Raw genomic sequence first — 239,171 nt, forward strand, 5'->3', positions numbered from 1 at the left:
GTACAAGACCAACCAACCCACTGTCTCTCCAAGTCAGAAAAATAAAATTAAAATTTACATTCTTAGTTAACAGCCCACCATGTATTATTCCCAGGCAAGTGGGGATAAGCAAGTCACTCCACAAGTGTTCACAATAGAAAGGTTTTATAAACTCAGTTTCTATCTTTAATTCCCAAAGTTTACTTAGACTTCTATCTAAACTATCCTAACAGTTTAGTATCATCACTAACTAGCTCCTGAAAATAGTCTAAATTTATTAGCTCATTCTTGAACATTGTTGAGTGAGTATAACTAGCATGTTTGTGTCTACAAAATTTGAAAAAATGTTTTGAAATTTGTATGTATGGCTTGTCTAACATTATGTAATTGAAAATATATTTGAGAACATCTGGATTTTCTACCTCATGATTCCATTTTCTCCCAGCTGTTTTGCCCTGTGAATATAAATGCTATCTGTCATCATCTTTTGTTTGTTCTTCCTTCAAAGTATTCCTTGATTTTGCCTCTTTGTGTCCATTCTCATAAACTGGTTCATGGCTTCTCATTCTTTCATTCCTCTAAGACCTTCCTAAATGCAATTTCTCTGCCTCCAGTTTATCTGACATACCGTTAGCCAGACTAATCTTTCTAAAGCTTTGCCTTCATCCTGTGCCCCCCTGCACAAGCATTTCCTATGGTTCTGCCCGTTTCATCAAATATAAAGTGCCTCTAACCAATGAGGCTCTCTGAAGTCGAGCCCTGACCCATCAAAGTCCTTCCTCACTATCTCTCAGCAAAACCAGCCCTCCAATCAGTCCAGCTCTCCCTCTGGGCTCCACAAGAGCCCTGCCACACCACCTGGGTCCTGCCTCTGCTGTGTGTGCATGGCTGTTGCGATCTGGAGCCTCCTGCTCATCTTACTCAGCTTTACTAAATGTGTGTGTGAGGCAACGACCTGCTGGTGGACAGCCAGAACCCAAGGACCAAGCAGACCCCAGGGGACCTGAAGAAAGCCAAAGAGAAGTGGTGGGGACTGTGCTGCCCAGGAGCTTCCTAGGAGTGACAGGGTGTGGGCAACAGGGGGAGAAGGATGGACTGATGGGAAGGGCATTAGGCCAGTGTCAGAGTTAACGGAATATGTGAGAAAAAGTGTACACGCCCTTGGAGAAAGAAGGCGTAAGCCTATTTCTGGAACTTTAGGAAGAAACTGGAGACCATCAGAAATCAATGAACCAAGTGGAGAGATTTCTGTGCTCCTGTGTGGAAGCAGAAGATTTACAGATTTTGAAGAGAGGCCTACGGGTACTTGTGGATCAAGTAACCCCAGCTATAAAGATCAGAAAATGATATTATCAGGGTACCAAATAGAGCATCATAGCAATGAAACTTCAAGAGATGACTTGGCAGCATCCAAGGAGATCAGAACATGAGACTAAGTCCTCCTTCCACAGGGGCACACTTGCTCAATCTCACGATGCCCAGTGTCTTTCCTGTAACTCCAGGAACTGTTTCTAGGTTGATGTGCAATGTATCTCTTTGCTTATGTGTACATGTGGTAGTGGTGGTCATGGTGGGTTCTTTATTATATATCCTTAAGGTAGCACAGCTGGGCTAGAACAATGTCTTGTGAATGTTTCCCTCTCTCTTTTTTGAAACCCAGGCATCTTTTCATTCAACTATGTGCAAATCTGGAGATCTTGGGATGGAAATTAATTTTCTATGGGCTCCAGAGGTCCAAGGAGATATTCTTTTTGGAGTAGGTGGATGGTAGCAAGATAATCTTAAGGTTGCTATTCATATTATCATGCGACATTTTCTCAGGTAGAGGTAAATTAAGGTCAGAAGTTTGGCAAAAAATACTGAATCTCTAACAATAATTTTTATCATTCTAAGCCTGGTCACTTTCTAACTTGGAACAGGAGGTTTGAAGAGTCCCGTGACTGTGCAATCAGACTGGGAATTCAATGAAAGTTTATTTTCAACATGATGCTCCTGAGGAAATGTGTGCATGGCTGTCGAATGACTTCAGCTTTTTAAGCTTTAAATTCCTCAACTCTAAAACGTATGTACTTATAGTATCACAGTCTGTCTTATATTATTGTTGTGAGTGTTAAATGACACCATGTACACAAAGTCCTGAGCACACTGCCTGGTCTAGAGCGTGCTTTAGTATTAGCAGCTATGTAAGCATATTGTGACATATATAATAACTCGTTTTGCAGCTTTGCTTGGAAATATGATGTATTTTGCAAGTAACTAAAGCCTAATTCTGTATTAAGACTTAAATTTTTTTATTGTTTTCATTGATAATTGAAAATATTTCTAAAATGTGTTCCATACATTTCCGTCTTAATTCCATAAAATGAGATAAGTTCTGTTCTAGGAACAGAACACAGGGGGCTCTGTGAAGGATGCTCTACTTTCACTTTAATCCCTGGATTTTCAGTGGCTGTCTGTTCTTAGAAACTAGACCCCAATTCCTACAAGGACTAGGAGTCTCAAGATTAAACAGAATTTGTTTCAGTCTGAGTCTTTATTTCCATAACCCCCAAACATCCTGCAAATCTTGGAGGGAAGGAAGTAAATTATACATTTAACAATATTTATTCGGTGTCTACCACATTCCAGGAATGGCTCTAGATGCTAAATAAACAGTGGGACACAAAATGAACAAGCATCCCTGTTCTCATGGAGTTCACATTCTGGGAGCTGTATTCAGGCAACAAACAAACCAATGAAGTTTTATATGATATATTGAATGGTGATAAGTGCAGGGGGATTTACACTTTCAAATAGTCAGGTGAACTCTCACAGGTAAGGTGCCATTTGATCCAGTACATGAAGGAAATGTTGGAGAGAACCATGTAGAATTATGGGGAAAGGGCATTCCTGGCAGTGGGCAGGGGAGACTGTTGATGGAGGAGGAGAAGGGGGTGGTAGGAGATGAAGCCAGGAAGGGTTTGGAGGATATGAAGGTCATTTAAAGGACATGGCTTTCCTTCTGCACAAAGGGAAAGTCCTTGGAGTGTTTGAGCAGAAAAGTTATTTGACTTAAGTTTCCAAAAGTTCTTGAAACTCCAGCTGTTTGAAAGTAGACTCCAGGGGGCAAGAGTGGTAGCAGGGATTGGTATTGTCATGATGGTGGCTAGCGAAGTGGTCAGATTCTGGACATATGTTGACAGTAGACTTCAAACTTTGGAAGGGTAAGCTACAAGAGGGAATATCCACAACAACTCCAAGATTTTTGGCCTGAATGATTGGAAGAATAGGACTATGCTGATTCTTAATAAACTGAGATGGGGAAGACTACATGCAGGACAGGTCTGAAGGGAAAGGAGTTCAGTTTGGGGATATGTTGAGCTTGAGATGTCTCTTAGATATTCAAGTGTCAATGTCAAGTAAAGCATTTGGATATCTGAGTCTGGAGTTGTGGAGAAAGATCCAAAAACAGCCCCTTACATTAGCAATCAGTGTTTACAAAGGTGCCAAGATGATTCAATAGGAAAGTTAAATCTTTTCAATAAATGCCACCAGAAGTGAATATCTATATGGAAAAAGTAAACCTGGATCCCTAACTATTACCATTCTATATGCTAGATGAAGTTAAATACACATCTATAGTTGATGAAGTTAAATACGCATCTGTGTATTGACTCAGAAATTCTACTCACAGATATCTATTTACCCAAGAGAAATGAAAATATATGTCCACAAAAAGACATGCATAAAAACACTCATAGCAGCTTCATTAACAATAGCCAAAGTCTATAAACAATCCCAATTTGCACCAACATGTGAACAGATAAAACAATGGTGGTATATTCATAAAATGAAATACTACTCAGCAATAAACAGGAACAAATGGACACACACAACCACACGGATGCATATCAAAAGTATTTTGCTGACTGAGAGAAGCCAGACTTCAGAGAAACACCCTCCTCAAAAGTACATACTGATTCCATTTATATAAATTATAAAAATAGGCAAAACTCATCTGTGACATTAGAAAATTGGAAGAGTGGTTGCCTATCTAGTGAGGAAGAGTTCACTGGACGTAACATGGGAGAATTCTCAGGTGATAGAAATGTTCTATACCTTGATTTGGGCAGTGACTACATGGGTATGGATAGTTGTCAAAACTCGTCAAACTATTCTCTTAAAATCTGTTGTATGAAATGAAAACTAGTTCTCAATTTTAAAATAGAAGTGTAGTACTGGCCATGGTTAGCCTCCTCCTCTTCCCCATGAATAGATGGCTCACTGTCCTCTCAGGACTGTCATGAGATCCTCCTCAGAGCAGTCAAAAAGTACATGAGCTGAACATGAACTTCCCAAGCCCTACTAGGTGGTGTTACATGTTCTTAGACCTTGCATTGATAGGCAGTGGGGGAAAATATTTTTAGAAAGTTAGAATTAGTTGTCATGAACATGTCAAAGCTGAGTTATTTCTTCCAGGATTCTAGCTGTCCAGCTGTACCCAAGGTTAAAATAACCTTGTTTAGGGAGTTGCACTCTGTAGCGTAATATTCACAGAATTTGAAAGGGCTCCCATGCAGTTTTCAGAACAGAAATATACACACTTACAAAACAATTGATTCAGCTGTTATGTGAGTGGATTTAAACTTTAATTCCAGTTTATTTCCTCTATATTTTGCACAAATCATAAGTAAGGACTGAAATCTGTTACATAACATGCAGCTGGCAGAGCGGGGTCTGCGTTTTCTCCATACTTCATCATGACCCAGTTCAGCCCAAGAGATTGGCTCTGAATCTATGAATGTGTGAATATTCATTTTTTATAACCTGAGTTTTTTGTGACTATCAATTGCTTAGAGAAAGTCTTGGTGAAAATCGCATAGAGTTTGAGATCTTTAAAGAATTTTGACTTAAGTATTCCAAAGAACTTTGAGTTTTCAAGACGACTTTGTAGTGTTTTCTACATCTCACATTTTAGGCACGCTGATCACCGTCCTTTCTTGATGTGCTCATCCTCCCTTTATGAGCCTTGAGGCTGCTTCTTATAGTTTGTGAAGGGCCAGGAAACTAGAAACCCAGTCCATTATTGCACAAGTAACTGTAAATTAAGTGTAAATTCAATAATTGAAACTAATATACTACTTATATAAAAATGTATTGATGAAACACCATAGAAATTGCAAAAGATTGTATACATATGAGAAATTAGAATATTTCAAATAAATGGGTAGGGTGGATTTTCACTAAACAGGTGGGTTAAAAGATTAAAATTTGGGGTAAAATAAGGAAGTCTCCCTGTTTTATATCAGACACCAATAGTAACTCCAATTTGATTAAAGTTTCAAAAGTACAAAAAAGATACTATAAAAACAATAGAAAAAATATATGTGAATATTAATATATTCTTGGGATGAGGGTGTATTTTTTATCATACTCAAGCAGAAATAATAAAGAAAAGGATTGATAGATTTTACCGCATAAAACTATAACAATTTTAAACTAATTGTAAAGAATCAATAAAATTATAAAGCAATCAATAGATACGAAAATAAGTGTGCATTCATGACAGCCCAAGGATTGGAAGGCTTAATATGTAAAGAGTTCCTGCAAACTAATTTAAAATCACACAAATGAAAAAATGGACAAAGAACACCAAAAGCAATTCATAAAGGAAATGTGCTTGCCAAGAGCCAAGTACAGAGAGACTCCCCTAAAGACATACATGGACATAGGCTTTAAGACTGCTATTTGGGTAATGTTGTGGTCTCCTTTCTTGGTTCTTGAATGGTTAACTTTGCCAGGTAAGTGCACAGGAATAGAGAGGGATTTCCACCAATGAAGCCACACTTTCCCTAAGCTTCTATAAGGCCAAGACTATACTTAAAAGACAAGTAGTTTGGGCTAAGAATGCAGGCTATGAGCATGGCATAGATAAGTGTTCTTAGGCTTTTCCAGCCTGGAATCCATGACTTTTTCTTCATTTATGTAATGAACCTAAGTTCCTGGGTAAGCAGCCACAGACATCAAACATTGTCTAACATCTCTTCCGTGCAGGCATCAGGTATGTGGAGGTATATGAAGTGGGCAAAGAGGAGAACCTAGACTATTCTAGAGTCATGGCTACTTAATTTGGAAACCTGGCTTAGAATTTAAAATGTGAGTTCTAACTTCTCTGAGCCTTCTTTTCCCAACTGTAAAATAGGGTAAAGTAATACCTACCTTACAAGGTTGCTGTGAATATTTAATGAGATTATGTCTGTAAAGCACTTAGCATGATGACATACTGAGGAACTACTCAATAATTGTTGACTATTATCTTCACTATGGGCAAAGGACCTTAATTCTCTTCCTTCTGAATAAAACTGTGCTAAGACATTATAGGATGATTTAGTTTCCCTTTATGCACACATTCATGTGATACATTGGGAAAAGTATAGTGCTTGGCATTAGAAGACCTGATCCTAAACCATCAACAAAACAAAAAGGCAATATACTGAATTGAAGAATATATTTGTAAATGATATATTTGTAAAGGGTTAATATCTAAAATATATAAAGAACTCATACAATTCAACAGCAAAAAAAAGCAAATAATCTGATTAAAAAATCGGGAGAGGACCTGAACAGACATTTTTCAAAAGAGGACATACAGATGGCCAACAGGCATATGAAAAGATGATGCTCATCTCTCATTATCAGAGAAATGCAAATCAAAACCACAATGAGATCACCTCACACAAGTCAGAAGAGCCAATATCAAAAAGATAAGAAATAAGTGTTGGCAAGGATGTTAAAAAAAGGGACCCTCATGCACTATTGGTAGGAATGTAAATTGGTGCAGCCATTATGGAAAACACTATGAAGTTTCCTCAAAAATTTAAAAATAGAAATACCATATGACCCAGTAATCCTACTTTTGGATATCTACCCAAAGAAAACAAAATCACTAATTTGAAAAGATATGTGGGCTCTATGTTCATTGAAGCATCACTTATAATAGCCAAGATATGGAAGCAACCTAATGTCCATTGATAGATGGATAGAAAAGATGTGGTACATATGCACAATGGAATATTACTCAGCCATAAATAAGAGTGAAATCTTGTCATTTGTAACAAAATGGATGGACCTAGAGGGTATCATGCTAAGTGAAATAAGTCACACAAAGAAAGACAAATATCATATGATTTTACTTATATGTGGAATCTAAAACAATAAATGAATAAACAAACAAAAGAGAAATAGATTCATCAAGACAGAATAAACTGTAAACTAGAGGGTGCCATGGGGGGGGATCATGTGGAAGGGCAAAATAGGTGAAGGGGATAAAGAGATACAAACTTCCAATTGTAAAATAAATAAGTCATGGGGATGAAAAGTATAGCAGAGAATATAGTCAATAATATTGTAATACTTAAGAATTATCATTGGAACACTTAGTTTACTCGATGTCTCCTTGCTATTCAGCACCTACTAGGCTTGTAAATACATATAATTAGTGTGAAAGCACTAAAAAACATGAATTTTAGTATTAACCTGAGTAAAGTGTAATTATGGCAGTAAATCTACAACAGAAAAAAATCATATAATGCTTTGCAGTGACCCAAAAATGGCTTTTGGATTATCTCCTATTAGGAAGTACTTCATTCAAATTCTTTTCTTTGCTACTCATTTATTTCTCTCGTTACAGCGAACCTGTTAAATACACAGGAATTGGACCCAAAGCTGAGGTGGATGATGGAAAACTGGTGATGCTGAATTGATGCTGAACAACCGTTTTCACTATTAACCTGAGGGTCTCTTTCCAGAGGTATCCTTTGATCTTTAAGTACCTCTACAAAAACTGAAAAAGAAAGAGAAAAGTCGACAGTGGCCACACTTAGAGCTTTGTCTTTTGGTCAAAGAGTTCAAGGTGGATTTAAGATAAATCTTTCACAACCGGAAGCCAATTATACATCTGTGTCTCCCACCCCCCATGTGTGCTGTCCTAAACCCCCCACAGAAAAAGGGGTCACTTTGAAAGTGTCTCAAACAAACTTTAAATTACTAGGATTACTTGCTGTTTCATTGGAAATGACTTTCATGTGAAAATGCTTCAGAAACATAAAAGTTAATCACCCCCTATCATTACTTGCATCTAGCAGCAGGGTAAAGAGGACATTAAATTCTTCCCTCTTCTTTCCTACAAAATGAATTAGAACCTCACTCAATGTCTCCACAATTATGTGGAGGAACAGAGCACAGCTCAACACTTCTCTCTACGTCTCTTCCTTTTCTCACCACCGCACACCCTACTCCCCCTGATCTCTTTTCAAAAAGAAAAAGGTAAAACAGGCAGTTTTATAACTTTCAACATTGGAGAGAAATTCCAGGGAGAGTTATATTTCTATCAGAATTATATGTGAAGGTCTGGAAATACCAGTTCACAGAGGTTAGGTCTCTAGCAAACAAGATGTGACTTACTGGCATAGCCAACATAAACCATCAAAGGCTTCTTAATAAGTATGTTACCCCACATATTTTATTGTCAATGTTCAGCAAATCCTTTTTAATCATTTTTAATGAGGGTGTGCAATCCCCAAATTTTCCTTCTAATTCAAATTTTCCTTTAATTCAAACTTTCTTGACATCTAGCCCGAGTATAAAATGGAAACCTTGTGTTCTTCTAACTCCAGGGTTCTCAGCTTGAGCTCCATGAATAAAATATGATTCTGATCATTAAAATGTAGTAAGAGCTAGTAGTTTGAGACCTTAACCTAAACAAGTTTGCTCTCTGATCTTGGGGGCAAACTTCAGCTGTTCTCTCAGCAGGGCCTCTTCTGCAGCAAGCCCAGGCCTCCTAGAAACCCCGGCAACCTGCTAATCTGAAACACGCACAGCTAAACACAGTCAGGGCCCTTTCCACAGCGGGGAGCTCCCAGCGGTGCTCAGCGCCTTGTTGTTTTCAGGCTGCTAGTCTTCCTGCTCTTGCTCTCCCCCCGGGGAAGAACAATGTGACAGGCAGGAGTCAAGCTCAGGCTGCAGAGACGTTAAGTTTGTGGTTCAGTGTCCTTCAATTGTCTCTAAAAATCCCCTTGCAGGTGCACAGAACAAACAAGGTGACTTCTCAATCGAGTCATTCCTTAAGGGAAGACTGGGCAAACGTGCATGCAGATTGGCCAGTGGGACTGGGAGACAAGGTTCTCAAGGAAACAGCATACCTGCAGTCAGACTGTGTGCACCCTGTTTTACTGCTGCAAATGTCACCTACACAATAGCGGCTGGAAAATAGCCCTAAACTGCCCTTCCAGATGGATTACTTAAGACAGGATTCCCCAACCCAAAGAGAGAGCTATCAAAAAGCCTGTGCTCCTATGCTGGGGTGCAAAGTCCAAGTTCAGGTCACCCCAATACAGAAGTCACTTTTTCTGTTTGAGAACTTAGTTCATGAGTCCTCTCCTGCTACCACAGCACAGACAGAAAATGGAGCTGCCCAACCAAAGGAAATGAGGTCGTTGGTTTATTTATTTTTTAAGTAAAAGGAAGCAGTGAATAAATAAAAATTCCCATGTAACATGTAACTAATGTCAGATTTTTTGCAGTGCTTAATTTTATACTTAATGTGAATTTGGGGCAATTGTGGGGAAAAGAGGAATAACTTCCTGAAAAAAAAAAAGGCACTGGAAGTCTAAATTCAAAGTCCCAATTTCCTAGTGCTGGGGAGGTGTGACTGTATCAAGGCTTTTGATTACTGAAATACTGATCACTCTAACTTTTTATTCACAGTACCTGGCTAATTGCAGGCAGACAAGGGGACTGGTCAGAACAAAACAAACACACCTCGTGGGACGCCTCAGTTTGGTTGGGGCTTTTGAAGCATAGAGCCAACCTATGATCTACCTCTTAATATACGCTTTTCTCGTATCTGGAACTCTGTTGAGTAAATTTCTGTTTAAGGGATTTGATCAATAATTGAGTCTTTTAAAGAGAGCAAATCATCAGATACGTTGGGGTCTCAGTGCTGTTTAGATGTAATACTGCCCAGGTTCTCTTCTCGACTGAAGTTATCTGTCTTAACTTCCATTCTCTAGTAGGCAAAGGGCCCCGGGAAGAGCGTAACAAACAATCTAACTCCAAAGTTAAGCTAATGTCTCGAAATTATCTGAAATATTGACTGAATTTTTCTCTTTCATTTAGGGCCAGAGTCAGGGAACAGCTGGCCTTCAGACCACACCTATTCCTTGTTCTAGTTTCTTCCAGCCTATGGGGTGACAGTATTTTGATCCATGAAAATCCTATGAATAAGACTTTTCTGCTGCATGTGGTGATGGTCCCATTTAGACAGAGGTGATATTCTAAATGTTTGCCAACTGCTCAGCATGGCACTCCGGAGCAGTGATCTGAAGATCTTTGGCTGCTGGATGGTGAGGAGCCGGGGCTGGTTTCTGAAGACAGGGCTGGGGTTTCAGGGAGCAGGAGGGGGGACTTCAGGGCTGAGCCCGTTTGCCAACTCAGTATTATAATTGCTGCTGCCACTCTACTGGTTCATCCTGGCTGAATGTGAGACCTGAGCACCTCACAGATGTTGGGGCAGAGGCACAAGAGCTGTGGAAACTGATGATCTATAGAATCAGTTTTAAGTGCCTGCTTTAATAGACCTGACAACTGACCTCGACTAAAGCTCCCTTCAAAATGCCTCTGCCTCTCTTCAATCTCCTTTCCCCTTTTTCTTGACTATCTATCTCTCATTTTTCTCTATCATTTATCTTCTATTTAATACAGAGACTCTTTCATTTCCTCTTCCCTTTTCTTTTAAAACTATCTTATTCTCTCTCTCTGCTCTTTTTCTTGTTTTCCCTTTCTCTTCCATGCCCCTCTTGGCAGTGCAGTCCTTCCTATAATGTCCTAAAAGTTTTATGTTGATTTTTGTAGTGTTTTTCTCTAAGTCATGGTGGCTCACTCTATTTATGGCCAAATGTAAGGACATATACATGTAAGGACCATAAAATGCAAAATAAGGATTTGTCTTCATTGCATGCAGAAGAAACTTATTTCAAATGACTAACGCTGAAATCCCTCACCGTGCCCTCCCTGGATGCACCCTGTTCTTGACCTTCCCAAACCAACAAACCAGGCTTGTTTCCATAAATTGCCCGATCACATTGTTCAGCCAAGGTCATGAGCTTGGCCACTGACCTGCTCATTCCTGCCTTGTCTTCCATCTGTAGGTACTATTCACCCTAACCCCAGATTTTCACCACCTTGGACAAACCTGAGACAGGTATATCCCTTCCAACTGATACCAGCCTAATCCATGAAGCCTGCTCAGCAGATTTCAAGGGCCACTGCCAAGACGAGCTGAGGACATGCACAAAAGTAGGGGAAATCCTTGAAATAAAGCGGAAGAGGCTTGTTGCTGTCTCACATGGTGCCCCTGCCCTAGGCACCCCAGCCCTCCTGGGTGACCTAGCCGACGCCCTGCCCCTTCCCGACTCTACTCTGCTTCCCAGGTTCCCAGGTCAGTTCACTTCTGGCTGGGTTCAATCTGCGGGAGACACTGACCAGAGGAAGGGAGAAGCCAGTGGGTTTCTCCCTTTTTCTGCACTGAACTATTTCCCCCTACTTTTCTGCTTCAGACAATCTGTTCACTGATTGGTTTTTCAGCATCTTCCATCTCCTGTGAAACCAATTCCCTGAATTAAATTCTGTTTTAAGTGCTCACAATGGTTTCCATTTTTCTGGTTGGACTTACCTGATATACCTCCTCAGGAGCAGCCACCTTTCTAAAAGGCAACATTACTCCTGCCCACGCCCTCCCCATAACATCCCCACTCCACACCTGCACATACATTTCAGCCACCACCTACACACATCTGCACCTTCCTTCTTGCCATTCTAGTCCAGTTCCTGTCACTGTCCAATCCCTCTCCACCAGAGGAAATTCAAGGGCAGGACCTGGAGACCTGCAGGTCAGGATTCAGATTGTGACAGTTTAGGAGACATCTGCCTAGCCTCCAGCAGCTGTCAACCCTAGCCAAGTTATCATAAACCAAACAGTCAAATGAAAAAAACCTTCCCAGAGCTCCCCTGATAGATGCCAAGGAATCAGAAAACCTCGTGAGACATCATGTGAGAATTTATTTGAGTGCATAGATGCTTTGTTTTTCTCATGAGACAGTCTTTCACTTTCTCAAGGGAACACAAGCCAAAAACCGAGTAAGAAGAAGGTAACTGCATCAAAATTAAAAACTTCTGTGCATCAAAAAATACAATCAACAAAGTGAAAAGGCAACCCATGGAATACAAGAAAATATTTGCATATCATATATCTGATAAGGGATTAATACCCAGAATACATAAAAACTCCTATAACTTAACAAAAAAAAATAAACAACTCAATTAAAATTGTACAAGGACTTGAATAGGCATTTCCCCAAAGAAGCTACATGAATGGCCAGCAAGCACATGAAAAGATGTTTAACATCATTATTAGGGAAAATCAAGGCAAAACCACAGTGAGATATCACCTCACCTTCATCCAAATGATTACTATTTAAAAAAAAAAAACAGAAAATAACAAGTATTTGGTGAGAATATGAGATAACTAGAACCCTTGCGCACTGGTAGGGTGAATATAAAATGACACATCCACACTGGAAAATACCATGATGGTTCCTCAAAAAATTGAAAATAAAATTACCATATGATTCGGCAATTCCACTTCTGAATATATACCCAAAAGAACTAAAAGAAGGGTCTCAAAAAGAAATTTGTACACCCACGTTCATAGCAGCATTATTCACAGAAGCCAAAAAGCAACCCAGTGTCCATCAATAGATGAATGGATATGCAAGACATGGTATGTGTCTGTGTGTATATGTGTGTGTATGTGTGTATGAATATATATATATACACACACACACACACACATCTCACACAGAATACTATTCAACTTTAAAAAGGGAGGAAATTCTGACTCTGTTATAATGGATGAACTTTGAGGACATTACGCTAAGTGAAATTAAGCAGTCACAAAAAGACAAATACTATATGATTTCACTCATGTGGCACTTAGAATAGGCAAATTCATAGACAGAAAGTAGCATACTGGTTGCCACAGACTGGGGGAGGGGAGGACAGGGAGTTGTTCAATGGCTGTAGAGTTTTAGTTTTACAAAATGAACTATTCTGCCAATTGATTGCACAATGTGAATGTACATGACACTACTAAACTGCATACTTCAAAATTGTGAAGATGGTAAATGTTATGTGTATTTAACCACAATTAAAATTTTTTAAACCAATTTTTTTTAAAAAGATAAAACCTACCATACACTCAAGCACCTATTTTATAGCCTAAATAGATAGATTAAGGAAGATCGGATTCAGGTCATAATACAACTTTTTTCTCACAATTTAAGTAATTAATTGGTTTGGTATTTTTGTATGCTTACTTTAGAGGTGTATAACTGACCCGAATTTCTTAGAGGATGGCTTTGGAGACATAGTTTGGAAATGCTGACTTGGTGTTTACATTTTACTGGACATCACATGACAAGTGGGCTTTTTGCTGTGCAGCTAATTCCAGTAGTTCTGCTCTTTGGTGAAAAGAAAATAATGTGGTCTGATGAGAAGAGCATTAAACCTGGTATCAGGGAGTCTGGGCATGAATCTCTGTCTCTTCACTGGTGACCCAAGGCAAGTTAAACAATGTCTCTGAGCCTCAGATTCTTCATCAGTTAAATGAGGGCAGATTAATATCTGTTCCCTATTTCCCAGTGTTGCAATGATGCCCAAATAAGAAAACATATGCAAATATACTTTATAAACTGTAAAGTGTGATCCAAAAAATGTTATTGAGTGTAATTTCTACTTACGATGCTTGGTTGATGTTTTCTTTCAATTACTTTCATATCACTTTTCTAAACTAATCTGTTATTTATTAGTTCTATGTACTTAATCAACTTAGTATACAACAGATAACATGACAAACAATACCAGCCTTGTCCAGGTTATCTTCCAATCCTTATTAATGTGCAGGCATAGAAGTCCATATTGGAATTAGCTGTTCCATGGCACTTTACATTCTGTTTTTTTTTTAATTGACATCCTACCTCATTCTCAGGTATTAACATACCATGTAAAATGACTGTTACTGCAAGGCATTAACATACTTTAGTTTGTGGAATCATTCCTGAATAGGCCTCAGTCTTAAAATATTGACCAGTAAGCAGAAACCTTTAGAGACAAACCTACGTACTAGATGTGCCCTTGCACAAAAGTGCTGATCTATAATCTCATGGGACTGAAAACAGAGGCAGCATCAACCTTGACTAAGAGAATTCTGAGGCGATACCCTAAGGAAGACAGAAATGATGGATGTGGTAAATGACATTCCTACAGGAGAGACCTAAGTGTTGCCAAGTCACAAACCAAGAAATGAGCTAAATTTATCACAAGTGAAAGACCAGAACAGTCAAGTAGGAAACCAAGAGCAGAAGACAGTACAAAGTGGCCCAGAAGTTCAGTAGCAGTCTGTAAAACCTGGGTTTGTGTTCTGATCCTGCCACAAACTGGTACCACTTACATGTCACTGGGAAGGATACCTAACCTCTGTAAGTCTCCATTGGCCCATCTAGAAGAGGAGATAATAGTAATCTCTAACTCACAGGGTTGCTTTGAAAATTAAAGGACATCATACATATAAAGCACTTAGCAAGTGCTCAAAAATTACAAATTTGGCAATATGTTTCTATATTTTAAACACTCACAATGTTAAAGCTAAATGAACTTTCTGTGGAGTGCTCAAGGCATATCAATCCTGTGAGAGTCAGACATTCCCAACTAGGGTGTGCCAGCTCAATCCCTTTTTAAGGATGTTAACTGTTTTTAAAAAGCAGTATTTGTATTGCACTCAGTCAGTGGCAAGATAGCACCCACACCTCCCACTCTAAGCCCCTGATGACTCCTGGGTGTACAGGTGTAAGGTAAAGTATGGACTACTTCTGCAAGTCTGATCATCTAGCATGAAACAGCCAAACCTATCTCAAGTCTCAGGTAACTGATACCACCTTTCATTAGACAGCAGTATCTATTAGCAAACAAAAACGCTGAGGTTCACTTCTAGACATGACAAATTCTGGATGTTGGAAAGTATTTTTAAAGCTACTAGTGAGAAAGAGGTTTATCTAAGTGTGAAAGCAAATGAATCTTGTGGTCTGAGGAAGGCGACTGTGTGAAAGCACAGGAGATCCACAGAGGTACTATATTCTAAGGGTCTGAAACTGCCCAACATGCCACAATGCCTGGCAGCTTCCATGCATGTGTTCTTAGTATCGAACAAGGGAGCAATAGTTGGCTCCTTGCCTCATCTGGCAGAAAAGTTACAGCTTCCAACATACAGAAAACATCACAGAGCCGATATGAGGAAGGCAGCTCATACAATTTTTCTGTTTTTCCAAAATCTGATTTTTATAGGCAAAACCTATGGCCCAGCAATTCAACTCCTAGATATGTACTCAACAGTCATCTATATGTGCACCAAACGCATGACAAGAGAGCAACAGTAGCTCCATTTATAACAGCCCTGAAGTAGAAACAACCCAAATGCCCATAACCGGAATGGAAGAACTAGTTGTATAGTCATATAAGGGAATAATAATCAGCAATGGAAACGAATGAACTGCCACTGCACACAACAATATGAATGAACCTCACAAACGTGATTTTGTCAAGAAGCCAGACAGAAAAGAATGTATACTATATGATTGCTTTTTTTAAAAGCTCAAAAACAGGCAAGCCTAATCTATGATGCTGGAGGTAATGAGTGACCACCTTTGTGGGAGCAGAAGCAGACAATGATTGGGAAAGCGCCCAGTGGGGCTCATGAGATGCTAGAAATATTCTACTTCTTGATCTAGGAAGCCGTTATATGAATGTTCACTTCGTGCTAATTCATCAAACTGTCGCTTTGATTTGTGCATTTTTTTCTGTATGCTTATTGTACTTCAATTTAAAAATGCAGTAAAATAGATTTTTACCAAATTGACTAACAAAAAAAATGGAGACATTGCCTAATTGGATCAGACTGATGGACAATTCAATGTAACATTCTTAAAATGAAACCAGGAGATATGGGTTGTTGCTAACTATGGTATCATCATGAAGTTAAACTTCCTTCTTTTGTCCAAATAACATGTTCTGAAGCTCTAATCTGATAGTTCATGTTTAGTTCTTAAAAATACATTATTTTTATTTATTTGATTTAACAAGTTCCATATATTCATTATTGCTATGAAAATATTTCCTTCTAGGCATTAAATGATCTCTTGTAAGCCCCCAAGGGTGTCCACCCACCCTAACAGACCAAAATTTAGTCATTAAGCTCACTTTCATATTTCATAATTTTGTCAGTGTGTTTGGTATATTCTCCTCCCATTCGCATTTTCAGATTCAACAGTTATTAGGGTGTAAGAACCTCAGATTTAGAGTTTCTTTTTATACATGTCCTTCCGGCTTGCCAAGACGTTCCGCTGCCCTCTTTGGACCTGGGCATCCCTCCTCATGCCCAGCTTCCTGGGCCGTGGTGGCAGCTCTAAGGAAGATCACAACTGGATCAAAGCTGTTAGCTCCCTTCTCATTCATGTCATTGAGAAAGGCATTATTTGTATTTGCCACATCACAGCTCATCTACCTCATAGTCAGAACACGCACAGAGCCTTCCACTAGCTTTCTAGAACAAACGCTGCTAGTGATTCCTAGAGTTCCTTGATTCTCTTTGCAAAGTTCACAACATCAGTGTGTATTTCTGCCTTCAAAACAATTATTAAACACTAGAAAATGTATGGACACAGCATTGACTCCTATATGAACCACACATGACACCTTGCTGATCCAGAGAAGCATGTATACAAGTCTAAGTTTACATTTTCTGGAATTAGTCTGATTTCTTATCCTTACTAACATATTTTCCAAGGTCTATAATAGTATATTTTTTAAAGATTTTGATGAGAAACCTAGCCTATGACCCTTTGAAAATCCAATTCATATATCCAGTAGGTGACACTTCCAGATAATGGCAACAATAATAACTCATACTGGGAGCTTACCATGCACTGAGGACCATGCTAAGTGATTATATGCTTGTATTTCTTTTAATCCTTTCCAATATCCCACGAGGTAAGTACTATCACCATTCCAAGTCTAACAACTTGGCTGAGGTCACCTCTGTCCCCAATGGCAGAGCCTTGATGTGAATTCAAGTGTGCCTGAGGCTGTCCACGCTCACATTACTACCTGCCTTCAGTTTTTTAATTCCTTAAATAAACTAAATATGATTATTGTAGTGTGACATATGATGAACTTTAACTATCCCATATTAAAATTAAAGCACCAAAATGCATTTCAAAGCTAGTTTGAGGTTATATTTGGATTAGGAACAGTTCTTAAATTATCTGCCACCTTTAGCATTGGTAATCAAGGTTTGAATGTATATAGCAACAATTTAAAGAATAGTTGGAAAAAACACTTGGCTTAAAGATTTGGTGCAAAGAAAGGGACAGAAAAAAATCCCCCCATTTTTCTGACATCATTGCTGCAGGCTAATGAGATTCTGTCGCTCTGATGTTGCTGGTAAACATGTAGGCAGGAGTCCTAGGAATCTTTAATTATGTTTGTTACTCTATTTTTTCCTATTATCTTCTGTTCTCAAGTAGGAAGACAACAGGAATGGTGTGCCAGCCACATTTTTGTTTTTTAAATATATTATTTTGAGGGATCTTAAAGGATTTTAATTTTAAAGAAATTTCAAGGATTTGATAAATGCTCAGATATCACTCTGTGGCAATCTCAAGAAAGCAGTCTTAAACTTCCAGAGAAAGAGTTAAGGGCCAAGGAGTCGCTGAGAACATGCCAGTGTATAGAAATACATGTAAACTGAGTCAGCTAGATCGGAAGCTTTGACCTTCACAGGTAAGAGAAATTAGGTTCACTAGGAAACTGGCCCTCTAAATATTGCTCCCTTAAAACAGGCTCAAATGAAGATGAGGAGATTTTAAAGGGCTTAGTTTGAAATGAGCTGCAAGAAGTCTGATAGTGAAGAATGGTTGGACAGAAGTGAACTGGCATGAATTTCACTTCAGAAGAAATATTTTTATCCTCAACATCATTAGCTCTGTGACTGAATCAAGAAGAACATTTGAAAATTAATTATATATCTACTCAAAAATGGAGATGAGCCAATACACACAGGCAAAGAAAAGGCTCGTTAGCTGAGTGTGTTCATTCATAAGCGCTGAGGTCATGCAATACTCGGTGCAAACCTCATGCACCTTTGGGAATTGGGCGGTGAAGAAAGGGGGCTAATGGGATCTGAAAGATACTTATTCATTTCAAGTATAAGCCATTTTCACCAAGGTTGAACTGATTGATCTCCTTGGAAGTGATAATAAAATACCAGAAATAATCTGTTCCATGAGGAAAAAGTAAAAAATAACCCTAGATCCTCTCACTCAGTCTGCCTTGTCTGTCTAACTGCAGCTGCAAAAGGAGAAGGGAAGGAAGAAGAGGGGGAGAATGACAGGTCTTCCATCTTTGTCTAAAAGACATTATCCTGTTTATAGTGAGGTTAGAGTGTGGTCTCCACCTCTGTCACAATTTATCCTTTTACCCTGTTATATTTTTCTTCACAGTGCTTACCAATACTGGAAATGAGCATATATCATTAATCTTTTTGCTGGTGGTTATGTATTTTCTCCACCGCAATGTAAGCACCAAGTAGGCAGGGTTGTACAGTAGCTCCTAGAATGGTGCCTAGAACAGTAGGCACTCACTGTATTTTTATGGAATGAGAAATGGGCCAACTGATTGATTAGACAATTGATTAGTTAGATGGGGTATCAGAAATCTGGTTTTTTCAAAATATTAATATCTGGGCTTCATTTCACCCATCAGGCATACTGTCATGGAGGTGAGGTGATGCTGACAGGACTCCCCAAGCCTAAACCCAATTTAGGACCACGGTTTTAAGGACATACATACACATACACACACACACACACACACACACACACACACACACACACACACACTCATACAATTTTGCTTATGCAAAGAAATGCAGGCTAAAAAGAGAAAATATACTCTGATAGAAAGTGAGAAGACAGGAATGAGAAATAAAAAAAAAAAGAATAAAAATAACAAAAATATACCCTCTCTGGTGAAAGAAAGAAATAAAAAATAGCAATGAGATACCAGTTTTTAAAATTTTCTGCCACTTGGATGCGAAGAAGCAATATTCATTTTTGCAAGTAAAATGAGCATTTTCATATGCCACTAATGGGAATAGTGAGTGTTGGACATTCTCTTCACTCCATGTAGCTGTACATGGAGTGGGCTGTCAATCATATCTGTCATGCAGAGGTAAGCCCAAGGTGGCACAGGACCCAACACTAGGGAGACAAGAAACTGTTGGGAAGACTAATTCTTTAGTTGCTGCAGGTCTCTACAAATATTTAAAGATGTTGAACTCATTCAGACAAATACCCAAGGATTGACCTGCTACTCTTCAACTGACCATAAGCATTTTCTATGGACTTCTGGAGAAGGGGAAATTTTTTTAAATTGCCCTTTTTAAGAGGCAAAGCTAAGAAGGATGCAGTGTCTAAAGCAAGAAAACTATCCTAGAAGTATCCAGGTCTTACCAAGCCAAAACCCCACAGACTCACATCGCTGTCAGCTAATACGGTAAGGAAGAGAGTAAGAACGGAGATGCTCCCCTGAGCCTCATGCCAGCACAGTGTTAGAGACTGTATAGGAATAAGTCCTCTTCCTGTATGTTTCTCCCTTGAAAGTCAGAAGCTTTGCTTTATAAATTATAATACATACATATATACACACATGCATATACTGGAGGAGACCTGAACAATTTGCTATCAATACTGAAACAATTTTTAAATGGGCTTTTAGTTCCCTTTGTGTGAACATAGGTTAGTTGGATAATGAGCCATTTTTCATCAGAGCCATATGGAATTTTTGTGACTCAGTCATCATTTTCCTAAAGTAATGTCACAAAAGTAGATGGAAATATGTTCTCATTTCTATATATTTCAAAGATAATCAAGAGCAGTTTTCAGAATTTCTCAACTGAGTATCTTCCTCTGAAAGAGCACACAAGGAACATCATTATCTATCAAGAAAACATAAATACTGAACATGATCACTTTGGTGATGTTAAAGTCCAATTAGTGAGTCCCTACAGCTAGTTGGTGACATTTGTAGGTGTGATGGCAGCTCAGTCATGTGAGGAGATAACCTTTATCTCTCAATGTACTACCTCTGATTTCCACAGGTCTCAAGAAGGGCCCACAGTGGCAGCATGGCTGCGGGTGGGGGTGGAGGAAATGGATTCTCCTTTTTGATTTCTATTCCTTTTCAGTCAGCAATAGACCATGGTTCTATTTTCTACCATTACCACTCAACAAAACATAATTTCAGGAATTCCTAAAGAGGAATGAAAAAATAATACTAAATGTAATACAGAAATCTTACCCAAAACAATTCAAAATCCTTTCCATGGAAAGGCCTCATCTTTCTCCTTTCCTCCATACCCATTCCCTGAAGTAACAGAACATTACCCTAAGTATCTTAAGTGAGATACTTTGTGACCCTCATAGTCACAAAATGGCTGCCTCAGCTCCAAACATCACCCTCTCGCTTTACATGGCCAGAGAGAGCAAAGAAAGTAGAGCAAAGATTTCTCTCATATTCATAGAAAGGCCACATAATTTCATTTGAACTAGAATGTTTTTAAGAGAAAGAGGACACTATTAATACTTTTACTAGGACAGGGAAACTGGGATATATGCTGGCCTTACCAAAAACCAAAGCATTTCTCAGAAGCTCTGGAGGTTTGGAAGGGGTTTTTACTTCCCTGAACATACTGCCACCCATTTGGCTGCTGTTATTTTAGCAAGGAAGAAGGTGGGTTAGTTGAGTAAACAACAAACTGTACCTGCCATCAGTCCAGGTCTGTGATGATAAACTAAACTTCCTCTTCAAGTCATAGAAATGGAGAAGGCGGCCTGCTTTTCTGACAACACAAATGCAGCAGCAGGTAGAGCTGTGATGTGGTAAATGTCCCTCCTCCAAACTTACACCCTCACAAATCCCATCATTAGACACAAAACTCTTTATTGTTTCCTTTGAGTTCGTTTCTCAAAATGCACAGAGCAGGGCCCTATTCTTGGCATGAGCCTACAGCTGGTTTCAATGAGTGGGCATCTCTTAGGTCCAAAGCATAGATGTCCATGTGCAGAAGAGGATGCTCACACAGGGGAACATATTTCAACCTGAGTGTCAGGTTGAATGGCATTTATTTTCACAAAGTTGAGAATTCCAGAATAAATACCTTGAGACTTTATTCTAGTTTCATTCTCCAAATCATAACAATGAAGTATTACCGCTTATATAACCTCTAACCATTCCATTTTTTAAATCATTTGATGCACCTTTAAACCAAAACACCTCAAAGTCCTGAAAGGTTATTCAGAAGTTTGGCAAGCAGTCAAACAGATGTGCAATTAAAATCTTTGTTATCCTTTTTTTGGCATCTGAACCATATAGAAACATAAAACCAACATTCTGTTCCAAGACTTTGTTTCTCATGGTGGGAACAGATATGTAACATGCCTTAAAAACTGTAAATACTGGGGGTACTGACCTAGTTCAAGTTCAATATATTCACAACAAAAAGGGAAATACTCTCTGTTGGATTCTGACTTTCCTTTACATTTATGCAATATGATGGCTAAAGAACCTAAAATCAAGGCTTTGATGTTCAGCATAACAAATACTTTTGAACCCTTATTATGTTCATTTCTGTCTGGAATAATTGACAATGAAGCATAGGGATGAAGAGAAACTCTTTTACACCCACCCTCTTGCCAGGGCCAATGGTCTTTTGGAGACTGTTGTAAGATGTGCATGCCTGCGTGTGCATGGCTGGGGGAGTGAGACCCAATCTCCACATCTCCAGGAGCATCATTCCCCAAATCCCCAAGGACAGGAAATTAACCTCTATGTCAACTGCTGATCCTCTCTGCTTGTGAAATATTTTTTAAAAAAAACCTAATTAAGTAGAAGGCAATGGAAATCAGACACGATTCTTGGTTTTTAGCATAATTATAATCCCATTATTCTAAAGTGATGGCTTCTACTCCATTTTTATGCATGTTGGAGATGCATCTCCCTTTCCATGAATGTGTAACATGCCTAAGAAAAGGGAGAGACCAAACTATATTTTAGACTTTGATTCCTATGACCATTTACCAAAGAGGAGTGATATGCTCATCAGTGTGCATCCCAAACGATAGGGAATAAGCTCTAATTATTCCAGTCTATTTTTTTGTTTGTTTGTTTGTTTTTTTGAGAGGGCATCTCTCATATTTATTGATCAAATGGTTGTTAACAACAATAAAATTCTGTATAGGGGACTCAGTGCACAATCATTAATCAACCCCAAGCCTAATCCTCAACAATCTCCAATCTTCTGAAGCATAACGAACAAGTTCTTACATGGTGAACAAGTTCTTACATAGTGAATAAGTTCTTACATGGTGAACAGTGCAAGGGCAGTCATCACAGAAAACTTTCAGTTTTGATCACGCATCATGAACTATAAACAATCAAGTCAGATATGATTATTCGTTTGATTTTTATACTTGATTTATATGTGAATCCCACATTTCTCCCTTATTATTATTATTATTTTTTTAATAAAATGCTGAAGTGGTAGGTAGATGCAAGATAAAGGTAGAAAACATAGTTTAGTGCTGTAAGAGGGCAAATGTAGATGATCAGGTGTGTGCCTATAGACTAAGTATTAATCCAAGCTAGACAAGGGCAACAAAACATCCACGGATGCAGAAGATTTCTCTCAAAACAGGGGGGTGAGGTTCTAAGCCTCACCTCTGTTGATCCCCAGTTTCTCTCCTGATGGCCCCCTGCGACTGTGCCTGTCTTAGGTTGTTCCTCCCTTGAGGAATCTTACCCGTCTCTGGCTAACCAGTCATCTTCCGGGGCCATACAGGGAAATGTAAAGTTGGTAAGTGAGAGAGAAGCAATATTGTTTGAAAAGGTTAGCTTTTTACTTCTTTGCAGATTTATGCCCTGTGGCTTCTATGCCCAGCATTTGTCTTGAGGTATCTTTACCACTTATTCCAGTCTATTTTTAACCAAAGCTTTAGTATTTCATTATTATTTTGGTCAACATTAATTGTTCAAAAACAACAGAAACTCGACCATTAAAGAAAATTCTATTCCTCATGAAAAGAAGGAATGGGTGGGACTGACTTTCGTTATCCATTTTATGGCTGAGGTTCTTTTCATGCAACAATAGAGAAATGATGTCACAGGGAAACACAATAATTAGGAAAGTGCTTTCCAGGGAAAGTGGTTTTCTGGACTTAAGTTTAATTTCCAGTGGGTGGGGGGTAAAAAAACAGCTTTGTACCTGTCAGACAAAAGGGTTTTCACTTGGCGCATGACAAAGTTAACTTGTCACAGCCTCCTGCTAAGGTCTCAGGGAGAACTCCAATTTACCAGATAAAGTCCACCTTCCACCTTGGAAAACCGTCTCGATTTCTGTACTTTGTAATTCCTCACGCAAAGATCGTATATCAGCCACGTCATCCCAGGAAAGGCACAGAATTAGAAACACAGAAGTCTTAGGATCCTGTCCAAACATACTAGAGGGCTGACAAATAATCAAACACCCTAGCAGGTAAAATCTTTTCTTCTTGTTCAATAATGGTCTCAAAAAGCCAGAGGACAGTGTTCTGTGTGTGTGCTTTTAACATGCCCCATTTACCTAGCCTAAAATCGTATATCGCTTGGCAGACGGGCATATTATTTTAGTCTGAAGACAAATTTCATCAGACAATAGATGATTGCCTCCAGCTTCCCAGACTTAGTAGTTAGCTCGACAGGACTCTAAGTAAAGGCGTGCCTAACTCAGGAAGGCTCCCAAGGAGGAAGGGATTAGAAGACAAAACAATTCCAATAACAAGGTTTTTTGTTCCTAAACTGCGTCCACACTCCTATATTAAAAACTAAAATCACTAAATAAGTAAAGTTGCTCTCAGGCCACAAGTTCACTCTTTCCTCTTCTATATATAAACCAAATCTCTCATCTAGAATTAATGACTAAACATAGATTGGGATGCCCTAAACTAGCAAAGCCAAAATTTAAGACCTTCATAGCCAAGTCACCCTTCAAAGTCACAGCTATCAAAATAAAGTTTCTCTGCTGCTATGTGATGCTTCCGTTCTAGAATGAGACCCCCTTCACCTCTACATTATGTAATGATGTAAAGAGATGCTAAATTTTAAAAAACTAAATGGAAAAATGTAATACATAGAAATAAGACTGTGAGACAATAGTAGTTATTCTGGGTTGTAAAACAATGAGCAGTATTATATTTCTTTTCACTTCTCAAATATTCCTAGAATCCTTCAATGAGTGTGTTATTTGCATAAAGAAAAAGAAATCCATAGGAAACTAATGGTCACAATAAATATATTGTTGATATAGTCTCTTTTTAAAATAAAGCTTGTGGATTTTTCTAAGTGCAAATTTTATGCAGTTCTCTTCACTAGGTTTATTTTCTACTCAACTTCTTATTTCACTTTTTTCACGTCTTTAGAATTTCCAGATTAATTTCATTTTAGGTTGGAAATGGCTGTGTCCTTGGTCCTCTTTAATAGCACTTTCAGACGTTCGTTGAGTACAAATAGATTATACTGTGTTTTAACATATAAATATCTCCCAAGCATCTATGTAATGCTGCTTTACAGAGAAATGTCTTGAGGGTAGGGAAATTATTTGTCTATGAATTGTGTGCAGCTGTAACTATGAGGGTGTCAGTGGAAAAATAACGCAGGACTGATTCTCACATCTGAAAGTTTTATTTATTCGTTATCTGTTCAAATGTTCCAAAAACTCATCAGCTGAAGCCCCAGAGTCCTGAATGACAAAGTGTGGAAGAGATGTTCTAGACCTGGCAGATCCTGAGAGTAAACTTCTGCCTCTCCCAAAATACAATTCTAGTAGTGTTCCAGTAGAATCCTTGATTTTTGAGGAAGTCTGCATATCAGTGAGACTGCCAGATCAGTCAGCTACAAAATGTACTTCCAGGTGAATCATTTAACCATGCCTTTCAATGCCCTCCAAGAGCCCTTTTTAAACACAATTTTCTCACTAAACCGAAATTCCTTATACATGTCTATCACTGGGGTCCATGAGGGCTCTGTGGGGCCACAACACTGGCTTTGCCTTCCCACGCAGTCCTGTCAGGGTGCTTAGTACATCACTGACATTTCCTAAATATTTATCCAGTGATTCACTTAACTGTGTATTGATTATTTTAATTCTGGGATGAACAAAGCTATAATAAGAAAATGCTTTTCTGCAAAGGCTGTGTTATGCCCAGGTTAAGCCATGGCACAGCACGGTGCTTTAGCATCTCCCTCTGCCGGGTCTGGCTCCCCTGCCTTTCCTTTCACAGGGGCTGATCCCTAATTAACAGCATGCATCCCAGAGTCCATTTCAGTATCTATTTCCTGGAAATCTAAGATAAAGCAGACTTCAAGGCCAAACACCTTAACGGCCTCTGCCCAAATGTCACATCCTCAGAAGCCTCTGCTGACCCTTCCTCTCCCTAAGACAGGCCCCTTCAACCACTTGGCCCACTCCACCCCTCCTCATTCCCCTTATGTGGCTTTAGTTTTCTTCCCAGCAGTATCTCCTCCAGGATTGCTCGCTTGTGTACTGTCTCCTGTACAAGAAGATAAATTCCATAAAGCAAAGAACTTGGACTTGTTCATTGCTGTATGTCCTACACCTGAGAGCACGGCCTGGAATATAGTAGGCGTTCAATAAATACTTATTGAATGAATAAACAATTGCTAGATTTATTATCTTAGAAACATGAAGGGAAAACCTAAAAGACAGGTTCTAGATATTGGAATTTTAAAAGAGTTTCTTTCTATGGTTAAACTCTTTAAAAAAAATCATTGAATATACCAAATTCTCTCTCAGTGGTTAATTGGATTCAGTGGTTATAACTATAACCCTTTGTGCAGTCATGGAAAATAATTGTTAATTCATAAATCCTGAACAAATAAAAATCTGAGGCAGACCTAACAGGGCCATCATCCACCTTCCTCCTGTCCTGTAACTCTGGGGAGGGGGAGTATGTTTCCAGCTCGGGGCAAATAACATTTGAAGCCAAAACCAGTCAAAGGGAGAAATAAAGTGGGGAAACCCATCTATTGCTTACAAGTAGTCGTCCACTTCTGCTGGCCCACGTCTCTCAAGACCTGGCTGCAAAAAGGGCCCCCACCCACCCTCTCTGGTCCAGACATGCCCTTGCTCCCCCTTGTGATCCCCTATTGCTGTGGAGATGGACTACTTCTCTCCACCCCTTGGAATCACCTACTGATAAGGAGATGCTCTAAGGGCAGGCGAGAGGTTCTGGAAATATTGCAATTTCACCCACACATCTCCACTGTATTTTGGTTTGGTTTCCATGTAACCTTTTTTGTGGTTTGTGTTGTTTAATTTTGTTTTGTTTTTAGAGAAAACTCTAAGGGTATATTTGTTTTGGGAAGATCTCATTCTCTCATAGGCTAGAGAAGGAGATTATAATAGAGGAAAAAAACAATGGCCAGGAAGAGAAGGGTAGAACATTATCCTTCATGGGCTCATCCTATTCATTAATTCACTTTAAAAGTAGGCATAGAATGGTTCATACATTCTGAATGTAATGTTAGGCTCTACCTCATATGGAGTATATGCTAGTTGGGGAGACAGCTAACCGACAGGTAAAAAGATAAGCAAACCAAAAAACTATAGATCGTCGAAAAAAACGTTTTAAAGGGAAAAAAGTGCTATCTATGATAAAGAGTAAACAGGGCCACGGTGCCCAGACTGTTTTAAGAAAGAATGATCACTTTCCTAAGAAGGTGTCTTTCAGGCTGAAACCTAAGGGACAGAGAGGAGCCACCCATAAGTGACTGGGGGAAGGCGGGTTCCATGCAGAGGGAGTGAGCAAAGACCATGCAATAGGAATGAACTTGGTGGTCTGAGCTCGGTGAGGACTAGGGTGCTGCACTCACCTATGTTGTAAAATTCAAGGGAGTAACAAAAGCCACAGTAATTAAGTAATATTTTCATGCAATGTTTTCAAAATCAAAATTAGTGCAAAAAACCTGTGATGAACAAATTATCAATATTTTAAATAAAGACAGATTCAATATTATTGACTTTTCCTTTTGCCTCAAGCTTCAGTACAGTATAGCTTGTATCTAAATTTTTGCTGTTTTGTGAGCCATTCACCTCCCACTAGTTCCAGCCCCAAGAGCGACAAGCAAAGGCAAGGCCATGCAGCAGGAGCCCAGTGAAGGGGAGGCCGGGGCCAGATCATCACGTCCTTGCAGAGGTGTGGATTTTATTGCTGGAGTCATGGGAAGCCAATGAACTGATTTAAGCAAAGATGCATCAAGCTTCTGTTGGCAGTTTTTAAAAGACTATTCACACTGTGGGTAAAAGAGCAGAAGTGGGTTTACTAGGGTCACTTACATTGGGGTTGCCATAGGTAGGTGTGGTGGAAATATATTTTAGAGATAGAAACAAGTCTTCTTGATGTAATAATTTGGCGAGAATGAGGGGAAAAGGGGGAACTACAATGACTGCTCATTTCTAGTTTAGGCTGCATAGTGTATGGTGGTATCATTAAATGAGGTAGGAAAGGCACAAGGAAGAGCGGATTGGAAGAAAGGAATTAAGTCAAAATTCCATTTTGGTTTGTTTATGTTTGAAATGCCATCAAACCATAAACTATATCCAGTATACAACTGGAAATGTGAGTTTAGATTTCAGAGGAGAGATCCTGAATTAGAGCTAAAATTTTGGGATTACATGTAGATATACGACATAACAGTGACTTTTAAAGCTTTGGAAATAGATCAAAGCATCTGGGAAAGAGTTTAGGTTCTGCTTTTCAACCCTAACTTCTCATTAGAATTAACATTTATCATTTCACATTTCACCTCTGATAACTTCACACTTTTTTCCTTGTATTTCCTATTTCACATTTGACACTATTTCTCACTCACACGTGTAACACTTTATAACAATATAATTCTATTTGCCTGCACTCTCATCCTTTGTGCCTGTATTGTCCCATCTTTTACTTCTACATGCATCATAAACCGCACCTTAAAATGTTATCCTTGCTTTGAAAAGTCAAATGCCTTTTAAGAAGAGAATATTCTTTTATATTTACACATTTATACTTTCTTTTATATTCTCTTATATTTACATATTAATTTTATATTCTTTAATATCTACACATTCACTTTTTTTTTTTTTTGCTTCTCATTCCGTTCTATAGATCCAAGGTCCCATATGGTTTCATTTCTCAATCCAAAGCATTTAGTTTTTCTTACGGCACAATTTTGCTGGCTACATATTCTCTCAGTTTTCATTTATCTGAGAATGTTTTTATCCCACCCATGTTCAAATACATATATGTATATATATACATATGTATGCATGTATATTCACTAGCTATAGAGTACAGAGAAGGTTTTTTTCTCTCTCTCCACTTTCAGCACTTTCAAGATATCATTTCATTGTCTTTTGGTCTCCATTGCTTTTGGCAGACAGCCCAGTCATCATTCCCATCACCATTCTCCTGTGATATTTTTCTCTGGGTACTTTCTAGATTATACCTTTATCTTTGCATTTCAGCAGACCAGTACCTCCTCAAGCTTTTTTCTACCACATACCCTCTTCTCTTTCTTAGACTCCAATTACACATATATTAGATAATTTGATATGTTCTACAGGCCCCCAAGGCTTGTTCATTTTTCTTTAGTCTTTTTTCTCTGTGTTCTCCAGGTTGAACACTTTTTATTGATCTGTCTTCAATCTCACGATTCTTTATTCTGCCATTTCAATCTACTACTAAGTCCACCCAGTGAATTTTTCATTTCAGTTATTGTGCTTTTCAGCTCTAGATTTTCAGAAATTATATAGTATAGAAGAAGAGATAGAAGGTACAGAAGAGAAGGAAGTGGGATAGTGGAGAAAAGGAGAGATTTACTTTTAACAATTCCACAGTGAAAGAGAGGAAGAAGAGAAGGCAGGTGCAAAGGAAAGTCAACTCTTAGATACTATCCTGAAGAGACTCCAGAACTCCGCTCAATTGCTTGTGATTTCTCAGTAAAATACGAAGCACATGGTCAACTGGAAAGTCAGTGAGAAGCTTAAGAAAAGAGAAGATGGTAACGAATTGCTATCTTCAACTGTAGGGAAGTTTCTTTATTAGGGAAATGAGCAGGGCTTCTAATATGAAGACTGCTCTCATGAGTTTCTCACAATATTGCATTACATGGATGGAGATAGTTGGAGTCTTCAGAGAGGAGTGACTGTGACAGAGCATGGCAAAGGGCTTGAGGGTGTTGACATCCAGTGAACTACAAGATGGATAGGGAACAAAGTGAAGACACAAAGGAACTGACCACTTATGAGGAAGTGCTGGGCCTGCTAAAGTGAGGGGCATGAGTTGAAGATCCATGTCAGTGCAGACAGAGGCACCAGGAAGCCTTGTGTGGAGTTGGGAGTGATCAAAGGAGGGGATGCTTAAAACCAAGAATTTTAATTGGTACAGTTTCTAGTGAACACACATTTATACTATGAACATGAGAGGAGTTTGTGGCTGAGGAGGTCAAGGAGCTGAGATGTTAGGGTGTCAAACAGATCACAGGACTTGGGGAGGTGAGAAATTCTATGAACCAAAAGGTAGACTGGGTACTGAGGAAGATCTTTGGAGGGAAGAGAGAAACTAGGAGATGTACCAAGCGGTATGTACAAAAGAGCCTAGACGATGATGAATACTTGGAAAAGAGAGTGGGATTTTGGAGGGACCTGAAATGAACAGGGATGAAACACGATGGAACAGGTTTGAAGGTCACTTGGAGGGTGAGAACTCATTTCTAGAGCTATAGACCTGAACATTTAGCTCCTTCCAGCTCAAAAGAATTCTGGCAGCAAAATGATTTGTGAAAACTATGAGCAGTTCTACTGAAGGTCTCTGACATATGTTTGGCTAAGCTGATGATAAACTCTGCCTCAGTGGCAATATCTAATCTACCAAGAGATTTTTTAAAAATCATGTCATATATGTAGTTTTAAGGCTTCCCAACTATCCCTAAACCAGGTCAATATAGTAACTTTAATAAAGGTACAGATGGAGTTTTTCACTTTAAAGAAGAAATTACTCTTAGAACAATATTTATCAATGAGCAGGCATCAGTGAGTTTGTTCAGGAGCACAGCAGCAGCATATAACCAGAAACCCTCTTGCAATTAGATTATCAGACTCAAATGTGGTTTACAAACATAGTCTGGAGAAACTTTCTGTACTCTTCATATTTTAGACCAATAAAGTAATGCTGTAGAGAAGGATATGTGTTAGAACTTGAACTCGACATGTCTACAGAGCCTTAGCAAAGCAGCCAGGCTCCTTCATGCTTGCAAGGTGGACAAGAAAACTACATCATTAAAACAAAATCTCTTCATTACACAAAGGTAACACAGTAAGATGATCGTCTCATACACATTTGCGCGAAGGAACCTCTGAAAGTGAAGCCAGGCACATTTCTAATAGGAGTGCAGCACGCCTTCCCTGTACTCTGACTTTTCGACAGTTCGTATTTTGTTGTCTCTATTCTTTTTGGTCTTCCCTTGCTCTTGAGTAGGACCTGTTGCTACAAGGACCAATAAACCTTGTTTATGCCCTCAGTGTCTGGCATATAGCAGGTATTCGAGAAAGGTCTGTTTAGTGAATGGATGGAGGCAGGCACAGAAGACAGCTAATGTAGATTGGTAAGGAAATTAAAGCTGTTCCCTCTTCAATCCTGGCTCTATGACAGAATAAGAGTTCATCTTCTTCATCTGTTTCTCATGAAAAGTAAGAGTTAAAATAATACCCTGAGTAAGAAAAATGGTCAGACTCACTCTTAAAACTAAGTTTTGAATAGCACTGCCCTGACAATGAGAGTCTGAATGCTTCCAGGGTAAAGAAAATGAAGAGAGTTTACTGGCTTGCCAAAATGTGCCAAAGAGTTGATCAAAACTAAGATTAGATCAAAAAGTTGTGAAAGTTCTTGCAGCATTTGTAGAAACACAGAGACACTTGATATTTGGTCTCTTAGTTATTTGGAGCTGCTGTAACAAAGGGCCAAAGACTGGGTGGCTTATAAACAGAAATTTATTTCTCACAGCTCTGGAGGCTTGAATTCTAAGATCAGGGTGCCAAGCATGGTCAGGTTCTGACAATGGCCCTCCTCTAGACTAGACTGCCATTGCATTCTCATCGTATGGCCACTTTGCAAAAAAGGGAGGGAGAGAGTTTCACTCTTATAAGAACACTAATTCTATTCATGAGGATTCCACCCCCATGACCTAATCACTTTCCAAAGGCATCATTTCCTATTCCATCACATTTGGTGCTTAGGATTTCAATGTATGAGTTTTGGGGCAACACAATATTCAGTCCATGACAACCTCTACTGGCACTAACCTGAATACACAGCGTTTTGGAATATTGTAGAGATTCACTCTAGCGCAACAAATAAAACAGAGATGTTGCAGTTAGAGCTGGCTGCACCACTGGGAGTTTCTGCCTTAGTCCTCTCCTCGTGGCTGCACTTTCACATGGCTGCAGGTAATAAGAGCTTTTCCAGTTACTTCAACAGAAAACAAAAAGGGGCAAATTGTATTTCAGTCCAAAGAGGAGGAAGCTGGTATATTAACATACATTTTAAAAAGAAAACAATATGTGTATTAGCAATATATTCAATATACAGAAACCACTGTAGCAGAAATATTAAAGGACAAAAATCCAGATTCTGCCTCCAGAAATGATACATCCGGATTGCCCAAACAGCAGCAATGGTAAATTCACTTCCTGGGCATATCTCTGATCACTCAACACTTCTCTGTATGACCCCCTGTAGACATAGTACTTTGCACTGATTTGTGTATTTCCTTTCTGAACCTTAAGATATTTTCATATTTAGAGAGTCCTCCTTTTTTCATTATGGTAATATTTACAAAAGGTGGGGATGTACTTTTTCCTTTTCTTCCCTTTCTTCTGTATCTCTGCTTTCCTTCTGTCTTTCCAGCTTTCTTATCAACTTTCTCTTTATTTGGTCTCCAAAAGGGCTGTCTCTGTTCTTCCGTCTCTATCTTTATTTACTGCCACATTCTCACCTTCACCCTCGCCTTCCTGGTTCCCTCAGTCTTAGGACTCTGTTGGGTAAATCCTACCTCTTCTTCAGTGTATCCCTGAGATACAGAACCTTGTAAAAAAAATGGTGGTTTAGCTTTAAGATAATGTCATTCACCCCAGGGCAGGAAAGGAATGTCAGGCCTTACAACAGACACATGAAAAAATGCCCAATAACACTAATCATCAGGGAAATGCAATTCAAAACCACAAGTCGGAATGGCTAATTCAACAAGACAAGAAATAACAAGTGCTGATGAGGATGTGAAGACAAGGGAACCCTCCTACACTGTTGGTAGGAAGTAAATTGGTGCAGCCATCACTATGGAAAGCAGTATGGAGGTTTTTCAAAAAGTTAAAAATAGAAATACCATATGAACCAGTTATTTTGCTTCTGGGAATTTACCCAAAGAAAACAAAATCACTAACTCAAAAAGATATGCACCCCTATGTTTACTACAGCATTATTTACAATAGCCAGCATATGGAAACAACCTGAATGGTTGCAACAACATGGATGGACCTAGAGGGTATTATGCTAAGTGACTTAAGTCAGTCAGTGAAATACAAATAGCATATGATTTCACTTATATGTGGAATCTAAAAAACAAATGAACAAACAAAATAGCAAATCATAAACACAGAGAAGAGACTGGTGGTTGCCATAGTGTAAGGTGGCTGGGGGCTGGGTGAAATGGGTGAAGGGAATAAAGAGGTACAAACACCCAATTATAAAATAAATTAGGCATGGGGATGAAAATACAGCATAGGAAATAACAGGCAATAATACTGTAACATCTTTGTATGTTGACAGATAGCAACTACATTTATCATAGTGAGCATTTTCATTGACTCACTATGTTGTTTACCTAAAATCAATATAATATTGCAAATCACCTGTATTTCTCAGGCCTTGGGACTGGAGAGCAATGGCTCGCACCTGATCTCAATGGCTAGGATGCAGAGGTGGGAAGAGAAGCATTCATTCTGGATGTGGTTTGTAGCCAAGCCTAGAAACCCTTCAGACTCATCTCCCTGCTGTCCCACCGTAAGAAGACCTGGGGAAATGTGTATATTTAACACCCAAAACAGTTGGTAACTTTGAGAGCTAGTTCTAAGGAGGCCTGGAGGAGCCTAAAGTGAGCAAAACAATCAAAGAATTTTCACCTCTAACCCTGGCCCACTGATGGGTTCAGTGGCGCTAGATCACCAAAACTCTCATTAGTGGCCATACATCATCACACCAGTCTGCCAAGTTACTGGGCAATAGTGCACGCACACTGCCTCACCCCTGCAGTTTCCAGCAATGGCTGGCATGACGCTGGCCTGACCATCAGCGTTTCAACAGCATAAAGGCAGCAGCCACTACCCCCAAAATAAGAGGACTACTGGTGAACTGAGCAGGTTTCCTGGATTTCTGTCAATATAAGATGATCAAATTAAGCCTAGATCCTGGAAGAGGGTGAATACTGCTGGAGCGCTTGGGGAAAACCCAGGGCGAACAGCATGAGGGACAGAGAACCACATTATCTGTGCTGCACGGAATGAGACTCTGCTGTTCTGAGTCATGAGCTGAAGCTGCCCCACCCAGAGCTCCTGCCCGACCTGGGGTCACATGCGGACAATTCCTGCACACAACAAAGCTTCCAGTGGCGGATTTCTCTGGAAGGAGCCGGAGCAAGTTCGCCCAGTGCGCAGGGCAGCCCAGAAGGGCCAGGAGCCACCAGGGAGCGACCTCCGCCAAAGAGGGGTGGGAATTGCTGGATAGGCACTAGCTTCGTTAGCCCTCAAGGACACGGTCCTGAGGTGTGAGTCACACAGTGCCTCCTAGGGTCCCAGCTTCCCTGGCAGAGTCCTGCGCCCTTGTGTTCCCCTCAGTGGCTCTGCTCTTGTCCCTGCCCGGCATCCCCCCTCCCGGTACTGCCTCCTGAGAGAAGTTCTCCTTGGAGAGAAAGTCAGAAAGAATGACTTGTACGCAAATCCTTTTTTGCAGGGTCTGCTTTTCAGCGAAGTAAAGAAAACTTGGGAAACAAAATTTAAACAAGGGTCAGCTGTGAAGAAGAACGTGTCTGTTTAATCTCTGCACATCTGCCTCTCCTGTAGACTCAGCTGTTTGAGGAAAGGGACTTTGTATTGCTGGCACCTTCCATATCCCGATACTTGTCAGGCTCTTAAGTATTTGCTGAATATGTGGATGAAATCTGGGCTGGCATCTCCCAGAAAATGTCCACGTAAGCTAACACAAATTCAAGTTTTGCTTCAAGATGGCGACACAGGAAGATCTGAACTCACCTCTTGCCATAGCCACACTGAGCCTTCAGCTACCTATGGACCAGTTTCCTCTGAGAAAAGCCTCTGAGAAAAGCCTAAAGGCTGGCCGAGCAATGACTGCACATCAGGCAAACTGCCTCAGAGCAGGTAAGGGAGGCTGGGACACAATCTCACAACCCCCACTTCACCACCACCACCAGCGCGCACGCGCGCGCGGACACACACACACACACACACACACACACACACACACACACACACACACACACACACACACACACACACACACACACACACACACACACACACACACACACACACACACACACACACACACACACACACTGGACTGTATTTATCTGAACACTTGAAAAGCTGCTGCCTCAGGGTCTGGCTCCCAACCAGCCTGAATCTAGAGGCGGACTGAGATCCTCCCCTTTGGGGCACCGACAGGTGTTTGCACTTCCTCCACTGCTGAGGGCCCTGGAAAATAACAGAGGTGGCCTGGACAGTCACAAAGTTTCCAGAGACACCCAGCTGGCGCAGGGCTGAACTGCACGGTTCATCGGCACGGGGCCTGTCCTTCAGGAGTAGGAGAGGTAGTGGTTTCATCTACCGCACAGAAGCCAGCACAGAGAGCCAGCAAAATGCAGAAACAAGGAATATGTGTCAAACAAAAGAATAAGATAAAACCTCAGGATAAAAAATAACTAAATGAACTGGAGATAAGTAACTTACCTAATAAAGAGTTCAAAGTAATGGTGGTGAAAATGTTCATGAACCTTGGGAGAAGACTGGATAAGCTATCACTTTTCCCTTCTACTAAGCAACATATTCGGTTTATTGTGTAAAAGCCAGCTGGTTGGCAACTGCTGTAGCCAATGAAAAGTGTTACTGCCTTCTAAAAAAGACGTTCCCATAGCGTTTAGCATAATGAGAAGCAAAGATGATCTCACAGCCTAGGTCTACCAAGGCCTTCCCTGAGGGATTGTCCTCCACACACACGCACGTGCACACACTTCTCCCAGTCAACACAAGGAAGCACCGACTGCATGTATGCAGTGAAGGTACGCAACAGCTGAGGCCAATGCCTTGTCATTCACACGAAACATTTAGTAAAGCCCATCAGGGCTGGTGAAACACGGAGAAGGCATGTAAACACTGCACAGTCGAGCAGGGAATGCCTGTCCTCTTAATTCACTAGCTGCTGTCAAAGTGGAGAAATATCTACAACCCAGTGTTGAAAGACAACAAATGGCTCCAAACACAATTTCTATCCCTTCCTTCTCTCTTAATGTTTGCATCTTCCCATCCCTTTCTACCACTCTCCCAAATCAACTGTATCTGTAATAGCTCAAAAAAAAATGGTCCAGCATCAGTACATTCTTGGGTTTTCAGTGTTAGGCAACATTATTTTTTAATAACATTTTTGTCAGTCCACAGACCATTATGTGCCACAGGCGTTGGGTTTTTTTTTTAATGAAATAGATTTTCCTGTGCAGTCATCCTGAGATGAAGGAGCTTCTGGGGCAGGAACAGAGGCCTGGGAGACACACTAAAAACCAAAAGAGGGAAAAGACTCCTTCCTTTCTCTGTGCCAGGTACAGACGGATCTTCAAATAATGAAAGCATTATGATGCCCGGGGAGTTCTGGGGGCTGGGGATGTTGTGGGTGAGGTAGAGAAAGGAGAGGGGCAATAAGCTGACTGCTGGTGAGGGGAGGCAGGCCAGGGGTGTGTCAGGGCCCCGTGGGGTGACCCTGCACAGCCACTTCAAGTATCAGTGGTCAGGTATTTGGTGGTGTACCTCAGCTCCACGACTCACCTAACCTTCAGTGAAGTTCTGTTCAAACTTGGCAGTGTGGTCCTAGCTACAGAGAGGTCCTAATGCAGGGGAGGCGATGCCCTGCCTCTAAATACTGAGTGATGTTAAGAGGATCAGGCAGTAGAGAGGAAGGGAAATTGTCTTAGTAGGGGGGGAACCATAGAGCAGGACTTAGAGAAACAGTTCCTACAGAAAACAGTACGCTGGGCAAGTGTTCTAGAAATAACCAGAATTACTCTTTCACTGTTGGTTCTCAAGTCTCCTTGAGGGGGTGTGGGGAGCATTTCAAGATGTCACATGCAGGTACATCTACCCGTTCTGCTTGGCGATGTGGGCATCGTATTACTCAAGAGAAATGTTCTGTAGCAGCCCTGCTAAGAGGCCAGCTCCTTCTCTTCAATGTCCATTGCAAATATTGTCTAGACACTTATCATCTACCAACTATTTGGCAGGAAAGAACAAATATCATTTATTGATTGTGGTGCTGGTTCAGTGCAATGACCAAGGTTAATGATTTGTTCATTTTAACTAGTATTATGTGTTTATATTAACCATTAAGGTCCAGGAGCAAATATTAGGGAATTTGAATGTTCAAACATCTACTTCAATATCTCCTTGACCTTGGCATTTGAAAACATAATTCATCCATCTGTGACTGCTTTATTGCCATTTGGACATCAGCTTGGTGGACTTTGCCTTTTAACATAAATCTGCCCGAGTTAATCGATGGGTGGTAAATTCTAACTCTTCACAGCCATTTCTGGAGCCCTTTTCTCTATATCAACCAAAACAAAACCTACAGGTAGGTTTTCAAAATGCACTGAAATTTGAATATTGAATGAAACAATGTTTGTAAAATTTTGATCTTGGAATACTTTTCTGAAAAAAGCTCTTACACACTGACAGTCCAAATCTGTTGACCTTCAGGAACAGGAGAGACAATCCTTTAACCTGCCTTTGGCCTAATTCAGTTGGGTCCCAGAGCTGACGTTATTTATGGAAACATAAGCAGTTGGCTGGATAAGTGCCCAAAGGGGCCTTGGCATTGTGGTACTTAAATAAATCAAATGATCCAGAAAACTGGTATTATACGAGACCTCCACCTGAACTACTACCTCCCCAATACCCACTGGCAAATGCAAAGGGCAGGGAGGATCCTGATTCATTATGAGATGGAGTGGGGCCAGGCAGAATGACGGGCGGGAGCACAGCTGGGCATGCCTAGTATTAGTGACATGGAGACCTTGTAATACCATGGTGGGTATAGAAAGAGGCCATGAGCCCTCATCCCCACACCCAGAAGTAAGAAAAGCTGCTTAGGTTGTCTCTGGTACAAACCTGGCTTCTAGAATCCAGGCTATTCCTCAGGACTTCGCCATGAAGCTTTACTGAGGCGCAAACCACCTGAGGGTCAGGCAGAAGAGACAAGAACTCACATTTTGAATCAGGTTTTAGTTTTCATTATTTCAATCATTTCACTGAACACCTTTATCCCTGTGGCTCCTTTTTCAAAAATCTGGTTATCTTGAAGTATCAGACGTTTCTCAGGAATTTTCCCCTATGAAAATGAAATCCTACTTGAGCATAACAAAGAAATACAACCTACCATCTAAAAACTCAGGATGAAGACAAAAAGGCCTAATTCAATATTGTTTATTCCTTACTTTAATAGTCTCTCTTAAATCAAACCGTATCAGTTTGGCCTCTGTTCCGTTAGACAGACCTACCAGTAAATTCAGCAGGAAATTGGAAATGCTGCATTAAGACACTGAGATGGTAAGTCTCCAAAAGTGGGAACCGCATCTGTCTCCTGATTTAGTGTGGATACTTGGGGAGACCAATGAATGTTCTGTCAGTTGCCGCAACAGCAACGCCAGCAAACGTGCAGTGAGTTACAGCTTGAATGCATTCAAGATGGACTTCACTTCTGTGAGATTTAATTAAATGCTATACATATAAATAACTTCACAGGCTCTCGTTTCCTAGCTCAGCCCAAGTAACCCTGGGCTTGCAGCCTCTTGCTCTGCTGCATGACTATGTGTTGATTTGAAAACTAAGGCTAACTAAAAAAAAGGGTCAGCTCCAAAGGAAAAGCAAACATTCTGGGCTGTCACCTTTGTCACCTTCTTTGTCTCTCTGTGGATGTTATCCTTTTATAAACATAGCCCCCATTGCCCAGAACATTAGAGCACAGAACGTTTCCCACACCACCTATCTTTAAAATGTTAAGCTACTGAAAATGTGATGGCTGGCAAGTTGTAGTCTTATTAATTAAAATTCAAATGCTGTTGGAATAAATCTGATGTTGGGGAAGGCTGGGATGTGGAAGTGAGAAGAGAGACGGAGAGAGAAAGGTCTGTATATCATTCCATTTAGCTTTTAAAAGGTACGTCTCTGCATATAACCTGGGGTCCTGACCAATCCTAGTGCCACCACTTCTAAGGGAAACTGCATTGGCCAGCTGCCTTGCAGAGAGGGAGCACCAGGGAACCATGCTCTCACCTGTGAGCCATGCTCCCCCTCCCCACTGTTGGACCACAGTCCCCTGGACCAGGGGTAGCCAACCTATAAAAGGACAAGGGCCTGTGTAGGAGTCAGGAGTGGAAATGACTTGCAAAACAAGGAAGTGCTGAGCAACTCAGATTGGCAGTAGGAGCAAATGCAGACAGGATGTGAGGTAGGGAAGCTGACAGGGGCTCAGAAAACCAGTCATGAGGGATTCAAATGTCTGAGCAAGCAGAAGCTACAGGGCAGAGACAGTCAGGAAGCCTGTTCTTAAGAGGGATAAAATGAAAAGACATCAAAAAAGAATATAATTGGAAAGTCACATTAAAGGCACTGCAGCATAGAGAAGATCCAAGCTTTTCTGTTTTTACAAGGGTCTTGAATCCCAGCGGGCCTTTAGTTCCAGAACTGGCCAAATCAGGTTCTGTTCGGCCCAGGAGGCTCGCTTCCTACACTGCCTGAGAGCTGACAGATTTTCTTTTCCCTGCATATAAAAACCAAGACACAGATAAGCTAGGCTAATGCTTTTCTGGTGGGCATATTAAAGTCTCCTTATGTTTCAAGCTTCAAGGGCAGTGCAGAAACACTCGAGATGAATTTACTTTTAACTGTCAAGTGCGATAGAACTGTTACCCATCAGCAGCTTCAGATACAGGCAAAAAAGGATAATTAAACCCAGCCTTTCAAATAAGCCTGGTTGCAAAGGTTACAAAACACTGCAGTGTTGCCAAATTTGGTGAAATCAATTTCCATTTTGTGGCAGTAAGTGTCATGCAGAGACTGCTGAAACCAATAAAATGAAAAGCATTAATAATTGGTATTAATAGCTTGTATAAACTAATCTGCTTATTTGCCTAAAAGAAAATGAGCCAAGCAATTCATTAAATGGAAGCCCTGTACATAACACCCATTCTATAATATATAGGTTGTACTTCCTATTGTTTCCAAAACTGAGGCATTTGCAGTTGGAGGAAAACTAACCAGTTAATGAAAACTAAGTGAGAATTTGTCAATAATATGAAGCCAATTTGATGAGAGTGCAGAAGGGGCATCCTAGTGACTTCAAAACCACAGAAAATACAAAGGCTAGCACATAAAATGCAACAGGTTGACTTACAGTAAAATGGAGAAAACGTAAGTTCGCATTTGTTTGCTGCACTTGCTGACCACCAATACTTAACGAATCATTACTTGATTCTTCTGCAGTGCTTGGGAGGAGGATGGAAAAAAATAAGCACAAATGGAACATCATGTGTTGGTGATATTGGGCCCTTGGTGAGAAGTATTTCATGGATTCATTTCAACAGGTGTTTATTGTTGGGCCAAGCCATAGTTTGACTGGCCTTGGCCCTTTTACAGGCATCAGTGCTGGGGGGTGGGTGGGGGAGGAGGAGTAGGAAGTTGAGGATCTTCTGTGGCCAGTTTTTTGTTTATTATCATATCTCTTGTCACATGCCCAGGCCACATTCGGTTCTTTAAGAGTCAAGATAGAAGCTTTGAGGACTGTTGGGCTCTAAGCTTCTTTGTCGAGTCTTCCTTTCTAGCCTGTTCATTTTTATCAAGGATCCTATTAAAGGTTGGTTTCTACCTGCTCCTGATAAAGGATAAATACAACAAAAGTTGGCTACAATCTCAGTATCTTAGAAATTGATACAAAAAAATCAGGCAGTTTAGTCACATGGAGCAGAAGAAGGGGTGAGAAGAATCTGATTCACAAATGGGATCATATTTAGATTGCAATGCTATTTTCTACTCCCTTCTTATAAATAATTTGCCTTCACACCTACTGACACACACATCACTGACCCACTCTCCACGCCTGAGAATCGCAAGGATAAAAGCCATACTCACTCAACCACCTGACCTGGAGTGGGTTTAGGATGTTAGGACATAAGTCATCCAAACCCTGGCTGCTTATAAAGCTAAACTGTCAGAACAGAGCTTCAGTGGCTGCAGCTCCCCCGGGGTAACCCATTAGGTCAGCCGTGACCCCGGCAGCTAAGACATTGCCGAACCCCAGCAGCAACTCCAGGGAAGCCAGCGCCGGGAAGCCCTCCACGTGCATGGTTTCCCTGCTCCTCTGTGCCAGTCTCAGCTGGGCGCTGCAGGCTTCTCTGAGTACAAGAATTAAATGCATATTAGGATGCTATGCAGCACCCTGAGAACGGCATCCCGTATACCTCCCAGCTGTCCTTGCCTCCTTAGCACAAACACTTACCACATCTGACAAAGGACATCAAACCACTTCAGGTAATTGCATTTCCAGAGCAGCTGATATTGAAATGGGGAAGACTTGGCCTTGCCCCTGCCTTGCTCAAAACATGGATAAGATCTAGCATTCTTCTTCATTTTTCTTTTAATAATCAGTCAAGAAAGTTTTGCCTCTAACTCTTTGACTGTTTTCTCCCTGACTGAACTCCAAGCTTCACCTTGGTCCTTGGCTTGCAATATGTACTTCATTATCTTTTAATCATGGATTATCTTGACACTTAATTAAACTCACTTTTCACTTTGAAACTTTGCAATAGAAAGAAAAATACAGATGTCATGTAGAATTATTTCACTAATCTATGATATCACTCAAATAATGACTCCCTGCCCCCAGGTAGTTAAAGATGAGACATTGTCGCAACTATGATCAAAATCTTTCTCTTGTCTTCTTTCAAATTCCAGAATGTTTAAAGCCAGGTACGTATAGAAGACCCAAATCCTGAACACTGTTGATAAAACATCTTCCCAAATCAATGTTAGACTTTCGGATTTCTAAGTACGAGAAAAGGTGCACCAAAAGAAACGTAGATTTACCTAAGTTAGGCAAAGTACTGTGTGGTTCTTTTGTTTTACTTTTCTTTCAATTCAGTTACAGCTTTTCTTTTGTGGGAGGACATAGGGAAGGACTCACCTTGAGACTCTGTCCGCATCTCTGATAAAAAGGCATCTTCAGGCCATTAATGAATTCTGGTCTAAACTCATTCTTTAAAATGAGGATAAATACTTAATATTCAGGACCCATCTCTGACTCAAGGTTGTGTATAATAAATATAAAAATATTTCAAAATAACAAATGACTTACTACTACAGATAATTCAGATAATTCTTCAGAGGACATATGGAAAGAGGGGAAACAGTAAGACAACAAAATCCTCAACCTTGCCTTCTTGATTGGTTGACAGTTGAGCACTAAAGGAGCTATGAGTCCTTCAGACCCAGAGGAAAATGCCATGAGTGGAAGTCAAATCTGTATGGGACACAAGAATAGGTCACCAAACATCACAACAAAACCAAAGAAACAGTATTTGAAGCTGTGCCCTTTTTAAGGTGCTTTTTCTCTGCTCACCTGAAGATAATGGAAACAGGTCTGTACAGGACAGAGCACAAGATCTTGGAGAAGTAAAGGTTTCTGAAGGGTTCAAGACTCTTGCACTCGGCACTCATTCATTAAGTACGTAGGATATGCCACCTATTTTAAGAAGCTTTGTCTTATCCACCCCCGCGTTCTGCAGCTTTTCCTCGATTTATTTCTCTACATTTGCAAAGTGGTGTTGGTTAAACAAAGTGTCCTAGATGCTCATAGAAGAAAAGGTTCTTTCACGGGATAGTTCGCAGAGTGCTGCATACTCTCTCCACTCCTTCCGGACTTACAGTGTATCTTAATCCAAAGAGAATGTGGTGGGAATTGCAGCAGACAGGGAAGCTAGCTGTGTGCTTAGGGCAGGTCTGGACGGCTTGGCTGTCTTATCCCTGACATGACAGCATTTTCTCAGCCACTGAACGACTGTCTCCCAACAGAGTCACACTGTGGGAATGAATATGCAGCAGATATTTCTGGCTGCCCATCCAGATCCATTTCTTCCTTCCTCTTTTTTAATTCCTATTTTATCCCGATATGTACTCTCTGCCATCCACCACACATGCCTCAGAGGACACTGAGTTCCCTCCGGCTGTTCTGAGCCAAGGGTGACCACATCTTGCTTGTGATTTGCTGGGAGCCTGGGTGAAGACCTTCTTCTCTTCTTGGTGAGTGTCTGGTAGTTCCCTCCATCTATCCCCCCAGATACTGGGGGGGCAGTATGGAAGCAGTGGCCATCTCCTTACCACAGAACATGGGGATGGCAAGAGCCAAAAGAACAGCAGAGAATGGAGTTGGAACGACAGGATCAAGTCTAACCTGAAACCCACTTTCCTTCTGGACTTCAGTTGTATGAGCCAATGAATTTACAGCAATTTTATTGGGGCTGTCATCTGTGGTTCATGCCATTCTGATAGGTACATCATTCTGTAAATGTACCCTCCTTGGGGACCCTCAACAACCTTATGAGAATCTAGCTCTAGGACCAGCTTGCCTGCTGTAGCCTGCCCTCCTCTGAAGAACATATGCACTGGAGTGACCTTCCACCCCTGCTCAGCCCCTGTACACGGGCTCACCTTGCCCTTTGCTGCTTACTGCCTCACTCAGCCATGACATCCTGCTTGCCTGGAACTAGCCCCAGGTTTCCCAGCGTTCCTGCTTGTCCCAGGTCTCACAGGACCAGTCCCAACATTGTGGCTCTGCCAAACCACAGCGTGCCCCAGGTGCTCCCAACCCTTTAGCTGGGACCAGTTTTCACAGACCAAAAAGTGCACACAGGGAGGTTGAGGAGCGGTGTGATGCTCTCAGCCTTTATGCTGAGGCCCTGCATTGTTTCTAAAATGGGGCCCTAGACCACCCACATCAGAATCACCAGTATCACCATCAGATGCTTGTTAAAAAAGCAGATTCCCAAACTTGCTCAACAGTATTCCTAGGTCCAAACTGTAAAAGCTCTATTTTTCACATCCTAAATCATAGTTATCTCACATTCTAGAGTACCCCCAGTCAGCTCAGCTTCCAGCCTCAGCATCTGATGAAAGAGAGGTCAAGGTGAGGAGGGAGGGGGGCTAGGAAGGAGACAGATTAGGAGGGTGAGGATAAGAGGACAGCGTGATGGAAAGATGCTGGACTGTTCCAGATGCACACTGAGGGAACTATGCCTGAAGACAGACTAAAATCACCACGGCCATTTGTGTTCCAGCTTTGGCAGTTTTCACCTTTGTGTAACCACTACTTCATGCATTTCACCTTTATGCAAATCTTCTGGCATGATTTGCACCCAGACATATCCAGCATCATGATAAAACCCTCCACAAATCAGAGTTAATGACAAAGAACTAGGTGAAATATAGAATGCCCGAGAGCCAAGGTCAGGGCAAATCTCAGTAAGATGGCAACCTACATGTCACAAAAATTTTGCAAAATAGTCATTTCACAAATGTGAAATATATTTTCCCGATTGCATACCATGCCTCACTTCCCAAGTTCATGCTGGTTTATATTGCTCATTTCATGCTTTGCATGGATTTTAAGTTCTTTCCCAGTGAAAAAGAGAAAATGACCCACCCGTCTCCCTTATGAAATATATTTTATACGGTAGCTGACACAACATGCAGATTTATGGAAAAAAATGCCTGTAACTTCTGAATGCTAACTTCCCCCAGAATTGGATTGAGGGAGAGTGTAGACATAGCTCAAAGTGTACAGTATTTTTTTTTTCAGAAAATGATTGATGGAAGGGAATTCAAAATTAATTCTAGAATCTATTCAAAATAGACCTTTGACAGGCCATCCCTTCAGACCCTCTCATATTCTTAGCTATTTCCTTGTCTCTTTCTTAACAACAAATGTATGTCTCTTTCTCCTTTCCTGCCCCTATTACTCCAATTCTCCTTAGACATTTTGACACCAAAGTGCTTTTCATTTTCTTGTTCAGGGTAAATTAAATTAGCCTGAGGTCTAGGACACTTGGCCATTTCCAGGTCCATATGCAGTGGGCTAAAAAAAGTCCACGTAATGGACTCTCAATGATTGGATTTATTTTTTGGATTCTAGTTTCTAAGTTACATTGGAGAATGCCACAGAGTCCATGTACAATGCATAGGGTTTTCTTGTTAAAACAAAAAGTACAGGTGTTAGAATCTGGGCCTTCTGGTCCCCAACACCACCCCCATCTCTTATTCCTTAGTGTAGTGGCTCCCAAAGTGGCTGTAGATCAGAATCAAGGAGATTGTTAAAAATACAGATTTTCTGACTCAGTTCTGACATGAAGAACCAGTTTCTAGAGTTGGGGCCCAGGAATCTGATTTTCCTTTTTCTTTCTTTTCCACAGGTTCCCAGAGTGATTCTCATGCACCACCAAAGATCCATTTACTAAAGACATTTGGGAAGCACTTCTCTGGTCCAGTGGTTCTTGAACTTGTGTGTGCTTCAGAAGCATCCAGAGGCCGTAATAAAATACAGACTGAACCCTGAGAATTTCTGATTCAAGAGGTCTGGGTTTCCAGGTGATGTGATGCTGCTGGTCTGGGGACCACACTTTGAGAACCCTGTACAGCTCTAACCCAGATTACTAGTGTACATGTTCATTATTCATTAGCTTTTCTATTATGTGACCAGGTACTGGGCTTCAGAGGAAAGAATAATCCTCTCAGGTCAAGGTAACACACCTGGCATCATGATCACAGAGGCATTTCAAAAAAAGCTTAACCTTCAATTATTGGAATTGGGCATGTGTTTCATCCCAGATCTACTGGGTTACCACCTTCAGGATGCTCTGGGAAGTTGAATTGCTTTGAAGCTACCCAGTTGATTCTGATTTATTACAAGCATTTGAAAACATCACCTTAGATGAGCCTGACTTGGGAACTCATGAATAACTTACACTGAAAAGAGTTCTGTTGTTTATCTGAAATTCCCAATCTTTACTTGTGAACTGGACACTTCTCCTCATTCGGCTGTCTTTGCCAGCCTGCTTCCTCTGGGCATTCCCTCTCTTGTTCAACATAGCCCTACCTTAAATGCTTGAGGGAGTGGGGCTTACAAGTGAAAGCCACACAAACATGATGTACAGGGTGGAGAAAAGTAAGATGTTTCCTCAGGAAAGACACACACACACACACACACACAGAAACATTCATTCATTTAGACAGCAGAAACAAGGTCAGAAAATAAAACTATCTGCTAATGGTTTTTTACCAGACAGTTTGTCAATTATACAGTCAAAAGAAACCCTGGGGAATGAAAAGACACCAAAGATGCTATTAAAATGTTCCAAGTGAAGCCATATATAATTAATTTTGAACAAGTGTAAGCTATGAAAACTCAAATAATTCAAGGTGCTGAGTGAAAGGAGGGATAAATCTCAATCAGGCTTCCAAACTGATGCTTCCCGGTGAGCCTCAGCTTGGGCCAGAGACAGGGAGAGAATGATGTCTCCCTCCTCTGCTTCACTGGAAGCTGAAGAGCTTGGAGATGAGATGCTCCCAGTGTGTCAAGGACCTGTAGAAACAAACATACAGTCCAGCACCTGACATCAGCACATAACTACTGAGAGATTGAACCAAATGAGTAGATCAAGCAAAGCGGAAGAAAAGTTCATGGATGCAGAAGACAAAGAAAATAAGGGAAGTGCTCTGGGAAACCAGTGCACAGGCCGAGTAACAACCATTAGTAGCACAGTCCCTGCAATGCTAACAGCTTTCTCCCGATGCAGTTTTACCATTTCATAAGGTCAGGGGCTAGCCAACTTTTATGGTAAAAGGCAAGACAGTAAATCTTTTAGACTTCGTAGGCCATGCACTGTGCTGCATCTACTCATTCTTGCTGTCATAGCATGAAAGCAGCCGCAGAAAATGTGTAGCTCTGCTCTCTGCCCTATGAGGACACAAGTAGATATGGTGTGCAAACGAGGAAGAGGATGCTCACAACATCTACTAGCACCTTGATCTTGGACTTCCCAGCCCCAGAACTGTGAGGGTTAAATGTTTTTAGTTCAGCCACCCAATCAATAGTATATTTGTTACAGCAGCGTAGCAGACTAAGAGTGGTGGGACATACTTGCCCCATGGGCTACATTTTGCCAATGCCATTGTAGGCGAGCCCACGTGGCAAGGATAGCATCATTCATGCATTCTCTGGCACCCTCAGTGCTCTAATGGGGGAAGTGCAATTTAAAAAGCCAACTATGCCCTGAACTCATTACCATATATACAAGGGCAGGGTGCTTCAAGGTCATTCAAGTGTAAAGGCAGGAAATTGGGATTCAGGCAATGAAAGGAGTTGCTCATTTGGAATAAAAGGGAAAGAGAAGAGAACCAAACACGTTTTAAAAGTTTCTCTTGGTGGCCCTGATGTTCAGAGAGAAGTTGACTGTATGCGAGCAAAGGACCCTCTTGCCAGTTTTGGACTTTAAGCCGCTACTGCCGAGGGTGCCTTATGTGACCAGGGGTCACCCTTCTTGATCAGGCAGGTTTCCTGACTTCCTCAATTCAATAATTTTGGCATTTAGCATCTTAAACAGTATCCTTCCCCCAAGAAAGAAAAAACGAAGTCACTTTGGCATAGAATTTTATAATTTAAGCAAGAGTATATCTCCTACGGAAACATAACTTCAGTGACCTCCTTTATGACACCAGTTAATGTGTTTCATCTGAGGTCTCCAGGTCAGTCAAGCGACAAACAAGCATGCAGTCTACATGGTATAATTTAAAGGCTTTATTTCCCCCAACAATTAGCAAAGAGGTTTCGTATTAGTTCAACTGAAGCTTTCTTCCCATAGTTACCTTTCTCATGGACTGTGCCACCAGTGGGGAAATTGCTTTCTCACGGGGAAGGGCTAGATTTCCGAGATGCTCTGAGCTAATCACAGAGAGAACAGAGTCTCACCCAGCAGCCTCCAAAAGAGTCAGTGAGCTCAAGGAGTCCTTTCAGCTCACAGCCTGACTAGGCGGGGACAACACAGGCTGGGCAGGATCCGCCCTGCAGAAGGACAAGATACAGCCGCTTTCTCCTGGAGCCCGCCCTGGAAGCCAGCCCCTGCACAACCCCCTTCCTCGGTCCTGAGGCCTCATGCAGGAGCATTTTCACTAAGTCAACAACCCGCTTCTGCTTTGCGGTCCAGTGTGCACTCTCCAAGTGCACGACCAGTCTTCACACAAATGGTCACTGTTCAGTTTTTAGCTTGTGCATCAGCGGCCTGATCCCTGCGCCTTCCAGGAAAGGTGGCGTCAGATCAAGGGAAGCACGATGACGCAGGCGAGCACGGGCAGGCCAAGCGTGGGGGCGCCGCTGCCCGACGTCCTCTGGGCGTGCACGACAGCAAAGACCGCGTTCGTGTGGTTGGTGGGTAATTCTACGTTGCAGATCATCCCTTCACAGCAAGACCTGCACTCCTACGCCAAAGGGAGAGGGGAGGGGAGAGAGAAGGGAGAGGAGGTGAGTACTAGGAAGACGGCGTAAGGGTGAAGCAAAGACATACAGAAGGAAGGCCTGTTCAGCTCAGTCGTAGGGCAGAATTAGAGTTGGTTGTGCCGAAGCCTCTGGGCCACCAGCCCCCGGGGACCTTTCCTCTCACAGACGCATAAGGACTATCTTGAGTCCTTTTATTTTAACTGTGATTTATCTGCATCAACCCAAAGCATAAGCAGGGGAAAGAGAATGGGGAAAACCGAATAAGGCTGCTTGATTGAGTCAACAAATCTTCTGAAGGTTTGTAAGGAAAAAAACTGAACCAAAAGTGAAAGCTAGGAACCTTTTGGACAGCATTGATTTTCTTTCTCGGTCCTACTTGTTAAGGGATAATAATGACCCTCGATTGTCTTGTCTGCACTAACACCTGATTCCTATCACTACAGCAGCAATGGCTTGCTAATTAGGGCTGCTCAGGGGTAAAAAGAAAAAAAAAAGGCTTGCTCCCCAACAGCACAAAATTTCAGGGCAAGCAATCTGCTGTCATAATGGGCCCAATACCTCAACCCGACCAACGGATCCATTCAGAGGCCTCCCAGATGGCCAGGGAAGATAACGGCAGCCAGCCTTAAATAGCGTTATCAGTGTCTGCAACCGAGGTGCACAGCAGAATCTCCTTGGGGACCTTTAGAAAAAATGAGATCCTGATGCCCAGGACCCACCCTGAGGTTCTGTTTCAGTTGGTCTGGGATGCCCCCTGCCCCTACCACCGCCAGCACACCGCCCCCGTAGCTCATAAAAGCTCCCCGGGTGCTTCTCCTGTGTAGCCAGAGCTAAAAGCCACTAGCACCAGAACCATTTTCTGTACACATAAGCTAAAGCAAATTTTTTAAATCTCGTGAAATTAACATTTTCAAGTACTTTTGTCGGGAACATTTCAGAATCGCAGGGGCATAAAAGATTAAAATGCTCATTTAGAATGATAGACAGAACATTAAAGAGTGCCATTGATATAAAATGTATCTGTAGTTCATCATATTAAACTGAGGTTAATTCTTTCAGACTCTCACTTCCTCATCTAAGCAGAGGTAGTGGGCGAGCCAAGGCTTCCTCAGTGAAAGGTGTCCCCGTTTTCCCATTGCACCCCCACCCCCCAGCCTCCCTGTGTGGTGCTCCTGGTGATTTCTGGCCATGCGCAGACACGTGAGCTGGGCTCTGCAGTGTCTGTCCTCCTCTCGTGGACGGTTTGCTCTCAGGCTTCCAGTGCTCACTCCAGACGATCCATCCAAAGTCCAAGGTCTAGACTGTAACTCTGGAGTCTGGGAATTATCACTGGCTTTTAGTAACATTATTTTTTGTGGAAAGACAAAAAACCTTCACCTTCCCTTTGGCCGTCATTGCATCATTGTAAGGGAGTCTTCCATCAAATTATAAACGTGTTTGACATGTTACTTATGCTTTCTGCCACCCCATGATGTATAACTAACCGTCACTAGCAAGGAACCTTAGGGCAGGAACTTCACAGACACACACACACACACGCCTTACTGTATATTCCGAATCACGGCTGCGGTGGCAGCCAACAAAATGACATTCACTTCTGGAGGCACACTTTTTGGTGATTGATGTACTTCTTCCATGACTGGTAAAGTGATGAACTGTCAAACAGTACTGTGTGTCTAGGCAGGAAAAAAAAAAAAGACTTCATTTTTTACATGGCAAAAGAGAAACTCAGCAATCACTTCAGAAATGACTGCAATTCAGGATGATCCTTTGGTTTCTAGGCAAGAAATGGAAGGGCAGTGAACTCCAGAGTCTCAGGTGGCATTTTGGAAAGGCATCAGCTTAAACGGGCACCTACCCTTTACCGCCACTCAAGCTGAGAAAAGCTGGACAACCTTTCTGTCAAACCCACAGGTCTGCTCATATCCTATCAAAGCGCCAGTATGTCCCTGTGTGTGTGGCTCTCTCCCTCGGAAGCACATGTTCTACAACTCTACAACAAAATGAGAAGTGTACATGTAAAATGCATTGGCCAGAACACTTCCTGTTGAATTATTTAACCTGTGTTTCTTAGATACTGCTATGCCACGTGGGGAGCTGGGGTGACAAGCAGGTGCTTGGAAGTGCATCCAGACCACCTTCCTTTCTCGTTTAGGGCTTAGGCATGCTCTCATCCTCCCAACAGCTTTGACTTTTCCCTAAAGTATTTCCACTTTTCTCCTCCTCCTGCAGAGCTAGCTTATTTCCACACAGCATTATCCTTGCTGTTGTATCTAACCTTGCTGTTAGGTTCTTTCAAGGAAGTGGTTTCATTCCATATTGTAGGACATTTCACTTAAGTTTTGTGTCTCTGCTACAGTTATTTTAGGCCAACAAAATGCTTCTTAGTTTATTGAGTAGTGACTACAGCAGCCATGTCAGAGAATGGGAAAACTAAAGTTGAGAACACTGGGCTAATGGAACAGCCTCCATCACAAGTGACCAAGCCATGTCAGGGCCTTAAGGTTCATTTTCTTTTTAGTAAAACAATGACAGTAAGTGCTCTGGGATTTTGAAAGGGTTGTTGTAGCTTCAAATAATATTAACAGCAGCAAACACATATGGAGTGGGTACCATCAGCCAGCCAGGCCCTCTGCAATATGAATTCACTCATTCAATCCTTACAATAAGCCTTGAGTTATATTAATATTCTCATTTCATAGATAAAGAAATCAAGGCACAGTTCACATGGGTAGAAAGGGATGGAAGGTAGGATTCTCATCTAGGTAGTATTCTAAGATCTGTGCTCTTCACCAGAACACTATTCTGCCTTTCTGTATACTTAGTATTAATCCAGCTGGTGCTGTGCCTTGCTCTCTAAGAGCAGCAGACCTCTGGAATCAGAAAGAAGGGGAACCACTAAGTGTTCAGGAAGGCATTTCAATTTATATTCCAAGCAAAGGAGAACGGAAAATTTGGTAGCTGTGTGTGTTCACATAAAATATCACACATGCTAAAGCAGTCCCAGAAAGTCTGAATAAAAGCCAGGGCAAAGAAAATAAGAAATATCATTCTTGTCATATCCTGTTGCACAGAAAGCCTCTTTTAACCACACCCACAGACCACAGAAGTAAAGCTGTAGAAGGTGGAAGGAAACCCGAGATAGCAAGACAACCATAACTGCAGGCCTGTTTACCCCGAGAAATGGTCCACAGTCACTCCCCTAAGTAATGACAGACAAGAACTTAGAAATTTACCCTCAGTGAGCCTTCCAGATGGTTAGCATCTCTGGGGCCTGACTGGTGCACGGGTAAGAACGTCAGGTCATTCCCTGTCGATCTCTCTAAGGGTCAAGTTTTTCAGAGCGAATGTGGAAGAGCGGCCCTTCTTCACCCTTCCCACCCCTGGTATTTTCTTGGTGCTGGGAAGGTGCAGCGTCCCTCTTTTGGTTAGTGTTTCAACAGAGGTGAAATTCTAAAACCCAGAAGTTATCCATGCTTGTTCCCATTAAAAAATGATTTTGATTAATGAATGACAAATTGGAGCATTATGCTTGGACATAGTAGGAATGGTGTTTTGGTACAATTCAAAAGAATGAAGATGAGGCACAAGAAATTGGACATCAATGCCATGATCTACCACCATTCTAACCCTTACCACCCGGTTTTCAGGGGGAATTTTAAGCAAATAGTTGTGAATACAACCACCCTCTGAAATAAGTTAGTAAAGGGAAGCATCAGTCAACCTCAAAAACTTTGAAATAACTAAGATAAGCTCCTTATCTTAATGTAGAAACAAATCCCCAAATGTATATACTCCGGCATGCACTTGTACTCACAAGCTCGCACACAATTTAAGGTTGATCGCTCCACTGAAATGTAAAAGAACCTCAAGAAAAAGTATTTTGATAGCTAATTTTCTTGAAAAGAAATAAAATACTGTCCAAAATGATGTCACAACCATTTGTGCTAATTAATGACACAAGATTCTCAGGCCCAGTAGAGATCTCCCATGTGTACTGCTTATCAGTCTACACACTGGCTTTAACTGGAAGGATTAAGACTATTTCACTGCTATACATAACGTGATATGGAAATTTCCAAAAGATTCAAGGTAATACTAGACCCAAATGGGTAATCTCTAACTCTGGAAGACTTTGTTTGGCCTTTACATTGGAAAACATTAAAAAACAGTGCATCCTAAAATCTGAATTGTCTGACCTCCTTATAGTTCTAAGTAGAGGTTTTTCAGTTTCAAGTCATCTGTCAGCACAAGCTGTCTGCTTTGCCTCCAAGTCTATATACAGTAAATTCAACCTCTCATCCCCCTATTCCCACCTCCCAAATCCAAGACACCATCTTCTCCTGCCTGAAGACAAAGAAAGACCCTACTTGGTGTCCCCTTCCACTCTTACCCCCAGCCATCCATTCTCTACACAGCAGCCAGAGCAATATTTTAGAACACATCTTGCACTCCCCTAGCTTAAAACCTCCTACTGCCTTCCAATACATTTGTAATGAAATCCAAACTATCAGAAACAGAAGACTCTGCATGTCCTGGTCCTGATGCCCAGCAGATCCTTTCTCTATCTCCCACTTATCCTCCCCCACCAGCCTTCTTCCCATTTGCTGAAGAGGCCACATCTTGCCTCTTGCAGCCTTTGCATTCACTGTTCCCTCCTCTTGGCATTCTCTTCCTACCGATCTCCAAATAGCTGGCTTGTTTTGGTAATTCAGGTCTTAGATCAAATGTATGTTCCTCAGAGAAGATTTCCCTGACCGGTTAATCAAAGGTATCCATTCATTCTGTCAACAAATATTTACTGAGTGCCTAATATGGGCCAGGCACTGGATTGGGTACTAGGTATCAGTCAACTAAACAAACTAAAAAGATCCTCAAATATTTGTCCAGTGAATTAATGAGCAGCGATGTATCTCATGAGTACAGAAACCTTTTTTTTTTTGCTTTAGTCAGTATGAATTTTCTAGAAGTATCATCAGGCATTTCTGAGATTCTTAGAATGCCACAGTCAACATTGTGGTCTATTTGTTCTGCCTAGTAAATGCTATTTGAGAAATTCGTCCTCTAGGCACACACAGCTACAAATTGAAGCTATACCTTCAGTTTCGAAGCTATGACTTCTACTCCAAGCAGTTGTCTGAGGTCTGAATATTCCCTTCAAAGAAATCTCTCGTTTCCAAAGAACATCGTCAGCCATTACATAAGATACCTCTGCTCATGGCCAGTCAAGAGAGATCTAAATGAGGTTTGAACAAAAAAGTACCTTCCAAACTCAGCACACTTACTTTGTGGACACCATTTGTCCTCTGCCCATCGATTGCAGTTATAATTATCCCCTGCATTTTCACAGGTAAAACACTTGAAGCTGTTTGGAAATGGCGTAGCTTTAGAGAAAAATGCACAGTGAAACAGAAAGGTTAAAAAAGATTAAAAGTTTTAAACATCAAATATAGCAGAAAACTAGCAACTTTTATCAGCTCAAACAAAATGTATACACCGTCATCCTTAAGAGTTTCTGTTTCCAGGGAGCCGGACTTAGCTGCCAGACTTGGGGACATTTTCTTTACTCCCTTTTAAAAAACATCTCACCTATGATTATCTACCACAGAGTCATGGAAGTGATTCCACAAGCCATTTTGAAAGAGCCACAGTATTGTTCTATTATAATTTATAACTTGGAGATCAAGGCGATGGGCAAGGGTGGTGCCAGTACTGGAACCAACATGTGGATAGAGCATCATCCCTGCAAAAAACTGGAGTCAGATTAACCTGGGCTTGAATTAGTTGTGTGATTTTTTACCTGATAAGAAATAATAATTTTTACAATAATAGTGACAATGAAGATCCCCATGACTTGAAGAGGTATAGTTAGGGTGAAACAGGAGGTTGCAATAAAAATATCTAGTAGAGTTCCTGGCACATCAGATCATGCTGGTTGCCATCCACGTGCACTTCCATTATGGTTACATTTAACCTCAGTCAAATAATCTCATTTGATAGATGTCAATTATCACAACATTAAACCTCAGCCAGGAATGTAACACTTAAAATAAGGATGATAGTAATTTTCAGACCCTTCTGCTCAAGTCAGAATGGTGAAGAAGAATTATGAGCTGCTGGAAGTCTGGATTGAGAGATGTTCTTTTTGTCTTTATGCTTTTTTATCCCCCTACCTTGTGTCTTGTTATTTTAATGGGCACGTAGTCAAAAGAATAATAAAGTTGACATTTCTTTATAGACCAAGGTATAAAGCCCTACATAAAACTTTTAATTCTCCCCTTTTGGGAGAATGAAATAGACAAAAGTCAAGGTTAACCCCAAACCACCCCAGTAACTTGATCAAATATTACTTTTTTTTCCCTCTCAAAAATGTATCAAGTTTAAAATTTTTTAACTTTGCTGATAACTTAGGCTTTATAAAACTATATACCATACATTAGGCTATCAGTATATAATCACTACCAATTTAGAAATGTATAAATAAATGATAGTTCAAAGGGTGTGGGGGGGTATACATGTGTATATGGGTGTGTAGTATATATATGTACATACACAGATCACTGAAAGTCCTAAATAATAAAGAAATCACAAAGGAAAGAGCAATAACAATACAGACCTCATTAAGGAGTAGTAAAAGACAATGGTTCTCAAACCTGGCTGTGCATCCATAGTCTCAGAAGAGCTTTTTTAAAAGAAGAGGGTGGGGTGGGGACAAAGAAAAGAAAAATATTTTCCATCCCCCCTTTCCTGACTACTGAATCTCTGAAAAAGGGATCTGGGAATGTATAGTTTTAAATAAAAGCTCTTATCATGTTTCTAGTACTCTTCAGGTGTAGGAATCACAGGCCATCACATTTATACTACACAATTTTTATATATAACAATTTCTTTCTAATTAAGTGTATCAGGAAAGTTTTACTTATCTGGAGAGAGAGAAGGAGGGAGATGATATATATATACAATCACATTTTACACAAAAATATGTATTCAACATATTCATACATATTATCCTATAGGTAATATACACAGATATTTGCTTATTTAAAAATTATTAGTGGGAAAGTTGAGTTTTATACAGTCTTTTCCTAATAGTATCTGTGCATAATATAAAGGAAAATCAAGGAGTATTTTCCTCCAAATTTCAAACATGCTAATCTGTTTTCAAAATTGTTAATGGCCATTGGAAAGAATATATCATTTATGCAGAAACTTCCTATAGCCAGTATACTTTACCAATGAAGAGATCAACAAAGAACACTGAATTTCCTCTGCTAAGCCATTCTTCAGGACGGTGTTCAAAAGATTCCTTGAAACAAAAACCCTTTTGAGACTTCAGCAGGAAGCCAAACCATTTTAAAGAAATGGAGAAAACTTCCATCACCATGAATTACCCTTATTTATGCAAGTAGTGAAGACTAAATGTTCCAGAAAAGCCATAGGTGGGAAGATGGACTTGAAGGGATCACTTTGAGCCCACAGTCATGGACTTTGATGGCAACTACTACTTACGGTCGAGAGGAGGCCTCACATTATAGAAGTTGATGTTCTTGGCAAACGCCCAATTTTCTGAGAAGATAAAGATCTGGATGACAGCTACAGCTAGAGCGTGGCAGAGGGGCAGCATTCTGACCTCGGGTATGGGAAAGTCCACAACTCATATACCTATGATGAGAAGAGAGGCTGGTTGAGTTTATTTGAGTTTCACACATCAATAGGAATATGTTTTACTTCTGTTTGGACAGCTTGATTATTCAAATATATATCCAGTCATCTACTTGTTCTGTAGAGCCAGTACCTGTGAGTAAACTTCATTCTTTCCAATCAGGTGAAAGTTAAGCAATTACTGCCTTCTGCTGGTCAGGCCTCTGCACTTGTCACAGAGTCAGCAGGACATCCAGAGGCCTTTCAGGTTCCAGAAGAACAGGCAGCCCAGTACTGACCCAGCTCTGCACACCATTCCATCACTGCCTGCGCTTGCTGGCTGACTTTGTGCTGAATCACTTGATCTCTTAACTAGTGAGCTCAGAGGCAGGATCTGCTCAAGTTACTGAACCAATTCAGCAACTCTCTGTCAATTCCATTCCCTTGATTAATAAATTTTGCAACTCTTTCAAAATCTGGAAGAAACAGTAAGAGACGGAGCAGTGGGAAAGCCCAAGTGTAAAAGGACAATGACTTTGAGAAAAAGTCTCTGCTGGATCCCAGAGCACACAGACACTAAGAAGAGAAGTAAGAGTCACTATGAAATGCTATCCTCACCTATTTCTTTCACACTGGGTGCAGGGAGAAGCTGCCAGAAGGTTCGAGAGGAAATAAGGTTTGAAAAAGCTGAAAACCATATAATGTTAGTCCTGGCCCACAAATACTACTGTTTTCAAAGACTTAAAGTAGGTAGGGCTGAAACCCAATGAAACAACAACATACACATAGCAGTGAGTAAAAGATACTACATTTTAAGCCCCATGGGTTCTACTCTGTAGAAGCAGACCTGATAGTAAGAAAATCTTCAGCAGAGATGCTAAGAAGCTATTGTGTCACCACTGACACCCTTTGACCAGGGGGTGATGTGGACAGCAGAAAAGTACGTAACTTGGAGTCCAGAGGCTTTGGTTCAGATGCTGGCTCTATTTGCAAGACCTTGGGCAAGCTCTTTCAGCCCTATCAACCTCAATTTCCTCATTCATAAAGTGATTTAATAACACCCCCTTGCCCACACATTTGGATAATTGTGAGCATCAAACACAGGCTTGGGGAGAATCACAAGGATTGTGTATGTAAGGGCACTTGTAATACAAGTTCTGTGAAAACGGTGGGGGTCGTAGAGTTCAAGAACATTGGCAGACTCATTTGCTTCTTGCTGAATCAACTGGTCCCAGTGGGCTTGGGGAGTTTTTTCAAACGAAAAAGGATGAATTTCTGCATATACAAGCATAATCCTTCACATGGATATTTTGTTGAAGGCAGGGTAACAATGCATGGCATCTAGGGATTTACTTCCCTCTTTTGTAAGCATATTAGTTTTGCATGTGTGGCTAATAACACTTACCTATGGAGATGGAACTGATATTAATTAGATCACATGCAACCACAGCATATCTTCCCTACAGATGGCCTTTGCCACTGATAGAACTGAGTTCCTAAGGAAGCACTCAGTGTAAAAAAAAACAATAAGTTTCAAAAAGAAAAAACAAAAAACAATTGTGTTAAACGTTACACACTGCATTTTAGCTCAATATAAAATGAAACCTAGTAATAATATAAATATATATATATATATATAAAATTCTGTTCTGGTTCATTTTAGAAACAAAAATTGACCTTTCACAGTTATTAATTTTCTAAATCCTATTCTCACACTCTTTCTGAAGAAATGGATATTTAGCTAACTATATTATTCCTTACTGACATATAAACCACAAGAAAAAAAAACACTACAAGCCAATATCCCTGATGAGTATGAATGCAAAAATCCTCAACAAAATACTGGCAAATCAAATCCCATAAAACTTTAGAGATCATATACTGTGAACAAGTAGAATTTATCCCTTGGTTGTAAGGACTGTTGGACATTTGAAAATCAATTAATATGATATATACCACATTAATTGTATAAAGGACAAAAAAATCACATAATTGTCTGAATAGAGGCAGAAAAAGCAATTAACAAAATTCAACACCCTTTCTAGAGAAAAACCCCAACAAACTAGGAGTAGAAGGAAATTACCTCAACCTAATAAAGGTCATATATGACCTTCTCCAGTGCATTTCTCTGCATTAGAGTGTTCCACATTAATTATGAATCTGCAGTCTAGTCATGGATACCCCTTCTTTACACCAGCCGAGACCCTTTGAGTGCGCAGACTAATCCCTCTTTCCAAACCATAGCAAGGACCCTTGTAATTTGAGGCAGCACCTAAGATGATAGATTTCTGAGCTGTGTTGTCTACACTCTGGCCCCTCTTCCATCAATAAGCAAATGTGGGACCTTAGACACACTACACTAAACTTTCCCCATCCGAGCACAGCAATTACAACAGTGTCTGCTTCACAGTGTAGAAGCCAGGACTGAATGACATCATGCTGTGATGCACTCAGCCAAGTGCTGGGCACATGGGCACCTTCTATCAGTAACAAAGAGCACTGGCTCAAATACCTGCTTCCAAGCCTATTACCTGTGCAGGCTTATGCAAGTACTTTGCATGTGGTACCTCTCTGTACTATAATTTTTGCCTTTATAATGGGAATACTCCTAATACCTCCCTCAGGGGGTTATAGGAATTAAATCAGTTAATATATATAAGGTACTTGAGCTATCTAATCAGCTATGTGTGTGGCATTTTGCTCTTACTAAGTAAGCATTTACTATTATGAACATATCTCCAAGCAGTTTGGAATCATAAGTCAGAATCCCTGGTTTTCCTGTCATCTCAGTGTGAGAAAAAAGACCATTCATTCATTCAACGTACGATTACTGACTCCTAGTGCGTAAAAAGACATTTTTTATTCACAGGGTCCCCAGTGAGGTCTTTGTTCTCATGCAGTTAGCATCTTAGAGGGAGAAGACAGGCAATAAATAAAGAAAAAACAGAATTTCTGATAGCCATAAATTCTATGAAGGAAACAGATAAGGAGATATGTGAGTGAACAGGAGGGGCTGCTCTACAGGGATGGAGGGCGTCTCTCTGAGGAGGTGATATTTGAACAGGTGAATAAGATGAGAAGAAACCGTCCAAGCAAAGCATCAAGGAACAGGAAGGCACCATCCTCAGATGGGAAGCGGCATGCCTTGTTGAGCCAGCTCAGAAAGCAGCCAGTGTGACTAGAGCGCCAGAGAGAGGGAACAGACAGACTGTTGCTGGGACCAGATCCCACAGGCACTTACAGCATGTGGCAAGGGTTTCAGGACTAACAAAATCAAGAAACTGTTTGATCTTAGATTACCTAATTTTGAAAAAGATGAAGAATACTTTATATCAGAGTTATTGCTCCCAAATTCCTAGCCTTATTTCTAGCTCCAGAATGAAGGAATACAAATAATAGGGGATACAGAGAGATGCAGAATTCAGATACACCACAAAGGGTTCTCTGGGTGAAAACATAAGATGGCTTAACAACTGAATGAACAACAAACCTAAAGACTAGACTTATATTTTGGTTTCTCTTGTCTTCAAAGAGCACTGTAGGGAATCTGGGGTCATTATAATTGTACAATTGAGGAAAGGGAAGTTGAGAGGCAGTGAAGATCCTACCACACCGCCTGGAACACTGTATTCCCTCAAGGCATTTCCATATAGCTTGTTCTAGTCTATTATACTTGAAAGCTAGTGAATAGTCAATCAAAAGAATATTGCTTCTTCCATATAGACTAGATGTATTTTCATTTCCGTTTTTAACTCAGAGTGTAGCCTTATTCTATCAAAATTCTCCAGAACTGCAAAGGTTTTACCTGCCAAATGAGGAAAGCACTAAATGAAAATGTCTCATATTTTTCAGAGCACGCTATATGATCTATTACCATTTACTCCTTTTTCCCCCCCAGCACCTCTATCTCCACCTATTCTTCAGTGTATAGATTTGTGTTAACATGACTTTTATTTTTCACAACCCAAAGACATTAGGATAATGAGAAGAAACAAACAACTAGCTGCAGTATCTGAAAGTTGTTTTACATTTAGAATCATTTCAGAGACTCTGAACTAAAAATTATCTGCTGAGACTTTGCTGAGTAGGCTCCCACTGCAGTCTTTGTTGCAGAAAAGGTCACAGTAGAGCTTGTATTTCACTCCAGAAGGAAAAAAAATCTTTAAAATGAGCTAGATTACACCATTCTGATACTTTCTCCAGGACCATTGCATAAAGCAGCATTCTTCATATGGGCGAGGGGTGACCTGTGAGTTTCTTAAGGTTATATGCAAAATTTTGTGTCTATATTAGATTCTCCCCCCTGAGTTGAGTATCTCAAGGAGTCTAGGACCCACATAATGGTTAAGAACAGCTGTGTGCTGTTTCAGAATACAGCCATTATGATTTGGCTTCCTGTAGCTTAGCTGTTTTCACATTCTGACACTAAAATTTCCATATATACATTAGGTATCCACACTCCTCAAATCCAAGGGTAGCTCAAAGCATTCCTCCTCAGACAGTGCTCATTGCTTTCATCCATTTTTCCCAGTGAGCAAGTCTGGTCAGAAAGCCCTTATCTACAGTGCTGGTCTTGCATTTATTTTATGAGTCCTCTCTTAGGAAAGTATGTTTATTCTTGCTCTAGAATGCAGTGTGATTCTTTGCCAAAAAAGGGGAGGGATTTCTGTAAGGCAATTTGTAGGGAAACAACAGGGGTGGGCAACTCTCATGCATTCCAGGGAATGGCAGGTTGCCAGATTTCTAAGTTTAGGAAAGCTACTTGACTTTAGCCTACGCCCAGAGTAAAGGGCCTACGTGGCACTTGGTCCAGAGGCATGCCTATTTCCCAAGTCTGAGCCATAGCAATCATCTCATTCCACACGTGGCATTGGAAGCTTCCATGGAAAATGTGGAAAGTTGATGGGGTTTTCAAGAAGGAGCACATCCTTGACATCATGCAGTCTTCTGAGGGAAGAAAATGACCTACCTTACTTTTTATGTTTCCTAGGCCTAAGCTCGGTGCATGGTAGATACTCATTAATACTTTATAGAATAGAACCAACACCACTAGCTTGATCTGTAAGGAACACTTTTTGTTGCAAGTGAGACAAAGATTGTCGGTAGTTAGGAGTTGGCAGGGTGTCCAAAGATGACAAAGCAATGACGGACTCAAAAGGAGCTTTGTAAAAGAGACCAAACTGAGGTGGTAGATACCGGGACTTCTTGCACAACTGCAAAAAATGAGTCAGCAAGTACAAGGCCAACTCCAACTGCCCATAAAACAAATGAAATAGTAATTTAAGGGTAGCAGCTCTACTCACTCCAACATGTTATCAACACTCACATTCACACCTGCCTGCAAGCACCACTTATCCCACAGAAAGACACTTTAATGATAAACTTTAACTGCCTGGCTTCCCTTGTAAAAAGAAGAGATGGTAAAGTGGAAATTCAAAATGGGTGCTGGAATTTCACTCTAAGAATGGATTAGATGAAAGTACTCCTCTCAAAAGGAGAAATTTGCCAAAAATCTTACCATCCACAGTAAGTGTTTGCGATACCTGCTTCTGGCTATTAGGCCAGGTCGGCCAAAGGAGATATTCTGGCTCCCGTTAAATTCAAGAAAAGTGTCCGTGGGATTTATGCAGAGACTCTGTTCTAGTTCCCTTCCTTGCAGGTAATATGGGATTTCAGTTGCTAACCTTGCCTAGGCAGCGAGAGCCCAGCAACTAAGGCTTCAGTGCCTACCTTCTCCAAAAGGTTCTCTATTTCTAGCACATAAGAGTTCCTTTTTCCCCCTAAATTTAAATCCTAATCTAGGATTCTATATGCCTAAAGCAAAATACAAGAGAGAATTTTACCTTATGCTCATTCTATCATCTTCGTCTGAAAATACAAAATCTCCACGGGGTACCTTGGATAACAGCATTCAGTAGAGAAAACCTGAATAATGGTCCAACCTCTCATTACAGTTTGCCCAAATCTTCAAAGTCATGTGTCCATAAATCATGCGTTCATACCAGATACCGTACTAAGCACTTAGTAAACAATAGTGCCTAAGATACAGTCCCTATGCTCACATTATTGGAGCCAAAAGTCAATGTGGATGTGACTGCCATGAATTACAATTATATTTGAGAGGAGGAAAAACAACGGGCTTTAGATTCAAAAAGACCTAGAAAAAAAAGACCTAGAAAAAAAACCAGGTGAGCAGAGTTAAGAAATATTTTCCCCATTTGCCAACAAAAAAAAAAAAACCAGACTTAGAGCCATGTTGGTAAATTTTCTAAGTTGTGGTGTGGATTGAGTGCAATTACATAAGCAAAACACTTTGTACTTAGATGTTGTTCAAGAAATGTTAGGTGTCTGCTCTCTTTACCCTTTTCTGCATCTGGGCTTCTTCAGACATGATTAGCAGGAGAACAGAGATCAAAGTAAGGGGTATAATTGTTTGACTCCATTCTATATAGTAGCTGGGCCAATCTGGTAAATAGTGTTGGGTTCTATGCACTAATATCTTCAGGGGATTCGGAATTATCTCTACTGCAACCAAGCGGAAAGTTGGAATGAAAGACTGCCAAGATTCCTTCCACTTCTAATATTCTATGGTTTTTATGGGTGGCTATTCATGGAGAATTTCAGTTATACCATAAAAAGTTATAAATATAATACATTAGTCCATATTTCAGATTCCTGCTGTGCTGTTTTGAAGAATACAAACTTTAAAAATATCTCATCAAGCATAGGATCAAAAATCACAGAAACAAGCACCTCATTTCTAAGCATAAAACTGTACATTTGCAGTGCTAAAGATAGAACTTTTTTCTACTATATGCAACCTGATAAAAGATGATGCCTAAAACAGCACTAATATTAAAATATTCATTATGCCAATCAACCTTAAATCTAATCATAAATTAATACAGGGCCAATAAGTATGTAATTTGGGTGGAGAAAACATCGAATCTATTTTAAAGACATCTTCTAACATGTGATTCAAAATTTAAGAAAAAGCCAAGAAACACTTCCAGCGTTCTAGTTTTTCAGCTGTATTTCTGTCAAACCCTTTACCTCTTTGTTTAGAAGGCTTTCATGACACTGGAGGAAGAAGATGGTACAAACTCCACATGAACAAGATTAAAAAGCTTAGACATTTAGGGAATGGATACTGGAGTCATTTTAAAAAGAACCAAGATTGGTTTGCCATGTTTTATGGAACTATTTGGACAAATGGTAGGAACCTAATAAAAATGTTAATTGATTAAATTTGAGATTATCCTTCACACAGGTGGAATAATTTTTACCCAGTTTGCCTCTATGACCGATTTAGGCCAAAAGGTTCTATCTTTATGCCACTTGCCCAAGTCACTTAGAAATTAAGTCTCTCAAAATACAGAGTAAAAAGTGTATCAAAGAGAGGAGAGGAAAGTGCCTTGCGTTCCGGGAATGGTGGTCCCTGCCGTGTGGTGCCCTCTACTCTGTACTTCCCAGGAGCCCAGGGAGACATCTCCAGAGAACACATACTCTTGTTATTTGATCAAAGGAAACTCTTCTGGAAACTTCATTCTCAAATTAATGGGTGCTGTGTGTTTCACACAGAAAGCACCGAACAGCATATGGATAATGCCTGAAATTTGCTTCAAAGAGCTCCAGCTGCATCCTTCATTAGGAACTTTCTTTTTTTAAAAAGCCAAGGGCGTAATATTTAAAGGTAGTCCCACGGAGATATTTTCTGTTGTCAGGTAGGCAAAGGAAAGATATTATTTTCTTTTGCACGGGAGAAGGGTGTCTATGTATGTGAAACAAAGACATAACCAGTCACGAGTTCTGCAGGAGAGCTGCGGGCACACAGGTGTTTGGTGGTGTCAGCGAGCCGTTCTACTGGCAGAACTACACAGACAGAAGCTGAGTGGCAATGCCAGCCGGGCATAGAAGACACTGTTTTACATTCCATATCCTTGCTTGCTTGACTGAACTCATTTCTTTTAATAACCAATCAAAGCTCTCATAACAGAAATCTAGGCTGAAATGTCTGACAGCTGGCTAAGGCGCCATTATTCTACATTTGTTGAGCGGAGGAATGTTTCATTCCAAGCATACATTCTCTAATATACAGTATATACAACACAACTGAAAAAAATCTAGCTTTTGGAGTCAGTGTATAGGGAATGGTTAGGACTTTTCACTTCATTTAGTTTTAGCTGACAAAGAAAAATGATCATGAAAATAGTGTTCAGATAGATATGTTCTCATTTGCATCTCTCTCTCTCTATTCTAACATGACAGAAGGTCTGTACCAAAGCAGAAAACTTAGGTGATAGGTTCATTTGGATATGTGTGTGTGTGTATGTATACCTGTACCCACATTATGTATATGTATATGTGTGTATATGTGCATATACATACATACCTGTATTTGCTGAATGCATTTCCAAGTGTTAACAATGTGCCAGGTTGTAAAAATGTCCCCAGAATTCTCTTTAAGATACTGTATTACTAAGAGGCTAGCACTCACATGGTCATCAATAGGGAGAGCTTTCAGATGCAAAATTGTTACTATGCATTTGTCCTATTGTCTTTCTTCTGTCCTCGGGTTTTATGTCACTGCCCATTGTTTACACAGCCCCACCTTATTCTTCATTCTGTATCTAAAAATACGTATCTCAAGAACATGCTCATGGAAATCATTCCGAAAGAAGAAAGTGTTTAAAAACCAACAATAAACTGCATGCTATGGCAAAAGGGCACTGTGCTGACTTTTGCACAGTCACAAAATCCAGGAGAGATTAGTCAAAGAACTCTCTGGAAGCTGACAAGCTTATAAAAGCAATCCTAATAAAAAATTTTGGCACTCTGCTTATATAACAAAGTTACAGCATGTCACTTGCTCTATAAATTGTCACTATTACCACTTGGAGCAGAAAGAAATGTACATACAGAAAGAAATATACATGCATAATTTCATATTCCCAGAGGAAACTGAAAAATTATGTCTACTAAATAGTGTCTTAATTGCAACAAGAAAACTACATTTAAGCAATGGTTCACAATTCCACACAAGGGTCAAGTCAAGTGTAAATACTGCTTAGTATAATGGGGGAATAATGACCTTTGGAGGCACCCAGGCCTGGTTGCAAATTCTAACCTTACCACTCATGAGATCTACTAGGTAGAGCCAATCCCTCCATCACTCTGAGACTCCATTTACCCTATCAGTAAAACAGAGATATTAAATATCTATTTTGAAAACAGTTGGTGTAGGAATTAAAGGGTAATGAATGGTAAGTCTCTAGCCACTGTCATTTTTTTTTTCGTCTAATTATTAAATAAATTAGAAAGCTAAATGTAAAGATGTATGACACAGGCCAATATCATTAAGATCATGCACTATCTAACTGGACTTAAGAGTGAAATTTAATATACATATATTCAGCTCTCAAATTCCATGATTAACTGAGCATATATGACAGAAGGATATAAAATTCCTGTGAAGACCAATTTTAGGAAAACTACTGTAGAAATGTAGGAACAAGTTAGGCCTCAGCACAGCATTCTCACTTATATGCTTCCTGATAAATCGATACTTTCTGTCCATACTAATAAGTAATATGCAGGAATCCTTACAAGATGTGCTTTAAAAAGCACAAGCTCTGTGCTCTTCCTGTTCCTTACCTTGTACTTCCTGCTCCTCTTTGAAGGCCCTGTTCCAATCTTTCTTGTGCCATACATCTTTATGAGTCCCCTCTGGCCCATGGGTTACTAGTCTCTGCCGTGACAAAAGCCTGGCATTTGTTTGGAGACATAAGACTGTCCATCCTGACTTCACACTGGCTTGGGCGCAGCAAGTTCCAGTCCTTATTTGGAGATACGCTGAAAGTCTCCAAAGGCCTCACACAACGGCTGACATTACCAATGACATTTTTTTACAAAACTTAAAATTGTACCTAAGTTTATCATGGTGAGCATCTAGTAATATATATAATTGTCCAACCACTATGTTGTAACATTGGAAACCAATATAATATTGGACATCAACTATACTTCAATAAAATTTTTAAAAAATAAAGTCAAAAAAACAATTTTAGAAAAGCTTTTTTATCTTTGCTACCAACAGAATTTCCATTTCCATTCTGATTGTTCATTTAGATTGTAGGCTAACTGTGGAGACTGTGAGAGCTCTATCTGCAGCAACTGAAGGTTGGCCTGATGATGGCCCAGTGCTTTCACGTTTGTTCAACACACACCATGCTGGGTTTTAAAACTGCTGTGACCACACAGTCTCCCCAAGCTAGGCTAGTAGAGTGCAGTGGGAGTGGACCCTGCTGGGCTTTCAGTTTTTGCCCCTCCAGACTCACCCCTCACCCTTCTCCAACCTGCTCTGTGCCCCGGGAAGCCAGGCTACAGAGACCACTCCACAGTTCCCTTTTCCACAGGCTTCTGGTTTGTTTTCGCTGATGGCCGAATGGAGGGTGAGAAGAGGGCGAGACTGAGGTATTCCAGTGACTCACTCCCTGCCAGGCTGTCATCACATCCCTCAGCTCCTGTCAGGCGGCTGACTCCACAGCCACCCCTTCCTGGGCTCTGACAGCCATTCTCTCCCCCTGTCCTTCAGGCCTGTAGGACAGAAATGGCTCTTCTCTGTTGCCAACTCTGGAGCCTGGGACCGTCTCTTGTTGGTCTCTCTCAATGTAGCCCATGCCACTCTATAAAGAGCCCCTTATTATTTCTCCATGGTGACACTAGTCTGGCTCCTGCCAAGACCCTGCCTGAGCCTTGAATGTAGTCTTGAAACACCCAGAAAAGATCCACTTTGGACCAAAGTGTCATGGCCTAGTGTTCCCGCAGAGTATTACAGCACAGCTGTAGTGAAGAGACAGTATCCCTTTACGAGAACAGTGTAAGAACAGATGTTACTGTCGGGCTGTAAGAAACCAACAATGGGCTTTATGCCACAGACCAGTCCAGGTAAGAATGAAGGCTTTGGAAAGGAAATGAGGATACTAATCAGAAGATAAATCTAGCTAAAGATCATCTTGTCATCTCATGAAAATACCACAAGCCCATCAAAATTTAGCTTTTTCTGCTCTGACCACGGCTGAAGAGCATCATTAAAAGGAGAAAAAACATAGGCAAGATTCTTGAACTTCAATAAAAGAGGTGGGAATACAGACACGTATTGTTATGGACACTGCAGCCCACTGAAGCTCACCGCCCTCAGGGCTGTGCCCTCTTATTGCACTCCAGTACCTATAAATATCTGCAAGAGGTGTAAGTTGATTTCAATACAGTAAATTCACTGAAAGCTGGATCCCATATTAGAGCAATGGTGCCTTGTCCTATAGTCTCCTTCCTAAGATCTTGTATTTCAAGAAACAACACTATTTTGACAGGACAGTGGGTTTCCCACTTAAATTCAGAATCTTCCCTTGAACTGCCCTGTGGCTGTTCTTTGGGTCACCTCTCATCTTCTGCAGTCCCAAACCTCCCTATTGGGACAATGTTTTCAGCAGCCTCATTTGCCCAGAGAAGCTCTGTATTTCCCCTTCCAAGGTTGCTCATACCCACCTTTCCTAATCAATTTTCTTTCCTCTTCCTCCTTTTCCACTCCCTGCTACACGCACTCAAGGACACCTGAAAGGAGAAAAAAAAAAAAAAGATCAGCTCGAAATGTACATTGAGATCTCATTCATATTCTGTACCAATTTCCAGACCATAAAACTCCTTATTGGCAGAGAAAGTGTTCTATGATAATACCAAAAATAGTCCCTTTTACCTTGTGCTTAAAATAAAGCACACCTTGAATGTACTTTTTAAAACAGTAGCATGCAACAACAGAAATCAAACAGGTCAAAAAAGAGAATTTCCCATTTTTATTCCCTTTTTTTTGCTAGTAAACACAAAGACCCTCTTCACTGAAAGCACCTACAGAGAGAAGGTGAGCTTAGGGATTGGTAAAGGTGGTACCTGGAAAGTGAGGGGAATAATAAAGCATGCATGACCCTATTATTTAGAGTGTGCCAGAACGTAGAGACTGCTGTAGCTGATGCCCGACTCAACATCAATGATGCAAAGATAACTGCTGGTCTACAGAGTTGCATTTCTGGGCTCTTGTCTTCCACTTTTACCATTCTAGCAGTCAGCACAGTGCCTGGACATCAGTAGGTATGTGCATTTCAAGGGGGAAAAAGTATCAAGATTTGTCTCTGCTAAGTGTTTTAAATGTCTTTCCCACAATAGCTCATATTAGAAGTCATCTCCCTCAGACTTTTCCAGAAAAGCTATTTAGTTAGGTAAATTTAGTACCATCTCCCAGAAAAAGGGCTGAGACTACTACATCGTCATCCCTTTTCCTGGGAAATGCAGCAGAGACACCAGCCAACACAGGCAGCCTTGGAGTTCAGGGTTCCTGCCTGTCCTGTCCAGGCCCAGAGCAGAGTGACACACAGCCTCCTTGGCACGCTGCCCCTGGCCCTCGCTGCTCGGCAGCACACTTCATGGCTTTGATCAACTCCCCAGACACGCATGCCACAAATTTACGCCTTCTCTATCATCAACCTTTCTGATTTTACAAAAACAGAACCAGGATTGGCTATTTCGAATGGAAAGTAAGCTTCACCACAAAAACATGTACTTTTTTCCTCTGCCAGTTCTTCATCTTCCTCCACCTTCGAGATGAGGACCTGCCCCTGCTTTCAGGTTCTTATGTTATTACCATTTCCTTTCCTATAGTGTGTTATTAACTGTTACTTTCCTTAGGGACCACATTCACTCTCGCACATTCAACTCCCGTTCTTTGTTGATTTCTAAACCACCAGGCCTATCCCTGACCTGAAAGGCTGGATTGTAAACTATAATTTTCTGCCATTTCTACACGGCATGAGTTGGAGTAGATCGCTTACTATTTCCTTTGGGAATGACTAATCCTGATAGACATTAAAACATCCTCTAGTGCTATAACAACTAAAATAGTATAGTAGTAGCATATGAGTGGACAGCCAAATGGAACAGATAGAGTCCAGGAATAGACTCAAATACACATGGGAAATTGCTGTATGGTAAAGGTGGCTTCTCAAACTACTAAGATAAGAATACCCTTAAAAAATGAGTTGGGACAACTGGGTTGCTAGGAAAAAAATAAGGTTGGATACATAGCTTACATTGTACATACATACACAGAGCCATAAAATTCCCAGAAAAGAAAAATCTGAACACAAAACGGTATTAGATAATCTTAAGGAATTATTTGTATAATAATGATATAGAGGTTATGTTCTAAAAAGTCCTCACATGTTGATGTACATTGATGTACTGATAAAATAATACAATGTCTGGGGTTTGCATTAAATATTCTCAAAATGGATGGAAGACTAGATAAAACAAGATTGGCGAAATATTCCTAATTGTTGAAGCTGTCAGAAGGATAGTCAGGGTTTATATTTTGTTATCTAATTTGTATATGCTTACAATTTTCCATAATAAATTTTTTTTTTAAGTACCAGAAAAGAATATGAGTGGCTTCACTGGAGTGGGGAAAGGCCTTTCTAACTATGACTCAAAACTCAACAAATATAAAATTAAAGTTTGATAAATTTAATTGTATTTAACAATAACTTCTGCACATTAAGATATAGATATAGATATAGATATAGATATAGATATAGATATAGATATAGATATACACATACACATACACTATAAACCAAGTCAAGAAACAAATACCAACATGGATAAAATATTTTCAATCCATGTCACAGACAAAACAATGGATAATATCACTAATATGGAAAAAACTACTAGAAATCAGTAAGAAAATTATCAGCAACCCAACAGAAATATTAGCAAAGAACATTGACATTTCAGGAAAAGTAAATAAAATGGCCTTTAAACATGATGAAAGTTGAACATCTTTTTAAATAGGAGAAATGCAAATTAAAAATTTACTTTGTAACTTCCAGAATTATCTTTTGAGGCTCTGAGATCCCAGATTTCAGGCTTATAAGTAGGCGAGAAGAGGTAGCCTTGGAAGCCTCTCTCATAGCCCCTAGCATGAAGCCTTATCAGTAAGAGGAGGCTATAACCCACTGCTAGGAGAGGATGCAAAGGTTCCTTGTAAAGGGGCAAGTCCACATAGTAAGGAGGTAAGTTCTTGCTATTTAGCTGAGTGGCATGCTAAATATTTTGCTATACTTTGGCCTATTCTCAGCATTTCAATTTCCTCACATGTAGAATCAAGGGGTAAAAGTTAGGGCTAACATTGGACAAGTTACTAAACCTCCCTATGCCTCAGTTTCCTCATCATAAAAAGAAAATAAAAAAACAATGACCTCATGTGAATGAACTAATGTCTCAAGCACACAGAATACAGAATAATATTTGGAAGACAGTACGAACTCAGTAAATATTATCTATCCACAGGTAGGTAACATCTCAAAGGGGAGAATGTTTAAAACTGTGGAACCAACTTCGTAGGGCTACCTCCTGAGAAGTTACAGGAGAGCAAAAGTACTGGGAATCTACACCCAGGAAGAGACCATCTAGAAAGTTACAAAAATGCTTCCTCAGGTCATTTGCTCTTAGGGAAGAAAATGGAGTCAAACTCTGACAGAAAATGAAAGGATGAACATTTTCCTGGCTAAAAGCTTGAAAAAAATAGACCTTTATGACACAAAAATTTCATCCAGTATTTCTTTCCTTATACACTCATTTCAAATGTATGTTTTAATTCATTTCATAAGATAACTTCATAAATTATTACTCTAAATTCTCTTAATGGATTAAGCACATTTATTCAATTAATCAGTTGATATTTATGGAGCACCTATGTGCCAGGCATTGTGTGGTTCACTGCCATAGCTTCAGGGCCTAACACAAAGTCCCTGATCTTGGAGATCTGACTTTCCAATGACTTGCTAAAGGTTTTCTCCCTGTGCCCTCATGCAGAATAATTTCCTTTAAGCTAACACTTATTACAGGATTAACGGTGATTAGTGCAATTAATGCATTTAATTCTCACTACATCCCTGTAAGGTGGGTACTATTATCATCCCCACTTTACAGATGAGGAATCTGAAATTAAAAGAGGGAATAAGTAACTTACCCAAAGGTACAAACCTAGTAAATTGAATAGAATCTCAAGTCAGGTCCAATTCCAAACTTTCCCATTTTAATCCCTAAACTGCCTTCAAAATTTCTGAAGTATAGTTGGTTTATAATAGTCTGTTCTGCATTTTCTTTGTTTGGTTTGCTGTGTTTCTCGTCTTCTGCTCAGTGCCTTTCTAGCATCTAGAAAATGATCATTTAAAAGCAATTGCATCAAATCATGGGACCATGCCAGAGCAGGCTAAGAAACGACAGCCAATTGTACATAAATATTTAAATATATGCATTACACTCCATTTAGTGCATTATTCAGATTCTGGGTTTATACAAAAAGGTTTCTGGAACTCGCCAGCTGCTTCCTTTTGTGATCTCAATGATTTTCACCCAAACAAGACTCAAAGGACCCATTTTCCAAATCAGATTCCTTATACTTTTACCTAGTCACTGATGTCATTTGCCTTTTCTGCCAACCCTAAACTGACTAGGGAGGAAAATCAATTTGAATTCTCTCTCCCTAACTGCTTCCTTTCCTTTTACCCAAAACTTGCCATTTTCCCCCCCTAAAACCCCCTAAGCAAAATCCATAGTTCAGTGAAATGACTGTGATTAAGCAAATTATGAACCAGTTCAGGGAGTCACTCTAATTGCTCTAATCAGAGATACTTTCCTGGCTGTGCTCCGGGGAGGCCTGGTCGGCCTAGAACACTCACTCCCTGGCCGGGGGCAGAGTATCAGCAGAAGGCAATCACTGCTGCTATTTTTCTAGGTTAATGTGAACTTGTTCAAATTTGGGGCTTCAGACCCTTGTTATTCCCCTCAGTGATTTAACTGGCCCACTGAAAAGAATCTGGCCTGTAATCCCTGAATGCCCCAGAAGTCAGTGCAATGAGTCAGACCATGAGGTCAGATTCTTGGATGGGACGAAGCACTGTGTGTGCAAATGGAGGTGTCTCCCTCTCTTACTATACTGAAGCTCCTTGAAGGCAGGAACAGTCTTTCACCTCTAGCAATGGGCTTAGCACAGAGCAGGGGCCCAAATATTTGCTGAATATTGTGTAATGAAGAAAGAAAATGTGTGAGTCATATTTTCTTTTTTTTAATTGACGTATCATTGATATACAATCTTATATTGGTTTCAAATATATATCACAGTGGTTTAAGTTACCCATGTTATTAAATCCTCACCACATCTAGTATAGTTACTATCTGTCAATATAGAAAGATGTTACAGAATCACTGACTATATTCTCCGTGCTGTACTATCCCTGTGACCACCTTGTGATTGAGAATTTTTGTGCTCCTTTATCCCCCTCACCCTCCACCACTCCCAATCTCTCCCCCATGGTAACTGCTAGTCACTTCTCAGTGTCTGTAAGTCTACTGCTATTTTATTCATTGTTTTGCTTTTATATTCCACAAATAAGTGAAATCATATGGTATTTGTCTTTCTCCATTTCACAGCATTATAGCCTTTGGATCTATCCATGTTGTTCCAAATGGCAGGATTTCTTTTTTTATGGCTGAATAATATTCCATTGTGTATATGTACCACATCTTCTTCATCCTTTCATCTGATGGGCACTTAGGTTGCTTCCATATCTTGGCTATTGTAAATAATGCAGCAGTAAACATAGGGGTGCATATTAGCTTCTCGAGTCAGGGATTTTGTTTTCTTTGGGTAAATTCCTAGAAGTGGAATTACTGGGTTGAATGGCATTTCTGTTTTTAGTTTTTTGAGGAACTTTCATACTGCTTTCCACAACAGTTATACCAATTTACAGTCCCACCAACAGTACAGAAGGGTTCCCTTTGCTCCACATCCTCACCAACACTTGTTATTTCTTGTCTTTGGGACAGTGACCATTCTGACTGGTGTGAGGTGATAAACTCATTGTGGTTTTGATTTGATTAGTGATATGGAGCATCTTTTCATGTGACTGTTGACCATCTGTATTTCTTCTTTGGAGAATGTCTATTCAGGTCATCCACCCATTTTGTAATAGGGTTATTTGTTTTTTGGGTGTTGAGGCATATGAGTTCTTTATATATTTTGGGTGTTAACCCCATATCAGGTAAATTGTTTATGAATATATTCTCCCATACTGTAGGTTGCCTTTTTGTTCTGCTGATGGTGTCCTTTGCTGTACAGAAGATTTTTAGTTTGATGTAGTCCCACTTGTTCATTTCTGATTTTTTCCCTTGCCCAAGGAAATGTGTCCAGGAAAAAATTGCTCATACTTATTTATGTTCAACAGATTTTTGCCTATGTTTTCTTCTAAGAATTTTATGGTTTCATCTTTCATTCAGCTCTTTGATCCATTTTGAGTTTACTTTTGGGTATGGAGTTAGACAGTGATCCAATTTCATTTTCTTGCCTGTAGCTGTCTAATTTTCCCAACACCAATTATTGAAGGGGCTGTCTTTTCTCCATTGTATATTCATGGTTCCTTTATAGCATATGTGTGTAGGTTTATATCTGGGCTCTCTATCCTGTTCCATTTATCTATGGGTCTGTTCTTGTGCCGGTATCATACTGTTTTGATTACTGTGGCTTAGTAATATAGCTAAGTCAGGGTTCATAATACTCCCAGCTTTGTTCTTCTTTTTCATAATTGCTTTCGCTATTCAGGGTCTTTTGTGGTTCCATATGAATTTTAGGACTATTGTTCTAGCTCTTGAAAAATGCTGTTGGTATTTTGATAGGGATTGCACTGAATTTGTAAGTTACTTTGGACAGAATGGCCATTTTTGACAATATTAATTATTTCTATTCATGAGCAGGGATAGATTTCCATTTATTTGTGTCTTTTTAAATTTCTCTCATGATTTTCTTATAGTTTTCAGAGTTCAGGTCTTCTACCTCCTTGGCTAGGTTAATTCATAGGTATTTTATTCTTTTGATGCAATTGTAAATGGAATTGTTTTCCTGATTCTCTTTCTGCTAGTTCATTGTTATTATATAGGAATGCAACAGATTTCCGTGTTTTAATTTTACATCCTACAACTTTGCTAAATCCAGTTATTAGTTCTAATAGTTTTTGGTGGATTCTTTAGGGTTTTCCATGTACAATATCATGTCATCTGCAAGTCACATTTTCTTTTAAGGAGCGCTTTATGGAACAATGGATTTAATAGTAAGAAAAAAGTACTTGCACAGGGTATGTGGAAATTGCATTCTACACTTAAATGAGAATACTGCAAGGACATGGCTAGTGCTGAGGCATATTTTATAGCAAACATTATCTGAGTTCTCACCATTACAACTGTTCAAGGTTGCAAGTCTATATGAGGAAGAGAAAGAGATTGAGGTTAAGTACAGAAGTATCAAACTGACACCGAATCAGGAGCAACCATCAGGAGAACAGTAGTAAGAGCAATAACCAACATTCTAGCAATCTTGATTTAGTTATGAAATCCTTCAAGGAAAATTCAAGAACCTCAGGAATATAGTACTTTAATGATGCCTACTTGGTTGGTTGTATAGTAAAATACTGCCACTGTTGCTTAAGCTATTAACTTTCTACACCTTTTAGCAAGTGTGGCTCAGGAAGGAGAGTTGAGAGAGCACTGTAGCAAGAATTCCTTTGGGTCTGGGTTCACTGGGCCCTCCCTGCAAGACAGAGCTAAGAAATCTGGCAATGTTTTTGGTCATGCTGCAGCATGGCAACACAATGTATTCCATGTGTTTGCTTTCCTTTCGCATGGGTAATTATGGTGAACACTGGATTAGAAGTGTCATGTTTTAGCATCATCAATCCAAAGTTATCCTTGGGGTTCTTCTTAGCTGAGAAAGTAGTAATCAAACTTTTGAATGAAAAATGCAGATACATTCACACACAGATATATATATATATATACACCTACCCACATGTGTGAATGCCTCATATTCATTTAATAAGTGGTCTAGGATACCTACTGTGCGTTAGATGAGGAATTAGAAATAAAAATCTAAGACATGCTCCATGCCCTGAAGTGACCTGAATATAGTGTGAAGGCAGTCTACATACAAACACAAAACATGTGGTAGTTGCTATAGGGACAGTGGATTATGGAGTCTTGTTAATGCTACTACATTTACTTTCTAAAATGCTAGTGATTGCTGTAGCTTGTGGTAGGTAGGTAAGGAAGCATATTATTGATGCTGAAACTATTTAGGCAGGGAGGCTCCCAGAAATAAGCAAATCTGAGGGAAAATCTACATACATTTAGTTTGGCCAAGCAGAGAAAATGTCTCAGAAAAACTTTTTCTTTAAAAAAGAAGGAAACATGCTAGCAGAGACTTTCTGCAGATTATCACCAGAAAAAATGAATGGGTGCAGACAAGCCCTTAGGTTTGCAGCACTGATCACTTATCAGATTGAGGCTCTGTTTCTATATCCTAAACTAGGAATTGGGTGGTCTAGTAGTTTGAAGATTTTTCAGCAAACTTCATAGTTCCCACATCTCCATTCATGCTTCAGAAATTTCACCTTTCCAACAAAGTTCAATTCTTCCAGAAACATAAGCTACACTACATATATCAAGCTTGGACAGAGGAAAATAAGTCAAGTTTTACTGATCCCCAGCTTACTCATTTCAAATTAAATCTCCAGTGCGGTAAGAGGTAACCAGTGTTCTCTTGCCCCTGAAGGAGAGTTTATCACAACATGTTCAACTTATTTTCCTGAAGGCATTCTAGTAATCTTTAAAAATGGTGTATTTCCCTATGATGCAAAATGCAATAATGTTCACTTAAATGAAGTATTTGCCATCCACTTACTGACGGGTTAAGGGCATTCCCTCTTACAATGGACATAACTTAATGCAAGAGCCTGTTTTCCAGGAACATCTTTGACTAGGCAAAACTTGGGCACAAAGTCATGTGGAATGTTAATGTACATAATCTCCAAAAGCCAGCAAAAGGCTCTCCTGCTGTTTTGGACTGAAGCAGCCTCCTCAGCGAATCCCCACATAGTTCTGATGTCTTGGCAGCATCCTTGCTCACATTCTCCCCGCTTGCTGTGAGCACCTGCAGAGGTTTTCAAAGCTACCTTGACCAAGCACTGACTGCCAGACTCATTACAACTGGTCCTAGGACTGAATTCTACCTTGTGTGAACTTTCAAGAGTATTTCAACAAATGATTATTTACCCTGCTTCTAAGATCTTCCACATCCATTTTAAATCCTTAGGAGTTCAGGCTTGCTTTGGGAGAATGCCAGAATTTCAAGGATCCTTCTGATAATTAAATGACCTCTAAGCTGGCGCACCAACAAATAAGTTCTGGGAAAATATCAGAGACACAAATTCTATTAAACAAATCCCTGTGAAGTACCTACTGCAGGGCCAGCACTGTGATAACCACTGAGGGGTTGCACTGGAGCTTCGATTTTACATGTAAGAAAAAGCTTTGATCTAAAGAACTGGCGAGACCAGATACCACACATGAAATTACTGTAGTGAGTACAGGACAGATGATGATTAATAATTAAAACAAGCACTCTAGGACAGTAAGGGATAGTAATATCTTATAATATCCTACTTTTACTGAAGAGCAAAACCTGAAAAATGAAAAGGGCACAAAGTAGATAAAGTGCATTTACACACAATACTTCTTTTGGTTCTTAAAGCCACATGGTGAGGTAGGCAAGGGAGATACTGTCCTATTAACCCCATTTTATAGATGAGGAGACTGAGACCCAAAGAGGCCAAGGGGCTTAGCCAAGGGCACCTTTGCAAGTAAGTGGCGGAATTCCAGGACAGCAGTCCTAGTGTTGTCTCATGTTCTGTAACTTTGGTACCACCCATGCTGCCTCCTTGCTAAGTACCATGGGCAGGAGAAGAGAGAATGTGGAAGGGATTAACGGGTAAGCTGTAAATGACACTGACAGGCTACAGAAAGGATATAGGGTCTTCATGGGGAAAGGAAGATAGAGAGATGAGCAAAGAGCATAACCACGAGCTTGAAGGCAGAGAATTGAGATTGGATATTAGAAGGAAATGAGAAATGGGTTTGACAGGAAAATTAAAGAATCATGGGATTTTCACAAAGAGTCAGGTGTTGAGTTTTGGTCTTTCGAACAATGAGACTATTTCTTCAAAGATACTGATGTATCACTACAGAGATTAAGGATTTGATGTGGTGTTCATGTGGTAGAGGGGTGAGAGGGGTGGGGGGTGAGTAAAACTTGTAGGATTGTCTGTCTCAGGAATTCAGGACTGTCAAAAGTAAAATTACCTGCATTTTCAGGCTTTGGTTTGGTGTGAGTTCCCGCATTCAGCCAGTATGTCATCAGGCTGGACTGGAGTGACAGGCCTACTGGAGTGACGGCAGAGGGGTACTCTGGGCCCCTCACCCACACTTAACTGAGAATAGGTCTGATTTCATAAAATTGCTTTTATTAGGATATTTCACAAAATTTCGTTTGGGTAAAGGATTCCATAGCTTAAAATATCTGTCCCTGATCTAGCCTGACCCCAGAAAGACAAATACTGTATGCTATCACTTATATGTGGAATCTCAAAAATTTGAAATCATAGAACCACTGAATAGAGAGGGGTTGCCAAGGGTTGGAGGGTGCAGAAATGGAGAGATGCTGGTCAAAGGACACAAACTTTCAGTTATACGATAAATAAGTTCTGGGATCTAATGTACAGCATGGTGACTATAGTAATTACTGTATACATGAGATTTGCCAAGAGAGGGGCAAAAGTAGGGAATAGGAAAATGGTAATATTGTAGTATCTTTGTATGTTGACAGATGGCAGCTGCAACTATGGTGAGCATTAAGCAATGTATGTAATTGTCAAATCACTATGTGGTACATCTGAAACCAATATAATACTATGTCAACTATACTTCAATTTAAATAAACCTTGTTGGATTAAAAAAAATTTTGTAAAGAGAATACATTTTAAGTGTTTTCACCACCCCCACAAATACAAATGGTAACTATGGGAGGTGATGGACGTTGTCAGTCAGCTTGACTGTGGGAACCATCTGACAGTGTACATGTTCATCACATCATCATGATTTTGTCAGTTTTGCCTCAATAAAGCTATGGGTGTAGGGGGATTTGGGGCAACGAAGAACTCTGAGAACAACATTTCCTGGCCTTTGAAGCCACTGGGGCCAGGATTCCCCGCAGGCCCTTTACGTGCTTGTGCAGGGCCAACTCCAGAGGCCCTCCGCAGACCAGCACAGGCGGCAGGGACCCCGATGGGGACGCAGGCCCCGCCTCCACCGAGCCGGGCCGGGCCTCCCAGCAGTGGGAGCCGCGCACGCCCGAGCCTGTTCAACGCGGCCTCCTGCGGACAAAGAAAACTCGGTGGGCTTCTAAGAAGAAAAGCATCTGGTCCATACACTTACCCAGCTCATTCATATTTCAACGCCGGCTTATTTCTTCCTTTTCTCACTTTCGTCTCCTTTTAGAGACTAAGACTAAGGCCCAAACCAAAACCAAAGGAATCCACCCACCGCCAAGTGGTGGGTTTTTCCTTGAAAGCCTAAAAGAAAAGGATGTGCGCGCCTTGAGGATGATAGGAGGGGCTGCAGTCTGGAATTCTCACTGTTACCCAAGAATTACGAGCCAGAAGCAGAGCATCATTAAATCCGGCGGTGCGCCTGGGTGACGGCACGCTCCGCGGTACCTGCCCGCGCGCTGCCCGCCGAATCAGGAGGCTGCGGGGGAGAAAGCCCAGCAGAGCCCACAGTAAATCTGTCTTTCTGTATTCCGATCATAAAAATGTATTCTCCTCACTTGTTCACACAGGGCCTACTGCCACCTTAACCATGTTTATCGAGACAAAGTGTCTTTGCCGAAGTGAGAGCATTTCTCTTCTTTGACAGCAAACGCTGATTAAATCTTCCCAGAGAAAAGTCAGGCAGACCAGAACCCACCTGCTTGCCAGCTTCAAAGGAACAGACTTTCTAATTCTGGGATTTCCTTTTCTCATTGTCAAGAAAAATAAATAATCACAAGTGAAAGGATTTTGTAGAAAATCTCTACAAAAAATGTAGCTGTTCCCATTTTTTAACTTAGGCTGAAAGATTTCTTACCAGTTGAATGTATTATCTAATCTCACAAAAAGAACCCTTAAAGTACCTATGCTACTGACTGTAAATTAGGAAACTGCTGTGACTACAGATGCTGTGCAAATCAGCAGGGCAAGATGAGCTTTCCCCTGGCAGGACTGCACGGGGCCACTTCAGGATGGAGAATTCTGAGGGGATGGTGACTTTGCTTGCAATGACAGACATAGTCTCCGAAAGGGGTTGGAAAGTTATGAATTGGTGACCTCCATATTCAGAATGCTCAGTTTAAAAAATAACAAATCAAAATGGCCTTTCCCACACTCACCAACACCACAGACAGAAATATATGCCAGTTAGAAATCTGGGGGAAAAAATTATGCCTGTGGCATATGTGCTGATCTGGGCAATAGAGTCTGTTTTTTTCACCATGCCTGTCAGAAATATAAACTCTCCTTAAAATAAGTTACACAACTCTCTGTGCTTCCTAAGCAATTCAGCAACACGAAAGCCCCAGATTTTACAACAGGCAGACCTTGGAGAGAGGGTGGGTTTGATTCCAGACCAGTGCAATAAAGGGTGATCAAGTGAGTCAAATGACTTTTTTGGTTTCTCAGTGCATATGAAACTTACGTTTACACTGTGTGGTAGTCTGGGATCCTATATTAGTGGGCAAAAGCATTATGTCCAAAAAAGTAACACACATACCTCGATTTAAAATACTTTATTGCTACAAAATGCTAATCATCATCTGAGCTTGCAGGGAGTTATCATCTTTTGGCTGGTGGAAGTTCTTGCCTTAGTGTTGATGGCTGCTGGCTGATCAAGGTGGTGGGTGTGAAGGTTGGGATGCTGTGGCAATTTCTTAAAATATGACAACAATGAAGTTTACCACATCAATTGACTCCTCCTGTCATGAATTATTTCTCTGTAGCAGGCAATGAATGCTGTTTGATTGCATTTGACCCACAGAACTTCTTTCAAAATTGGAGTCAATCCCTTCAAACCCTGCCATGGCTTCATCAACTAAGTTTATGTGATATTCTAAATCCCTAATTGTAATTTCAACAACCTTCACAGCATCTTCACCAGGACTAGGATCCATCTCAAGAAACCACTTTCTTTTCTCATTCAACAGAAACAACTCCTCATCTGTTCAAGTTTTATCATGAGATTGCAACAATTCAGTCACAACTTCAAACTCCAGTTCTAATTCTAGTTCTCTCGCTATTTACACCACATCTGCAGTTACTTTCCCCACTGAAGTCTTCAACCCCCCTCAAAGTCATCCATGAGGGATGGAAACTACTTCCTCCAAACTCCTGTTAATGTTGGTATTTTGGCCTCTTTCCATGAATCCCGAGTGCTTTTAATGGCATCTAGAATGGTGAGACCTTTCCAGAAAGTTTTCAATTTATGTTGCTCAGGTCCATCAGAGGGATCACCATCTATGGCACCTAGAGCCTTACAAATGCTATTTCTTCAATAATAAAACTTGAAAGTTAAACTTGCTCCATGGGCTGCACAATGGATGTTGTGTTAGCAGGCATGAAAACATGAATCTCATTGTACATCTCCATCAGAGCTCCTGGATGACCAAGGGCACTGCTGATGTGCAGTAGTATTTTGAAATGACTCTTCTGAGCAGTAAGTCTCAACGGTGGGCATAAATTATTCAGTAAACCATGTTGTAAACAGATGTGCTGTCATCCAGGCTATGTTGTTTCATTTATAAAACATAGGCAAAGAAGACTTCACATAGTTCTTAAGGGCCCTAGGATTTACAGAATGGTCAATGAGCACTGGCTTCAACTTAAGCCACATTACCCCAGCAGGAGAGTCAGCCTGTCCTTTACTTTAAAGCCAGGCATTGACTTCTCTCTAGTTACGAAAATCCTAGATGGCATCTTCTTCCAACAGAAAGCTGTTTCATCTACATTGAAAATCTGTTGTTTAGAGTACCCACCTTCATTAAGTATCTTGGCTAGATCTTCTACATGATTTGCTGCATCTCCACCACCAGCACTTACTGCTTCATCTTGTACTTCTATGTTACAGAGATGGCGTCTTTCCTTAAACCTCATGAACCAACCTCTGCTGGCCTGCAACTTTGCTTCTGCAGCTTCCTCACCTCTCTCAGCCTTCACAGGAGTGAACAGACTTAGGGCCTTGCTCTGGAATACACTCTGGTTTAAGGGAAGATCAATCCAGTCCAGTAAAAGTTCACTGTATCAGCAATAGGTGTTGGCTGTCTTATCATTCAAGTGTTCGCTGGAGCAGCACTTTAAATTTCCTCCAGGAACTTTTCCTTTGCAGTCACAACCTGGCTAACTTTGCTACAAGAGGCCTAGCTTTTGGCCTGTCTCTGCCAACTCTGTCTTTGGCATGTCTTTTGACATGCCATCCTTGCTAAGCTTAATCATTCCGAGCTTTTCATTTAAAGTGAAATATGTGCGATACTTCCTTTCAGTTGAACACTTAACGGCCATTGTATCATTGGGTTATTAATTGGCCTAATTTCAATATTGTGTCTCAGGGAATAGGGAGGCCCAAGGGGAGGGAGAAAAGGCAGGGAAACAGCTGACTGATGGAACAGACATCACACACAACATTACTAAGTTCGTCATCTACAGGCATGGTTCAAGGCATCCCCAGATATTACAATAGTAACATCAGAGATGACTGATCACAGATCACTGTAACAAATATAGTGAAAAATCTGAAATACTGCGAGAATTACCAGAAATGTAACAAAGAAACATAAAGTGAGCAAATGCTGTTGGAAAAATGACACCCACAGACTTGCTTCAAACAGGTCACAAACCTTCAATTTGTAGAAACAAAAAAACCACAGTGTCTGCACAGTCAAGGGAAGTTCAGTGCCACAAGACATGCCTGGAGTCACCGGTACTATCAGCTAGCTGCTGAGAGTTGAGCTGGGTGGACGTGGTTGGAGAGGTAAAATATCTCATGTCTTTGAAAGTCATCTGCATAATTGTAGAGCTCTAATCCCTATCCAAGACCCGTAATTATGCCAAGAGAAATTGAGGCTCTCTGATCCCCATTCTGTCACCTGGATGCACACACTTCCCTTTCGACTAGGCACTTAAAGCCCATTGCCATGGGAAAGGAGAGCTGGCCTCCTGGCATGTGGTTCTGTCTCTTGACAGCCATCAGCGGTTCTGAAATCACCAAGTGCAGCAGGAATGAACTTTCCTCGCCCCCAAACCTGGGTATTATAAATGAACTGATGAAGAAACAAGTAATCTCCCAGCGACTATAGTAGCCAGACATGGATAAAAACCGATGCACACTTTTTATCTTAAAATAAGAAAAGTAATTTCCATCCCACCGGGCTCTAAAGGGTTGCCTTTCATCCAGTCAGGGGAGGTGTCAAGCATGGTTTGTGCAAACTAGTCTGTCCTTTGACGGACTTACTGACAAGACCTACTGGTGAGAGGAGGAGCCGGGATTCACCATTTGTTGAGAAACAGAAGAATGTATACCAACCGACAGGCTTCCAGGAACTCATAAAACAGTTGTTTGGCTTAGAAGATCATGTCTACAATGTGTTAGTATCAGGAAGAAGGCATTCAAGGTATTTCTCAAGTTTAAACGGGCACAAAATTTCAAAAGCAAGGAGCCAGCTGCCAGTGTCTGTCGGAAGTTTCTGGAGACACAGAGTTCTCAGACACACTCCGCTCTGGGAACAAGGCGCAGCTTCAGTCACTTTTGTTGTCTGTCACGGGCTAAAAGGACAGGATATCCAGGTAGCCCTGTTTTGTCTCATTTGAGGGGGTGGGAGAGAGTAAAAGGATAGAAAACTGAGTTAATTTGCACTGACCTCTGGATCACAGCAGTGACAAGATGCTGTCTTTATAATATTTTACAGTTTCAATAAACCTCTGGCATTACTGGATGACAATAAAGGAAAGAACAATGAGTTGCTGTGTATACGTTACGTTCTATATAAAAAGGCTATGCTGAAAGGCTAATTGCTTCTCACAGTAAGATATATAAATTCTAGCCTCCAGCGCAACACAAGTTATTTTCAAGATATACAGTGCATCCTGGATTCAACTGGAGTCAGGGAAACCTTGTTGAGATCCTGAACTTACACTCTGATCATCATTACTAGGAACTGATTAACTTAAGCTAAACTTCTGAGAATTTCAGTTTCCTTATCTATAAATCAGGAGAGTAAAATTTAAATTTCCAGGCTGTGGTAAAATGTCAATGATAAGAAACTGTGAGAGTTACACGAATTCACCATAAAGAGTGTTTCACAATGTCTGGCCTATAATATTAGCACTCCATAAATGTTAATTCCTTTCAGTATTTTTCACGTTCGACTGTGACAAAGAAACTCTTAGAGGAAGGAGCCAGGGCCAGGTAAGAAAGAAAGAAGGGGATGCCATTTGAGTTTTTCTGTTGGTGGTGGCAGGTTTAGCTGAACCACTATCAGTGCCCTATACAGGGACTGTGTACCACCTGCTGAAGTCACTCACTATAGGGAAGGCATAATAAAGTGCCTGAGAGGTGTGAGATTTGTTCACAGAGCATCAGCCATCTATCCCAAGCCCTTGCTGTGGACTTCCAAAACGTCTGCCCTCTAAGCCATAAAGCAATGCATGAGCTCTTTTGTGGCCCCTGGTCATTTACATCCACCTTCTGTATAAAAAGCAACACTTCTGTATAAAAAGCAAACAAGGTGAAGGGGTGTGAGAGGCCAGAGGAAATGGCCAGATGGGAGAACAGCTAAGGTGCCCAATTAGAACAAACATCTCTTTCCTGCCAGGACACTAAAAACAGAATCCCAGCCAGCTTGAGAGTTACTATCTTAGCCAACTGGCTGCATATTTGATGGGAACAGAGGTCCAACAATGGAAAAATAAAAGCTTTTCTGCACCAACTGGGGAATGGTTGGAAACGCATTTGAAGACGAATGCCACTGGGTTTTCCAGGTGCACTTTCCCCGTGCGGCACGGGTCACCTTTACTCAGCTCACATGCCTGGGGGCTGCCCTCTACCTACCAGTGCTGCCAATTCCACCTGCAATCTACAAAACCAGGTCGTACGTTTGAGTCTTCATTTCTCCACATGTAATCACTGAAACTCCACTTTTCATGCTCTAGAGAATGCAAACACAGATGATTGGAGCTACTTCAAATCTACCCAGACAGTTCAACACGGGATGAAAGCAGATGAGACATTTCAGAGTAAAGACGGCTGGGTGTCTCAGGCCATGGGGACCGTGGGTGTGTGATGGGGAAGATCTCTTTTTAGTCAAGTTGGTACTCATTTAAAGCAAAGGTGCTACCCTAATTTTAAAAGTCTATCTGATTTGCATCCTGTATGGCTGCATGTAACATCTTTTGGGGTCATAATACACTGCCTTCTGTAGAATCTATGGGGCAGCTGTCACGCTAGAATGTGGGTGGCTACCAAAAAGGTCTTGTCAACTGCCTGCAGTCACCTGATTAGCCTGAATTCATCACCAAAAATTAGACATAGTTTGGAAGCCTGTGAGTCTATGGTTAAGGAAAGGGTGGAAAAGTCAGTAGCTAACATGACCAAGCACAAGCCATGGCCTGGGAGTCTGGAGGTCGCAGTGGCAGACAGAGGGGCCTAGGCAGGCCAGGAGCTGGAATCTAGGCAAAGGCCACTTACTCCAGGACGGCTTTATTCCTTGCTTTGAATGCCCTTCCATCCTTTCTGAAACAAGTTTTCAACTCCTTATTCCACAAGGCCCAGCTCAGGTTTTATTTGTCCATGATCTCACCCCCAGGCAGCTGTCTGCTTTCTTGGATGTATCTTTACTAGGTGTTATTTACATACTGTGTTCATAAAACTCCATCTTTATTATACAACTAATATAACCACACACACATACACACATGTGCACATACATGTATATTATCAACCGAGTATCATCTCTCTCTTTCCTTCACCAGGACTATAAACCTTATGTTGGCAGGAACTATGTCCTATGTTGACTAAACACTGAAAATTCACAAACCTCTCCTGAGTTTTAATAAATGAAGGTGCAAATCAGTAAGCAGTTGGTTTGTGAACAAGTAGAAAAAAATGATTGGTGAAGGGCCCCCACCCATAAGATGGTGAACTTCCTGCTTCTCTTCCGGGTCCTCGGTTCCCACCAGCACCACCTGAAGCCCAATCACCCCTCGCCCCCCTAATCCCAGCACCTAGCCAATAGCCACCAGCCCCGTAGAAGTGACACCACAATCACCTCATGCCCCTTCCTATATAACCCAGCACCTTTCCCTAATAAAGCGGAATTCTCCGGTGAATTGCTGCTGTGTGTCGCTCCTTCCCTTTCATTGGTGCCGAAACCCGGGAGACGGGACACCCCAACTGGGCCCCGTCTTCCCCTGACACCAGCAGCAGCTTGCCCTCGTCCTCTTTTTCCGGCGCTGGCTCCTCACACTCACCACTCCTCTCTGGCCTTTGGGTAAGTTTTCCCCCAGAGCGGGCCGCTCTTCCCCGAGCTATCGCAGCGCCACTGACCGTGATCATCCGGCAAGGCCCTGACGCTCGGGGACGAGGAGGGAACTCTCCCTGCCTGAGGCCTTCACGGCTGCGGCGGACCCTCAGGCCCCTCCTCCAACAGCCATGAACGAGGTGACTCTTTTGCGGATGAGAACGCTCCCTTCCCTCCACCCCCTCCTTCCGTTCTTCCGCCGAAAATTCCTAGTACTAGGTTCCTCGAACTCCGGCACTCTGCCTTCTTAGAGGAGTCTGGGTGACAACCCACACTTCCTAAGAAACCGACTCGTATACGAGTTTCCGCAGACCCCCAAGGATCACTGGGGACGCCCTTTGTCTCCTTGCGGTCTGCTCCCAGTCCGAGGGTCTCCTTTGTCTTCCCCTGTTTGTCTCCTTCTCTGTCCTTTAGCCATGGGAGCCTCCTCATCCCTCCCTGGAAGCTCACCTCTTGAATGCCTGCTCACGCATCTAGCCACCCTCTCCCTGACGCCTGATATAAAACCAAAACTTCTCCGCAAATACTGCTCCCAAGATTGGCCGACATGCCCCCTAGACAATAACAACCAATGGCCCGCAGGGGGAGCTCTTGATCCTAACATCACTCGCGATCTCTTTAACTACTGCCAGCACCTGAAAAAATGGAAGGAGATTCCCTATACCGAAGCTTTCCGCCTCTTCCCCCCCACCGCCTCCCCCCAAGTTCTCCCAGCCTGCAAGCCGTCTCCCCCGCAGAAGCCTCCCGTTCACTCCCCTCCCCCTCCTCTCCTACAACAGCCCCTCCCCCTTCCTCCACCACCATCTCCTCCCCCACCTCACAACCCCTGCAGATCAAGCCTGAGCCTTTCAGCCCCCCTCTAAGTCCCAGGAGCCTCCTCCGTCTTTGCCCCCATCACCTGTTTCTCCCCCACAGACTGAGCCAGAACCCGTCAGTCCCCCACCGCCGTGGGTCTCCGCTCTCGAGATATCTTCGCCTGCTGCTTAATAGCAGGTCTGAAAAACGCAGCTCGTAAAGTAGTCAATTTTCAAAAGCTCCAAGACATAATTCAAAGGAGGGAGGAAGCTCCCCCCGAGTTCTTAGACAGACTCACTCAAGCCCTATTACAGTTACCAGCCTGGACCCAGAAACGCCTGACGGGAGACATGTCCTTATGACATACTTCCTGGCTCAAAGCTACCCCGACATTAAAGCTAAACTCAAAAAGTTAGAACAGGGCCCCGCTACCCCACAGACTGAGATCCTAACAGTGGCCTTTAAAGTCTTCCATAACCTGGAGGAGGAGAAAGAACGCCATAAACAAAAGGCTGATCAGGCCAATTTCCAAATGTTGGCCCAGCTGATAAAACCACAACCTGGGCGCCCCTCTACAAACAAGCCCCCCACAGGAGCTTGTTTCAAGTGCGGACAAGAGGGACATTGGTCAAGGGTGTGCCCCTCCCCCAGATCTCTTACCACCCCACGCCCCAGATGCCACAAAAAGGGCCACTGGGGGTCTGATTGCCCAGCCACCCGAAGGGGAGGCTGGACCAACAACCCCCATCCTAAGCCCTCCATAGTGGGGCTGGCAGAAGAAGATTGACGGGGCCCGGGGGCTTCTCGCCCGACCATTTCCATCACCAAACAGGAGCCCAGGGTTACTTTAATAGTAGACGGTCGCCCCATCTCCTTCCTCCTAGACACAGGAGCCACCTTCTCAGTCTTGAGAGAATACCAGGGCCCTACCACGCCTGCCATTACTCCTAGAGTCAGGGTAGGAGGTAAACAGATTTTCCCATTAAAAAGCCCCCCCTTTTATGCACAATCCAAGACAATCCCATACCTTTCTCCCACTCCTTCCTGGTTATGCCCCAGTGTCCCACCCCTTACTAGGACGGGACATCCTTTCTCTCCTCCATGTTTCCATAACTATATCCACTCCCACAGCCCCCAGTACTCCCTTTCTAATGGCCCTCACAGCTGACGACCCCCCTCTACCCAATGAAAGCTCCAGTTCCGCCCTCATACACCCTGTAAATCCCAAAGTTTGAGACATTACAAGCCCCTCCGTGGCTCTATGTCCTCCTGCCTCTATCAAATTATGTGACCCCTCTCAGTATATCTGTCAGGCCCAATACCCCCTAACCACTTCAGCCCTCATAGACATTCAACCTGTCATTCAAGATCTTTTAAATAAAAATTACCTCAGACCCACTCACTCCCCGTTTAATACCCCCATATTAGCTGTTAAAAAAACCAACGGATCTTTCCGCCTCGTCCAAGACCTTCGCCTCATCAACATGGCCATCGTCCCTATCCATCCCTTAGTTCCAAATCCATACACCCTTTTATCGCAGATCCCTGCCTCGGCCTCCCACTTCTCAGTCCTAGATCTCAAGGATGCATTTTTTTCTATCCCTCTGGACCCCTCCTCCCAAGATTTTTTCGCCTTCACCTGGACGGACCCATACACAAGACATTCTGAACAACTCACTTGGACAGTTTTGCCAAAAGGCTTCCGAGATAGTCCCCATATTTTTGGACAGGTCCTAGCTCAGGACCTCAAACAGTTTCATCATGATCACTCCGAGTCCACCTTATTACAATACGTGGACGATCTTCTACTCTGCAGTCCCTCGTGGGAACAGTCTCAACTTGACACTGCCTCCCTACTTAACCTTCTAGCTTCCAGAGGTTACCAGGTATCCCCCGTCAAAGCTCAAATCTCTTCCCCTTCTGTCACTTACCTCGGATTCCTTCTATCTCAACAAAGAAAGTCCATTACCTTAGACAGAAAACGGCTCCTCTCTGACCTGCCCATTCCCAAAACCAAGACAGAAATCCTTTCCTTTCTAGGCCTGGCTGGGTATTTTAGAGCGTGGTCCCTAACTTCTCCCTGTTGGCAAGACCCCTATACGACCTCAGCAAGGGCCCCCCCTGAAGAACCATTATCCTCCTCACCCCAACACTCCTTCATTAAGCTCCGTCGAGCCCTTGTGGAAGCCCCAGCTCTCCATCTTCCTGATTTGTCGAAGCCCTTCTCATTATACATTCATGAGAGGTCCAGTCAAGCTCTAGGAGTCCTAGGCCAACATTATGGCCCATCCTTTGCCCCAGTAGCTTATCTTTCCAAGCAATTAGACCCCACAGTTTGGGGATGGGCCCCCTGCCTACGGGCATTAGCCGCTGGACAGCTCTTGCAGGAGGAAGCTCATAAACTGACATTCGGGGCGCCCCTTACCATTCTGTCCCCACATCACCTAAAGGATCTCTTAACCTACAAAAGTTTACAGACTCTCCCTCCCTCCAGACTCCTGACCTTACTGTCCTCTTTCCTCCAAAATCCCGTTCACCCCCTTTGCCATCCATACCCGAATCATGACTTTTTCCTCCTTTACTGCTCCCTCGCTCTCTCTCGCTTTTTTCCTCCTTCCTATTGTCTTCCCCGCCACCCCAGCCTCCTTTGTATGGCGATTCAAAGTCAGACAGACTTACACACAGCATCAAACAAAAATTACTGCCCTCATTGCCACATCAGACTGCCCTCTGAAAGGCTGCTCCGAGCCTTTATACCTCCACTTTCCTCTCTCCACCGAAGTGTTCACTAGCAGCTACCTTTATTCTCCCTACCTCTGCTTCCTCTATGACCAAAAACAAGCCTGTTGCAGGCGATGGCCAGACACCTACGGGGATGTCCCTACTGGTCTTGCGCCATTCACTACATGGGTAACTCCCGGTACCCACAGTATTACTCCTCCAACCCATTCTCTTCAATACTAACAAACCCCTTCCTTACCTGGCTCTGGCCCATTGCAGGCCCTATAATAATCATTCTCCTCACCTGTCTCTTCTTGCCTTGTAAAGTTTATCAAATCCCAAGTCGGTAAAATCTCTAATCAAACTTTCAACCAGCTTTTACTCAGGAACTACCAGCTTTTAGCCACAGAAGATCCCTCACCCTCACGTAACCTCCTCACCACACGCTGAGATGGACCCCTCTCTCCGCTGGAAACTGTTCCTGGGAACAATGGCCACAGACGCCTGGCTTCTGGCACCCGTATCCTCTTGGCACCATTAGAATCAACAAGTCCTCGACCTATGGTTACAGGGAACCTTCACTGATTTCCAACCTGAAGAAGTCCACATCTACTTGTCCTTACTGTGCGGAGTCCTATCAACCCTTTCCTCCCGGTCCTCAAGCCCTCACTCCCTTCTCCGCCCCCGTTCAGCAGGAAGCAGTCAGAGAGAAAGCAATGCCCACAACCCCATAGAGGAGAAAGGGGGGAAGGAAGGGCCCCCACCCATAAGATGGTGAACTTCCTGCTTCTCTTCCGGGTCCTCGGTTCCCACCGGCGCCACCTGAAGCCCAATCACCCCTCGCCCCCCTAATCCCAGCACCTAGCCAATAGCCACCAGCCCCGCAGAAGTGACACCTCAATCACCCCATGCCCCTTCCTATATAACCCAGCACCTTTCCCTAATAAAGCGGAATTCTCCGGTGAATTGCTGCTGTGTGTCGCTCCTTTCCTTTCAATTAGTAAGGTCCAGGGTGGGCAAACTAAGGAAAAGCACAGAAAGCAAATCTCCCTTCCTTTGTGACATGGTTATCAGGCAATTAAGTCACTGACATTTCATACACAACCTGGATGTTGGCAAGGCAATACATAAAAACTTCTATCCTGGTGGAAACGATGTCAAATGATGAGCTGTCAAATAATGTTTTTTAATAGATGAGCTCAACCCTAAATGTTCTTGTAGTATGCCGCAGAACTCTTTATTTATACTGTTTAACATTTTTATCAATTACTTGAATGAAGATAGGATGATTTCCTATGACACCTACTCAGGGCACAAAGCCAAGAAAGAGAGCTTCTGTGTTTCATAACAGAAATTAAGATCTAAAAAAACACTTGCTAGATTATAGCACCAAGCTGAAACCAACACAAGGCTAAAGTTATACCTTTGGGTTCAAGTGATCAACAGCATAGGCAAAGAATAACCAAGTCCTTGCTAGACAGAAATTAGTTTATATGAATTTTATAGTAATTAAAAACACCATGCCACTCATAAATATATATACAATTTATACAGACATGATATATGACTATCATGTGGCTCATGATTCATACATAAATACACACACACTCTCTATACAGTACTATTGCTTAAAGAAGCTAATACACACTGCACCTCATTTTTTTAAAATTTAAGTATAGTTGATTTGAGCCTCATCTTTAGATTACAACATCTGGATCAAGCCAAATTCCTCTTCACAAGTCTGATCACCTTTGGAATATAACATCCACTTCTAATTAGGAGGCTTACAGAACCAGATATCCAGGAGGGAGAGAGGTCTAAAAACCCTGGTCTCATTATAATATTTGAGAGAGCTACACTTGTTTGCCCAGAGAAATCAAGACTTTGATGGAGGGAGGGGGAAAACGAGAGTTAAACTTCAACTAATAACTTTTCCAATAGCTGGAGAAGAGAAAATTAGTTCAGAAGATGACTTTAGAAAAGCTACAGGGGGACCCATTTGGGGTCACGTTTTGAAATGCCCAACAAGGGACTGGCTGCCTGAAATCCATGAGCATCTGCCAGTGGAATTAACCAAGTAGGGGATGGGTGAGCAACTCCCAGTGGGGATGCTGTCATGAATTTCTGCACTTGGCGATCAGAATCCTTAAAGGAAAGGAACCTGAAGTCCCTTTTAATTCCATGGTCTTCATTAGCACTGACAGTGGAGGGACCTGAGAGGCAGGAGAGAGACAGCTCAAACCACTCAGATGCACCCCTGAACTTGGCGCAGTTGCATGCTGCATCAATGCAGACTTGAAATTGCCCAGCTGAGGAGAGCTGTGTCCTTACAAATCCACACATGTGGTCGAGTAGCTCTTGTGGCTCATGATGAATGATCTCAGTGAGTGTCCTGCTGTTCACACCTTCGTGTAAGGCATTTGGAAAATGAGGCAGAAATGAGCAGAAAGGCAAAGAGGAGGAAAAATGAGCCTGTGAGCTGGAAAGCAGGAAGCTTGGGGTGAAGAGTACAGTTCAGCATGGAACGGGGTGAGCAATGCAGTGGCTTCTTACACAGAACATTGGTTTTTATTGCAGACCCTGGGAAAGAAACCACAGAGCTCATTTCAGTAGTATTTTCTTCTTAATCCAGTGCAACTACTTCTTCACCACCAATGGTTCCAGTGTTCTCATGGCACTAACTAGTGGAGAATAGCATTGAAAAAAACTTTTTCTTATTCAAAAACCTTTCCTGCAATCCATGTGTTACTGCAAACATGTGGCCTGTCTTAGCACCCCTTCCCCCATCTTCCCCCTGCCCCTGCCACATACAACAGAAATAGGAACCGCCCCTACCCCCAAAAAAAATCAGACTGAAAAAAGCCTTCACATAAGGAGGAAAACAGAATTCCTATCCTAGAGTTATAAAAACTGAAAGGTAAGGGGAATTTTATAGACCCAGAAAGTGATGAAATGAAGAGAAAGACATCAAGTCTACCCAAAGGGTGATAAAATATTTTATTTGTTTTTTGGTTGTGAAAAATAAAATAAATCATTAAAATGACTGTCAGAATGCCTCAAGGATAAGGGCATCGAATAGGACTTGGCTATAAATGTTGTAGAAAGTAATAAAAGAGTTGGTTTTGTTTCCTTAGCATTTGTCGGGGCTGAGCCTTCCTATTTCAACACAGGAATCGCGGGCAATGGCAAAGTCAATCCGCCATGGGACATGCATTATTGCCTTTCCATGCGGGCCCTGTCCAAGAATCCCAGAGCAGCCACTCCCCACCTGCGCCCAGGTTTCCATCTACTACTGACCCTCCAGGATACGTTGTCAAGCTGCCGAGGCTGTGGGATCACATTCTGTTTTTATTTTCACAGTTACTAATTATTTCATATATACCTGCTTATAAAATATGGTTTTTCTGTTTGCTTATTCCTTATTTTTCTTAGTCCTAGAAATTCAAGATGCAGGAGACAAGGTTCCTGCCCCAAGCAGCTCAGTCCACGTCTAAAGGACCGTGGATTAATTCTGATGTCGTTTAATGATGTATTTCAAGTACCTGAAGATAGAGAAAGGTGACAGAGTAGCTGCTATAAAAGCAACTGTTGATTTTATTTAAACCCAGGGGGGATTAGTTAAGAATCTGGGAAAGTGGTAGGATTTTCAACAAACCCACAAACTTGTCTCTAGCGTTTGGCCTTGCATATCTTTTGTTTTCTACATGTCAGGCTCTCCCGTGAACATATGATGGCTCAACTAAGTCTTAGAAGACAGCTCCCACTCAAAACTGAGGTTCTCTGGATCTGCAATGAACATAAATATTAACAACTTAGAAACAAGCTCAACTTTGGAATGACCTGCAACACACGTGCCAATTGATCTCTACAATTACCCATGCATCCAAATTTGATCCAGGACAATTCAGTCCCATATTTGTCACCCATATCACACACAAAGTACCCAAGAATAGTACTGAGAACAGTGACATGAGAGGGGACAGGCAGTACTCATAACACAGGACCTCCAGCAGTCTCACGTAGTGCCCGTCTATGATGGCACGTGTCTTCCTAAATGTCATGGGGCTCTCAGCCCATCACAAGGACAGAGCTTCAAGGGGCTTTACTAAGCTCCTCATAGAACACTCAGTGGTCAACCAACAGCACTACTAAGGTACAGAAAAGGTACAGGTGCAGGCCAAGAGCTGCGCCCAAATCACGATTTTCATAGCCACATCTCTGTCCTTTAGATCAATACCAGGCAAGCTAGGGGGTCTGGTCACACAAATAATCATTCTACTTTGATCATGAATATGGTCACTTTTAACCATACTGGACAATACAATTTCTCAAATACACACATGGCTTAAAACCTGGACCTATAAAATATCTTTCCAGAACGAACCATGGCTCCAGGTCCAAGGCACGTTTATATAATTCACATTTCTAAATAAGTACCTTGGCCCCACAGTCCACTGCCTGAAGATTCTCGTTCAGTTGGAACCAATATGAGCCAGCCTGGATGACTCAGGAGGAACGGTAATAATGGGGTGAGTAATCATTCTTTTGGAGTCACTAGTTAGGATAAAAGCAGTGTTCATTACCTGATGGGACAGGTTTCTCGGGCAGGCCAAAAATGGAACAAATAAATCAATGTCACTTTCCTCCCTAACATCATATTTAATGGCCTGCATTTCCGCTCACAATTCAAGGAAAGCTGTCCACAAAATTGTCCATTCAGTCTCTGGTGATAACAAGGATTGAGGAGACAGGGGAGAGATGGCAGGGAGGGCATCTGTTATCCTAAGGTGGGGAGAAAGTCCATGGCACACCATCTGGCTTTCTGTTCTTGGTCACTCAAAATTCTTTATATAAAATTAATATAATGTCTTATTCTAACAGGGCAGACACACAATGCTGACACATGGGTCTCTAACACGGTAGCTCATTTTAAAGACTTAAAATTGAAAGCCTGTCCCTTTCAGAGTTATAAACTATCTCAGCAACAAATCCATGAATGCATCAGGGAGTCTCATTTCATAATTAACCTGAACCTCCCCCACTACTTTCCACATTAACACTCCTCTATCCTTTTGGGGGAGATATGTTAAAACATTTTACTTGCAACTGGTACATTTCTGGAAAGCTAGTGCACAGTATAGTGAAAACAGACAACACCAATGTATTATCATCAAACTTGCTAAGAAACTAGATCTTAATAATTCCAGCCACTAAAAAGAATGATAATTCTGTGACATGGCATATCATAATGGCAATCATATTACCATATGGAAATGTAGCAAATCAGCATGTTGTATACGTTTTATACAATGTTATATGTCAAATACATGCCAAAAATAATTTTACAAATGAAATGCTACTAAAAAAGTTACAGAAAAAAAACTGATTTAACAGATGGCAAATAATCACCTATATTATTGTGTCATGTTAGAGTTCTGCTGGATAATAATGAAATCATGTATGACTGTGTCAACAATCTGATCAAATATATTGCTGAGGCTCCAAAATAAACTTATATAAAAAGGCCTGACCATACACCTGATCAAAGTATACCTCCCTGAAAGGGAAGCACAAAAGAGAAAGAAGGCCCCTGTGATCAGAGCATATGTCCACACACTTACTCATCGTCTGCACTCGGTGGTCAACAAGATCTGCCATTTCCAAGTAACCACCTGAGCCCTTTCTCTTCTCACATGACCGTATATCTGAACAGCGGGGAGACCCGGCTAGTAAGAGCACAGGATTCAGTGGTCACAGATTAAATATGGGAAGTGATCACGGTGAGAACAGGAGAATTGTACATAGGCTTAGCATGTTTATACAGAGGAAGTTTCCATGTCTGTTCTAGGAAGACACTCTGAAGTAGAAATTTCTAGAGCTGCGTAAGATTAAATTTGATAAGTTTGAAATGCTGGGCTTTGGCTAAATTGCTGATAATAACCTTTCAAGAAAGAGCCACTGAGGATTATAAAACAATTGCTGAAGTACCAGTGACTGGGTGAGAAGCTAATGGATGCATATGCAAATGTGTAGATGCGCATTCTAACCACTTAAAATGCCTTCCCTAGCTCAGCCTTCCTTGCCAAGAGCCAGCCTACCCCGAAGTTCTTTTTTTTAAATTAATTCCCTTACTGTGTTTCTGTTAAGCAATCTTCTTCACTGCTAGGAAAGAAGGGAAGGGCTTACACGGACTTTCAGGTATTGTCTTCCTATAACGCTGGTTATAAAACCAATGAAAGAGGGGAACAAGGAAACCCAGCCATCTTAGGCTAAGCTGAAATTGCACTGAATTCAAGGAAACGCCATTTCTGTGATGTCCTCTATGGGGACAAAGTGAGTAAACCTCCCCTTCCGGAGGCCTGAGGACTTGTGTGTACTTGAGGACCCCGTGGCGAACCAGTTTTCCTAAGCACACTAAATCACCCCACTCGCCACTGTCCCAGAAGGGCCAGCAGTCGCTCACCTACCTCCCCCTACCCACGTCCCGCAGATGCGATCCCTGCTCGGCCAGTCCCCTTCAAGGGTAAAGTTCGCCAAAGCCAAGGGCAAATTAGTGCTAATCAACCAAGCCTGAGAAACAGAGGTGTGGGCCTCGGTGGCCCAGGCTGACCAACCAGGAGGGCATTGATGGGATCCAGGTCTGCTGGCCAGATCCACCCCAGGAAGCAATTACATTTATAGCCAGGAAAGAACAGCCGCAAGGCCGGGAAACAAAAGAGGCTTCCGGCTTCTTGTTCTCTTCTCTTCCTCACTCATCAGGAGGGCTGAGCTCTTCAGCTGCAACCGCTGCAGGGAAGCACAGTTTGGAAAATCTCTGCTGTAGAGACCTGCCTGTCAGGTTTGCATTTCTGTGCTAGGGGACGAACTGTCCCAACTGGTTTGAATAAGAAAAAAAGGAAGGAGGCATCCAAAAGGAAAAAGTACTTAAATCAGGACAGGATTATAAATTCTTCAGGATTAGCTGGAGGAAAGATTATAAAGGTAACAATTTCCATTGGTATGGGGAAGCATCCCTAAGATTTCTTGCTTGACAATCAAGAAATCTGGCCTTGAGGGCAGTTCCTGGTGTGGGAAGTTGAGACACAGTGGAAGAGGAGGGACATCAGCACACGGGTCTCCCTTGTCCCTCCTCCACGTTCTGCCCTCTCTGGTGGCACTGTGTATGTCCAGGTTGCCTATCTCCCAGCTCAGAGTCTACCTGGGGGCCGTATTAGAGAAGACATGCAGGTTCTCAGTATGCAGAAATTGTGGCAGACACCTCCCAGCAATGAAAACAGACAGTAGTGCTAACCTGAGTCAACATAGGAAGATGAGGAAGTCAGAAGCAGGTTAGTTGTGAAGTCAAGAGACAACAGGATTGGATAGAGAGAAGGTGCTAGATAGCTAGAATGACCACCACCCTTGAATCTTAGACTCATGGTCCCTCCCCCATTTTAGTGCTAAATGCAAGACCCATTACTAAGATATGGGTGCCATGAGCCACTTCATCTATGGCTGTCAGGGTGACCTTATAAATGTCAGAGAAATTTGTCACTTTCTGTAGATAAACCACCTGGAGATTGGACTAAATTTAGTTCCACTATATAAAAGAGGTTGTGAACCCACCCTTTCTCTGGGATAGTAACCCTTAAAAAGAAAGCTACATACACACAATATTATTTTCTTTGTTGCTGAGACTTTCTGATTACTTGAAGCCCAGAACAAGAGGCTATCTAAAATGCTGAGATAGGCATTATTAAATACGCTCATTCTCCAAATGCTTACTAAGCAAATGAGAGAGTGACACCATGCCATGACCACCACCATCACCTGATGCCCTCACACATACATGCCCAGGAGAATTACTCTCTCTATTCCATGGGGGTCTGAGTGTTTTTATTACCTCCAGTTAGGGTCTACTGTAATGTAACTAGACCCAATTTTGATGACATGGGTATACCCAGAAAGGCTTAGTGTAGCTAATTCTGCCCCTAGAAAAATTCCATTGTCCAAGAGAGACAACTCTGCTGTCAGGAAGATTTAGTTTCATTAACTTGAGAGGCATTTAGGGTTAATGCAGACTCTGGAGCCTGTCTGCCTGGGTGGAACCCCAGTTCCACCACCTAGTATCTTTATGACATTGGGGCAAGTTACTTGTCTTTATCTTAGTTTTCTCACCTACAAACAGGGATAAAAATAGTACGTCCCCTAAGATTTTGCAACAATCAAATGTGTTATGCAAAGGACTTAAAACAGTACTTGGCATATAGTAAGAATAGTATTACATACTGTTATCATTCTACCTTTATTATTAGATTCCTGGGTATGTTGCAGAAGACCTCTCTTTCTAGACTTCTCTCAGATGGCCTGACAACACTATCCCTACTCAAGATGGTTTAAAGGCAAAATAATTTTAAAATAACTTCAGATTGCTTTCATATCAAAGTTAATAGCCTATGATAAATGTTGAATGGCCATGAACTCACTGTAGCTATTCCATTAGGATGAGGGGCCTATTTTCGACCCCCTCTCCTCTGGGTCGGCCCTATAACTTTCTCTGACCAATGAATAGACTGTGCAGCTTCGGCTCTTGCCCTCTTGCTGGACAGCTCTGTCATGTGCAGGATCCTGAACTAGCCAACCGGGGGGTCCGACCACATGACAGAGGTGAGTTATCCCAGCTAGGGTCCCTAGCTCGTCCACCTCCCAGGCACCAGCTGAGTATGATGGCATGAGTGACCCCAGGTGAGACCAGCGAAGCCCAGCCTGAACTGCTGGCCCACAGAGTCATGAGAGTATAAGATGGGTGTTGTTTTAAGCTACTAAATTTGGGGCATTTGTTATTGTGCAGGTGATAACTGATACAGAGCCCTGAACAATGAGGGCTTTATTATCCACAGCATTTCAAACACACACACACATTAAACCAGACCACCTGTCATTTGCCAGCAGGTTTATCAACCACCCTGTGGTGCTCTCAAGCTCTCATACCATCCACCTAGGACCAGTGAGGCCACCACAGCCACCACATAAACTTGGGAAAAGCTAAGACCAATTAGTGATCAAATCCAGGGAGATGAGAGCAAGCTTTCTGTGCAAATGTAGGCACCAAATTAGGTGTCTGCAGAGTTGGGAGGGGAATGCAGGATTTTGTTCCTTTTAGCCTGTGATAGAATATAGGGCCAGAAATGACAAGATTTCACTTCCTTGGAAGTAACTTTATAACCTGGGTGTTGGATATTATAAAAGGGAGATGCCTTCAAGGCATGACCGAACCAATTCAAGGTCAGTAGTACCAGGTGAGAATCAGGGCGGGCCAATTAGACCCAACAATGTAACCCCCACAGATATGTGGCTCCAAGAACGCAGGAAGCCCTGAATGCCTTTTTTCTGCTGGTCACAGCAAGAGAATGATTATACTCTAAGCTTTGATTCTGCTATGGCCGAAGCAGAATCCTATCTCATCAACAATACAGGGAAAAAAAATACAAAGTTCCACAGATGAATGCTCTTTCATCTGTAACATGGGGGAAAATTCATAATCAACTCTGTAGGAAAATCACTCTGAAACGTAATGAGAGACTTTGGAAGCTTAAGCCCCTATTATAACAAAAGCCACCACATCCAAATGAAGCAATCTTACTCATTACTGATAAGTGGGGTCAGTTGTAATGTTAAAGTTCTTAGATGAAGACCCACAGCATTTGTTTGTGCATGTATCTGTTTGTTCACCTCGTATTTGTTGAGCACCTGTTTTGTACTATCTCTTTCTGTGGGTGTGCAGGCTTGGGGAGAAAGTTGGAGGGGCACAGAAGTGGAGATGGCAAAAGCTATGTCAAAGTAGCTGAGATACTTCACCTTCCAAGGGCTCACAGGTCTGGTCATCTTGAAAAACAAAATTTCCTGCTTAAAGCAACCCAGAGTAACCCAGCTGAGCCCTACCAAAACGGCTACATCAACTGGCTATATTCAGGTTATAAAGCACGAGGGTTCAGAAAACTTGTGACTTCCTGGAATTACAGAGCTAACTAGGTGTACGTAGCACATAGATGAAGATGCAAAAATGAAACCGCCCACACACCACTAGATTCAATGCCAAGCAAATGCCAGCTACTTCAATGCCCGCAGGAGCCCTGCAGAACCCCCTAGTTGTTTATTCCAGGTGTTTACCATGTGGGGGCATACACCCCCACAATTCCAACCCAGTTGTCAGCACTCAGAAATTGCCTATCCACTATGGCGAGAAGCTCTGTGCTTGCCACATGAGAGCAACTCAAGGATACAGTCTTGCAGAACAGAGGGTCCTCTAACCATGTCCGCTTAACAGAGCGCCCAGCAGCCATTAAAACTGGCTTATGAGAGCAAAGGCGCAGGAAAATACTCACATTAAATATAAACTCAAAACTTATGTAGCAACTATGTGAACAAACTGCACACAAGTGGAAAAATAAGAGCAAAACACCCTAACATGTTCGTGATTATAGAGCTGGCATCTTTAAAAACTGGGTGGTTTTTATTCTTCATTCTTTCTGCTGTTCTCTATAGGCCAAATATTCTTAAACAATCTTGTACTACTTATATATGTTTGGATGTTTTGACCACCTCAATGGAGAAGAGACAAATGTCAGCGGTAGGAGGTGAAGATGGCAAAGGGCATGTGAGCATGCGAGGGTGGGTGGAGGCTGAGTGGAGCTCTGCTCTGAATACGTGCATGTGGGTGGGAACCGCAGCTCGGTCAGGCCCTGTTCCGTGCTGTTCGGTCACATCCCCCGTCTGCCACTTTTTGGCTTGGCTGGCTAGCACTGAGCAACTTACCCAACTTGCTTCAACCTCAGTTTCCACAACTGTACAAGGTGGATATTAACAGGACTTTCCTCATAGGAAGGCTATGCAGATTAAGAGAAAATAATGCAAATAAAATGCTTAGTCTAGTGCTTGGTAGAAAGTGGGAGTCAATAAATGTTACCTATCATGATGCTGGTGATAGAGGTGGTTAATATTAGGGGTATTATTTTTTACTGCCATTGTTATTTTATTATATCATGATTATCATGATTATGATGTTCCTAACACTGTGTTTAACACTGTTAACTACGAAGGCATTAGATCTCCTTGTTTTGGAAGATGACCCAATGTTCTCCATACATCTCACTGCTGGACCATCACTTCTCTGATCTCTGTAGCTTTGGGGCTTATTAATAGCAAACTCAAATTGAAGTAACAGCCCACACACCACCCAATATGCCCCAGGGAAAACAGTGGTAACAAGCAGATTCCTACCTGTTTTCTGGGGCCTTTTAGGGTAGTACAATGTTCACTCTTTAAAAAAGGCAAGGAGTAAAGTATCTTAGTAGATATTCCACAGAATTTTGCTTTGTACTTGAAACATATAATTATCATTACCAAGCACAGGAGTTAATAATTCAAGCTGCTCTTTAGACAGGAAACAGGAGGTAGCATGGCCCTGGCCCCATCAGCTCACAATCTCAGGCGGCCTCCTTTGGATCTGCCTCCCTCACCCAGCAGGTGCAAGGTGGGAGGTCTGCTTGCAAGGCACGGGGCCTCTGGGGCTGGGAGCTGACAGCCCAGCCAGGAAGAGATTGCTCAGCAGGCCAGGCTCAGGTCCCTGAAGTCTCAACAAGACATTCTTGGCCTGGCAGCCTGACCTCAGAAAACCAGACCCCAGATTCAGTTTTTTCACTGGGAAAATGGAGATGAGGCCTAACAATTGAAACTGGTCAGCCTGTGTATTAAGCACCATACCTAAAAACAAAAGGACCAAATGAATAAGTAAAAAGCAGTCTCAGTAAAACAACTTTAGACACTCCCGCATTAATGCTGTCACCTCTTCTCTGTTGGGTAACACTCTCGTACTATTGTGGATCTGGAAATATTTTCTAATCTCTAACATTTAAATGTCCTGTAATCACAAATGCTTAAACAAGTGCATACACTTACTAAGTAGAGTCACAATACATTTCACTTGATCCAGACACTTTAGAGCATCACTCCCCACCCCCCACATATTCCAACCCCCATCACTGGGATGACTACCCTGGAAGGTTCTCTTTTAATTGACCAAACTAGTGCACTATGTGGGAAGCAGAGAAGGCTTTGATCCCCTAGCCACTCCCTGGGCATGGTGACTCCCTCCTTAGGTTCACCAGAAATGTCATTTTAGCCAAAACTAGGTTTTCAAGTTCCAGGACTGCAGTGGGCTGTGAAGGGCTAGGATGGGTTGGAAACCTGGCAAAATGCCCAAGAGATGGGCAAAGAAAGAGTCCCAAGATATTCAGAAGCCCATGTGGATCCCTGATTACCCAACCCAGGAGTCCCAGTGAAATGCAGAGGGTGGTCTGCAATCGCTTCATTTCTTACCTTAAGAGGGAGAGCAAGGCTGTCAGGTTCCCCTCTCAGTGGTGAGGAGGTCTGCACCCAGACAAAGTAACCAGCCTACCAAACATAAAAAGATGATGTAAGAGCTCCTGCTGCCGATGACTTACATTCCTCAACAACTGGAATGTTTCCTAACAAAAAGGGATGTTTGCAGACCTTCCAGACTAGAACAGCAGCAATATAATCAATTGAACAATATCCAGTGCATGTAATCAAGTCAGGTGGGGCGGTTAGGGTTACAGAGAGAGTGAGCAAACATTTTATTAACACATACCTGGGCCCCTTCTAATTGGGAATGTTAATAATTGGTGGAATCATATACCTCATCAACACCTCTCCACAAAAATGGCTGTTTACCAACGAGTTGGCAGAACTCTGCATAATACTGACATACATCAGGGTATGTTGGCAGGTCAGAGCATTCACACATTGAACACATCCTCACACAATGAAGACTCTATGCCATTTAACTAACCCTGCTTTGGAAGACAGCTCTACTAGCTGATGAAATAATGACAACATGAGACCAGAACCTAGATGAGGAGGTGGGAGGGAATTGGAATCTTTTTCTACATGCACTCAAAGAAGCAAATGTAAAAGACAGCAATTATGCCCAGTTTTAAGGAAATTGTAGTACACAGTTGACCCTTCAACAACACAGGTTTGAACTGCACAGGTCCACTCTTAGATGTTTTTTTTTTCTTCAACAAATATATTGGAAAAATTTTTGGAAATTCATGAAAAATTGAAAAAACATTTTCTTTTCTCTAATTTACTGTAAGAATGTAGCATACAAGTATATATATATATATATATATATATATATATACACACACACAAAATACATGTTAATCAAATGTTTATGCTATTGGTAAGGCTTCTGGTCAACAGTAGGTTATTAGAAGCTAAGTTCTCTGGAAGCCAAAAGTTATATGCAGAGTCTCAGCTGTTTAGGGGATGGTGGTGCCCCTAACCCCCTAAATTGTTCAAGGGCCACTGTCTTTGATGGTTGATCTTACATGTTTAATCAACTTGGCAGGGCTATGGTGCCCAATTGTTTGGTCAAACACCAGACTAGATATTGCTGTAGAAGTGTTTTATTTTTTAATTTTGTTTTAGATGTGTTTAACATTTAAATTAGCAGACTTTTAGAAAAACAAATTACCCTTCATAATATGGATGGGCTTCATCCAATCAGTTGATGACTTTAAACAGCCTCTGGACTCAAGACTGTGACATCAACTCTTCCCTGGATTTCCAGCCTGCTGGCCTACCCTGAAGATTTTGGACTTCTCAGCCTCCATAATGATGTGAGTCAACTCCTTAAAAGAAATATATATATATATAAAACACACACACATACATACACATACACACAGTTGACCCTTCAACAATATGGGAGTTAAGAGCACCAACACTGTTATAGCTGAAAATTTGTATATAGATTTTGACTTCCCCAAAACCTTTACTAATAGCCTATTATTAACCAGAGGCCTTACTGATAGTATAAACAGTTAACACATATTTTGTATATGACAGGTATAGGTACTGTATTCTTACAATAAAACTAGAAAAAAAATTTTTTTAATTGTTGCAAATCTCAAATTTTCTAACACATTATTGAAAACAATCTGTGGATTAAATAAAAGTGAACCTCTGCAGTTCAAATTCATGTTGGTCAAGGGTCAACTATAGACAGAGATAAGTGGAATATACATAAGCAAAATCATATAGTACATATATATACACATACATCCTATTAGTCATGGTTCTCTGGAGAACCCTAACACACCATCTAATGTCAAAAAAGGATGAGTTAACTTATAAAATATGTATACTATTGTGAGTAAAATTGCAGTTTTTCCAGAATCTTTTGCCTAGCCTTAGTACATCTCTTTATCAATAGGTGTTTCCAAGGGGTGGAGAGAGTAGTCTATCTCCATATCAGCAAGTAATTACAAGGAGAGCAAGGGCATATCCAGACTGGAGAGGTTGGGTGGGGTTCCTTTCTGAAGTCGGGTAGTGAAAGACACATGGGCAAGCAGAAGTGGATGACTGCTTGTAAGCAATAAACATATTTTTCTCACTTAATTTCTCCCTTTGACTAATTTTGGCTTCAAAGGTATTTTGCCCCGGGCTGGGAAAATATTTTCCCCCCAGAGTTAAAACTATGTAAAGACGAGGTGAGATGAGCATGAAGAATTAGTCCACAGAAATGTATGTTGCAAAGTACTGAACTATTATTTAATGTGGTTCATAAATCGGGTTCTGAGCACCCTACTAGCAGCCAGCAAAGAAAACAGCACAAGATAATCACATTGACTGTAAGATAAAATGCAATGTACATACTCCTCAATAGGTAAGAAATGTTTCCCAAGCTGTTAACCTTCCCTTCCCTGTGTAAATTCTTAAAGTGTCCTTTATCATTCACACCAAGGGGTTGGGAGGCAAAGTAAATTTACTGAAGGAGCCCAAGCACACAGCAATCTGATCATCTGCCATGATCCAGGGATTAAAATGAGAATTTCTGAAAGAATGAACGGACTCCATATCCTTTAAAATATTTCCCAGAAGTACTATTATTTTTCCCAACAAAAAGCTGGATGGGAATTGGGTTACAACTGTCTCAGGCTGTGGTCTCCGGCAGCAGTCTGGAGTAAAGGCTTTCTTGATTGCTGATTAAAGGCTGACCCATAGAAAAACTGCCCTCAGAGGTTTATAAGCTCAGGTAATAAATGTCTAAAAAAACATAGGTTTAATTTTTAAGTTTTTGCATTTGTAGAAGTCTTGTATAACCTTTCTGCATTGGAATCAATTCTTGAAAACATCTTATATCATGGTAAAATATACATAATACAAAAATTTACCATTTTAACCACTTTTAAGTGTACAAATCAGTGGCATTACTTACATTCACAATGTTATGCAACCATTACCACTATCCATTTCCAGAATTTTTTCATCATCCCAGACTCCCTGTACCCATTAAACAGCAGGTCCCACTGCCCAATTTTTTTAGCTCCTGGTAACCATTATTTTACTTTCTGTCCCTCTGAGTTTGCCTATTCAAGGCACTTCATATTAAGTGGAATAATATAACATTTGTCCTTTGGTGTCTCTATTTTACTTAGCTGAGTATTTTCAAAGCTCATCCATGTGGTACCATGTATCAGAATTACATTCCTTTTTATAGCTGGATAATATTCCATTACAAGTCTATACCATGTTTTGTCCATCATGGAATCAATTTTTTACATAACTCATTCAATCATTGAATACAATGTAAAAAGCTTGATTTTTTAAATTATTAACTGTATTCTAAGAACAGTATATACAAGGCAGAAGAGCTACCCCACATGGAACCAATTAATGGTATAAATTCTAGTTTTGGAATCAATAGCAGCAGTAAGAAAACAAAAGTCCTTTAGTTTTCTTCCCTAAGGGTTAGGTAACGTTCTCCACCAATCTTAGTTAATATTCTTCATGTTTAAAGGTGAAGTGAGATCGGAATATCCCCACTATGTGGCCACTGTACACTGTAACTTGTAACTTTTCCTATCATTGCCTCCTAAAGCTTATATAACGTGTCATTCTGGACCCCCCACCCAGTGATAATGAGCTTGTCTCAAAAGAGCTGATGTCAAGAAGTCAGAGAAACTGCAGGACTAAAAGCCCCACTCTCAGTACCTGTTAACAAAATACCCTGACAAAAATAATGGGAAAAGCACATGTTCCCCTAACCTGCCTGCCATCTATAAGTTCTTCATTTCTAGGGCACATAAATAAGGTATCCAGTCTTCTGTGGGGGAACACGGGCCCTAAGAAGAACACAGCTCCTTCTGAGCAAGATGATGAAACAGTTGAAAGAGAAAGTGAGAAGCTGCATTCCACTCCAGGGCTCATTTACTGGATATATAAAAGAGCAAACGGCACATGAAGTGGGGGATGCCACCACACACCTGAATTCACAAAAGCGGCCCAGAGTGAATCATCAGAAGATGTCCGCAGGAAGCTGATGAAAAACACCCACTTTTGCACACAGGCAAGGCAACTGGTAGCAAAATGGAGAGCCACAGACCATTCAGGCCACTTTGTTCAGCGTAAACTTCCCAGCTGGGAGGATTTGCAGTCATTCTGGATGGTTAGTGATTGGCTGCACTAAAGTTCATCCACTGCTTTTAAGTTCAGTTAGCTGGGAACATGTCATTCAAACCAGAAAAGCTGTTTTAGAAAATTATAGAGAATTTACCATCAACAAGGCCTTCCTGTATATTTTTTAAGACTGACTTTGAGAGTGAGAACTTTTTTTAGAAAATAAAATGAACACTGTTAAGATTGTTCTTTTAGTGTGTAAGTAAAGAATCCACTGCTTCTGAAACAGGAGACATTGACACAGGTTGTAGGAGCCAGGCCCCAACAGGCTGAGGCTCAGGTACTCATGCAAAGGATCAGGAAACCCCAGAATAAGAAGGCACTCGGTTCTCTTCTCAAGTGATTATCTAACCCCTCTTTCTCAAGACATCAGTAATAAACATGCTGGAAGTGAATGAGGAGCTCAACTTGCATTCTAAAATTTTATCTGTGACAATCATTCCAAATTTGCAAACTGTGTTAAGTTCATTCAAGCCCTCCTAAGGCGCACACACTGCCTGCCTCAAAAACAATTCCAAGCGCCTGGATCCATTCTCAGAGAACTCCAATGAGGAAGTCAGGGTCTGTCAGTAGCTGTAACAGTCAACTTGAATTTGGTAGAGTGCCAATTTCCTTCTGTTATGAGCTGAATTGTGTTGGCCTCTTCCCAAAATTCCTATGTTGAAGTCCTAACCTCCAGTATCTCAGAATGCAAGGGTATTGAGAGAAAGGGTCTTTAAAGAAGTGACCAAATTAAAATGAGGTCCTTAGGGTGGACCCTCATCCAGTACGGCTGCTGCCCTTACAAGAGGGAACTGACACACAGACATGTACACAAGGAGGACTATGTGCAGCCACGGAGAAGACAGCCAGCGGCAAGCCACAGGAGGCCTCAGAACAAACTAACCCTGCCCACACCTTGAGCTCACACTTCCAGCCTCCCAAACTGTGAGAAAATAAATTTCTCTTGTCTGAACTACCTAGTCTGTGGTATTTGTTAGATCAGCCCTAGCTAATGAATGCCCCTTCCCTTTTACTTTCTCCTCTGAATGCCGGGATTCCTGGGGAGGAGTCTGTAAAGGCCGCGGGGACACCGTTTCCTATCCCTCTCAAGGGCCTCGCTGCTCCTCATTATCCCCAACCAGGGGAATTCAAATCCAAAGAAAGGGACAAGGAACACCTCACCAACACCATGGAGACCCCTGCTTCAAAACAGCGGACCCCTGCCTGTCCAACCCCTGACCTCTACATTAATAGGAACTTTCGCTGCCTTCCCCAAACGCTCTCTGCTAACTAGAAGTTGCCCTGCAAACAGCACCTTTGGGATTCTGTTCCCAGAAATTGTGTCCTTATTTCTCTTCCCTCTCTTCCAAAAAAGAAAAGGAAGAATTGGGGGCCCAAGCGCTCAGCACTTTACAGAAACAGTACAGAGCAAGAGGACTTCCTGTTGCCTCAAGGCCTGATTCTCCAGTAAGTGGAGTTTGTGGACAGGAGCAGATGGACGTCCTTCGTCAGTGCTGGGAGCCACCAGCACCGAGACTTGATTTCCACATTCTCCATAGACAATGTTTGGCCTAGGGCGTAGGTGGTCACTGGTCTGGCTCTGGATGCTATGGCCTAAAGGAGACTGTGCTGGATTCAGAGGGGGACCAAAAGAAGATGTGCCCTTGGAGGCAAGTCATAAGTGACAATAGAAACACAAGTGACCACCTGGCCTGTCCGAGTGTCCCAGCTCTGTCATCTCCTCAAGCTCTTCAGTCTTGCTCAGTGCCCCCACCAAAGCCAACACCAGCTCAGTACAGCTTTTCCTAGAAGTATTGAGAAACAAACGTGAAACCTCCTATTATTAGAAGTACGCCCTCAAGCACCCCTGGGGTCAGGAAACAAGACCCCCACCCTGGGTCCTTCCTAGGCAGCAGGGATGCACTGGGGTTCCCGTCCAGGGCACATCCCAGCGGCAGGGGTCCCTGACTCTCAAGCTAACACTCATGCCTGCCAGGTCCCAGCCTGTGGAAGAAAAAGGAGAAGAGACTGATGCAATTAGCCAGGCGAACAGGAACTTGTCAAACCATTTAGATAAGACAGCACTTGAATTTACTCAGTCCCCATTACCGGAGGGTGATTGTGCTTCCACCCCCTGCTGAATCTGCGGCGTCCAGCCTTTTCCTAGCAAGGAAGAAAAGAAAGGCTTTCTGAGCCTACAAATTTCAGGGCTCTGCTGTTAAATCAGCACACATCCTGTTTCAAGCCAAGGATAATTTAACCTTCATGGAATCAAGGGACACACCCTGTAGAGTGACTTTGTCACAGAATCTGAAACTCAGTGATGAATTCTGAAAAAAATTCAAGTATTCAATTAATAAAGCCAATTAAGTTTCCTTATCCAGTTCAAGTGGTTATATATTAGCCTTCCTAATGGTTTTGTTTTGATTCATGAGTTGGGAGCATCTCAAACAGTCCATATGGAATCTTATTCTTCTATCCCTTTCCTTGCCTAGCAAAATGTTGGACACAAAAGAGAAACTCAGTAAAGATTCAATCGAGTTTTGCTTTTGAAACACTTTTCCCTGTAAAGAGCAAATCCACCTGCCTCATTTGATCAACACAACTCCTCCTGCCCGTCCCCAAACCCCTCACTAAACTAACAGCAACAGGATCTTGACAATGAACGTCCCTTGTGAACCCAGTGGACCACACAAAACGACAAAGTTACAGATGCAGCTTCAAGGTGGGTAAATTCATGTCCTGTTTAAAAATCTGAGCATATCTGTATGTTTCCTAGGATTGCTATACCAAATTATCACAAATGTAGTGACTTAAGACAATGGATTTTTCTCCTTCCACAATTCTGAAGGCCAGAAGTCTGAAATCAAGGTGTCGCAGGGCTGATGCCTTGTGGAGGTCTGAGGGAGACTCTATACCATCCTGTCTCCTCCTAGTTTCTGGTTGCTACTGGTAATCCTTGTCCTTCCTTGGCTTAGAGCCACATAACTAATCTCTGCCTCGTCTTCACCTGCCCTTCCCCCAGTGTCTCCATCAAATTTTCCTCTCCTTTTTTTTTAAGGACACCAATCACTGGATCTAGGGTGCACCCTAAATCCAAGATGGATTCATCCTATGATCCTTAAATTAATTCCATCTGCAAAAACCCTATTTTCAAATAAGGTTACTTTCATAAGTACTGGGGATTAGGACAGACAAATCAAAAACCCTATAGAGACTAAGATCTCTGAAGTAACAGGGTTTATTGAGCCTTTACAGGTGCTAGTCAGACAGGGACTGAGTTCTGGAATGGAAGTTTCTGCTTCACCAGCAGCAAGGCCAGTTCTCAGAAAGAACCTGCCCACAGACTCAAGAGACAGGGCACATCCAGGAGGGGTCTCAAGGGAAGAAAGTTCTTTGAACTCACTTTGGCTACAGATAAGGAAGGCGGGCTAATGCAAAGGGGGAAAGTGCTGGGGTAGGTGGTGAGTCCCTAGAGAAGGCTCGGGAATTGGCTGTTGATGATGGTGAGCCAGCTTCCTTAATGGCTATACCACATGTTGCTGCTTTAAACAGGGCCCTATCGTGACACAACCTTGTCCACAAACTCAGTGCTGTCTAGCCAAATGGAGCCCAATCTCTGCATAGCCCAGCATCCAGGTCCACTAGAATTGACTCCCAAACCTTCTCCCAGGCTTATTTTCCACTGCTCCCCTCCATTTCGTCCCGGCACTGGTCAAAGTAAATTATTAACTGTCCTTAAATAGATCCTCAAAGGCCTCCAAGATTTTGAGGTCCCTCTGCCTGGGAATTTTTCATTAATTCAACAAGCTTCTATTGACCTATGTCTCCTTGTCAATATCTCACACAGAACAGCCCAGCTCAAAAAACAACTTGCCCATACATCTTTGTCCAGTTTCATCAACCACATTGGATTTCCTTTTAACATTTAACAGCCTGCCAGGCAAGTTAGACATTCTTGTTCTGTCCACCTTTTAGAGACATGAGCACTTGGCACGAACCTCATGACAGAGTCTGGATGGGATTCCGCTCTACTCACGTACATCTCCCCAGTAATCTAGCACAGTGCCTTGCACATGTATCACATGTGCTCAGAAACAGCTGGTCAATGAAAGATATATTGGGTAAGTTAATAATATAGTCCTTGCCTTCAAGCAGCTTATATTTGGGGATGGGAGGATAGGGTAAGCACAAAGGGAAATAACAATGACCCACATCATAATATTCTATCATAAGAGAAGTATAGGGATGAAATGAATAGTTTTCTATGGGAAGCACAGAAAAGGAAGCTTATGAAAGGGGTGAAAATTTCCAAGAGGCAGAACTTAACATCTTGAAGGAGAAACATTTTAGTGAGCAAAAGGTGGGGAGTCAAGGAAGACCATTCAATACAGAAGAAACAGCATCTGCAAAAGACAGAGCCAAGCGAAAGCAAACAGCAGTTTTGAGGATCCGTGAAGAGCAGTTTTCTGGCCCATGACGGAGTAAATGCTGAGTAATGCAAGGCAAGGCTAAAAAGGTAGGCCAGCACTGCCAGGCCAAGGACGCTGTGGGAGACGGGGTCGTGGAAGGCTGTCAGACAGGCGTGATTGATCACGTCTGCGTTGTCAGATGTTCACTTACACGGTATCGCACAACCTAAACCTTCACACACATCCGGATCTTGCCAATTTCAATTAACATAATAGAAAATTACAAATGACAATATAACAATTCTCCATTCCTAATAGTCATGTTGATGTCCTGCTGTTTTAGCTTTAGAATTTTTAAGAGATATAAACCATACCTATCCTTGAGCTCTTCTTTCCTTCCCCAGATATAAACACCTCCCTTCAGTGACTATCTGTCTAGTCCGTGTCTATCCAGAGAAAGAAATCTATAGATATGTATAAATCTACAGATCTATACAAACTATATAGCATTGCTTTGTGTTATAATTATATAAATGGTATATTTAGTAAATACTGTTCTAAATTTGCTTAACTCTTTGTGAAGCATCTTTAAAAATTCTGATTCCTACATCCCACCCAGATCTAAGTGGACGTGTCCAGAAAGACGCAGTTTTTAAAAATCCCAGCTCATTGATGTCACCAGATCTGTATTTGGGCGTCACTGGTATAGAGGATGAACTGGAGAGAAGGTAAAGGGAAGTAGGGAGAGCCGCAAGAATATTTTGCGAGAGGTGATAGGGTCCTAAGCAAGGCTGATGATAATGGGAAAGACGGGACAGATTCTGAGGCTTGTTGAGGATAAAAGCAACAGGACTTGGTAACTAATTAGATACTGGGGGGAGAAAAAGTAGTAGCTAAGAAATGGCCCCAAGGATTTTAACTTGAATGAATTGGAGGACAGTGACACCATTAGCAAAAATGGAAAGCACAGGAGGACAAACAGGCTGTGGGAGTTAAACTGATTTGGTTTTAGATGTGAATTTGAGGTTTCAGCAGGAACCTTTGTGTTAAGTATCTACAGCAGGCTTTTATACATGAGGGACTAGATGGAGGGAGGTCCGGCTCCCCAGGCATATGCAGATCCAGGATTCCCACTTGAAGGGAATGGGTGCGACAGGGAAATGGATCTATCTGTTTCAGAAGAGTGAAGAGAGACTTGGGCAGGGCTTTGGAGGGGTGCGTGAACTTCGGGGAGATCAGGTGAAGAAGAGCAAGCTGACCAGATGAAGGCTTGCTGGGATCAGGAAGCCGTTGGAGGGATCAAGGTGAGTTCACAGTGACCTTTCAAAGAGTAGCAGCAATCATGGGGGGAGGGGCCAGAGTGTGACCTGGATTGAGAAATACGAGAAGCAGTAACGTTAAGCTAATCTTCAGTGTTGAAAAGAGGTCAAAAAGAATGGTTGAGTGGCAGTTTAGGGTTTAGCAGAGGAAATCTGGGTGTGTAGAATGTGCGAAAGAAACCAGTGATAGGGTAACTGTGAAAAGAAGAGAAAATACCCATAATATAGGTCCTGAAGAAGTAAGAGGGAACTGGATGAGGGAACAGGAAGATGTCTTGTTAAAAATGGCACACCAATCATAGACATTTCTGTCCTTCCCTTCCTGAATCCCTACTGAAAGGATCATTGGTTTAAACTATTAAATTTTTCTTAACTAAAATAAAGAGAATTAGAGAGAACCAACTGCAGCGGAGAGATTTTGGAAAACAGTGGAAAGACAAATGGTAATTAATATTAGCTTATGATACTCTTTGCCCTGCCAGCAGCTTGCAGAGTAAGATACCAACAAGAAGCAAACTAACTTTAGTTGAAAACAGATTACTGAAAAGCAGACAGAGCAATTTAGACCTCTCCTGCCCACCACAGCAAGGCATCTAACCCTACAGAAGACGAGGACTTCGTCGTTGGGAGAACTTTAACAGGAGGATTCTCTGGATTCAGAGGCATCAGGCACTGTGGGGCAGTGGGATCAAGTGTAACACTGAAAACAAGGGCATGAGTGATAATCTGCATGCTGAACCAGTAATGTAACAGCTTCTAGCCATACAACCACGCACCTTATCCCTCCCCAGGGCCCCTTCACACCCTCCTCACTCCCTTGGGAACCTGGAAAAGTCTCTGAAAAAGCTAAGTGCTCCAGAGAAACACCTATATACTCACCATCCATCACTAACAGGAAAGCTCCACCCATTCACACTGAATCGACAGCCAAGGATCACCAGTCATTTGAGGAAAGGCTCTCAGGTGAAGAAGTGGAGCCAAAACAACCAGATAAATAAGAAACTCAGAGACAATAAGGAAGATAAAAATTTGATAGTAATCTAGAGGCTACAATGGCCCAGAGAGATTGTTTGGAAAAATGGAAAAACTCACATAAAAATCTGTGTTTCTAACTTGTGTTGAAAAAGCAAAAGATCACAGGCAATTCCAGACCTGTATGGTGACCCCATGTGTCTGGAGCTGAGAGCAAGAGAAAGAAAGACCTAGGCCAAGAGTGTGGGAGCCTCGGCATGCTTCTGAGGAGAGATTCAGAGGCATTAGTGGTTCTCGAAAGGGTGCATGACCCAAAGGGCGGTTAAGAGCCTTGCATAACCCCCTCTATCTTTCCCCACTTTGTATCATCCTCTTGAGTGTTTTGCCCTCCACTGTAGTTTGGCCAAAATGTGAATTTCACTCCCTTAACCTCTTCTCAGTCACTCCTTCCAGCCCTTAATCATTTTTACGACTTTTCTAAATTTCTCCAACTTGTCCAAATCCAACTGTGAATTCCCACATTTCTTTTCCCAGGGAAGATGTAACACAGTTTAGAATTAAGAATTAGAAGCAAGAGTGTGCCTACACGCTTTGACAAGGAGTATCTAAGATTTGACTTGTTAAATCGGCTTCTCACACACAGCTGCCCAGTTCAGAAAGGAAAATGTTGAGTGTGGGTAAAATTGTAATATTTACAGAATATCTCGCCTGGCTTTAGTACGTACATCTGCCTATCAACAGGTGCTCAAGGGTGGAGAGAAGTATGGCTTTAGTGCATTTGCATCATTCCTCAGGGGTGGAGAGAAGTATATCTCCATATCAATGGGTAATTACCTGGGCAACAGAGGGCTTATCTGTACCTGAGAGGTGAGTGGAGGGCTGGTTTTGCTGCTGCTGGACCAGGAGAGAGAGATGGGCCAGACTGCAGTTTGTAAGCAATAAAGGGGTTTTAAACTTTATTTCTCCCTTTGACTGATTTCAGTTTTTAGAGGTATTTTGCCCGGGATTTCCTTTCCCCGGGATTTCCTTTCCCCGGACTTACAAGAGCATTCCAGGGAATGCCAAGGAATGGACCCTTGCAGATAGATATTCTCCTATTATTTCTTGTGCATTGAAATGAAATAGATAAATGAGTCAAGAGAGAACTGCCCTTGTAGCCATCTTGAAATATCCTGAAAAGAAGAATCAAACTACCCACAGATCAGAACCTATGACTACTACCATCTATGACTTGATTAGAAACACACACACACACACACATTTGCATAAATTTGTAATTAGCCAAGCCTGCTCTATCCAGTCCCAAGGCTTCTTGCAGTCACACTAAAGCATCAGACAATTTGCTCTGACTGGAGGTAATCACAATACATAAATGAATTCCTGCCAAATGAGAATTAATTAATTCCTTTCAAAGCTTTTCAAGAGACAAAAAAGGCTGCCCTTCAGAGATATCTTCTCTGGGGTTAATAAGCAGGATTATTCAGTGTACCACAAGCCAAAGATAACTTGGTAGATGGATTGATAAAAGTTTTTTCTCAAATTGCTTCACCATGGGGTTTCTGCTTTGTTTTGTGTTTTGTTTTGAATGTGCAGAGTTTTGGGCCACACACTATCCCCAAAGCTCCTGGAAGCACAGTGGGTGATGGGACCTTGGGCATGGGTAGCTCAAAGAAAATCTGAGTCAGTGCTCTGGAGGAACCCCCGAGAACCTGGAGTTGTGTGCCCGCCTGCGTAGAGTGCTGGCCCAGGACTGGGGGGCAGGCGCCTTTCACTGGACCCTCACCCAGCACTGCCACGGGTAGGCTGGGGCCTCAGGAGGACATCTGTACTCTAGATTCATTTCTAGAGCACTCATGTCAGGAGCCTCAGGTTTCTTGTTCTATCTGACAATATTGTGCGGAAATCTGAAGAGATAATAGTCTAAAAAAAAAAAAAAAGCCCTGCAGCATTTGAAAAATGTTCCCAGGGACAGCAGGTTAAGTATAAGGGTCTCCCATGGCTACAAGCCCAAAGGTCTCTCATGCGTATAGTTTTCTTCACGGCTTTTCCTGAGTTGCTTTTCCTTCACATAGCCCTGGGGTTGTTAATACTTGGGATTTCCCAGGAATGGCTCCAAAAGCCACAATTCTGGCATGACAGTCTGAAGTGGAGAGGGTTCTTCAATACCCAGGGGTCTTCATGCCTGGACCTTCTAAATTATCCCTAGCATGATTGTAACACTTGTCTATAACACATTATTTCCTCCAAAACTGTTCCATTGCTCCTCAGAGAAAGGTGGAACTCCTGTCACACAGCCTGGCCCCCGTACCCGCCTCCTCCTGATCGTTCTCTCACGCTGCATCTGCTCCAGCCACACAGGCCTTCTTGCTGATGTTTGTGTTTGCCACACTCCATCCTCCCACAGCGCCTTTAGAAATGGTGTCTTGCATCTCCTCCTCTTGCCCTTAACTCTTGCCCATCCCTTCTATTTCAGCTCAGGAGCCACTTGGCCTGGAGAGCCTTTTCCAGCCTCTCTCACTGTGTTTACCTCCCTCTCATAAAGGCTCTCAGAAGAATCTACTTCTCATTCCCAAGGAGCTCTTAGCAGTTACAGTTCTACATTTGCTAGCATGATTAATGTCTGTCTCCCACGCTGAATTTTAAGCTCTGTGAAAGAGAGACCACAGCTGTTTTTGGGCACCACTGTATCACCACTGGCACAGACTACAGGCTGGTGGCCATGCTGAAGGAAGGATGCATACACACTCTCAGAAGGACTGTCTCCCCCCGCCTCCCCATCCTTCCGCGTTTCCACCTTAGGTCAGGAGCTTCTTCTTTGGAGAAGGTCCTGCCCCAGAGTTCACCTGTTTCTTGAGAGGCAGCGTCCCTGGCTACTAGAAACACACCTTGGGTACCGTCTCAGGTTACTCCAAGCTCATGTCTAACTTCTCTTTCTTTTGATTGTCATCCCCCTTTCAGTGGGTCACCCTTCCACTTCTGGGCTGACCCCCCCACTGTGGAGCCCAATCAGCCCCTTGGGGGCGGAGGACGCCAACCTGAAGTGAGGCCGAGTTGGGACCTCTTGGGATTGAGTTTTACCAACATGGAAGGAGTGGGTGTGAGGCCAGCAGACACACCCACCCTCCTTTCTCTCTCCCAGGGATGTTTGGAGCTGTGGCCCCTCCTTACAGTTTCCTGGAGAAGTGCTAAGCCAAGTGAATCCGCTGCTGAGAGACACGCGGCTCTGCAGGCGATTGCAAAGTGCCAGCCGCTCCGGAACAGCATGCCCTCCCTTGTCCAACTACTCTTGTCCTCACCCTGGGCTTGTATCTTCCAGATAAACTATGGGCGCCTGAATCCTGCTCTCAGGCCCCCTCTCTCGAGCATGCAGGCTGGTATCCTGCGATATCCCCTGAAGAGGGAAACCGCAATGCAAGCCCAGGCCCTTGGGACTTTGAGAGGAGCTGCACACTCGGTGTCCTGTGAATGAACGAAGCCTTTGGCATCTGGCCCGGACTAACAGAAGGGGATTCTGCTTAATTCCTCTCTGGTCAGAACTCACCATCAGTGGTGCTGAATTTTTTTTTTTTTTTGGTATCATTCATCTACAATTACATGAGCAACATTATGGTTACTAGACTCCCCCATCACCAAGTCCCCCCCACATACCCCACTATAGTCATCCGTGTAGTAAGATGCTATAGAAAAACTACTGGTCTTCTCTGTGTTGTACAGCCCTCCCCATGCCCCCGCCCCCACATTATGTCTGCTAATAGTAATGCCCCTTTTCCCCCTTGTCCCTCAGTGGTGCTGATTTTTATTTTGAGAAACCATTTTAATACTGTGTCCCTCAGAATTTCTGGATGGACCTCTTAGAGAATCTAATGGAAGTCATGAACCCTCTTCCCAGAAAAAAACACATGCCTCAGTCTGCTTTCAGTTTAGGGGGTTCTCAGAAACCCTGGAGCCCCACCCAGAGATTTCATGTTAAGAAACCCTGCTTTAAAGAAAACAAAGAGGAACAAAATTAATAGAAAGTGGCAAGAAGAGTCACTGACGCCAGGTTTTCTGAGGAGCGGGGAAAAGAGCTAAATCTTAAAAGGAAAAAAAAAAAATCAAGGGATGGACAATATGGAAACTGGTATATTTGAAAGTGTACACATAGAAGAGGAATTAGGCGTGCGTGCCTGTGGTATCTCCTCTTCGGGGGGTGACTTCTCTGATTTCTCCAGACTCAGCTGTCCCTCCTCTGTGTTCCTGTAGCCCATGATTATGATATGCTTCTAACCCATAAAACAATAGGCCTTTATCTGAAGGGCCAGAAGGGGCTCTACTTTGGCTAGACATGCCCCCCCAACTCCAAGCCCTCTCCAAGCCAAAGAAAAAAAGCAGTGCTGGGAGTCCCCATATCCATCCCTGTTTCCTCTTTGCCTTGCAAAATTTTTTCTCAACCCATGGGCCATCCAAGAACAGGTGGCAGACTGACTCTGGCCACAGGCTGTAGTTCACAAAACCCCTGCAGCAGACGGCAACCACTGATGGATCAGCCCATCTCCCCACCACATGAGGAGCTCCCCAGGGCGAGAAAGAACTATTTCACCCTGGGGGTCCCAATTCTAACACTGTCAACACTTGATATATGCACGTTGAATGAAAGAATCCTATTAATCTTTCAAGACTGAGCTCAGATGACACCTCCACAAAGCCGTCCCTAATCCTGCAGCTGGGCACCTAGTTATATATGCATCGTGCCTGTCCACCAGCTGAAGGGACCTACCACAAGCTATTAGGCAGAAAAACTAGGGAATTCATTTCGTGCCAGTTTTTAGGTTGGCCTTTCCCTTTCTTATGGGAAATATAAAATAACCATGCCTATGTATTTCCAGATGCTAGCCTTTTTAGAAGTCTTATCAAAAATGGGATGGCTTCAAGAAATCTGTTAAATATTCTTGTGCAGCTGTTCACATCTTAGCATTTAATTAGTTGTAATTGCAATTTAAAAAACAATTAAACTCTGTGAGTATTATGATGATTCTTTTTGCTCCTCAAGAGAGACAGGATTGAAGAGATACCTGGGTTCAGAAAAGACAGATTGAAACAGTTTTTGTCACCTACAGTTAATTTCCTTTGCCATTCTTTTGGGATCAGGGTTGGGTGATTTGAAAAAACATCATTTTGCAATTTCAAAAGACAAAATTCCTAAAATCATCAAACAGTGGTTTGGACTTGGGGTTTTCAGCACAGGAAGACCAAGAAAGACAGCCATTTTCCACAGGGCAAAAATGTCTTTGCCCTGAAGATAAACTCAATGGCATTTATGTTCCTAAAAACAAGTTGGAACCAAAATTTACATAATACTAGCCAAGAAGTTGTGGTGAAAAAAAAGGGGGAGTTAAAAGTGTGTTCCTGTTACTGCTGCAAAAGAGCGGAAAGCTACCAATTAAGTTAAACTTTTCTGGAAAATAAATGAATTTATGAATTTTAAATAGATAAAGGATAATCCATAAACACAATGTGGTGTCTTAGATGGGATCCTGGAACAGATAAAAGACATTAGGTAAAAACTGAGGAAATGTGAGTAAACATGGGACTTTAGTTAATTATACTGTATCATTCATTATTGGCTCATAACTGTGACAAATGTACCACACTAATATAAGTTGGTAATAATAGTGGAAACTGGGTGTATGGTATATGAGAATTCTGTACTATTTTTTCCAACTTTCCTATAAATCTAGAACTAGCGTAAAAAGTTTGTTAATCTTTTAAAATATAGGGGTTGTCCCTAAAGAATATAATTAAGATATACAGTTTATAATCAGGTGGGTAAGGAAAAGGTAAATTTTTGAAAATTTTAGTGAGTCCAAGATAATGCAGGAGATTAAGAAAACCCCATAGGGGTTATAGATGAGTAAGCATTATACACAGCAAACATGAAAGTGGAAAAAATAATGGTTGAATGTTAAGGACATAGTGTCTCTAGTTTCCCTAATTAGGGATTGGGCTGCCACCTCTCCTCCACCCCCAACTCCCTTCTTACTCCCTGTGGGTTAAATTGCATTATTTCCAGAATCTCTCACCTGGCCTTGTGCATCTCCATACCAATAGGTGTTTCCTAGGGGTGGAGAGAAGTAGTCCATCTCTGTATCAACAGGTAATTGCAAGGGGAGCGAGGGCATATCTGGACTGGAGAGGTTGGATGGGGTCCCTTTTGGCAGCTGGGTCTGGAGAGACACAGGCAAGCAGAAGTGGACAACTGCTTGTTAGCAATGAATAGGTCTCTCCCACTTTATTTCTCCCTTTGACTGATTACAGTTTCAAAGGTATTTTGCCCCAGGCTGGGAAAATATTTCCCCCCACCTGGAATTACACTCCCTTTTTCACATATATCCCAGCAGCTTTTCAGTGATCTGTGATTAGATCAACCAATTAAGTAATATTAACTGAGCTCCAGGTATAAGATGGGACCACATTCCCAGAAAAAGCAAGGGCTCTCCTTAGCTGTGCCTTCCCAGACCTAGCAGAGGACCTGCAGGTGCTTAATAAACATTTATAGAGATTGGCTGGGCACTGCCCTAGCTGGGCAATGATCTCACCTGCAGAGCTCTTAATAAAGACCAATGCCCAGAGCCACACCAGCAGAGGTTCTAATTTAATTGGTCTTGGGTTTGGGGCAAAACATCAGTATTTTTTAAAAAGCTCCTCAGGAGATTCTAACATGCAGCAGGGTTAAGCACATAGGTGTTGGCTCTGGGAGGAGGAGTTTCCCACCAGGGGCAAGTTCTGCAAAAATTTGCTGAGACCAAATAAAGGCAAAGGCAAAGAAAGAGTTGGTGGTTTATAGGGTTTATTCTCTGGCAGTAGGTCTCAGTCTCTCCTTGCTTTGCACTCTCCCCAGCCATGCTACTTCCCTGCCCCTAGCACTGGGAGGAACTCTGTGGGCCTGTCTCCAGTGACTGGCAGATGCCTGACCAATTATGTACCAGGAACCGAAGGGAGGAGGGAATGAGTGTTTCTTCTCTGCCTCTCCTCTGAGCCAGAACTCCCGTGACTGACCAGCAGCTCTGTCACCAGTAAACATCTCATAAATGTGTGTGGATAAAATGAGAGTTCCTGTGGCCAGAATTCTCACCTGGCCCTGGTTGACTGGCTCACTGCATACCTATGGGCAGTGCACTGCTGTTGACTCTATATAAAGAGCTCTGCCCGGTGCTCTGTGCACCGCACGGTGGCAGAGCTGCAAGGCTGCAGAAGAGCAAAGCAGAGGCTAGAGTGGTGGCAGTGCCGAGGACAGAGGCCCAGAGGACGGCTGTGCAGGAGGACTGTGCAGAGACACCCGGAAGACATCTGTGCAGACAGAGGGACCTGGAGGACGGCTGTGCAGACAGAGGGGCCCAGAGGCAGAGACCGGCTTGCTGCATGCAGACTCCCTCTGAGTGAATGGGACTTTAGTGACTGACCTGCCACCTGGAAATAAAGTTGGGTATAACCCTTTCACCCCAAGAACATTTTGCTGTCGATTTCTTTGGTCACATTGAATCCACAGTGAACTTGCCTGGGGCTGAAACCCATTGGCAAGACAATGTGCAAACTGGCTCTTATTATACACACAATGGGCATTATTAAGGCCAGGTGGGAATCCTGGTCACAAAGTTCCATTTTCCCCACAATAGGATAAGTCTGTAAGATGAACTAGAGCAGAACAAGCCTGGATGTTAGGAAATAAGTTAATTGTAACAACAGTACAGGTGGGGGAATTTCAAATCATTACTATTTCCTCTTCCTCCAGCAGCTACCTTTCACTGTGCTTCTCTCCAGCAGCTGGAATGTATAGAGCAGCCTGCTTTTAAGAGGTAAATATGTAAGAAGAGCACAGTGGGTTCACATAATCCCATGGTCTACTGGATGGTCAGATAAGAAATACTCCTTATAAATTCAGTTAATGTCTTAGTCTTCAAAAATGAAGGATGTATTCTGCGGAGAAAGAACTTTAAGAAATGCATTGACCTCTCAACGACTTATAGAACAACTAGGCAGAATACCAGCGAGGATACAGTAGATTATAACAGAACAATACCATCAACCAACAGAGACCTAATTACCTTTATAGACTACTCCACCCCAGAATAGCAGAAGGCACATTCTTTTCAAATGCCCAAGGAGTCTAGACCAAGAGAGACCATTTCATGGGCTATAAAATAACTTCCACACACTTAAAAGAATTTATATCAGCCAAAGTATATTCTCTAAACACAATGAATGAAACTAAAAATCAGTAACATAAAGATAATAGGAAAATCTCCAAATTCTTGGCAACTAAACACTTCTAAATAATCCATGGGTCAAAGACAAAGCCTTAAAGGAAATTTAAAAATATTATTTAAATGAATGAAAATACAACCTAGTAAAATATGCAGAAGGAAAAGCAGTGCTGATAAAGAATTTATAGCACTCAATACAAACATGAGAAAGGAAGAAATGTCTCAAATCAAAAATCTAAGCTCCTACCTCAAGAATATAGGAAAACAAGAGCAATATACATCCAAAGCAAGCAGAAGGAAGGAAAATGATAAAGCTTCCGGAAATCATGGGAAAACATCACATGACCAGGAAGGCAGAGATCAGAGCAATATGGTTGCAAACCAAGGAAGGTCAAAGATTGTCAGCAAACCTCCAGAAGCTAAGATGCATGGAATGATTCCCCTACAGGTTTCAGAAGGAGCATGGCTATGCTGACACCTTGATTTTAGACTTGTAGCCTCACAAGTGGGAGACAGTACACACCTCTCTGGTTTTGAGCCACCCAACTGGTGGCACTTTGTTATAGCAGCCCTAGAAAATTAGCTTACAATTAAATAAAGTAAGAAAAGGAAGACTAAGAAAATCTGATTACTCCAACAGAAGGTAGGACTTTTAAATAGAAAAAAAAAGTTTTATGTAACAAACACATATAACATAGCAGAAATAAATTCAAATATATGAGCAATTCCAAAATTATGGACACATTAAGCCCATTTATTAGAATATAAAATGCTGAATGAGTTTACAAATCTGATCCTTATATGTAGTTCTCAAATGACTTTTCTAGAGCAGAACAAATGATAGAAAATATATGCAGCATAAAGAAATGAAAAAGAAACACAAAGCACCACTTGAAAAAAGGCTGGTGTGGCAATATTAATATCAGGAACAAAAAAAAAAAATTCTTGTGCAGGAGCCAAGATGGCGGCGTGAGTACAGCAGCAGAAATCTCCTCCCAAAACCATATATATTTTGGAAAACACAACAAATACAACTATTCCTAAAAGACAGACCAGAAGATACAGTACAACAGTCAGACTACATCTACACCTGCGAGAACCCAGCACCTCACAAAGGGGGTAAGATACAAGCCACGGCCAGGCGGGACCCAAGCGTGCCACCCATCTCAGTTCCCCGGCGGGAGGAGAGGAGTCGGAGCGTGGAGGGAGACGGAGCCCAGGACTGCTAAATATCCAGCCCTATTCATCTGCACCGGAAGCGCAGACACACAGTGCATGGTGTGCTGGATACCAGGGAAACAGAAAAGCAAAACCTGCGAGCGGGTTCCCACAGCCAGCACCCCTGAGACAAAAGAAAAGCGAGTGCTTTTTGAAAGTCTTAAAGGGACAGGACCCTCACAGCTGGACGGAAGTGCACACTCAGCCCAGCAGCTGGGAACACCAGGGAACTCCGGGCACCCTAACCCGCTGGGTGGCAGCGCAGCTCTGAGGCCCCTCATGGTGATAAGCAGCCTGCTGCCCATTCCCCCAACGGCACGGCTCCACCATAGCGGAGAAGCAGCCCGAGATCGGCCACGCCCACAGCACTGGCACAGAGCATCCTCCGCAGCCCCTGGGCCAGATTCAGAGGCCCTGTCAGCGTGCAGCTGCCTGGCACAAGCCACTAGGGGTCGCTGTTCTCACAGGAGAGGAAGGCGACAAGCAAGTGGGAAGGGACTTTGTTCTCCCTGCTAACACACTCCCCAACTGCCCAAGACTACATCTATTGCCATGAAAAGGCAGAAGAATTTGATCCAGACCAGAATCACACAGACATCCCCTGAGAGGGAACCTGGGGAGACAGATTTAACCAATCTTCCTGAAAAAGAATTCAAAATAAAGGTCATAACCTTGCGGATGGAGCTGCAAAGAAAAATGCAAGAGCTAACGGATAAAGTTGGGAGGGAGAATACAGAAATAAAACAATCTCTGGAAGGACTTAAAAGCAGAAGGGACATGGTGCAAGAGGCCGTTAAAGGAATAGAAATCAGAGAACAGGAATGCAGAGAAGCTGATGCAGAGAGAGATAAAAGGATCTCCAGGAATGAAAGAATATTAGGAGAACTGTGTGACCAATACAAATGGAATGATATCCACATTATAGGGGTACCAGAAGAAGAAGATAGAGAAAAAGGGATAGTAAGTATATTTGAAGAATAATTGCTGAAAACTTGCCTGGGGGAGGAAATAGTCACTCAGACCACAGAAGCACACAGAACTCCAAACAGAAGGGACCCAAGGAGGACAACACCTAGACACATAATAATTAAAATGGCAGATCAAGGACAAGGATAGAGTATTAAAGGCAGTCAGAGACAGAAAAATGTCACCTACAAAGGAAAACCCATCAGGCGATCATCAGACTTCTCAACAGAAACCTTACAGGCCAGAAGAGAATGGCATGACATATTTAATGCAAGGAAACAGAAGGGCCTTGAACCAAGAATACTGTATCCAGCACGAATTATCATTTAAATATGAAGAAGGGATTAAACAATTCCCAGACAAGCAAAAGTTGAGGGAATTTGCCTCCCACAAACCACCTCTACAGGGTATTTTAGAGGGACTGCTCTAGATGGGAGCACTCCTAAGGCTAAACAGATGTCACCAGAGAAAATAAAATCACAGCAAAGAAAGCAGACCAACCAAGTACTAACTAAAGGCAAAAAATAAAATCAACTACCCACAAAAGCAGTCAAAGAAAATACAAAAGAGCACAAAATAAAACACGTAACATATAAAGAATGGAGGAGGAGGAATAAGAAGGGAGAGTAATAAAGAATCATCAGATTGTGTTTATAATAGCTCAATAAATGAGTTAAGTTAGATGGTAAGATAGTAAAGAAGCTAACCTTGAACCTTTGGTAACCACGAATCTAAAGCCTGCAATGGCAATAAGTACATATCTTTCAATAATCACCCTAAATGGAAATGGACTGAATGCACCAATCAAAAGACACAGAGTAACAGAATGGATAAAAAGCAAGACCCATCTATATACTGCTTACAAGAGACTCACCTCAAACCCAAAGACATGAACAGACTAACAGCAAGGGATGGAAAAAGATATTTCATGCAAACAACAAGGCAAAAAAGCAGGTGTTGCAGTACTAGTATCAGACAAAATAGACTTCAAAACAAAGAAAGTAACAAGAGATAAAGAAGGACATTACATAATGATAAAGGGGTCAGTCCAACAAGAGGATATAACCATTATAAATATGTATGTACCCAATACAGGAGCACCAACATATGTGAAACAAATACTAACAGAATTAAAGGAGGAAATAGAATGCAATGCATTCATATTGGGAGACTTCAGCACACCACTCACTCCAAAGGACAGATCCACTAGACAGAAAATAAGTAAGGACACAGAGGCACTGAACAACACACTAGAACAGATGGACCTAATAGACATCTATAGAACTCTACATCCAAAAGCTACAGGATACACATTCTTCTCAAGTGCACATGGAACATTCTCCAGAATAGACCACATACTAGGCCACAAAAAGAGCCTCAGTAAATTCCAAAAGACGGAAATTCTACCAACAAACTTTTCAGATCACAAAAGTATAAAACTAGAAATAAATTGTACAAAGAAAGCAAAAAGGCTCACAAACACATGGAGGCTTAACAACATGCTCCTAAATAATCAATGGATCAATGACCAAATTAAAATAGAGATCAAGCAATATATGGAAGCAAATGACAACAACAACACAAAGTCCCAACTTCTATGGGATGCAGCAAAAGCAGTTTTAATAGGAAAGTATATAGCAATCCAGGCATATTTAAAGAAGGAAGAACAATCCCAAATGAATAGTCCAAAGTCACAATTATCGAAATTGGAAAAAGAAGAACAAATGAGGCCTGAAGTCAGCAGAAGGAGGGACATAATAAAGATCAGAGAAGAAATAAATAAAATTGAGAAGAATAAAACAATAAAAAAAATCAATGAAACCAAGAGCTGGTTCTTTGAAAAAATAAACAAAATAGATAAGCCTCTAGCCAGACTTCTTAGGAGAAAAAAGAATCAACACACATCAACAGAATCAGAAACGAGAAAGGAAAAATCATGACGGACCCCACAGAAATACAAAGAATTATTAGAGAATGCTATGAAAACCTATATGCTAACAAGCTGGAAAACCTAGTAGTAATGCACAACTTCGTAGAAAAATACAACCTTTCAAGACTGACCAAGAAACAGAAAATCTAAACAAACCAATTACCAGCAATGAAATTGAAGCAGTAATCAAAAAACTACCCAAAAGCAAAACCCCTGGTCCAGGTGAATTTACTGTGGAATTTTATCAGACACACAGAGAAGATATAATACCCATTCTCCTTAAAGTTTTCCAAAAAATAGAAGAGGAGGGAATACTCCCAAACTCATTCTATGAAGCCAGCATCACCCTAATGCCAAAACCAGGCAAAGAGCCCACCAAAAAAGAAAACTACAGACCAATATCCCTGATGAACACAGATGCAAAAATACTCAACAAAATATTAGGAAACCGAATTCAAAAATATATCAAGAGGATCATAAACCATGACCAAGTGGGATTCATCTCAGGGATGCAAGGATGGTACAACATTAGAAAATCCATCAACATCATCCACCACATAAACAAAAAGGACAAAAATCACATGATCATTTCCATAGACACTGAAAAAGCATTCAACAAAATTCAACATCCATTCATGAAAAAAACTCTCAACAAAATGGGTATAGAGGGCAAGTAGTTCAACATAATAAAGGCCATATATCATAAACCCACAGCCAACATCATACTGAACAGCGAGAAGCTGAAAGCTTTTCCTTTAAGATCGGAAACAAGACAGGGATGCCCCCTCTCCCCACAGTTATTCAACATAGTACCAGAGGTCCTATCCATGGCAATTAGACAAAACAAAGAAATACAAGGAATCCAGATTGGTAAAGAAGAAGTTTAACTGTCACTATTTGCAGATGACATGATAGTGTACATAAAAAACCCTAAAGACTCCATTCCAAAACTACTAGAACTAATATTGGAATTCAGCAAAGTTGCAGCATATGAAATTAATACACAGAAATCTATGACTTTCCTATACACTAACAATGAACTAACAGAAAGAGAAATCAGGAAAACAATTCTGTTCACAATTACATCAAAAAGAATAAAATACCTAGGAATAAACCTAACCAAGGAAGTGAAAGACCTATACCCTGAAAACTACAAGACACTCTTAAGAGAAATTAAAGGGGACACTAACAAATGGAAACTCATTCCATGCTCTTGGGTAGGAAGAATTAATATCATCAAAATGACCATCCTGCCCAAAGTAATCTACAGATTCGATGCAATCCCTATCAAATTACCAACAACATTCTTCAACAAACTGGAACAAATAGTTCAAGAATTCATATGGAACCACCCAAGACCCCAAATAGCCAAAGCAATCCTGAGAAGGAAGAATAAAGTGTGGGGAATCTTGCTCTCCAACTTCAAGCTCTACAACAAAGCCACAGTAATCAAGACAATTTGGTACTGGCACAAGAACAGAGCCACAGACCAGTGGAACAAAATAGAGACTCCAGACATTAACCCAAACATATATGGTCAATTAATATATGATAAAGGAGCCATGGACATACAGTGGGGAAATGACAGCCTCTTCAACAGTTGCTGTTGGCAAAACTGGACAGCTACATGTAAGAGAATGAAACTGGATCATTGTCTAACCCCATACACAAAAGTAAATTCAAAATGGATCAAAGACCTGAATTTAAGCCATGAAACCATAAAACTCTTAGAAAAAACATAGGCAAAAATCTCTTGGACATAAACATGAGTGACTTCTTCATGAACATATCTCCCTGGGCAAGGGAAACAAAAGCAAAAATGAACAAGTGGGACTATATCAAGCTGAAAAGCTTCTGTACAGCAAAGGACACCATCAATAGAACAAAAAGGCATCCTACAGTATGGGAGAATATATTCATAAATGACAGATCCGATAAAGGGTTGACATCCAAAATATATAAAGAGCTCACACACCTCAACAAACAAAAAACGAACAATCCAATTAAAAAATGGGCAGAGGAGCTGAACAGACAGTTCTCCAAAGAAGAAATTCAGATGGCCAACAGACACATGGAAAGATGCTCCACATCGCTAGTCATCAGAGAAATGCAAATTAAAACCACAATGAGATATCACCTCACACTAGTAAGGATGGCTGCCATCCAAAGGACAAACAACAAGAAATGTTGGCGAGGTTGCGGAGAAAGGGGAACCCTCCTACACTGCTGGTGGGAATGTAAATTAGTTCAACCATGGTGGAAAGTAATATGGAGGTTCCTCAAAAAGCTCAAAATAGAAATACCATTTGACCCAGGAATTCCACTTCTAGGAATTTACCCTAAGAATACAGCAGTCCAGTTTGAAAAAGACAGATGCACCCCTATGTTTATCGCAGCACTATTTACAATAGCCAAGAAATGGAAGCAACCTAAGTGTCCATCAGTAGATGAATGGACAAAGAAGATGTGGTACATATACACAATGGAATATTATTCAGCCATAAGAAGAAAACAAATACTACCATTTGCAACAACATGGATGGAGCTAGAGGGTATTATGCTCAGTGAAATAAGCCAAGGGGAGAAAGACAAATACCAAATGATTTCACTCATCTGTGGAGTATAAGAACAAAAGAAAAACTGAAGGAACAAAACAGCAGCAGAATCACAGAATCCATTAATGGACTAACCGTTACCAAAAGGAAAGGGACTGGGAAGGATGGGTGGGAAGGGAGGGATAAAGGGGGAAAAAGAAAGGGGGCATTATGATTAGCCTGTATAATGTGGGGGGAGGCACGGGGAGGCCTGTGCAACACAGAGAAGACAAGTAGTGATTCTAAAGCATCTTAGTACACTGATGGACAGTGACTATAATGGGGGTTGTGGGGGGGGACTTGGTGAAGGGTAGAACCTAGTAAACATAATGTTCCTCATGTAATTGTAGATTAATGATACCAAAATAAAAATAATAAAAATAAAAAATTCTTGCTTACAATGCACCAAAGAAATAACAATAATGTTCCTAAATAATGTAGCCTACAAAAATATCAAGTGATAGTTGGCAAGTTTAAAGACAAAGAAAACCCACAATGTGGTAGATGGTCTATTTTGAAAAAAATGTGCTGAGAAATGGTGCAGAAAAAGCTAGCAGGACTACGGATAATGTGAACACATAACCAGCAGACCAATCCAAAGTTATGTTTAAAACCCTATTCCCAATAAACAGAATTCATATTTTATTTTTTAAGTACATGGGAGCATTTATGAAATTATCCATATACTAGGTCCCAAGAAGTCTCAACAAATTTCAAAGAATCACAGTCATACAGGCAATGTTCCTTGACTAAAACACAATATTGGTTATCTCTGAATGCAATTTCATTCTAAAAGAAATGCAAATTAAACTGCATTCAAGCAGCACTTTTCATTTATATTGCAAATACAAGAGAAGGCAAATAAGGGGTTGGTTAGGATGTGATAAAACATGGACTCTTGGCCAGGGTGTGAGTGTAAAGTGATATAACTTGGCAAATCTATCAAAATGAAAATGTGCATTTCTTCTTTGCCTGCCAATCCATTCCTAGGAATTTTTCCTATAAATACACTAATAAATGTGCAAAAAGAAGAGTATCCAAAGATTGTTACAGCAGGAGATACAAAAACGCTAATGACCATCAGTGTTGGGATGATTAAATTGTGGTCTTCTCAGATAACTGAATATTAACAATGAGGCAATGCCACATTTGTGATATGGAAGAGCTCCAAGATCTCCAAGATGTGAAATAATGTGTAAAGTACCATCATTAGTTTTTTTGTACAGGGGAAGGATATTGACATTCTAGAAACATACCAGCTAAGAGAATCTACCAACAGTAGTTGCTTTTGGAAGCACTGGGAGATAGAGAAGATTTATTTTTCACTAAAAGATAACATCTGAATTTTTACCATGTTCATGTATTACAATTCAAATAATAGGAAAAAACCCTCTAGTTATTTTTATTTATTCATTTAAAATACAGCATCTAAATAAAATGAAGTCTTCAGTGATAAGCTGAATATAAACTTCAGAAATTCCAAATTCCTTTGCAAATTCCCTTAAATTCCTTTATTTATGAACTGTCAGGGGGTAACATGTCTGTGCAATTAAATAAGCAAACATGTTCAACAAGGTTTTCAGGAGGCTCATTACTTGACTGACGTATGTACTCGGTCAAAAACTGCAGGACAGAACCAGTACAAATGGAAGACTACTTGTTTCTTGGCAAACCAACCTTATGAATCCTGGCTGCCTCTCTGACCTCTCCCCGTCCTTATTCCCAGAGGACATACTAGGCACAATGTGACCCTGCCTCAGGACCTTTGCATATGCTATCCCATTACCGGGAAGGATCCCACACCCCCACCATCAATCCACACACACCCCCATCCTGTCTGCATGCCTCCCCTCCCCCAGGCAGTCACATGGTTTATTCCCTGGTCACTCAGATCTCTGCTTGATGTCCCTTATTCAGAAGGCCTCCACTGACTTGCTTCTCTAAAACAGTACTACCTTCCCAGACCCTCTATCTCCACACGCTGCTTTTTGTCATTACCTGACATGATTTTTATTGCTTATTTGTTTGTTTCCCACAGTAGAAAGCAAGCCCCCTAAGGGCAGGGTTTACCGCTATCCGTTGGGTAGGCCCTAAGTAAATGTTTGTTAGAGATATAAAATTGAAGATGGGAAATCTATAGCACAGTTTTATGTTTTGGCCAAACTCCATCTCACATAACTTAATTTTTCAAACTGCAACTTTTTGTCACCTTTTATGCCTTGCCTATAATCAAAAGATAAGGCAAAGGAAGAAAAGTCCTCTGTAGGGAAAGAGCAGACTCAAAAACAGAGAAAGAACTTGGACCTGATGCCGGCATTTGTTGGAATTCACCAAGTTAACACATTATGGGTTCAGAATCAGCATTTATTTTCTCAGTCACCCAATCATAAAAGGGGAAACCTTATTTTCAGAAGTATGAGGAGTAAAAAACCCAATGCTACAGAAGTATTCTAAAAGCAAGGATGAGTTTAAGAAAGTTATTTGAATCTAAGTGTATGGGACAGACCTTGGCCCTCAAGGTCTAACAGGTAGTCAGATCTAGTAAGTCCCTGAGGGCCAAGGATTCAGCTGCCCCATCCTCTGGAGGGTCACCCCTGCTCCCTACCAAATTCAGCTGTGAGATTTCTCCCACTGACCTTTACTGGGCCTTGCTTATCAGAGAAATGGCAATGACCTATGTCAGAACCACAAGGACAGAAAGAAGGCCCTCCACCCTGTGGCTTCCAGTCAGTTCTGCTCTGAGGGCACCCCCTGGTTGGTTCCTGGAGGGAGCCCCATATCCTGTTGAGCACTGAGTCAAAAGTTCATTCATCATCCTAGTCTCCCAGCTCTGACCCAAACAGAAGATGGTGTTAGCTCTCTGGCACTGAGTCCAGAGGTCCTCTGTCCCCACCTCATCCTTTAGCCTACTAAATATAGAATGACCCATCCAGTTCCTATCCCATCACATGCTTCTCTGGGGGCAGGTTTTATGTCTTAGTGAATTAGCACACAGTCTGGTATCAGTCTAAAAAACAGTTTCTGGGATCCAATTCTAGTAAAGAAAATAACTACCTACTATTAAAAGACCAAAAAAAAAAAAAAAAGGGTGAGCCTGTTCCACTCCCTACTCATAGGCTTTTCTAGTCTCTACCCAGTAAGTTCTTCTGACAGTCTAAACTAATTCCTCCCTGAATCAACATAAAACATATTTCTGTTTTCACCAGAAAAGGAGAAGATTTCATAGCTATTATCCACCTTGTATATCTTCAAATACTGAAGGACCTCTCACAGCCTTCTCTTCTCTAGAATAAACAAGCTCTCTCCTCTAACTCCATGGCAATCATCCAATTTATTTCATTGTCCCCTTGATCTTGAAAAACTGCAAGTTCGAACCAGAGATAAAAATAGTTATATTGCTGCAAGTTCTGCTGCTCTAATATTTAAACTTGCCCAGGTATTATCTCTTTGCTTGTTATATATTAAACAGAGAAGAGAAGGAGAAAACAATTGCTTTTTCAAGCATCTGTCGCCCCTGACCCTGGGTTACCTCTGCAGTGTATGCTTACAGCATTTACCTAAGACTATTGAGTGCTCCAGTGACATTATTACAAGAGGGGGCAGGAACAGTGTCAGCCTAATGAGGCGGCAGATTCTATCTGATGGTCTCCATCTGAAGATCAGCACAGGCCAGACTGTGTGCTAATCAAGTCACCAAAGGCCCTCCACCTCAGGACAACAGCAGTCTTTGTCTACACCTAGGAGAAAAATGAGCTGCCTCCTTTCTAGTGCTAATAAGTTTAGTGGAGACGGCTTATGTTCCATGGGAAAAGCTGGCTTCTCCCCTTCAAGGGCAAGCATCCAAAGCTAGGGGCTCAAGGAGGCAAGAAACCATTCCTTTCCTAGTAGGAACTTGAGCCGCTTTGCTGGAAGGTTGACACTGTGTTCTTGAACTCAGAAGCACCAGCACTTTTCATAGCATTTTACATGTAATAGGGGTTCCACGTATGTTTGCTGAATAAATAAATGAATGAGGTATTAAGGTTAACCTTTGTTTTTGAACTTCCTGGCCACCAAAGCAAAAAGAGGAATATAGTGGTTTACACAGTTTTCATGTGTGACTCTGAGAGACAAGAACATACTTCAGAAGACACAGTACTGCTAATGTTGTTTGGGGGAACATAAAGCTACTGAAAGAAAACCGATGCCAAAGGCCAGCAGTAAGTGAGCACTCTCCTTAGTACTGGCTAGGTGGAAAGAGCTGTTTGGGCACACGGGGATCTGCCCCTCCACAAAGCTTATGGCGCAAGATCAGGTCAGTCAAGAGCTGCTTCTCTGTGTCCTTAACAACCAACATGAACATAATACGGAGTCTCATTCATCTGCACTGGCCACTGGGCCTGGAACAAGAAAGCACACAGTCTCAGTGGCAGATTATATCTGATGATCTCCATGTGATGATCAGCTGATGGTTAAGTTTGGTTTGCAGATGCCTCCATGGCTTCTCAGCAAGTGGTCAGACTCCATTGGTTAACAATATACAACTAATTCTAGACTCATTTTTTCTCCCTAGGCACATAGTTATCAGTGACAAAAGACAGAGTCTGTATATTCAAACAGAGGTGCAGACAGTAACAAAGAAAACATAATTAGGGTCTTAAAAATAAAAAAGTAATTTCACTGAATATCACCAGACATTCTCTTAACCCAGGAAGAAGGAGGCCACTATATTGTCCTTGCTTTTAAGCAAGATAAATAGAAACTTGGAGGAAGCAATAAGCCCTCCAAATTTTGGAATTTTATGATATTTTAAAAAGAGAAGAAAGCCTGCTAACTCCTGATGTCAGCCAAGTTGAAGTGAAACATAATCTAACATGTTATTAGAGGCAGTGTCATCGATATACTGTGCCAAACCGCCCACAGGAAGGGTGTATCAGGAACTAAAATATGTATTCCTTTGACCCAGGAATTCCACTTCTAGGAATTTATTATGATGAAATAAAATTTTTTTTATAAAGTACAAAAATGTATGTATAAGGACTTACTTGTAGCATGTATAACTATTGTTCACATGTATAACTATTGTTTGTGAAAAGAAAATGGAAGCAATCTAAATGTCTACTCATAGAAAGCTGACTAAATAAAGCACAGCATATTTAAAGAATTGTACTGATTCCACTCCTGTATGCACAAATATTTATTGAGCACCTGCTATACTGAGCTTGGTTCCAGGTGCTTTAGTTATATTACACAAGTACAAAAAAATACAGGGTCCTGTTGAGTTTATATTCTGGATACAATGCTTTTAAATAAATGTTTAATGGACCAAAAGGCTACATATTTTGAAATACATATATATCTGTACAACATATTTCTGTACATTCATATAATGCCAGATGTACTCTTAAATAAAGCCCGTGCAATAGCTTTGAAGCCCCTGTGAGTCCCCTTCCATGACAATGGGAAGTCACTGGTGCACTTCTAAAATTAAAAAAACACCACCAGCCTGAGTCTGGAACACACGTAAGTGGATTTGATCCTGGCTTTGATAATGTACACTAAGCACATGATTTTAACAATTTACCTAACCTCACTAATCCAGTTTCCCTTCCTTGATTCACAGAATTACAGAAAAGGAAAAGAAAAATACCTAAAACTCTCTATAAGATGCCTGGGAAAAGTAAATGCTCTATAAATATCTGGTTTCTGCCCTTTTTCCTAGAATGCCTTGGCATTCAGAACACTTAGCTACTCAGTGCCTTTCTACTAACTGATTTCCAACTTAAAAGGAAATACATCCTTTAAAAACATTTCAATAATCAAACATTATTGTTGGATCAAAGGATTCTTAATTACCCTCTCTCTTTCTCTCAGCCCAGACATACACAACAAAAACCAATCTTCTTTCTTCAGCACCTACATCTTTGAACTTCCTGACACTATTCCCTCTTCAGAGAAGAAGCTGGTTAAAAAAATGTTTTTAATTAATCAAATACCCATTATCCTATTATCACCTATATTCTGATATCCACCTTTGTCTCCACGAAACAATCCTTTTTCTCATAAAACCTACAAGTCTGCAAAGGCAAATTTTTCTGCAGAATTTGGAGGGCCCACCCTCTGCTAGGGCATGTTGCAAGTTCTAAATTGACTGCAACATCCTTACAATTTGTTTTCCACTGGATGTCTTCTTTTAATTCACACACTTCACTTAATGCCTCAGCCTGCAAGCCCAATAAAATCTTTCAGTAGACTATCTATTAGACAGTTGCGATCGTGAAAATAAAATAAGTGGTCTCATGGACCCATTGCCTTCTGGGAAAATGATGAATCTTAGCAGAGAATCTGCTAAGAAGCTAATGAAGACCCAGATTCTCCAGGTGCTGGAGTTGGCCTCTGGCTGCAAGGCTCTACCAAAGTCACATTAATTATTTCATTTAGTCCAGGGCAAGAGTAGCTTACCGAGTATTGAAAATAATGTTTTCTGAAACTCACTGCCTTTATATCAGGTTTCACTGGATAAATACTTCCAGGAGCTTAGGATCAAGAAAAAAATTGTGTCTTCTGAAGTAATCCTCTATTTAATCTTACATGCCTATGAGAATCCAGCAATCAATACATTTTTATTTTTGCTTTTGTTGCTAGGAGTTCAGAATTTAGTATCCTTATATTAAGATATAAAAGTTCATTCATTCATTCATTCATCTATTGAATAAACATACATGGATCCCCTATTACTAGTCAAGCATCATGCGAAGTGCTGGTGATTCTGAGCTCAGAGACACAGCCAGCTTTCCAGAAAGCCTTGGACAGATACTGGAGTTCCCAGTGGCCATTACTGTGATTGAGATATACACAGGTTATCCTGAGAGCTCAGAGGCATGAAGGGCTTCTCACATAACCTGGGGAGGTGGAGGACAGGATGGCATATGGCTGGGAGCATCAAGGATGGTACCTCCTAAAAAGACAGGAGATATCAGTTCTGGTGCTCAGTAAATTACCTCTCATTTGATTTCTGATTCTTTCTTTTAAAATGTTTTGGACTTTCATAGAAATAGATTGAAAAAAATGCATAGTTACTTATTCATACATACACATACTTAAACACATACACTGAACAATAGCCTTTTAACCTAAAAGAACCCTCAAAATGTAAAAATATACCATATAATTTGGTATTAAAGGGACCCTGGGAAAATCAGACATAACCAGTAGTAATCAGCTTTGAAGAGCTTATTCTTGCCATGAATATTTCCCATGATTCCAGAATAAGTTTGGCCTAAAAATGTTAAAGTATCCTCTTGTTAGTTTAACATATTCTTAATCTTGTCTTCTTTGCCACTGTTTATTCCAGCATGCCAACCCCAGAGATCTTGATCCAGTAGTTCTGGGATAGTGAAATGACAACACTGGTGAACTATGTGGGTTCCAGATGTATCCTGGCCTTTGTCCAGCTTTGGCTGACGCAGAGCCAGTGCATTTGTTTCCCTCCTCCTAGACCAACTTTTTCCTCTGCCACATCATAGACTGTGAGAGAACGGTGTGGCTGGCATCCTTTCAAGTTATATCACTGATTCGAATCTATCCCCAAGCAAACCTGCTTTTATTTCAGGTGAACACTCTCTAGTGATCTGAATTGCAGGGGCAGTAAAACAATTCTACATTTATGTAGCATTCCCAACCCCAAAGGAATAGTTTTCTAGGCCTACAAATACCTTAGAATCAATAAAGTGTTTGGTGGTTGGAGTCTTTTTTTGGAGGCTTTCTAAAAAATCAGAATTCATGTAATGGAAATATGATAAAGTTGGTATTTAACAACAGCAGCTACTATAATTAAGTGCATTATATGTATAATTCTCACTTAATAGTAACTACTTCATAAGCCTATGGTAAAAATGATCATATCGAGCTTATAAATCAGAATCAACAATGAAAGTAAGTTGTACCTTCGGGGAAAAGCTGCAGGAGCAGCTGACTCCATCCTCAGCATTCCCTCTGCCCTGATCAGTCTCGGCTGAAATCCATGTGGTTTTCACCATCCCTTCAGCAATCTGCTCAAACGTCCCCAGGAAGGCATCTCCAGACCACACTTCTAAACGTCCCCAGGAAGGCATCTCCAGACCACACTTCTTTAAAATAGCAACCCCAGCATTCCTGAGACCACTTCCTTGCTTTTAATTCTTTCTTTCTATTCACTTGTTTGTTTTTGTATAGCACTTACTGCCACCAGAGACATTCCTGGCTGTTTTCCCTCATCCCTCTATGGAATACGCCTCAGCGACACTCCCCTGGAGAGCAGGGGTTGTGGCTGGTTCACCACTGTATCGCCAACACCTGGCACCCAGCAAGCACTCAATAAATATTTAATGAATGAATTTTTTTAAATTCATTTTTTTGCTTTTAGTTCATTCACAGTCTATCAGGGCATCTTGATACTGAAACTAAGGCACAGTGAAGGTAGAGAGGACATTTCCCAACATCCTCTTCTACTTCATTCTAGCAAAGAACAGCACCCTACAGACGGTCAAAATTGATCAAACAAAGGCCCCAACTAGTTCTGTTCATCCTGCAGCAATACATCTAGAACCATACCTTATAGACCAACAATTTGACTTAGTTGGTTCTGACACTCTTGAAACCTGCCCACTCTCCATGGTTCCCAAAAATGTTCTCTGAGTGTGTTGCAAAGTGAGAAGAAGTCAACCAAAATATCTAGTTTTAATCTTAAAATGAAACAGATTTACACTAACGATAGTGACTCCCTTTCCAACATCTCAAGTTAAATGGAAAAAGGTCCTAAGACCAGTGATTATCAGTGATACTGTCCATTCATGAACCTCAGTAAATTGGCCCCAGAGCCCCAGTTTGCCAAGACTACTTTGCACTTCAGAATCTCTCTAGCCAAAAACATTCACCTTCCTGAATATGAGTCTGTAAGACCCTTTAAGTCTTATTAAGTTTAGCTCAAGAGGAAGCAACCCAGATATGCAAAGAAATAAGAGCCTATATGAGTCCCTTAAGTCAGGGGAGAGGCAGAACTCCTTAAGGAGAGAGCCATCAGTTTAACTAGGCAAGCATACAGTGTCTAATCCATAATGGTTCTTGGTTCTGTGGCTACAAGGGAACATCCCATAGAAAAATTTTAAGAATGAGTGAATAAATAAAAGCATCAGTCCATGGAAGCTAAGGGGCTTGAGCAGTCCATAATTCTAAGTCTCAGGATTCCGCCTTAATGTTTGCTACCAAAGTGTTCTACTAAACTGCCTGCCAAGGAGCAATGAAGCAGAGCCCAGCAATTCTTTCCACAAAGTGCCAAGAGTGGAAGGCTAATTTAATGGCGCAAGGCCAAGTGCAGTTCACAAACTGCACATCTGTAAGATGGAAATAAGTTGTCCTTGTCTTCAGCAGTAACTCTTCTCACTAAGCAGCTCTAAAAGACTTTTGAAACCTTTCTCCTTCTCAGTGTAGCTGCCAATAAGTTCATTTCCATCTGCAGAAGAGCCTGCCAAAATGTGGGGCTTTTCCCAGAGCCCACTGGAGCTGCCATGAAATGAGAAATCTGAGCTGCATCTGATCCCTCCCCTGTAGAAAGAACACGCAGAATCTTGTTCTACTTGTTATGAACCTATATACCTTTTCTAAGTCCCCTTCTGCTTGCCTAGTGGAAATCAAATCACGGACATGGAAGCTGAGTCCACTTGCACGTCAACCTGCTGAGGTAAGTCTGTACGAGGCCACCGGGGCTCCATCTAGAACGTTGCTTCTATTTGCTACACAGAGGGAGTCTGGCTCAGCCCTGAAAAACATGAATTTTCGAGACCTCAAATAATGAACTCCATTTTAGGCACAGCTCTTCTTTTGATATAATGGATCAAGCCTTTGTCTACCCTGTTTTATTTGATTCTGTGCAGCAGCTCTGACTTGCCTGTGATTCCATTCCTAGAAAATGCAGCATAATGGTCTGGGAAAGACCCTGATACATGGCTCTGCTCAGTCACTTACCACAGCTTTGGGTGAAGCATTCTTGGCCTCAGTTTCCCCATTGATAAAGCACAGAGATAAAACTAAAAGATATCTGAGTGCTATCTCCTCCAAGATTCTCTGGTTCTGTGGATTTTTCTGAGATATAGCTCTCTTTCAAAGTATTTTCACCATCAATTCTTTCTGGCCTTTCATTCTGTTTTTAGTACTTACTTATCCCCCAAAGACTTTGCTAGTCAGATGCCCTTTGCCTTATACTGGAGAATTTTCTGTGTGACTCTTCAAGTCACATAAGAGACCCACTTAAGACTCAGGAATTTCCTGCTCTCTGGCTTCCCTGACTCTGGAAAACTCCCCCATTCTTCGATCAAACTTTAGGAGATAAGCAGCACTGACTGGCCCACACAGGCCCACATGCATACTTACTTTGGGGGGCCTGCAGATGGGTGCTTTCTAACTCTTGGCTTAAAACTCTCATGCAGGAGACTTGCATCCCTGAACTAATTAGTGGCCTGTATCACCTTCTCAAAATGTTTCCCTCTTCCTTCTTTTTCTCATACTTTCTCATTTTTTTGTCTCCCTTGGTCCTGCCAGCACAACTAAGGGGGCTCATTAGAACCATTGGTGATCCATAGGAAAGTAAGAAACTGTTGTTTATCATCAGGGAACAGAACCACAAGACTAGGACTGAAAGCTATTTGAAGCATATTCACATGGACAACATAAAAAAGCTGTACATAAAAGCACATGAGATGAAATGAATTCAGGATCACAAATTAGATCAACAACTACCTTTATGTTGAATCATTCAAGCAAACAGCTTTGTGTGAAAAGTTCTATAAAGTCAGTAAGCTTAGAGGGAGATACAGAAAAAAGCAGCTTAATCGCTGAGATTAATGAAACTCCAGGTCACAACTGTTTAATATATTTTGCTGAGCATGGGTAGCTTGTGTGGTGGGGATATGTAGTTCAATCAAAATATTTTCTCTACATCCACTTGTGAACATAATACTCACAACATCCAGGTGACTAACAAAAGGGTCCTAGTCCAGGAGGGTTGCCAGTGGCAGGCACAAGTGTGGCATATCTAACAAATGCACATGGAAAGGTATCATTATGACTGATGTTGTAGACATTTGGGATAAAAGGCTTTTATAAAGGAAGCAGGGAGTTTCAGGCAGGGGACAAGTCTTACAGAGGTCCTTAGGTTCAACAATCTTTCCCAGCCACAAACCAGGTGCAAGGAAGACCCAGACCTCAGAGAGTGTTCTCTTGTGCCCAGGTAGAAAGATCTGGTGAGATGCAGATGCAGTGCATGCAAATTTTCAGTGGAGAGAAACACAGCTGATGCGTGTCTCCCCAGTCGCACAGAATCACTTCATCTGGCCCTGCTGGAACACAGGATCAGGTCCACCTCCTTCTTTCAGAGGTGACAACCTTTGGTTTTTGAGCAAGCACCTTGAACTTTACCTCCAGGTATAAAACTAATTTGCCAGGTACCTAAGGTGTATGATTAACTTTTGTCCCTCTTTGATTAATCACTCCATGGATGTTTGCCTAAATAAAGACTCATTAGGGAATGGCTGCAGGACACAAGCCAAACCACTCGGATGCCCAAATTAAAACATTTGACTTTTCCCTTTGCCCTTTCCTTCAAAAGGCATTCATTTTTTTTTCCTTGAACAACATAAATGTAAAACATCTGAAAATTTGCCATTTTGATAGCAGGGGCTGGAGGACAGGTCAACAGAGCGGAGCAAACCTTATCCTCAGCAAAAGCCTCCTGGGCAGAAAGAACTCCTGGCTGCCTGTGGGCAAAGCTAAAGCAGAGAAAGGCAAGGCTTGTCTTCAGATGTGGAGTGGGGGGAACTGCTGTTTGAAGTCCTGGTCCAACAGAGCTCACAAAGGCATACAGAGAAAAGGGGGGTGAATTCACTGTATTTGAGCACAAGGCCAACAGTACCCAGGTTCCTACACCAAAGGTGAGGGCCTGGTTTGGAATAGGAACACAAGTCTGAGAGGGCATAAGAAAAAAAAAGCCACTTTTTTCACAAAAAGGAAACCAGTATCAGGAAGGAGTAGGACTGTGGCCAAAGAAAGAATGAGATAATGTTGGCAGCCAGCACGCCAGCCCTGTGTCAGGTACCTGTCTTTATGCCTCTTTCTCCTTCCCAGGTACCTGAGCCCCACTGGCAGATGCATTCAACAGTCAACACTTACAGAGTTCCTACCTTGCACCAGACACTGAGTTAGAAATTAAGGATGCAGAGAAAGATTCTACAAGTTCTCTGCTCTGAAGATACCAAGCACCACAAAAAAGCTGGATAAAGCCCCCCATGAGTCTCATCTGTTTCATCATGAGCAGTGGCAGATAACGCCAATGTTACAGGAAAAACCATGTGACTGTATAAAGCACTAAGCCTTCCCCACTCCTTCAAAGGCACCTTCCCGAATCCAGTAGATATAGTTGCTATTACACTATTGCAGCTGTATTCCCTTGACTGCAAGATTACCTCCAGTTAAAAGCCAGGAGGAGAAAACCCATATAACCTGAGTGATTTATACCTCTGTATGGAGTTAACTCATCCATCCTGAAGAGATTTTCAGAGAAAGTTCGAGGGTTGGTTTAAGAGAAGGTCTGATTGTAGGGCTGCCTAAAAAGAAGTGCAGAACAGAAGGATATGCAGGGGGCAGCCCAGGCCTGGCACCGTTCTTACTTCCTTCAGGCCACCCTCCCAGAAATCATCCCACTTCCTATATTTTGTATGTTCTCAAGCTTCTAAAATCATTTATACTCTAAGTAATTTCACACTATCACTCTTAGATATTTTTTATTAGGGTTTCAGAAGTCTGGATGAGATTATTTTTGCGGGGGCAGTCTTCCTAAACATGCAGATGTTGGTCACTCTTGCCTTGCATGCCCCCAGCAGGTAAACAGCAGAGGATCTCCTTACATTTGAAGGCCATCCTCCATACTCTAAGTTTTAGGAAGCATACACAGAACCCCAAAACCACATGCCCTTTGCTATATACCCACTCAGCATTAGATTTGAACCAATCAGTAATTATTCACCATTTTTCATGGAAAGAGATGAAATTCACCAGGTGAGCTCTCCCCCTCATTTGTGAGGTTAAGGCAAGTGGCTACGTAATTCTCATCAGATTTTCTTCTGGGACACAATCAAAGCAATCAGAACACTAGGCAAAATTAAAAATAGAGTAGTCTCTGGAAAGAAAATAAAAGGCAGGTGATACGTTCTTCATTGGTGTGTCCTTAAGCATCTGAGCAATGAACAGATACATAACTTCCTACAACAAATTCTACTGTTACTTTATTACAAATAGCTCTGTAATTACCCTCAGAAATTCTGACTTGTTTTGAAAGGTTGTTTTTGAAGAGAAATAGTTTAGGAAATGTTTCACCTTCTGAGACCCTCTTACCCCAATTCACTGGAAATGCTGAATACTATCTTATACATTTCTTTCAAAGGTCTCTATCCAGATGAGGCAAAAACACTAAAGACTACCTTAAGACCAAATAAAACTGAGTTCTATTTCCATTTCCATCCTTGAGAGGCACTCTTATGTCATTATACCAACTGCTCATCAAAGGGAGTTGCAATATCAATGATTTGAACCAGCATAAGGCATTGGCTTTCAGAAAACAGACTGAAATCCATGATTTGGTTCTGTAACTTGGAACAAACAACGTGCTCTCCTAATCAAGACAGGCACCAGTAGATTTCAAATGCTTTCTGAAGATACAAATTTTGTGTGTGCATTCAATAAGTTCTTGTAGAAAAGGAAAAGAAAAAAACATCCCTAAATGCCATACCCAGCTCTCTGTAAAGCCATCTGGAAAATTGTAATTAACTCCAGAAAAGTTTATCACCTGGTAGGTATACAGAGGTATAAAAAGAAAAATAAGACATAATCTAATTTTTAAGAAGCAAATGATGGCAGTATCATATCCAAGTGAAAAAAACACTTGGGTAATGGGTTCTGTATTTTTTTTCTAAATAAAAAAATCAGTTGAATGACATCCATTAATTGAAAATAAATCTTTTAAAGGAATTAAATACCCAAATATGGGGTCCAATTTTTTTCCTTAAAAAAAATGGTTATTTGCCTATGGAGTACTGTATTTTGAAGACATTCCTCTAACGAACAACCTCAGGGTTATCAGTAAAAAAAAAAAAACATAATGTGGTATGTGAAATGCAAGATGATTAAGGCACCATTACACCCCATAAGCCAAAGGAGTTCCAAGGCTCAGCCTATACTCAGGCACACATTAGTTGTAACTGAGAGGAGAATCCTCTAAAGAGATCAAATTTTCTGCTTCTAATACATACTCTGAAAAGCTCTCTTGCTGCAATATAAAAGATCCTGGATAAATAGAAGTACCTTTATAATGCATTTCTGACAAAAAAAATAGACAAAATATTCTAAAGGAATATAAAGGAAGAAGAGAAGGAGAGAGAAAGGAAAAAAATGCAAGATAAAATCAAAAGGGTAAGGGGCCAGCATACGCACTAGTTAGGATTGCCCCAGGAGCAGACACCACTAAGACATAAGCATGAGAGACGGAACACAGGGTCCCCCACATGATGGGGCAGCTGAGCCTCAGACTTGTGCAGTAAGTCAAGATCATTGAGAATTGCTATGACGTAGTCCCAGGGCACTCTTGCCCCCAAGCTCTAGGACACAAGAAATGTAAATCTTCTCTGGAGAAAAGCTCTCAATTTAGCCCTTAATACTGCTGTAAGTTAATCAAATATATGCTCTCAAATAAAAAGCAAAATCAATGAGAGTTGACATAAACAAAGAACAATGATACCTCAATTATCAGATATTTACCATTCTCATAGAACAATTCTATAAAATATTTCAAGTTCTAAAATACAGAATTAAAAAATGAAACAAGAGACTTTTTAAAAAATGACCTGAAAGATTTGAAAACTAGCCAAAGAGAATTTTTAGAAACAGCATAAAATCACTGAAATTAAAAACTCAATGAATGGGTTAGGCCATGGATTTGCACAGCTGAAGACAGAATCACTGAATTGCTAAGACTTGTAGAAAAAAAGTGATCAGAATGCAGCAAAGGGACAAAGGTACAGAAAATATTAAAAGGCTATTAAAAGGCACAGAGCACAGAAAAAGAAAGTTGAACGTAAGTCCAATGCAAGTACTAGGAGAGAACTGGGACTGAAACAAAGGCAGTTTTGAGACATAATGACCAAGGTTTTTCTAGAATCAATGAAAGACACCAATCCAGAATACCTACTAAGCTAAATAAATAAATAGTATTCCACATCAAAATACACTGAAGTGATACTGCAGAACACCAAAGACAATGACAATACCAAAGACAATGACAATATTATAAAAGCAGCCACAGGAGAGATCAACAATTAGACTAACAGCAGATTTCTCAACAATGACAACTGACTTCAGAAGATAGAAGTTATCTTCAAAGTGCTAGGAGAAAATAGCTATTAACTAGAATACCCATGAAGCTATTTTCTAAGAGAGTGAAATAAACACATTTTCTTATACACAAAAATGGAGAAAGTTGACTTATCAAAAGAAATTTACTGCAAAAATGTCTAAAGGATATACTTGAGGAAGGAAGAAAATAAATCCAGAGGAATATCTGACATGCAAGAAATGGTGAGCAGGAAAGTTGGTAAATATGTGATTTTTATACAGATATTTTTAACTGTCTCTAAAGTAATGATAAAACTAAAGTATGCTGTGTGGTGGTAAAAGAAGTCAGAACTAAAATATTAGAGAACAATAGCATTAATTCATGAGAGGATGAGTAAAGTTACCCCTAGGGGCTATGCTGTTTGGAAAAGGAGTTATGATCCTAATTTACTTCATTCCCAATCAGGGCAAGTGGCATCTGGCCCTAATCTGCCTGGACTCACTCACCACTTTCCTTCCCACCCTAGACCTGACCCTCCCCAGTTTGTGATTGGGGGGTGGGGGTGGGGGTGGGGGGTGTTATGGGAACTGCTGATTTGATGTGCTTCCAGACAGACTGAGATTCCTGGGTGGGTTCCATGACCGCTGGAGGCAGAGTGGCTTACCAGAGAGAGGAGGAGAAGCTCTGAGCAAAGAAAAGGCCTAGAGGCAGCGGGAAGACAATGTTTTGGCAGCCAAACTTTTAGCAGTGCCTAGAAGGTAATCCACTCATTTAACTCACTACCAGGCATGGCTTTGTTTATGGAGGGCTTTGCTGGAGCTGAGCATTGTTTGACTTTAGCAGAGAGCCTTGGAGATGAGTGATTTGTAGCCACTGCACTGACTGGTAGGTTAGAATGTGTTTGAGTTCCTAGTTTTTGCCAATCCAGAGATTGGGGGTATTAGGAAAGAGGTGATGTGAAAATTTTATGTGTGACTGGGAAAGACCCCCCTTATCAACTTTCTTTTTAGGAGATAAAAAAATCATAGCTGAACCCGGAGAGGATTCAAGACGGCAGTGTGAGAGGTAAGAGAGAGAACTCCAAAAACCACATATAATACAAAAATATAGTTAATACAACTAATCCTAAAAGAGCAACAGGAAAGAAGCCTGCACCAGACTGCATACACCTGGAGAACAGAGCAGACCTCAAGAAACAGGGTAATGTACCAAAGCCTTGATCCAGTGGGACCCAAGCCCTTCCCCTACCCCAGTTCACTGGCGGGAGGAAGAGAAATGGAGTGGGGAGAGGGTGGAAGCCTAGGACTGCTGAACACCCAGCCCTGGAGATCTGCTTTGAAGGCAAAAACCTACATTGCATGGTGCTCTGGAGATTAGTGGGTTTGGAAAGCTAAGACAGGTGGAATACTTGGAGAGATGGGATTCCAGCTGTTTGTGGAGGACAGGGATTCACATTTGGCTGCTCTGGGACAAAGGAAAGGCAGGTGGTCTGACAGGCTTCCTAGCAGTGAGAGGGCTGCTGAAGGGGTGGGGTTTGCACAGAGCTTGCTGCACAGAAGGGATAGGTGGACAAGGTTGTCTGGGTGCACTCTGCCCAGCAGGTTGGGAACTTTCAGGAGCTTCAGGCACTCCATATCCCTGGCTGGCTACTCAGTTCCAAGGCCCCCCACTATGATACGCAGCCTGCTGCACTGTACTCCAGGCCTGCTGGCACCAGCTCACAAACCAGCAGTCCCTGCCCTGGTGTCTGGCCAGCCAGAGAGAGGCCCTGCCTACAGCAGCTACAGACACAAAGCACAGAGGCTTACACCTGTGTGCTCGGTCCACTGGTTCTGACAGTGGAGACAGGCACAGCAGCCAGGAAGCAGGAAACAGTGCTTTCATCCCTCCAGGCACCAGCGCTGCTCCCATGTGACCCTGGACATCAGTCCAGGGGCTGAGCAGCTCCAGAGACTAGAGCTTCTGAGCACTAAAGGGCGCCATATACAAATATGAAATGTCAGAGGAACCTGGTTCAAACAAAAATCTCACAAACCCAGAAAAAGGCCCAAGTGAAATTGAACTCACCAATCTACCTGAAAGAGAGTGCAAAATAAAAATCATAAACATGCTCATATAGGTACATAAAAACATTCAAAACCTCAGGGACAAATTTAGGACAGAGATTCAGTCATTAAGAAATTTGATACCTAAATGAAATACACAATGGAGGGATTTAAAAGCAGATTAGATGTAGTAGAAGAGACGGTAAATGTAGTAGAAATTAGAGAAGAGAAATACAAAGAAGCTGAGGCACAGAGAGAAAAAAGGATCTCTAGGAGTGAAAGAACATTGAGAGAACTGTGTGACCAATCCAAGTGAAACAATATTCATATTATAGGGGTAGCAGAAAAAGAAGAGAGAGAAAAAGGGATAGAAAGAGTCTTTGAGGAGGTATTTGCTGAAAACCTCCCAAATCTGGGAAAGGAGATGGTCTCTCAGGCCATGGAGGTGCACAGATCTCCCAATACAAGGGACCCAAGGAAGACAGCATCAAGACATAAAATAATTAAAATGGCAAAGATCAAGGATAAGGATAGACTTTTCAAAGCAGCTAGAGAGAGAAAAAAGATCACATACAAAGGAAAGCCCATCAGGCTATCACCAGATGTCTCAACAGAAATCTTACAGGCCAGAAGGGAGTGGCATGATATATTTAATGCAATGAAGCAGAAGGGCCTCGAACCAAGAATACTCTATCCAGCAAGATTATCATTTAAATTTGAAGGAGGGATTAAACAATTTCTGGATAAGCAAAAGCTGAGAGAATTTACCTCCCACAAACCACCTCTACAGTCCATTTTGGATGGAGTGCTATAGATGGAAGTATTCCTAAAGCTAAATAGCTTCCACCAGGGGAAATAAAACTACAGTAAAGAAAGTAGAATAATTAATTACTAAGCAGATACAAAAATCAAATCAACTATCCCCAAGGTCAATTAAGGGATAGACAAAGAGTATAGAATATGATATCTAATATATAAAGAATGGAGGAGGAAGAAAAAGGAGGAAAGAAAAAAAGAGAACATTTGGGTTATGTTTGTAATAGCATACTAAGTGAGTTAAATTAGACTGTTAGATAGAATTACCCTTGAACATTTGGTAACCACGAATCTAAAGCCTGCAATGGTAATAAGTACATACCTATCAATAATCACTCAAAATGTAAATGGTCTGAATGCACCAATCAAAAGACATAGAGTCACTGAATGGATAAAAAAACAAGACCCGTCTATATGCTGCATACAAGAGACGCACTTCAAACACAAAAACATACACAGACTGAAAGTAAAGGGATGGAAAAGACATTTCATGCAACTAATACAGAGAAAAAAGCAGGAGTTGCAGTACTTGTATCAGACAAAAGAGACTTCAAAACAAAGAAAGTCACAAGAGACAAAGAAGGACATTACATAATGATAAAGGGGTCAGTTCAACAAGAAGATATAACCATTATAAATATATAGGCACCCAACAAAGGATCACCTACATATGTAAAACAAATACTAATAGAATTAAAGGGGGAAATAGAATGCAATGCACTCATTTTAGGAGATTTCAACACACCACTCACTCCAAAGGACAGATCAACCAGACAGAAAACAAGTAAGGAAACAGAGGCATGGAAGAACGTATTAGAACAGACGGATCTAACGGACACATCTGCAGAACACTCCATCTAAAAACAATAGGATACACATTCTTCTCAAGTGCACATGGAACATTTTCAAGAATACATCATATACTAGGCCACAAAAAAGAGACTCGTTAAATTTAAAAAAATTGAAATTGTACCAACCAGTTTCTCAGACCACAAAGGTATGAAATTAGAAATGAATTACGCAAAGAAAATGAAAAATCCCACAAACACACGGAGGCTTAATAACATGCTCCTAAATAACCAATGGATCAATGACCAAATAAAAAAAGAGATCAAACAACATATGGAGACAAATCACAACAATAATTCAACACCACAGAACATGTGAGATGCAGCAAAGGCTTTGCTAAGTGCTAAGAGGAAAGCATATTGCAAAACAGGCCTACCTCAGGAAAGAAGAACAATCCCAAATGAACAGTCTAAACTCACAATTAATGAAACCAGAAAAAGAAGAACAAATGAGGCCCAAAGTCAGTAGAAGGAGGGACATAATAAAGATTAGAGCAGAAATAAATAAAATCAAGAAGAATAAAACAATAGAAAGAATCAATGCAAGCAGGAGTTGGTTCTTCAAGAAAATAAACAAAATAGATAAACCCCAAGCCAGAATTATCAAGAAAAAAACAGAGTCTACACACATAAACAGAATCAGAAATGAGAAAGGAAAAATCACTACGGACACCACAGAAATACAAAGAATCATTACAGAATACTATGAAAAGTTATATGCCAACAAACTGGATAACCTAGAAGAAATGGACAACTTTGTAGAAAAATACAACCTTCCAAGGCTGACAAGGAAGAAAGAGAAAATATGAACAGACCAATTGCCAGCAACGAAATTGAACTGGTAATAAAAAAACTACCTAAGAACAAAACCCCTAGACCAGATGGTTTCACTGCTGAATTTTATCAAACACTTAGTGAAGACCTAATACCCATCCTCCTTAAAGTTCTCCAAAAAGTAGAAGAGGTGGGAATACTCCCAAACTCACTCTATGAGGTCAGCGTCACTGTAATACCAAAACCAGTCACAGACACCACAAAAAAAGAAAATTACAGACCAATATCCCTGAAGAACATAGGTGCAAAAATACTCAACAAAATATTAGCAAACCAAATTCAAAAATACATCAAGAGGATCATACACCATGATTAAGTGGCATTCATCTCAGGGATGTAAAGATGGTACAACATTCGAAAATCAATCAACATCATCAACCACATCAACAAAAAGAAGGACAAAAACCACATGATCATCTCCATAGCTGCTGAAAAAGCGTTTGAAAAAATTCAACATCCATTCATGATAAAAACTCTCAACAAAATGGGTACAGAGGGCAAGTACCTCAACATAATAAAGGCCATGTATGACAAACCCACAGCCAACATTATACTCAACAGCAAGAAGCTGAAAACTTTTCCTTTAAGATCAGGAACAAGACAAGGATGCCCACTCTCCCCACTTTTATTCAACATAGTTCTGGAGGTCCTAGCCATGGCAATCAGACAACACAAAGAAATAAAAGGCATCCAGATTGGCAAGGAGGAAGTTAAACTGTCCCTGTTTGCAGATGACATGATATTGTACATAAAAAACCCTAAAGACTCCACTCCAAAACTACTAAATCTAATATGTGAATTCAGCAAAGTTGCAGGATACAAAATTAATACACAGAAATCTGTTGCATTCCAATACACTAATGATGAACTAGCAGAAAGAGAAATTAGGAAAACAATTCCATTCACAATTACATCAAAAAGAATAAAATACCTAGAACATGAAAGAACTATACTCTGAAAACTATAGGACACTCATAAGAGAAATTAAAGAAGATACCAATAAATGGAAACACCTCCCATGCTCATGGATAGGAAGAATTAATATTGTCAAAATGGCCATCCTTCCTAAAGCAATCTAGAGATTCAATGCAATTCCTATGAAAATACCAATAGCAGTCTTCAACAAACTAGAGAAAATTGTTCTAAAATTCATATGGAACCATAAAAGACCCCAAATAGCCAAAGCAATCCTGAGAAGGAAGAATAAAGTGGGGGGTGGGGGAGACTATGCTCCTCGACTTTGAGCTCTACTGCAAAGCCACAGTAATCAAGACAATTTGGTACTGGCACAAGAACAGACTAGAGAGCCCAGATATAAACCCAAACATATATGGTCAATTAATATACAATAAAGGAGCCGTGGACATACAGTGAGGAAATGACAGCCTCTTCAACAACTGTTGACAAAACTGGACAGCTGCATGCAGGACAATGAAACTGGATTATTGTCTAACCCCATATACAAAAGTAAACTCAAAATGGATCAAAGACCTGAATGTAAGTCATGAAACCATAAAACTCTTAGAAGAAAACATAGGCAAAAAAATCTCTTGAATATAAACATGAGCAACTTTTTCCTGAACACATCTCCTTGGGCAAGGGAAACAAAATAAAAAATGAACAAATGGGACTACATCATGCTAAAAAGCAAAGGACACCATCAGCAGAACGAAAAGGCATCCTACAGTATGGGAGAATATATTTGTAAATGACATATCCAACAAGGGGTTAACATTCAAAATATATAAAGAACTCACATGCCTCAACACCCAAAAATCAAATAACCCTATTAAAAAATGGGCGGAGGATATGAACAGACACTTCTCCAAAGAAGAAATTCCGATGGCCAACAGGCAAATGAAAAGATGCTCCACATCGCTTATTATCAGGGAAATGCAAATTAAAACCACAATGAGATATCACCTCACACCAGATAGGATTGCCAACATAGAAAAGACAAGGAACAACAAATGCTGTTGAGGATGTGGAGGAAGGGGAACCTCCTTCACTGCTGGTGGGAATGTAAATTAGTTCAACCATTGTGGAAAGCAATATGGAGGTTTCTCAAAAAATTAAAAATAGAAATACCATTTGACCCAGGAACTCCACTCCTAGGAATTTACCCTAAGAATGCAGCAGCCCAGTTTGAAAAAGACAGATGCACCCCTGTTTATCGCAGCACTATTTACAATAGCCAAGAAATGGAAGCAACCTAAGTGTCAGTCAGTAGATGAATGGATAAAGAAGAGGTGGTACATATACACAATGGAATATTACTCAGCCATAAGAAGAAAACAAATCCTGCCATTTGCAACAACATGGATGGAGCTAGAGGGTATTATGCTCAGTGAAATAAGTCAGACAGAGAAAGACAAGTATGAAATGATTTCCCTCATTTGTAGAGTTTAACAATGAAGCAAAACTGAAGGAACAAAATAGCAGCCGACCCACAGACTCCAAGGGACTAGTGGTTACCAAAGGGGAGGGGTGGGGAAGGGCAGGTGGGGAGGGAGGGAAAAGGGGATTTGGGCATATCATGATGGGTGCACATGGTGTGTTTGCGATCATGGGAAAGATAGTGTAGCTCAGAGAATACAAATAGGGACTCTGGGCCATCTTACCGCACTGATGCACAGTGACTGCAATGGGGCATGGCAGGGGGGACTCGATAATAAGGGTGAATGTAATAACATATTGTTTTTCTTGTGAAACTTTCATAAGAGTGTATATCAATGATACCTTAATTAAAAAATCATAGCCGAGACTTTCCTTCTTCAAAGGCCTCCTTGCAACTTTGTTACTGTGTCTGGGTCTTGTTGAGGATTGGGGTTCTATGAAATAGACCCTGTACTGCCACTGAAACAAATTTCCCATCACCACTTTGCTAGTTTTTGTCATTTGCACCTTCATCTCTACCAGCCTGAGCTGCAGCATCAGCCCTGCTCTGTTCCCCACCCCTGCAAACTGTACCACTCAGGTGCCATACCAGCTGACTTCTGGGGGTGTTTGGCCAACAGCAGCACTGGCAAGAGATAGGACCGAGGGAGGAAAGGGAGATTCGGGGGTCCTCCCGGTCCCCACATGCTTCAGCTCTGTGTCACTGGTGGGAGTTGTCTCCCTCTGCAGCCCCAGTGGCACTGCTTCCCCCACAGCCACAGCTCTAAGTGCTCGCAAAATACTGTTTCCTTCCCTTGTCCCTTCAGTCCAGGGCGGGCCATGAGCACCAATGGATACTACTTCCTTCTCTCATCCTTCAGCTCAGGGCCATGGCTTTTCACTTCCCTAGGTGCTGTACACCCTGCACACACTTTTGGGAGGCAGCCCTCCACTGAATTCTCTTCATTGGAACCAATGGGGTGAATCAAGTGCCCTGCTGGGACCACTGCTGATGCAGTCATCAATCTTGGCCAGGCTAATCAGTACCATATGAACCCCTCCATGCCGATCAGACCTTCAAAAATGTATATAAAGGATAAGAAAAATCACCATCAGGGAAGCAAACCCATGAAGATAATCATAGAAACAACAAAAGTGGCCTTGATCCTCTAAGATCAAATCGTAAAGAAGTTAAAAAAACACTATCTTAAATTTAAAAAGCTATATTCATGAAGTTTATTACATTATCATCTATAGGAAGTTTTGGAAATAACCTAGATGTCCAATAGTAAAGGAATAAAGGATGACATATCAACTTGACGACCATGAGGAAATGAAATATGATTAAGGTTAAGACTTTATAGCAGCCAAAAAAAACTTTATAATAAGTAAAAGATATTTAAACAGATATTTTGAACCTAAATTTGTACATTAGAATTTTGATTTTGTAAAAATAGGCATGCACTAAACATTAGATAAAATTTCACAAATGAAATCCCATGTTGAAAGACTGAAATTCTAAGTACTATATATTTTTCTTAAAATATCCATAAAAATAGATATAAAAGGCATAATTTCCAGAGACTTCATGGCTATGGCTGCTGATAAGAGAGGTGCATTCAGGGAGAATAAGGCTCCTCCAGATGATACCATGCCCTCCAATCAGTAAGCAGCCTTAAACAGAACACTTCATTGTTGTCTCCATTTCTTTCCTCTGCAGTGGAATGACTACTCACCCACTCACAAGGACGTAAAGTTAATGAAACCTAAGAGGACTGAGAAACATTTTTTTGCTCTCAGATATGCCTCTTTGTATATACTGACTGTCTATGCTGACTCTAGCTGAGACAACTTAAAATGAAAGCATTTTCTTAGACTTTGGTTTGCAGTGCTTGTGAGCTCTGTTGCAGAGACTGAGCACTTTCATTAGAAAGTGGTAAAATGAACATCGTCATCTGGGGGCCTTCATTGGAGATTTGAAAATATGTCTCACGGTCCTCCTTAAAGAGATCCTATCTAACAGAGTGATAACAGATTGATGGCCACGACCTTCTTCACATTCTTCTAACTCCTTTTAAAATGAAATCAAGACTCTCGCTGCTGGTGTCTGTGGGCCGGGTGCCAAGGCGCTGTAATGAGGGCTATGTATCACCTTCCACCCCCACGATGCTCATCCCAGTTCATTGTTAATGTGCTAAGGCCACCAAGAAACATGTCACCAGAGAGGAAATCCAAGAGAAACTTGCTTTCCCCATTTCAAAGGCTTATTTTCTTTATTTTCTTTAAACAGTGGGTGTCAAAGATGATGTCTTCATACTGAAGACAAATACGACACTGTATCGACATTACAACAAAACACTTTAACAGACATAAAGCCCTTAATGCTTTAATTTTTAACTGGTGATTTGGTATCTTCCTAAATTTTACATTTTAGCAGAGTTTCCTAATCTAAAATATTTATTGGTCTAGAATATATATTAACTGGAAATATTGCCATTCCTATTTCAAAGCTACGCAGATGGTAATTTTCTTTAATTAGACATTAATTCCAATGTATTACCTGAATAGGCAGTTATTGTTTCACAGGGTAAGGATTAATGGGCAGGTGTTTTGTATAATCTGACTATAAGAGAAACAGAAGAATTGTATATGATTCATTTTCTTACTTCTCTGAGCTGAGTGATATTAATAATACTGCCAGCTCACATTTATAAAGCACTTTTCATTTTCAGAGTGCTTTTGTATCTAGGATTACATTTTCCTGAATCTTTGACCTTTGACAGATCCTACCAGATAATGTACAACTCTACAGGTTTTCAACTTTCTGATGCTCAAACATTTTAGATGTGTCTGTATGTATATCAACGGTATACAATAAGAGGTAGTAGAATAAAACGGCCCTGGAGATAGACAGACCTGGTTCAAATCTCAGCTCATTCACTTGTGCTGCATAACCTTGGATGAATTTATAAGCATCAGTTTTGCCATAGGTAAAGTGGGAATAATATCACCTTCCATCACTGGATACTGGAAGGACTAAATAAGATGTAACTTGTGAAAAGAGTCTGTTACATATCATAGCAGGTGCTCAATAAACAAGTTATTGCTATTATTAGCAGCTATGTTACTCTATCTTACACATTTTATTTCCCCTGATTTTCTTCAAAATTTGGATTCAGAGAGGGATGGAGGAAGTAGAAAGTCAAGAATAACAATGTTAGTCCCACAAAGTATCCTAGAGGCATTACTTCAGTGCAACTTCAGATAGTTTCTATCCTGAGGGCTCTATTCCAGCAAACTCATCCATCTCTTTTCTACTTGAGTGTAAGGTTTACTGTGCTTTTGATACAACCCAGTACTCATTGGCATTCCTATATCCTAAGTTTAAGAGTACATATCCAACCCAAGAAAGCATCTCAAATAAGTAACACCCTTTGGTTACTGTGGTAGTTGCTACACAGAGGCCCCTGATGATCACACCTCCTGATACTCACATCTTCAGTGCTGCCTTTTGCCATCCCCAACACACAGTCTGAAGCAGGGCTGGTCTTTTATGCAATCAATAGAACTTGGAGGAGAATAATGGTGTGTGACTTCTAAAGTTAAGTTATAAAAGACTAAAGTTCTGTCTTGGTCTCTTGTATCACTTGCTCTGGGAAAAGCCAACAGCCATGTCATGGGGACACTCAAGCAATCCCATGAAGAGGGAACAACTTGCCAGCACCATCTTCCAGCCCTATGAGTCACCTCAGATGAAAATCCTCCAGCCCCAGTCAAGCCTTCAGATACCTGCAGCCCTGGCCAACGTCTGACTACAACCTCACGAGAAGCCTTGATCCAAGATTGCCCAGCCAAGCACTTCTGAATTCCGGACCCACAGAAACTATGAGATAATAAACTATCATTGGTGCTTTAAGCAACTACATTTTGGAGTGCTTTGTTACAGAGTAATAGTTTGTCATTGCAGTATCAAGGGTAATTTGGCAAGAATATGGACTGGAACCACATGACCCTTTACCATTTAACTACATTACCCAAAGAACATGTTCAAACAACGATGAATAAGCAACATGGCCCTGCTATGCAGAAGGAAGTGGCTTTAGTATAGAGACCACTTTCATATTTTAAGCATAATCACACCACACATTAAGTAATCCCTAAAATCCCACTCTAATTCCAAACACCTTTTTAAAAATGACATTTGATTATTTCAAAATGTAAACTGCCTATATAGAAAAACTATAAATAAAGTTGAAACCTAATGAAAAATGAGGAAAACTGTCAGGAATGTGGGATAGATGGAGAGTTAAAACTCTATAAAAATGAGATTGTATAAATCAATAAAAAGAAATCAATCAATACTAAAACAGAAAGCAGAAATGATTCAGAAATTCACTTAAAAAAAAAAAGAGGTCCAGTAAAACAACAAATTTGACTGGATCTATACTGTCAGGACTCAACCAAGAATTAGGAGAAGTGCAAGTTGCAGTGCTTCAAAATCGTGTAACTATAGACTATCTCCTGTTAAAAGAACATATGGGATGTGAACAGTTCCCAGGAATGTGTTGTTTTAATTTGTCTGATTTTTCTCAAACTATTCAAATTCAGTTAGACAATATCCATTATATCATTGATAAGTTTTCACAAATGCCTAGGGTGCCTAACTGGTTTTCTTGGTTTCACTGGAGATGGCTGGTAATTGTAGGTCTGCTTTGGTTATGTAACTGTATTCCTATTATGTTAATGTGTGTGCGCAATTTAATTAGTAGTTTAAAACCTATACATGCTTATGTTACTCTACAAGAAGATATGTCAAAGAAGTAATCAATCTTCCCATGTTTTCTTCCGTCTGCTACTTCTATAGCTTTTCTTCTTCCTTCCTAATTACAACCCTTTAGTAGAATTCGTGCCTCATATCGAAAATTACCGAGTATCATAATTCTTCCAAGTGGTAAAGATACCTCAAGACAAATGCTGGGCATAGAAGCCACAGGGCATAAATCTGCAAAGAAGTAAAAAGCTAACCTTTTCAAACAATATTGCTTCTCTCTCTCTTACCAACTTCACATTTCCCTGTATGGCCCCGGAAGATGACTGGTTAGCCAGAGACGGGTAAGATTCCTCAAGGGAGGAACAACCTAAGACAGGCACAGTCGCAGGGGGGCCATCAGGTGAGAAATTGGGGATCAACAGAGGTGAGGCTTAGAACCTCACCCCCCCTGTTTTGAGAGAAATCTTCTGCATCCATGGATGTTTTGTTGCCCTTGTCTAGCTTGGATTAATACTTAGTCTATAGGCACAGACCTGATCATCTACATTTGCCCTCTTACAGCACTAAATTATGTTTTCTACCACTTCAGCATTTTATTTAAAAAAAAATAATAATAATAATAATAATAAGGGAGAAATGTGGGATTCACATATAAATCAAGTATAAAAATCAAACGAATAATCACATCTGACTTGATTGTTTATAGTTCATGATGCGTGATCAAAACCGAAAGTTTCTGTGATGACTGCCCTTGCACTGTTCACCATGTAAGAACTTATTCACCATGTAAGAACTTGTTCGTTATGCTTCAGAAGATCGGAGACTGTTGAGAATTAGGCTTGGGGTTGATTAATGACTGTGCATTGAGTCCCCTATACAGAATTTTATTGTTGTTAACAACCATTTGATCAATAAATATGAGAGATGCCCTCTCAAAAAAAAAAAAATCGCCATTATGATCCAACGCCCAGCAGAGTTCAAGGCTGAGAGAACTCTGCTGGGGTAAAGTTCACAAAGACTCCTCACTCAAAGAGAGAATGACAAGAGTTCAATTTCCTTTTTGAAAAAAAAAGTGTTTTTTAAATGATGATATCATAAAATCATCATTATCTTGTTCAATCGCCTGCAGAGTCAAATCTGAAAATCCTTTTCCCCAAATGAAAATATTTGTTTTTTTCTGTTTACAAGATGTCAATTTTAGAAAATAAGTTCTTCATGGATAGGAATATCTATTTTGTTCACTGATGTGCTACAAGTACACAGACCAGTACCTAGCAGAGAGTAATCACTTAATAAATATTTACTGAAAATTCAAGTAAACTGAAATTTAAAAAAGAAAAAAAAAAAAAGAGGTCCAAAGACTGCGGACTAGGGCACTCCAGTATTTAGATGGCAGGAAGAGGAAGAAGATTCAGCAAAGGAGGTCAGGGAGTAGCCACTAGGACAGGAGAAAAACTAGAAGATTCTGGTGTCCAGGAAGCTAAGGATCAAAAAAGGTTTCAGGCAAGAAGGAGTGATTAAATGTGCCAAACCCTGCTTATAAAGTCAAGTAAGATGAGAATTGAGAGTCACCTTCTAGATTTTGCCACATGGAACCACTGGTTACAGCATCACTGTCCAATTTCTCTTCCTACTATCAATAAATGTTTGTTGAGTATTCATTATATGCCAGATTCAGAACTTCTTGAACTTACTCTCTCTTTCCTTTTATGTTGTAAGTGCCAACATGTTATGACAGCCAGTACAGTTTGTTCTTTCACACTACATCCAGGAGAGAGGTTCTTGGGGTCGGAGGATGGTAAGAGCGTCAAAAAAAATCAGATCAATTTCATTAGTTGTCAGAAAATGAACACCAGAGAATAAATGGTAAATATTATGAGGGATCTGGGAGACCTCTAATAATCACAGAAATAATTTTATAACTTCTCATACATAGAGCAGTCTGGGTAGTTAGGTTATGCTGCCATAACAAACAACTCCTTAATCTCTACATTCACATACAGTATGTCTGTTTCTTTCTGACTCAAAGCCCACTGTGAGTGAAGGTATCTCTCCCAGAAAACCATGTTCCATGTGTTGTCTTAGCATTCCAGATAGCTCTAAATGTGGAAATCCAGTTCCACAATAACACAGAAGGAAAAGAGATCCCTAAAGTGTCTCACACTAGCAATTAAATAGTCTGGCTCAGGAGTGATACGTGTTCTACCACAACCCACCTGCCAGAAGAGCCACATGATCTGCTCAATTGCAGGGGAAGCCAGGAAAAGAAGAATTTCACGTGAAGATGATCTAGATTTAGGTGAGCATTATGTTTCTCCCACGATCAGGATTCTTTTTTTTTCCCCCAAAGGATTTCACATCTAATCATCCATTTGGCTGTGAAAACATCCCAGTAAGGTAGATAAAGAATTTATTAGACTTTCCATTTACAGATGTGAAAATTGAGGTAACAAAAGTTTAAACCACTTATCTAATTGGTGGTAATGTCTAATTTAAATCATTGTAGTAACGATTGCCTACCAGATCAATGAACTTTGTTTTCACAAGTTCATGCAGTCATCAACTTGGAAAAAAATCATTAAGATCACTGATATTTGTGGCCATTATGGTATACATAAAATATACTACAAAATACTGCATGATTCTCTAAGTACCTCATACAAAAGAAGGCCCTTTGAAATAGCTGGGATCAGTCCCTTCAGACATATTCTTTTTTTTTTCTTTTTATTAGGGTATGATTGATATACACTCTTACGAAGGTTTCACATGAAAAAACAATGTGGTTACTACATTTACCCATATTATCAAGTCCCCACCCATACCCCAACGCAGTCAATGTCCATCAGTGCAGCAGGTTGCCAGGGATCCACTATGTCCCTTCTCTGTGACACACTGTTCTCCCCGTGATCCCCCACACCATGTGTACTAAACATAATACCCCTCAGCCTTCAGACATATTCTTGGCAATGACTAGCTGATGCCTAAAATGAAAAACAAAAGAGCTTAGGATGGAAGACTTGGGTTTTCTTAACACTTGAAGTTCCTTGCTCTGCATCTGTCATTAAAGATTAGCCCTCAGAATAACACTGTGTGAGCCCCCTTCATTCTAAAGATGAATCATAAGTTTTAACATTCCCTACCATTCTAAGTTGCAGGCTGCTGACAGCCCAGCTTTAATGGAGACCAGCCTTTATGACTTCTGTTTAAGCCTGAAGGTGCAATTTCCTTCTCTCAGATATGGGGTCTGAAATTATTTTAGGACAGTAGGGAAGAGCTGTATTGGGTTTTTCTTTATCAGTAGTCACTTAATTCAACAGCATAAAATGTTAATATTCTTGAAAAAGAAATATATATCCAAACCCTGGATTCCTAGATCAAAATGAAATATTACTTGGCATTGAGATAAAAGCATTACTTACAATGATATAACTTCTCCACAGATTGTACATTCAGAAAAAGAGATGAAGGAGCAATTAGCTATAAGCTCTTATTTTTTTCTTTCAGCCCTTAAATTCCATACTATAATCCTTAATTTAGAAGCTGGCATGTGTGTAAAGTACTAAGCAAGTTCTTCAAATGCTATCAGGTCAGCCCCTTGAAGCTCTTTTAACTATTTTGTCCACAGCATTCCTTCCCTTTGCTTTACTCAGCTTTCAGAGGGAAAGAGAAAGGAATGGAATTTCCAATGTCAAGATAAATGGCACATTCCCAAATTTGACAGTAGTCAACTAACTATTATTCTGTTTATTTGTTGGCTTGTTGGTTTTAAAAACATCTTGAAAATGGGCAAGGATATCTAGTCCAAACTCTACATCTTCTTCTCAATACCTTATGTAGCAAAATCACGTTAGATATTGAAGATAACTTGGCCTCCTAAAAAATTAACCATGCAGGTCACTCCAGGAAGCCACTGACACTCACTTTTTATCCTTGTGAGAAAAAGTCCTACTTGGAGAATGGGAAGATGTCACATAGATGTGTGTTACAAAGAGCATGAGGAGATGTGGGTTCTATCCCCAGATCAATCAGTTAGTAGCTATTCCAATATCTATTAAAAACAAAAACTAAAGAATGTGGCAGGATGCAAATGGAATAACACACATGAAAGCCTTTGCATATGATGAGAGCCTTATGGTTTGCAACATTTTACTTACTTTTGCTCCCCCTGGCCTATATTAAAAACCCTTCCTTTGCTGCCCATCTAGCCAGGACAGAAAACATCCCTGTGAGGGTCTACCTTCCCATCCCAAATGTTACTTATCCTTCTCAGCTTCATCACAGAATATAAATCTAGAAGTTGACCTTGATACCCTTTTAATCTCATTTATGCATATTCAGGCCTATTTAATCTCCTATGCCCCATCCTAATATTACAAGTCTTTGAACAAAACCATCCTAGAGCAATATTGAGTCCTATGAAACCTTTTATGAGTTCCACATTTCTTAAATAGGAGGATCAAAAAATTTATCATCCACACGGGACACTTTGAAATGTGGAAAGACACTCCGAAGTAATGGCACCAGGACAATCCACTCATTTTTAAGATGGTAGTTACCGTCTGAGTGTTCAGTTCCTCCTCTCCCCCCCTTCCTATACACCCTCTTCCCTTGTTCAACGGAACAGTCAACGCCCTCGGCAAGCAAAACATAGATTACCTGATGTTTCTATTTGAAGGAACTCCTTATTTGTTGGCTTGTTACTTTTAAAAATACGGAAACTATACTGAATGGAAAATGACCCTAGAATCCAGCACTGCTAACATTTCAGCACCTGTTGCTTGGATCTGTTTTCAAGGTTTCTAACTTTAAATTACACCAGTAATGCAGGGGTATTTTGTCCCTTTTAAAACATTAGAAAATATGGAAAATTAGAAGGAATAATAATAATGGGCCAAGAACCTACTAATTTCCAGGCACTTCACATACATTATTCCAGTTAAGTTTCACACTAACTCTTGATGATGGTAGTATTTTTATATACATATTACAAATAAGGAATCCAAAGCTAAGAGACACTTAAGTGATTTGTATGGGAGGCCCTAGTACTCCAGATTTCAAAGTTCATTCCACGTATACTATGTAACATTATTTTAATTATTTTATGAACTTTCTTCCTGTCTTTTCTCTTTATGCTTTAAGCTTATCAAATTTGTATACTGTATTCTATCTTTGTATGAAATTTTCACATATTGATAGAGTAATGCAAGCCTCATGGGGAAAAAAATCAAACAGTACATAAAGCTATAAATAGAATTTTCTTCCAACTTCTTCTCTATACCCAAGTCTACCCAATCTCTCAGAGATAACCACAAGAAATCCTTTTTTTGTGTCTCCTTTAAGATATCTAAGCATGTCAGGCATATGCATCAGTTTACACTACATTCTTGCATTTCCCTTGACAACACAATTCCAAAAACCATCCATGCTCACTATCACCACTTCTTTCCCTCCATTCTCCCTTGCACTTACTCAGACTTTCATTCCTATGACTTCAACGAGACCGTACTTGTCAAGGTTACCAATGTCCTCCAGTTGCCAAATCCTAAATTCTAAGACCTCATTTCCCCAACTTTGAATAGCAATTGACATAGTATATTGTACCCTCTTTATTGCAACACTTCTTATCTTGCTCCTAGGATGTCACTCTCCCAGATATTACCCTGCCTCTTTGACCAGTCTTTCTACTTTTTCTTTTATGGCTCTTCCTCATCTTCCTGACCTCTAAATGCTGGATAACCCCAATCCTCAGCCTTCTTTCATTCTCCATCTATACTCATTCCCTAAGTGATCTCATTTAGGCCTATGCTTTGGATGCCTTCTATATGCCAGGGACTGTCAACCCAGACTTTAGTCCAGGCCCCTCCCTGACCTCCAGAGTTGTATGTCCAACTGCCTAATTGGCATCTTATAGAGAATCTCAGAGTCAGTATGTCAAAACTGAACTCCTGGTTCTCTTCCCCCAGTCTTCTCCAGCCCAATAAGTAGCAACTTGTGTGTGTGTCTGATGGGGGTGGGCGGTGCAGGTGTGGAAGAGGTGGAGGTAAATCTAACAACAACATAAAACCTTTCAATTATTCTTAATTTAATTATCTTGTATGCTCTCTCTCTCTCTCATCCTCTAACCCATCAGGAAATCCTGCCAGCTCTAACTTCTAAATATACCCTGAATCTGATTATTTACCATCACCTTCACCACTTTGGTCCAGATGACTATAATATCTTTTATCTGGTCTGCTTCCTACCACCCTTGGCCTATAGTCAAATCTCCACATAGCTACAAAAGTAACCTTTTAATAAGATAAGTCAGGTCATACCATTACCTTTCTTAAAATCCCTAAATTATTTCTATTACCCTTAGAATAAAACCCAAAGCTCTTACATCTGTAGCAAATCTCATACGACCCCACATCCTCCTAGTGCTCTCTGCTCTCACCCACCGCAATGCATCCTTGCTCAAAAATGCCAAGCACCCTCTCTCCTATTGCTTCATCTCAACACTTACTATTCCAAATCTCTGGAATGCCCTTTACTCAGACAGCCACCTGGCACACTAGGTCATTTCAATCTAGTTTCTGCTCAAATGTAACCTTTCAAATAGTTATTCCCAGACACATATAGTATCATAAGTTGCCCCACTCCCTATCATTCTCTCTCTCCTTAATCTGCCTTATTCTTTTTCAAAACACACACTGTTACCTGACACACTTCATGACTACTGAAATAGATCATTCTGGGCCATAGTTTCTTAAACATACAACTTACATATAATCCAGTCATTGCACTCCTAGGTGTTTACCCAAGAGAAAGAAAATATACATGCACACAAAGACTTGTACACAAATGTTCACAGAAGCTTTATTTGTAATAGCCAAAAGCTACAACAACGCAAATGTCCATCAGCAGGTGAAGGGATGAACAGATTGTGGCATAACCACACAATGGAATGTTAATCAGCAGGAAAATGGAATGAACTCATGAAAATGCAATGTATATGAATCTCAAAATAATTATGCTGGGTGAAAGAAGCTAGACAAAAATAAGTATATACCATACTCTTAGTATAAAACTCTAGAAAATGAAAACTAATCTATAGTGACAGAAGGCATCTCCCCATCTGGGGACCCATGGGGTATACACACAGGGTTGGGAGGGAGGGATTGCCAAAAGGCACAAGCAAGCATTTGGGGGTGATGAATGTGTTCATTATCTTGATTATGATGATAGCTTCACAGACACACACATGTCAAAATTTAGTAAATTGTTCACTTTAAATATGTGCAGTTTATTGTGGGTCAACTATATTTCAAAAAAGCTGTTAAAAAAAAAAATAAGACAAGATTGCCTATTTGAGGTTGCCCTTCACCAACCTAAATTTTGGCCTCATTGCAAAAAAAATTTTTGAAGCACATTTCCAAACAGACTAACATTGTTAATGCTCTGCAAAATAGTCTCAACTAATTGTTTCAAAGGCCTGTGGCAGCAGTTTTCTGAGATTATATCAGATGACACTCTTTTCTTTATGTAAATATAAGCTAATGTTGCCACTGGATACCAAACAATTCTTTTACTTCAGTAATCGCAACATGTTCATACCAACAACTGAATGTGTTATTTCACCTGAAGAGGTCTGAGAACAATGTCCTTAGTTCTCTCTCTTGCCTGTTATTTCAAATGGAGACTTCTGCAGGGAATTCTCCTACAAGGGAGATGGCAGATTTGAATCATTGGTGGATTTGTGTGCATATGTATGAGTGCACTCATGTGTGAGAGAGAAGATGAAGCAGAGGGACATGGAGGGACCTAGGAAGGGAGATCTTGAGTCAAGTATCAATAGCTGTGCTCCCCTTCTGGAACCTCCTGTCTTTAATCTAGCCATTTCTTTCCTACTGAAAAAAAATGTGGAGTTAATTGCTCATTGTCTAAATAGCTCCTATCTCTCCTACATCTTCTGGTCCCACTCTCAGGAATGCACAGTCCACAATCTCCCAGCTTTTATTTATGGAACAAGTACACATAAACACAGCAACACACATGCACACTTGCACATTTGAACCCCAAACCTCTACAACAATACCGCAAATGTTTCCTTGTATTCTCTTCTCAGCAGCAGTTGTCAGAAGCCTGTATTGTACTGTGAAGGCCTCTCTTTCTCACCCTCAAACAATTCCCCCAAATTTGCTCTCTTCACACTAAATTAGTGTTTCCTAGAATCAGTCTGAGCCAGTGAAAACTTGGCTTTGACTAAATCATAGAAGAAATCAACTCATTTCTTTTATATATTTATGTTTAATGTATTTATTTACATTTTAAATGTTACTTCACTTCCTTAAATAGAAAACCAGTATCCCTTGGCCAAGATAGAAGGTAATTCTAAACATAAGTACATTGAATATTAAAGCTGTGAATGTCTACAAGAATTTTCTGCAGAAACTTCTGGGCCTAAGGTTAGCTCTCTCTTTGGGGCTGGTGTGGCTAACTAGAGCATCTCTAGCACTTGCCAACATCCCTTTTTAATAAACTGACACTTTCTTCTTGACTTAATGAGTAGGACTGAAGGACAGTTTAAGGGGATAATTTCTTACATGTGTTGTCACGTCTGCCCTGAAATCATTTCGTGCCCTGGGAGTTCCTGCCCTCAATGATCTCTGAGAGCCGTCTCCTAAGCCATGCTGGGTTCAGAGCTCACGTAAGTCTGACCTACTCTGACGACCTGGGAGCATGTGTTAGGGCCCCCACTAGCCCATATGGCACCTTTATGCAAATTAGGAAAAGGCACCTTCCCTGGGCAGATGAGCCCTGTGTGTGTGTGCATGGCATGGTGAGAGCCTTCGAAAAAAGGCCTCCCTTTCTCCAGGCCAACACCACTTTCTGCCAGACAGAACAAGTGTCAGATTTTGGCCCCACTTAACCCTTTGGCTCAGTGCCCTTTTCAGTGAACCACAGGCCTAACTATACTTGGTGGCTGGCCAAGCATTACCTAAGCCTCAGCATTTCCAATGGTTACCACTAAATTCTTAATTCAGTGGTTGACTTTCTTGAGCTACTGAAGGACCTCCATGCCACTCTAATTCCTTTTCGTTTGCAGCCTTTGGGATGTACAGTGGCTCAGCGGCACTTCCCCACTTAGTGGGGATGTGGAAGAGGAATATATTGGAAGAAAGGAAGCTTGGCTAGTTCCCTGGAGGGCTGCACATTTCCTCCGGTTTTGGCTCATCAACTGCTAGCCCTGTTCCCATCACCAGCTGCTTTCAAGACCGGTTCTGGCAGAGAAGCATGCCTTCGTGGAGATGGCCAAGTTCTTACAACCAAGCTGACAATGAAGGCTGAGTAATTAGCCAGGTTTGGAGGTATGCCTCTTTTGCCAACGGCATGCAGTAATGAACTTCAAGTCAAGATAAATTATTGAAGGCAGCAGGACTTGACAACAAGTGGGTCTATTGTTTACACAAATGAGTTCTGTCTGAAGACATAGCTCTGCCCTGCAAGATTAGAACACTGACAGGGATTGGTTCAGCTACACAAGTGTTGATTAAAAATGCCACAAAGAGCTGAACAGCAGAAGTTAGTGTTAGCAGAAAGGAAGCAGATTTTTATTTGTTTTGCCTTTTACACTCCAAATGCTGGGTAAACATAGCACAACTGGCATGGCAATTTTGACAGGAGGATTCTAAAATGTTAGCAAGTTCAAAGATGAGTTCATTTAGCCTTTTACAATAGCTTATACAAGGCCACCACTGTAAAAGTTCATAAACAAGAAATAAGCTGTTAAGATAATAAATAAGCTTTGCTTCATAAGGCCCTCTGAGGAAGGGTAGTGAGGAGGAACTGACCTGGTCCAAGAAGAGGATATACCGGCCAGTGAACCATCTTTGAAGGTAAGTCTCTACAAGGTCCTTTAGGCCCAGGTCAAGGGCCCACTGCCCACTGGTGACAGGGCAGGGGGCCTGGGGAAATAGGACCTGTTCCTTATGCTCAATGCCTATCAAAACAGACCACTCTCCGGTCTGCAGCCCTGGCTCTCTTTCAGCCAAGGCCAAAGGACTCCAACCTCACCCCTGCTTTTAAAAGACCCACACAGTTGCTTTTGAATACAAATTTCTAGAGGAAGCAGCAGAGAAAATAATCCACCTAACCCAGAAGTGGCAAGCTGGCATCAGTTCATGTGTCAACACCTTCTGATGAGCAGTGAGTGCTTGGAACACGGTTGAGATGCATTCTGGGGCCATACCTGGGCCTGAAGGGAAAGGGGCTATAACTGTAATAACTTTATAATATAGCATGACCCACCTTAGACTCTCAGGTGATCTGCCACACCCCATCCCTCCCCAGCAGCCCTTGGCAGACATCATAAACAACCTTTTCCTAAGAGGAAATGAGTTGGTATAAATGGTTTTCTTCAGAACAAAACCATGAAATTCCTCATACTGAACATAATGAGGGCAAACTGCTCATTCAGAGCAACAGCACTGAAACAATGGAGGGCCCATTCCTGCTGAGAACAGTCCTGTGCAGCCTGCAGGAACCTAGGAAATAACTTTTGACCCAAGGCCCTGGCCACCTTAAATAGCAGGGCTGTTGCGCCAACTTCCAAGGGTCTCCCATCCGGGCACAATCATGTGGGGGTCTCACCTTCACTGCTAGCTCTTTCAGTTTTTGGAAAAATAAGGTTTTAAAAGTCCCTGAGTTTAAGACTTGTATTCCTGAAGCTCAGCCACCACAAAGGGAGGCATTCAGTCCTAGACAGGGTACCCCTGGTGCCATGCACAGTGCTTTGGACGCTGGGAAGCCTAGCTACCTCCTGGTTTCCAGGCCTCACTTCATTACTCAGAGACATGGAACACAACAGTCTTAAGAGTTCTACTGGATTCCAAGCTTGCGGGGACCTTGGAACAGGAACTGCCTCCTGCTGGCGCTGGTGCAAGCCAACCACAGCAGAGTCATCAGGCAGTGGAGACACCCACTCTGGGATCTGCAGCAATGGAAAAGTGCTCGTCCCTCTTAAGGGTTTTACCTTCCCTCCCTAGTCCAATGGATGACAACAGCAAAGCTTCTTTTATAGATTTCACTGAAGCACAGGCAGTACACCTTCAAAACCTCAGCTCATAACCAGCTATATAAGGGAAACATTAATGGTCATTGGACATCAGGAAACATTTACTTAAGCAATTGTTTTGGCAACAGGTCAGGAATTCAGGAGGCATCTGAGCCACTGATCATTGCTGCGACACTTCAATATGTGGAAAAGGCATCTGGGAGCTTGTAAAGGTAGAGGATGTGACAGTGCATGAAAGTCCCGTCATCTTCCATTTATCTTAAACTTTCCACTGTTGAAGTGGTACAATTTTTTTTTAATCTTCATATCTCCATATAGATATGTGTATATGTCTCTACATATAGGTATACATATATCCCTATAACTCTATCTATATATGTGTGTGGGGGGGTGTATATAAAAGTCCTAATGTACTTATATAGTAGATAAGCTTATATTAGAGAAGCAGTACAAGGTATCAAAACCATTTTTCAATCTCCTTGGTCATGTCCTATACAACTCACACACAGAAAACAGATTTGGATATGGATCGAATTCAGTCTGAGAACTCAAAATTTAGGATAACCTCAGAAAGTGTAAGTCTCAGGAACTCACAATGAAACTCAGAGTGTATAAACATTGGTACCTAAAGGGAATAATTCCGGGAGAGCACCGGGGGAGTCTCTTAACTCCTAGGATTTTCCACCCCTCTATGCTAACTCCCTCAAACAGTGATCAAAAGGCAAAGTTATAACAAGCAAGCAATTATTCATAATTTCTATGTGCAAGATCTTTAAGAGATACTGCCTCTAAGTAATAAAAAATGCAGTATTTGATTTAACTTTATAAAATTATACTCCTCTCTATGTTCTCATTAAGTCTTATGTCTGTGTGTTAAAAATCATGTAGGGTATGTGGTGAAATGACGGATACTGCTGATGCTTAGATTCAAGCACACTTGTATTTCTCACTGATGGATCAACAGCCATTGATTTTTCCCAAGTCAGTAAAGCAACCGGATTTATTTAAGAGGCTTCGTTTATTGCCTACTCTACCTTATAAAAATCTCTGATGGTATCTGATCCCAAAACTGCCTTCTTCCCTTTACAGTTCCTCCCAGTTACACCTATGCTACCTTCCATAAGAAGGTACAAGGATCCTAGAAGAGAGGAACATGTCACAGCCTGGGAAGGACACAGGCTCAACTGTTGCCCAGCAGAGGCAGTCAGGGTCTGGCACTCCCCCGCCGGGGAGGTGCAACCCAGGTTGCCGAGTCAGCAAAAACTCACAGGATGTTCAAATTTGAAATTCAGATAAATGTTATTTGTTGTTTATCTAGAATTCAAGTGTAACTGGATGTCCTGTATTTTATCTGGCAACCCTACTTCCCTCCAGAATGAGTTCCAGTGTGTGGCGTGCACACAAGGACACTCCTGTCTCAACTCCTGTTGAGACTGCAACTTTCACAGAGAAAAAGGTGAAGAGCAGTGCCTGCATCTGTACCATTCCTTGAAGGCCTCATGCTTAAGGACTTTCAAAGTGGCTTTGCCCTGCTTTTGTAGTGCGAGAGGTTCCCTTTGTGTGGGGAGAAGGCAGGGGAGGAGGAAAACGGTGCACGGTGCCACCAGAGCAGTGTGCCTACCAGCTCAAGCCCCACTTCGGTAGTAATGCCCAGCTCCTGGGGCCCTTCAGAGGTGATAATAATAATGATAATTATGTGCTGTTATTTTTGAGCACCTGTTTACTAATTGCCAGCCACTGAAATTGGCATGAATATTAGGTTGGCTCCCACTGAGAATGGAGATTTAGCTCCACATTTTGAGATCCGGCTCAAAAATCCTCCTACGAAAACAACTGGAGTTTTAAACCTTCTATTCACACAAAAAAGAATGCTTTCCTTTGGACTAGAAGAAAGCAGCTCATCTTTTTCTTTGTCTTCAGTTCTAAAACATTCCTTTCATTCCCTTCTCTTAGGGGAACTTGTACTACCTCAATTAATGAATCCCTCAGTCAGCAGCAACTCACTATCTTTTCCCACCTGCAGAAAGTAAGTTCAGAAAGAAAACAAGAAGAAAAAAAAAAAAATCAACCACCCAGAGATGGCTGAGAGGTTTAATTATTGCTTGGAAAACAACCCCCTTTCACAGCATCTTTAAGAGTAATTTTCATAATTACTTACTGATTGAAACTTTGACTTCCAACAGGGAAAACTCATTTCCATATTAATATTAAGTAATGATTTAACACAGCTCAGGACTGAAGTTCAGGCTCTGAAAGAAAGCATGGACTAAGTTGAAACAAAGAAATTTAACCCATAGTGGCAAATTTGCTATTTGTCTCTCAAATGATTTTTTCCCTTCATTAATCGGCATGCAATAACCTTCCGTGATAACTCTGCCAGAGGCAAGTCAGGAGGTTACCATGGTGTCAGAACAAACACAAGCCTCCTCAGACTTGACGCTCCACCACCCGTTCTGCTCTCTCTCCTCTGCTTTGTGCCTGTTTCTGTGCAGCTTCCTCCTCTCTCCCCTCTCTGTCTGTGCGCCCACCTGTTCCTGTCCTTCTCACGCCCTCTCCAGATCAGTCTTGTCCTCCCTGTCCCCCAGCTTCTTGGCTTCTTTCTCCCTTCTCCTTGGCATCTCTTGCTCTGTCTTGTGCTCTTGCATGACTCCATTCATGCTGTTGCTCTCCGTCCCTCTCTCCCACGTCACAAAGTCCAATGACTTCAACATTGAACAGAGAGCCATAATTAACCAGATGAGCTAAGAGTAAATAACTTTTATCGTTCAACCCCAGTGCATACATATCACTAAGCACTCCTGTGCTCAATTAAACTACCATTTGGAGGGGAAAAAACTCAGCTAGATGTACATACTAATTTTCACAGTGAGAATGAAATGTCTTTGTGTTTATCTGGGAGAATGGTATCACCTTCTGCAGACTGTATACCATCCTTTTAAAAAGAGAAACATCTTTTCAAGTTTTGTCTTTATCTTAGTACATTAGCTATGGTATCCATGCCATAATCTTGTACAACAAAAATTCTTGACCATTAAGGCATACAACAAAACAAAATAATGACAGAAGATATTAACGTTTTATTGTTTTGACAGTTATTTTTGGAGTTGCTACTTCATACATACTCATCCTCCTTAAAAATCCCTTAACAAGTGGCTAAGCAATGGCCAAGCAAATGAGTCAACTAATATGGTGCTGGTCTGAAGGCCCCTGTCACAACTAAGAAGCTTGGTCTACCTATTGGCAAGGATCAGACATGAAAAGAGGGATTATAATTGGTGTTTATGGTCTTGTTGTCCATGAATGTTTCATTTTAAGTCATTTAAGTTTAAAGTAAAATCTAATTATGTTCCTTCTTCTTTGCAAAGAAGAATCCATCTGAGAGATAACGAATACTCTCAAGAGTTCTAGTCTTACAGGAAATGCAGCATTATTCTCCTGCTCTCATAGGCACCATATCTGGAGCTTATTTCCCAAGGGGTAACCCCAGGACAGCAATCCCCTGACTATTGCACCTGCCTGGGATTCGGAAGTATTTTTCAGACAATCCCTGGGATATGTGGTTCCACAAATCTGATTATGATCTACACATGCAAAATATGTCCCCAAGATTACATCATGTTCCTGGCATCCCAGAAGTGAGGTTATGAAACTTTATTCATTTTTTTCCTTATGGGAGCCAGAGTCCGATCATTCTTACCTCAAAAGTTCCTTTGCATTGACCTAGTGAAATTGCATGCTGGTATTTAAATCCTTGCTTGAGCATTTTAAAAGGAAGAAAAATGTTTGACTCTACATACTATTTACTATGCCTATTCATTCACACACAGGGACCAAAAATAATTATAGGTACCGAAAATTAAGTAGATAATTATTTTCTTATTTGCTGGAGGAAATCTTCTCATTCATTATACATGTTTATTTTACCCATTTATTGTTCCACCACTTTATATCAACTGCACAATACCAAAGTAATATTCTGTTAGAATCATCAAGAACAAAGGAAAAGTCAAGAACATTCTTGTTCCACTATAATTAGAAAGACAAAGTTGGTGTCAAGGAATCTCAAAATGATCAACAACAATCACAGATGAAGGAGAAAAGGCATCACCAGGCGAGTGGAGCTGGGGTTAAGTATAAGAAAGTAATTTCAAAACGACTGTCATAAATTGGGAAGAATCAAATTATTCACCAATAAGAGCTAAAGAAGTAAAGAAAAATGCAGTTCCCTACTATATATGAGAAATGTAAAAGAAAATTTTGGGGAAAAGAATCACAAATTCTAAGAGCTATGGGTCATAAAGAAAATGATATTAAAACACACATGTGAAAAGAATAGACATCCAGTCCTGTCTAGGTAATGAACAGTGAACCACATGCAGCTCAAAATGTCAAATCCAAGGGAAAATACCTGACCTTGATCTGTAATGAGAGGGCCCATGAGCACTAGAGTAGAGATCACCAGGAACCCGCAGGGATTGTCCTAGAACAATAGGTAGCAGGCTACCCTAACTTCTTCAATGGAAATGCTGACAGGGTATCTTGACAGTGTATCATGACATTGCGTTGAGACCAGGACCAATTCCTGTCCCAGTCCTCAGCACCAACAGCCCTTACATCCAATGCTATGTTCATCAGGCCTCTACCTGTTTGGGGCTGGTTGCATCTGGACCAACACAGACTCATCAAACGTCTGCAGGAGCTATGAGGTCAGCTTCTATAGCCGCACGTCACATCCTTGACTTCTTTGATCTCTGTCAAAATGTAATTTCCTATCTGCGCATTCCCAACCTCTCTCCTCTGTCCTTGCTCTCCTTGGCAGCCATCTTCCTCTGCTACCTGACCCTCAGACTCTCTACTGTACCTTCTGGTAACCTTGTTTCCAAGTAAAATAGCCCTTTATTACCCATATGCTCTTCTCAGAATAGTTCCCACCTTCTGACTTAGGTTGGAATCTGGCTCTTTCTTAGAGATACTGTTTCTTCCCTAGCTTATGCCAGCTATCCTCTCCTCCTAATCCTGAGCCATGTGAAGAATTCATTTGTCTATGAGGACAGAACCCCAGAACTCTAAGACAGCAACAGCTCTAGGAGATAAGACACTGTATCTCTTTCACATAAAGAGATATCTAGAGGGGGCTTCACAAAGTCACAAGGAACCAAGTCTGCCTCTTATCTTACTGCTCCACCACCCTCAGCAGGCTCTTCTGCCTCACAGTATAAGAGGGTCGTCATTTCATAAGACAGCGCAAGCAAACTGGAGTTAGTCAGAAGAGAAAGGCTTCTTTTCTAAGGAAGCTTTTATCAGTTGCGAGCACCGCTTCTGCTTACATTCTACTGGCCACACCATATGCCAGGTAGCTGCTGCAAAGTGGCCAGGAAATGCAGTCTTACTCTGGGTGGCTACATGCTCAGCTAAAAATCATGATTATATTGTCAAGGAAGGACAGATATGGAGAGTCAGCTCTCAATCTCTGCCTCAGAAGTGAGTCTTTGATGTCAGGGCAGCTTCCAGAACCATAAGCCTGTCTTGGTTTATAGAGACTGCCTAGTCACTTCCAAGTTCTCAGTGACACCTGGCTCATGGTCTTCACGACATTGAGACCCTCTTGTCATCTAAGACAACTTTCACGTGCATGCAGATTGCCTACCCGGCTCCCTCACATCACAATTATTTGACGTCCGCAGTGCCAACATTAACACCTTCACCTTCCCTCCAGTTCTGCTGTCCCTCTCCCATCCACAGCTAAATCTGGTCATCACCTTTGACATCTTAAAATGCAATCCCAATTTCCTATCCTTCTAGCTCTCTTACTTTCCTACTCTGTCACACATTTAGACCACTAGTCCCTGACAGCCACATTTTTTCCCCAGTCAGGCTTTCTTTCTCTCTACCCTCCTCTCTGTCCCTACTTTCCCTTCCTTCTTCCCTCCCAACTTTCCATCCCTTTTCAGGTGTGGACAACATAAGCTGGTGCCCATAGTTTTAATCTGGACACCATTGTTGCTTACACGAACTATCGCCCTACCTTCCCAGCAAATCTCTATCCTGAATCGATTGTTTGTAATACAGTAATTCTCAAAATTAGCTTAAAATTGTCACACAGTCTTCAAACTATCTTTTTATACCACTTTCTCCCATACTAGATTACAGCCTTTGTCTTCTCTATATTTTAGAGGATGTGATTGACCAGAGTCACCTAGTAAATGTCGACTGGTTTATGGGCAGCATGGACAGATAAATGACTTGAGGACAAGAAGAATATAACCTGGACTGTAGTATTTTTAGGTAGATTTGTAACTACTTGAAAAAACAAAGAATGTCAGTTATGAATATTAACTCAAGGGAAACTCATGAAAGGAACAATTCAAGTCTTTATCGTTGAACTTATCCTAAGCAACAACATGAATGAGGATATAGTTGGCATAATTATTTAAAACACCAAAGACTTGAAACCAAGAGTAAGATAAATGTGGTATTAAGATCCAAAGGTTCAGAGGAGGAGCCAAGATGACGGTGTGAGTAGGACAGCAGAAATCTCCTCCCAAAAACATACATATTTTTGAAAATACAATGAATACAACTATTCCTAAAAGAGAGACCAGAAGATAAAGGAGAACATCCAGACCACATCTACACCTGCGAGAACCCAGCACCTCACGAAGGGGGTAAGATACAAGCCCCGGCCCAGCGGGACCCGAGCGCCCCTCCCCCCAGCTCCCTGGCAGGAGGAGAGGAGTTGGAGCAGGAGGGAGAGGGAGCCCAGGACTGCTGAACACCCAGCCCCAGCCATCCACACTGGGAGCGCAGACACACAGTGTGTGGTGTGCTGGATACTAGAGAAACAGAACAGTAAAACCTGCGAGTGGGTCCACACAGCCAGCACCCCTGGGACAAAGAAAAGCGAGTGCTTTTTGAAAGTCTGAAAGGGACAGGGACCCCACAGCTGGACAGAGGCGTCCCAGCACACTCAGCCCAGCAGCTGGGAATCCCGGAGAACTCCGGGAGCCCTAACCTCCCAGGCAGCAGCACAGCTTGGAGGCCCTTCACAGCGATAAACAGCCTCCTGCCTGTTCCCCCTCTGGCGTGACTCCACCATAGCGGAGCAGCAGCCTGAGACTGGCCACGCCCACAGCAACTGCGGAGCTTACTCCACAGCCGTGGGTAAGAATCAGAGACCGCGTCTGCATGCAACTGCCCAGCACAAGCTGCTAGGGGTCACCATTCTCCCAGGAAGGGAAGGCCAGGAGCAAGTGGAAAGGGATGTGGTTCTCCAGCTGACACACGTGCCAACTGCCTACAACTACCTCTATCGCCATGAAAAGGCAGAAGAATTTGATACAGACCAGACTAACCCAGACATCTGCCCCTGAGATGAAATCTGAGGCGATAGATTTAACCAATCATCCTGAAAAAGAATTCAAAATAAAAGTCATAACCATACTGATGGACTTGCAGAGAAATATGCAAGAGCTAAGGAGGGAGAATACAGAAGTAAAACAATCTCTGGAAGAACTTCAAAGCAGAATGGACGAGATGCAAGAGGCCATTAATGGAATAGAAATCAGAGAACAGGAATGCAGAGAAGGTGACACAAAGAGAGATAAAAGGATCTCCAGGAATGAAAGAATATTAAGAGAACTGTGTGACCAATCAAAACGGAACAATATCCGCATTATAGGGGTACCAGAAGAAGAAGAGAGAAAAAGGGATAGAAAGTGTATTTGAAGAAATAATTGCTGAAAACTTCCCCAAACTGGGGGAGGAAATAGCCTCTCAGACCACAGAAGCACACAGAACTCCCAACACAAGAGATCCAAGGAGGACAACACCAAGACACATAATAATTGAAATGGCAAAGATCAAAGACAAGGACAGAGTATTAAAGGCAGCCAGAGAGAGAAAAAAAGGTCACCTACAAAGGGAAACCCATCAGGTTATCATCAGACTTCTCAACAGAAACCTTACAGGCCAGAAGAGAATGGCATGATATATTTAATGCAATGAAACAGAAGGGCCTTGAACCAAGGATACTGTATCCAGCACGATTATCATTTAAACAAGTACCAAATGATTTCACTCATATGTGGAATATAAGAATAAAGGAAAAACTGAAGGAACAAAACAGCAGCAGACTCACAGAACCCAAGAAAGGACTAACAGTTACCAAAGGGAAAGGGACTGGGGAGGATGGGTGGGAAGGGAGGGAGAAGGGGGGCAAAGAAGAAAGGGGGCCTTATGATTAGCATGTATAATGTGGGGGGGGCACGGGGAGGGCTGTGCAACACAGAGAAGACAAGTAGTGATTCTATAGCATCTTACTACACTGATGGACAGTGATTAATGGGGTATGTGGGGGGGACTTGGTGAAGGGGGGAGTCTAGTAAACATAATGTTCCTCATGTAATTATAGATTAATGATAACAAAATAAAAATAAATTAAAAATAAAAACAACCGAAAAAAAAAAAAGATCCAAAGGTTCTCAATAGGTTAGAATGATGGGTCAAAATCTATCATATATATATATATATATATATATATATATACACATATAATCTTTTATTTACACATATGTATATACAGATGATCTTTCATTTATTTACTTTAATCAGGACAAATATAAAGCCCTTCATCTCATTTAGGTGCTCTTCTTAGATAAAAAATTCCAACTTTACAGATGTGGAGATATAATGGAACAAAATTGCACAAATAAAAAATATATAAGGCTTAACTTTATCACAAAGCTCAGTACAAATGAAAAATTCTCCCCAACTACTTCACCCTACCTTACAGACAGACAGAAGGCATCAAGAACTGAGTCCTGATTTATTCTGTGTGCAGTCACACTTCAAGCACTGGGTTTAAAGCACGGCACCCAGATATTTTCAGAACAATTTGGAAAAACCAGGACAAATTCAAAGAAGTTACCTCACAAAACTTACGTGAAAGGTATGCATCTTAATCATTTTATCTAGTCCCATCCTGAGCACACTGATGTTGCCAAATGCTATAGTTCCACAGACTCAGAGTTTCAAAATGATCAGTGCTTGTCATGTAATAGGCATTTAGTAGGAATCAGTTAAATAATTAAATGAAGACAAACTCTTAGTGCTGTTATATAAAGTATTAAAGATTTAAGATTCTTCATTTGCTTTATGTAGCCAGTATCACTGGGTCACCTGTCTGACCTATCAACCCTAAAGGTCTGAGACGACTCTAAGAAATAGGACATTCTTCCAAAATAACTAAAAGATTTTTTATAGTATCCCCATTTATGTAAGTCTTGTATGTAGAATTTTGTTAAGTCTGGTTTAATATGAACAACTATGCATGAAAAAGCTAAAAGTACTGACAATATTGATAAGATCACTTCTAGCATTCTGTAAATACCTCTGAACCTCTGGCTTAAGTCAAAAAAAAAAGTCTAAATGGGAACAAGTGACCTAAAAAGGCTGATTTAATTATATTATTTAAGTGCACATTGATTTCATTTCGCCATGTAAGTCATTATGACCCACTGGTCAGTTAGAAATCATATCTGAACCACTCTCAGAAAATCAGTCCATTTGGTAAAAAGCCTATATAACTACATGTGAGGCTATGTTATATTAATGCCTTAGACTGGATTTATACCCTTCAAAGGGGAGATTCATAGATCTCTGAATTACAAAGTCTTTCCCCAGGATATCACCTGTTATCATTACCTCATCATCCTGTGATGACCCCCAAGTCCCCAGCACACAGCAACAATGGAAATACATGCAGGGAGAACCACAGAACACCCCAATCCCTTCAATATATAAATCAACAAGGAGCCATGATTTCAGGTTCTCACAATAAGTGGTCTCCATTCCCGTCACACACTATTCAGTGCTTTTTGTAGAGGAAGAAAGTGAGGTAGGATTTGAGCACAAAGAGCCAAGATTTCTACCATAGCTGTAAAAAATAAATGTGGGTGGCTATAGAAACAATGTTCTACACACTCACCCATCCAGCCTCTGCACAATTAAGTGATTTTGATTTTTTAAATAGATTCACTTTACTTTTTTATCACACCACTTAAATATTTTGAAATTCATATTTTAAAAGTCTCACACACTACAGGATGGGCAATACTGCACAGCAACAATTAAAACCAACCAACAAACAAAAAAAGGAATTGTTCATAGACAGCAGGAGTAATTTACTTCCTCTACTTATTTAAATTGATGCTTTCCTTAAATTTTCTAGTAAACTCATTGAAGTATAATATATCCAAACCATAAATACATACAGTGCAGAAGATCATCCAGGAAAAATATTAACGTCAGATTTAAGTGTTTTAATTATCTTATAGAATCATTTGTTCATATCAAGCATGAAAAGGAATGGAAGAACGTATTACTGAATCAGCATAGCTATGTTTTAGAGCAGAGGACTGGCAGTGCACAGCATGTATGTCACCAATCTTCCTTCTAGAACCTACACAGACACAGCTAATCCTACACTTTTCATGGCATCCAGACACACCCGCCCAGCCCAGCATGACAATCATCCCCTATCAATCTGAAAATCTCTTGAGTTGGATTTGTAATCGATTTGTATATATAACTGAAGGTGAACTAATTGCCTAGAATGTTGCCTGTGTTTGCTGTGCCACATGCCAAATAACTATGTCAAAATCAAAAAATACTATTCACAGAATCTTGAACATACACCAAATACACTTACAGTGAGTCAGGCACCATACTACATGCTTTACATGAGTTATATCTGTTGATCCTACATTGGTAGTGTCGTCGCCATTTTAAGGTGAGGAAACTTACCCTTTGAGAAGTTAAATACCTCCTCTAAAGAGGCCCAGGAAGTAAGTGGTACGTCTGTTCAGTTGTCATTCCTAAAGCTATACATCACCCCCTTTCTTCTCAAAGGCTCAAATTGTCTATTTGATAAAACTACTTACCTTTAACAGGAGAATTTCACACTCTACATCCTAGTGTTGTGGTACTAACAGTTAATCACTACTATGAAACTCCCCTCAGCTGTCAACTCCACCACACTTTGCTTAACCATTACACATGGGCCTAGCACTAAACACTGACTATTCAGTTTAAACCTATTAGTACCATTGTTACTATCCAAAATGGAATGCTGCTTAGAAGAATTCCTTCACCTAGAAGATAAACTTTTAAGAGATATCAGTTTGGCAGAGCTGTACCTACTGCTCATGTTCTTGAGCTGTTAAAAGTGGAACGGTGTCACCACCAAAAAGCAAGAGAAGGCAATGTGGCTGGGATTTTTTCCTGGCATTAGAATTTTCCAAGTAACTGATGGTCCAAAGAGAAAATTATCCAGTCAAAAAGACAACATGTTCATGAAATTTTGAAACTAAAAGATCAACTTTAGACCAAAGAACATAATATTAATGTATCTGTTCATATACTCCCCCTGCTAGGAAAACCATATTCTGGGACGGTATAATCTAATCTATACTGAATACAGACCACAAGTACTTAGAAAAATGCCCCTGCATAAGCTTGGTGCTAAGCAATTCAAAGAAAACCTCTGAAAGAGTTAGCTGGTTAGTCTATTTTCTACATGTCTTGGAAGGTTCTAGAAGCTACCCTCCATCACAGAAAAGCATTAACCCAGGAGACATCTAACACCAACAGAAATAGGATGTGGAGGCAAGGAGGTATCAACCGTGTCCTAATGAAGGTTAAATGTGGAGGAGAAGAGGGCCCTCGCCCAGACATGCTGGGACGCTGACCTTAGACTTCCAGCCTCTGGACCTGTGAGAAATAAATATGTTGTTTATAAGCCACCCAGCCTGTGACTTTTGTTAGAGCAGACTGAACGGACTAAGACAATGTTTAACCTGAATCTGCTCACACTTGTAAACCTAACTTCCAGTTTACTGGAAATGCACAAGATAGGCAACACATGAGGAAGCCATAGTGAAACCAGTCCTGTGGGACTCCTCCAAGACAGGTAGCCTGGACTCTCTAAAGGTTACGTAGGTGTGTAGAATGTTATAAATTAAAAGGGATCAAGGACACATAACCAAATGCAATGCTTGAGCCTTGATTAGATCCTAATATGAAAAAAAACTATAACATATTTTTTTAATAAACAGGGTATGATACAATGAGCCATAAGAAACATAGTTGGTCATTCAGATGACAAAATACCTATTACCCAGATATATTTTGCCTTCATCCACAGTTCCTGAAAACACTTCAGAGCCTTAAAAGTGAAATGGGTGCCTTCTCATGTTAATGAGAGACTTGCACCCCCACACAAGGATAGGGGTTGAATCAGCCATTGGCCAATAATTTGGTCAATCACAACTATGCAATGAAACCCTCACAAAAACCCATGAGAGAATCGTCTCACTTTCTTGGATTCTCTTCTCTGTCAGGCAGCTTCCACGTCTGAGGAACCACAATGCTCCCATGTGCAACCAAGCCAGGCCCCAGGCCCCAGGAGGATAGAAGCTCCTTTATTTGGGCCACTGCCCTATGTGTCTCTTCCTCTGGCTATTAACTTGCATCCTTTATGGTATCCTTTATTACACTGGTAAACATAAGTGTTTTCCTGAGTTTTGTGAGCCACTCTAGCAAATTAATCAAACCTAAGCGGGAGGTCATGGGAACCTCCTGTTTGTAGCTGGTTGGTCAAGAGCACAGGTAACTGGCCCCTCACACACATACACATGCATGCATGCACATGTGTGCACTGGAATCAGGTCCAAAAATCAAAAGGAGTTGTACTGTTACTGCTATGTACTATTTATTAATGTTGTGTAGGAAAAAACACACAGGGAAATTTGAAAATACTGGATATTAGATAAATACAATTTGTTAATTTTCTTAGGTGTAATATTATATTATGGTAATGAAAGGAAAATGTCCTTTTCCTTGGGAGAGGAATTTGGAGGTATTTAGAGGGGAAATGCCCTGATATCACAAACTGAAGAGAGAGAAGCAAGAGTAGAGAGAGCAAACTGCTTTTGGCTGGTGCAGCGTACTGGCATGGAACACATGAAGCTCCTTCCTCTCGTAATAGTGCTCTGCGGTCATGCACTGATGTGTGCTCCTTTATTCCCACTTGAGGGGACTTTGTCCAGTGTCTCCGGACTAGAGCCTGGAGACATGGGATTCCGCACTGGCTTCGTTATCTGACAGCGAGAGCCTCTGCTCCATGTGCTGGCACTGGGTTTCCTTCCTGGAGACATGCCCAGGTGCGCCCAGGCAAGCAGTGAGAAAGCTGTCACACCCTCAATTCCTTATTTCCTACAGGCAATGAGGTAGAAAGAGAGGCCTGAATTGTTGGCTGTACCCAGCCAGGTTCAGCTGACAAGCTCTTTGGCTACCTAACTACATGGTAATTATTACCCACACAATGGAGTCCAGCCAACCGGGGCCCTCCGCTGGCACAAGGAATGTCCCAAGTAATTTCAAATAATAACAATGACAATCACAGTTCTTGAGTACTTACTATGTACCAGACACCATTCTAAGTGCCTTACACATATCATAATGTATGGCTTTCCAGATGAATTGCTCTTTATCAGTTATCATTAAGTACTACTATCAAGTACTGAATGAAACACTAATGGTAGGCAAAGGCTAAAATATAACTTGTGTTATTATTCACATTCAGAAGGCTAAGTCATCTCTGCTGGAAAAAAATGGGAATTGGTACTGGGGGAGGAGGAGGTTCATTATTTGTCTCCTAAGAATCATTAATGCAAATCTCCCCTCAAATACTTACATGTCTAGGCAACCACTTATCAGCAGTAGGAATGTACTACAATCAAAATCACACCTTGCTGCTTGACGTCCAGGGCAATCAAAGCAAGAGAAGCAAAGATGGATTACCACCCCTTGCCATCGGTCCCAGCTCTTTTCACATGCTGGCATTAGAAAATTCAGAAGCTAGAACAGACGTTTCCTTCCTCAAAGTTACTGCAGTTATTAACAGGGAGAAATAAAGTTTCCAATATCCCCTGGGAATAGAATAAGATGAAAAGAAGACCTTCGAACATCAAGGAATTTAGGCAGGCATTTGAATCTTGGAGGGTGGCAGCTGAATTACATGAACTCCACTATTTAACTACATAGTAGCTACAGAGAAGGCAGTAACTTTTTACTAATAGGAAGGCTACACTGGTGAAGGACAACAGAAATGCTACCCTAAAATATGACCACAGCAGTTCAGGACTTGCCACCTAAAGTATAAAGTATGCCACTTTGGGGTGTGGACATTTGGTATTTTGAGCTGTAGGCACTTGAAAAAGAACAAATGCAGGGAGAGGCTCTTTCTTGACTCCTCTTATCTGCTAAGATGGATCCTCTAAAAGGAACTCAAGTGTCATAAATCTGCTCCCCCAGAGTTTCATCAACCAGTGAAGACTGACTCCTGGCACAGGAGAGGAGACTAGAAGTAGACACCACACCCCGATGAATGCTGTCACAAACTATCCTACCTCCCATCTCTTCTTCTAAAGGCCCATTTATCCTTCCTATAACTCATTTACTCTCCCCTAAGAGGCCTCCATCCTCCACCCCCCACCCCTTTCCCTATTAAAACAGTATTTAATCCTGAACTCTAAGCCACCTGGAAGAGTTATCTTTCCCTGGGTATCTCCCATGTATACATAGTAGTGAACTTCATTATTTTTCTCTTGTTAATCTGTCTGTTACTACAGAGTTCTCAGCTAAGAACTTAGAAGTGTTGAGGGAAAATTATTTTTCCTCTCCTACAGAATGAATGGGCATCACTCCAGGCAAAAACATGGATGTAATCTCATATAATCTTGACTAAAAGAAGCCAGACACTAAAAATAAAAAAAAAATTCTATGACTATGCAAATTTTTCATATAATCTATTCACAATTCTTAAAATTTTTTAAATATGTATATAGAATAAAATTCAAACTAAGCAACAATAATGAATGCTGGTAGAGTTCAGGTTACCTTTAGAGAGAGAGGTAAGTGGGAAGGGGCACCATGATCAGGGGGTGTCTCTGGGAGCTGGTAAGGTTCTATTTCTTGATGTGGGTGCTGGTTACACAAATATGCTCAATGTGTGAAAATTAATTGAACTATATTCTTCTTTGTGCACTTTTACATTTATGTTATACTTCAATAAAGAGTTTAATTAAAAAATGAAGGCAATCAAAATCACAATTAGATGCCACCTCATAACTATTAGAAAGGCCATTGTCAAAAAGATGTGTTGGCAAAGATGTGGAGAAAAGGGAATCCTCAGGAGCTATTGTTGGGAATGTAAATTGGTGCAGTCACTATGGAAAAAGTGTGGAGGTTCCTCAAAAAGTTAAAGATAGAATTAGTATATGATCCAGAAATTCCACTTCTGGGTATTTATTGGAAGAAAACAAAAAAGCTAACTCAAAAAGATATATACTCCCATGTTCACTGCAGCTTATTTATAATAGCCAAGACATAGAAACAACCTAAATGTCCACTGAGAGATGAATGGGTAAAGATAATGCAGTACACACACCCCACATACACATACATAGAGGAATATTATTCGGCCATAAAGAAAAGGAAATCCTGACATTTGTGACAGCATGGATGGATCTTCACGGCATTATGTTAAGCGAAATAAATCAGAGAAAGCAAATACCACATGGTCTCACTTATATGTGGAATCTAAAAATCAAACAAACAAAACAAGCTCCTAAATAAAGAGAACAGATTGTTACTTATCAGAGATGGGGGTTGGGGGAAATGGTAAAGGGGATCAAAAGGCACAAACTTCCAGTTATAAGATATATAAGTCATGGGGATATATGGACAGCATGGATTACAGTTAATACCATATTGCATATTTGCAAATTGCTAAGACAGTAAACTTTAAAAGCTGTCATCACAAGAAAAAAAATTCCGTAATTATATATATGATGGATGTTAACTAAACTTACTGTGATGATCATTGTGCAATACATACAAATACCAAATTATTATGTTGTACATTTGAAACCAATGTCATGCTAATTGTACTTCAGAAAAATTTTTTTAAATATGAAAACAATTTAATACTCCTATACCAAGAGATCTGACCTCTAGCTTTGAAACAACCTCAGAAATGGTGGTGTCATATAGCTTCATCCAGTTAAAGAAAGTGAGAGCTCAAGGCAATTGGAATCCCAACTTCTAAGTCTATCCGTAAAGTGAAATTAGACACAGTCCCTACAATAGCCATACAAATAACTCTGAGGGCATTAGCAAGAATTGCTATTGGGAAAGTAATTACAAAGGCCTTTGATCTTCTATTATACCTTCTATCTAGGATCTCAAAGAAGCCAGCAAACAAACAGGGCCCAGCAGTGCTCTGACAGAGGCACCTGTGTCTTCATTTATTTAAAGCAGCAGACCCAGGCCCTCACCTTTACGTGGTAGTGGCTGAATTCAGGAAAGGACCTAGATGTTACTCACGGCCTAATAAAGAAATGTCATAATTAAATCAAGACTCAATATGAGTTAACTTCTGTCTGGTCTTTATAAGCAGGATCCCAGTCAGATAGCAAGTTTGTGTCCCAATCTGGCATTCTTCCTATTAGATCAAAAGCAAGGGGAAATGAGATCAGAAAAACAGTACAATCTGCACTTCAGACCTCCCAACTGCCCTTATCACCTACTGTTATGGATTGAATCGTGATATGTTCAAGTACCAACCCCCCAGGACCTTAGAATGTGACATTTGGAAATAGATTTGTTGTGGATGTAATTAGATAAGGTCATCCTGGAGTACAGTGGGCCCTGGTCTAACATGACTGGTGTCCCTATAAAAGGGAAAACTTGGGGACAGACGGAGACACACACGGACAATAGCGTGTGAATACTGGAGTCATGCTACCAAAAGGAAGCACCAGAAGCCAGCACACAGACCTCGAGCAGACTCTTTCCTGGAGCCCTCAGAGGGAGCATGAACCGGCTGACACCTCGCTCTCAGACTTCTAGCCTCCAGAAGTGTGACAAAATACATTTCTGTTGTTTAATCCAACCAATTTGTAGTACTTTGTTATGGCAGGCCAAGCAAAATAATGCTCACACATAGCCAGGATTTGGCAGTGTTAGTTAACAAGGCAGTTCTATCCTTATCTTGGAGATGGAGAAACAAATATAGAGAAATAAAGCAGACTGCTTCAAGTCACAAAGCCCCCACTGAGTCAGATTAGAATTTGGGAACCTAGAAAAATGTCTTCTGCTTGAAAATCAATTTTTAAAATAAGAAAGCTAACGAGAAAAAAAAAGAAGCTGCTTTATGAAGTTGTGACCAGTAAAAGCATGAAAGAAATGCCAAACTCTCCTTCCCTAGAGGCCTGCTAACTCCTCCATCTGCCATAGCTTAGGATGGGGCTATCTCAAGAGAAAGGTGGCTGTAGTATGGCCTGGAAAGTATGGCCTAGCCCTGCAAATCTAAGCCAAATCCTGCACACCTTCCCCGAAAACTCATAATTCCCACTGCAGAAATGAATTACTTTTCAAAGGCCTGAATCTGCTAAAAAGAATGTAGTTACTGAAAATGAGGCTAGAAGGAAAAAAAGAGAATATGAATAGAAATGGCATTTTAATAAGTAATAAGACTTCAAGGGAGGCTAGTAGTTCAAAATCACTTCTGAACTTTAATATAGAATAAATCAACATTGTCTTGCAAAAATGTCAGCCCAGCAAAAACCTTGCCCAATAGTGTCCATTTTAAATGCAGCCACAGAAAGTAAAAATGAACCCCTAGCCAGGTGGAGCCAAGATGGCGGCATGAGTAGAGCAGCAGATATCTCCTCCCAAAACCACATATATTTTTGAAAATACAACAAATACAACTATCCCTAAAAGAGAGATCAGAAGACACAGTACAACAGCCAGGCTACAACTACACCTGTGAGAACCCAGCGTCTCATGAAGGGGGTAAGATACAAGCCGCGGCCCGGCGGGACCCAAGCACCCCTCACCCCAGCTCCCAGCAGGAGGAGAGGAGTTGGATCAGGGAGGGAGAGGGAGCCCAGGACTGCTAAACACTCAGGCCTAGCCATCTGGACCAGAGCACAGACACAGTGCATGCGTGGGGTCCTGGAAACTAGGGAAACAGGGCAGTAAGACCTGTGAGTGGGTCCCCGCAGCCGGCGCCCCTGGGACAAAGAAAAGCAAGTGCTTTCTGAAAGACTTAAAGGGACAGGGACCCCACAGCTGGAGAGAAACGTCCTGGGACACTTAGTCCAGCAGCTGGGAATCCCGGGGAACTCCGGGCGCCCTAAACCCCTGGGCGGCAGTGCAGCTCGGAGACCCCTCACGGAGATAAAAAGCCTCCAGCCCGTTTCCCCTCAGATGCCGCTCTGCCATATCGGAGCAGCAGCCTGAGACTGGCCACGCCCACAGCAACCGCAGAGCTTAACTCCATAGCGGCCGGGCAAGAATCAGAGGCCCTGTCTGCACGCAGCTGCCCAGCACAAGCTATTAGGGGTCGCTGTTCTCCCAGGACAGAAAGGCCACAAACTAGCAAGAAGGGACATTCTCCCAGCCCACACATGCGCCAGCTTCCCGCAACTACCTCCATCACCATGAAAAGGCAGAAGAATTTGATACAGACCAGACTAATCCAGACATCCTCCCCTGAGAAGGAATCTGGGGAGACAGACCTAACCAATCTCCCTGAAAAAGAATTCAAAATAAAGGTCATAACCATGCTGCTGGAGCTGCAGAGAAATATGCAAGAGCTAAGGGATGATGTCCAGAAGGAGATTACAGAAATGAAACAATCTCTGGAAGGATTTATAAGCAGAATGGATAAGATGCAAGAGGCCATTGATGGAATAGAAACCAGAGAACAGGAATGCATAGAAGCTGATGCAGAGAGAGATAAAAGGACCTCCAGGAATGAATCAATGTTAAGAGAACTATGTGACCAATCCAAACAGAACAATATTTGCATTATAGGGGTACCAGAAGAAGAAGAAAGAAAAAAAGGGATAGAAAGCATATTTGAAGAAATAATTGCTGAAAACTTCCCCAAACTGGGGGAGGAAATAATCGATCAGACCACAGAAGTATACAGAACTCCCAACAGAAGAGACCCAAGGAGGACAACACCAAGACACATAATAATTAAAATGGGAAAGATCAAGGACAAAGACAGAGTTTTAAAGGCAGCTAGAGAGAGGAAAAAGGTCACCTACAAAGGAAAACCCATCAGATTATCATCAGATTTCTCAACAGAAACCTTACAGGCCAGAAGAGAATGGCATGACATATTTAATGCAATGAAACACAAGAGCCTAGAACCAAGAATACTGTATCCAGCACAATTATCATTTAAATATGAAGGAGGGATTAAACAATTCCCAGACAAGCAAAAGTTGAGGGAATTTGCATCCCATAAACCACCACTACAGGATATTTTAGAGGGACTGCTCTAGATGGGAGCACTCCTAAGGCTAAACAGATGTCACCAGAGAAAACAAAATCACAGCAAAGAAATCAGACCAACCAAATACTAACTAAAGGCAAAAAACAAAATCAACTACCTACAAAAGCAGTAAAAGGAAACACAAAAGAGCACAGAATAAAACACCCAACATATAAAGAATGGAGGAGGAGGAATAAGAAGGGAGAGAAATAAAGAATCACCAGACAGTGTCTATAATAGCTCAATAAGTGAGTTAAGTTAAACAGTAAGATAGTCAAGAAGCTAACCTTGAATTTTTGGTAACTATGAATCTAAAGCCTACAATGACAATAAGTACATATCTTTCAATAATCACCCTAAATGTAAATGGACTGAATGCACCAATCAAAAGACACAGAGTAATAGAATGGATAAAAAAGCAAGACCCATCTATATGCTGCTAACAAGAGACCCACCTCAAACCCAAAGACATGAACAGATTAAAAGTCAAGGGATGGTAAAAGATATTTCATGCAAACAAAAGGGAGAGAAAAGCAGGTGTTGCAGTACTAGTATCAGACAAAATAGACTTCAAAACAAAGAAAGTAACAAGAGATAAAGAAGGACACTACATAATGATAAAGGGCTCAGTCCAACAAGAGGATATAACCATTCTAAATATATATGCACCCAACACAGGAGCACCAGCATATGTGAAACAAATACTAACAGAACTAAAGGGGGAAATAGAATGCAATGCATTCATTTTGGGAGACTTCAACACACCACTCACTCCAAAGGACAGATTCACCAGATAGAAAATAAGTAAGGACACAGAGGCACTGAACAACACACTAGAACAGATGGACCTAATAGACATCTACAGAATTCTACATCCAAAAGCTACAGGATACACATTCTTCTCAAGTGCACATGGAACATTCTCCAGAATAGACCACATACTAGGCCACAAAAAGAGCCTCACTAAATTCCAAAAGATTGAAATCCTACCAACCAACTTTTCAGACCACAAAGGTATAAAACTAGAAATAAATTGTACAAAGAAAGCAAAAAGGCTCACAAACACATGGAGGCTTAACAACATGCTCCTAAATAATCAATGGATCAATGACCAAATTAAAACGGAGATCCAGCAATAAAAGGAAACAAATGACAACAACAACACAAAGCCCCAACTTCTGTGGGACACAGCAAAAGCAGTCTTAAGAGGAAAGTATATAGCAATCCAGGCATATTTAAAGAAGGAAGAACAATCCCAAATGAACAGTCGAATGTCACAATTATCGAAATTGGAAAAAGAAGAACAAATGAGGCCTAAGGTCAGCAGACAGAGGGACATAACAAAGATCAGAGAAGAAATAAATAAAATTGAGAAGAATAAAACAATAGCAAAAATCAATGAAACCAAGAGCTGGTTCTTCGAGAAAATAAACAAAATAGATAAGCCTCTAGCCAGACTTATTAAGAGAAAAAGAGAGTCAACACACATCAACAGAATCAGAAATGAGAAAGGAAAAATCACAACAAACCCCACAGAAATACAAAGAATTATTAGAGAATACTATGAAAACCTATATGCTAACAAACTAGAAAACCTAGAAGAAATGGAAAAGTTCTTAGAAAAATACAACCTTCCAAGACTGACCCAGGAAGAAACACAAAATCTAAACATATCAATTAGCAGCAACAAAATTGAAGTGGTAATCAAAAAACTACCCAAGAAAAAAAGCCCCGGCCAGATGGATTTACTTCGGAATTTTATCAGACATACAGAGAAGACATAATACCCATTCTCCTTAGAGTTTTCCAAAAAACAGAAGAGGAGGGAATACTCCCAAACTCATTCTATGAAGCCAACATCACCCTAATACCAAAACCAGGCAAAGACCCCACCAAGAAAGAAAACTACAGACCAATATCCTTGATGAACGTAGATGCAAAAATACTCAACAAAATATTAACAAACCGAATTCAAAAATACATCAAAAGGATCATACACCATGACCAAGTGGGATTCATCCCAGGGATGCAAGGATGGTACAACATTCGAAAATCCATCAACATCATCCACCACATCAACAAAAAGAAAGACAAAAGCCACATGATCATCTCCAAAGATGCTGAAAAAGCATTTGACAAAATGCAACATCCATTCATGAAAAAAACTCTCAACAAAATGGGTATAGAGGGCAAGTACCTCAACATAATAAAGGCCATATATGATAAACCCACAGCCAACATCATACTGAACAGCAAGAAGCTGAAAGCTTTTCCTCTGAAATCGGGAACAAGACAGGGATGCCCACTCTCCCCACTGTTATTCAACATAGTACTGGAGGTCCTAGCCACGGCAATCAGACAAAACAAAGAAATACAAGGAATCCAAATTGGTAAACAAGAAGTTAAACTGTCACTATTTGCAGATGACATGATACTGTACATAAAAAACCCTTAAGACTCCACTCCAAAACTACTAGAACTGATATTGGAATACAGCAAAGTTGCAGGATACAAAATTAACACACAGAAATCTGTGGCTTTCCTATACACTAACAATGAACTAATAGAAAAAGAAATCAGGAAAACAACTCCATTCACAATTGCATCAAAAAGAATAAAATACCTAGGAATAAACATAACCAAAGAATTGAAAGACCTATACCCTGAAAACTACAAGACACTCTTTTTATTTTTTTTGTATTTTTTTAAAAGTAGACTTTATTTTTGAGAGCAGTTTCACAGACATTGTCAAATTGTACAGAAAGTTTCCATATCCTGGTCCCCTGACACATGCACAGCCTCCCCCATTATCAACACCCCCACCAGTGTGGGATGCTTGTCACAATCAATGAATCTACACTGACAGGCCATGATCTCTCAAAGTCCATAGTTTACATTATGGTTCTCTCTTGATGTTGTACATTGTATAGGTTTTGACAACTGTATAATGATGCATATCCACCACTGCAGTATCATGCAGAATAGTTTCACAGCCCCCAAATTCCTCTGTGTTCAGCCTATTTATTTCTCCCTCTTCCATACCCCTGGCAACCTCTAATCTATTGACTGTCTCCATACTTTTTCCTTTTTGAGAATTCTATATAGGTGAAACCATACAGTATGTGACCTTTTCAGATTGGTGTCTTTCACTTACTCTTAGGCCTTTAGGATTCCTCCAGGTCTTTTCATGACTTGATAGTTCATTTCTTTTCAGCTCTGAGTAATATTCCATTGTCTTGATGTATCACAGTTTACTTATCCATTCACCTACTGAAGGACGTCTTGGTTGCTTCCAAGTTTTGGCAATTATGAATAAAGCTGCTATAAACATTGATGTGCAGGTTTTTGTGTGGATGTAAGTTCTCAACTCTTCTGGGTAAATAAATACCAAGCAATTTAATTGCTGGATCATATAGTAAGAGTATGTTTACTTTTGTAAGAAACTGCCAAACTGTCTTCCAAAGTGGCTGTACCAGTTTGCATTCCTACCAACAATTAATAAGGGTTCCTGTTGCCCCACAGATTTGCTGGCATTTGGCATTGTCAGTGTTTCAGATCTGGCCATTCTCATAGTATGTAGTGGTATCTCATTGTTGCTTTAATTTGCATTTCCCTGATAACATATGCTATGGAGTATCTTTTCACATGCTAATTTGCCATCTGTATATATTCTTTTGTACATTTTTAACCACATTGCTCAAGCTTTTCCTGTTTTGTTTTTTTGCTGTTGTCTTTTTTTAAAGAGCTCTGTGTATATTTTGGATAACAGTTTGTTATCAGATATGTCTTTTGCAAATATTTTTGCCCAGTCTGTGACTTTTTCTTCTCATTCTCTAGAGATGGCACATACAAGACACTCTTAAGAGAAATTAAAGGGGACACTAACAAATGGAAACTCATCCCATGCTCTTGGCTAGGAAGAATTAATATCATCAAAATGGCCATCCTGCCTAAAGCATATACAGATTTGATGCAATCCCTATCAAATTACCAACAACATTCTTCAACAAACTGGAACAAATAGTTCAAAAATTCATATGGAAACACCAAAGACCCCAAATAGCCAAAACAATCCTGAGAAGGAAGAATAAAGTGGGGGGCATCTCGCTCTCCAACTTTAAGCTCTACTACAAAGCCACAGTAATCAAGACAGTTTGGTACTGGCACAAGAACAGAGCCACAGACCAGTGGAACAGAATAGAGACTCCAGACATTAACCCAAAGACATACTGTCAATTAATATACGATAAAGGAGCCATGGACATACAATGGGGAAATGACAGTCTCTTCAACAGTTGGTGCTGGCAAAACTGGACAGCTACATGAAAGAGAATGAAACTGGATCACTGTCTAACCCCATACACAGAAGTAAATTCGAAATGGATCAAGGACCTGAATGTAAGTCATGAAACCATAAAACTCTTAGAAAAAAACATAGGCAAAAATCTCTTGGGCATAAACATGAGTGCCTTCCTCATGAACGTATCTCCCAGGGCAAGGGAAACAAAAGCAAAAATGAACAAGTGGGACTATATCAAGCTGAAAAGCTTCTGTACAGCAAAGGACACCATCAATAGAACAAAAAGGTACCCTACAGTATGGGAGAATATATTCATAAATGACAGATCCGATAAAGGGTTGACATCCAAAATATATAAAGAGCTCACACACCTCAACAAACAAAAAACTAACAATCCAATTAAAAAATGGGCAGAGGAGCTGAACAGACAGTTCTCCAAAGAAGAAATTCAGATGGCCAACAGACACGTGAAAAGATGCTCCACATCACTTGTCATCAGAGAAATGCAAATTAAAACCACAATGAGATATCACCTCACACCAGTAAGGATCACCACCATTCAAAAGACAAACAACAAATGTTGGCAAGGTTGTGGAGAAAGGGGAACCCTCCTACACTGCTGGTGGGAATGTAAATTAGTTCAACCATTGTGGAAAGCAGTATGGAGGTTCCTCAGAATGCTCAAAATAGACATACCATTTGACCCAGGAATTCCACTTCTCAGAATTTACCCTAAGAATGCAGCAGCCCAGTTTGAAAAAGATAGATGCACCCCTATGTTTATCACAGCACTATTTACAATAGCCAAGAATTGGAAGCAACCTAAGTGTCCATCAGTAGATGAATGGATAAAGAAGATGTGGTACATATACACAATGGAATATTATTCAGCCATAAGAAGAAAACAAATCCTACCATTTGCAAAAACATGGATTGAGCTAGAGAGTATTATGCTCAGTGAAATAAGCCAGGCAGAGAAAGACAAGTACCAAATGATTTCCCTCATATGTGGAGTATAAGAATAAAGAAAAACTGAAGGAACAAAACAGCAGCAGAATCACAGAACCCAAGAATGGACTAACAGTTACCAAAGGGAAAGGGACTGGGGAGGATGGGTGGGAAGGGAGGGATAAGGGGGGAAAAGGAAAGGGGGTATTATGATTAGCATGTAGGGGGGGCATGGGGAGGGCTGTGCAACACAGAGAAGACAAGTAGTGATTCTACAGCATCTTACTACACTGATGGACAGTGACTGTAATGGGGTGTTGGGGGGAGGGACTTGGTGAAGGGGGAGCCTAGTAAACATAATGTTCTTCATGTAATTGTAAATTAATGATAACAAAATTAAAAAAATAATAATAATAAATACATTTTTTTTAAATGAACCCCTAAAAGCAATAGACATTAGGATGGGTTTTGTGAATTCATCTCTGGTTTGTGCCAGGTAAGGCCAAAAGTCTAAATGACAGCAAATATACATCTAGATAAAACTTAGTATCAGCTGGAATATAGCTAGTTAAATTTTGTGAAATGGAAATCCACTCAGTTAAGAAATATTAATTAAGCACACTACTAGAGACTGCATAGAGTCCACATCCTCAACTGAAAGTCAGACCCAATGATAAACAAATAGACACTAGCCCTGCCCTCAGGGGGCTTAGAGTTGCATTCACAAACTGGGGTTCAGAGAGAATCCACATTTTCTTATCTTTAAAGGGGAAAATTTAGTGACAGGGAACTTAGAAATTCCTATTTGTTGTTCTGAGTTTTAAAGTTAGCCACAACTCCATGGCTATCTTTGAAATCAGTACCAGAGGCTGCCTTCTAGGCATCTCTTAAGTATAAGGTATATGGAAGAGTGTCCCCTTAGGGCAGGTGCCAACTTCAAAAGTAGACCAGGGTACAGCCCGACAAAGTCAAGGTCACCCATTTAAACTCCAAAGGCCAGGTAACTTCCAGAGACTGCACTTAATATCCTAACAACTGTGGCTGACAACTCCACATTTAAATCACTGGTTACAGAGGGGGATTCTGCCCTCCGACATATGCAAAGGTGATGTGGGCAATGCATTTCGTGAACAGAGAGGGAAGCAGAGGTCCATGCAAGATGATCCAGTGTGGGAAGGAAACAGGCCTCGGTCCACGGATCATGGTCCTTGCCCAGGGGGAGACAGGTGTGCAAGGTGAGGGCCACATTCTCTCCACTTCTATATATGGCTTCCTTCAGTCCTTCAAGGACCTTCCTCTGGCCTGACATTGTCAGGTCAGCTTACCAGGCAAACTAATACTCTGGAAGGTCACATTCCTTGTGTGAATTCTATGATTTGAGGACCCAGCAGTTCAGAAACAGTCTCTTCAACAAAGTCCACCCTTCATCAAACAGCAGTGTTTGCTTCGAGGAGCACCAACTTAGTTTTAGCCCAAAGCCACACACTGGGACTTGATGCCATCCCAGCTCACCTTCTCTCTTGATGACATCAGATCACTTTTAGTCAAATGGCAAACTGAGAGTTAGATACCAGTATGACCAACTTCAGTTTTTACATTATTAAATTTGTGATTTATCCCTAAAAAGATGCCCAGCACTTTGAGGATAGGAGCTCACATTGTGCTATTGGTATTGATTTTTCACTGTGGAACAGGTGAGCTCAAAAGTCAGGCAATTATAATTGTGTGTTGTTCATGTGGTTATGCTCAGCTCACTGACTTTTAAAGAGTAAGATACATGAAAAAGAAAGAAGAAAGGACAAAAACCTTAAAAGGCACTCCCTTCAAGCCACTTTAAAAACAGTCATTTAGAAAGCCACTCCCACAGAGTCCTAGGGAAACTTTTGAAAATTGTAGCTGCCACTTCTTACTTCATGTCACATTGTCTTTAAGAAAAATGAAGACGTACAGAAATACAATGGTTTTCAAATACAAAAGGAACATATTTTTCAGAGTTGATCTACAGATGGCTATGTAAGCTGTGCCAGAAACCAGCCCTCACCTCCAACATCTGCTGGAAAACTCCTGTGGATAAAGTGAAGGTTCCTGTGACCAGGATTCTCACCTGGCCCTAGTTGGCTAGCTCACTACACACATGTGGGCAATGTGTTGTTATTGACTCTATATAAAGAGCGCTGCCCAGTGCTCTGGGCGATACAGTGGAATGGCTACAAGGCTGCAGGAGAGCAGAGCAGAGCCTGGAGTGGTGGCAGCACCGAGGACAGAGGCTCAGAGGACGGCTGTGCAGGTTGTGTGGGTAGAAAGGCCCAGAGGCAGAGACCAGCCTGCTGCACACAGACTCGCTCTGAGTGAACGGGAGTTTAGTGATTGACCTGCCACCTTGGAAATAAAGTTGGGTATAACCCTTTCACCCCAAGAACGTTCTATTGTCATTTCTTTGGTCACACTGAATTCATAGTGAATTTGTCCAGGGCTGAAACCCACTGGCAAGACACTGTTTCACTACTTTGCAGAGCTTCCTGCAGGGGTTCTTAAGGGGCTGCGTACTCTCCAGGTGCATCCCCCGGAGGTTTTCTTGCCTTATTTTTTCAAAGTTTCAAGGGACTTCCTAGGAACTAAAAACAAGCTGTCTGGGTGTTCAGTGGCATTTAAGAGGACACTGATCACTAAATCGTCTGTGCCCACCCATTTCTGCCTACTGCTTGGCTATCTACAGCCAGAGACACAACACTGTCATTTCCAAAAATTTCTCATGCCTCAAATACACATATTGGGAGGGTGGCATGGGAACTTGCAAACTGTGCATATCCCAGGTTAGGAATGTTTTCACTTCCCCCTTCAATCCCAGAACATCTTAGCCTTGACACTACACTGCTGAAGAATTTACAAAAATGCCTCCAACACCTTGGAGTTAAAATATTCATGATGATATCCGCTACTGAGTAAGGGCAACCCAGCTTTCTGTCCCATTTTCAACCTTTGGTCTTTTTTTTTTTTTAATTCAAGTAAGGATTTTTCCTCTCCTTTTTCAAGTAATTTACCCTCACAATAGGCCATTTATTTAATCCAGATGGTGTTTTTTAAACCCCATCACAGTTACAATCACCATCAACGTTCTTTCCTATCTTTTTTCCAAACGATTTTTATCATGCTTCATACCGAATTCAGAAAATAATTATTTTAGTTGTAAAACATCCCAACCTATAGTTGTATTAGTTTATTCTTATCCATCCCCTTTTGGTTAGCCAATTTACTCCCCTTCAATTTTTATTATAACATCACACTTTGAAGAACATCTTTATGCCAAAGATCTTTTATTTCAGATTGTGGGTAAAGTGAAGGTTCCTATGGCCAGGATTCTCACCTGGTCAGCCAGCTCACTACACACATGTGGGCACTACATTGTCATTGATTCTATATAAAGCGCTCCACCCAGTGCTCTGGGTGACAGGGTGGCATGGCTGCACAGCTGCAGGAGAGCAGAGACTGGCGTGGTGGCAGTGCCAAGGTCAGAGACTGAGACGGGTGTGCGTGCAGAGAGGCCCAGAGGCAGAGACCAGTTTGCTGCATGCAGACTTGCTCTGAGTGGGTGGGATTCTAGTGATTGACCTGCCACCGTGGGGATAAAGTGGGGTATAAACCCTTTCGCCCCAAGAAAGTTCCATTGTCATTTTTTGGTCTCACTAAATCTATAGTGAATTCCTCCAGGGCTGAAACCCATAGGCAAGACACAGGCATTCCCTTCAAAATAGACTTCTAGATTAGAATTACTCTGGAATTGGGTGTGAGAAACTACCCAAAGGGGTAAATAATTTTAAAGTTTAAGGAGCTCACTGCCAAAGGCGTTCTCATGCATTTTAATGTTAAATCCTGACATCTCATTTTCCCATATTCAAAAACCATTCTTCCTCGGGATCGTTTTCTCTCCTGGATGGGCCTTGTTCTTCCCTTCAGCCTCCTGCCTCCATCCATAGAACCGGGCTCAGTTTCCCACGCTGAAACTTCTCACTTTTAAGAGGGGAGGAGGGTTTTGTTACGTATTTGCTTTTGCTTCTGCCTGTTTTCACTCATCATGAAACCCTGCCACAGCACATTCAAAGTGTTCCATTAGCATAGCTTTTTAAATTATATGGATTACACATTCATCTCACCTGCTTTCCAGAATGTGTCCGTACAACTGTTAGTGATTAGAAACAGTTAAGCATCCACCCCCACAGAAAATATAGTCTCATGACCTACTTCCTAATCTCCTTTCTGTAAAATTGTCCACAAATCCCTAGTCAAGCTCAGTCATATGCAAGTTATTTGCACTAGTTTAGGTTCATCCAAACAGCTTTCAATAATTTCTGCCCTCTATTCCTCCATTTACACAAAACAAGTTTCCTTCTTTATTTTCACTGCCAGTTTGACAACTTTCAAAGAGTTTCTTTTTCTTTTTCAGAATCCCATGAACTATTTAATTCCATCCACACTGAGACAAGCACAAACATAAACGCTAATTGCTAAATTGCTCAGAAATGTGAAATTTAATAAAATGTACATACACATTGCAAAACACAATATAAAATGGGTAGAGTAGGTAGATAGCTAGACCTAAGCAGGGGGAGGGAGGGGGATTTAGGCTGGTGTTTACACTCCACTAGATGCTTGCTTACTTCTACATTTTCCATGTAAGCTGTTCTCCTGGGAGGTAGAGGGAGGATAGAGATAAAAGACTGGCCAAAACCAGCCAGTTCCAACAGGGAGGAGAAATTGACCCTAATTCCCCAAAACCATTCACATAGTAAAAATCACATCCCTGTCATCAGCATAACAGAAATCACACCTCCCCACACCCTGACAGATCCAATGGGGACCAAATATAGTTAATAAACCCTCCGCCCAACATGAGGGTGGAGCAAACCCAAATTCAAACCATCTCCAACCCATTCCCTTTGAAATCTAACACCACTTAGTGAATATTCAACTCCCTTTATATAAAAAAGGCTCCTACTGTTTACCATGGTATGACCCTCTCTGGGTCTGCCCTTGCCCCAACTCCTGGGTATGTACACTCATCTTTCTCTAAATCTTACATTCCAAATAAACTCTGATGCTTGGCAGCTTTTTTTTTTTTTTTTGGTCTGTTCTTGAATTCCTTCTCACAAGACCAAGCACCCATCTCCAATAACAAAATCACAGCCATAAAGGTATGTATTTCATGAAAAGAGAAGTTGCCAATCTAAACCTGATCGGCTGTTTCTATGTTTTTCTATTAGTATCTGTTTACTACTTATTTACTTATTTATATAGCACCACAAGGAAGCAACAGCAAGTGTCAAAGATTTAAGCCAGTTTACAAGAAAGGAGAGAGGAAGGAAAATTTCTGATTTCAAAATCTGTGTTACAGATTAAGAAAAGATCACCATCAAGGTGACAAACCCACAGCAAACATCACACTTAACAGTGAGAAGCTGAAAGCTTTTCCTTTTAAGATCAGAAACAAGACAAGGATGCCCACTCTCCCCACTGTTAGTCAACATAGTTATGGAGGTCCTAGCCATGGCAATCAGACAATACAAAGAAATAAAAGGCATCCAGATGGGCAAGGAAGAAGTCAAACTGTCACTGTTTGCAGATGACATGATATTGTACACAAAAAACCCTAAAGAATCCACCCCAAAACTACTAGAATTCAGCAAAGTTGCAGGATACAAAATTAATACACAGAAATCTGTTGCATTCCTATATACTAACAATGAACTAGCAGAAAGAGAAATCAGGAAAACAATTCCATTCACAATTGCATCAAAAAGAATAAAATACCTAGGAATAAACCTAACCAAGGAAGTGAAAGACCTATACCCTGAAAAAAACTATAAGACACTCTTGAAAGAAATTAAAGAAGACACCAATAAATGGAAATATATCCTGTGCTCATGGACAGGAAGAATTAATACTGTCAAAATGGCATCCTGATAAAGCAATCTATAGATTCAATGCAATCCCTATTGAAATACCAGTGGCATTCTTCAATGAACTAGAGCAAGTAGTTCTAACATTCATATGGAACTACAAAAGACCCCAAATAGCCAAAGAAATCCTGAGAAGGAAGAATAAAGTGGGGGGATTATGCTCCCCGACTTTAAGCTCTACTACAAAGCCACAGTAATCAAGACAATTTGGTACTGGCACAAGAACAGACCCATAGACCAATGGAACAGACTAGAGAGAGTCCAGAAATAAACCCAAGCATATATGGTCTATTAATATATAATAAAGGAGCCATGAATATACAATGGGGAAATGACAGCCTCTTCAACAACTAGTGTTGGTAAAACTGGACAGCTACATGCAAGACAATGAAACTGGATTACTGTCTAACCCCATATACAAAAGTAAACTCAAAATGGATCAAAGACCTGAATGTAAGTCATGAAACCATAAAACTCTTAGAAGAAAACACAGGCAAAAATCTCTTGACTATAAACATGAGCAACTTCTTCCTGAACACATCTCCTTGAGCAAGGGAAACAAAATAAAAAATGAACAAATGGGACTACATCATGCTAAAAAGCTTCTGTACAGCAAAGGACACAACCAGCAGAACAAAAGGCATCCTACAGTATGGGAGAATGTATTTGTAAATGACACATCCTACAAGGCGTTAACATCCAAAATATATAAAGAACCCACACACTTCAACAACCAGAAAGCAAATAACCCGATGAAAAAATGGGTGGAGGATATGAACACACTTCTCCAAAGAAGAAATACAGGTGGCCGACAGGCACATGAAAAGATGCTCCCCATCACTAGTTATCAGGGAAATGCAAATAAAACCACAATGAGATATCACCTCACACCAGTTAGGATGGCCACCATTGAAAAGACTAGGAACAACAAAGGCTGTTGAGGATGCAGAGAAAGGGGAACCCTCCTACACTGCTGGTGGGAATGTAAATTAGTTCAATCATTGTGAGAAGCAATATGGAGGTTCCTCAAAAAACTAAAAATAGAAACACCATTTGACCCAGGAATTCCACTCCTAGGAATTTACCCAAAGAAAGCAAGATTCCAGATTCAAAAAGACATATGCACCCCTATGTTTATTACAACACTATTTACAATAGCCAAGATATGGAAGCAACCTAAGTGTCCATCAGTAGATGAATGGATAAAGAAGATGTGGTACATATACACAATGGGATACTATTCAGCAATGAGAAGAAAACAAATACTACCATTTGCAACAACATGAATGGAGCGAGAGGGTATTATGTTCAGTGAAATAAGCCCAGTGGAGAAAGACAAGTACCAAATGATTTCCCTCATTTGTGGAGTATAATAACAAAGCAAAACTGAAGGAACAAAACAGCAGCAGACCCACAGACTCCAAGAAGGGACTAGCAGTTACCAAAGGGGAGGGGTGGGGGATGGTGGGTGGGGAGGGAGGGTGAAGGGGATTGAGGGGTATTATGATTGGTACACATGGTGTTGGGGCGGGGGTCACAGGGAAGACAGTGCAGCACAGAGAAGGCAAATAGTGACTGCAGCATCTTACTACACTGATGGACAGTGACTTCAATGGGGTGTGGGGGGGGACTTGATAATATGGCTGAATATGGTAACCACAATGTTTTTCATGTGAAACCTTCATAAGTGTGTATATCAATGATACCTTAATAAAAAATATATAAATAAATAAAAGCGGAGGATGAGGGTAAACCTGTCACAAGAAATATTAATAGACAGCTGGCATCAAGGGCATTCAATAAATGGTTGCCGATGAAAAAAAAAGAAAAAAGAAAAGATCACTATCATTTAAATTTAGCAACAAAACAAGAGCCCTTGGAATAACATGAGGAGCAGAGCTCTACTCCTAAGACCATCTCTCCCCTTCTTCATTCTACATGGACCTCATACAACTCCGTGACCTGAGGCCAATGCTCTGAAAATGTATACGGCTGTGGCTTCTCAAACTTCCCTGTGCCTCTGAATCACCTGCAAATATATGAAAAACTGACTCTGATTCAGAAGATCTAGGGTGGGACCTGAGATTCTGCATTTCTAACTAGTTCCCCGGGGGCTATTACTGCTGCTAGTCTAAGGACCAAAGTCTGAATAGCAGAAATACAGCCTTCAGCATTTAGGAATTTTGTAACCAATGGATTTATAATAAGGTTCCAAAACACAGCTAAAAATGATGGGTTCACTTAGTTTTATTACAGGCAAGGTCCTTAAAGAGAGGAGAGATACCTTTTTCTCCTTAATGCTATTAACACTGATTGAGAACCTAGTATTGGATGTTACGGAAATAAATCAAAAGCTGGTAACATGGGTTTTCTTGAGGAAGCAATTGGCCAACTGGAGGAGGGGGTGTGAAGGAGGGTTTTCACTGTGTTCTTTTGCAGCTTTTAAATGTTGAACCATCTGAATAGATTACATATTCAGAAAATAAATTATATTTAAAAATGTTAAAGCATTTCATAGGATATTCTGGAAGTTCAGTAACTGTTCACTCAATCCATTTCCCAGGAAAGTAAGCGGTAGGCCTGGGGAGACCCACTTACCTTAAATAAATTAACCTTTTTCTTCAAAGAGGAAATATACCTTAGTTTAACCACCTTCTAGGATCATGCCAATATTCTATTTTCATTAGAATAACATTTTCTACCCAATTAACTCTTCTCCAGCACCAGAAGGGCCCAACAGCATACGATGATTCACAGTAGACCTGAAAAAGTCAATCTGTATCCCTAGTAAGTCAGGTTCCTCCTGCTGGGAACAGGGAAAAAATTGCAGAGAACTTTGTATTACATCAACTTCTGATGCGTTAGCGTGAAAATCAGCCCATTTGCACTATGGCTGTTCCTATTAAAAACATTCAAGTTGGTGTTTTAGATAGAGGTAACTACAACTGAAAACAGAAACCAAAGGAGGGAATGGGCGTGTGTCCATCCAGAAGTGACCCTATGGCTGACCCTTAGAGCAAACATTAGCCCAGCCATCTGGTCTGATCTAAACCCATATTGACCCAGCCTCACCTGTACCCTCACAGGGTCTCCACAGCAGACACATTCTTCTTTGTATAACTTGTTCATGCCCTGGCTATAAACTCTTTGAAAATACAAACTGCATTTCCAACCTCTAGACTAATATTCATCCATAAACTTTAAAAACACTACTTTAGGTTCTGATTTTTACAGAGTCACCTAAGGCACACTGTACCTTGTTCCGTTGATGGCTTCCCTTCCCCAGGTGGCTCACTGTGCCCTCCTCCTCCACTCGCACTGTGGTGCCCCATCTGGGTCTTCTTCCTCTGTCCCGCATCCCCGTTCTCTCCCTCTCAAGTGGAGCCCATGCTTAAACCTGAGTGCATCAGCTGCAGGGCATAAAGGGAAGGGATCAGAGGCAGACCACCCGGGGAATGGGTTGTGGAGGGAATGCCGGTAGCAAGGCCCTGCCCTGAGGAGTTCTGGCAACATCCAGTGCTTGTGTCTAAAAGAGGCAAAGTCACCCATACCTAATTCCAGTCCCCGTATCTGCTATCCAAGGAGACCTGGCAGAGGTAGAGAGAGAAACAAAACACTGGGGTCAGGGGAAAGCAGGCCCCAGCAGCACAGTGCATCTTCCCAACCCTGCACTCAGCACAGGGCCCCAAAAGCTACAGATACAGCCCGCAACCAGCACAGAGAGCGAGCAGTGGGGCTAGGCTTGGCGGGACGATGCTGAGAAGCAGGTAGAGCCGGGGACCTGGTCAGGCGAGGCTGAGGTTCCAGCAGAAACACCCGTGCCAAGCGGAGCTTGAAGAACCTCAGAATTATAGGCCAATATAAATACAAACAAAATACTGTGGGGATGGAGGCGGGGGTGTCAGCTCACACAGGTCCTCTCACCCAGGGCTTGAGCCGAATCACTCAGTTCCCTACCCGGCCAGGCGATGGGTGTGAAGCTGCCAGCGTGCCTCTACCCACATCAGCGACAGATCAGGAACTGAGAGCTACTGAGCTGGGCCTGCCAGTGAAAGGCAAGAGGAGCTCCAGCTGCACGGGGTTGGAGAAGCAGTCACAGCTGCCCAAATGCCACTCTGCTCACTCAAAAGCTCCCATTAGTGCCTCCTAGTCACCACCACCACCATCAGACACCCACAGTAACTGGGCAGGCAATGCCTCTAAATCCCCTGCTACCATTCTCCTACCTGCTTGCTATTCTCTCACCATCCTGGCCTCTTCGATGCTCCTTGACTGAATCAGGTATGTTGCCACCCCGGGGCCTTGGCACTGCTGTTCCTCTGCCTAGAAAGCTCTTCCCATAGGTACCTGCACAGCTCCTCTTTCTTCTTCTATCTTCACTTCGATGCCTCAGTTAGCCTTCCTGACCACCCTATTTAAAACTACAGATCCCCTCCTTTTCCCCTTCAGTAGTCTTTCCTTTTCCTGTGTTTATTTTTCTTCAAAGTCTTATCACACCGATGGTCTCTAGTTTTCTCTGCATATTTGTTTACTGTCCCCTTCACCAGAAGCACATGTGCTGAGAGTCTAAAAAGAGCAAAAGAACTTTCAAGACCGAAAAACAGACATTACAAGCAAAAACAACACCCATTGTGTCCTTTCCTTTCTTCCCATTAATAGCCATTTGCTTCCCGACTGTAAGATCTAGATTGAGAGGCGTCCTCTTAAAGTTTTCCTTTGTGTCTCTGCTTCCCTGGTTCTCCCCTTTTCCCAAGCTCCCACAGCACTGCCTACTTATGCAAAACGTCACATAACAAATATCACTGGTCTACTGGGAGGATTTAGGGAGTTAGCTCATGCTCAGAAAAGCAGTAAGACTGTGCTCAGGGCTGTAATTACCCAATAAATCAGTGCTCTTATTATTATTTAGTATATACCTTGTATCATATAGACTGATTAAAGTCTTATTTCCACAGCTAGATTAAAAGCAGTTGAGGGCAAATAATCTTATCCTGTATGTTGGAATCCCCCAGAGTACTTAACCCAGGTTTTTAATGATTGAAACAGAGGATTTCCACTTTTAAAGATTCATTTAAAACCCCTCTGAGCCCCTATTTAAACAGTGATTCCAATCCTTTACCTCTTCCAGGACTGACCTGGTGTGCAAATATAGCAAATCCCTAAAAAGGGCGTTTATAATAGGAACTTTGCTATAGCATGAATAGCAGAGCCAAAATACTACAGGAAAGATCAAACAAATATTGACTCAAAAGAATTTTCCCCCAGGCAACTGTTATAGTCTTATCTTGCATAGAATGTTTGCAGTTAATTAAGTATTGCTATGGACTCAGCAAAATCCCAGGCCAAGTGGAGTTTTACATTCCCACCATCTTATCATTATTTATAAGTCCCTCTCCTCACACCCCCTCACCTATCACTACTGCTAATGTTGTGTGTGGGATTAAGTGATAAGTAAGTCATACACCTTTTATCAGTGGACAGAAGATAATGGAATCTCAGTGCCAAAGATTCCATTTACCTATCCCATAGCAAATATGCTGTTTTTACCCTCCCAGAAATCAATCAGGCTGCATCTGTTACTACCTGTTGACTTCTTGGAAATGTATGAAAGTAGAACTGTGTAGAGAGAGGTGTTTACTGGCTTTATGGAACATGCACCAAATACTAACAAGAGCTTGTGGCCTATAATTATCAACCATGAATTCTACCAGAACCCAAAAGCCTCAAAATCACAGGCTGTTCTGCACAGGGACTGGACTAATTGCTACCTTCCATGTGGAGGTTTCCATGTGAAGGGCCAACTGCTAGCTAAAATGTGAAGGCAGTCAATTATGACAGTTAGAAGCCAACAAGAGTCACTCACAACCTCTTCTCCTCCCCTCTTCCATCCAGCCATTATTTACTGAGCACTTTCCATGATGGCCCAGGCACTATTCTAGGCACTGGGAATAGAAGAGGGAATAAACCCTACCATGCCCTCAAGAAGGATCCACTAGAGTGAGAGAGACATCAACCAGATAACCAAGTAAAACTGATATGGTGTTAGATATTGGTAAGTGCTAAGAGAAAAAAAGATTGGGAAGCAGGATATGAAATTTCAAAGGGCCAAAAGGAAGGAGTGAAATTACAGAGGCAGCCAAGGACTTCTCTGTGAGAAGCTCTTGAGTCTGAAGGGAGTGAGAGAGCCAGCCTTGAAGATAAAGATAAATGGGGAAGAGCATTCCAGGCAGAGGAAATGTAAACACAAAGGTCCTGGGGCAGATCTGCTGGGGAACAGCAAGGAGGCCAGTGTGGCTAGACCACAACATTCACAGGGAGAGATCTAACAAATAAGATCTGAGAGGAGTAGGGCATGAGGCTGTACACAACCTTGCTTCCAAACCATATGTCTTATCAATCACAGAAAAACCACCAGTTTACCAAAGTTTCATTTACTCAAAAGTCTCCAGCAGTTATTTTTTCCAAGAATTTATATCTCCGTATTTCAACAGAACAACCCACCCCCGACCCCACAAAAAGAAAAAAAAAAATTACACAGCAAGCCAATGTATTTGCCTGGGGAAAAATCCTAAGCTTCTATTAATAAAAATGAAAACTGTTTGCAGCTTTGCGTGTTAAGCTTCTATAGGACTGGGACCAGGTGTTGCAACAGAGAACACAGCTCAGCACTCGTGGGCAAAGGGACATGCAACAATGCAATAAAAAGATGTCATGCTGGTTGGAAAGAATAACATGTGGAATTACAGGAGACGGGAGCATTGAAATTTACCACAGGGACAATTTTTTTAATGTTGCAATGTGTCAAAGACTTTGGCAACTTTAATTGCCAGGCTGGCTAATGCAATATCCAGACCACATTATCCTTCCTGTCAAACCAGCTTGTCAACATGATCAAGATGCTATCAGGCAAAATCTGCAACACAGCAGTGTTTGGGGGTGGTACCCAAAGATCTGCTACCTTTCCATTTGATTCAGTCCCAAACAACCCAGTCTGATGCATCATGTAAACAGCTTTCCAAAGAACAAGCGTAACAGATTCTAAACATCTCATTGCGGGGACTCTACTGTTCTTAAGAAAACACCGTCTGTGTCACCACAGCAACAAGCATGGACTACAAGGCCTGAAGCCTGTATAACAAAAAAACAGCTATTATTATTAATGACTAAGTAGTCACAGTCCTCCCCATCAGGCCAGTGGGCGCTGAAGCCACGCCCAATGGCCCCACTGACAACAGGGACAAATTCCTATTGCTGGGTGACTTCATAACTTTCCTTGGTTGGAAGTTGCCAGAAAGAAAACGAAAAGAAGTCAGTGGGCAAAGTGATCCAAACAGGAAGCACTGCAGGGACAGAAGTAACTGGAACTTCGGACAGACATGGATCAGAGAAGTAAAAAGAGTCTGGAAGAGAGGGGATCTGAAACACTGTGAGGCAAGAGAGAAGGGAGAGAATATTTAGACATTACTTAGAATTTTGTAGATATATACACTGGATCCATTTGAATGGTCTCTGAAGGAGGCAAGTTTGAAATCTGGAAATACTTGAAAGTCACCTTAGTTTCTGAACTGTGTTCCTCTGAATGATAAATTGCATCAATTCCTCTTGCAACAAGACTTAGGAAAAGAGTCTGGTCCACGGACATAACAAATGCAGTGAATTCTTCACTTAAAACATTTCTGCTTTATTGAGGACAACTGTGGATTCCAAACAAAGAAAGTATGGCAAACATGTTACCGGGAAATTCACAGCCAGATTTCCCCTGCCCTGCCTCAAACATTGAAGCCAGTTATTCTATAGATGTTAAAACACATGATATTTTCCTTTCAAGCTACCTAAAAGAACAGAGATTTGAGCAGATTCATTCTGTCTTGCATTTTTCCAGTCTCAGGAAAGACCCTAAGTAACAAAAACCTGCTTCTTTGCAGTGGTGATCCCCAACAGTCTAGAAGTTTCTAAGCAGCTGACCAAAGGAAAAAAGGACTCTCTCATGGGATTATTCATCTAACCATCCCTCCCTTTCCCCTCTAGAAGACAACCTCTCAGGCAAGTTGAGAGGACGGTGGTCATACATTCTTCAAAAGCAAAGGCTTTTTCTACCTACCAGGAAGGTTCTGGTCAAAGAGTATTCATATCTAATACAGAATGTGCCCCACTGGTAAGGAGCTGATTAAATTTTTCAACTGCATCAAGAAGTTAGTAACATCTCCATTTGGACTGCAAAATAACCATTTGAGAGACTGATGATTACACCAAGAATCTTTTTAAGTTACATTAATATTTTTAAGAAATAGAGAAACAGGACCTAAAAGTATCAATAAGCACTAAAGACAAAGATTACCTGTAAAGCATCCTCTAAACCCAAACGCAAGAGGAAAAGACTATGAAAAACCACTTAACAACACTGGGTAAAACCCAACACCTAAATATATCCAATGGTTTCCATCCTCTGTTTTATGCTTTTTCCCCATTTTCTTGATTTTCTACAAGGATCACAGATAATGAAAAGAGAAAGCAAATGTACCTTTAAAATGTCATCAGTAAGAGTACTTGAGAGATAAATTGCTATTTGCTTTTCACTTTTCTGTATTTTCTGAAGCTTTTGTAATAAGAATGTAGTAATTTATAACAAAATCAACTTTGAAAAAGATGTTTAAGTTATTATAATGTTAGAGGGCTAAAATGTATATTAGGGGTCAAAATATGCAAATAGAAAATCTGGTTAGGAAAAAAACACTCACCATTGGTCAATCCACCTCTCATAGGTAAACAGTTTACATGTTAACCCATGCTTCTCATACTTGAGCATACACAAGAACCACCTCAGGGCAGGGTGGGGGGGGTTGCTACAACACAGGTGGTGGGACCTGAGTAGCTGCAGTTCCAACAGGCTCCCAGGTGACACTGACATTGCCAATCAATGGACCTCACTTTGAGTAGCCAGGTTTGATGCAACCGCAAGTGAGTAGAGTGGAGCATGTGTTCTCCCAGGAAGCAAGCCAAGCTTGTTCTAGACTAAGCAGAAGAGAAAGTGAACCCAGAATTCCACTGCCTTTCAGAGCTCTCAAGCAGGGGAATGGATTCTTCTCTCTTGGGTTCACCAAGCCAACCTCTGGTGATTAAATAGTTAGTCGTGACCTTAAAAGTGGGAGGGGATGTCAATGAAATTAAGATAAGCATGATTCCAGGGCCTAATGAGTTTGTTAGAGCATCTGACAGAAGTAGCCTTTGGCTCCAGCTTGGCAGACAGCCTCTGTGCCCACCAGAATTCACAAGCTCATCAAATCTCTTGGTGGTGGTTTTCCCCACATTGTTTCCTACAATGATTTTGTTAGATGCCTAAGAATAGGAGGCAGTCCATTAATTTAGTCTCTATCACTCATCAGGAGATAAAGAAAGGCAAATTTGCACTACTCCTGGGGCTGGGCAAGGGCTCACCAGGTGCCTCGGAGGGCACTGGGAAGGAGGGCGAACTTGGCAACAGTCCAACAGTTCCTGCTCCTCGGCTCCCAGTGCCACACTCCCTGCCGTCTCAGGGTCCAACAGGAGCTAACGACAAGAAACACACTCAGAAACTCTACGAAGCCTCAGGAAGAGACTGCAACACTAAGAAATGACTCAGGCCCACACCCAACATCCTCCACTTGGAGAGCCCCTCAAAGCGCTAGAGGGAGCCCCTGGGATTTCCTTTTACCCTAAGGGAGAAGGTCTCTGGCTGAGAGGCCTTCCAGTTCTATGCAGGAAGAACCTTAATTAACCATTCAGAAGAGCCCAGAGAATTCCCGCCAGCCTCCAGGTCCCCAAACACCACATTTGCCATTTATCCCTGATACTGTCATTTCCTGCCTGCAGTGAACTAATTATACACAGAGGGAATTCTGGAGTGGCTGGTTCTAATGTTTATCTGCTGTTAACTTGTTGTGTGACCTCAAAGATATTTCTCCAGTGCCTTTATTTCCTCGGCTATTAAAGTGAGATAAGGGCATGACATGCTTGACAAAGTGCCCTCATATAATCCTATAGCCATCGCTACCCTCGAAATGCTCACAGGGATGGTAATTAACATGTCTCTTTTCCTAAGGCCTTTAGTAAACATGATGACATGTTGTGAAAAGCATGGGATCTCAAATGTTGTTTCTTCTTTTGCTAAAACAGGTTTCAGAGACAAATGGCACCTATAAAACTGATTAAAACAGTATCGAGTGTGTTCCTTTGCAAATCACTCAGTTTCATTCAGTGGGATGTATTTTTCCACAATCACAGCTCTAACAACAGATTGTGCTCCATAAGTAGAAGAAATACTGTAAAAATCACCTTAAATTAGATTTCTATAATGATAACATCATGCATTGAAAACCTAGTTAAGTAAAATTGGGCTATACTTTCTTACCAATGAAATATTGTGCAACCGCTAAACACCATACTTTAGAAGACTCATTAGTAAAATGGTCTCAGCATGTGAGAAAGCTGGTTACAAAACATTGTGTATAAAATAATATAATCTGATTTTATAAATCCATACATAGACAAATATTCAATAAATGGTAGCTATTATATTTTATATTAATCTATTCAGGCCCCAGCCCTTTTCTTACATATTTGAATAAGCTATATATTAAAGTCATAACACATATTAATCATTTATGTGTCACAAATTTAATGTAAATTTGCCCATTCTGGTCTCTCTTCTTTTGTATGGAAGTTTTAAATTTCAATATATTCAAATCTGTTCATTTTTAATTCACTGGTTGCTTCTCTTGATTTAAAGCCATGAAAACTGTCATTCCAATGAAGGCTTAATAAATATTATATTTTCTGCTAGTTTTTCTATAATTTGATTTGCAATATTCAGCTCTCTTAAGTTTATTTTTGGGATATAGTATCTGGTGGGATCTAAAGTGATATCTTATTATGTCCAAACAATTTATTAAATAATCTATTATACAATTCTTCCTCATTGTCTTATCTTGAAAACTTTGGCACAATTGTGTTTTACATCATTACAAAATTATTCCAGTTCACTTTTTAATATAAAGGACAAGAACCTCAAAGTAAAAACCCAAGTATGCATAATAGTTTCATAATAAATCTCAGTAAGAGATTAAACAGATCATCATCAAGCCATTTCACCTTCAGTGTGGCATCAGGCAGCTACGCGGTAATTCCTGTTTAAAGTCAGTTCTTCCTATTCAGCAGAAGGCTTTGAGAATGTATTTATAGGGTATATAAGTATATGGTAGCTGAGTCACCACCTACTGTTTGAATTATTGTCTTATTTTATGGGGAGGGGCTACTTCTTGGGTGGCAATGTTATTTTAACCCCGACACACCTTGGCCTGAAAAAACACCTTGGCCTGAAAAAACTCAAAGTAGTCAATGAATTCATTATTTAATTTAGTCAAGATCTAGAGTCATCATTTTTACTCTATTGACTTTTCCTCCAGATAAGTTAGAAACCTACCATACACCATATGTACTATATAAATTTGCTCTTGTTTTTTTGCCTTCCAATGTCTGCACCTTGCCGTTCCCATTAAGACATAAACTCCTAGAAAGCAAAGGCTGTTTACTGGAGAATGAATGAATGAAGGCTGGAAGGATGGACTCATTTGCAATCCTTGCAGATACCTCTTTGCTGAGCCTTGCCCACAGTGGACACTCAGCAAAGGCTGTCAATGGACCAAGTATTTTAGCATTTCAGCCATAAACAATGCTTAAGGAAAAAAAAAAAGAAGAAGAACATATATATCACCGAATGCTTTCCTCTGAATTCATCTTCCCTACTAAGTAATAAGAACAGATTTGTGCCATCAACTCACACCCTGAAGCACAAGACACGATGATCTTCCTTTTCATTTGCATAGCTGCGACTCGTCATTATCTAGCCCTAGCTTTTGACTCAACAAAACAGAATTGCACCATTAGGATTTCAGCAAGTCTGTTCTTGCAATGACTATTTTGAATTGTGCCTTCCAGAAGCAACCACTTAAAGACAAAAAAAAAAGTGTAACTTCTAAGATATAGTTGGCTAGGTTTTAGAATGTGAGCTTTGCTGAGTTCACTTTCCTGTTGCTTTTTCATACACAGGGAGAGGCTGAGAGAGGTTCCTCTGGAGCAAGGCAGCTGATGGAGCCCTCAGCCTTGTAATCTGTTTGTAATCGCCTCCCCCAATAAAGGGATGATAGAAATCACTATCCTCCTCATCAATCACACTGCTAAGTGTTTTATTTGTTATTTCCAGGGCTGTTTTGGTGACCAAAAGAAATCTACAATGTACTTCCTCCCCATCTCTAAAAATTTTGCCCTATTTAATATTATAGCTAATTACTAAGTACAAGTTTAGAGGGCTTGCATAATTTTTAATCTAATAAATGACTAGCATATTTAGAAATCTGACATTTAAGTCCATACTATACTTAAATTCGCACACATAAAATAGAAAAGTCTGACCTATAAGAATGTTCCCTGTGCCTGCTTCTCTGTTCTGTGGAGAAGGATGAATACGTTCATCAGGCAGCATAAGGAGTCCCAGGGAAATGGAGAGAGATGATTATTTCACATGCTGGCAAAGCAACCATACTTGACTCCTCCCATCACTGTCCCATCCTACTCCCAAGCCCCAAGGAGTCTGGGAGAGCGAGACTTAGAGTTACATGCTAATAAATGCTACCCAGGCTGTCTCTCTCTGAGCATTTGCCTAGGGGTGTCCACTGGAAAGCCAGGCACACCTCACAGAAGGTTCCCAAGGAGCAGAAAGCAAATGGCAGAGAGTCCAAAAAAGATGCAATTCCTTCCATTGTATTAGAAGAGAGGTTTTAAAAAACACACACAAACAAACACAGTGAAACCATAAGTGTTATTCCAGCAGCTCTCATCCACTACAAACCATGTGCAAGAATACCACTGCAGCCTGGTAAAGCTGGAGAGCAGCTGCAAGGCATTCCTGTAGGAGCACCGCTGCTCCTCGCCACCCCCTCCAGAGTCTGTATCAGTGGAGAGCATTATCATGCCCATTTCACCCCAGAGTCCAGAGGCAAACCCACACTGGTACATTTTACTCTGAAATGTGCAGCCTCCTCCAAAAGGACTGAGAAGAGGGAGCAAGGATGCATGTGCGAGGCCTGAAGGTCGGCACTGGGACAGGGGCAGGCCCATCACTAACTGAAGCCAGGCCGCTGGGGTGCAGGCTTGCCCCAGCTGAATGTTGATGCGGCTGCAGTCGTGGGAGGCACCAGGGCAGCCTCCCGTACCTCACTTCTTTGGCCCCAGTCCTTTCCTGTGTTTGTGCCCTTCGCCAACTGACTCCACAGCTCCTCCCCCTAACTGGGATCAGTATAATCCCTTGCCCCTAGATTCTGGACTTGGCCTGCGAATGGCTTTGGCTGGAGGGAACCTAGGCCTTAAGAAGCCTTGCAGGGTTCTGCCTACCCATTCCAGCTCTGCCATTGCCTTGGGAAGAACTGCCCCAGGTGACTGCTGCCCTCAGCTTGGATCCCACCCGGAGCAGAGGTGACCCCAAACTGCATGCCAGGCAAGTCGTAGCTAGAAGTGTAGGTGCTCAGTCAAGCCCCATTTACACTGGCCAAGCCCCAGAGCCAACCAGCCATTGCAAGAGCCTTAATAAGTCAATGTTGTTTTGAGGCACTGCATTGTGGAGCATTTTTTTACATTTCATCATCATCATGATAGTCGACTGCTACACAGTCTAAGGAGCATGCTAATAGGAAATATGACATGCCCCCTTTCTCAAAAAATAACTGAATTTTACTAAGTGCTTACTTTGGCTCCATTTTTGTAAGAGTTTTAGATGAATTTACTTATTTATTCTTTACAAGAAATCTCTAAGACAGACAAGATTTTTATTCCTATTTTAAAGATGAGGCAACAGAGACACAGGTAACCTGCCCCCAGCTGGAAGGTGGTAAAGGACTACAGTGACAGTCACCTGCAGCCCTTGCTTATGACCTGTAAGCTAAACAGCCTTGCAAACCTCTCAGTCTAAAATTTTGCTGTGGGATCCCATGCCCCTGGGGTAAAATCTAAACTGACAAGCACAGGAGTAAATGACTCAAGGTCCCTCACAGCCTGAGAGCTGTTTACCCCCTCCAGGCTCCTGCTGCCCCCGCCTCCCCCTCCCTCAAGATCTGGCTGCGGAGGGCCTGGAGATGGAGGCCACAGCTGCCCTCAAAATCACATGGCTCCCTGGCCACTTGTAACAGCTGAGCCAAGGGGGAGCTCTACCCAATAGGAGCGACAGGGTCTGTTCCTGGAGTCGGAGGCTGAACGCCCACCACATAGACTCCTCTCCCCCTGCAGCTTCACGCGCACTAACAAGCATGCTGATGTTGCTGAACACGCGCGTCCCTGGTGTTTTCCAAGACGGGAGAGGCCAGAATAATGGTACGCCTCGTCCCTCTCTCATTCAGCCTGGGCTAGATGTCAGAGACAAAGACAGCTGGAAGAGGAGAACCGGAAGACCATGGGGATCAGGCCTTCTAGTAGTTTTCACCTTCCAGTGGCTGCTTTGCTCAAACAGCTCACAGGAGCGTAAATACGGGAGAGGACACAGGCTGCTCCCTCTGGGAGGCGGGGCCGGGAATTGCCATTGCTGGTGCGGGACCTCCTCTGAGATGGCCTAACAGAGGCATGGGAATTCGGTATGGAAACCACAGATTTAGCCCAAACCTGCATTCTGCAGTATGGAAACCATGGTTCAGGGGGATAAGGTGAATTGTCAAAGGTCACAGCATGAAGGCAGAAGGAACCTGAGTTCCTAACAGCCAGGCCAACACTCTTCCCTCTACAGGGCACCAACCTCTTTTCCAGGATCAGCCCTCCACACCCTTACCTCTCTCTCTCCCTTCCTCCCTGATTAGCAAGTCCCATGGCCACTACAGGACTTAGACTTTAGAGGAAAAGGGTAACTCGGTGAGGGTATGTCTTACTGATGCGTTTATCTGCTCTGAACATCGATCCATGTCCTCACCCCACTCGGACCGACCTGTAACATGTGATCATCAGAGGCTTTTCAGTGACCTAGAGCTTCTTCAGGATCCCCTCCCCAGCCCCTTTCCTTTTCTGTTGCATTCTTACAGCGCCAAATCAAAGGACTGCCAGCAATGCCGTGATTCTTCATTTTCCAGGGATTGTCCGTACACGGTATTTGTGTTAGGTCTTAAAATGCTGTTTGCTCTACTTTTTAATTTCATTTTAGAAGCCTGCAAGAAGAGAAGCCAACATTTAATCATAGGGACTGGAGGAGACTTAACAAACTGCTTACGAGGCACAAATAGAGTGGTTAGTTTCCTATTTCCCTTCTGATTGAATTGGCTGCTGTATCATATGCAGTAAACAGTGTGAACCAGAAACCAGTTCTGCATTCTTATCTCACACCCTCACATAATCAAAAGAAAGAAATACATTGTAATAAAAAAGAAAAAAAGGAAACTAGAACTTCATATTTGTTTAAAAGTTAATTAAACTTGAAAGGTTTGTGGGGACAATTCATTTTCTTTTGTAGCCTAAGACTGTAAGGCTTGCATTCCATTTTACCAATGGAATGAGAAAAAGTAACCTGATGTTATTTTAATTGTAATAATAAATAATACATAATAAAGCTAGAATAAAAGGTTTCTTTTTAAATAGCAAAGTAAAAATGGAAACACATGTACCATACAATTCTGAAGTGACTTATGAAATAAAAACTGTAAACTTCTCTAAGGTGTGTCCTATTTAATTACTTTCATCAATACCACTTTTACTCTTTTCTAGAAAGATGACTTTACACTAAGCACACAGGTATGACTTTATAGGCATCCTAGTTAATCCTCTGAATTGACAAGATTATAATGGATGGCATATGCTCTTTACAAAGAAAGTTAAATGAACAATAAATCAGAAGAGAAAGCCTTCCACTCGCTTCTGGGTAACTCAGATTTGGAGTCGGATAATGTCCCCATCATTGTCAGTTCCATGTCATTAGCTCCTATCAGAAGGCTAATGCTGAGAAGTCTTTGCAGGTGAGGGAAAGCAAGAATCCTAGATGAATCACACTGGAGATGAGCATGGGGGCTGGTGTTACCCAATCAAATACGACAAATGGAGCCAGTAAGTGGGCCAAACAGGGACTGCTTCCCTCTCAAAAACACTGTGTATGTAAGAAAGAGAGAGGCTGAGAAAAAGAGAAAAATTTAAGAGAAAGAAAAGTTGCTGATAAGAGAGAACAGGAATTGTTGAATAAGACAAGACATGCCTCCTACTGAAAAATGTGGGGTTGGATAAAAGGATTTCCAAGCCTCCAGCTCTAGAATACTGTGATTCTATGGGGGTAAAAGTGAATGTTTCATCAGCAAATGAGACCCAAAAACTCCAAGGGGGAAGCCCACATCCATCACCTGTTTCCTTCTGACCGGTTACCCTTTGATGGGAACCGCTTGCCAGGATATTGAGCTTTCTGTTTCCTGTCTTTCTACCCCAGATGATTTCTCTGTGAGCACCCTAAGGACATGGCCTGTGTGTAATTCATCTTTGTGATCCCCGGATGGTGCCTGAAACATACAGTGGGCAACCAAAAATGTGGAAAAGGAGGATAGAAAAACTAGTAGGGAAGATTTAAGTTTTATTTTTTAAGTAATGATTGCGTATATCCCTGAAAGCAATTATCAAATACCTTGGTACCTAGATGTTACATGAATAGATTCCTCAATTAAAATACTCTTCTACTAACTATGAGGCTAAGTCTTCAAATGCACAGGGCACAGGGAATTCTTATTATTTGTTCCTTCCCAAGGAGGAGACAGTCAGCAATTCCTGCTCCAGTTTTCAGATTCCTAGAGCATAAACCCAGTCATCAAAAAAAAAAAAAATAGCATAAATAAAACTGGCCATCTTCTTAATCAGGAACATCAGACAGGAACAAGACAGGATGTGTGCTCTTACCAGTTCAATTCAACATAGCACTGTTGCTTCTAGCTAAGGTAATTAGGCAAGAAAAAGAAAGAAAAGCATCCATATTGGAAAGAAAGAAGTAAAACTATCTCCACTTATAGATGACATTATCTCATATATAGAAAATCCCAATTAATTCACTAAAACACTATTAGAGCTAATCAGTGAATTCAACAAGGTTTCAGGATACATGATCAAAACATAAGAATTAATTGCATTTCTAGGCACTACCAACAGACAATCCAAAAATGAAATTAAGGCAATTTTATTTACACAGCACAAGAATAAAAGGTTCAATAATAAATTTAACAGAAGAAGTATAAGACTTGAATGCTGACAATTACCAAACATCACTAAAAGAAATGAAAGACCTAAAGAATTGAAAAAATATCCCATGTTCATGATTGGAAGACTTAATATTGTTAAGTGGCAATAATCCTCAAATTGATCTACAGATTCAATGCAATCCCTATCAAAATCCCAGCTGGCTTTTTTGCATAAATTAGCAAACTAACCTTAAAATTCATATGGAAATATAAAGGAGCCAGAATAGCCAAAACAATACTGAAAAAGAAGAATAAAGTCAGAAGACCTATACTTCCCAGGTTCAAAACTACTACAAAACAACAATAATCAAGATTACGTGGTCCTGGCATATGAACAGACATATAGAGCAATGGAATAGAATGGAGCAAACAGAATGTAAACTATGTCAACTGATTTATGCTCAATTAATTTTTGAAAAGGGTGCTGTGACGATCAATGGGGAAAGAATTCTGTTTTTAACAAGTGGTGCTGGGACAATTGGATAGTTACATGCTAATGAATAAATCTGGATCCCTAATTCACACCACATACAAAAATAAACTCAAAATCATGAAATATCTATATGGAAGAACTAAAACTATGTAACTCTTAGAAGAAAACATAGATGCAAATCTCGGTGACTCTGCATCAGACAATGGCTTCTTAGACATGAGCCCAAGTGAAAAGTAAAAAAAAAAAAGTTAAGTAGGATGTCATCAAAATTAAAACTTTTGTGTTTCAAAGGGTACTATCATGTGAGTAAAAACCTACAGAATAAGAGGAAATATTTGCAAATCATGTAGCTGACAAGGGTCTAGTACCCAGAAAACACAAAAAACTCCAACAACTCTATGATAAAAAGACAACCCAATAAAAAATCTGCAAAGGATCTTAATAGCTATTTGTCCCAAGACACACAAATAGCTAATAAGCACATGAAATATGCTCAACATCATTAGTTATTAGGAAAATGCAAACCAAAACCACAAACAGATACTACTTTACACATACTAGGATAGTCATGAGGAAAACATGGACAATAAAAAACATCGGTGAAGATGTGGAAAACTGGAACCCTCACATGCTGCTGGTATGAATGTAAAATGGCACAGGGGCTTAGAAAACAGTTTGGCTGTTCCGCAAAAATTTAAGCATAGAATAACCATATGATCCAGCAATTCCACTCCCAGGCATATACCTAAGAGAACTGAAAACATATGTCTGCACAAAAACTCATTCATGAGGGCTGATACAAGCATTATTCGTAACAGTCAAAAACTGGAAATCACCCAAATCTCTATCAAGCTGAATGTATAAACAGAATGTGGTATATCCATACAACAGAATATTTTTCAGCCATAAAAAGGAATGAAGCACCAGTTTATGCTCTAACCTTGAAATCATTATGAACCTTCAATCTGACACTAAGTAAAAGAAGCTAGACACAAAAGGCCACATAACTGAATAATTCCATTTACATGAAGTGTCCAGAACAGGCAAGTCGAGAGACATATTTCTATGGAGAAATATAAATATATCAACATAATATAATGTATATTTATTATAAAATTTTTTATCATAAAAATATAAATATAAACCCATAGAGATAAAAATTAGTGGTTTCCAGGGGGGAATAGGGAGTGACTACTAATGAGAATGAGATTTCTTTGTGGAGTCATGAGAAATGTGCTGCCATTAGACAGTGAGGATGGTCACCCAGCTCTGCCAGTATACTAAAAGCCAATGAATTATATGCTTCGAAACAGTGACTTTTATAGCATGTGTGTCTATCTCAATTTAAAAATAACAATAATGGTGAGATACCTGCACATACTGCTGTCAAAAATGTTCACTGGTAGAACTTCTTGGAAGAGAGTTTTGGAAATGGGTATCAAACTTGACTCCATAATTTAAATTCTAATAATTTACCTCCCATACATAATTATAAATGTCACAACTTGAGCTATAAAGATTATGTGCACTGCTGTTTATAATATCAAAATATGGGAAATGTCCTAAAGGCACAACAGAGATTTTGTTAGACATGTTTGGTACATTCATTCAATGGAAAATGAGTCAGTTATTAAAATAACACTTATACCTTCGAGAAAAAGGAGGATATAAAATACAATATTCAATGTGATGATATTTTTGTTTTTTTAAACTATGTATGTATATATATATCTGTGCCTCTGCACTACAGAAATAATAGACCTAGGCTGTCTAACACTGAGGCTGCTAACCACACTGGGTGTTTAAATTTAAATTAATGAGAATACAAATTAAAAATTCAGTTCCTCAGTGACACTTGCCACATTTTCAAGTGTTTAATAAACACATGAGGACAGTGGCTGCTGTACTGGACAGCACAGAATATTTGTATCATCACAGAAAGATCTACTGAAATTAGCTGATATAGAATACATACGAAGTAGGCTTGTAGGTGCTTTTAGTTTCCTTCTCTTTGTTTATTATCCATGTTTTCTATAACAAATACAAATGTTTATAATCAAAGAGTATTTTTATTTTTTTGGAAGATGCAAAGTGAGCTGGGGAGAAAGGATCTGGAAAAATACCCCCTGGGCACAGACATCTGCAGGCCCACTGCAGGCTGAGTGAGTCCCTTTTCTCTCAGCAGCTCAGGTAAGGTGGTCACAGCCTCCCTTGCAGAGAAAACCCCTCTGCCCCACAAGCTGGGTGTGGGGAGGAGATGGGAGCAGCCTGAGGCAAGAACACCACAGACGCCCACTGTTCTTACCTGAAGTTCAGCAGTTTTTCAAGAATAAAAGCTTCTCCAATTTTGTATACCTCTGAGGATTGCCAGAGTGATAAAATGGCTGTTTCTGTTCATTTTGTCCAGATTTATAGTTGCTATCTGGAGGACAGGATTTGCAACCTCTGCATTTGGCCAGAGCCAGAAGTCCTGCTTCCTAATATAGATTGTAAAAAATAATAATCCTGCCACTGGAGGAGGCCTGGGGAAGAGGCACTCTCAAACTTTAGGTGATAAAATAGATTAGTTTATGCTTTCTGGAGGCAACATGGATATATATACCTACTGCCTTAAAATTATAACAGCCCTTTACTCAATTATGTCACTTCTAGAAACTCTAAGGAAATAATCATGGATGCACTCAGAGATTCAGCTATAAGAATGTACATGACAGAGCTGTTTAAAATACCAAAAAGCTGTGCTCAAGCTAAAAGTAAAAGATATTCTCATGATGAAATGGTATGCCATCCATTAAAAATAATGCTGTGCAGGTATATTTAACGGCACAGAAAATGTTTATAAAAGTTTTAAAAGAATTTTAATACAGTTTAAAAGGTACCATCATTTTTGTAAAAACTGTGCGTGTGTCTATGCATATATGCTTAGATGAAAATTAGAATGATTAAAACAAACAGTAACTATTTCTATGTGGTGGGAAAATACCTGATGAGGAAGTAATCTATTATTTTCCACATTTTCTATAGTGAACATGTATCACCATGGTAATAGGAAAAAATAAGTTACTGTTTTTAATAAAATAAAATCATATGACTTAAGACAGGAAATCTTTGTACTTAAAACATGAAATAAAATGATCACTATGAGTATTTTTACATTTAGCTTTCAGCTTCCTGACTGCCAAGGCAAGAAGAAAAATATAAAGAATTCTCTCAATCTTTACTGTTTGGTTTATCAGTGCTTCTCAGGAACTAAACTACCATCCTGGCACTAGATTCTATGAGAAATGTAAGATGTATGTTTCTCCGTGACACTAATACCTACCCTGTAGTGTGGTACAGCAAGGATTGCTCACAGCCCTCATCTTTGTTCCAGCTCTTCCTGTCATTGTTTAAAAACTATGATCCCCATACTTAGCTAAGGGACAAATAATATTCACAGAGTGCCTATATTTTCATAATGACCTCCATCCCTATTTTCTACCATACCAAAATAGATACAAATGAATGAGTTATTTTCAGTAAGGCATCAATAATGTAGTATCTGGCCTTTGTGGAATATTTTGATGGCATCACTGCTTCATTATGAATAAGAATACTCAGAAGATTGTCTCATAGATGAAGTGGATCTTGAAAAATGGTAGACACAGCATACTTTGAGAATGTATGTTTCTTAATAATACATCTGTTGAGCCCTCTGAGAAGAGAAAGTAGAAGGAAGTTAGGTAGGTCAGTGGCTGCGGATGTTTGCTCTAACCTTGATGGAACTCCCAGAGGCTCTGCTAAACCCAGTGGGCCTTGGCCCCTGGCAGGCTGAACCTGCTATGACAAGAAGTCACATCAGAATAATGCACAAACTATACCTATCAAAGTCAGAGTCTCTGAAGGCTCCCACACGGGAGGTGGGATGAAGGGACTTGAGCCTATTACTTCCTGTGGATGTTTATCTTTGCTATAAAACTGTTTGAATTGGATTTCCCTCTATCTTACCTACAGTTTCTCTCAGATCCTATGAACCCAGCTCACTCCTAGAAAGAGCAGAGATTTCATAGAATTTGAGAAACTACTAAAATAGCTTTCTTCTTCCAAACCCTCCTACCCTCCTACCCTCACTTTCTAATCCATACGTCTGATGTTTACCTTCAAGGCCCAAATCAAGTCTTTCCTAATCACCTATGTGACTGTTGTCTCATCTGTGACGTCTCAGAGCACTCACCTACTTGAGAACTCACTGACACCCAATTTGCATGTCATGTGTCCCCGAACAGGCTATAAGCTTTAAGCTACTGGACATGAATCCCAGCACCTGCCACAGTGTTTTGTGCATGAGTATACTAAGGTGACAAGTTCATCTAACTTACCCAGTTCATCTATGCCCCAAAGTAAATACATGGCTATCAAGTTCCGTATTGGTAAATGAATAATAGGTAAGGTTGGTAGCACAACTGTTAGCAAATAACAGGGCTCAACAGCCCAAGCTTCTTCCCTGTGAGTATAGTTTTCTAAGATCAGTTCAACAAATTAGTGTTGTTGTACTAATCACCATGGAGAAAAAAATGAAATAGTCTTCTTGACATCTAAGGAGTTCATAGTCTTCTTGGAAAATAAAGACACATATAGAGCTAATTAGGATAACATGTTATTAATGTGAAAAAAGTGGGAGAATACATGAGAATTACAAAGAAAAGCCATCAGCAATGTTCCTCAAGAGATGGCTGGAGAGGGGATGGCAAGTGGTACGTCCCACTGAGTTTGGGTCACATGACTAGAAATGGCATCTAGAAAAAGACAAGGAACCCTTCCTCTACTCTGAGCTGATCCGCATAGCTGCGCAGGGCCAGCCTCTGAACCGGGCCACTCATTTGCAGAGCACATCACACAGTGCAGTCCATCTAGTGCACGACACTGACCAGGCCAGTGGGGAAGCTGACACAGCTCAAGGGACGAGCATTATATCAGGCACAAGAAAACTCCGAGGTGTCAGGAGAGCTGTCTTGAAACCTTGAAAGTTACCTGTCCATGTCAAGTGTCAATATTTCTTCTGAAGAAGATGGGCTGGATAAGAATTTTCCATACTACAAAAAACCACAAATGGTGGATCAAGAAGCCAATTCAGAGGTACAAAACTTATATATAAAATGCTTGTAATGAGAGTGTGGGTGTGTATGTGCATGCACGTACAAATGGATTTCTTAAAAAAAAAAATAGTTTGCAAGGCTATGAATTAGACAAATTATTTGGTAAATTATAGGACATATTTCAATTCAATAAAAGGAAAACACCTCTGAGAAGTAAAACTATCTCTCAATGGGGTTTATTATTTTGAATGTCAGAGTTTCCAGCCCCTGAAAGATTTCAAGCAGCACCAAAGCCAGAGATTCTCATGGAATATTCATGTAAGTAGTGGAAAGTTAAATGAGAAGAACTCCAAGTTTCCTCTCCATTCTATGAGACTATCAGTCTAGATCACAGGCAATTAACTACCACTGAAGACATAATTAGAAGGGAAACAATTCCATAAAGTCACAAGGATGAATGTATACAGCCTGAAATTTCATTTGGTTGTTTATCCTGGAATAGCACCTCTATGAAAGGAAAAACTGTAAATTATATTTAAACCAGGGGTACTCAACCGAGATGTAGATGAGAGACACCTGGGGAGCTTTAAAAGCTGCCCTTGCCTGGATGACAGCATACATCAATTAAGACACTGGGGCCCAAGATTTGTATTTTGTTTAAAGTTCCCCAGGTTAGAGTTGAGAACCATTGATTTATAGGCATAAAGTGTATAAATGACATTTTATAAAGCACAAAAGGAAGGAAAAAGGCACCAGGATTTATATGAAAATCAAAAAAAAAGAGCTAGAAAACATCAAATGAAGACTTCTGATTTCTGTTCAGGGTGCAGAGAGCTGAAAAGAGCATCAGTCCCATGCTTATGACAAATAAGAAGTAAGATAAACTGCAAGTTCATAACTTTCTTGAATCTTAGGCAACTGAAGTCACAGGGGAACAAACTAGCCCCAAATCTAAGTAGAGCCAGGCACCTACAGGAAGAGATAAGACATAAGCACTTGTTTATCTGAGTCAGATGCACCTAGACACTGTCTAACAAGAATCAAACAAGTAACAACAGAATGCTGCTGGGTTTGTTGAAAGAGCATGGAGACAGGCAACTCTGAAGCATAATGCAAAAGGCTTACACTGAAACAGACACTAAGAAAAGTACTTCAGCAAACCAGCCCCAACTCAAAATTCAAGATACCGCAGAGGAATGTGAAGTCAGTGGTGCACTGAGGATAACCTACCAACAAACCTCAAATCCAGTTTAACTCCTATCTATAGTGATCAAACCCCCACACTAAAACCCTAGCAGAAACGGAAATTTGCTCCCATTTCCAAGCATAAAAATGGTTTATCTCATTCTCTAATGTCCTACACAAGATGTCTAGTTTGCACCAAAATATCATAGAGCATACAAAAAGGAAAAAATAATACTGCTAAGAGACATAGCAATGAATAGAACCAGAGTCCAATATGACACAGATGTTGGAGCTATCAGATACAAAATTTTAAATAACCACAATTAATTGTAAAAGGTCCTAACAGAAAGGGTGGACAATATGAAAGGTCAAATGCATCATTTTAACAGAGAGATAAAAACTGTAAGAAAGAATCAAATGGAAAAGTTTGATAGGTTAAGCACAGTAACAAAAACTAAATCTGCTTTCAACATTCTTCGGTAGATTTTTACACAGCCAAGGAAAGCATCATGAACTTGAAAAGAGGTCAACAGAAATTACCCAAACTAAAACAAGAAGAAACAAAAAGAAGAATGAAACAAAACAAATGCCAACAGCTGTGGAACAATACAAAAAATTCCAACCTAGGTATAATCAAAATCTCAGAAGGAGAAAAAAAGACAATAGGGCAGAAGAAATATTTGAAGAAATAACTGTTTAGAATTTTCTAAAATTATTGACAGATCCCAAACCACAGATCCAAGAAGGTCAAGAACACCAAGCATGTGCGTTCCCGTGCATGCATGCGCTCACACATACACATGCAGGAGTATCATATTATACAGTTGAAAACCAAAGATAAAAAGGAAATTTTGAATGCAGTGGGAGAAAAATGAAACATCAAATACAAAGAAACAAAGATAAAAACTTTAGAAGACATCTTTTCAGAGACATGCAAGTAAAAAAGACAATGAAGCAATATCTTTAAAGTGCTGAAAGAAAAAATGTCAGCCAAGACTTATACACCCAGTAAAAGTATCTTTCAGAAATGAAGGAGAAATAAGAACTGTCACAGACAGACAAAAACAGAGAATTCATTTCCAGAAGACTTAACACTACAAGAAACGCCAGTGCATTTTTCGGCAGAAGGAATATGATGCCAGAAACATGGATCTGCACAAAGAATCAAGAGTGGTGGAATTGGAATAAGCGAAAGCTAAATACAATTTATCTTTTCTTATTCTAAATTGTTATAAAAGAAACTGAATGTTTAAAACAGGAGTCAGCAACTACAGTCTGCAAGCCAAATCAAGCCCATAGTCTGACCCATTTTAGTATGACCTATGAACTAGAAATGGATTTTGTAGTTTTTAAGTGTTGTTTAAAAAAAGAAAAAGAATATGCAGCAGAGACTATATATGGCCTTTAAGACTAAAATATTAACTTTCTGGCCCTTTACAGAAAGTTTGCTGACCGTTGGTATAAAGCAAAAATAGCAATGTTTTGTTTATAGCATATGTAAAAGATGATAACAACAGCATAAAAGATGTTAGAGAAGGAATGGGAATATACTGCTATAAGGTCCACAGAGTACACAAGAAACCATATAGTGTTATTTGAAAATAGACTGATTAAATATTTCTTTATATGTATACACACACGTACATTTCTTTATAATGACATATATGTAAATATGTAGATATTCATTTAACATGTAGATATAAATAAGCTCTCTAGGGCAATCACTAAAAAAAAAAAAAAAAAAACTAAAGAAGCATAAGAAGTCCATAGTGGAGATAGAAGGGAATCATAAAGAATGTTCAAAAAAGAAGAGATGGAACAAACAGAAACCAGTTAGCAAGATGGTAGATTTTAATTAAGCTATATTAATACACGGTAACTGAATGGCTTAACACACCAATTAAAAGACAGTTATTGTCAGACTGGTTAAAAAAGTAAGACCCAACTATCTGAGGTCACAAGAAGCCTGCCTTAACTATACAGACATAGATAGGGTAAAGTAAAAGGCCAAAAAAAGATACACAATGCAAATTAACCAAAAGAAAGCTCAAGTAGCTATATTATTAACACCCAAAGTAAACCCAAAACAAGGAGTATTAACAAGGATAAAGAGGACTATTATATAACAATAAAAGGATCAATTCCCCAAAAGAACATAACAATCCTGTGTATGCACTTAAGAAAAGATGACTAAAATCCACACAGCAAAAAGTGACAGAAATGAAAGGAGAAATAGAAAATTCCACAATTGTAGTTGGAGACTCTAACATGCCTCTCTGTTATTTATAAAACAAGTAGACATAAAATCAACAAGGATACAGAAGACCTAAGCAACCCTATCAAGGAACTTCACCTAATATTTCCAGAAAATTCTACCCAACCATAGCAGAATAGATATGCTTTTCAAGTGAACACTGAACATTCATCAAAATAGACCATATTTTGAAGACACAATTAAATTTCCAATATCAGGAATGAAAGAGGAACATCACTACAGATCCCACAGACATTAAATGGATAATATGAGAACACCACAAACAATTCTATATCCATAAATTTGACAATTTAGTTGAAATAGAACAATTCCTTGAAAGATAAAAATCTACCAAAACTTATCAAGAAGAAATAGGTAAACTGAATTGTCCTATATCTAATAAGAAATTAAATTTACAGTTGAAAACTTTCTATCAAAGAAAACTCTTTGTGAACAAGTTAAAAAGAAATCATTATATTGTGGGATGGTAACAGAATTAAACTAGAAATCAGTAACAGAAAGACTTTTGGAGAATTCCCAAATACTTGAAAACTAAATGACATACTTTGAAATAACACACAGACCAAGAGGAAGTCTCAAGGGAAGTTTTTAAACATCTTAATTTTAAACAAATGAAAAAGTAAAAATATACATATCAAAATTGTGGACTGCAGCTAAAGCAGCATTAGCAGGAAATGTGTAGCACTAAATACACTAAATACATCTACAAAACACTTTAAAGCTCTCAGATTAGTAATATAAGCTTATTCCTTTAAAAAAATAGAGTAAATTTTTTTTTACTCAAAGCAAGGAGAAAGAAGTACTAACGAGAAGAAATCAATAAAACTGAAAGCAGAAAAAAAGACAAAATTAATGAAACCAGAATCTGAATCTTTGAAAAGACCAACAAAATTGGTAAACTTCTAGAAAGACTAAGTAAGAAAAAGACTGAAGACACAATTAAATTTCCAATATCAGGAATGAAAGGGGAACATCACTACAGATCCCACAGACATTAAATGGATAATATGAGAACACCACAAACAATTCTATATCCATAAATTTGACAATTTAGTTGAAATAGAACAATTCCTTGAAAGATAAAAACTACCAAAACTTATCAAGAAGAAATAGGTAAACTGAATTGTCCTATATCTAATAAGAAATTAAATTTACAGTTAAAAACCTTCTATCAAAGAAAACGCTAGGCCCAGATGGTTTCATCTAATAAATTCTACCAAACAATGAAGGAAGAAATAATGTTAATCCTACACAGTCTCTCCCAAAAATATAACACAACCAAGCGAAGTTTATCCCAGGAATGTAAGGCTGGTTCAACATTTGAAAATCAATCAATAAAATTTGCCATATTAAATATGAAGAAAAATCACATGGTCCTGCCTATAGATGGAGTAAAAGCATTCAACAAAATTCAAAATCCATCCACAGTAAAAACTCTCAGTAAGCTTGGAATACAAGGGAAATTCCTTAACTTCATAGGACATCTACAAAAAACCTTAGCTAACATAATACTTAATAGTGAAAAATCACTTTCCTCCTATATTAAGAAACAAGGCAAAGGTGTTCTCTCTCACCATTCCTATTCAACACTGCACTAGAATTCTTAGTGCAGTAGGAAAGAAAAAAAAAGGCATTCAGATTGGAAACGAAGAAATAAAACTGTCTTTATTCATAGTTGACATGATTATCTTTGTAGAAAGTAACAAAAAATCTACAATAAACCTCCTGGAGCAAATAAGTGGCTTCAGCGAGCTAACAGAATACAATATCAATATACAAAAATCAGTTGCATTTCAATGTACTAGCAACAATAGCAACCCCCAAAATAAGATACTTAAGTATAAATATAACAAAACATGTACAAGGTCTATATCTAGAGAACTACAGATTCTACAGAATGCTGACAGAAAAATCAAAGAAGACTTAAATAAATGGAGAAATAAGATACATTATGTTCATGGACTGGAAGACTCAATCTTGTAAAGATGTCAATTCTTCCTAAAATGATTTGATAGATTCAATGTAACCCCACTCAAAATCCCAGCAGGATTTTTTGTAGATATTAACAAGCTGATTCTATAATTCATATGGAAAAGCAAAGGAACTGAAAGAGCCATAACAATTTTGAAAAATAATGAAGTTAGAGGATTTATACTATCTGCTTTTAAAACTTATAAAGTTATAGTAATCAAGACAGTGTAGTGTTGACACAAAGTGGGCAAATAGATCAGTGGAACAGAACTGAGAATCTAGAAATAAACCCCTACATTTAAGGCAAATTTATTTTTGACAAAAATGTCAAGACAATACAGTAGGGCAAGGCAGTCTTTTCAACAAATGGTGCTGGAACAACTGGACTGCCAATAAAGAAAAAAAAACCTTGACTCATATTTTACACCTCATAAAAAATTAATCCAAATGGATCATAGACCTAAGCAGAAAAACATAAAACTATGACACTTCTAGAAGAAAACAGAAAATTTTCAAGACGTTTGGTTAGGCAAAGTAGTCTTAATCTAACAACAAAATTTGGTTCACAAAAACAATTGATAAATTGGTTTGTTTATCAAAGTTAAAAACTTTTGTCCAGAGAAAGACACTGTTATGGGAATAAAAAATAAGGCACAGCCTGGGAGAAACTATTTGCAAATCACATTTCTGAAGAAGAAGTTATATCCAGATGATGTAAAGAACCCTCAAAACTCAACAATAAGAAAACAACCCAATAAAAATAGGTAGTAAAAATTACCTCTGCATAAGACTTCTATATTATGAATTTTTATTTAAATTTGTATTTTTTTTCAAATCCACTATGGATCCAAACATAACTTCTCACCAATTTTCACTTGTATAATATTATTTAACCCAAGAATTAGGATTTTGATCTGTTAACCTTTGACCCACTTTAATAGTGACCTAAAAATCTAGTAGTTTTCCTTGAACTCAGGAGATAAATATCATATAAGTCCTTAGTATTTTTCCTATCAAAAAATGGGTTCTTTAATTACAAAAAAATAAACTTTCTGAAGCATCAGAACTTATTTTCTCACCTTCTAAATTATAAACCCTGAGCATGAATCACCATATTTTTAATCACCATACTTCCTCCTTCCCCTGCTACCAAAACTAAACAATTCTCAAACACAGTGATGAAAGAAATGACTCTTATTTTCCCTTTGCTCATATTTCTTCACTTATTTCTCATCACCTGGTACCATGTTTTACAAGTCATTGTAAAACATGTTTGGGAACAACGTGAGATATAACAAAGAAACAAAGAGATTCTGCATGAAAGAAATGCTTTAAGATCAAGTTATTCAATATGTAACTCTCTTTACTCAAGTGAACGGCTGTCTTTTTTTGCCCCATACCATACCTTGCTCAGGCCATTATTTCTCTGCTGCAAACCAGACAAAGAATAAACCTTGAAGATTTCCAGCATGATGCCCAGTTTGTTTCCAACAATTGCACTCTTCTCTTAACCTATTTTACTTTGTATTAAAGTACTTCTCATCACCTGACATAGGAGACAAAAGACAAATGAGTCTCCTTCCAGTAGATTGTCAGCCCATGAGAAGAGTTTGTCTTTCTCGTGTACTCTTTTATCGCCAGTACCCAAAACAGTGTCTGGCACATAGTAGGTGCTCAGTAACTATTTGTGGATCGTTGACTTCCCAAGGCACCTCGCCCTACCAGTGATCCTGCCCAGCCCATGGCAATACCTACGGCTCATGGAAGTAAGATATGCTGCCCTCCCTCTCCCTCCATTTTTCCAGGATTATTGACCAGATCTTTTTTACCAGTTTCTGTGCTAAGGAGATATCAAGGATGGAGGATCTGAGAGAAGCACCTTGATTGCCCAATCTAATTCCAAATTCTCACCAATGCCCACCATATCAAATGGAAAAAAAAGCAGCACACCTCATATCTGAAATGAAAACAGGCTAAATGCTTTAAAAGCAGTAGACAGTAGAGGCTGGTTTCTTACTAAGCACAACTAGAGAGTATTTACCTGCTGGACTTTTAACATCAGGAGAATGTTTTCTAGTCTAGGATCTACCACTAACTGCGTCTTCACCAAGCCCCAGCCTGTTAGTATGAACACAGGTAACAATACTGAGATGCAGCCATGATTTAAGGTAAACAAGTGTTCTCAAGAGTAGGTATGGAAGGCGAGGGGAGGGATTGGGGAATGGGAGGCATAGCAGAACCAGCTGGGAGGCTTTTTCAAATGATCCCTTGCTACATTCATTCCTCCACCCCTACAGAGTTACTACCATACCGCAAGCCACTGTTGCTACTGTCAATGGGAGACAAAAAACTGAAAAACTTTCCAGTAAATTCTTTGAGGAAGGAGACCACGATTAACTCTTCTTAGTGATACCCAGGGGGCTGCTCCTGCCTCTAGATGGGGCTCCAGCCTCTGCTCCTTTCTCCCCTCACCACACCCTACACTTCTATTATCCTGGACTCTCCTGATTGCCATACAGGCCATGCCTTTCATCATCTGTCACCACCTGCGGGAGACACGGTTGACTGCCTACCTAACAGCCGGAGAGGCAGTCTCACTTTCTCCCATGCTAGCAGAACTCCACTTTTCTTCTGAAATAAGGCATCAACGAGCCCCTCCCCCAGCTCCATAAGACTGCTTGGACAAAACAATCATAGCCCACTCTCTTGTCCTTTGCCAGTGACTGCCTTAGGATGGGCGCGAGCTCATTCTGGCCAATGGCACAGGGCCGAGAAATTTTGCCCTTTGGTATCTAGAAAAACACAGAAGCAAGCCCTGTCCCTCCCTTTCTGCTTTGGATATTATCGTGGGAAGGCATAATGCAGCTGCAGTCACCTGGAGCAGGACAGAGAAAAGCCAGAAGAATCTGTGAGAAGCCAACCTAGAGCTGTGACCACTTTGAACACCTACCTCCAGACTTCTTAGGTGAGACAGTAATGGAACCGCAATAATGTCACAACTGAAAGCACCAAACAGATAGCCCATCACACGGCTTGGGATGTCTCTCCAACCTTTTCTCCAACCTGAGAGTGACAGCCCTGTTCACCCCCAAGTAGAGCTCACTTGGAGTTCCCTTGGCAAGTCTTCACTGTATCCCCAGAGATAAACAGCCCCAGGCACTGTTACCTGCACATCTGCCTTTCCAACTAGACCGCGTGCTTCTCAAGAGCATTTCCACCCTTGGCAGAGGCCCTGGCATATTTGGGGCATTTAAATATTAAATGAGTGAATGAATGAATGAAAAATAAAGCAAGAGGATGAACTTTAGGATGCCTTCCATGCCAGATAAAGAGTTGGTAACTGACAGAATGTGGCACCCAGGCTGCCTGCATGCTAATACAGACTTCCTTTAGGTGGTAGTGAGCAAAGGCAGAGAGAGTGCAAGGGATCTGTCCCATTTTTATCCTCCCATAATGCAGACTTCTCACTGGGAATGGCTCCTCCCAATCCCTAGCAGCTGGGGTGGGTCTATCACAGTTGCTGAACTACTCCCCCAGGCACTAGTGGTCGGTGAGTAAAGTACCCACTCCCTGTCCACCAAGATGGCCTGGCTCTGCTTTGGTCTAGTATATCAGTAAGATTTGCTGTATGGGTGGAGGAGATGGAGGAAGACTGAGGCTCTCCCCACCCCCACTCCACCTCTCTCTCTCTTTGAAGAAGCAGGTAAGCCTGAAGGTGCCAGTGCTATTTATCACTCCATACTAAGAATCAGTCAACACCAAGGGGAAAGAGCCAAGATACATATATAAGACAGAACAAGCCCTACAATCTTAAATGGGCCCCTGGATCAAGCTGTGCCTGAAGCTAAAACCCTCAGCTGTGTCATTTACGTGACCCAATCAGTTTCTATATTGCATGAGGCAATTTTCAAGTGGCCAAACCCAATACAAATAAAAGAATTCTGACAAATGCGGTCGGTAATGGTGAGAGCAGGCTAACACCCCTTTCATCTGCAGGGCCTGGGGTGGCACCTCTCAATCTTGTCCTCTAGGATGGTGTCAGGAAGTAAGAGCCTGGAGGAGGCCTAGCCATGAACAAGGCAGTGGTAAAAAAAAAAAAGTGTCACCATCACCCCAAAACACACACACACCACCACCACCATTCCCTCCTAAAGTAGGTTAAGCTGAGCCACGTGCATCTACCTTCTGAGCAGAAATGTGCAGGGACCTTTGGGAGGCATAGTGTTACATTAACACATAAGAAAAAAATGAGAACTTTCAGCAAGCATGGCGCTTTGTACATTATGAACATCATACAACTTAGGGCTGGTGTCATATTGTAATACCCATTTTTACCTTTGAGGAAACCCAGGATCAGCTAAGTTAAGTAACTTGTTCAAGGTCAAACACAGCTAGTAACTAGAATTTCACCACCACCCTTGACTTCTCCACTTTCTCACGCTGATGGCCAGGCCCTGGGAGATGGACAACCCCCTCCACGTCCAAAACGCTGCGGGCACGCGGACCTTCAGCCTTGCAGCCTCCGGCCCCTGGAGCTTGGGCAGCCTCGCACACTCAGCTTTCCAGAAGCCCCGGGTAACTAACGCCAGTGTGGGTCGTTCATTCAACACGGATACCAAAAGTAAAGAGCCGGGCAGAGGGGGCAGCGGCCGGCGCAGGCCCTCGTGCGGCGCCGCAGAGGGCGAGGCGGGAGCTGGGCGCTCCGCTCCGCTGTGGCCCGAACCCCGGCCCGGCTCCGCGCTCCCCCGGCAGTCCGGCCCCGGTCTCCCCGCTCCCCACCCGCGCCGCCGAAATAGTGCCTCTGAAAAGCCCACGCAGCGCCCGCGCTGGTCCGCCCCTGCCCGTGGCCCCGGCTCCGTCCGGGTCCAGTCGCTCCCCGCTGTTGGCCCCGGAGCGGCGCCGGGGCCCCCGCGCGCCTCGCTGCCCCGAGCGCCCGCCGCAGACGCAGGACCGGGGCGCGGGGACCGCCGCCGCCAGCCTGCCGCGCCCGCCCGCTCACCTGAGCCGCCCGCGCCCGCCGGGCCTCTCGGCGCGCCCGCCCGGCTCCCGGCCCCGGCTCCCAGCGCGCCCGCCGGGGGCCGGCGTCGGCCGCGGCCGCGCGGGGCGGAGCGGGGCGGGGCGCGGCTCCTCCCCGCCGGAGCCACCTGGGGCGCCCGCGAGGGGGCGGGCCGGGCCCGGACAGGTGGGCCCCGCCTGCGGGCGGGCGTCCCGGGCTCCGGGCCCTGCGCCGGGCTGAAGGGCGGTCCCGGCGGCCGCGCGTTAGGAGACAGCCGGGCTGCTAGTGCCCGGGGGGCGGCCGCTTCCAGCCTGGGCAGCTCTGGAAGTGGAACACAGCCTGTCGGCCGCACCTGGCCGAGCGCGGAGAGGGGAAGCCGACTCCTTTCTCTGCGGGAGGTAGACACGGAGAGCCGAGACCAGAGAACCAAGAGAATTGTGGCGAGGACACAGATGATGAGTTAGTTCAGAACTGGAAGAACTCAGAATGGCCTTTTCCGACCGTTCCTCTATAGTTCATCCTCATCTCACCCACCCCTCAAATGATCCCCGCCCCGTTTTAGATAACGGCATTAAGCTATAAATAGGATCATTTCAGACAGTGATGTCCCCCGCCACCTGCTAGCCTGTAAGCCCCAGAACGGGCAGGAACCTCACCTGGCCACTGTTGAATCACCAGACTTAAACCCAGGAGAGAGCAGGCTCATCAGTTAATACCTCAGGAGCCAAGGAGGTGTGGCGCAGACTTTCATGTCCAGCCTCCTGCTGGTACCCCCAGGCCAGAGCTGTTCAGCCTGTCTCCCACTTTATCAGCAAAAGCCCAGAGTCAGGCTGCCTGGCTTCCAGGCCACCTGTCCTCTCTGCACTGCTTACCTCCCTTCCAGCTGCCTGCTGGTGGGAGGTCTACAAGTCCGGGGTACTCCGTAAGCCGTCCAGCAAATCTTTAACTTCTGAAGATGTCATGGGTGGGGGAACTCAGAAATATACAGCTGTCCTGCCAGCCTTGCCCTGTGGAAACAGCCCAGAGTTTGCGTGACTGACCCAAGATCCCACAGCAGGACAGAGCTGAGCCTGGGGCTCTCCAAGGGCTGGTGGGGCCTGTGGCCAAGAAGCCTTGACAGGGCACAGAACTGCAGAAAATGGGCATGGGTTTGATCCTCTACTGAGATTTCTAATCCATGTTCTCTCCAAACCTCTCAGATCTGGGTCGTGTCACCTGGGCCACTTGCACTTACCGAGGCCCTGACAGCTTCAAAAACAAAGACATGTCAAAGTAGAACACAAAGGGAGGCGTATATTTTTAAGTGTTCCATTGAACAAATGAATGGCCTTCACACACAGATATGTAATCCTGCTACTCATGTTAATTTCAAGACTCATTAAAGAAATCCATTCCACGTGTACCACAGAGAACGCGGTACAACTTTAGAGTTGCATGGAGAACATTCCTACCTGGAACTATTTCAGCACACTGCTATGACTGTATGTTAGACCTCAAGGGCCATAATTGGAGGCTGGCTGTTACGTGAGGTCAGGGCCCAGCGGCACTCCACCCATCCCCCAACAATAGACGCAACACTCTCAAGGCCTGGACCCCCGCCTCGCTAATCAGTGAGGCCCACAGGCGCGTGTTGAAGAAGCGGTGTTGCCTGGCTGGTGGCTCCACACTGGGCAAGGCCAGCCTGGGGAAAAGTTGTGGAGGAAGCCCCACCTAGGTGTGCCTGTGCTCTAGCTACTCTCCCGCTATGGTGGGTGGGGAGGCTGGAGTCCCGGGGTGGGGCCGCGGAGGGGCCTGCTTTGGGGACCGCCACTGGCACCCGCAGGCGGGGCTGAGCTCGGGATCCCCTCGGTCTCACCCACGTGAAGTTCTCACCGCTTCTTGGGTGTTGCTTGCAGTCAGCGGAGCATGTGATCCTCTGTGATTTAGCACCCTCCTGCTCTGTGTGTGATCTTGGCTGGGCCAGCCTGGGTGACACCATCCAGACTGCCCTGGGAATCCTCAGGCGAGCGCAGGCTCTGCCCTGGCGTTGGCGTTCTCCCTCTCTCCCTCTCCCTACCCCGCTTCCCTTTCCCTTTCTCTCTCCTCTCTCTTTGCTGAGCTTGCTGAGCTTGCTGAGCAGCCCTGGGCATGTTCCTTAATTGTATATTTCTCCCACTTGGGAAATATGTGCATACATAAAATCAGACAAGATCTCTGCTTAAAGTTCTCTGCTTGAAAGGGGGGTCTGAAATGTGAAGGTCTAAAACTGCTGTGAGGTGACGTAGAACAATGCATGCAAACCATGTGAACACAGTGCCAGCATGAAGCATCTACTCGATAAATGGTGGTCTTACTATTTTTAATGTGGCTCAGATTGGCAGTGAAAGAGAGCCAGCTGATATGCAATAGACATTCAAGTGCTGAAAATGGAGATAAAAGCATTGATAGACTTCTTAAGAATCTAGAATGAATTAATCCTTGCAAATAACGGTGTGTGTTACTATTCTCCGCTGGTCCGTAGGGAGATGATATTTGAACTAGGAGAGCATCAGTTTCTTCTCTCTGATAGTGTAATGGAAGATAAATTATCCAAAGAGGAAATAATCCAAACAATTTCTGAGCCTTGGGATCTATTGACCTTCCTAATTTTTCCTACCTTTATATAAGACTCAAGGTACACGTACATTAATGCAGTATATATCATTTTCTGAACACGTTTTTCAATTAAACAATGCATCTAAAGTACCCAGAGTAGTTCCTGGCGTGTAGTAGCTGCTCAATTAGTTATTACAAATACAGGAGAGATGTAGAGAAATGGCCAGAAATACTAGTCAGAAAGAGATATAAATTCAGATAGGTAAATCTAATAACCTGTTTATCAGGTTTCCCAGAATTTTAAATTCATGGGCTCTGGAATCAGGCTGTTGAGTTGAAATTCAGCCACGAGTTCCAAGGTATTTTAATCGTCTCTCTGTGTCCTAGTTTCCTCATCTGTAAAATGAAGATCATACTAATATGTCATAGGAAAGCTGGGACACATAAATAGATTCTTTCCAATGAGCAACTACTTTGCGCCAGGCACAGTTCTAAATGCTTAGACTCTCTTTTGAGAGCTTTTGGGTAGGAATTCTTAATCAAGGTCTGCAGATCCTGAAACTGAACTCAACATTGTGTCTACATACATCCATAGCTGTCCTTAGATTTACAAAGAGGTTTGGATCTTAAGACTGGTTAGGAATCACTGCCTTCCAGACTTAGCCAAGGGTTTTACAGCTGGAAGACTTGTTGGAGATCATGCAGGCCACTGTTCCCAGACGTCCCTGAAGAGGATGATCACCTGGGTTCCCTGCTCAAGTTGCAGATTATTGCTCTTGAGTCCTGATTCAGGAGAGCAGAGTGGTTTTTGAATCTGCACTCCAGGTGCTCTTCACCTACAGGCAAACCTGAAAACGGCTCATCCAACCTTCTCATTTCTCAGGTGAGGACACAGGCCCAGGGAATAGGTTCTTCTTTATGAAACAGCTTCCATCCCATATCTGCAGGGAGCCTCCCTCCCCTTTGAGTCCAGATGAAGGAAGAGAAACATTGCTCCCTCCACAACCTAGGTTCACAGGAAAAGCACTCTAAAAACAAAATCGGTCTTCTTTTAAGAGAAAAATAGGATATGCAGCCCCCTCTGTGTTAGCTCTTTAAATAAAGAAGCCTAGACCCTTCTTGCCAGGACTGCTGGTACCTCACTCAGGCACAGCCCTCTACACCGCCCCCACGCCCATATCTAGCTTTACTATTTGAACAGCTGAGGCTATTCAGCTAACACTTTCAAGTGACATCCTACAAAAATGTAGATGTTGTATTTCTCTTCCTAAAACCACAGCTAATTAGACACTGAACAAGGGACTTCAGACTGGTGCCATTTCATTGTGTGAGGCCCACAGTGGGAAATAGTTTTCTCCTGGCAGATCTTGGAAAGAACTGAGTCTGAAGCAAGAACAGGACAGGCAGCAGCTGCAGCAAGAGTGGTTATCAAAGTTATGTTTTGGGGACACCCAAAGACATCAGCTTGAGAATTATCAGACACAATCCAGAATCTTTTCTTTTGGACCAGTGAAATGTTCTCCATGCTTACCAAGGGCAGCCAAGGATGCATGTGTTTTCTTCAGGGTTTTGACATTTACAATCACAGAGTCCTGAGTGTAGCAACAAACGAAATAACCTTCCAAAGTGTGTGTGCTGGGCACACGGCTCATGTAGTACAGCAGCAAGCAAAATTCCCAAGGTGGCACACTGGAGCATGTCCATTTCCCTGAGAAGACTATAAAAAGACGCAGGTGGCCCCTTCAGGCCTGTGCTTGACCCTGAGGCTGGGCAGTAAATCAGCTTTTCCTTATTTATTCCTCAGTATTATTCTTGACACTCTCAGGGACTGTGGGTCACCGTGAATTTTCTTAGCTGTCCATGACACACTGGCTGGGGATGTACTTGCCCTCTTTGACTTGGGGTTTCAGAGCCAGCACCGGAGCACAGACGACAAATGTATGGGTCTGTTTACATAATTGCTAGCTACAAGAATGTGTTGTATTTCTAAACCCAGGAAAGAAGTTCTTGATTATTCCAAATTTACTTCTTTCTATTGAAGGCAACACAAACGTACTTATTATCTTTTTAATTTGCTACGTCAATGAGGAACTGGAATACCAGTGTGAAGAAGTCTTTGTGTAAAAGCAGAGTTCTGTTACTACTGACACACCAAGCAAAATCTTCCTCAGGACCTTTGCACTTTCTGTTCCTTCTGCTTGGAACAGTCTCCAGAACTTTGCATGGTTGCCTCCTTCAGTCATTCACAGAAGGCTTTCCTGACCACCTGGTTGAAAGTAGACCCAAGCCACTTGCTAGCACAGCACCTTGTTAATTTTCTTCATAGCATTTGGATGTACTGAATCACTTTAGGAAGTGTTCACCAGTTTATATTTGCCTCTAAGAAAATAGAGACTTGGACATGTCTTATTAACCACTTCTCTCCAGCTCTGAAAACAATGCTGAGTATAAAATAAGTGCTCAAATATTCGTGGAAGAATGAATGAATGCTAACATTTTTGCAGAAAGCTTTGTGTTCATCATATGGAGATTTCAGCTGCTCCTGGATATTGCTTAGGTCTGGGAATAAGCTCTGGTCTGGGAATGCAGCAGAGTTTTGCCTTAGTTTCTCTATGCTCCTTGGCAGCCATGTGACCCTGAGAAAATTCAGCATCATGGTTATGAATATGGACACTGGGGCCAGCTCCACCACTTCTTAGTTCTGTGATGGTGGGCAACTCACCGAACGCCTCCACACCTGTTTCTTCATCTGTATATGGGGACAATAACCATACCCTCTCATCCATTCCTGGTGGGGAAAAGTAGTACCACTTTCATCCATTCCTTGTTAAAAGATTCCAGAATGCACATGAAGGACTAGCTATTATCGTTAGCAGGCATGGTACTAAGCATTTTACTTCACAGAGAGGTTAGGTAAGTAGTCGGAGGCACTCAGCTAATATGGGGAGGAGTGAGAACCACCTGCTCTTGATCACCAGATCCCTGGCACATGGCACACACACAACAAATGGCTGTGGCAAAACATTTCCACACAACTGATATCAAGCAATGCTCAACCTCTTAACGTGTCCGTTGCCATCCTAGTGAGCGTGAGCAGCTTTGACTTGTGCAGCCAAGGGCTGGTGCAGCAGTGCAAACCCCTAGTAGTGAGATGCCCTGGGCTGGGCTTCTTGGATGTGATGTGAGGGGAGTCGTTGAGCCTCGTTGGGTAGAACCAGATGATTCTCAATGTCTCTCGTAACCTTTTCTATTCTAAGTATTGGTGAAGTACACTTTATTTCTTTCAAGAATTCCCCAGTTTATTGGCTCAATATTGTGAAGTGAAAACCATTTTAAAAGGCACTATTTATTTAAAACAACTCATAAGTTGGGAAGTTGGGAATGACAAAAATTGAGATGAGTCAGCAGAAGCCTGGAATAGAAGGAATCTGAGCTCTAGAACCAAAATAACTATGTGACCTTAGATAAGTAACTTCACCTCTTTGGATTTTGGTTTTCTTCTGGGTTTAAGGCCTGAACGGAGACAAGTATAAAGCAGAGGCCTGAGCATAGTCATGTTTACAAGCAGCAGGCCCATGTACGGAGGACAGCTGGGGCCTGCCCTGTACATTGTACCCACTTCTGTAGTGCAGTGCCAGGAGAGTGGTCAGACGCCAGGTCCTTCCTAGCAGAGGGAGCAGACAGCTTGTTTCCAGAGGCTGGCAGAAACTGAGTGTGCTTTTGTGTTCCAGCGTGGCTATGTGACTCCTTGAGCTTCTGGAATCTCACCTGGGGAAACTGATTAAGGTCCTACGAAGATGCTGCAGGGATGCTTGCTCTCAGCACCAGCTGTGATTTCTGAGTAGCTGAATGGACCTGAGTCACGACCCAGCATCCACACAGTGGTCACTGAGCACTCACACGAGCCCTCAGTGCAAACAGCCACCAGCACAGTGGATAGGACTCCAGTTATTGGAAAGGTAGGGCGTGTTCTGTCCCCATGAAATAACCTAGGAGCAGCTTTTCCCCAAAAGAAAAGGGGGTGGAGGAGTGGGGAAAAAGTTAGAACCTTAAATGGAGAGCTCCAGTGAGATTTGAACTCTCTGGATGCAATTGGATGATTCCCAGCATCTCCCCATCCACTTTTCTCCAGGTGAGGGCATCACTGGGGGCCAAGGAGGAAATTCCTTCCAAGTAAATTTTTGACAAGAACTGTTAAAAAAAGACCACAGGCCCCAAATGGAGTCACTTACGCTAAGCCCCATGTTGCCAAACCGAGACTTAATTACAGTTCTGGCTCTCCCAGTAATGGAATCTTGAACCAGTTAATTAGGAATCTCTTAATCAGCCCTAGTTAGGTAATCTCTCCGATACACCCTTGCCGTCCCTTAAAGGGTCCTTGCCATAACCAATCCATTTTTGTCTCTTTCATTTTCTTCCCACTCCCTTCTGCCTATAAGTCTGTCATTCTGTGCAGCCCCTCAGAGCTCCTGTCTCTCTGCTAGAATGAATGCTGCCTGATTTGAATAAAGCCAATAAGATCTTCAAAATTTACTCATTTGAATTTGTTTTGTAACATAACAATCCCTTGTATTTGAGTGGCACTTTTATGAAATGCTTGCACACCATTTCTCACTGGATCCTCACAAAAACTGTGAGGAGTAGAAGGCAATGAGCTAAAAGTTTCCATAATTCCATAAAAAGTAACTGAAACACCAAGCAGTTAAACCACTTGACCACAATCCCACAGTCACTGGACAGGAAGTAGGGAGTCGGGTCCAGGTCCCAAGGCCATGATTCTTTCCATTTTGTAATGACTCAGTAGTGTCACTGCCCGATGGCCAGTGCTCCAGGGGCATTTTACTCTTGCATTCATGTCCCAGAGGGGACATGACAGGGCAGCAAGGATGCCTCGGCTTGTGGTTGGGGTCTGTAGGTAGGCAGTCACATTGGCACTGGCTGGAGGAGTTATCACCCCGTGATCTAGACAAAGCTGCTCTCAGCCTGTCCTTCCCAACCCTGCAGGAGCCCATCAGAAGCACCCACAGACAGGAGAGGCACAGGTTAAGGGAGCCTGTGGTAAAGTGGGGGGCTCACAGGGGAGCCCCACTTGATCTGCTTCTGCCCCTTTCTGTAGTTGGACTTGCATATGCATGTGTGGTATGATTGGCATGTTTACTTTTTCTAAAACCTAAAGCACTAACATGAGATCCTATTAATCATTGTGACAGGGCTGGAGGTGAGGTAGGGGCCACCTATTATCAGCAGGACTCCCTAAGCAGCCTCCTCCAAGGCCTCACAAAGACGTGGAGATGAGGGAAACCCACCCGGTACCCCCCCAAACCTTCCATTAGAGCAGGTCAGATGGGGCAAGAGAACCCTGCTTTATTTCCAGCTTAAGAGGCTGAGGAATATAGGATATTTAAAAATGCAACCAGAGACAATTAATGTCCTAAAGAGAAAAAAAAAAGGTCAACATGGGTAAGTTCAATTGTTAGAACATAGCAACAGTGAGAAGAGATGTGTCTGCTCTTGCAAGCATCTGCTCTGCACGGAAAAGATTCTGATAAGTGACCTCTGTGGCAGCCTTCCTTTAGGAGCCCCAAAATTCTTCAGCCAGCCTCCCCTGCTGTGAGGCACCCTCCTTCATTACTATTTCTGCAGTTCTTTCCTAGAGGAATTTGATTGCTTAAAGTGACTCAAATAATAGTAAAGTCTCGGAATCCTATGGAAGGAGAAAACACAGAAAAGTTGCAAAGGTATACAATTCTGTATAAATTCTTTACAAAAGGAGTTTTGAGGCCGGTTGCTGGTTATCACTGCACGCACGCACGCACACACACACACACACACACAGTTACTAGCTGTTGAGAGCACACACCATAGGACTGGACCAGCTGGGTTTCAATCCTTGCTCCTTCTCCCAGCGGTGAGATGTTGGACAAGTTACTTAACCTCTCTGTGCCTGCTTCCTCCTCACTAAAGCAGAGATAATGGTGCCTAACTCATGGGATTATTAGAAAGATTAGGTGGATTAATACATGTAAAGCACTTAAAACAGTGTCTGGCACACAGCCAGAAGAGTCTCCCACATGAATTGACTGCTTATTGCAGCTTCCTGAGCACTATGGAGCTCCTGAGGTATTACATGTCACCTGGAACAAGTTTGCCAATTTCTCTAATTTCATGTACACATTCTGAAGGAATAAACTATTTTAAAATTAAAAGAAAAAAACTTCCCAGGAGAATCATTTGCAATCTGGTCATGCACAGGGGTGAGAGTTTGGAAGACGTTAGACAGGGAAGGGTTCCCCAACAGAAACTGCTATTACTACTAGGGGAGCAAAGCAGGTGGAGAATTTCAGCCTTCACCATCCACAGCATTGCAAGTGCCTAGATCCACAGGGGTCATCTGCAAGTCTTTTATTATTTTGAGCCCAACTAACACCACAGAAATTGGTGTTTTCTTTGCAGATTGGATAAAAACCACCAAATGCCAATGGGAAAAAGGAAAAATACCATGGCTTAGGATGCCTTTTGTCAAGTGGGCCCACATTTTCATCTAATTGTGTCATGTGAGATGCCTCCTGCTTTTGTTCAATTTATTATGTACATATGACAAATCCCAAGATGTAACTTGTTACAAATGCTAGAATTAAACCTGCCAATACCCACATCACTGATACTTGCCTCTGCAGATGATAGCTCCCACAGATGCTTCAGCTCTGTACTTCCAAGGCATTGCCCAAGCACCATTCAGAACACGAAGGACCAGGAAACCTCAAGAAAGACTTGCAGGAATCCAGGGGAACGGTGGGTGTCAAGGCAGTCGTACTGCATTGCAGAGCCTCTGAGTCCTGGGACCTGTGGGGTTGCTGCCCGTTGAAACCGAAATGCTTTGTAATTGGGTTTTTTCATAGGACTGCTTCCCCATCATCAATAAACACGCTTCAGCCTAAAGTTATCCACCACATTTGAAGTTTTACTACAAAGTCACCTTTAACAATCTGATATCTGGAAACTGCCTCAAGTTCTTTGGAGAATAACAATTTCAAGAAAGATGGGTAAGACATCATATAAGTGCATCATTTGCCATGCCCTCAATTTCACTTACAAAATGTTCATTTGGCAGCCATCCTTTCCTTTTTTAATTGATGAAAGCGATTTACTATCTGGCTCTCATGCAACATTAACCAAACCAAGAATGAGAATGAGGGTGTTTTATGTACACAGTGCCATGCGTGGCCACAGGACTCCAGTGACCCGAAGTATCTCCTTGCTAAGAGAGCAGATAAAAATACTCGTGTCCCACCTTTTATTTTTCTTCAAAGGCTTCATACTCTAGCATTGTCTCACAAGATTTCAGACCTGTACATTAATACTAATAATTAGTAGGTTAAACAGGAATACAAACACCCAATCCTTGCCAAACATCTTTTAATATATACAGAGCTTCAATACATGTTAAAGAATGCCAATGCTCTACAACATGTATTAGTTTCTAAGTGCCTTTCTTGGTCATGAAGAAATCCAGAAATTTAGCTGATTTACTGGTCTAATGAGCTTTAACTCAATCCTATTTTTAAAAAAGTTAAGAC

At 41.3% G+C, this 239,171-nt stretch overlaps 1 protein-coding gene and 1 pseudogene across 5 annotated transcripts; both read right to left on the minus strand.

Moving 5' to 3' along the window:
- Positions 1–47,441: 47,441 nt before the first annotated feature.
- Positions 47,442–229,146, minus strand: LYPD6B (LY6/PLAUR domain containing 6B). Of its 5 annotated transcripts, XM_036928316.2 has the most exons (8): positions 229,024–229,128; positions 102,443–102,599; positions 101,260–101,334; positions 67,341–67,406; positions 55,662–55,814; positions 53,438–53,536; positions 49,698–49,828; positions 47,442–48,133 (listed from the first exon to the last, which is right to left on the minus strand). In XM_036928316.2, the coding sequence occupies exons 5-8, from the start codon at positions 55,774–55,776 to the stop codon at positions 47,969–47,971; spliced, it is 510 nt and encodes a 169-aa protein (XP_036784211.2). In that variant the 5' UTR covers positions 55,777–55,814; positions 67,341–67,406; positions 101,260–101,334; positions 102,443–102,599; positions 229,024–229,128; the 3' UTR covers positions 47,442–47,968. The 5 variants fall into 5 exon arrangements, with proteins under 5 accessions (XP_036784211.2, XP_036784210.2, XP_057361599.1 ...); XM_036928315.2 differs by lacking the exon at positions 102,443–102,599 and having other exon boundaries at positions 229,024–229,146; XM_057505616.1 differs by lacking the exons at positions 102,443–102,599; positions 229,024–229,128 and adding an exon at positions 167,358–167,434.
- Positions 78,161–83,319, minus strand: LOC130684540 (tigger transposable element-derived protein 1-like; annotated as a pseudogene).
- Positions 229,147–239,171: the final 10,025 nt, after the last annotated feature.

This window comes from Manis pentadactyla, chromosome 8 (assembly GCF_030020395.1).
Source record: "Manis pentadactyla isolate mManPen7 chromosome 8, mManPen7.hap1, whole genome shotgun sequence".
NCBI lineage: Eukaryota > Metazoa > Chordata > Mammalia > Pholidota > Manidae > Manis > Manis pentadactyla.

What these genes read in the sequence shown, in the direction of transcription:
- LYPD6B (XM_036928315.2), bottom strand. Translation starts at nt 55,776, where the DNA reads ATGCTGCCCCTCTGCCACGCTCTAGCTGTAGCTGTCATCCAGATCTTT. An exon ending in TGTGAGGCCTCCTCTCGACC is followed by an intron (nt 53,537 to 55,661) that starts GTAAGTAGTAGT and finishes TTTTCTCTAAAG; the next exon opens with CTACGCCATTTCCAAACAGC. An exon ending in GCCGTGATTCGGAATATACA is followed by an intron (nt 48,134 to 49,697) that starts GTAAGGCGTGTG and finishes CCTTTGGCGTAG; the next exon opens with GAGTGCAGGTCTTGCTGTGA.